The 276,967-nt window shown below is 40.9% G+C and overlaps 2 protein-coding genes across 4 annotated transcripts; one reads left to right on the top strand and one right to left on the bottom strand.

The window, feature by feature from the left end:
• Positions 1-36,851: 36,851 nt before the first annotated feature.
• On the bottom strand, positions 36,852-204,426 carry LOC124615502 (leucine-rich PPR motif-containing protein, mitochondrial-like). 3 transcript variants are annotated; one of them, XM_047143453.1, is made up of 16 exons: positions 204,110-204,426; positions 193,972-194,123; positions 172,071-172,196; positions 160,400-160,661; positions 158,825-159,056; positions 136,469-136,651; positions 133,834-134,047; positions 127,738-127,950; positions 114,537-114,757; positions 99,006-99,182; positions 85,774-85,914; positions 84,617-84,812; positions 84,302-84,512; positions 75,252-75,486; positions 56,717-56,870; positions 36,852-37,081 (listed from the first exon to the last, which is right to left on the bottom strand). In XM_047143453.1, the coding sequence occupies exons 1-16, from the start codon at positions 204,274-204,276 to the stop codon at positions 36,912-36,914; spliced, it is 3,054 nt and encodes a 1,017-aa protein (XP_046999409.1). In that variant the 5' UTR covers positions 204,277-204,426; the 3' UTR covers positions 36,852-36,911. The 3 variants fall into 3 exon arrangements, with proteins under 3 accessions (XP_046999409.1, XP_046999410.1, XP_046999411.1); XM_047143454.1 differs by having other exon boundaries at positions 114,672-114,757; XM_047143455.1 differs by having other exon boundaries at positions 193,972-194,119; positions 204,110-204,243.
• A 189-nt stretch (positions 204,427-204,615) lies between these two features.
• Positions 204,616-266,178, top strand: LOC124615673. Its single transcript, XM_047143700.1, has 3 exons — positions 204,616-204,815; positions 233,773-233,976; positions 265,216-266,178. Exons 1-3 carry the CDS (start codon positions 204,703-204,705, stop codon positions 265,496-265,498), a joined length of 600 nt encoding a protein of 199 aa, XP_046999656.1. The 5' UTR covers positions 204,616-204,702; the 3' UTR covers positions 265,499-266,178.
• The last annotated feature ends 10,789 nt before the right edge of the window (positions 266,179-276,967 follow it).

Genomic DNA, 276,967 nt, shown 5'->3' with positions numbered 1-276,967 from the left:
AGCTTGAACTATTGTGGTCTACAGGCCAGTTTATTATACTTAATTTACTGTGGAATAAACCCATTTTACTTTTACTGAGATCCCTTTTTATATACACTTTTGGAGGCTTTAGGTTATTTACTTTTGGGAGCTCAATAAACAAAGCTGAGTGATCTGAAATACTCAAGTCTAAGCAGTATTTGTGCTTATTTCCATTGTCAAATTTGTAGTTGGTAATAATATTATCAATGCAGGTCACTGATCTGCTGTTTTCCCTAGTGCCTTCAGAAAAGTTTAGCTTGAAACAAGATTTCTGAATTAAGTCACAAAATTTTGTGGAATCACTGCTGTCAACTAAGACATTTAAGTTGAAGTCTGCTGCTATAACAACTTTTGTCTTACTTCCTTTCTGGTTTTTCTAGGAGGCATTCGAATTTGGCTAAGAAGACTTATTGTTACCGCACATCTGGGAATTCTGTAGATTGCTATAACCAGTGTGTTCAGGTCACTTAGTTCTACAGAGCAACTTTTAAACAGGCTCTCTTCATTTAAATAATTAAAACTGTCTCTTACTTTATAACTTACAGAAGAATTTATAAGAATGCAGGGGCCTCCACGAGATTTGCTTATTCTACAAAAGCTAGTAGCTACCTTAAAATTATTAATACTATTTAATACTTTTATACAATCTTCTGTCAGGCAGTGTTCATTTGGGCAGATTATTTTAATATTTACAGATTCTGAAAGCAGAATTTTTAGTTTGTCAATTTTTGAGTATTTACGATTTGATAGTTCTGCCCCTGAGCCATTTATATTCCAGTGCATCAATAGATCATTTTTGGTTTTGGTTATTTTACACGCATCCTTTGTTGGGTACCTAAACTTTTTATTTTCAGTTTGAGTCTTTTCTTTGTTACCCCTATCAGAATGAATTAGTTTTCCTGTCTTCTTAGGAACATTTTACTAAGTTTCACAGAACCTACTCTATTCAAGTGCAGGCTGTCTTTTCCCAGACACTTATTGTTTAAGAATTTGTTTGTGTCAATGAATACTGCACCAAATCTGTTGTACTGTTCCCTAATGCCGGTATTTATCCTGTTGATGTAAGTATCACTTACCGATCTTCGGTGAATATTCTACTAATTACCAGCCTGGATGTTGGGTATACAGTTTTTGCCAATCTAATCAGATTCCATGTTTCATTCTTGCAGTATCACATCTCCTATCCCATTTTCATCTGTTGTATCCTGTTCTCTTTCTATAAATATGCCTTCAAGTACATTTCCCTTGTACAGCCCCCTTATGTATTTCTTCCACCTTTTGGCCTTTCCTTTTTTGCTTAGTACTGGTTTCCCATCTGAGCTCTTGAGATTCATACAGCTGCTGTTCATTTCTCCAGATGTATCTTTAATTTTCATATAGGCAATATCTGTATCTCCTATAGTTATATATTTCATTTTCATTTCTTCATATGTACCGGGTGATCAAAAAGTCAGTATAAATTTGAAAACTGAATAAATCACGGAATAATGTAGATAGAGAGGTACAAATTGACACACATACTTGGAATGTCATGGGGTTTTATTAGAACCAAAAAATACAAAAGTTCAAAAAATGTCTGACAGATGGCGCTTCATCTGATCAGAATAGCAATAATTAGCATAACAAAATAAGACAAAGCAAAGATGATGTTCTTTACAGGAAATGCTCAATATGTCCACCATCATTCCTCAACAATAGCTGTAGTCGAGGAATAATGTTGTGAACAGCACTGTAAGGCATGTCCGGAGTTATGATGAGACATTGGCGTTGGATGTTGTCTTTCAGCATCCCTAGAGATGTTGGTCGATCACGATACGCTTGCGACTTCAGGTAACCCCAAAGCCAATAATTGCACGGACTGAGGTCTGGGGACCTGGGAGGCCAAACATGATGAAAGTGGTGGCTGAGCACACGATCATCACCAAACGACGCACGCAAGAGATCTTTCACGTGTCTAGCAATATGGGGCGGAGCACCATCCTGCATAAACATCGTACGTTCCAGCAGGTGTTTATCAGCCGAGCTGGGGATGACGCGATTCTGTAACATATTGGCGTACCTCTCACCCGTCACGGTAGCAGTTACAAAACCAGAATCACGCATTTCCTCGAAGAAAAAAGGCCCGATAACGGTAGATGTGGTAAATCCAACCCATACCGTGACTTTCTCATTGTGCAATGGAGTTTCCACGACAGTTCTAGGATTTTTGGTAGCCCAAATTCTGCAGTTGTGGGCGTTGACAGACCCTCGGAGCATGAAATGAGCTTCGTCAGTCCACAACACGTTACTCAACCAATCGTCATCTTCCGCCATCTTTTGAAATGCCCACACCACAAATGCCATCCACTTCACTAAATCACCAGGTTACAGTTCATGATGCCGATGGGTTTTGTACAGTTAGCATTGGAGAGTACGCTTAAGTGCCAACCAAACAGTAGTGTATGGAATGCCGGTGTGACGTGCAACTGCACGAGGCTGACTTCCCTGTGCATAGGCGAACCTGCTACAGTCTCCATTTCTTCCTGAACTGTCTCAGCAGCATTACGCCTTGTGCTTGGTCAGCCACTACGGGGTCTATCGTCTAAACAACCTGTGGCTTCGAACTTCGAAATCATTGTCGCCACAGCTGCATTTGTCAATGGACTTTTACCCATTCAAATCCCCTTCCTATGGCGATAGTACCGTAACGCTGAACTAGCACATTCCCCTATTCTGATAATACAGCTTCACTAAAAGTGCCTTTTCAGGTAACGTCAACGTGCTGTGACTGCTGGCGCATCTGATTCTCTCTCTCATTACAGCTCCTTTTATACACTACTGTCATGCACAGTCACTGACGTTTTGCTGTCCAGCACCATCTGTCGAACATTTTGTGAACTTTTTTTTTTGTTCTAATAAAGCCCCATGTCATTCCAAGCATGTGTGTCAATTTTTACCTCCCTATCTACATTATTCCGTGGTTTATGAAGTTTTCAAATTTATACTGACTTTTTGATCACCCGGTATTTTTAATTTTCATATAGGCAGTATCTATATCTCCTCTAGCTATATATGCTTGCATATCATTACATTTGTACTCTAGCCATTCCTGCTTAGCCGTTTTGCATTTTCTGTCAGTTTCATTTTTCATACACTTGTATTCACTTTTGCCTGCTGCATTTTTATATTTTCTCATTTCATCAGTTCAGTATTTCTTGTGATATCCAAGTATTTCTTCTAGGTCTTGTCTTTTTACCTATTTGAGCCTCTGTTGCCTTCAGCATTTCATCTCTCAAAGATATCTGTTCCTCTCCTACTGTGTTCCTTTCCCCTATTTTCAGTCAGTCATTGCCTAATGCTCCTTCTGAAACTCTCAATAAGCTCTGATTCTTTCAATGTATCCAGGTTGAATCCTTTTAATTTCCTACCTTTTTGGAAATTCTACAGTTTGTATTGGTGACTCCTCACATTGCTGAGAGGTGAAGACTTGGTTAAGACAAAGACTGAAAAATCCGTAGTCCGACTGAGACTCATTACCATGATCTCTCAGTTTCGAGTCATGCACTTTACTGATAGACCATCAGGCTCATTATGTATATAGCCTACATAGTTCATCTATAGGTTTTGATGAGTGAGTTAGCAAGTACCAAAATTTATGTCCTATATGACCACATCTTTTGATTGCATTGACTTAGAAGCTTTAATGAATACAGCAGCTAAAACAGTTTCAGGTGTTATATTTAGAGTCAACTGTTTAGCTACAAGTTACATGAACAATGAGGTAAGAATGTTGGCTAGGGATAAGAAACCTGATGAGTATTTTAGGAGAATAATCGAAGTATTTCCAAAGATGCTTTTGCAGAGGACAATAAGGAGAAATGGTTCTTTAAGGGAGAGACAGCATGAGAAATCATATCACTGAAGTAATGTACACCTAACATAGCAGTCAAAGATCTCATTTGGCTCTTACACAAGCGATATGTACATTTTGATATATGAAAATCTATCAGACACATGACAAAGTTTTACTATTTTAAAAACGTGAGTAGAGAAATAAAAAAAATTATTAAGAAGTTGTGATATAAGTCAAAATGTTAAGGAGAATAACAGACAAACAACTTACTCATTGCATCCAGTAATCCCACATGCATTACATGACTTAACAGCAGCTGATTTTTTTTACCTATTACCACAAGGCAGTGGAGCTGTTTTCTTTATTTTGGTCTTAGCAGAATGGTGGTTGAAATATTGTATCACATACAGCTGACAAATACAGCTATTTAATCAACTGCTTAAGAGATTACTTTGCAAATGTGGACAAATCCAGTAGTTTGCACACTGATAATGGAATTCAGCTTGTAAGTAGTACCAAAGAGTTTTTAACATTGGAACGCGTAAGACATGTACTTATTTCTAAGTATCACCCACAATACAACACGTCTGGATTGGAAGACTAAGTGAGTTGCCTCATTTCTTGACTGGACTTTCACTAGTAGAAGTGTTATAAAAAAGTATATTAAAGAACCATTGTTAAAATTCTTCTAACTAAACAAACACTGTTTTTTTCCCTTTTTTCACAGATGTTATTATTGTTACTGTAATAAAATTTGTGAAGCAAGGCAAAAAACAGTGTTTGTTTATTTATTTTGCAATGTTACACCAAGAACATACAGTTGATTTAATTAAAATACAATTCTTTTCTTTGCCAGAGATAACCACCAGTGATTTACAAAAAAATATAGTGAAATGTCTAAAACAACAAGCACAGTGTTGAGTGCAACAACATAATTTTGAACCAAGTACCTGCAATATTATACTAAATGACATGGTGCCAGTAAAAGCTTTTCATCCCAGTTCACAACTGAAGAAAGAGATGAGTAGGTTTTTCTATCATTATGAAGGTCCATATGAAACTGTAGGGATTCCACATCCAAAACCTGTTTCCCTAAGAGACCCTTTGTGTGACAAAGAGAAAGGCCTATATAACATTGATATAATCAAAATATATATGTTCTAGAAAACTAGCCTCAGGTAAGTTCACATTCTGTGTGAGTTAGGCAGACTGACATCTGTTACGCATCGAGTTCTTTGCTATAATTTGTTTTCCAATTTAGATTTCCTTAAAGCAGTCTCTTACCCTTTTCGTATATTTTTAAAACTGCAATTTTCTTTAACTATCCCATGCTTTGGAGAAAAAGAGATTATGAGTGATAATATGCAGGCTTGTGATGAAAACACAATTGAGAAACATACATTATCACTAGAAGCCTATAAAATATCTAATTATTACACATTGTAGTGATTGAGGGGAAGTGGTATCATAATGTTGCATTCATACCTGGACTTATTATTATAACAATAAAGGAAAAGTAGTAGGAAGGTATATTCTCTCGCAGGTACTTCCTGAAAACAGTACCGTAAACTGGAGTTATTTTGTCACACGTTTGGACAGTTTTCAAGCAAAATCAAGTGATGCATAGTAATTTTGTAAAATGGCTTTTGAAAATGAGGTTATTCTATTCTAAAACAACATAAATCATCTAGTAGCATGCAAAGACATCACAGGTTTATTTTTGAAATATTATTTATAATGTTTTAAAAATTGTAGAAATGTAGACCCAGGAGCAGGTAATTTGCTCCACTTAATATAAACATTATTTTATGACAGGATAATAGCTTGGAGTAATGTTATCCTCTTTAAAATTTGTTGTGTTACCATAGTAAACTAACATTTGTGCACTTTCTAGTATTAAAGAGACAAAAATAATAAAAATTCAGGATAGTGCAACATTTTTTTTATTTAAGCTGTAAAACAAGTCAACGAACATGAACGAAACTTAGTGTTGTTTTGTTACAAAAAAAAGGGCTAATGTTTCATTAGGTATGTTGGTGTGTCAAAATACCCGTCAGCGACAATATCAGAAAAATGTTTTTTCACAAATTCATCACCATTGACTGACTCTAGCATTGAGAAAATGCCTCCTCCACTTAACCATTTTCAGAGGTTTGTACCTATAATATACCATCCCCTTGGTGAACACTGTGTATTTCACGAGTGCATGACATAATAGTGAAATATAAAGGTAAACTTTATAAAACAGAAGTATGGATGTGAAAATGGTAACAAGTCTGCAACTATATCGAAAAATATTTATGATGCTTCATCTTTAGTGATCTCCAGCAATACAAACATGAACATGAACATATAAACACCTGATGGTAGGCACAAGTGTGAAACTGGTCGTGTGACGAATAAATAATCTTTTATTGTGTCTGGTAGTGGAAATTTTTCTACACCCTATAAAAAGAAAAGTCACAGAGTTCAACAACATCCACTATGGATAAAATTCCGGTACAAAACCTAACAAACTGCTTATGAGAAATTAAAGAAGGGCCCTACGTACACACCTCTGTACAAATTTTCACTGAAATAGTGAGCATGGAAAAAAACTACCTGTAACTGTCAATTGCAGCATGTTAGACACCAACAGTGGGCTTGAGGACTAGGAAGCAGCGAAAAATTCTAGTGTCTGTGGACAATGTCAAGTTCTTAGCAATGCTTGAATTAGCAAAACAAATACAGTGGGGTGTGTATATTTCCATTACGAAAAATAAGTTCATTGTGCACATGATTGCAGACAAACTACAAACAAACTACCTACTGAGACTCAGATCTGAGTATTCAGCTTTCATCACAGACATAGAATACCGTCAAAAGCCAGAGGACATGACTTTTGATGAAATAGTGACACCAGTGAAAGACCATATGGTGTCTGCTCCTTCAGTGGTTTGGGAGCACTGTACGTTTCACATGCAAGACTAACGTTGGAAGACTGTATTCCACAATACATATCTTAGTTGAAATCTCCTGTATAGCACTGTAAGTTTAAAGATAATCTGAAAAAAAAACTGACATTCAACAAATGTCAAGAAATTGCAGTGACTATTGAGACTGTCACAATCTCCACTGCAGTGGTTGGTCATGGGTATAATCAGTGTTCTTCAAGCAGAGTTCATCAAGTGAGCTTGCATCCTGAAAACACACAATTTTATTGTTGTGACAAACAAGAGCACATGAAGGCACAGTGCTCACTCAAAGGTTCCACTTTTAAAGTCTGTGGCAACCAAGGGCACATTCCAAAAATATTTTGCAGAAAAGGCAAGAAGTCAATAGTCAACAAGTCAGGGCCCAAAAGAAATCACTGGGAGACACAGAAAAACAATAAGGCAGGGAACAAGAAGAAACCCGGGAAAGTTTACAAGCTGTTGTTGGAGGATTCCGGCACTGATTCAGAGGAATCAGAGTCAAACAGTGGGGCAGAAGAGGAGCAAGTAGTATAAAAAAAATTATCCTTAGGAAGTTATGCATCAAAACAAGTGTGTACCAAAAGTGTGATCTAAATGGAGAACAGCCAGAGAATGCGAGGAGTGTTACAGTGTTGTTGTGTTTTCCACTATGGCAGAGAAGGAATGACGACCTCGCCATTTGCTCCTATAATCCCTCTCAATTAATTAATTAATCAATCACTATGGCAGAGCAAATTCCAGTGTATGAAATTGGCTCCATTAAAGAAGTGAATAATGATGCCTAGATTGTAGAGATAGTTGTGGATGGAAAGAAAATTCGTTTTCGGTTGGATACAGGTCCACATGCTACTTGTATGACATATCAGGATGGTGCAAATATTAGGTTGGTGCAGAAGTTCATAGCATTTTTGTTTTGCATGTTGGTATTCCAGTCGCTATGAGTTTATTTATCAATTGTTATTTTTTATTTGTAGTTCGCTGTTGCTGTTTGAGTTTACATATTATCATTTTGTTATTTGGAGATACAGAGTGGAAATGTGGATACTGGAAAATGGAGTGCCTAGTGGAAAAATCAGAACATTTCAGATGTATTCTTCTGTTTAAATTTAACAGAGGGGTGACAGCAGTAGATGGAGCCAGAAACATTTGCGCCTTGTATGGGGATGATGCCACTGGACAGAGCATGGAAAGAAAATGGTTTTCTCATTTTAAGGAGGAACATTTTGACATTAGTACTCCACAATCAGAAAGACCTGTGGGATCTGATGAAGATTGTTTAATCGCATTACTCCACAATGATCATGTCCGTGTACTGGAGAACTGACAAAAGTGATCAACTCTGATCATTCCACCAAAGTGCAACATTTTCATGCAGTGGGTAAGGTTCAAAAATAAGATGTATGGGTAGTGCATGCTCTAAGCACAAATCGCAAAGATCAGCAGGTGGACAAACATGCACCTCTCCTGATTCATCATCTATTAGATCATAAACAACACTGACCATTCCTATCCTGAGAATGGCGTCTTTTTGCTAAAATATGAAAATAAAGGAATGGCTGAGCCCAAACAAAGCAGCAACTCCTTGTACAAAGATCTGCACACATTCACAAAAGGGAATGTTATGCATCTGGTGGAACGGCAACAGTGTGGTGTACTACGAATTGCTTTGCCGAGCTGTAACAAACACTGCTGACATTTATTGTCAACTAATGAGATGTTTTGCACACACAATCCAGAAACAATGACAGGAAGATTGCGTGAAGTGATACCGCTCCACGATAATGCCCGCCTGCATTCTGCAGAAGCGTGGGTTGGGAAGTCAAGGAACATTCTTTCTGGATCAAAATGCACTCCACACATGACTTGATGAGTTCTTCGCCACAAAAACACATGATTCCAACAGTCATGGAATCAAAAAGTGATCGCAGCATTGGGAGACTGTTGTAAATAGTGAAGGATAATATATTATTGATGACTAATGTGTTTGTTACGTGTATCTGCTGTGTTTATTAAACCAATGGAAAAATGCTACAAACTTATGCACCAACCCAATATTTCCCTAAGGATAAGTTGTGCAAAGTAAATACAGAAATTATTCAGTATGATAACACAAATGTGAAGGTCTGTATATATTTGGTTAATATTGCTGGTGAAATTGACAAAGTAAACTATTCATTGCCTCTATATGTGGTAAAGTCATCAGTCAGCTCCACTGTACTGGGGAGAAATTGGTGTAGGCCTATTCCACTTAACTGGGACAATATTGTCAAAATACATCACGCGAAACTATTAGAAGTTTTCCACCCAGAAATAGATTCAGTGGGAAAACATGTGAAGACATATCCTGAGGAAACACTAAAAAATCCTGGGACCTTAAAACATGTCAAAGGTAATGTAGTACTAAAAGAAGGCACTCAACCCATTGCCCTTCATGCCTTCTCAGTTCCCATACCTCACCTGTAGAAAATAAAATACGGAATGTGGTTGAGGAAAGAACCATTGTCAAATGAGGAGTTAGCCAAAGCCAAATGGGCTACACCTCTCATGCTTATCATTCAGCAGGCTAAAGGTCAAGTGCCTACAGTAAGAATTTGTGGGGATTTTAAGGTAACTGTGAACCCAAACCTTGTCATCATCCAGTATCCCTTATCAAAGATAGAAATCTCTTCTATCTTTTGCTAAGCTAGGAGGAGGAGAGAAATTCATTAAACTTGACTTTACAATTAGAAAGGGATGAGCCATCTCAAGATCTGTAAAACTTTGTTATTGCTTCAGACTTGAAAAGTTTCCTAGACTTGCTTTAGGAATTCCATCTGCCCCTGCTATATGGCAAGCAAAAATGGTTAATATTCATGTTGGTCTTCAGAGAGCATATTGCTGCCTATCATGGTGATACTATCATCACAGGCTTCACCTCAGCAGAGCATTGGTTCCATTTAGTTCTGTTAACTGAAAACTATGAGAATGCAGGACTAATTGTGGACATTGAGAAAAATAGGTTTTTTCTTTCAAAATGAGGTGGAATGTTGTGGTCACATTACTGATAAAAATGAATTGAACATTAGTAAACAAAAATGGTAGTTGTGCCAACAAGCCTAACTCAGGTTTTGTCATTTTGTGGTATGATTAATAATTGTGGGAAGTTTTATCCAAACTTGTCTAGAATTGTAAGGCTAATGTATTCATGTGTGAACAAACCAATATCTGAAAGGAATGTAGAATGTGTGAAAGCATTTGAAGCCTAAGGAAATCATTTCACATCCAGCCAATGATCAGACCCAAATTAATACTTGAGAATAGTCATATGTTGAATATGGGAGTTTTTGTATGTATGAGGAATGGTATCGACTCTGATTTATGGGAAAAGTGGGTCGATTTCAGAAGAGAAGGAAATGTTATATACATTGTAAAAGATCTTAATGGTAATATTCGTGGGAAACCTGTGGACTAAGTCTTGTGCCATTTCTAAAGCTAATGCAATGCCAACAATTGATGATGATGTAGCTGATTTCAGCCCAGACAGCATTCTTGAGGGTGAGTTCTTATCAACCTCTGTTGTAAATGAGCCACTTGTAGCCACGTGGAAAAATGAACTTGTTGTGAACCAGGTGCTCAGCAAGTAGTTCAGGACATTCCAATGTTGTGCTGTGGCTCCAGGCTTACTGAAAAACCAGAAAAAATCTTAAGTTGTCCCTGTCTTAGACAGGGGAGTTGTTTTATCCGCTAGTTAAGCTGGTAATGGTATTTCAGTTTAAGTTAACATTCTATGTTTTTTGCTGTGATATTATCATTTGTTTCATAGTCTATTGTGTGAGGCCAAGCATATAGTTAGTGAAATAAAGTGTGTGGTATTTATATCTGTGTATTACTGAGCGATCCAGTACAAAAACTAACAGTTGTATTTAAGGTTGCAACATCTTCGATAAATATTTATTTTCATATTGTGTAATCACCTACTCGTGGATTTGTTTCAATTTTTCCTGCAGTTCTGATAGTCTCTCTTCATTCCCTGTAGATGCTGCTAGCATTTCCATTTGACTTGTTCTGTATGATTCCCAGTCTTTATCCAAACTTTTGTCAAGAATTTGTTCTTCTCTTAGGGCTTCATTACTGGAATAATCAAGCATTGTTTGGATTTTTCTCTTCTTCAGCTGTTTACTAGTACCTGGCACTTGTTTAGAAGCATTTCGTGACACTCCAAGCAAGTGTTTCATTTCTTATGGATTCCAGGCACCCTTTCAGATTTTCAGTGCTGTAAACTGCATACTGGTGAGGTACTAGCTCCTGTTTACACTTGTGCCACACTATAACAACATTAATCTCTTAGCAGTATTCATTTTCCAATGCAATAAGATTCATTCCAAGCTGAATCAGATCTAAAATGAAGTAATGAAAATACTGTGGTGCAACTTTGATCCACTTTGTCATTGGGACACAGTTGCCCCAGTTTTCACAGAGAAAACCTTCATGGCTGCTTTCAACCGTAAAATGATAAATAATGTGTTGATTACTAGTTTGTGGGTATGAGTAATTACTTTCTATGTATAAAAGAATAGTGTTTACCTTCTGTTTGAGTAGCTTTTTGGTAGAAAAATACCACTTTTTCTTGGCAAAAATTACCTCAAAAATACAGTAGTACAGATTTGATTAGCAGAAAATATTCAAGATAGCAAGTGGCAGAATAACTTAAATATAGGAGCTAGTAGAAACTGCCAACTGTTGGACAGTTGGAAAAGATCAAAACTGTTATGAAATGTTTATTAAAATAGGTGCTAGGCAGGACTGAATCTTTTTTCCAGAGTTTTAAGAAAGTCATCCCTCCTAGGGGCAAAGTATAGCCCTATGTACAAATAAGCACTAATAAGTAACAACTAAGTGCAGGGGTCCACAATACCCTATGTTAGTGCCATATGCATTGATAGTAGTGCAGTTTGTGAAAAAGTTAAATAATAAAGAAAAAGTTACTTAAAAATATCATAAATATGTATGACGCAATACCTGATTGTGCTTGTCAGGGCTATGCCTGTGATTTAACTATCATAATTAGAATAACACTCTAAACATCATAACTATAACCATCTAGTGCAGTATCAGATTAGCCACATAGCTAGAGTTAGCAAATGCTACAGGATGTGTAGCATCTCTGTCTGTTAGCATTGCCACATTTAATGGGGGAAAGAAGGGGACTGGACAAGTGCAAGTAGTACTCATGCTGTGAGGATTCCATATAAACTAAATTATGTGCACAGACGATAATAATAATAATTTCATGTGACTCAATGGCCTGATGCAATTCTTTCTATAAAACGATGACAGAAAAATCCGTGGTCCAACGAAGATTCTGTTTCGAAATCTTTGGTTTTCAGGCATGCGCCATATTGCTATATCACCAGGTCTGATATGAATGTACAATGTTCATATATGACACCCGTGGCCATATTTTTGATCGCACTGACTTAGAAGCTTAAATTATTTACAGTGGCAAGGAACCATAGACTTTAGTATTTGACATAAATTTCAACTTGAAATTGCATTCCTGAGAAGCAAGGAGTCTTTACCGGCAGACACACAACAAATGGCAAAAAAATTATACCATACAATAACAAATTAATGACTTTTGGATCTTTTCCTTTACTTGTACTGTGAACCCTTGCTTCTTATGAAGTTTTGGTTCTAGGTCAATGGGAAGTACCATATAGGTTTTGATGAGTGAATTTGCGAATATCAAAATATGACATAAATCGTCATATCTTCTAGTTGCCTTGCCTTAGAAGCTGAAATTTTTTATACCATCAACTGACTGTTGACCTCCTTAGCACCCGACATAAACTTCAAATTGATATTTGTAGCTATCCTGAAAAAAAAAGGGGGGCATTAAACAGTCAGACAACAAAGTGATCCCATCAAACATACGGCCTGAGTAGTGTGGCAGGGAATGGGCTGAATGCTCAACAGTGTCCTAACACAAGATGCCCCTGTAGTGTCGTACTTAGGGTCAGCAGTGTGTAGCATTCTGTAAGAGATCAGACAAGCAGTATAGTTGGATGCATTACAGTCCTATTTGATACTGGAAGCAAATGATGTTGTTGTTAATGTTGTGATCTTCAGTCCACTGACTGGTTTGATGCAGCTTTCTATGCTACCCTATCACCCTATCCTGTGCAAGCTTCTTCATCTCCCAGTACCTACTGCAACCTACATCATTATGAATTTGCTTAGTGTATTCATCTCTTGGTCTCCCTCTACGATTTTTACCCTGCAAGCTGCCTTCCATTACTAAATTGCTGATCCCTTGATGCCTCAGAAAATGTCCTACCAACCGATCCCCTCTTCTAGTCAAGTTGTGCCACAAACTTCTCTTTTCCCTAATTCTAATCAATACCTCCTCATTAGTTATGATCTACCCATCTAAACTTCAACATTGTTCTGTAGCACCACATTTTGAAAGCTTCTATTCCATTCTTGTCCAAACTATTTATCGTCCATGTTTCACTTCCATACATGGGCACACTCCACACAAATACTTTCAGAAATGATTTCCTGACACTTAAATTCATACTCAATGTGGACAAATTTCTCTTCTTCAGAAACGCTAACTTTGCCATTACCAGTCTACATTTTATATCCTCTCTACTTCGACCATCGTCAGTTATTTTGCTCCCCAAATAGCAAAACTCATCTACTACTTTAAGTGTCTCATGTTCTTAATCTAATTCCCGCAGCATCATCCGTTTTAATTTGACTACATTCCATTATCCTCATTTTGCTTTTGTTGATGTTCATCTTATATCCTCCTTTCAAGACACTGTCCATTCCATTCAGCTGGTTTTCCAGGTCCTTTGCTGTCTCTGACAGAATTACAATGTCATCGGCAAACCTCAAAGTTTTTATTTCTTCTTCATGGATTTTAATTCCTACTCCAAATTTTTCTTTTGTTTCCTTTACCGCTTGCTCAATACACAGATTGAATAACATTGGGGATAGGCTACAACCCTGTCTCACTCCATTCCCAACCATTGCTTCCCTTTCATGCCCATTGACTCTTATAACTGCCATCTGGTTTCTGTACAAATTGTAAATACCCTGTCGCTCCCTGCTTTTTATCCCTGCCACCTCCAGATTTTGAAAGAGAGTATTCCAGTCAACATTGTCAAAAGCTTTCTCTAAGCATACAAATGCTAGAAATGTAGGTTTGCCTTTCCTTAATCTATCTTCTAAGATAAGTCATAGGCTCAGTATTGCCTCACGTGTTCCAACATTTCTGCGGAATCCAAACTGATGTTCCCCAAGGTTGGCTTTTACCAGTTTTTTATTTGTCTGTAAATAATTTGTGTTAGTATTTTGCAGCTGTGACTTATTAAACTGATATTTTGGTAATTTTCACACCTGTCAACACTTGCTTTCCTTGGGATTGGAATTATTATATTCGTCTTGGAGTCTGAGGATATATCGCTGTCTCATACATCTTGCTCACCAGCTGCATGAGTTTTGTCAGGGTTGGCTCTCCCAAGGCCGTCAGTAGTTCCAATGGAATGTTGTCTAATCCCAGGGCCTTGTTTCGACTTAGGTCTTTCAGTGCTCTGTGAAAACTCTTCACACAGTGTCATATCTCCCATTTCATCTTCATTTACATAATATTACCCTCAAGTACATCACCCTTGTATAGGCCCTCAATATAGTCCTTCCACCTTTCTGCCTTCCCTTCTTTTCTAAGAACTGGTTTTCCATCTGAGCTCTTGATACCATACAAGTTGTTCTCTTTTCTCCAAAGGTCTCTTTAATTTTCCTGTAGGCAGTATCTATCTTACCCCTAGTGAGATAAACCTCTACATCCTTACATTTGTCCTCTAGCCATCCCTGCTTAGCCATTTTGCACTTCCTCTCAATCTCATTTTTGAGACGTTTGCATTCCTTTTTGCCTGCTTCATTTACTGCATTTTTATATTTTCTCCTTTCATCAATAAATTCAATACATCTTCTGTTACCAAAGTATTTCTACAAGCCCTCGTCTTTTTACCTACTTGATCCTCTGCTGCCTTCACTATTTCATCTTTCAAAGCTACCCATTCATCTTCTACTGTATTTCTTTCCCCCATACCTGTCAATCATTCCCTAATGTTCTCCCTGAAACACTCTACAACCTCTGGTTCTGGCAGTTTATCCAGATCCCATCTCCTTAAATTCCCACCTTTTTGCAGTTTCTTCAGTTTTAATCTACAGTTCATAACCAATAAATTGTGGTCAGAGTCCACATCTGCCCCTAGAAATGTCTTACAATTTAAAACCTGGTTCCTAAATCTCTGTCTTACCATTACATAATCTATCTGAAACCTTGAGTATTTCCAGGCCTCTTCCATGTATACAACCTTCTTTTATGATTCTTGAACCAAGTGTTAGCTATGATTAAGTTATGCTCTTTGCAAAATTCTACCAGGCGGCTTCCTCTTTCATTTCTTACCGCCATCACATATTCACCTACTACGTTTCATTCTCTTCCTTTTCCTACTATCGAATTCCAGTCACCCATGACTATTAAATTTTCGTCTCCCTACACTATCTGAATAATTTCTTTTATTTCATCATACATTTCATCAATCTCTTCGTCATCTGCGGAGCTAGTTGGCATATAAACTTGTACTACTGTGATATGCGTGGGCTATGTGTCTATCTTGGCCACAATAATGCATTCAGTATGCTGTTTGTAGTAGCTTACCCGCATTCCTATTTTCCTATTATTAAGCCTACTCCTGCATTACCCCTATTTGGTTTTGTATTTATAACCCTGTATTCACCTGACCAGAAGTCTTGTTCCTCCTGCCACCGCACTAACTTTAACCTATCCATTTCCCTTATCAAATTTGCTAACCTAGCTGCCCGATTAAGGGATCTGACATTCCACGCTCCAATCCGTAGAATGCCAGTTTTCTTTCTCCTGTTAACAACGTCCTCTTGAGTAGTCCCCACCCGGAGATCCGAATGGGGGACTATTTTACCTCTGGAATATTTTACCCAAGAAGACGACATCATCATTTAATCATACAGTAAAGCTGCATGACCTCGGGAAAAATTACGGCTGTAGTTTCCCCTTGCTTTCAGCCGTTCGCAGTACCACAACAACAAGACTGTTTTGGTTAGTGTTACAAGGCCAGATCAGTCAATCATCCAGACTGTTGCCCCTGCAACTACTGAAAAGGCTGCTGCCCCTCTTCAGGAACCACACGTTGGTCTGGCCTCTCAATAGATACCCCTCCATTGTGGTTGCACCTACAGTACGGCTATCTGTATCGCTTAGGCACGCAAGCCTCCCCACCAACGGTAAGGCCCATGGTTAATGGAAGTCGGGGGGTGGGGGGACGGGAGGGGGGGTTGGAAGAAAATACATTTCTGAAAGCCAACTTATTCGTGTAAGGAAAGGTCCAAGTATTCTAGTAAAAGGGAGAGAATTATTTGGAGAGTTTAAATCATTGTAAGAGAGTATACAATCAGATCTTGGTGAATTCCATGAGTGCCTGAGAATGGCTGTCTCTACATTTGATTACATTTTGAAAAATATTGATGCACACTCGAGAGTACCCTGCACCAACTGCCAATCAACTATATTGCCAGTACCTTGAAAGTAAAGGCGAATTTAACATTCTTTTCCTTCAGATTTTATTTTATAGGGTAATAGTATTACACAACTGCGTCTACAATCATTAGTGGCAAGAAAAGTTGTTCTACTTTTGTCAGAACAGAATGACATAATAAAAAAAAATTTTTGCCGTCAATATTAGCTTCATTGCTATTGCAGTCCATACCGTTCTTACAGTCGACTTATTTTTATACTGAGAATAACTAGATTGCCAAACTTACGGCGTTTCTTGTACCACTGTGATAATTTCTTCAAAGTACATAGCGCGAGGTTCACTCGAGAAACACCAAATGGTTTGTGTTGCACTTGCCATCTGTACGTGCGTCCCGAAATAGTTGTCGCCATGGCAATTCCGAATTGTCAATAATTTCTTCAAAGTACATAGCGCGAGGTTCACTCGAGAAACACCAAATGGTTTGTGTTGCACTTGCCATCTGTACGTGCGTCCCGAAATGGTTGTCGCCATGGCAATTCCGAATTGTCAATAACGACTATGTTGCACGTTAACCATCGTTTAACACTCCACGGGCCATGGAAACTATTTTATCGTGCATGTACCGCATTGTTTGACTTCACATTATTGGGCGATTATGCCCTCCAAAAAATGAGTCACATATGGCGACCGTGACAGGACTTATTGTTAGGTGTCGCCTAACAACGTACATATAAGTAGATCCAAAGGGTTTATAATGAAGCAGAATTATGTCATTCAGACGAGTAGATATATGTCTTGTGACCTCCAGACAAAAGTTGGAGGCTGCTGTAATAACTACTGACACAAGCAATTAGTCTGCAAATCACATTCTGCAGTGCAATAGCTGCATTGAACTGTTTATTCATCAAAATTCAACTATTTACTGTCGATGTACGGTGTATGTACTGGTGGCGCCGCTCAGCGTCGCGAAGGAGAGTTCCACATTCCCCACTCTTGTTTGGCGGGCGGAATTTAGCGTAGTTGCCTCAGAGAACTGAGAATTTGAACCTAGAGCTGCAAACCGGCACGTTTAGTATGCGGTTTACCGACTCTGAGGGTTAAAAATTATTCCGTGTGGACTTTGCGCGGGACGCCAAAATCCTGTATTTAGCATTTTCCCGCTAAAGGCCAATTAATTATAATTCACAGTCTCAATCTTTACTGCGTAAGGCAATGGAATTCGTCCCTGTTTGCAAGGGGTTCTTTACTGATTAATTAATTAGCTGAGGGGGTAAACAATGATAACACACAAAGAAAAAGGTTATCATTAAAGTATTTCCGTATTACACCCATGAACTTCCACATTAGCGAGAATAGCGTTCATAAAAATAGGTCGCAGCCAAGAATTCACTGAAGACAACCATTAACAAAACTTTGACACACAAAGAGAAACAAACATTGTTAGCGAATTAATAACGGAAATCTGCCGTTATTTGTAGCTCAGTTTTAACTTGGTACGCTGGCAGCAGTGGCGGCTCACGTACAATGTGGAACTGCAGCACCTTCTTTTTACCGTTTTTGTTGTTCTTAACATTTAATGTAACGAATCTTTTTACTTTATTTCTTTCTGTATACTTGTACGATATACAATTCTTAAGCATACTGACAGCAGTGAGCCTTTCAGTTTATGAAAAAAATCTTTCTATGGAACTGTGACCTTCACAGTTCCAAAAACGTGTTGGAAAGTAGCTGTTTGTTTACTCCGCCTGTTATGCTTAACCGTGTACCATTTTCTTGAATGATATAAAGTGGTAGTATAGTATAGTAGTCTACTATACTGTTTCCAACAATTCTATTTGATTCGGGTGTTTTTTTTTCAGAAAACTTAAACTATCGCCATGCATCCTCAAGAAAGAAGTTCTGTGACTGTACCCGAACTTCAACAGCTTCAATTTCACAACTGCCTCTGTATGAGAAAGTTACAGTTACGAAAGAGGTTGTTCAACACCTAAATCCTAGTATCTTCGCCAGGCATAGACAACAACAAGCGCAATATATTCGTAGCTTTAATTCTGAATGGCTCGAACGGAAAGGTTGGCTTTGCGCCTGTGAAGTGAAAAAAGTCTTGCCCGTGTTTGCTGTATAGAGATGATGTAACGTAGAAAAAACTGGTTTTATAAATATAAACAAAATGAAAGAAAAAACCGTAAGGCACGTTGTAGTTTCACCGTCACTTGTATGACCCGTAGGTCTTACGGAGAAACTTAGTACGCCATACAGACCTTCAATCAGCGTGCATAATATAGATATCAGAAATAACCGTGAAATACTGTTCGAAAAAATAGATTACATTTTCGTGGGAACTCTGAATCTCCCTTATGTGAGCACGACGAAAACGATGATTCAGAAAATTCAGGGATATTTAGAGGATTAGTAATTTTTACATCTAAATTAGATTCAGATTTGAAGAATCACTTAGAAACTAGTGCAATCTTCGAGGGCGTTTCTATGACGATTGGGAATAAGATACTTGATTACCTGGTACAAAGGAGTTAAGGACGGAAATTAATGATGGCATGCTGAAATGTAATGCCTCCAAATTTTTGTGTGAAAACTTTTAAGGAGTTTTAAATACAACAAACATTATTAACAGTACACATTTTCCTGATTCATTTTGTTAATAGCGTTACTCATAGGTGTTCGCAGAAATTTTTATATGAGGGGTCAATAATACAAACTTGCCGATCTTGGTAATAAGTGATTCTATGAGTTTGAAAACGTTTCGTGTCCCAAGAACTAAAATGACTAGAAGTACGCAATACTTACCGCATCTCAAAATAATGATGGTTATCTACTTAGTATTTTTAGGATATATTAATTTGGTTACAAAACAGTAAATTATTTCAGAAGTAAATGTAAAATACGTCTTTTTATATTGTCAGTATGAATCTGGATGCCACCTCATGATTCAACGGTCTGAAATTACATCCTTATACGATTAAATCCAATGTATCCAACGGGTTAAGAAATAATACTAGAAAATGTCGCAAAAATAATTTACTCATACTCGCATGAAACTGAAAATAAAAAAATTGAAATAAAAAAAAATGTCAGGAAGAATTGCGAAAATCCTGTTTGATATCAACAAAAATATCTTATTAATGCCTCTCGAAATAAACAAAACAAGGAATAAACTTTGAAACAGGCTTATTCAACTTTGATGTTGTCTATAATACTTCCTATGCTTTTAAAACTTCCCATTTGTTCATGTTGATGGATTTACTGCATTCCTTTCATGACTTCTTTTTTTTGGCGTCGAGAAGTATAAATGAAGTTGAACAAAATGTGTTTCGAAAGATACATATTTTTGGGTTGGTAAGATGAACTGTAGTTCACTAAGTTCAGTATTAATGTGCGGTTAGTGGGAAAGCTCCCAAAATCGTAGTCGTAAGAGTCGAAACACTCAACTGTTAACAGTCTGGAACATCTCGTCTCTCCAGTTTATTTTGCGGCACGGCAACTGGAATGCAGAATTGGTAGCTCTCTGACTGCAGGTGGCACTGTTGTTGCATCCATAGACTTTGAGAAGGTCCCAATCTTAGACAGCACATTTTTTCCATTCTCTTCTAGCGCAGAAAGTGGCATTACAATTTTTTTTGACGTATGTGGGACTAAGTCTAGACGTATACACACCTACAACATAACATGGCTGTGTTGTTCCGAGTGTGCTGCAGTAGACCTGCCGTGAAATAAAAATGCGGAATTACGAGTTATCTTTCTCGACAAACGGTAAGCTACTGTTGTGATTCCGACATGCATCAAGGGGAGTGGCGCTTTTATGGGAAATGAGTACGGATGAGTGGCACATATACAGGGGATAGACAAAATAATGTGAACAGTGATAGTAATGGGATGGTTGTGTTTCACGGTCAACATCGCAGGTAAGACACGTGTCGCGCTGGACTGTGCATGTTCAGTATGTAGGTATCAGTGCAGGTTGTTTACGATTAGTGCACACTCCCTATTTGGATTCAGAGGCCGAGGTCTGCGTGCAATGAAAGACCTAACAGAGTTCCAAAGATGGCAGATTGTTGGGAGCATCAGTAACCAAGACAGCCAACTAATTGAATGTTTCAAGAGCAACTGTTTCAACAGTCGTGACAGCTTACACAAAACATGTAAAGGCATCACTGTGTAAACGTAATAGTGGGCGCAAATCAAAACCAAATTGCAGAGACAGTCGTACACTAACACGAATTGTGTCAAAACAACACAAAACTACGGCAACTGAAGTGACTGCAGAGCTCAATAGCCATCTTGGAGACCCGTAACTATCGACACTGTGTGCCGAGAACTCCATATTAGAGATGGGCAAACTGAAACACGTAACTGTTTCGAAACAAATGAAACAGTACAATGTAATGTTTCGATACGCTGTTTCGAAACAGTTTGTGTTTTGTAATCTAATAAACCTAGACATTTTATCATCTTGAATGTCTACTGTATAGGTATGTCCATATAAACACAAATGAGGTGCGAGAGCGCTAATCATATCGCAGAAAGTATGAAACTATCACTTAGGCGTCTTGGCAGTTTCGTATTTCATGCAGCAAATGCGCTGCTTTCGTGTCGTGTGACTTTCATACTTTTCAATCGGCTGAGGACAGCCATAGCTGAAGACAGAAGAACCACCACGAACGGAACTGGAGGTGGGAGCGAACTGCAGAAACAACGGATATGGTACTGGGATTCCCACATTCCGCAAGTATGGGAATATACCCATCCTGCTAATTCCCATGCACACAAAGGGAATCATTGTGGATAATAGGCACAGTGACTATAGACTCACAAATAATGCCAAATAATTCGATTAAATAACAAAATATAACAGAAAAATTTTTGTCTTTCAAGGTGTTTCGAAGCGAAACTATAAATTCACCATGCTTCCCAGCCCTTCCCGTTCACCATTACACTATCAGTGATATGTCAAACAGATTGCTTGCAATTATACCTACATTAAATTTAAGTATATGTATAATAACTGTCACTCTACGCCTTTTTTTAATTCAAAATGTTCTAGGCTTACTTGCGTTTCTTAATATGATTACTGTACTTGAACAGAGAAACGTATGCTATAAAAAAGAATGTAATTTAACTGAATGATTTTCACATATTTATTATTTTGAATGTGAATAGTATGCGTTGTTTTATTGTTTGGTTAATGTTTATAAAGCAAATGTTACGCCATTTCGGAATAGGACAGTCATCTAGAAACGAACTTTATTTTCGGATATCTTACGCTTCATGCTATTGCTTGTCAAAACGATTTCGAGACTCTTGAAAGTGTTTCTGGAAGTGGTATGTTGTGTTTCTCTCGGCCGACACAGAGCGGAATAAAACATCACTGTTTCGATACAATCGGTCCGTTCCAAGCACAGGTGGACTGAAACAGCCTTATTTTGAAACAACGATACAGTTTCTGTGTCTGGCTCGAGATCGAATCTGGTCCGGATATCCGAGACAGGGGCGGAATGAAACACCACTGTTTCGAAACAGTGAACCACAGCCGTTCCGAAACAATGAAACAGTTCCACATATCGATACACTGTATCGAAACATAGAAACAGTGGCCAAGTCTACTCCATATAGTAAATGCTCATGTACGAGCTGCTATACTGAAACCATTAGTGTCGATAACCAACGCAAAGAAGCTTAAAACATGGTGTTACGAGCATAAATCCTGGATGGCTGATCAGTGAAGACACATCATATGGTCTGAGGAGTCAACATTTTATTTATTTCCAATATCGGGGCAGGTTTACATCTGGAGAATGCCAAAAGAAGCTGATTGCTTGATTCCAACGGTTAAGCATGGAGGTGGAAGTGTGATGATGTGGGCAGCCATATCATGGTACTCTGCTGGTCCCATCATTACTCTCAAAGCCCGTGTTACAGCCAACGATTATATGAACCTTTTAGGTGATCAGGTGCACCCCATGATTCAAATGTTGTTCTCCAACAATTATGCTATATTTCAGGACGATAATGGACACATCCACACAGCCAGGTCAGTACAATCTTGGTATGAGGAGCATGCAACTTCCTGCCACGTCTTCCCTGACGAGCACAGACCCTGGACTTTAACATTATCACTCTTGTGGGCGGCATTGGAGCACAGAATCCAGAGCAGATTTCCACTTCCCTCGTCATTATAGGAGTTTGAAGACATTCTGATCAAAGAGTGGCATAACATTCCACTGGAGACTATGTAATCATTACCGGTATATGCCAGTATTCCAAAAAGACTTGCAGCTGTATTATGGGCAAATGGGGGTCCAACCCCTTATAAACCATTCCCAAGTATGTATGGGTGTTCACAATATTCTGCCTATCCCTTGTACTACTACAATGTTCGTGTGTTGGGTATTGGCAATGGAATCGGTGTGTCAGTATGGTAGATCAGATCCTTTCTAAAGCTCGGTAAGAACTGAATGAGGAAGCGACAGATTGAAGGAATTATTTTGGCATGGTTCTCTAAAGGTTTGTATGTATTTTGACTGTAGATCAGCACAAAGCCGTACTGTGCCTAGGAATCAGTTTTTTTGTGAATAGAGTAACACCTAAGAAAACTAAATATATGTAATGATTACTAAAGCTGCAGTATTTCTCATCATGGTCGGCAATGTTAATCAGCAGTTCAGTGGAGTCACAGACAATGACTGTTAGAAATCCGAGAGAATTCCCTAGTGTATAAAAAGACTGCACCCAGATTCCAGGAGGGTGCAAGTGCCCCCTTTTGCCCCTCCCCCCAACTCTCAGACACAGGAAGTGTAATCAGGTGTTTTTCTTTCAAGAATATAATTTAAAAGTCGATATTACACAGGTTTATAACAAGGTTGGAATCGGAACTTTTTTGTAGCTACTTCTCCATGTGTGGGTGAACTCAACCTCAAACTAAGTTACAGCACTCTGTTTCTCATGCACTGACATAGTTAACATTACACACCTCTATGTTACATGCTACAATTTGGAGCCCTCTAGTGCCAGAGGGCTGCAAATATGTAGATATAAAGGATAAAGATGTAGAATTGATTGATATATTTATTCATCTGCAGAGCAATACAAACTGTATGGATGTTGTCAGTTGTTGGTACAATGTTCCTTATTAAATAAACATACATGGATTCTTACAACTGTTATGGTTTTTATAGTTAATTATGTGATATAGTGTTGCTTAATGTATGGGGGGGCTCACAAATATTAAGTGACTGTCATTATTCTAAAAATTCATTTATAGTGTAACAACTTTTAATTAATAAATATGTTTTTAGCTTTTGGCTAAAGGTATGAAGTTCATCTACACCTTTAATTTCCTATGGCAGCCTGTTGTGCAGTTTTACACCATTATACAGCATACTGTTCTGTGCTTTTGACTCGCCTCTCCAGTTTTAGATATATGTCATGACTGGATCTAGTCTCATGGTCATGTATTGAGCTATTCATAGTATAAACATTAATATTTTTTTTCCTTATGTACATTATAATCTGGACAGTGTATTCATATGAGCCTGTTGGAATTTACAGCTTTTTGAACGAACCAATACAATGAGCTCCACTGCTACTGTTTGTTGTTATCTGTACAGCCCTTTTCTGTACCTGGAAGACAGTCTGAATGTTCCCAGCAGTTGTTTCCCAAAATATGATTTTGTAACTGAGGATTGAATATATATATTCAAAATGGGTCACTTTAAGGAAAGGAATATTGCAGATTGGTGCAGGTATTTGCAAAGCATAACATGCTGTGGATAGTTTCTTTGCCAAAGCTTTTACATGTTCTGCCTAATTCAGTTGACAGCCTACATTCAGCCCCAAGAATTTGCTGTCTTTACACATTCCAATACATCACATTAATTTTTAATCTAGCGTCGCTGTGTTTTTTATTGAGCTGGAAGTACACAGAATTAGTTTTCTTTACATTTAGAATTACTTTATCTTTCAGTGTGACTAGTTGGGGGACACCTTTGAGAGCGCCATTAGCCTTTTCTGTCAACTGTGTTGGAGATTTAGCTGCGATTGCTTATGCTGTCATCAGCAAACTGTATTTTTTCTCCGCATCCAACACGCTGTGGGAAATCAAGACTGGGCCTAATACACTCACCTGTGCGATGCATATATTAATGTATTTTGGATCTCATAGGTGTTTTACTAGAAATGTTAATGACATTTGCTTTGTTTAAAGTTTAAAAGTTTTCACATAAAAAAGTCAGAGGCATTACTTTTCAGCAATCAGTTATAGAAAAACTTCCTTTCTAGCTCTGATGGCTGATAACACAACAGAAATGTTGGAACATGCTTAAATGGCTCTTGTTCTATGGTATGTACTGTATCAAATGGAGAAATATTTGTGTGTGTTTGGGGAATCATTATTATACCTCAAACTGCAGATGGAATATCAAAACATATTTTAGAACAACTGGACATTATCCTTCAAGGAACCGGTCAAAAACTGAAAGCTCAGAGTCTTAGACACTCTATGATACAAATGTCACGAAAGGCAAAAAAGCAGTAGTTCAAGCAAAAATCGAAACAGTTTATAGTAATGCACATTTCATTCATTCACTGTTATGCACATCAGTGTAATAGTTAGATATGCAGCAAGTATTACATGAAATACAAGAATATTTTTCTCTAACATTCTGGCTATTGCAGCATTCTCCTCAAGATCAATGCAGTTTGTGTGCGCTTTCTCAAGAAGTACGTGGATTTCAGCATGATACGTCCATTTCCTGCGAGATGGAACTTAAACATACACACCACAAACAAAGTTCATGAAAATTTGTAACCTCTGAGAAATAGTCTTACCGAAATTCAGTGAATATCAAATGCAGATCAAACCACTGCATACACAATAGGAATTTTAAAATAACTGAATGAAGATTACTACAGGATTTGTTTAGCACTTTTTCATAAGACTACGCTTCATTTTGAAATTATTTACAACTAAATGCAATCATGAAAAATTAGCGTTCAAAGTTAATGAATATATAACAATATTCAAAACTGCTAATTTAGAATTGAGAAACAAAGTACTGTGACAGTCCTTCAAAAATACATGAAACAGAAGCTAAGGAAGTGTGCAACTGTGTATACTGTTCATGTAATGAACAGATATTATTTTACTGAACATTTAGTAGCTGCTAAAACATTCAACAATAAATGCTTTTTTAGTTTTAAGAATAAACATCCTACATGAGATATAGTACTGACCACTTCTACAACAATTCCACAAGCCTTTTCACCCTTGGAAATTTCTTGTTACAGTCATTTGTCACCATTCCATGCCAATTTGCATCAGTGCGTGATAACCTGAAGTATATGAGAAGCCCCGGAACACACTTTGAACTACTGTCACTGGAATGTAACATCAGTAGACTTGTATGCCAAAGATGCACCATGTTTCAAGCCAGACACACTTCACACTATGGTCACTGTTGATTTGGGAAAGTTGTTTTTGTGTGACTGAAAATATTCACAGCTACATGACAAATTCTCACACTACTTTCACACTCTGTCACACCTCAACCATGCAGTAGTATGACTACCTGGACTTCAGGAACCTATGGACAACAAAAGAAGATCCTGGGGTTGGTGAGCACACCAAAGATATCTGTGACTGAGTAGCAAGTGTTACAACTACTTAATGCCTTTCTTTACCTTTCCTTATACTGTTCAAGAATTGATTGTTCCCAAAGCAGAATCTCAGAATGATATGTAACAAAAATGATTCAGAACATTTCTTTTGTCAATGAAGAGTTTCACTCACCTTGATACTTCCTCAACTTTTCCAGTAAATTCAATTTCCATGACAATTCCCAACTTCCCAGACAAGTTGCCACACCATTACACTGCACACAGGACACAATAGTTCTCTACCACTGTGTCATACCACATGGTGTCCTGACAAACCTTGACAAAAAATCATAACTGCAGAGTTTGAGATGTGGTACGACAGAATTTTTGCTGTGGTTGAAGCGATATAAAACAAACATTCTATTCACACTTTTAAAATGCTCAGAATATCATGAAAATATCGTTTTAAGAAGTCTAAATTTCAAAAACAACAATCTGACATTTTATATATGAGATTTCATTAATAATTATACAAATCATAGAATTAATACAATGTATGGCACTGAATTTGGGAAATTGTTGTGTCAATATCAGGTTTGATGGAAGTGGCTGCAATTCTCAGGATATTGTGAAGGTGTTCGTCTGTGATTTTGGTTCTATTTTTACACTCTGTGTGCTTTACTCTTGAAAATAGCTGTTCACAAATGTATGTGCTTCCAAAGATAACATATGTAACACATGACTGAGCAGCAAGGGATATTTGTCTCTGGGCAGGTATGATTAGTAAAAGCCAAACAAAGATGCACAATCAAATTTTTCTTTTAGTTGGACATCAGACTGCAACTCTAAGCATTCCATCTGAAAAACTTCTGAAAACATGTCTACACTGTTTTTAAAAGGTGTCACTTAAATACAAAAATTTAGATTTTTCTTTCAAAAAATCCTGACATTTATTTCAAATTCGTGCATCAAATAGAAAATCAATCGTGTGTATTTCATCCTGTATTTAGGATTATTTTTCAATTTATTATAAATGGTATTTATTGTAAACGAAATTTTATGGATTTTCTTTTTTATCAATTGTGTGAGAGATGCTCACCTATTGGACCACACTAATAATTGCTTGTAACCCGGTGCTACGGGTGGGACACCACCGCTCTTGAAAGATGTGGTTGCACATGGCATCACCCATGTCATAACACAGCAGCCAACCTTGTTGCTATCAATCTTAACCTCATCAACAGTCTCATTGCCTGATAGTAGATCTCTTACTCTTCAAACTGGCACATAATGTAGGTAACATCCAACTTGTGGCGATGCCAACAAGGGTGAGGCTGATGGCAATTAAAGGCAGCTCTTCAGGAAAGGGTGCCATCTCTATGACGGATGTGGCCAGAGGAGGTAAAGACTGATGACATGGAGCAATGGCAGTAAAAAGGTGGCCGTGGGTCTAGAGGCCTTGTTGTTAAGGTCTGGGGTAGAGATTGAAAGGGTGTGACACACCTGATGTTGTAAGGGGTGAAACTTGTTCTGTGGAGATGAGAAATATCAGCCATGGCCAAGTACAAGCAATACATGTGAGGACTTGATATCTGTGGCAGCCACTCAACGCAGATGTCTGCCAAAGGACAGTGCTCAATGGTGTCAGAAGTGTGGCTTTGAGTGCAGCCACGGAATCAGCAGATGAAGTAGAGTGTATGGCTGGCGACTATAATACCTCTCGAATGAGCTCTTCCTAGTGCCTGGCATTTATCTAAAGCTACTACAAAAGAGTGCGAGAATTTCTCGTGTTGAAATGGTTTGCATTGTCTTCTTCATTCAGATCTTAACATCAGTTCCATTTGTTCTGGAACAGAATGGTGGAAAGATGCTCGAAGCCCTGGCATGCACAAAACTCTACGAACAGGGTTGATGGGAACTGTGTGCCACTGTCCGTCATGACAGACCTTGGAAGCCCCTCAGTGCAAAACTGATGAACAACATCCAGTTGGTAGACTCAGCTGGCATGAACTCTAACTGACATATGGAAACTTTTAAAGTTAGTGATCACAACCAACTACATATAATTCAGAAAAGACCTCATTTGATCTATGTGCCATTGGTCCCAGGGCCCTGTGGAGCCAATTGTTGTGAAGCATTTTGTGGACAATGTTTCATGAGCAGTTCAATGTGAACTCAATTCGGGTGGTGCCCCAGTGACCAGAAGAGCGGATCTGGTGAAAGTCATGTTCTGCTCCTAAGCTACCACTATAAAACTACTACTGGCCACTTAACTCATTACCCAGTTACTAGTACTATTGCTTCTATGGCTACTAACACTACACTTCTTCCATTGTTCAATCAGTAAGGTCATTTTAGCTTGCAGAACTATTATGTTTAAACTGCTGAAGGATGTTTCTGCTGAAAGATGTATCCTAAAACTAGCCCAAGCAACAGCCGTTGACTGCTGGAGGCCTTGTGCACAGGACAGCACATCTGCAACGTTTCTGTTATGGCAATAAATTCCATGACTCACTGTACCAATCCAGAATCCACTTTCACTAATGTGATAGACATTCTTGAAGGCCATAGGTGTGCTTGTAGAACACTATTCATTCATTCATTCATTCATTCATTCATTCATTATGTTCTGATGATCCCATTTAGGAGGACAGTCTTCAGAAATGTGAAATGTGTCGAGGTATTTGTCAGCAAAAGGCAAACAAATCAAAGAAACATCCCGTGTTATCAATGAACTGCTTGATAATATTTGTACTTACACCCGGCTGATGTTATCTAGTAAATTAGAAGGAAAGCCATTACCTTGAAAAAAAGGGAATGATCATATAGGCTCAGTTGTAGGAAAAGCAGGTGGCAGACTATGGTTCATTGGTAGAATATTAGCGAAATACAATCACTTTACAAAGGAGATTGCTTACTAAACACTCACGTGAGCCATCCTAGAATACTGCTCAAGTGTTTGGGATCAGTACAAATACGACTAACAATGAAACTGAAAATATACAAAGAAAGGTAGCATGAATGGTCACAGGTTTGTTTGTAATAACATGCTGCTTCCTTAGATATTTAACATAACTGCCGTTTATTTCCTATTGCTAGCTTTGATAGCAACAACACTGTCTGTAGTGTTATACCACAGGTGACTAGTCACAGACTGACTGCTCTTGGCATGCTTGCTATGTGTCTGTGTAAAACTGAAAGACATAAAATGATATTTGCATCTGAGATGATGTGTGCACCCTGTAGCATATGTTGCAGGACCAAGCACCCTACATAATACAGGTCGCAGATGGGAGGCATCAAGGGTAACTAAGTGCACAATAATTAGTCTGGAAAAGGTGGAGGAGGAAGAAAAACATAACAGCTGGAAAGAATCCACCAGATTTGTCACTGACTGTGGGGAGAATAACTGCTTCAACTGAGTCTGTGTGAAGTGTGCAGAAGAGGGTCCTTCACAAAAACCATCTGCATTTAATCCTATGTATGAGCCCAAATTTCTCCAGTTTTACTGTCTCGTTCACTGTTATCAGACATACATGGGAGGAAGCAATATAATACTTGACTCTTTTTGGAGCATACACCCCGTGAAATTCAGTGATAAGCCTCTCTATGATCCACACCAGTTCTATTGTAGCATTTGTTATTAAGATTGGATAAACATTTCTGTGACACTCAAATCCTTACTAAAAGACCCTGTGACAAAATATGCTGCTCTTATTTGGTTCTGTTCTATTAATCCTGCATGCTAATGGCCTCAGGCCAATGAGAAACACTAAAGAATAAATTTAATGAGGTTATCATGAGCTATCCTCTTATGTGTGAGTAACATTTTCTTCGGATTCTTTCAAGGAACTGAGTTAGCCTCTGCATTTCATACTAGTTTTATGTACTTTTTTATCACTAGGGATAGGTGCTCTTAGACATTTATAAGTTGATTTTTTCCATTGATCTCAGTGACATATTATTCAACAGTAATGGATTATTACACCTATTTATGTATAACAAATTACATTTATGTTGAGTGTCAGCTGATACTACTTCCTGCACCATGTGTCATACCTCTACATTTCAATATAATTTTGTGGTGGAGTCACAGGCCTATATAGATTAGATTATAAATACCACTGTTCCATTTACATACAGTTTTCAAAAGACAAAAGCATCAAGCAGAACATATTCAGTAATTTCTCCAGTTAGTATTAGTTCTGATAGTGTCAGATGAAATCCAGCAGCTTATGATGACGACAAATGGCAGAAATAAGGAGCAAGTTGCAAGTATGGGTGAAATGAACATACTGTGACTGCTTTATGTTGTAGAAATAATGGAGGTGTGAGGATTATATTTGCTGTACTCCAAATTAGAGTGATTAGGCAGATATTTTATAAATCATCTTATATATTGAATAGAGGTCACAAAATGGTCAAGAAAAGTTACCTTAACAAAGAAGGTAACCGGAGAAACATATATTATAAAAAGCTAATATTTTCTTTTAGGGTCATCTCATACTTGTCTGTTAGTGTGTAAACAGTGCCAGTACACAGCTGTCAGAAGGTACATTTTATGAGATGTTTCATACTTGTCTGGAGCTGGCTAAGTAACACAAGGCTGCTGTGCTGCTGCTATGGGAAACGGCAGACCCTATGGTCACAACCGCCTGCTGCCAATAGCAAACTGAGGTGATCAATGGAATACAGGCTACTAATCTGGTAGTATTTGACGTTTGTTGCTGGAGTCTCCAATGCTTTTGCGTTATTCCGTGTGGCATTATACTTGCTGTTATCTGTTTTCATCATGAAGAATGCTGAAACATTTTAGAATCTAAAATCACTTAAAATGGAGGTAAGCAGACCAGAACCAGCTGAATTTGAACTAATTGGTGCTTTGAAGCAAAAGCCAGATCAGCATATGTCATTTTTCAATGGGATAATTCTGTCCTTTGATGGTTTTGACAATGGGAGAGTAGTGAAATTCCAGTTGAGAAAGTTACAAATTGTTTCTGAAATTAAAAGAAAAAAAAAAAAAACGTAAAATAGGCAGTAAATGCAAGTGTGGCTGCTTATCCTAGCATGTATCATGGACACCATTCAGCACAGGATAGCCACCATGATCCCTAAAATACCATTACCAAGACTGCACAGGGGCATTTTGCACATCCTCCCACTGTCTCAGACCACTCTGAAACCCCATCACTTTATACATCCAGTTTGCATTTACTATTTTTTCTGTTACAGTGTTTTATTTTATACATATGTCTTTGGTTCTAAATATCTTCAAATACATAATACTATACAATATATTAAAGTCATTTGAATAAGAAATAGAAATACATACAATAAAATTTGAAATGTTTCATTTTCCCTGAAAGTGACTGCCAAAATCCACATAGGCTGGATACCTTCTCTGAAGGATGTGTTGTGGCTTTGGACTGAAATCTTTATTCTTACATGAGGGTTGTCAAACGTATTCATACTCATTCTAAAGCAGTTGAAAAATTTATCACAATCATTTCTCCAGTCCTCAAAAGATATAGAGAATGCCGTAACATCGCATCTTCTCATGTTAATTGGATGAAGCCATTGGATCCTATTTCTTCTTATCTTCAGGCGACCATAAAAGTACACCTACAGAACTAATTTATTGTGATCCATTTGTTTAGTTCTACGTCATACTTTAGAAACATCTGACTCAGTGCTGCAGCTACTGCCTGTCAGTTATTGTCAGTGCAGGCTACCACATATTTACACAGCAACTGACGTGAAAAGTGCCTATGCAACAGCCGTGCACCCAGAGCCGTTTACATGGCAGCCGGACAAGTGTGAAATGACCCTTACTTTGAACAAATGTAGTGGTGAAACCGCTACAACTGAACAAAACTGCAGGGCCTGATGGAATCCCCACCAGATTCTATACCACATTTGCAGTTGAGTTAGCCCATCTTTTATCAGTAATATACTGTAGACCCCTGAAACAAAAAACCATGACCGGTGGTAGGAAGAAAACCGAAGTGACATCCACCTACAAAAATGGTAGCAGAACATAATGATTAATGAAAACCATGTTAGCTGTATGTCTATTGCCAATATGACATGCTGCGTGCAGTAAACTGCCTACACAGAGGCAGTCCTTGACATAGGTAAACTTGTAAACGTAGTATTTGGCCTCTGTTGAATGAGATAGTCTACCATGTGATCGTAATTGTTATAAGCAATGATGAACCTTAAGTGTATAACTAATATTTGTCATCACAAGGAATGATGAAACCTCAAGTAGAGAACTAATATTAAACTAATATCAGTTCTGTACTTAATGTTTAGTCATTGCTTGTAATGATTACCCTTGCACAGTCGCCTACCACCCTCAACAGAGGCCAAATACTATGTCTACATGTTTACCTCTATCAAGGACTGCCCCTACGTAGGCAGTTTACTTTGTACAGTATGATGTATCAGCTCATTACACTTTTGCCAAGTGGTTGGCAGAATGTTTAGATCAGTGTTCTTGGATGTTGTCTTCAATATTACATACAACAATCAGACTGTCTATGTTTTGACTTCAGCATTTGGTACAAGGTTGTTATCAGTGCTAGTCACCTATTTAACAAAACAGGACATTAGGCTGAAGCTAAAATGCTGTAGCTTTAGCCTAATGTCCTGTTTTGTTTAACTGCAGGCAACCTGCACATTTTCAAAGAAGCAAAAGTGGTTGTAACACAGTAAATGTGTAAGAACACAACATAGATGGTTTTCATTAATCAATAGCATTAATGTCAGCTGTGGGCTCAATATGATCAAGATAATTGTAGCAAAAGTGATCCACAAAACTAATGTCCAATATCCTTGACATTTATTTGCTGTATTTAGAACATATTCTGATCTCAAATGTAACAAGATATCTCGAACAGAATGACCTTCTCCATGTCAACCACCATGAATTCTAAAAATATTGGTTGAGGGAAATACAACTCGCATTTCTCTCATGTGATGTCTTTAAAGCCTTAAATAAAGACAGTTGGTAGATGAAATATTTCTTGACTCTCAAAAACTGTATGACTTATTGTCTCATCAGTATTTACTGATGGCTGTAAGAGCCTATGGATAATCAAGTGAAATTTTTGACTGATTGAGAATTTCTTGATACAAAGGACACACACTGTTATCTTGGATAGAGGGTAGAAGTAAAATCAGATGTTCTCCATGGAAGTGTGTTGAGGTCCTTGCTGCTCATGTGTATGTAAATGACCTTGCAGACTATATTAGCAGGAACCTCAGACGTTTTGCAGATGATATCGTTACCTATAATGAAGTACTGTCTGAAAAAAGCTGCACAAATATTCAGTCTGATCTCAATAAGATTTCAAAGTGCTGAAAAGGTTCACAGCTGGCTTCAAATGTTCAAAATTGCAAAATTGTGTACATCACATACATAGTATTCTTTGATTGCAATATCAATGAGTCACAATTGGAATTTGTCAACTCACATAACTACAAGTCTGTAATAATTTTGAGGATATGAAATCGAATGATCATATAGGCTCAGTCATAGGTAAAGCGGGTGGCAGACTTTGGTTCATTGGTAGAATATTAGGAAAATGCAATCAGTTTACAAAGGAGATTGCTTACAAAACACTCATGCGAGCCATCCTAGAATACTGCTCAAGTGTTTGGGATTAGTACTGATAGGACTAACAGGGATATAGAAAATATACAAAGAAAGGTAGAACAAATGGTCAAAGGTTTGTCTGACCTCTGAAAGAGCATCTTGGAAGGTGCTGCAGAAACTGAACTGGCACTTTAAGATAGATGCAAATACCACATGAAGCCAACTCATCAAGTTTCAGGAACCAACTTTAAGAGATGAATCTTAGAATAGATTACAACCATGTAAGTATCACTCCCATATGGATTCCTAAAACAAGATTAGACTAATTGCATGCACTCATTTAAAGCAGTTATTCTCTCCACAGTCTGTGACAAAGCAGGCTGATTCTTTCAGCTATTATGACCCCCACCCCCCCTTTTTTGCAATTATCTTCAATAGTCTTATATTTATGGCATGTGCCACGGTACCCAAAATTTTCGCTATTCAATCAAGGTTTTGCCAACTTAACTTTATTATCCCTTACATCCATTTAACTGGAACTCAAAAGTGTAATTACATTATCTAGAAATTGTGCTGATTACAAAATACCTGTAATATAAAACTTAGTTATCACTGTACCTATAAAAACATATACCCAACTGCTAAGTTTCATATAAGGGAGATGAAAGATATATAAATAGGTGAAGTATCTACAGTATATAGCTAGTGCACTCATTTAGTTTCAGTGCAATTACCATTCTTATACGCATTGTCACTGAAGTGGAATCACATATTTTAGCAAACTAGACAGCATGAACCAACAGAAATTATTGTTTTATCTAAAAGTCCTCAGTCAAACACATTTTATTTTACTATTCAGTTATTCAGAAACAGAAACTTTCAATTGTAGCTCATAAAAAAGACAGTGGACAGCAATAACTGAAAGCAGTTTTAATTATTGCAGTCTTATAAAAGAGAGGTTGCTGGAAGCCACTCTAGTCAGCCTGCAGAAGGTTAGGATATGAGCAAGATCTGTGCCCAAAATTACTGTAAAACAGGGGCGGTGGCATGAGGAGGGGGATGGGCTATAGCCCCCCCCCCCTCCTTCCCGCCCAATGGAGTACTGTGTTACACTGGATAAAATGATTTCACAAAGCAGTGAATATATTACTTCCACATATTCAATCATTTTTTATAATTATGTAGCAATATAGGTTGCAATGTATTTCACACATTTTAACAAAAGAATAAAAGCGGCAAATAGCTTACTATCTAAACAAATAAATATCATTTAACTTAAAGCAGGTGTCTTATTATTCATTAATATACATTGAATGTATATCAGTGTAACACTTACAACAATCAAGGAAGCTAAATATGCTGGGTATGCCTACAAACACTTAAATTGCTGACCCCAGACAAAAACTTCGAAATCACCGAACACCTGGGTCGAATCGTATTATTTTCCCGGGCGCACACAAGTTCTGTAGACGCGTTGCAGTGCTGTCAACGCCCAAGATTTTCACACCATAGTACCACTTGAAGGTCTTATTCCTGCATACTGTTTTAAATACAGTGAGGATGAAGTGATCCAGGCATCCGAGAAATATGAACAGTTTTTCGGGAGTTCTTCGCTTTTAATGAAAGGAGAGCTGAAACTATGGAAGAAAAAGTGGACTGATGAAAGTAGACGACCTGAAACAGCAACTGAAGCTTTGAAGAACTGTGACAAGCAGTTTCTCCCAAATCTGTTTTACTTCAAATATTTGGGACTATTCCGGTCACCACAAGCTTTTCTGAATGAAGCTTCTCTACTTTGATACGAGTAAAGACTTATTTGCGTAACACAATGGGGCAGGTGAGACTAAACAGATTGACTCTTGCAAATATCCATAAAGAAAGAGATATGGACATTGAATATATCATTGGCATATTCAGTAAAAAGAAACAGAGACGAATGAGCATGACAAATAGGGCAGAGGACTGAAATATCCAGTGAATTTTGTTGCAGAATTATTTTTATATTCATGTCAAGTTCAAGGTTTTACATTTATATCATCTTATGTATAGAGAAAAATAATGAAAACTTATTTGTTTTAATTTGACCTTTTTTATGGTTTATGTAATTTATAAAATCTCCCATGTTAAAATAAGTTTCTTTTTTTATCCTGAACTCCAAAACAATTACCAAAAACTACTTTAAGCAACATCAAATTTTACCAGTTTGTCGGTCGAGGACCCCAACTCTCCTTCCCCTAACCCCTCCGTCCATTAGCCCCCCCCCCCTCCCTCCCTCGACAGACTTCTAGAGTCACCTCTAGTGTAAAATGTACTGAAGACAAGTTAGCACAAATTACAACTTCCACAACGTGCAGAGTTTTATCTAAATTTTTGATCTGGGAGATCGTTCTGTAATTCAGTGACTGTTTTTAAACAGTGACTGTGAAAGTGCAATTAATCTCATGAACTGTGTTAATGCTCAATATTGTTTGCATTCTGCAAACTGTAACAATAGTGCTCGTCAGTGAACGGTGTCGTTTCCAAATGATATTTACTATGCACTATGCATTTTGATATGACTATCTATGTGGAAGGACAGTGTTAATAGTGAATGTGTTAATGATTTACTTGCCACACATTAATTATCGTGAATCAGTACATCTATGTTAGGTAACTGCACTGGAACAATCATGATATAGGACATCAACAGAGTGTAGTATGTGACTAACCATTTATCTGTGCATAAATTATGTTAAATGAGAGTCAATCTGGCCATAAACTGCAAGTGGTTCAATATCAAAGAGCCATTAACGTATTTGAACTATAAGCCTTGTGTGGACTTTATCAATAGAAAAAGCTTACTTGAGACAATCACATTTCAGCCAGATTCGACAAAGGTGCAGCTACAGAGGGCAAATTAGCACAGATAAATAAGGGTTACGTTGCAAGCACATATGTGAAAGGAGTGGGAAGAAGCGGCAGATGTAAATGTTGATGCAGACAAGAGTTTTAATTCCGTGTGGCACCATGGGTATCTGATAACAGCCTCTAAAACAATGAAGAAGAAGAAAGAAAGAACGAAGAGAGACACTTTTAGGCCTATGTTTCACTGAGTATAAAAAAATAAAGTACACAAATCAAAATGCTTATGAGAGACAGACAGATTGTATGGGGGGAGGGGGGGAACCAAAAACAGACACACAAACACACACACTTTACAGTTAACAATACTTCGAAACATGCAATAGAAAACAAGAAAAATTACATTTACAGGAAAAAATCTTTGTTTATTAAAATTTTCACTGCACATTATATACAAAATGCTGATAACTATTAACATACACACATGTCTATCTTTCATGAATATTCTCTTCGGCTGTTGGAACTGTAAATGGCACTTCACATTTGTGGCTTTTAAGTAATGATGCCAATTTAATTAGAAATTTTGGTTCTGGAATGATGTTTGCTTCCTGAGCCGATGTCCAGAGAGAGAGTGCTCCTACAGTATCACCCTGACGGCCTGTAATATCAAAACAGGTTATGAAGCAATTTGTGATAACTGAAATGAAGGTTGCTTCTTCTCCCAATTTTTAAGCTATGAGAAAGTAAGCTAAGAACATCAGTTTTAATACACAAAGTGCAGTGTACAGCAGAACTAACATCCACAAACAGAGCAATAGCCCCAATATTTTAAAGTCAATAAAACCACAAAAGCTACATAAACAGAACAGTCCTCCTGTATTTCATTACTACAACTGGCTGTGTTGTTCTCACAGTAGCATCAAACTAAGGTTACTGCAATGAAGCCAATGCATGTATATAATGCCAACGTAGCACCTTCTGCTTTGCTCGCATAGACTTTATGGCCTGCAGAGATTATTTTTGTTTTCATTTAATTGAATTTTTATGTTGTTCACAAATTGCAACACCTTCAATACTTTTCACGCTAATTATGGCCATATAAGGATGGTCTGTTCCGAATGTACTTCTTGCCTAAAAGCTATTCTGGTGGCTGGAGTCCAAAGTTTTTGTTAATGATGCCTTTTATGTTCTTGTGGAGATATTTCCATAGCAACTTTCATCCCCTAACAGATATTTCTTTATATCTAACCAGGACATGAACACCAAATTTTGTAAATTTAGCTTTAAATTATTATTATTTTTTTTTGTAATAAAATATTTTCTGCAAAATTTTCATTCTCTGTTGCATTCCCTTAGGAGTTGAATCTCCAGAAATACTGACACATGTTTTTTTTTTCTTCTAAAATTTCTAACCAAGAAGTCAAATATCAATTGACAAAGAAACTTTCACTCCCTATTTTAGTCCCTTAGTGGCTGAATTTCCAAAAATGCTGAAATTTTGTTTCCAAATGATTCTTACTGTGCACTTCATTTTTGTTTTGACATGACTTTCTACTTGGAAGGATAGTGTAATTACAAATAAAAAAATGTGTGTTTCAATGTTTTTAGAAATTGAACCCCTAATGGATTGAAATAGGGTATGAGACTTTTTTAAAGATAAATCTGTGAAAATTTAAATTTGACTTCAGAGTTAGAAATAATCATTTTTCACTGTTTTCATTTTCACCCACTATTTTACACCCTTGCTGAAACATTTTCTTATTTCCTGACTGAGAAACCAAACACCAGTTTTTTGTACTTCTAGCTTCAAACTTCCCTTAGTAGCAATATAATTTCAAAAAGCCTTTCACCCCCTTAGGAGTCAAATTTCAGACAACCCCTTCTTAAACTTGGAAGTTTCTATAATTCAAGGTTGAGGCTGGGCGATGATGAGTCAGTGAATCAGTCGGATCCTGTTTTACCCTCTTAGGTGTTGAATTTCCAAAGACAGTGAAACACTTTTTTTTTTAACTTGCAACCAAATACCACTATTCATAGATATGACTTTAAAAATTCTTTAGTAGTTCCTTAATAATGATATTTTTTTCACCACTATTTCACCCCCATACAGTAAAATTTTCAAAAAATTGTGAAACACGAATTTCTTTATTTATGACTGAGAAAACAAATACCAGTTTTCACAGGTATAGCTTCAAAAATGACATGACAATGACAAAAAACTCATCCCTTATTTCACCCCCTTTCCATCACCCTAGATCCACACACTCACAGAAGGTAGCTAGCGATAGGGGCCAATTCCAGCAGGATTTAGCCCAATGCTAACAATCAAAAGAAAGAATTTTATACGTAATTCTGTACACAGGTGGAACATCCTAGTTAATTCTAAAGGTACTTTCTAGTTTTAAACAAACTTTACCTGATGTATCAACATTATTAAAAGGAAAGTTGCTACTCACCATACAGCACAGATGCTGAGTCACAGACAGCATAACAAAAAGACTACCACATAATACGCTTTTGGGCAATGAGGCCTTTGTCAGAAATAGATCACACACACGCGCGCACACACACACACACACACATGCACACACACGCACACACACACACGACTGATGTCTGGTTGACTGGTTGGTTTAAAAGAAGGGAAGGGGGAGGGGGGGGGGGGGAGGGACCAAACTGCTTGGTCATCAGTCCCTTGTCCATGTTAAAAGAATCCCACAAGGGAAACAATAAAACAAACAAGATGTAGAACACAACACCGAAAGGAAGGAAAAATCACAAGAACGGGAGAAAGGCAACAAACACTACAAGGGGGGAGAGGGGGGGGGGGGACGACCGGGGAGCAAGAAACAAGTAGAAGAGTTTAAACCAAGAAAGCAGATTACGATGTCTGGCTGACCATGAGAATAAAAAGGAGAAGCCAGCCACTCTGCAACACATTAAAAACTTCCAGCCTAAAAGCAGTAGAGTGGAGGACACAGAAGGACAGAGGACATGTGATAAAACTTAAAACCCACCCTCACGTATAAAATGTAAAACTTAATCAACCGATGAGACGTTGTCAGCTAAGATTACCAGCAACGAGTCTGGTAAGCGAAGATTTCATCGCAGGGCAACCATAGAAGGACAGCTCAACAGAATATGGGCCACTGTCAACTGGGCACTGCACCGACACTGAGGTGGGTCGTCACAGAGCAAGAGATAGCCATAGGTGATCCAAGCATGGCTAATGGGAGCTGGCAGAGGACCAGAGACCTTGCGAGAGGCCTGCATGGAAGACTTTCACACATTTGTAGTCTCCTTAATGACAAACAGTTTGCTGTGTGTACTGTTATGCCATTCCAACTCCCAAAGCTGAAAAACCTTGTGGTGTAATAAAGAACACAGGACAATTACAGGAATGCTGATTTCCATAAGCAGTTTCCATGTTCATTGCCTGGGATGCCGATGTGTCCTGTGGTCCAGACAAACACCACTGAACGACTGGACCATTCCAAGGCATAGATGGACTCCTGGACGGTTGGTACTAACGGATGGCAAGGGTACCACTGGTTGATAGCTTTGAGACTGCTCAAGGAATCAGTACAGAGAAGAGACGACTTGCCAGGGCATGAGCGGTTGTGCTTAAGAGCACGAGACATGGTCATCAGCTCTGCAGTGAAAACACTGCACTCATCTGGCAAGGATTGCTGCTAAATATGCCCTCTGTGAACATATGCAAGCCAACATGAGCATCAGCCATTGAGCTGTATGTGTAAACCACTTCAGAGGCCCAGGACATGTGAAGAATCTAAAGGAAGTGACAGCGGACAGCAGAAGGGTTAATTAAGTCCTTAGGGCCATGCGAAAGGTCCAGACGAAGCTTTGGCCTAGGTTTACACCATGGAGGTGTACGTGAATGGACCCCGAGTAGAGGTGGTAAGGGGAAGGACTCCAGTTCAGACAGAAGGGATTGGACGTGAATCGCAATCATAAGCCCTGACCTGGGCCGCCGTTGCGGGAGATGAACGCTGTGGTCGGGAAAAGGAGACAGTAATTCAGATGGTCAGGAGAGCTACGAATGTGTGCAGCATAACTGGTGAGCAGTTGTGCAAGTCTCATCTGCAATGGAGGGACTCCAGCCTCCACCAATACGCTGCTCACTGGACTCGTCCTAAAAGCTCCTGTCGCTAGTCGAACTCAACAGTGGTGCACTGGGCCGAGTAAACACAACACTGAGGGCGCCACCAAACCATAAACCACACTCCCATTGTCAAGGCGGGATTGAACAAGGGCTCTGTAGAGCTGCAGCAGCATAGGGGAGTGATCTGCACCCCAGTTGGTGTTGCTCAGGCAGCGGAGGGCATTGAGGTGCTGCCAGCACTTCTGCTTAAGCTGACGAAGATGAGGATGCCAAGTCAATCGAGTGTTGAAAACCAGTCCTAAGAATTGATATGTCCCCACTACCATGAGTGGATCGTCATTAAGGTAAAGTTCTGGTTCCAGATGAATGGTATGATGCTGACAGAAGTGCATGACACACAACTTTGCAGCTGAAAACTGGAAGCTGTGGGCTAGCCCATGACTGCGCCTTGTGGATGGCTCCCTGTAGGCACTGCTCAGCAACACCAGTACTGGAGCAGCAGTATGAAATGCAGAAGTCGTCTGCGTACAGAGAAGGTGAGACCGATGGCCCTACAGCTGCTGCTACACCATTAATGGCCACTAAAAATATAGAGACACTCAATACAGAGCCCTGCAGGACTCCATTCTCCTGGATATGGGGGGTGAGGGGTGGTGGTGGTGGTGGTGGTGGTGGTGGGAGGGGGGGGGGGGGGGGAACTATGGGAGGCACACACTCGGACACGGAAAGTACAGGGTGACAGGAAGTTTTAGGAGTGGGCCCCGAAGACCCTACTCATATAAAGTGGCACGGATATGATGTCACTAGGTTTTGTCATACGCTTTCCGTAAATAAAAAAAGCAGCCAGGTGTTGGTGCCTGGAAAAGGTTGTTCAGATGGCAGACTTGAGGGATACAAGATTATCAGTGGTAGAGCGACCCTGGTGGAAAACGCCCTGGCATGGAGCCAGCAGGCCCAGCGACTCTAGGAGGCAACACAACCGCCGGCTCACCATATGTTCTAATAGCTCACAAAGAATGTTGGTGAGACTGAAGGGCTGATAGCTACACATATCAACCGAGTTTTTACTGGGATTGAGCACTGAAATGATGGTGCTCTCCTGCTGTTGCGATGGAAATATGCCATCACACCAGACCCAGTTGAAGATGATGAGGAGATGTTGCTTGTAGTTGGATGAGAGATGTTTAATCATCTGACTGTCAATCCGATCTGGCCCAGGAGCTGTGTCAGGGCAATGTGCAAGGGCACTGTGGAGCTCTCACTCTGTAAATGGGGCATTATAGGGTTCACTGTGGAGTGTAATCAACGAGAGGACCTTCCCTTCCACTCGCCGTTTGAGGGTGTGAAAGGCTGGGGGGTATCTCTCTGACTCAGAGGCTCAAACATAGAGCTCAGCAAAGTGCTTGACAAACACGTTTGCATCAGCAGATCAGCAGATAACATGCCATCTATGTTAATGCCAGGGACACCTGTGGGGTCTGGTACCAAAAAACACACCTCCTCTTCGTCCAGACTTGGGAAGGTCGAGAAGTACCTCTCCCAACACTCCTATTTCCATCTTTTTATAAGCTGGCGAATGCAAGCATGGAGCCGTTTAAAAGCTATTAGGTGCTTCAGGGAAGGGTGCCGCTTATAGAACACGCCTACGCTCTTTAATGGCCTCAACAATTTCCGACGACCACCGAGGTACTGTATCTCACCGGGGGTGCCCTAAATAACAAGGAATCGCATTTTCCACGGCAGAAATGATCATTCTAGTGAACCGCTCCAACCACAACATCGATGGTACCATGTGGGGGAGATTCAACGGTGAAAGCAGAGGTGAAAGCTTTCCAGTCCGCCTTGTTTAGAGCCCATCTGGGTAGATGTCCGGGGGAGTGACAGGAAGATGAGAAAGTGGTCCCTACCACACAAATCATCATGGGCTTACCAGCGGACAGATGGGAGAAGCCCTGAGCTGCAGAGGGATAAATCAATGGCATAGTAAGTCCGGTGAGCCACACTGAAATGTGTGGTGCCCCAGTATTTAAGAAGCAAAGGTCGAGTTGAGATAATAAATTTTTGACATCTCTATCTTTGCCAGTAAGCACAGTGCCACCGCACAAGAGGTGCATTAAAATGTCCCAAAAATACGAAAGGTTTAGGGAGTTGATGAATCAGTGCAGCCAATACGTTCAGGGGTACTGCACCACCTGGAGGAAGATATATGTTGCAGACAGTTATTTCCTTTGTCATCCTTATCCTGACAGCCACAGCTTCAAGAGGGGGTTTGAATGGGCACAGTTTCACTACATACTGAGTTCAGGACAGATGCAAACTCTACCTGACTCACTATTATAGTCAATATGGTTCTTGTAATATTTCCTATAGCTCTGGAGGGCAGGGGTCTGCATTGCCGGGAACCAGGTTTCCTGGAGGGCAATGCAGAAAGCAGGTGTAAACTTAACAGTTGCCATAGCTCAGCCAGGCAGTGGAAAAAACTGCCACAATTCCACTGGAGGATGACGTGATCATGAGGCTGAGAAGGCATGAACCCCCAAGGAGGCAGTTTACACTTCAGGGTCACCTGCTGCCACTGACTTAGTACCTGAGCAGTCTATAACCCTTATGTCTGAGGGTCTGGCAAGATCTAGATCCTCAGTGGACGCTAGAATCTCCACCTCATCCTCAGACACAGAGCTTGTAGGTAGCTGTGGTGTGGGTGCCACCACAATTTCCTTGTTCTTGGGGGTCTTCTTTTTGGATGTCTCTCACTGCTCCTTGGGTTTCTCTGGCTGGGAGGGCTTCACTGATTCAGTCTCCGGGACTGAGGAGGATCATGAAGCACTACTACCAGCTGCTTTTGGGCACTTCAGCCACTGGTTTTATCTTTCCCACTGGTAAAAACCAGTGAAGGGAGAGACCCAAGGGACCCCTTCTTAGCATGAGGAACCAAAGAAGATTTAAGCTTCTCCAGCTGACTAGTGGGGACTGATGTCTCCGATGGTTGGGGGGCAGTGCTCCCGAGGTAGGTGGTGCAGGAGCAACAGGGAGGGAAGTGTCCCTCACCATCAAGAGGGCAGAAGTAGTCTTGTGGCTCTGAGAGCCGATTGGAATTGGCGGAACTGACGGAGCTAGAACTTTTCTCGTAGTGGCGGCGTAAGATGATGTCATAGCCACAGGATGCAGGTGTTCAGTTGGTCCAAGGTCTTGTATTCCATGATTTTTCCATTCTTTCTGGAGAATCCTGCACTCCAGTGAGCAAGGGGAATGGTGCTCTCTGCAGCTGACACAGTTGGGAGGCAGGGCACATGACGTATTGGGATGTGATGGACGTCCGCAGTCCCAACATATGATTCTGGAAATACATTGGGAAGACATATGCCCGAACCTCCAGCACTTAAAACACCGCATTGGGGGAGGGATATATGGCTTGACGTCACACCGGTATACCATCACCTGACCTTCTAGGGTAATGTATCACCCTCAAAGGCCAAGATGAAGGCACCTGACTATCCTTTGGACCCTTATGTATGCACCAGATGAAATGAACACCTCGTTGCTCTAGGTTGGCGTGCAGCTCATCATCAGACTGCAAAAGAAGATCCCTTTGAAATATAATACCCTGGACCATATTTAAGCTCTTATGGGGGTTGATGGAAACACAAACATCCCCCAGCTTGTCACAGGCTAGTAGTGCTCGTGACTGGGCAGAGGATGCTGCTTTTATAAAGACTGACCCAGATCACATTTTGGACAATCCCTCCACCTCCCCAAACTTGTCCCCTAAATGCTCCACAAAAAACTGATGCTTCATCAACATGAAGGATGCCCCATCAGCTTTTGTAAATACGAGGTACTGAGGCGAATAAGCATCACTGCCATCATTAGCCTGGCATTCCTCCCATGGTGCGGCCAGGGAAGGGAACAATTTGGGGTCATACTTCTTTGCATTGTAGTTAGACCTCGGCCGCTTAGAGACTGCTGGTGTTGGGCCACCAGCAAGAGATGACTTAGTACGACACTTCATGGCGTGTTATCCGCCCTGATGCCACCCACTCCAACCAGGGGCCCTACCCACAGGCGCCACCAAGCCACAGCAAAGGCCACCTGGCAGGATGGCCATTGCCGGGAGTCCTGATGCCCCGACATGATGGACATCTACTCCTTGGCATATGTGGAGAGTTAATGTTGCAGGCATCAGCAGAGCGATCCCTGTGTAATCAGGGGGCAACAACCAACAGGGTATATGGCAGCCCAACCACAATGGACTGGCTCCTGTGCTGGATATGAGGCGCAAAGAAGTCCATAGTCATCGTCAGCACAAAAAACGACACTGAATAATGGATGGAGGAAAACACACCCAGGAAGGTCTCCTCGCCAAGAGATGGAGAATGAGCGGAACTGCAAAGCAAGATTAGATAGAACTGCAGTCGTGTGTGTGTGAGTTGTGTCTGCATCTGTCATCTATTTTTGACAAAGGCCTTGATGATTGAAAGCTTATTGTGTGAGTCTTTTTTGTTGTGCCTATCTGTGACTCAGTATCTCCGCTATATGGTGAGTAGAAACTTTCCTTTTCATAATATTGTTACATTCCATCCTGGATTTTCCATTGTTTGATTTTTACCTGAAGTACTGATCAGCAAATTCTGTTCGAGCGTATGAAACAGTCAGTAAAGATAATATGTGTAAAAGAACATTGGCTTAAAACTGAAATTATTTTTATCCACAATAAACTAGCAAGCTACAAACTGAATGCCAGCTTTTGCAGAGGTTAGGGGTACGGCCACACCACATGAACCACACTAAGTTGGGGTGCCTTGGGTGCCTCGACACAGATACCTGTGCTGTAGGTGCAACGACAATGGAGGGGTCTCTGTGGAAAGGTCAGATTAACCCACAGTTCCTGTGAAGAAAGTCAGAAGCCTTTTCAGTAGCTGAAGGGGCAACAGTTTGGGTGACTGACTCATATGACCTTGTAACATTAGCCAACACAGCCTTGCTGCTCTGGTACTGTGAATGATTGAAAGTGAGAAGAAGCTACGTTTTTTTCTCCTTAAGGCATCTAGCTCTATAAAATGATAATGGCATCCTCTAGGGGAACTATTATGGAAGTAAAATATTCTCCCATTTGGATCTCTGAGCATGGGCTGCTCAGGAAGATATTGCCATCAGGACAAATAAAACTACCAATCTGTGAGTCAGAGTGTGGACAGTTAGATCTCTCTATCAGGTCTGTAGGTTTGAGGATTTAGATATGGAAATAGACAGATTTAAGTTATATAGAGTGGGAATTACAAGTGCAGTGACAGAATGAACAGTACTTTTGGTTGTGTCAACAGAGGATTATCAATACAAAATCAAATAGTGGCAATGCAGGAGTTGAATAAGAAAATAGGAATGTTTGTAAGCTACTTTGAACTCCATAGTGAAAGCTTTATCACAGCCAACACACACACAAAGCCAACACCAACCACGGTAGTACAAGTTTATTTGTGACCTAGCTCCACAGCTGATGAAGAGATTGAAAGAATGTATGATAAGATAAAGGAAATTATTCAGATAATCAGAGGAGGCGAAAATTTAATTTGATGGGTGACTGGAATTCAACAGTAAGAAATGTAAGAGAATGAAAGACAGTATGAGAACACAGACTGGGAGAAGGTATGAATGACGATGCCGCATGATAAAATTTTGCACAGAGCATAAGTTAATCACCACAAAAACTTGGTTTGAGAATCAAGAAGGTAGTATATGTGGAAGAGACTGGGAGATTCTGGTATGTTTCAGACTGTTTATAGAGTGTATTCAGAAATCTCCATTACAAACTTCTAGGACTTGTAAAGGGGAGTGAGTACATAATATTTTGAATGAGAACCTAGGTCCGGAAATGTACCATTTCCATTCTATTATGGCTTCAATTGAGATTTTCAACTCTCACATTTCTGCTTGAGGAATTGAATTAGGTGTGATGCAGTACAATTATTAAGTAACAATTCAAAAGGAAACATAACGAAATATCCATTTATCACTTTAGCACATTTATTTGTATTAACACTTAAACATCACATTCTGAATGTGCAGTATGCTGGGTTCCTCTTTGTTTTGAAATAATAATAACATGTAATATTTAAGTGTTAATACAAACAAATGTACTTAAGTGTAAGTGGATGTTTCATTATGTTTCCTTTTTAATTGTTACTTATGAACTATACTGCATCACACCTAATACAGCTCCTCAAGCAGAAGTGGACAAGCTAAACATTTGAATTGAAATCATCTTAGAATGGAAATGATACACTTCCAGACATGGGTTCCTATTTAAAGCATTACATACTCACTCCCCTCTACAAGTCCTAGAAGTTTGTAACAGGAATTTATGAACACCCCGTATAATGGTAAGAGATTTCAAAATGAGATTTTATGCTGCACAACTTTTCTAGGGGTAGATGTGGGCTCTGAATGTAATTTCTTGAGTATGAACTGCAGATTAAAAATGAAGACATAACAAAAAGGTAGAAATTTAAGAACATAGATGGATGGATATACTGAAAGAAGCAGAGATTGCTGAGTAACTGATGTTGGACTGAAATAGGGGAAAGGGATAGAATGCAAGATGAACAGGAAGCTCTGAATGATGAAAAAAGAAAGCCAGCAGAAAATCACACAGTAATTCCTGGAAAAGACTGGAGATATTGCATTTAATTGATGAAAGGAGAAAATATAAAAATGCAGCAAATGATGCAAGTGAAATGGAATACAGACATCTCAAGAATGAGGTTGACAGTAAGTGCAAAATGGCTAGAGGATAAATGCAAGGGCTATAGAAGAATGCATAACTAGGGGAAAGACAAGTGTCACCTGCAGGAAAATTACAGAGACTTTTGTGGAGAAAAGTGAAGCAGGTGTGTGAATGTCAAGAGCTTAGATGGTAAACCTGTACTAAGCCAGAGGTGAAAGGAATATACAGAAGAGCTATACTAGGAAATGAAATGGAGGAAATTATTATAGATAGAGAAGAGGAAGTAAGTAAAGATGACGTAGAAATATGGCACTGCAAGATGAACTGGAGTGAGCACTAAAAGACCTAAGTGGAAACACATCCCCTGGAGTAGACGACATTCCCTCAGAATTATTCAGACCCCTCGTAGAGCCAGGCATGATAAAATTATTGCCCCATTGTGCAAGATATATTGTTAATTTCACAGAATTTCTTAGCCTTGTACCTTGTGTCACCATCATTCCCCAAATCCCTCAACACATGAGCCAACCTTATGTCTGCATAAAAAACTGCAATCCACCACCAAAAAACTGATCCCGACCATGTAATTGTTCCTGCTGGCAAAGGCTACACACTGTTCTTTTGAACTGCATAAATTACCTGGTAGAAGGGCTCCACCAGCTGTGAGATTCATCCACCTACAAACGCTGCCACAGCCTTGCCGCTACTGAACACTACCTTTCCCAATGCCCGATGATTCCAAACCTACAACCTCCTTCCTAGACACCATGACCAACTATATCCTCACCCACAATTACTTCTCCTTTGAAGCGATCACCTACAAACAAACATGGGTACACCAATGGACACCCACATGGCACCATACTATTCCAAGCCATTTATGGGTCGTCTAGAGGAATCCAACCTAACAATCCAAAATCCCAATCCCTCACTTGGTTCAGATTCAATGATGACATCTTCATGATCTGGATCAAAAGTCTGGACACCATATCCAAATTCCTCCAGGACCTCAACACCTTCTCCCCCATTCACTTCACCTGGTCCTCCTCACCCCAGCAAGCCACCTTCCTAGATGTTGACCTTCGCCTCGAAGATGGCTACAGCAGTACCTCCATCCATGTAAATACTACCAACCACCAGCAATATCTCCACTTCAACAGCTTCCAGCCATTCTAAACCAAGGAGTCTCTTTCACACAGCCTAGCTGCCTGTGTGCATCACATCTGTAGTGACGAGCAGTCTCTCTCAAAATACACCAAGGGTCTCACTGAGGCCTTCACAGACGGTAATTAGCCTCCAAACCTTGTACAGAACAGATCTCCCACGCCTTATCTCTACAGTCATCCCCACACCTCTCAAAGTCCCTACACAACGCCTTTTTCCAACCTCTTGCTTCATGGCTCATATACCTGTAACAGACCTAGATGCAAGACCTGTTCCACACATCCTCCCACCACCACCACCACCTACTCCAGCCAGGGTACAAGCACTATGTAACCCATCAAATGCAGGGCTACATGTAAAACCATTCATGTGACCAACAAGCTAAACTGCAACCACTGTGCTGCATTCTACATGCGCATGACAACCAACAGCCTGTCTGTCCATATCAATGGCCACCAATTAACTGCAGCCAAGAGACAACTGGACCACCCAGATGCTGAGCACTCTGCCCAACAGAATGTCCTTCATTTTAATGACTGCTTCACAGCCTGTGCCATTTGGATCCTTCCTACCAACACCAGCTTTTCTGAATTGTGCAGGTAGGAACTCTCCCCAAGCACATCCCTTAAACCTCCTGGCCTCGACCTTCATTAGTCATTGACCTTCAACTACCTATCCCCTTCCCTATTCTTACTTCAGCACTGCACAGAGCCCTCTATTCCATCAATGCATCCACAATCTTTACCCCCCCCCCCCCCACCACACACACACACACACACACACACACACACACCTCCCAACTGCCCCTTGCTGTCCTATTCTCTCTCTCTCCACCTTGTCCTAAGCTCCCAGAAGCAGCGCTGCTGTCCTATCCTCCCCTCCCTTCCCCCCTCCTTTCCCCCTCCACAGAGACTGCTTCTCCCATCACGCAAAGCTGCTCCTAGTCTGGCCACGGAAGCAACCTGTGGGTGTATTGCATTTGTGTGTGTGTGTTTTGTTCAATTCAGAAGATGGGATTTTGGTCAAAAGCTTACTTGTTTGACAGTCTTTGTGTGCCTATACGCGACTCACCATCTCTGCTTTGTGGTGAATAGCGATTTATCCTTTTCTAATATTGTCAATATATTTAGTAATCTGCACAAGGATTATGTGTTTGCAGACTAGATGAACATGACATATGGTTAAGTAAGTGTTGCTGTGCTGAATGTATTATGTACAAGCTAAAATATTTGAACAGACTGACAAATCAGATGTAATCCTGTGACTCTTGGTTGATTTTGGTGGGATGTGGTACATTCTGATGTTGAAATTAGTGACTATAGGGCACATTACTTTGTCTGTTCTACACGGAGGATAGCAGCTGTAACACATCCCACCATGACAACCAAGGTGCAAATTCTTCCAAAATCAAGATGCAGATCACTTTATCAACTAAATAATTTCCTGTTTCTGCATGGAAGGATGATGTTAAACACACTTAAAAAAGTTTGCAGGGAATTCTGATAAATTCAAATACGTGATCAACTACATGACTGACTTCAACATTTAGGATATGATTCCAGCACTATTGCTTGAAGAGAGTACACTGATACTTCAAGCAGGCTATTCACAGGGCTAAGGATCTCTTAGCACGCAGATCCAGGAGATGCAAATGCTACTGTTCTACACTTTTTATGCCAGTACCAAATCAACTTAAACACAAACCAATAATCAAGCTGCTGATAGTAAAATTATTGCCATTTTCTAAGAAAATTAGTCAAGATTTTGGGAACAGTTTACTGCTTCTAGGGATAACAATCCAGCAGTGTCATCTATCAATAAACACGTTTCTCCGTGATTATTTAGACAGGGAGCGTATGAATTACTGTTCACACTGTGGCCACTGCACATACATATTAGCAGAACACACACATTCTCATTTCTAGCAGTTGAGGCAGTTGTAGCCACAAGGACTACCACAGTAGACAGGGCAACTAAAACAAGTAGGACTTATTTGTTCATCAAACTAGATAAAGGGGCAATAAGGAGCTCAAAACATTTAAATCTGAAGAGTAGCATGCAGAATATCTGTGGCCGAGGTTAAGGGGTGGGGACCTACATGGTATGCAGGCACTGTAAAGAAATTTAATAAAACAGAATATTTCATATCAGGTGTCAAATACAGCACAGAGCCATACATAGAGAGATACTCTATGGATCAGGTTTGTCTGTCAAAAGAGCAATGTGTTGCCATCAATGCTGCCAAGCTAAATATTATTGAAAGATCTCTCATAAAAACCGAACAAATACTGATCATATGTTAAAGCTGCTAGTGATACCAAATTTAGCATTCAGACATTCATGGACAGTGCAGGAACTGAAACGGAGGGTAAAAAAGCAAAGCAAATCCAGAAGCAGAAATTCTCAACTCAATTTTCAACTGTTCCTTTACAAAGGAAAAATCCAGGATTATTGCATCAATTTAATTCTGGCACCACAGCAAGGATGAGTGATATAAATATTAGTGTCAATGGCGAGGAGAAACATTTGAAACTGAACAAAGTTCCAGGGCCTGATGGAGCCCTATCAATTTTTATATCTAATCTGCGGGTGAATTATTCCCTCTTTTTGCCATAATCTACAGCAAATCCCTTGAACAAAAAAACCATGTCCAACAGTTGGAAGAAAGTGCATGTCACATCCACCTACACGAAAAGCTGCAGAAGTGATCCACAAAACTACCATTCGACATCCATGACATCCACTTTTTGTTCTGAGCTAAAACATAATGAGATTTCATGAACAGAATGACCAGCTTCATGACAACCAGCATGGATGCCAAAAAAGTCAAGTAACATAGACACAGTATTTCTTGAGTTCCAAAAAGCATTTGACTAAGTACCATACCTATGCTTACTACTGAAAGGATGATCATATGGCGTATCAAGTGAAATTTGTGATTGGACTGAGGAGTTCTTGGTATGGATGAATCTGTGTGTTACCTCAGATGGAGAGTCACTGACAGGTAACTTCAGGTGTTCTAACGAGTAGGGTGGAAAGTGAAAATGTCATGGAATCATTGCTGTTCATATTGTATATTAATAACCTTGCAAACAATATTAACTGCCTAAGGCCGAGAGTTATAAATTCAGATTGTACCAAAGCCATGTTAATAAATGGAAGATTAAATTTTTTGAGCACCAGTGACAGTAGGCATATATTCTACACGAAGCTACCAATGTACCGCATTTACCTGAATCTAAGCCGCACTCGAATCTAAGCCACACCTGAAAAATGAGACTCGAAATCAAGGAGAAAAAATTTCCTGAATCTAAGCCACACCTGAAATTTGAGACTCGAAATTCAAGGGGAGAGAAAAATTTTAGACCGTACATCCAAATCGAAACAAAGTTGGTCCATTGTAACATGAGCCACAATTTAGGTCAAATGGATGAAGATACAGCTACAGTAGTTTGGCTCGAGTTGTAAGTTTAACAGTTAAGCTTTATCATGTAGCCACTGCTATGTGTCAGGCGCTTCATCCGTATTTATACAGGTACCCTTTCTTTTTCATGTGCTTCGTCTGATTTGAATTGACTGCTTATTTTGCTTTGATCTGATAAATGCTATTCTCTTTGTTATAGGTGTTTACGTCACTCTAAGCTGAAAATGCATGATTGTACTGTGTCATGCATTGTTTGTCGCATTCTGATAATGAGTTTTATGACCTGTCACCACTCGCAGCATGGCTTGCTTTTGTGCGGGTTACCACGGCTTACAAATAGAGAGAGAGAGAGAGAGAGAGAGAGAGAGAGAGAGAGAGAGAGAGAGAGAGAGAGAGAATTGTCTCATAAGCGAAACAATGGCAAGAGACTGCTATTTGTTGTTACTTACACTGCTGCTTTCTTTGATAATGATCAGCAAGAACCAAATAATACACTGCATATGATAGAATATGTTCTGAACGACAGTTTAGCGAAAATTTTTCTCCGTCTGAAAATCTTTGCAGATGCCTCTTTAGTACATTACATTCTGCACAGAAATTAGAATCATCTCAGATATAAAAATCTAGTCAGTTGCCATGCTTCATATCTGGCTGTATCACTATTCAGCATAAGAATAATACAAATATAAACATGACATGATACGTATATTCTTCCGCATTTGCTGTTGTCTCACTCTAGTTGCGTAGTTTATTAGGCAGACAGGATTTAAATGAGATAGCAGCAAACACAAAAGAATACCTGGCAATATGTTTACAATCTTCTACCTTTTCTTTTAATTTATTTACTGACGTAGAGGTTTTAGTGCTAGTATTTATCTTTTGTGCTTGCAAAGCATGCCGGTGTAGCGCTACATACATTCAACACCAGAAGTTAGTTGTGGCGGCACCTACCAACATTTTTCAGAACTTCCCCTTACTTTGCACTCGATTCTAAGCCACATGCAGTTTTTTGGATTATAGAAAAAAAGTGTGGCTTAGATTCGAGTAAATACGGTATCTGATATGCTTCCGTCTCCCGAATTTACTGGAACAGCAACTTTTTGTTCATGCATTTGTTCACGACAGACATAGTAAGTTATCTTTATTGTTCGGAACATTACTGCTAGATAGAGACGTAAGACCTATTCTGAAAATGATCTATTTGTTCTAAAGTATCTGTGATGTGACACAAATCACATTTTGATATAATAAACTAACTGCATGTCCATGTGAATTTAAAAATACTGTTTGTGTAAAATACACATCATTAGGCATTTGTGGATGGATGTAAGAGATGAAATCAAGTGAAGTGAAGTGAAGGGAAGTACTTCAGTTAATTTGGAATAGCAGAAGTCATCAGTGACTAACTGTGGTCATTATTTATGTATATATACTTGAATTTACTACAAATTTCCAATAATTCTGAAAAACTCAACCTCACTACTGTTTTAACTGATTATATTTTATTTTCATTGCAATGTGGAAATTCTAATGAACTGCTAATACTCTGAAGCTTTTATTTGATAAGCAATGGATCCCCAAAGTTTTGAACTCCAAGAAATGCAATTAGAGATTTCAAAGCTTGTGTACCACCTGTGGAAAGGAATCTTGACATTTCAAAACTCCTGTAATAAACAAAATGACCTACTCAAGTTAAAATCCAGAATAGCAGAAATCCTCTGCAAGCAAGGAAAAGACATGATAAATAAAATGTGAGATACAGAGGTTAGACAAAATCTGGAAAAACCAAAAACACAATACATTACCATGTTAACATTCAAAATAGCCTCCAGTAATCAAGGAATGGATAAATTATAGGTCCTACACTGTTTTCAAGGGAATCTTGTACCATTCCTCTGGTATAATAGTGGCAAGTTCAAGTAACAATGATGTGAATGGATAGCAATCAAGCGCTCTTCTCTCCAAAGTGGACCACAAAGGCTCAATAATATTGAGATATGATGACTGAGGTGGCCAAGGGAGATGTGACAATTCCATCTCGTGCTCACAAACAAATCCTGGAGAGTGTGAGCTTCGTGTGAAGGAGCACTGTCATCTTGAAATAGTAGATCATCAGTGGGCAACAGCCATTGTGGCATGGGATGGACCAAATCAGCTAATACGGTCACATAATGCTTGACCTTGCAGAGTAACTATGGTGCCCATGGAATACAATGATATGGCTGCCCAAATCCTCGCCAACCCCCGTAATGTTTAACTCTTGGGGTGTAAACTCGATCAGAGGTTGGAAAATGACTGTCTTCCCTCACTCTGTAGCATAGGTTTTATGGCTTCAGCATCATGTTTTCCCATTATGGGCATTTTCATTGCTGACAGGGTTTACGAATGAAACATTCAGTTCTGCAGCGACTTTTGCTAGTCTTGTCCCTAATTTTCTGTTACAATCCTCCAAAGTGACAAGTCTGTCATCATCACACAACACACACTTGTCTCTGTGTTGTCACTTAGCAGATGATATTTTTCCGCTTTTCCTGTATGCAGTATAAATCTTCGATACGGTTTCTCTTGAAACACCAAAGACTTCGGCTCTCTTGGTTTATTATATACAGCATAATTATTTAAAATTTATGCCACCAAATATTTTTCATTTTTAAATCCTGTCACTGTATCTTCAAAATGTTAAACATAAATCTTTTGCTAAATGAAGTCTTGTAAGTGTTCAGTTTCTCAAATGCCCACGCAACATACCTAATTATACCCAGGAGGTATGGCATATCTTATATTTGACCTTATGTACTCTATGACACTTCATTACTGGTTCCAAAATATTAGTTTTTATTCTTTATTTTTCAAGTAGAAATTCATTCTAGTATGAAAGGGTTAATAGTAACCTCAGACTTTTTGCAGATGATTCACTTATCTACAATGAAGTACTGTCTGCAAAAAGATGTACAAATATTATGTTTGATCTTGATAAGACTCAAAATGGTGCAAAAATTGGCAACATTTCTAAATAAAGTGTTCAAGACATTCTCCAGAATGTTTTGAAGAAAAGAAAAGTGTGTGCAAAGTTTGTCCTGCACACCTGGACTTCTGAACAAAAATGACGTGTGGACACATGCCACGACTTTGACTAAAATGCAGAAAAGGATAATTCTTTTCTGGAAAAAATCATCATGGGTGATGCTACTTGGTATTATCAATACAAGCCTAAAACAGAACAACAAAGTGCAGAAGTTTGAAAGAAGGGTCAACATTATGACAACATAACTGACATTCAAGCCACTGTGAAGCACGAGTTGAACAACTTTCCTAAGAAGGACTTCAATGGTGGTTTTTCATGGTTCTATGAATGATTTGTGTGTTGTACTCAAGTGGGTGGAAACTACGTAGAGTACCTGAAGTATTAAAACCATTGTCTTAACTTTTCTCTCTGTTTCATGAATCCAGTCTCTAATCTTTTTGGACTAAGAGGGTATTCACGATTGATTATGTGACAGGTGTGACAAATGATGCCTAAATAGCAACGGACTGCCATGAACTAATAAGATTTCCACTTTCCAAATAGGAAAAGTTGAAAAGTAATGTCTCCAAATTTTTCATCTGAAAACTTTTATAGCTTTTTAAATGAAATAAATGATATTAACATTCTACATCTTTATTCTTCATGTCTATGTATTTATTTCCCAACGTAGTCTCCCTGGCAACTAACACATTTCTCCCAGAGAGGGACCAGTTTGTTTAACTGTCGTAGAATGTTTGACATTGTTGACAAAGCCACACCTCACCTCTGCTTGCACCGCTTTGTCACTACTGAAGGGAAGTCACTAGAGGTATTATTTAAGTTTTGGAAACAGATGAAAATCGGATGGGGTCAAGTTGGAACTGTATGGAGGATGATCGATGATAGTGAACCTAAGGCTTCGAACTGTTGCTGATGTTACAGCATTCGAGTATGGTCTGGCATTGTCATGCTGATAAAGAAGATGGTGCTCCTTGTGTGGACAACCTCTTTGAAGTTGAAATTCGATTAAAGCTTGCTGTTTCTCACACACCAACATCGTTACTGTGCACACTGCCGTATTGCACACTACAGCTCAGAGTTCTCTAGCGGCAGAGGATTGCAAATATGTAGACATGAAGAATAAAGATATACAACGTTAATCTGAAAAGCTTTAAGAGTGTTAGCATAAAAAAAAAATTTTTGAGGCATTACTTTTCTGCACCCTCTTGTAATTTGATAACACTGAAGGGAATGTGCTACACAGATGGTCTGTGACTAAATCTGCAATCCAAGTGTTGATAGTAGATTGGAATACAGATCAAACTTTTTTCTTCATGGGTTATTGTAAGACAATGACCGCTGCTGACAAACCAATCACTAAAAGGAGCACTGTCCAGCAGCTCGACGGGGAAAGATCCGATAGTACATTAATCTGATCATACATAGATGGTCATCACGAGGAACAATGACAATACTATCGCTGAAGAGAAGTCACCTCAAGAAATTGTGCCTCTGTAATTGTTGTGTATTCCTTGCTCTAACTGAAATAAAGCTTTCATTCAAGCAGTCCATCAGAAGTTAAAAATTATGTGTTATATTACAAATCTCTTCTTTGATGATTTTTCATATATACGACATGCAGCAAAGTGGGTGGATGGTAGATAGATAGATGAAGTACTGCAATGGATTCCAGAGAAAATTGATGACTGAAAAGGTGACCCAAAGGAAGGAAGGAAGGAAGAAGGAGGAGGAGGAGGAGGAGGTGGCAGTGGTGGTGAATTAACATCTGCTATACATCTGTAACACATTATATATAGAAAACTCTCAAAGTTAAATATTTAAAAATAAGTGACTTACAGTATATTTCCAACATGTATGTATAAATTGAAGGGATGTGTGGATGTGGTAGTCCTTGGCCTGCTGCTACTATCTTCTCAAGAGGAGATAATTTTTTTTCATCCACAAATCTCTTGCATCGTTGAATGAAGAGTGACCAGTTGAAATGTTTATTCTGAAATCAGATCAATTTTATTGTTTTCCATTCCTAAATCAGTTCTGTAACTAACACAATATATAGCAATACATCTGTATGTCAAAATGCTTTCATAACATATAAAAGAAAAATCTCTGTCAAAGTAGGTGTGTACCCCAAAGGGATAGGTGTTCAGTCTTGAACACAAAGCTTCTATTCTCAGTTTTACCACGCAGTGGTAAAACTAAAAAGAATCATGCATTCATCATATCCCACAAATCACATCAGAAAGGCCAATCTATGGGAACATGACATCAGTCAAGGTCTACATAAAAAAGCCAATCAAATAATAGAAACTTAATCTGCACACAGTACTAACAATAAACTATCACTATACTGCTCAGCAGTAATTACGATTATCATAGCTGAATGTGATCTAGTGAATTAAAAGGGAAGCTTCTTGATATGCGCTATATAGTTGCTGTTTATCTGGTAAAGGTAAAAAAAGTAAAGTCTGTAGCAAAAACCTGTGACCGGGCTATTGGCCTGACTGCCAGCAGAGTGTAGCATTTCTTCGCCGTGGCAGTAAGAGAGGGAGGGTGGTGGGACCATTGCCCAGTCTGCCTTCTAGCCTCAGTAAAGAACCCTGGTAATCATCTGATAGCAAACTGAATGGACCTGAGGCTATCCTGGAGGGACTGGAATGAAGAAGAATCCCCAAAACTATATTGGACTGAACACAAGATATTCGTGGGTGGAGTTTAATGATCTAACCACTGGACTACCACAGTCACTGTTTATCCGCTACTGGTATATAAATATTTACTTGATTAGATTGGTAGTTTTTAAAGAAAATGCTTACCCACATTCACGAATTACTGAGTCCTATTTACAGTAAGTTACTGCTTGCCACATAGCTTCACAATGAACATTTCTACTTTCTATGCACTTGACACTTCACATTCTTTGAATCTAGAATTCACATAAATTGTAGAAAGAGTGGCTAAATGAACTGTGTTTTTTAATTTTTTCAACAGGTTGAGATTCCAAAATGTCCTGATTCATGTTACATGACAGCTTTTTACACAAAGTATATGCAAAAATTATTTTTGTGTCTTTTATTGTGATCGTATCACAATTCAGTTGAAACTGATTTTTATTTTTAGCAACAAGAGCTGTTAAGGAGTAAGTGTGTTGGGAAATGAACGCAAGAATTTCAAGATTCTTAAAAAGGCTGATGTGTAACATGTCGAATGTGTGGAATAATGTGTTCCACTTCTAACTGATCGAGCCAACGAAAGATGTTCCCAGAAACCACAAATGTCATTTAGGTAGTTATTAAGTGTGGAATATAGCACTACACACACACTGGTTTGCCGTACATGCAGACTGGGTACGAAAGACGTCAGCTCGGAACATCAACAGAGCATGATTCTGAGTGTGGTGAGTGTCCACATATTATGGAGGCCCCCTAATGCTTTGGCTTCATGGCATGGCAGTCCCTTGGAAGTCCTGGAGCAAAATGTGTGGACAATAATGTCAATGCCAGAGCAGTTGAAGCAGATAAAAGAAAAACTGTCATTCCGAAATGTCAAATCAGTACATGTTGCGATATATTTTAAGCTATAAGCTAAGAGAGATCTGTTTCATCCACAATCATAAATGAAGTCGCGCTGTGGAAACATTTTGCTTATAAAACAGAAGCGTTACTGTACAAGTGACTACATCATTTTAGTAACTTTAATAGATCAGAGCTCTCTTTCAGCACCCACCACTACGAAAAGTGAAGAAATCCACTGATGATAGGAAATGTCACTACCTAGTGGCACTGCATATCAGATCTGCTACAGCGAATTACATCAAGAATGATGACTGCAAGATATCTGTAATGCAACATATTAGCTGGTGACAGGCCACATATGACGTGGAATACAAATGCCAAAATCCCACTTCTTTCACTCGAAGTCCTCTACAACTTGTTTGCTCATCTATTTTACAATATTTTAGTCCTTGTTTCTACTGAATAATTAATTTGTTTACTTGAGCTGCACTGTCCCACAAGACAATTCTGTAAGTTAACAGGAAGTGAAAATATGCAAAGAAAGCAGACACATCTTTCGATCAACACAATGGGAGTTGCTTCTAAGCACTAATATGCTGGGCTAAGCATCTCGATTAGTTATCCACGTCTTGTCACCATCCAGTTGAACCCCAAATAATTCTACAAACAGTGTTTCATTTAGCACACGATCATTAAAGTCCACTCCTGGTGCTGGCATGTTCTTTTGCTGGTTTGAAATTGCATGGTATAAGTCTTTCGAAGATTAAGACAAACTGTTAGCTCAACAGGCCTACAGTTAATTCACAGCAATAATCAGAACTGTGTTTGATATGATTGAGTTTGGACCCTCAGTTGGTATGCTTGTGTCAGTGGCAAACATTACAGTTTTTGAAGATCATTTACGTAAGTTAATAATAAGAGCAGGCTCCGAACAAAATTTATGTGGGACCCCATATGCTCTGTTTCCACAGTCTGAAATTAATTTTCTTCCTCTTCCACAGCCAGCATGACACTCTGCTTTCTGTTATGGAAGGTAAGACACCATTCATGCAAAAGGGAACACATTTCAACATTATTACATTTCATGTCTGCTTGTGTCTGTATATGTGTGGATGGATATTTAAATATGTCTGCTTGTGTCTGTATATGTGTGGATGGATATGTGTGTGTGTGCGCGCGCGCGAGTGTATACCCGTCCTTTTTTCCCCCTAAGGTAAGTCTTTCCACTCCCGGGATTGGAATGACTCCTTACCCTCTACCTTAAAACCCACTTCCTTTCGTCTTTCCCTCTCCTTTCCTCTTTCCTGATGAGGCAACACTTTGTTGCGAAAGCTTGAATTTTGTGTGTATGTATGTGTCTGTTTGTGTTTCTATCGACCTGCCAGCGCTCTCGTATGGTAAGTCACATCATCTTTGTTTTTAAACATATTTTTCCTTCGTAGTTTATTAGGCGTACAGGATTTTAGTGAGATAGCAGCAAACAAGAAAGAATACATGGCAAAATGTTTATATTCATATTATTCTTATGATGAAGAGAATACTGCATGTGATTCACAATTCATAAAAGTTCCTAGCAACCATTTCTTCTCACAGTTAGGAAAAAATTCAGAACGCAGAGTTGGCCATATTGACAAACAGTGTTGCCAGTCGGATTTTCGTAGTACACTGAAATGCTGCTACATTCAAAGATGAACAATACGGAATTTGTATTTACTTCGTTGGATAACGTATGAAAATGCAGCGGTCGAAACTCGGGGCGGAGAAAAAAAGCTCATCTTCCACCTTTTCTTTTATTTGTTTACTGACGCAGAGCTTTGGTGCCATTATTTATCTTTGTGCCTGCGAAGCGCTACATATACTCTACGACAGAAGTCAGTTGTGGCGGTACCAACCAACATTTTTCAGAACTTCCGCTTACTTTGCACTCGATTCTAAGCCACAGGCGGTTTCTGGATTACAAAAACCGGAAAAAAAGTGCGGCTTAGATTCGAGTAAATACGGTAGGTAGGTGGCCATGATGTTCTAGCTGATCTGTGCAATTGTGACTTATTTAGCTTCATAGTCAAAAAAAGCCTTTTACACACATACTGGGCATCCCATTTATCTTGACTACCCTAAATAACTGTTTGTCCAGATGAAAATTACAAAATGTTTCAAGCAAATGTTCTTCAGCTGTCAGCATGGTTGCTTTGTTTTTTTACAAAGATATGAACAGCGGTATAACTTTTTTTAAATGGCACCCTATATTTTTTGTTCGATAATTCATTTCCTCTCCTAAAGACCTATTCAAAAATATATCACAGTGTACCCATTCACTGAAACACAACATTATTAATTACATAGCACAACACTGACTTTGAGCCTGGGATCACAAACTCATCCACTTGCTGGAGTTGTCAGAAAAGAAACGAAAACCAAGTAAAAACATAACACACAATTGACTTTGACTCTCCGGTACTACTGCCCAGGAGTAGAACATTCAAAGATGCTCAAAGTGGTGACCCTAGACACCGATACCCTGGTGCACTCGTTGAATGAAAGAATTATTTACTGCTTCCAGTGCTGCCTGCTGAAGAGAATTACAAGCAAGCACGATACATTCCTGCATGACCTCTGGAATTGTTGGAATATCACGATAGACAACGTCTTTAATGCATCCCCAAAGAAAAAAGTCCATAGGATTTAAATCAGGAGACCTAGCAGGCCAAGTAACTGTTCCTCCTTGACCAATCCATCTGGCAAGATACCTTTGGTTCAGAACACGACACGCATGCAAGGCATTATGTGCTGAACATCCATCGTGTTGATACCACATAAGCGTTCTGGTTCTTCGTGGCATTTAATCCAGAAGAGGTGGAACAATTTATCTGTGCCGTTTATACTACCATTGATGAAATAAGGGCCAATAATTGTAGTACCAAACACCCCACACCAGACGCCAACTCTCCACTGACGCTGATGTTCCACCTGTCTAAGCCATCGTGGGTTGTCACTGGACCAATAATGCATGTTACTTATAGTTACCTGTCCTTTGTTTGAGAAGGAACATTCATCGGTGAATAGAACATTGGAAAAGAAGTTCGGGTTGGTGAGGATTTGCTGCTGTGCCCACTGACAGAACTGTACATGATTCTGGAAATCATTCCCATGCAATTCTTGATGTAGGTGTACATGGTAAGGATGGAACTGATGACATGTAACAATACAATGTACACTGGTTTTAGGAATGCCAATCTCGCGTTCACGCTGTCGTGAGCTCACATGTGGATTCGTAACAACAGAAGCGAGAACAGTAACTTCGGCAGCTTCGTCTGTGCGAGTGTTATAACGATTGCATTGTCGTGGGTTGAAACTTCCCGTTTCCTGAAGCGTCGCGACAAAATGAGAAAACATCTGTCGGGAAGGTGGGTTCTTGTCAGGATATCGCTCTCTGCACAGATACGCTGCCTGCGTAGCATTTCGCCTACCTTCAACAACAACAATAAAAGAAACATTATGTCGATCCAGTTTGTAAAAAGGACAGCCTTTACTATATGCCTACTCTACACAACAGTATTTAAAAGTACTAAACTACTGGACTAAATGTACCTGTACATAAGAAAACAGTATTGCAATTACTGTTCTGCTAACTTACAATCCCCATAGATGAGTAGCATTTCTGTCTTCTCTTCGTTGGTGTATATTCTACTCACACAACTCTTCAACTGACGATGGTCGATGGAATGACGGGTGTGCATTCTACTTACTTTTCCATTTGTCCTCTGACAACATCAGCACGTGGATGCGATCCATTACCACGAGTACCTGCACTAAGTGCTGGGAGTGTCAATGTCAATGTTGTGTTATCTAATTAATAACGTTGTGTTTCAGTGAATGGTACACTGTGATACATTTTTGAATAGGTATTTAGGAAAGGAAATGAATTACCGAATAAAAAACACAGGGTGCCATTTAAAAATGTCATGCCACTGTTCATATCTTCATAAAAAACCAAGCTACAAGGAATGCAATCATGCTTATTGATGTCCCCCTGACGGCTAAAGAACATTTGCTTTGAAACATTCTGTGATTTGCATCTGGACAACAAACAGTTATTTAGGGTAGTCAAGATAAATGGGACACCCTGCATATTGGTCAAAATGTTTTAACACATTTGCAACAGGATACAGACAGTAAGGAAATAACAGACATACTCAATGATAATTGTATAAATGTGACAGAAAAATAAAGAAAGAAGCAGTTCGAAAAAGAAGAGTCGTGAGCTATAACAAAATGATACAGTGCAATGATCCTGAAACCAGTCACAAAAGAGGAACCGAGAAAAACTATACAGACTTTAAAGGCCAAGAAATCATTGGGTAATGATGAAATACTGAATCACATCATTTTTGGACATACAAAATGGTCCTTTCAGAGCTGGAATGCATCCACTAAAAACAATTTCAGATAATTTTGGTGAAAGCAGGCTTCTAAAACATCCTGGAAATGCTATTGTAAAAAATATCAGATATTTTCCTGGACAAGTACAACATCCTCATACCATCACACTATGATTTTAAAAAGAATAAATATGAAGAATTAACAATAGCCACTCAGATATAATATATAAAACAGCCATTAGATAAAAAATGTTCTATCTGCTATATTTCTGAATCCCTCCAAATGACTGAAGATTACTGCTCATGCAATACCTATACCAAAGCTGGAAATCTATGTCAACTGTGGGCAAGCACGGAAAGACTACAATCACATCCAAATAACAGGAAATGGTGCTCATTAGTTACTACATGTACTGGTCAGAAACTAAAGCATTCAATTACCATATTGAAGGATTCCATAAAGGCCACAGCTGTGTAACACAACAGTAAATGATAAAAGTGTTGAAGAGAAAAAGAAGAAAAACTTCACAGATAACATGATGATACTGGAAAAAAGAACATACATGAAGCAACTTGCGAGAAATATATTTATTTCTGAAAACATGTATCATAATGGCTCATGGGATGTGACATGGCTGTAAGCCTGACAAATATAATATATGCAGTGTTCAAAAGCAAGTCTTGTGCATATAAAAATATAAGACAAGATGAAGTATAAGTTACTAGACTCCTAGATATTAGTATGAGTAATGGGCTCAAATGAAAACAGCACATTAACACTGTCTGGCAAAAACATTTTCATTATGAAGCAGCTGTGACAGTATGCATCAGTGTACTCTTTGAATGATAATGTACAAACGGCATTCAAAAAGTTTTGCACAGTCATCTCTAATTTTTTTATTTTTTGCAGGAGGAGAATGAATTTCTTTGTGAACATACTTGTAACATTTAGCTATAAGTTGGCATATAAAAGTATTTTCTTTTATTTAGAGGTGAGCCATAATGGTGGACCGTGAAGTATATGTCAGGTTGTGACAATTGTCGCTGATGGAGTTCCTCTTCAAGACCGGAGATGACTCTGCCGCATCAATTCACAGGATGTTGCTCCCTGTTTGTGGGGAGGGCGCAGTGGATCACAGCAGTATCCAGTGGTGGTTGCAGAGGTTTAAAGAAGGTGATTTCTCTCTACTGGACAATCCATGATGCGGTGGACCATCGACGGCAGTGAGTGATGTGAATAAGGAGACGTTGATCAAATCATCCAAAATGACAGATATGTACCAGCGATACCACACTACCCAACGACAAACGAGTCATTTCAACAAGCTGTCATTCATCACACATCTGTCATTTTGGATGATTTGATCAATGGTCTCCTTATTGACATCACTCACTGCTGTCGATAGTCTACCGCATCGTGGATTGTCCAGTAGAGAGAAATCACCTTCTTTAAACCTCTTCAACCACTGCTGGATACTGCTGTGATCCACTGCGTCCTCCCCATAAACAGGGAGCAACTTCCTGTGAATTGTTGTGGCAGAGTCATCGCCGGTTTTGAAGAGGAACTCCATCACCAACTGCTGTCGCAACCTGACATGTACTTCACAGTCCATTATGGCTCTCCTGTAAATAAAAGAAAATACTTTTTTATACCAACTTATAGCTACATGTTTCAAGTATATTCACATAAAATTTCATTCCCCTCTTGCAAAAGGTAAAAAAATTAGAGACGACTGTGCAAAACTTTTTGAACACTCTTTGTAGTACGGAGTAAGAGTACATAGGAACTGAAACATTCATAAAACTAAAAGCGTGTCTATGTTGTGGAATGGAAAAGAACCTATTAGGACCATATTAAGAAAAATACTCACTGAATCATGCAAGAACAGCATCTTCGCAATTATATTTCCAAAGATACATAAAACAATAAAATAATATAATTCCCACGGAAGACAAACCTCTTAAGAGCATTTCCCACAAATAGCAACGCTCCACAAGGGATCTCAGTAGTCAAGTATCCACTTAGTTTGGCCAAAAATCTGTCCAACATCTAGCCCGGCAGCAATTTTCAAAGAAGTTCGTGGTCATGTAAGGCTACACTCCAGGCAAATAGTTTCAGAAAGACTTTCTGACAATTGGAGTTATATTCACTGTTAACAAATTTGCCTTTTTCAGAAAAATTCTTTCTTCCTATTGACAATTTGCACTTAATATCTTCCAGTACTGTATTTTAGCTTTTATCATATTTACCTATAGCACAGGGTGATTATAATAACACTTTTGTTACCTGAGAGAGTCCCCATGAAAAAGGAATGATCTTAGGACAATGAAACTTTGAGGAAAAATTTGTAAGGGTGGGCATGGAGGGGGAGGGGGGGGGGGGGGGAGGGGGGAATACACACACTGAAATGAACACATTTTAATTTCCACATGAGAGGGTAACATTTGTTAATTGCAGCCCATATTTATGTTCCACGTTACAAACATTGCTCAATGTGACAGCCATCTGCATTCACAACAGTCTGGAACCACACTAGAGGTTCCATTTTACTATTATTCACAGCACTTTTTGAATGGTGGACCATCAAATGTTCAGTTGTCATGACACAGCTCAAGCACTGCTTCAAGATTGTGCTTTGCATTTAGCATTCCCAGCCATGGCAACAGTAACTTCAACAATTTGTGGTGCAATCGGCCACAGGCCTTTCCCAGGAGCAATTTCCAAATCACCAGTTAATTTGAACTTTCGAATCATGGCCTTCTCTATATTCCTTTAATGTGCTGACACTTATGAACAGTAGCAGCACTACTGTCCCCCCCCCCCCCTTTTTTTAAATAGCTTTCTAAGCAAAGCTCTACTCATCTAGTCCAGACCCATGTTGATTGTCTGCAACTGTCATGCACACTGACACTTGTGTTTCAGCCCTACATCACCATACCAATACTGGCATCATGACACTACTAACAGTGGAAATCCTGAAGCACAAAGTCTGAAGATCATTCCTGTAAAGAGTGAAGTTTAATCGTAAACACCATCTACATACTGTCTGGCTACACTGTCCCAGTTGTCTACATTGTGTTGGCTCTAAGACTTGACTGTGGCAAGAAATTGTCAGTGAAGTGGATGAGGGGAGAAATTGGGATAGGGGCAGTTGATGGCTGGAAGGTTGAGATAGCAAGTGCACAGGAGAGGAATATGGCACTGGTGAACTTACTCTGGCTGCAGGCAGAGGGAGCTGTGTGTAGCATATGGCAACATGGAGTGGTGTTTGGGAAGGGAAGTAGATCAATGCAAGATAAATCCTATGAAGAAGAGCGTATGAATGCAGGATGAGTAAAATTAGTCATGGGGCAATGATGGAAGAGATGTGGCATAGCTGTTAATGGAGATTGAGGCCAGGAGGGTTGTGGGATCAAGGATGTGTTGGAAGGACAACTCCCATACATGTAGCTCAAAGAATCTGGCAGTGAAGGGAAGGATTCAGATCAGATAGCCTGTGAAACAGTCACTGAAACACATTTTGTTTAGCAGTATGTTTTGCAATTGGGTGGTCAAATCTGCTCTTGACCACAGTTTGGCTGTGGGCTTCCAACGAGTGAACAACTGACTAGAAGTCATGACCACTTAAATTCTGTGTAAAAATTACAGCAGAAATGGTATACGCCATGACTGCTTTCAAAGGTGACCCTGCCTCCAGGATATGATAAGCCTACGATGTGACGGCAGTAGGACATACTGGATGAGTGTATTGGATAAGTATTGTACCTGGGTCTTCCACAAATGTAAGAATCATGTGGCAAGGGAGTGAGTATAGATGTGGCATAAGGTTGGCCGTCTTCCAACATCCTGCAGGATGGAAAAGTGTGCGAGTTCAATGGTGGCAAGATAATAAGAAACAGACTGAATTTATAGTAAGGCCACTGCTTGGTCTGACAGCTGTACTGCTTTTTATACTCTTAAAATATTCACCTTCTTAAAAAAGCCTCTTGCATACTTCATCTGAAGGTGAGAGCCTACTCTCAAAACACAGCACACAACTTGGGATCTTGTCAAAAATTTAATGAGGTTGAGCCAGATTTTATTTTACTAGCTTAGCACCTGCTGCATCGCTCACGTAGATTCTATGGTGTGCACAGTTTCTTTTTTAATCAAATTTTTAAGTTGCTCACAAATTGCAACACTTTCTAGACTTTTTAAAATGATTTAAGGCCATAGAAACATGGTCTTTTCTGAATGTACTTCTGACCAAAAAAAGCATTTCTAGTAGCTGGCATTCAAGGTTTTTGTTAATCATCCCCTTGTAGTGATATTTCCTAAAAACTTTCAATCCCTAACACATATTTCTTTGTCTCCAACTGAAAAGTGTAATACCAATTTTCATAAATTTAGCTTAATTTTTTTTAAGTAATGAGATTTTTCTTAAACGTTTTCAACCCCTATTTCATCCCCTTATGGGTTGAATTTCCAAAAACAGTGAAACGCATATTTTGTTTCTAACTGAGAAGCCAAACTTAAATTTTCGTAGACTTGGCTTTAAAAATGCTTTCATAATGAAATATTTTCATAAAACATTTCCTCCCCTACTTCATCCCCTTAGGGGTTGAATTTTCAAAAACACTGAAACACACAGTTTTTTCTTCTTTGTAACTGAGAAGTCAAATATCAATTTTCAGAGATGTAGCTTTAAAAATACTTCAGTAGTTCTTTAATAATGATTTATTTAAAAAAACTCATACCTAAATTTCCAAAAATGCTGAAACATGTATTTTTTTATTTATAACTGAGAAACCAAATACCAATTTTCGTAATTCTAGCTTCTAAGTTGCCTTAATAGCAAAATATTTTCACAAAACCTTTCATCCTCAATTTTGCCTCCTTTAGGGATGGAGTATTAAAAAAAATCTTTTCCCAAATGATTCCTACAGTATAAGAGCAACAACATTTCAAGTTTCTATCCTCAGTGGTTTGGGCTGGGTAGTGATGAGTCAGTGAGGGAGTGAGTCTGTCAGGACATTGCCTTTTACATACAGAGATTAAGATTTCACAGCTACTCTAAACCACCTCAGATTATTTCAGGTTATAGAGGAACTATCTCCTTAATTTTACACCTTTCTGTAAATTCTTCAGTTTTAATCTGCAGTTCATCTTATATATCTGAAGTCATTTAAATGTCTAGAAAACTACACACTGGATCAAGAAAGTTATATTCCAATTTGTGTGTCTTTGAGGGTGCATCCAACAATACCACAATCCATCTCCACCCATTACTTCATCCTGTGCATGGGTGACAACTCTGAAATCTTTATTGGGAACCCCAATTTTTTATTGCAGATTACAATTCTACAGCAGAATCTATATATTTTGTCTGAAGCATTTTCTTCATTTTGCGACGTATGGCGGCACTGTAATAGGAGAATAGCAGTGGGTACACATTCATAATTTTGACCTGCTACTCAATGGCTCTAGAATATTCAATGGCATGTGGGACCCCCCACCTTCATGTTGCAAAGGCAGGCCAGGCCAGGCCAGTATTTCATGACTTCTAATTGGAAACACCATTCGCAACATTGTATTTCTCCAACATATTAAAGAGGAAACTACTCAACACACCACTGTGGTCATGGTTCAAGGTGAATGCTACTCTACTTTTCCCATTAGAATAAGTGTTCAAACATAGTACTGTTAACTTCAATACACCTAGAGATTTGCTTTTCAAATGACATGGCAGAAGCACATCTGTGGGAATGTCAGCACAAGCGTTTCTGATGTGGTTGACCATGTTTTCATGGCTTTTTGGCACTTGCTGGCATATCTTATCTTTCAAATATTCCAAGAGAGAAAAAAAATCAGGTGACATCAAATCCAGCATCCTAGTGGGCCAATTAGTAGTGCCACCTCTGCCAATCCCCGACCAGTGTAAACACAGTCTAGTACCTCCTGCACTTGAATTGCGTAATGCGCTGGGGAACTCTCATGCTGAAACCACATATGTTGTTGAATGTCCAGGGCATGATCCTGCAGCAGTACTGGTAGTTCCTGTTCCAAAATCATTTGATATTTGCGTACATTAAATGTGCCATTGATAAAATATGGACCAAAGAGTTTGTTTCCCATGATGACACACCATATGTTGAACGAACAAGAACGTTGATGGTGAACTTGACATAACCAGTGGGACTGTCTACGTTTCAGTAGTGCACATTATGCTGGTTAACACTACCATGGTTTGTGAACCCAGACCCTTCAGAAAACAGTACCTTAGTAAATAATGAGGGAGTTGTTTGTATTTGTTGACATGCCCATTCACAAAACACTACAGTTATGGAAATCGGCAATATGAAGTTCATGATGTAGGGATACGTGGTATAGATGATACCTGTGATGATTCAGTAAATGATAATACTATCTACAGACATACTGGAATTGCAGTTTAATTGCCGGTGCTTATACATGGGTCATGGTGCACTGCCGCTAGTACAGTTATTTCATTAGCTTGTCCTGTAACACGCTGGTTTTCTTTCCTTTTGCTGGTATGAATGCTGCCATCAGGCATAAAGACATTCACAATCTTGTAAAAGAATGAACAAGAATTTTTCTTCAGTGGTTGCAACATCCATTGTCCACTTGCACGTCTGTTCTCCAAATGATAGATAGGGTTGCAGGCAATAATCACTGCACAAGTATTGTAATGTCTATAGCTGCTATCTGTTCTACACCTGCATGATTACAGTGTACTGCTACGGTTACAGTGTACTGCTTGTTCTGATAAGTCATAGTTCACTACACAGCCACAATGGCACATAGAGTAGTCCCCTGTTCAACCTGTCGGAGAAATACAAAGTTGCAAATGCAGTTTCCAATTAGAAGTTACAAAATACACCCTGTCCTACCCTTGCAACATGGGGCTGGAGTCCCACATGCCATTGGATATTCAAGAGCCACTGAGTAGCATTTCGTAAATTATGATTGTGTACCCATTTTCTATTCCTCCAATTACAGCACCATCTTTGTTGAAATGAAGAAAATGCTTCAGACAATATGTACATATATATTAGTGTAGAATCATTATTTGCAATAAAAAAACGGGGTTCCCACTGAAGATTTCGAAGCTGCCCCTGCCACCCACGCTTTGGCTGGGGTGGCAGATGGAGTGTGGTGTTGCTGGATATCCCTCTACGAGGCAAACAAATTGGAATTATAACTTTTTTTGATCCAATGTGCAATTTTTGAGATATTTCAATGTCTCCAGTTGAAATTAACACCCTGTGTGTGTGTGTGTGTGTGTGTGTGTGTGTGTGTGTGTGTTCTCCTCCAAAACCCACGGATCAATTTCAGCCAAATTTGGTACAACAGGCTTCACAATTATCAGCACTGTGGAGGTTATAACCTCCTCTAGCTCCAACAGGAGCGGAAATGTGCTCAAAAAAGTGTTTTCTCTAACCCCTGGTGTATGGGCTGGGCTGACCTGCCCTACTTCACAGGGCAGCCTACACGCCATGGCAAGAAATGGCTTTCAGCCCCAGATGTGTAAGCTGCCCTGCATGATGGGCATTTTGAGTTGCAGCTGTACTGGCCTGCCTTATTAACCTGCCTTATTATCATAAAAAAGTTTTCAAGTCCCTTACGTGCAGGCTGCCCTGCACAACAGGTATGCTGTGGGAGCAGTATCTGCCTACTTTATCAATCTGCTTAGCAGAAGCTACATGAGCTGATGGGCCCAGCTGGGGGAAGACTGAGATAGACAGAGGAGAGGTGGTATAGGCTGAGAGGGAGGGATGAAGGGTTGGACAGAGAGGGGGAGGAGATTGATAGGGAGAGAGGTAAGGAAGAAATGGAAATAGGGCAGGGGGGCACGAATAGGGAGATGTGAACAGGAGGAGAGGGACAGAAGGTGGCAGGAGAGGATGAAGAGAGAGATACAGAGATAGGGAGAGGGGAGAGGGGAGGGGAGGGGAGGGGAGGGGGGGAGGGGGAGGGAGAGATAGGGAGAGAGAGAGAGAGAGAGAGAGAGAGAGAGAGAGAGATATATGGAGGGAGGGAGGGAGGATGATCAAGAGACGGACAAGGGGGGGAGAACATGGGAACAGAGAGGGGGAAGAGGAGATGGACAATAGGCAAAAAAGAAGGAAGGAGTAGATGGGCAGAGAAGGAAGGGAAGAGGATGGAGATCAATGGAGGCTGGCAGGAGGAGATGTGCAGAGGGGAGGGGGGGAGGAAGAGATTAGCAGAGAGGTGGGGAGAGGAAATGGGCAGAGAGAGGGTTGCTGAGGGTGTGTTAAATAAACGTAGAAGTCTGAAAGACATGGTTTGGCTGCTATGAGAGGTTGTGAGGGAGGTTTGACGGAGGCCCTTGTACTGGTGGTGTACATTGGTCCATCTCAAAACCCAGTACTGTTAACATTTGTTACTATTCTCAATTCTCATTATTTCTGGACCTTCAATTTGATAACACTACCTCTAATCACCTTTGCATATTTTCCTGTACCTTCATGTGCCACATGTGCGTTGTTGAATCCCGTACTTAACAACCCCTCCTTTCTTAATTTTTTAGCACATACTTTGCTGACCTCACATATATCCAGCCACTGATCTGCACCCCACTCATATTGTCCTTTTATTTATTTTTCCACTTTGAACTCATCTGGTTTTTACATCAATTTTTTTTTCATTTTTATTTTTCACTGTAAGCCACACTTACTCAGATTTCATCTTTTTTCACTACGTCTCATCTGTTTTGTTCTATAGAGATTTTCACCATATTTTTACGAATTTTTTATCCTTCACTATGGATTCTTGCTCCTTCCATCCATGCCAATACAGAAATGTTTCCCTGACCCTAGCCAGAACCCAGTTCCACGTACTGTTCCTGCATTGTTGCCTAGCTCATGGAATTCCCTCAAACGGCCAGACCATCAAATTACCCATTTGTGGCTGTAACCCCTCCTTCCTAGTGATCTCTGTGTGTTCAAATTCCATCAGTCCATAAGCCCTCACCAACCTTGTCCTGTAATACGATACTGATCAGGCGCAAATCTGTCTTGTACTACCCTCCCTCCCTTCATAAATTTCTAATGCTTCACAATCCAAAATTCCCACATCCCATCTGCCCCTAGGGCAACTAGAGAAGCATGTGCAATGCCACTTCAAAAAACTGTTTAATCTGTTCACCTGACACCCGGTTCATGAGTCTCTATCAAACTCCCCTTGCATCCTGTTGTAGCTGCCAAACACGGCCTTGCACAGCTGCTAAATTTACCACATCCTCAGACCCTTCCAAGGGCCATACCTTTTGCTCCACTCCCAAATTCAGTCATGCTGGGCTTGTTAAAGATCTTCTCCTTCGCCTGGTCCCTTCCGTGGAAACACTGTTTTGCCACTAATTCTATCAATCAGATTCAACCCAAAACCACTACTGAATCCTGCCTGACTCAGTTTACTCTTCCACTTAACCGTAATCCCCCCCCCTCCCTCCCCCCCCCCCCACCTCACAAATTAGCCCTTGTTAACTTTTCAGAATTTCCTAAATTCAAACCTTGCCTCACCATCATTCCCCAAATCCCTTAACATGGACAGCAACCTCACATCCACAGAAAAATCTGCAGTCTAATCCTATCTGCTCACAAAGGCTCCACCAGTGCGGATTGAATTGGATTGATGAGGGGGAAGAGACCAAACAGCAAGGTCATCAACCGTCGTCCTCCTGAATGCGAGTCTAGTGTGCTAACCACTGCACCATCTTGCTCGGTACCAGTATGGTTATGAACTGCAAGGTTTATCCGGCAGAATGACTCTGCCAGCTGTCAGATACCTCCATCTACAGGCCTTGCCACAGTGACTCCATTCCAGAAATCAAGCAGGATCTCCAATCCCTCCTCAAGTAATTTAGGTGCATCCCAGAACCTCTCCCCTGAGTCTCTCCCCCCCCCCCCCCCCCCTCTCTCTCTCCCCCCCCTCCCCCCCTCCCCCCTCACTCCCACCACTACGTGCACTCCTAACTTCAACATGCTTTCTAAGGTTCATAAATCCTACCACCCAGGATGCCCCATTGTGCATTGTTGTTGGTTACTGTGCACCCACAGAAATAATTTCTGCCCTTGTGGGTTGCCTACCCTATTATATAAGTGACACCAACCATTTTCCGCACTGGTTCTCCACAGTTCCTATTCTGTCACCCTGAGAGCTATTCATTGCTGTCAATGCCTCCTTTCTCTAAACGAACATCCCCAATGCCCATGGCCTTAAAGATACTGAACACTACATTTACCAACCCCCAGCTGACTCCAAACCTACAACCTTCTTCCTGGTCACTGCAGCCAACTATACCCACAACACAATTATTTCCTCTTTGAAGGCATTACCTACAAACAAATCTGGGGTAAAGCAATGAGCAGTTGCATGGCACCATCATTTGCTAACCTATTAGTGAGCCACCTAGAGGAATCATACTGAACTGGTCATAATCCCATACCCCAAAACTGTTTCAGGTTCATTAATGGCATTGTCTACATCTGGACTGAGATTGAGCATGTCCTCCTCACAATACTCCAGAATTTCAACACCACCTCCCTCATTTGCTTCAGCTGGTTCTCCTCAGCCCAAATTGCCACCTACCTCGATGTCGATCTCTGCCCACCTACCAACAACCAACAATACCTCCACTCTGACAACTGCCACCCATTCCACACCAAAAAATCCCTTCCATACAGCCTAGCCACTATGGTCATCACATCTGTAGTGACAAGAAGCCCTCTTCAAATGCACCAAGGATCTTACAGAGGCCTTCACAGACCAAAATTACCATTCCAACCTAGTCCAAATGCAGATCACCCATGCCTTGTCTCACCAGTAACATACCATCCCTTACATACCCAATGCATGGCCACAAAGGAGCACTCCTCTCATGACTCTGTACCACCCAGGACTGGAGCAAATGAATCAAATTCTCTGTCAGGGTTTCAACTATCCATTATATGAAATTATAGGAATGTGTGGTGTCTGCTCTTGAACATGTCCAAAAGAGCAGACACCAGCATAATCCCTAGCTGTGAAACATGATATGTAAACTGAAAGAGGATCACTGCTGTCAACTGCAGCAGGACTGCAAATAGGTGGCACTCGGTGGGAATGTGAGACGGCCATGAAGTGTGCCAAGACAGTCCACACAGTTGCGATGATGCTGTGTCCCGCATGGTGCAGTGGTTAATGCATCTGCCCAGTAAGTGGGAGATCCCGGCTTTTAATCCCAGTCCAGTACACATTTTCACTCATCACAGCTGATTCCACGTAATGTCCCGCTGCAGCTGAGAGCAGTGATCCCCTTTCAATTTAGATTTTGACTATTTTTCGTCATTAACTGAAATGAGAAATAACCTCCCCACTATCTATCACACACTGGTATTCCACGGTCCACCCAACACATGTAATATCCTTGTCTGTCCTTACTCCACCCCTTCTTCCAACCTCCTTCCTCAAGAGTCATGTCCCAGCAATAGACTCAGATGCATCACCTGACCCATACATTCCTCCACCAACTCCAAGCCTGTCACTGGCATATCTTACCCTATCACAGTGCCAGCTGTGAAAGCATGTGATCTACAAACTCAACCACTGTGCCGCATTCTACATGGGTATAACTACTAAAAAGCTGTCTGTCTGCACAAATGGCCACTGCCAAACTGTGGCCAAGAGACAGCTGGACTACCAAGTTGCTGAACAGGTCACCCAGCATGAAGTGCTTCACTTTAATGACTGCTTCACAGCCTATGCCATCTGGATTCTTCCCAACAGCTGTTCTTCTGAACAGTGAAAGTAGGAACTCTCCTTACAACATATCCTTCATTCCTGTGACCTCTGTGGCCTCAGCCATTGGCAATCCAATCCTTCGCCTGCCTTTCTTCTTCCTACTCCCACTACAGCACCCACACACCTTCTGTTCTGCCGACACAGTTACAAATTCTTTCCTCTTCTCTATCTACTTCTCTCTGCTGCCTCCCCCCTTCCCCCACACAGCCCTCTCTCCACCACATCTTTTCACACACCCAGGCAACACTAGCTCCCTGCCCTGCTAACCCTCCCCTTCCAGCTAATTTACAGTCCTCTACGGTTAACATATGGATTTATGTATTTACATGGCGGTCAGACAGACAACCCAGTAAGACATCAACTTCCTGTAGTTACAGGAATTCTAACATTGGCGAAGGTGCACACTGCCCCCCCCCCCCCCCCCCCCACTGTTTTAAGTTACGATTTCAACAAATCTATTCCACAACCAACTCATTCCACCTGACCCTCACTCCCCCCTGTGTGTGTGTGTGTGTGTGTGTGTGTGTGTGTGTGTTTGTTTTATTTAGCTGAAAGCTCAGATACACAAACAAGATTGTTACTGTTGCTATCAACTGCTAAACGCCTCAGCCAGGTAGTGAGGGGTTACCGTTATTCTTTACATTATTGCTATCTTTACATTCTGATTTTTGACTCACCAAAAGAATACTGCGTAAACGGGTGGTGGAGCCAGTCTCGGCAACAGCTGCTGCATAGGACACCCATGCAGCATCAGATCCATGCACTTCTTTTGTTCCATCAAGAACCAGTTCTAGAAGGGGCTCGTGTTGTTCACTTTTAGCTAATTGGCACATCAATTCATGTTGTAGGGGAGTTTTACGGAACTCTTTAACACAGTTGACATACTCTGTTACTGCACCCTCCAAATTGTTGCTGAAAGATAAATGTATATTGAATCACAGAATTTCTGGTACTATGATTAATTAATTACAAACAGAGAGAAAGTATGGATAACACTTCCCTTCAGGGGCCATAATACATCATACAATATAGAAAAAAATCTTAAAAGTAGAAAATAATATTCCTAAATTTTGGGACTATACATTCATCTAGAGTGAGGGAAAAGATTTCTTTGGAAAGGTTGCAACTGAAAAGGGGGGGTAGACTCAGACCTTATGTACAATGTAGAAAACGTCTTATCTATTGTGAGGCAGAAGGAAGGCACAAATGACAAAAAGGCATGAGAGCTGGTGGGGGGAGGGAGGGGGTGGGGAGAGACAGACACACAAGTGGTGACAAAAACAAAAGTGAGTGCAGAAATAAGTAAATAATTGAGCAAACAATGAGGAATCTATGGTGTGATGTCACATGTGCGAGACTGATGTTCAAATTGCTCTCCAATATTTTATTAAGTCTTAGGCCTCAGATACTTATTTCAAAGATTATTGATGTTAATATTTGCAGTAAGAGTAATTTATTAGTGGCTTTTTGTTCATCTAAATTTTTCTTTTTGTATTATTGATTCAAGTGGTCTGCTATTCATGAGTGTACTTACATCATTCATTGAAGTCTCAGCAATGTGTTTACATTTCGCAGCATGCAGTTGTGGCTGCAATGCTTCTAAAGCTAAATACTGACAAAGTAGGTTGTGCACTGTATTCAAATATTAAACTCAGCAGTTTTCAATCATACATCTAAATATTAGCAGTGTGTTTACATTTGCAGCTGTAATGATTCTTATGCACTGACAAAGTTGTTTATGCACTGTTACTCGGTCATTAAATTTAACAGTTTTTAACGGTCTCTTTTGTTGTTTCTGGTGAAATAGTGGTTTAATAAATTTTTAGAAACTTTCGACCACTGTTTTACATAAAGTTCTTTGTGCATTGTAGTCATTTATTAAATTTTGTACAATAGTTTTCAGCTGATGTTTGTAGTGAAATATTTCAGTAAAACATTCATCCACTGTATTTAATTTCATCAAGTGTTCCAGCGGTCACTTGAATTATTGGTTTTAGAAAAGAAATTGTGTGAGGTTTTTGTGGTATTATTTATGGTTTAGTAGTATTAATAAAAGCAGTTCCTTTCTTAGCAGAGTGCGAAATTCAAGGCCACTACTGTTAGTTCTTTAAATAGTTCTTGTGTAGTAACTGAACTTCGGTAACAGACATTTAGTTTTTTCACTAAATGTTAACATTTTGCCACGAGTGAGAAGTGTGCGCTCTGTCGTAGGTTTTTGAGTAATGGTTTACTGTGTGAGATTTGTTCCAAGTATTTTCATTGGAAGGAATGCAGTGGGGAAGGCAATGGGCATTCTAGAGTGATCCTTTCCAGAGCAGGAATGTAAAATCTGCGCCCTCCAGGTGCAGTTACAAAACACATAGGAGGACTAGATAGGATGAGGAGGGTGAGGGGCACTGGAAAATGGGAACTGGCAGCTGGTAAGAAGACAGCAGCGAAGAGGAGGAGGAGGAGGAGGAGGAGGAGATATTCAGACCCCCCCCCCCCCCCCTTGTACTTTGCATATTATCAATAGACTTGACCAACTGTCGGAGGTTAGTGGAGAGGAGCCTCTTGTAGCTGTAGATGTAGGTGTAGGAAACATACAGTAGTCCTCAGCAGTTAGGAAGCCTAAGTCAGTTGCAAATTCTAACAAAAAGATTAAGGTTTTGTTGCTTAGTAGTTCACATGCCAGAGGTGTGGGCCAAGAGTTGCAGAAAGTGTTGGGGAGTGAGTACCACATCACCAGCTTTGTGAAGCATTGGTTCAGGTGACTGCTAACATTGGGGAGTCATGTAGGAATGTTACGGAAGAGAATCGGGCAGTGATTGTGGGTGGAGCAGGGAACTGTCTTGATAGGGACAGGGAGTATGATGTAGCTGGTGACCTGGTAAAGATACCTACTCAAACAGGTGGCTCAAATGTACACTTCATGCAACTGTTTCAGCATCATGATCAACCTCATCTTAATGCTGCTATTAGGTATGTTAATGTGGTGCTGGAGAAGGTGCTAATAGTGGAGGGCATGGCTCACATTGCATTGCTGCCAGTTGAGTCCATCAATAGACCAGTTTCACTAGGCATGGCTTGCACCTCAGTAGGTATGGGAAGTGGAGGCTGGCAAAGCTTATAGGTGACAGTGTAGTGGGCGGTGGCGGGATCACTCATGGGAAAATTCCTGTAGTAGTTGGTGTTAGAACTGCATCTTTTTTAGACTGAAGTCAGCTGATAGGTACCCCTGCTTATAGGAAGTCTTTCTAACACGGTAATCACATTCAAAGAAAGTCAGGTATCTAAGCAGTGAAGGAATTTGCATATTTTATCAAAATATAAGAGGTATTACAGATTAGCTGGCTGTTTTACAAGGAGTTCTTTGAGGAGTGGGGGAGTGGCCATGTACGTAAAAACCAGTATTCCATTTGAATCTGTAGACATGTCGTAACAGTGCCCTGATCAGATATTTGAATGTTGTGCAGGGACAGTTGAATTTAGTGATACTAGACAGCTAATTGTTGTTTTTATAGGTTCCATAACTCTGACTTCAGAGCATTTCTGCTCAAGCTAGGGAGGGTTCTTGGTTCACTTTATAGGAAGTACCAAAAATTACTTGTATGTGGTGACTTCAACATTAATTTTGTATGTGACTATGTAAGAAAAAGGAAGTTGGTAGATATAAATTCATATGGCCCAAAGTTTCCAACCAGGGTGCAGGGGAACAATAGCATAGCCATAGACAATATTCTTCATTACTAGATCACCATTCTGTTAGTAAAAGGGTGAATCGCCTTTCAGACCATGATGCACAAATTTTAACGCTAAAGGTTGTTGTACCCAAACAAATGTTATATATAATTATGAACTGTGCAGAAAAGATAATCCAATGGCAATAGAGTTTTTAAACCTCATTAAGGAAGAAGAGAGGAAGGATGTTTATAGTGCCAATTACGTAGATGACAAATTTAATGCTTTCCATAACACATTTCTCATCCTCTTTGAAAGTTGCTTTCCATTAGAACATTTGAAACAGGATACCAGCAGTAAAAAACAGCCTGAATGGCTGACTAGTGGGATAAGGATATGATGTAGAACAAAGTGGGAATTGTATCAAAATGTTAGAAATAGTCACAATCGAGCTACAGTAGCACATTACAAACAGTATTGTAAGGTGCTTAAAAATGTTATTAGGAAGGCAAATAGTATGTAGTACACCAACAAAATAGCTAATTCAGAGGATAAAATTAAAATCATATGGTCAGTCATGAAGGAAGTGACTGATCAGCAGCAAAGGGTCAACGACAGGAAGTCAGTTCATAACAAAAGTGTTTCTGTTACTGATAAGTCAGATGTATGTACAGTATTTAGCAATCTTTTCCTGGGCATTGCTGGTAAATTAAACAAAAGCTTAGTTTCTATAGGGAATCATATAACTCTCTTGGAAAATGTCTTTCTGAGACTGACGTCTGAAATACTCCTCTGTGATACTGACAAGAGAGAGATTAAGTCAATAATTACATCACTGAAGATTAAGGGCTTTCATGGACATGATGGAGTACCTAGTAATTGTAATATTTCCTTTAACAATGGTCAGTTTCCTGAAAGATTGAAGTACTCAGTAGTACAGCCACTGCACAAAAAGGGAGAAAGAGATAATGTAGAAAGCTTTTGACCTATTTCTATGCCATCCGTGTTTGCTAAAGCGATTGAAAAGGTTGTGCATGTAAGGATAATTGATCATTTCACTTCACATAATTTGCTACCAAATGTACAGTTTGGTTTTAGAAGTGGTTTAAGTATTGAAAATGCTATATTCTCTTTTCTCTGTGAGCTACTGGACGGATTAAGCCAAAGATATCGAACACTAGGCATCTTTTCTGATTTAACTAAGGCTTTTGATTGTGTTGATCACAAAATGTTGCACCAGAAGTTGGACCATTACGGAATATGGGGAGTAGCTCACAATTGGTTCACCTCTTACTTTAACAACATACAGCAAAAGGTCATTGTCTACCGTGTTGAGATTGGTTATGATGTGGGGCCTGAGTGGAGCATGGTTAAATGGGGGGTGTCCCAGGGACCAGTGTTGGGGCCACTCCTGTTCCTTATTTACATATATACATGAAAAAAAGTTTTGCATCACCCCGGTTCCTAGAACTCCTGAAGAATAATGCTGACTGTTGTTACTGTATCACAGACACAGTCCCTTTGACTGTTCAGAGATGTCACCAAACCCACCCAACAATGTATACAACCATGCATGAGCAGCGCCTATTAGGCAGAGGGGGTCTGACAGCCGATCAGTTCCAGTCATTCCACCAGGAAGGAGGTACATGGCTCATGTTGTCTGTAGTTCAACTATGCCTAGATGGTCAGTACCGCAGTTTGATCGCGTCCGCATTGTTACTTTGTGCCAGGAAGGGCTCTCAACAAGGGAAGCGTCCAGGCGTCTGGCAGTGAACCAAAGCGTTGTTCGGACATGGAGGAGTTAGAGAGAAACAGGAACTGTCAATGACATGCCTCGCTCAGGCCACCCAGGGGATGACTGCTACTTACAGATTATGGCTCGGAGGAACCCTGACAGCAATGCCACCATGTTGAATAATGCTTTTCGTGCAGCCACAGGACGTCGTATTATGACTGAAACTGTACGTAATAGGCTGCACATGATGCACAACTTCACTCCTGACGTCCATGGCGAGATCCATTTTTGCAACCATGACACCGTGCAGCGCAGTACAGATAGGCCCAACAACATGCCGAATGGACTGCTCAGGATTGGCATCATTCTCTTAACCGATGAATTTTTCATGTGTCTTGAACCAGACAATCATAGGAAACGTGTTTGGAGGCAACCTGGTCAGGCTGAACACCTTAGACACACTGTCCAGTGAGTGCAGCAAGGTGGAAGTCCCCTGCTGTTTTGGAGTGGTATTATGTGGGGCCGACGTACACCACTGGTGTTCATGGAAGGCGCCGTAACGGCTGTACGATATGTGAATGCCATCCTCCAACCAATAGTGCAACCATATAGGCAGAATATTGGCGAGGTATTAATCTCCATGGACGACAGTTCGCATCCCCATCATGCAAATCTTGTGAATGAATTCCTTCAGGATAACAACATCGCTCGACTATAGTGGATAACATGTTCTCCAGACATGAACCCTACCAAACATGCCTGGGATAGATTGAACAGGGCTGTTTATGGACGATGTGACCCAACCACTGTAAGGGATCTACGCCGAATGCTGTTGAGGAGTGAGAAAATCTGGACAACAGTGCCTTGATGAGCTTATGGACAATATGCCACTAAGAATCCAGGCATGCATCAATGCAAGAGGAGGTGCTACTGGGCATTAGAGGTACTGGTGAGTACAGCATTCTGGACCACCACTTGTGAAGATCTCGCTGTATGGTGGTACAACATGCAATGTGTGGTTTTTATGAGCAATAAAAAGGGCGGAAATGATGTTTATATTGATCTCTATTCCAATTTTCTGTACAGGTTCTGGAACTCTCGGAACCGAGGTGACGGAAAAATTTTTTTGATGTGTGTAAATGATATGCTCTCCAGTATTACAAGGTGGTTATAAAATATTTCTGTTTGCTGATGACACTAGCTTGGTAGTAAAGGATGCTGTGTGCAATAGCACAGCTCAAGACATACATTAAAGGCTTGTAGAAAACAAACTAACGCTAAATCACAGTAAGACTCTGTTTTTACAGTTTATAACACACAATTCAACAAAACCCGACTTTTTGATTTCACAGAATGGACAAATGATTAGCGAAACTGAACAGTTCAAATTTCTAGGTGGTCAGATAGATAGTAAACTGTTATGGAAAGACCACATTCAGGATCTTGTTCAAAGACTTAATGCTGCCACGTACTATTTGAATAGTATATGAAGTAAGTGATAGTCCAACACGAAAAACAGTCTACTTTGCTAATTTTCATTTGCTTATGATGTATGATATTATATTTCAGGGCAATTCTTCCCATTCTCAAAGGATAATATTGGCTCAGAAATGGGCAGTTCAGGCAGTACGTGATCTAAGTTCACGAAGCTCTTGTCAACCCCTGTTCATTAGTTTGGGTATTCTGACATTGGCCTCTCATACATATACTCTCATTTCTTGTTACCAATATAAGGTTATTTCCAAGAATTAGCAGCTTTCACTCAGGTAATACTAGGCAGAAATGTAATTGCATTTGGATCACGCTTCTTTGACTCATGTGCAGAAAGGCGTGCAGTATACTTCTGCATATTTTTTAAGGATACACAAATCTTCAGTTATCCACGCGATTTCAAATTGAAACTGAAGAGTTTCCTCAAAGGTCACTCCTTCGATTCTGTTAAGGAGTTCCTTGAAAAATTAACCTGATTCTTGTGTTATATGATTGATTGCATTCATATAAACTTATGGCTTATCTTTTTTGTTCATAAACATTTTATTTTATCTGTTATTACTTTTATGTTGTAATTTCAAGTTCCAAGACCTTGGAGATTTGCTCCTCATGTTGGTTCTATGGTACAAGACAAATAAAATAAAAAGCTGTATTACCTGGTAGGGGTTATGCTAATGGATGTTGGCAAGATGAAAGGACATGTTAAACAGAAAGTTCCCATCTTCAGGGTTTGGTGAAACACTTGACATGTAGTATGATACAAATGAGTCATTTAGTATAGACACCACTACAGTCTGCTGAAGGGTGTGTCCAGAAATTAGGTTCTGTACATTACCAAGGCAGACTATCCTGTGTTCATTCAAGCATTAAGCTAGTTTGGTGGTGGTGATCCTTATATAGACAGCTGTGCAGCAAACTCAACTCAGTATGAGATTTACTTTTATTCAACTACACATCTGATACTTTACAAAAAGCACACCCACATCGTCCAGTAACCCTTAGGCCTTGAAGAGTGTGTTTGTGATAACAACAATGAAAGTCAACAATGGAAAGACCAGGAGGGAATAACAACAATATGAAAAAACAATATTATGAAAAGGATAGACTGCTATTCCTCACAGAGAGGAGATGTTGAGTCAACAATCCACTTACTATTCTCCAGCACATTACTTTACTGCCTTTTACTTCCTCTTCTTTTCTGTGATTTACCTGTCGCCATCCAAATCACATACGCTCTGTCATATGAGCCACACATTCACACAAGCACAACTCACACACACATGGCCACTGTCTCCAACAACTGAGATCCAGTGGGAAGCTTGACTGTTCAGCAGTCTTTTCATTGTGTCTGTCTGTGACTCAACACTTCCTCTATGTGGGCAGTAGCAACCTATCCTTTTCACACTGTAATTATGAAAGTATTCCGACATTTTATTACCATTCCCTATTTATTAGGCAATCATCTAAATAATGCTGATGATTAAATCTGTTTGACTGGTTAGCAAATAGGTTTACAGGATACACAAAGAGACTAACTGTGTACACAAGAGAATTCATAATAATTTAAGTAAATCAGTGATGCAGACTGTGCAACCTTGAAAGAGTTGTTTGCAGACCTGGTGTCATGTTGTAATCGACCTATGAAGGCTAATAATTTAATTGTTATGTTTTCTAATAATTTAAACATTTTGGGTGATTTTGCACTGACATCGTTTGCCTTATGAGAGAGCTGTGTCATGAGGACAGCCCCTCAGTGTGCTACTCACAAGGGCTTCTAGCACTTATCGGTGATCAAAGCAAAACTGATGTCTCTATTAGAATAAAATTTAATAAAAGCGCTTGGTGCATGTATATTTATGTTTTATGTGTTAATTTTGTGATATTCCATCATATTTATGTGCATTTTAGATGGTTTATACCATGTAAATAAACTGTGTGTAATTCTGTAATGCCCACAACAACAAGTGGTAGGCGCAATTACTGGAAGCAGAGTTACCTACCCAGCTTATGTTCACTCAGACAAACAGTGTCCTATGGGGACTATAAATAACTGGTTTCAAAAGCACTGCACGAAGTTCACATTATTCACTGTAAACTGTCAATTATATCGCAATGTGGGAACAGAAGGCAACAGGCAAAAGATTTTGTGGAATGATTACTTGTTTAAATATATTTAAATTGACAAAAGCTCGTTCAGTAACAGAAAATCTTAACATGATTTAATGCACGAAAGGGCAATGTATACTACACCACAGTAAAAGACACTGTGTAAAACTCATTATTTCAAGATATATACATTTTGGAAACTATGTTAGTGTTACCTATTTAAAATTACAGCACCAGAATGAATGTCCAATAATAAAAGATATGATCAGTTTTAACTGTGGTGAGGAGGAGGGAGGGTGGGACAGTAACACCTTAGACTGTTAGATGATAATCTTAGTTTTATCAGTATAGGATTCTGGTTTACACAGCATATATGCAGTCACAGACAAACATACAAGTCCTATTTGTATCTCCTATCTTGCCTGTTTATCCTTCCCCAACCCTCTCCCTTCTCAGAACACCAGATTTCTATAGGCACTGGGTATGTGTCACAAACTCGACTCTTTCTTATTACAATGGCTGGCTTCATTTATATGTGTTGCAGTGTCAAAGATGATAAACAGAATTATAACCTCTTTCACTTCCAAATTCTGTAGTATGGTCTAAAAATATCTTTAATTTGTAAGAGGTAAAGTAAGCATAAAGTTCTCTTAAAATATATTAACAGAGTAATTAGTTTTTAACAAAGTAATTAGTTTATGAGTATATGGCTCAATAAATTTTACTTTTGCTTACCAATTTAAGTAGGTTCTAATGACAGCACCTAAGAGAACATTTGTCACTGAACAGTAACCTAGACGGGCCAATTGTTCTAACATTCTCTTAGTAATGTCTGGATTGTTCTTTTCTGCCACTGCGTTCAACAATTTAAAACAGTTACGTGATATTTCAGTTGTATTCCTGATTTTATGTGAAGATGCATAATTCTTCAGTACATGTAATGCATCTGTGAAGAAAGTAAATATCAATCTGTTGATTCCGCCTTCCCTCTAAAACCACAATCATTTGAAGAAAATAACAGCTATGACATCGGAAATTATTCAAACTTACCTGTTTCTTTTCCACAAGAAATAAGAAGAGTTGCATAATCTACAACCTTATACTCATCAAGTTTCAAGCCAGGAAATTCTTGCATTAAATGTGTGAAATATTTTTGTGCAGCTTCCAAATTTTTACATTTTACATGCACATCCAACAATGCAGCATACATTCCTGGAGAAAATTCATGGCCCGCTCTTTCAAATTCCTACAATCACCCAACAATCCTTCTCATTAATATTAAAAGAATGTTGTATAAGGGGGTGATCAAAAAGTTTCCATCTGAAGGCCATACTATCCAGAGTTCGTATGCCAATCAATCAAAATCATTGTGATCACTGTGAGAAATGAGGCAATCATCCCACCAATGCACTAGGTTGAAGATACCCAGTTGGTAAAACATCGTCCTGCTGTGTCAAGAAGTCCATAACTACAACTGTCTGCTGTACATCCTCATCTGACAGGAACTGTCAAGTCTTCAAGGCCTTTTTCAAGGGACCAGTGGCGTGATAATCACATGGAGAGAGATCAGGACTATACAGTGGGTGTTCAAGTGTCTCCCACTTGAGTTCGCATAACATCTGCCTTACAACATTTGCGATATGGAGACATGTTATCATGAAGCAGCAGCACCCTTAGTCATGCACCATACACATTCTTCATTCTCTGATGGATGACTACTGGTGTTTGTCCTTCGGTAACCAAGAAAAGAACAACATTAAGTTGGTCCTGTTTGGACAAATTTGGTAATAGCATCACCATAGTTCACCTTTCCACAATGACCTAACACATATCAGGAAAACACAAATGTCAAGCTAATCCCTTGCCTACATGCTGGTGCTTAGATAACCACATTGGAGTCATGCTATGTCACATACAAGCTGCAGCAACACCCTCAAACCAGAACTTTTTGATCGCCCCTTATAATATTAAACCAGCTTTAAAATATCAAGAGGGATGGCAAACATTTTGAGATAAGTATTACAATTTTTAAAGCAAAGGCCTCATGCAATGCTTACAGACTGAATACCTGAAGAACATACAGCGAATAGACATATTTTAAGGTTATAGAACAAGTCATATGAAGTATTTACAAAAGGAATTAAATTTTTACTGTCATTGAAAGAATTCATAATAAACTAAATTAATTGAAATAACAGTCCCAGTACCTTTTCAATCCTTGCAGCATTCTGACAATCACCTAGTTTACAATACATCTGCAACAGCCTTCGAAGCACACCACGAGTGTTCATACTTTTAGATTTCAGTTCCAGTAAGTGGCATTCAAGTTCCTCCAGAGTCATCTCTCTCTGTTGTGAGCATTACATCCAAGATTATATGGAGCATGCAAAATAATATGTACATAACAGTATAATTAACACTTCAGATCCTTAAGAGATAAATAAATTAATTACATTACAATACGAGAGAAGGAAAGATGCTGAGCCGCGATAGGCACAATAAAAAGATTCACACAATCATAGCTTTCGGCCATTACGGCCTTTGTCAGCAGTACACACACACACACACACACACACACACACACATGCAAGCGCAACTTGCACACACATCTGCTGTCTCAGAGAGCTGAAACTACACTGCGAGCAGCAGCATCAGTGCATGATGGGAGTGGCGACTGGGTGGGGGTAAGGAGGAGGCTGGGGTGGAGAGGGGGAGGGATAGTATGGTGGGAGTGGTGAAGGGGAGAGGGGGTAAGTAGCGGAAAGGAGAGAAATAAAAATAAAAGAAATTAAAAGACTGGGTGTGGTGGTGAAATGATGGCTGTGTAGTGCTGGGGTGGGAACAGGGAGGGGCCTGGATGGGTGAGGACAGTGACTAACGAAGGTTGAGGTCAGGAGGGTTACGGGAATATAGGATGAATTGCAGGGAAAGTTCCCACCTGCGCAATTCAGAAAAGCTGGTGTTGGTGGGAAGGATCCATACGGCACAGGCTGTGAAGCAGTCATTAAGATGAGGGGTATCATGTTTGGCAGCATGTTCAGCTAAAGGTGGTCCACTTGTTTTTTGGCCACAGTTTGTTGGTGGCTGTTCATGCGGACAGAGAGCTTGTTGATTGTCATGCCTACATAGAATGCAGCACAGTGGTTGCAGCTTAGCTTGTAGATCACATGACTGGTTTCACAGGTAGCCCTGCCTTTGATGTAATAGGTAATGTTAGTGACTGGACTGGAGTAGGTGGTGTTAGAAGGATGTATGGGACAGGTCTTGCATCTAGGTCTATTACAGGGGTATGAGCCATGAGTTAAGGGATTGGGAGCAGGGGTTGTGTAAGCATGGAATTATTATATTCTTCTTGGAGTCTGAGGATATTTTGCTGTCTCATACATCTTGCTCACCAGCTGGATGAGTTTTGTCAGGGTTGGCTCTCCCAAGGCTATCAGTAGTTTTAATGGAATGTTGTCTACTCCCAGGGCCTTGTTTCAACTTAGGTCTTTCAGTGCTCTGTGAAACTCTTCACACAGTGTCATATCTCCCATTTCATCTTCATTTACGTCCTCTTCCATTTCCATAATATTACCCTCAAGTACATCGCCCTTGTATAGGCCCTCAATATAGTCCTTCCACCTTTCTGCCTTCCCTTCTTTTCTTAGAACTGGTTTTCCATCTGAGCTCTTGATACCATACAAGTTGTTCTCTTTTCTCCAAAGGTCTCTTTAATTTTCCTGTAGGCAGTATCTATCTTATCCCAAGTGATATATTGCATCTACATCCTTATATTTGTCCTGTAGCCATCACTGCTTAGCCATTGTGCACTTCCTGTCGACCACATTTTTGAGACATTTGTTTTCCTTTTTGCCTGCTTCATTTACTACACTTTAATATTTTCTCCTTTCACATTTAAATTCAGTATCTCTTCTGTTACCCAAGGATTTCTACTAGCCCTCATCTTTTTACCAACTTGATCCTCTGCTGCCTTCACTATTTCATCTCTCAAAGCTACCCATTCTTCTTCCATGTATTTCTTTCCCCCATTCTTGTCAATCATTCCCTAATGCTCTCTCTGAAACTCTCTACAACCTCTGGTTCTTTCAGTTTATCCGTGTCCCATCTCCTAAAATTCCCACTATTTTGCATTTTCTTCAGTTTTAATCTGCAGTTCACAACCAATAGATTGTGGTCAGAGTCCACATCTGTCCCTGGAAACGTCTTACAATTCAAAACCTGGTTCTTAAATGTCTGTCTTACCATTATATAATATATCTCACACCTTCCAGTGTATCCAGATCTTTTCCACGTATACAACCTTCTTTCATGATTCTTAAACCTAGTGTTAGCTATGATTAAGTTACACTCTGTGCAAAATTCTACCAGGCAGCTTCCTCTTTCATTCCTTACCCCCATTCCACATTCACCTACTACTTTTTCTTCTCTTCCTTTTCCTACTATCAAATCCCAGTCCCCAATGACTATTTCGTCTCCCTTCACTACCTGAATAATTTCTTTTATCTCGTCATACATTTCTTCAACCTCTTCGCCATCTGCAGACCTAATTGTCATATGAACTTGTCCTACTGTGGTAGGTGTGGGCTTCGACCCTATCTTTGCTACAATAATGCGTTCACTATGCTGTTCGTAGTAGCTTACCCGCACTCCTATATTTTTTATTCATTATTAAACCTACTCCTGTATTATCCCTATTTGATTTTGTATTTATAACCCTGTATTCACCTGACCAGAAGTCTTGTTCCTCTTTCCGCTAATTCCCACTATATCTAGTTTTAATGTATCCATTTCCCTTTTTAAATTTTCTAACCTACCAGCCCAATTAACGGATCTGACATTCCAAGCTCTGATCCGCACTTGGTAATACTAGTTTATAATTTACTTATTCTGGAAATACAACTTATTTTGTTGAATTTTGAAATGTTTTAAAAAGTAAAGCTACCTTCCAGTACTCACACATGGTTAAACACTGTGATAGTGTATGTACAGTGAGTGGCTTGTGCAATCTCATTTGCGACTTATTTTATTTTGAGGCTAAACTTCTTAGCCTATTTTGGAATTTTTCTGTGGCATACTTTTTGGCTGAGACACTAATGAAAATAAAAGAGGAGAAGAGAGAACAAGAAACCTCCAGAGCAATTTAACCATGAACTACCAAAACTGTCTGTGAGATGTTTCCAACATGGAATAGGACAGTAAACAGAATTTACAAGCAACTGTACTAGCTTAAGTCATTCTTATTTCTTTCATGAGTTTATTTCTCAGTTATCAATGTGACACCATTTATAACCATAATAATTATACTTATTGCGATAAGTATCAGTTCTTATATGCAAGGATATGGATCTATCTTTATTTTATTTCAATGAGACACTGGAAAGAGATGGGTTGAAAACAAGTAATAGAAGGAACAAAGGTATCTGTTCACCCCATCAGTTGAGGAGTTGACAGGCATGTAAACTACACTGAAAATGTTGCAAAGCTTTCACACAATGTCCTCCTTAGGAGTTACACACATTTTAACACATGTATGTTTAAGTCATCCCAACTGACTGTACAGTCCTGGCACTAGTGCAGTGGGAGTGAGGAAACACAAGACAAGAAGGCGTAGAAGGAAGATTTGTTGACAGCTCCGAGGGGGAGGTAGTGCAGGAATAGGATAAGAATGTGCCACTGGTGAGCCGACCTCGGTACCAGGTGGGGAGTTGCAAGTGGAGACACTTACGTAGAGGGAATGTTGGAAATGAGGGAAATATTTGGGGGGGGGGGGGGGCAGAAAGGAGGAGGGGGGAGGGGAGGGGAGGGGAGGAGGAGGTTAAATAGAAAGCAAAGGAAGATGGAGAAGTGTAGAAGCCACTGTAAAATTAGTAGGGTGAAGCGGGAGACATGGGGACAGGGATTTATATAAGTGTGGGTCACACTGTCAGAGATTAAGAGCCAGATGACTGCAGAAGCAAAGTACGTGCTGCAAGAAGAAATATTACCTATGTAATTCAGAGAAGCTGATATTAAAGGAGGGGGAGGGGTGGGATCCAGCTGGCACACGCTGTGAAGCAACTACTGAAATGGAGGAAGGTGTGTTCAACAGCATGACCTGCCACTGTGTAGTCAACTTTCATGTAGTTTGGTGCTGGTCATTCATTCATGGGAATGGCTGATTAGTGATAAAGCCCATGTCACAGTCTGTGAAGTAATTGCAGCATGGTTGACTTATGATACAAATGATTCACAAGAGGCCCTGCCTCTTGTCAAAGTAGGCTATGTCAGTGACAGGACTGGAATAGGATAGGATAGGATAGGATAGGATATGCTGTGTTGGTGGATGCATGGAATAGGTCTTGGACCTAGGTATTCCACAAGTATATGACCTGCACAGCAAGGGTTTGGGAATACGATTGGTTGGTTGATTTGGAAGAGGGAATCAAACACTGAAGTCATCAGTCCCATGATCTATGATGGCAGAGATCAAGGGAATAACTACACAAACATTACAGTCCAGTGAAGGGGAAAGGATAACATGCAAACAGAAAGGGAAAAGGGATGTCAGGGGAGCAGGAAGAGGAAAGAACAGCAGGGGGGCAGGGGGGTGGGTGGAAATGGGGAGAGCAGGGGTGCCCCAGAAATGCTAGGTGGAGTGGGGCACCAGCACTGCCACTGTCCATATCATTATCACAATTCAATGGGGGCAACACCAAGGGAAGAAGACACAAGAAAAGAGGAAACAAAGCAGCACAACAGACCAGGCAAAATGTATGCAAGAGGTGGGGAGAAACTTGCCGGCATGGAGGCAAGGTCAAGGCCTCCGTAACCCAGGACTACACTAACTAAGGGACACAAAATTCCAGAGGAAAATTCAAGGACTTATACCTGAGAGTACAAACCAGTTTTGCAAAGAAGATGAAGGACAGATGTAACAATGTGAGGTTTTTTTTGCTAACATCCAAGACAAGGAAGGGGGGGAGGGCATATTTAGAGTGGAGGGCCATAAGGTGGGGGCAGTTCAGCAAAATGTGATGACCATGAGTGAGCCCCACAACTGCAAAGGGAAAGGGGGGGGGGGGGGGGGGGGACAATAGGTGGGGTGGGGGTGGGGGGGCCGATTGAAGAGTAAAAACCCATGGGTCAACCTAGTATAGCCAAATACAAAGACGCCAGAGGATGGTAAAGTCCTGTCGGGAGAGACAGGAACACCACATGGTGGGATTCTTCTCAATGGCACGAAGTTTATTAGATACAGTGCACCCTCCCAAGAGTCAGCCCATGATTGTGCAAAATGGGACTTCATGTAATGCCACAAATCCACCGATCGAACAATCTGCGCCCCAAGAGGTGTGGGCAAGGACGCGAAGAACATCGAGTTTACGAAAACAGACAACCTTCAGATCACGGATATGACACTACCAACTATGCTTGCTGTCAAAAAGAAGCTGTGGCGCGATAGTCAGCAATTGGGCATTGAGGTAGAGCTCCAGATCAGGATGGACCGTAGTTTGACAATAGAAATGCACCACCACTGACTGAAAGAGAGAGAATTGAAAACGGTGCAAGTGTGTCCAAGTGAAAGCACACCGGATGGCACTCTGATGACGTCTCCCAAGTGAGAGCTATCCCCAATACAGAAATCATCCTCATACAGGGTAGGTGTGACCAAAGGTCCAGCAGAGGCCATAAGTTCATTAATCATTATTAGAAAAAGAAGGACATATAATATGGAGCCCTGTGGAATACTATTCTCCTGGGTCCACAGAGAGCTGAGAACAGTGCCAACACAGACTCTGAACAACCGGTGGAACAGGAACTGGCGAATAAAAATTGGGAGGGGGCCCTGAAGAGCATGAGGAGGATGTGATGCTGTCAAGCTGTGTCATGGGCCTTAAGAAGATCTAAGAAAACTGCAACAAGCTGATGATGCTGAGGAAAGGCCTGACAAATTTTGGTTGCCAATCTAAGCAGATGATTGCTGAAAGCTGCACTGGTAAGGGGATAAAAGGTCAAGAGATTCAAGGACCCAATTGAGCCAATGAGCCATCATCTTTTCTAGTAACTCACAGGGGACACTGGTCCAGCTGATTGGCTGGTAAATATCAAGGAATGATGGATCCTTGCCAGGCTTCTCAGGAACCACAATGCCGTCTCTTCATTGAGAGAGGAAAATGCCTTGGAGCCAAACAGGGTTAAACACCTGGAGGAGATACTGCTACTGGGGAGGACTGAGTGGTTGAAGTAATTGGTTATGGTGGGATCAGGGCCAGAGAAGAAAGTGGGGCCAGAAGAAGCACCCATTCAGTAAAAGGTTCATTATAGGATTCTGCCTGACAAGGGGCAAAACATAAGCAAGAAGCTTCAGCCCAGTGTTTCTGGAGGAGGAAGGTGGCTAGATAGGAGGCTGACACCGATGCTGTCACAAAATGGGTCACAATGTGTTCTGCAAGAACTGATGGGTCTGCAGAGAGACCACCTGGAAGGGCAAGGCACAAAATGGATGAGTGCCATTGAGAACCTTGGAGGGTGCGGAGTGTAGACCACATACATGACAAAGGGACAGAAGACCCTGGAGAGGAGACAAAGCATTCCCAACACAGTCGCTTCCTCTGTTTAATTAAGTAATGGGCTTTGGTGCGAAGACATGACGGGTGGAGGACTTGCCGCCTGAGATGTTGCATGGAACGACGATGATCGAGGATGGCAATGGCAATGACTGTGCTCCACCATGGAACTGGCAGACAGCAAACAGGGCCTGTTGAGCAGGGAACGGCAATGCCAGCAGTTCGGATTTCTTATCGGACAGATCAAGGACAACTTCATCAATACAACTTGACAAAGAAGGGGAAACATGCCCTGGGAGGTAGATAGAGGTCAATTAGCACCATGGAAAGCCCAGTAGGGTAACGTGGTCATTGGGAGGCAGGAAGGAAACTAGATAATCGGCAGGAAGTAGTCACTGTCACAGAAGCCATAGTGTGGTGACCAGTGTAGGGAAGGAAGAAGGGAAGCGGAAGAGAGTGGAAGATGAATGGTAGAGACGGTGCCACATGCGGCACTAAAATGAGTATCGGAACTGTCATCAAGAAGGAACAGGTTGTGGTCTGCAAGAAACTGGTCAATGAGGAGCCCCTCACTAGACGAGAACGCGCAGCCCCACAAAGGGTGATGGGAATTAAAATCCCCAAGGAAGAGGAAGAGACGGGGGAGTTGCTGAAGGAGAGCAGTTAGGGCAGCAGATGCAGGTGGCCTGTCAAGAGGAAGGTAGGAATTGCAAACTGTGACGGCTGAGTCCAAGTGGACTGCTTCCAATGGGGTACGATTTGTGATCGATAAACTAACAATATCCATACAGACCAATGTGGAGATGCCACAAGAAGGACCAACTCAGGTCCAAAATAAAGCACGGAACCCACAAAAAGTCGGTGAGGGAGCATCAGAAAATGAGATTCCTGGAGGGTGACACAAGCTGCCGAGTAAAAGGCAATAAGGGATTGCAATTCTGGGAGGTGACAGTGGTGTCCATTACAGCTCCATTGAATAATCACAGAGCAGGTACCCAAATGGGATGTGAAAGGGCTGTAGCCAATTGCTCCAAGGATCACAATTTGTCACCAATGATGATGGGGTGATACCCAAAAATAAGATGACAGACTAAGGTTGTGATGGGGGAGATGGCATCTCTGAGCGCAATGGGAGGGCCTTGTCCTGAGACTTATGTTTCTTCTTCTTCTTCTTCTTCTTGTTCTTCTTCTTCTTCTTCTCCTCCTCTTTCACAGGTTGAAGAGAGCAGGGCACAAAAGGAGAGTGGGCTTCTGCAAGTTCTGAAACTGAAACAGGGCAAGCAACCTTGAGGGGCACAGACTGTATGTCCTGTGCCCGAGTTGTGGTAGCAGGCCTCAGGCCTGAGAGATGCCGGGGGTAGGGGCCCCAGGAGGGAGCCCCACCACTAGAGGGTGCCAAAGAAAGGGGGCACTTCTTCAGGCAGAGAGGGAGAGTGCATCCATATCTACATCTACATCTACATCCATACTCTGCAAGCCACCTGACAGTGTGTGGCGGAGGGTACCTTGAGTACCTCTATCGGTTCTCCCTTCTATTCCAGTCTCGTATTGTTCGTGGGAAGAAGGATTGTCGGTATGCCTCTGTATGGGCTCTAATCTCTCTGATTTTATCCTCATGTTCTCTTTGTGAGATATACGTAGGAGTGAGCAATATACTGCTTGACTCCTCGGTGAAGGTATGTTCTCAAAACATCAACAAAAGCCCGTACCGAGCTACTGAGCATCTGTCCTGCAGAGTCTTCCACTGGAGTTTATCTATCATCTCCGTAACACTTTCGCGATTACTAAATGATCCTGTAACGAAGCGCGCTGCTCTCCATTGGATCTTCTCTATCTCTTCTATCAATCCTATCTGGTACGGATCCCACACTGCTGAGCAGTATTCAACCAGTGGGCGAACAAGCGTACTGTAACCTACTTCCTTTTTTTTCGGATTGCATTTCCTTAGGATTTTTACAATGAATCTCAGTCTGGCATCTGCTTTACCGACGATCAACTTTATATGATCATTCCATTTTAAATCACTCCTAATACCTACTCCCAGATAATTTATGGAATTAACTTCTTCCAGTTGCTGACCTGCTATATTGTAGCTAAATTATAAGGGATCTTTCTTTCTATGTATTCGCAGCACATTACACTTGTCCTCATTGAGATTCAATTGCCATTCCCTGCACCATGCGTCAATTTGCTGCAGATCCTCCTGCATTTCAGTACAATTTTCCATTGTTACAACCTCTCGATATACCACAGCATCACCCGCAAAAAGCCTCAGTGAACTTCCGATGTCATCCACAAGGTCATTTATGTATATTGTGAATAGCAACGGTCCTACGACACTCCCCTGCGGCACACCTGAAATCACTCTTACTTCGGAAGACTTCTCTCCACTGAGAATGACATGCTGCGTTCTACTATCTAGGAACTCTTAAATCCAATCACACAACTGGTCTGATAGTCCATATGCTCTTACTTTATTCATTAAACGACTGTTGGGAACTGTATCGAATGCCTTGCGGAAGTCAAGAAACACGGCATCTACCTGGGAACCCGTGTCTATGGCCCTCAGAGTCTCCTGGACGAATAGTGCGAGCTGGGTTTCACACGATCGTCTTTCTCGAAACCCTTGCTGATTCCTACAGAGTAGATTTCTAGTCTCCAGGAAAGTCATTATACTCGAACATAATACGGGTTCCAAAATTCTACAACTGATCGACGTTAGTGATATAGGTCTATAGTTCTGCACATCTGTTAGACGTCCCTTCTTGAAAACGGGGATGACCTATGCTCTGAGCACTATGGGACTCAACATCTTAGGTCATAAGTCAGATGACCTATGCCCTTTTCCAATCCTTTGGAATGCTACGCTCTTCTAGAGACCTACGGCACACCGCTGCAAGAAGGGGGGCAAGTTCCTTAGCGTGCTCTGTGTAAAATCAAACTGGTATCCCATCAGGTCCAGTGGCCTTTCCTCTTTTGAGCGATTTTAATTGTTTCTCTATCCCTGTCGTCTATTTCGATATCTACCATTTTACCATCTGTGCGACAATCTAGAGAAGGAACTACAGTGCAGTCTTCCTCTATGAAACAGCTTTGGAAAAAGACATTTAGTATTTCGGCCTTTAGTGTGTCATCCATTGTTTCAGCACCATTTTGGTCACAGAGTGTCTGGACATTTTGTTTTGATCCACCTACCGCTTTGACATAAGGCCAAAATTTCTTAGGATTTTCTGCCAAGTCAGTACATCGAACTTTACTTTCAAATTCATTGAACGCCTCTCGCATAGCCCTCCTCACATTACATTTCGCTTCGCGTAATTTTTGTTTGTCTGCAAGGCTTTGGCTATGTTTATGTTTGCTGTGAAGTTCCCTTTGCTTCCGCAGCAGTTTTCTAACACAGTTGTTGTACCACGGTGGCTCTTTTCCATCTCTTACAATCTTGCTTGGCACATACTCATCTAACGCATATTGTACTATGCTTTTGAACTTTGTCCACTGATCCTCAACACTATCTGCACTTGAGACAAAACTTTTGTGTTGGGACATCAGCTACTCTGAAATCTGCTTTTTGTCACTTTTGGTGAACAGAAAAATCTTCCTACCTTTTTTTTATATTTCTATTTACGGCTGAAATCATCGATGCAGTAACTGCTTTATTATCGCTGATTCCCTGTTCTGTGTCAACTGTTTCAAATAGTTCGGATCTGTTTGTCACCAGAAGGTCTAATATGTTACCACCACGAGCCAGTTCTCTGTTTAACTGCTCAAAGTAGATTTCAGATAAAGCACTTAAAAAAAATTCACTGGATTCTTTGTCCCTGCCACCCGCTATGAAAGTTTAAGTCTCCCAGTCTATATCCGGCAAATTAAAATCTCCACCCAGAACTATAACATGGTGGGAAAATCTACTCGAAATATTTTCCAAATTATCCTTCAGGTGCTCAGCCATAACAGCTGCTGAGCCAGGGGGCCTATAGAGACATCCAATTACCATGTCTGAGCCTGCTTTAACCGTGACCTTCACCCAAATTATTTCACATTTTGGATCTCCGTCAATTCCCTTCGATACTATTGCACTTCTTATCGCTATAAACACGCCTCCCCCTTCACTGTCTAGCGTGACTCTGCGGTATACATTCCAATCTGAGTTTAGAATTTCATTACTGTTTACATCTGGTTTCAGCCAACTTTCTGTCCCTAGTACTATGTAGGCATTGTGACCGTTTATAAATGAGAGCAGTTCTGGGACCTTTCTATAGACACTCCTGCAGTTTACTATTAGCACATTAATATTGTTATTCAATGTTGCATTTTGCCTACTCCTACCTTGCCGCATCTCAGGAGGCGTCTTGTCGGGCCTAGGGAGGGAATTCTCTAGCCTAAAACACCCACATGTGCACTCCACACTTACTCTGCTACCCTTGTAGCCGCTTCCTGCATGTAGTGCATGCCTGACCTATTCAGGGGGACCCTACATTTCTCTACCCGATAGCGGAGGTCAAGAAATTTGCACCCCAGATCTCTGCAGAATTGTCTGAGCCTCTGGTTTAGCCTTCCGCTCGGCTCCAAGCCAGAGGACAGCGACCGGTTCTGGGAACGATACTACAAATAGTTAGCTCAGATTCCACCCCGCGAGCGAGGCTTTCCGCCTTCACCAACTCCGCCAACCGCCTATATGAACTGAGGATGTCCTCTGAACCCAGATGGCAGGAGTCATTTGTGGAGGGTGGAGTGTGGGAACTGCAGGGGAGGGGGAGAAGAGAAGGGGAAGGGGCTGGGGTAAGGAAGAAGGAGAAGGGGGGAAGGACATACAGAGGCAAAAGTAGAAGTCATCGACACAGAATGCAGTCGGTCAAATTTCTGATAAGCCTCAGTGTAAGATAAACGATCCATGGACTTATACTCTTGTATCTTCTTTTCTTTCTTACAAGCTGGGCAATCTGGTGAGCACGGAGAGTGATGGTCATGATAAATTACACGCACTGGTAGTGGACACACAAGGGCTGTCCTCAATTGTGTCAGTGTCCACAATCACCACATACAGGGTCTGCCATACAACGGAAAGAAATGCCCAAAACCCAAGCACAAGAAGAACCTCATGGGTGGTGGGACATACAGCTTCAAGTCATACTGGTAACACATAATCTTGACCTGCTCTGCGAGGGTATCTCCTTCAAAAACCCAGAATTAAGGTGCCAGTATTGGTGTGATTGTCCTTACGGCCTTTCTGCACACACCAAACAAAGTGAAAGTCCCATTGTTCCAGACTGGCCCAGTGTTCCTCATCGGTTCGAAGGATAAGGCCCCTATGGAAAATGACACCCTGGACCACAGTCAGATACTGGTGAGGTGTAATGGACACAAGGACGTCATCAAGATGATCACAAGCATGAAGAGCTGCAGATTGGGTGGCAAAATAAGTTCTGATCAACAGCGAACCTAACCGCATCTTACGGAGACACTCCACTTCGGCAAACTTGTCTTCAATATTTTCTACAAAAAATAATGGCTTTGTGGTGGTGAATGTGTTCCTGCCATCCTACTACAGGCCAGGTAGTAAGGAAAGCCCCAAGCTAGCAAGCCTGGCCCTCCTCCCAGGGTGTAGCCATGGAAGTGGAGGACACAGGATCATAAGAAGCAGCAGTCAATGATCTGTTATCAATCAAACAGATGGCCATATGAGAATGATCAGACTTTTTGGAGCTTGATATGCTTCATGCAAAACGCATCTGCCTTGATACCACCTACACTGATCAGAGGCTATCCCCATGGGCGCCACTCAGTCACAGCAAGGGCCATCTGGCATGGTGGCCACTGCTGTGAGTTCTGATACTCTGAAATGACAAGCAACCAGTCCTAGGCATCCATGGGAGGCAACAGCCCAGGTATCAGAAGTGTGATCCCTGTGCTGTCACGGGGCTCATCAGATGAGTACGTAACCGTCCCGCTACACATGCTGGTGACCTTGCAGGGCAGAGACAGCAGAGAAGGAAGAGGGAAAGAAAGGGGGGGGGGGGGAGAGGAACCTACAACATAGATGCTAGGATGGAGTTCTTCCCCAAATGGCTCATTGAAGAAAGAGAAAAATTTAGAAGTGGGGGAGGGGGTGTCAAACCCCAAACAGGGACCGAATGCAAGGGGTTCAAAACTGCAAGGAATACAGAAAACCAGGTGGGTAGCCAGGCTGACATAAGTAAGAACACAGAGAGGGGAGGAGGGGGCACAGGGCAGGATTGAGGGCAGGGAGGCAGAGACACAGAGAAGGAAATGCATCCAGGGAAGGACGAATGGGCTGCAGTATCTCGGGGTCCATGTGTGCCACGCACGAACTCCTGAAAAACTGTGAGCCTCCTGGTGTGGAGGGGGGGGGGGGGGGTTGGAATATGAGAAACTGGCAAGGGAGATCTGTTTCTAGACTGGTTTGGAGTGCGGTACCTGTCCATAATTGGAAAGGATTTGCTGGTCACAACAGATGTGCTGCCCACATGAGATCAGTCTGTATGGGAAAGACTTTTTAGTGTGGAATGGATGAAAACTATTAAAACTAAATCCATCACAGACAAAAATTCTGTCTAATAATTTTTTATGTTGTCAGGTGGATTTTCTTTTTGATACAGTGTTAAAATTTATCTTATTTCAGCTACAGAAAAGAACAAGTAAGTTACATACAAATGGAATACAAACATAGAAAAGTACAAATAAATTAAGAGCAAACACACATTTCTTTGATTCATCGGGAAAATGAAATAATGGCTATATCATTATTCAAAGCATACGCTAACAAATACAATGCTTCACATATGATTAACCTTGAGGAATTAAAAAAAAATATGTTCAAGTTCAAATTATTTTGATATTCAACATCAATATAATACAATAAATGAACATACCGGATGCAACATATGATTGTTTGATTCTTTTGAGGGATCTGTATCACTTTTCACCAACTGATAAATAATGTTTCTGTTTATTTTCAAGTCATGTAAATCTCTTGTGTGGCGTTGCAGCTGATAATATATTGCGTCTGCTGCTGCACTGGAAATAAATATACTTTCTTCCTTGAAAGCCTGAAAGGTGAGAGAAAAAGGAATGACAACATAACAAGGTCCTAACAGGTTGCAAGATCAATATAACATATACTTGCACGGGATATCTTCCTGCTTTATATGTCCTGCAGAGACATACAGTCTTAAGAGCTTTCCTCCTTATATGCCAACATAGACTCTTTATGCTCTTATAACAAATCACTGAGATAATCATTCTCTTAAGAACCTGTCTCCCTCAGAAACACCAACAATATTCTTGATTCTCTCCACCAAATTTCGCACGGATCCTATAAATAATTGCTGCTGCTACAGTTCATCTCCATAAAGACAATAATAAAATGTGGTGGAAGGTGGGAGGGGGGATGGAAAATCAAAGATGTGAATGATTGTGCATGCCTCTCAATTCATACCTTTGCCCTGGAATACATACCCCCCAAGGTAAAACACTGATCTAAATAACTGTCTGTCACATAGCTAGGTGTCTGCTCTTTTCAACTGGTATCCCTTCATTGGTTTATTACAATAATTCTTGTCTATAATGTAGCAAATATATTGACCTGCTTCTATAGCACAATGTGAGAGGACATATGTAGACTGGACCATCAACCTACAAGGATTACGTAGGAATTGCATATTCAAATGTCTGTGAAGGTAGAACTATATGGAGTCTCTAATCAGGGATGTTACAGTGCATCTTACCTCTGGCTTGAAAATGAGAAACCACATACTGCAGGAATCAAATCCTTCTCTGAGAAAAATAAAGTGAATAGCTCAAGTCTATGAAACTGCCAATGCAGCCTAGATTTGGTTTATGATGGAAAATAGTGCCGCGCTACCTCTGGCAGGGAACCCATCTGATGCATGGAGCAGCAGAGCCATGGCCTAGGTCCAAACATTGCTTCCTGATCACTAACTTACAACCAAGTTTTGTGTTTGGTGTGTGTGTGTGTGTGTGTGTGTGTGTGTGTGTGTGTGTGTGTGTGCGCGCTTTTTTTTTTTTTTTTTTTTTTTTTTTTTTTTTTTTTTTTTTTAATTCACTAGCGCAGAACGGCGAGATTAAATGAAACTAATATGAATAAAATGGCTAAGTGGCTAAGAATTTATCAAGCAATAAGGAGTAAATCTACAAAATGACACTCACTCATTCACTCCCAAATCACTCATGTCGACCCATACAATCATGCTATCACACAGGCCTTAAGACAATGGAGAAAGGGTGAATGGCGCTATATTGAGGATTAAAACATAAGTAAAATGACAGAGAATCTAAAATAATGACACAGGGCAATGTAACTGGCTGACCACTTACAAAAAATATGGCTCAGCCAGACACCCTGTTACCACATTGAGAACAGCAGCCTATAATTTTAGGAAACAAGTTGGACGTATCACAAAATCTTAAAATTGAGAACAGATATGTTGACAAATCTGCTGCTGCCCTCTTGCCTGAAAATAAAATGCAGTCTAATAATATGTGATGCACAGTGATCTGTACACCAGAAGCACCACACATTGAAGGATCCTCTTGCCGGAGTGAGCAGAAGCCATGCATCATAGGGCTGTGGCCTATACAAAGACAAATAATGAGTACCTCATCCGCCAAAGTGGTTGGATTGAGGTACCCCGTGGCCACGTTAATGGACTTTACTAGACACAGTTTATTGTCCGTTACTTCCAGCCACTCATCCTCCCATCAATGCATGGCTCTGTAACAGCGAGACAATAGCATGCAGGGGGATGGCACACCGAACTAATTGAGGACTGCGAGATGCCTCCTTGGCTGCTACATCCATTCTTTTATTTCCCCCGATACCGATGTGCCCCAGCACTCAGCAAAAACACACTTCCTTCCCCAGACTTTGTAGTTTGAGGAGGGCAACCAGGATGTTCTGAACTATTTTATCTGCTGCACAAAAGGGTTGTAGAGAGCAAAGAGCACTTAGTGAATCGAAACAAACAAGGAATTTAGCACCTGAAACATATCTCATTTGCTCGAGTGCCTGCAAGATCACATTTAATTTGGCATCAAATACAGTAAACGCATGAGACAATCAGAAATTGAGAACACAACCAGGGAAAACAGCAGAGCAACCAACATAGTCCCCCTCCCCAGTCAGACCCATCTGTAAATACTGCTACCGAGTTCTGGTACACAGCTGAGATGGCATAAAAGAATGAATTAAAAAATAAGCAGGAGTGCAATCTCTTCTGTACTGCACTAAATCTAAAATCACTCTGGTTCTCTGCAGTAACCAAGGTGGCAGCCAGCTAAAATCCTAGATTTGAGCCTCTACACGCCCCACATCTAGGGACTCTAGCACACATATCATGCAGATCCCAAATAGCCCACTGCCTGGGGGTGTGTGATAAAGAGGCGTTCCATAGCTGGGCAAGCGATGGTATGGTATGCTGGGGAAGAGGGAGTAGTGAGGAACTGACACACCGGATGCACCATGAGAAGTTGCCACTGTTTGGTAAGTGGGAGTTCACCAGCCTCTGAACATGTACTGGGTATGGGGCTGTCCTGTAAGTGCCAGTGGCTAGTCTGAACCCCTCATGGTGTACAATATCAATGATCTTCAGGTAAGAAGGCCTCGCTGATCCATACACCGAGTACCCATAGTCCGGCTGCAATTACATGAAGGGCCTATGAAACTGGTGCAGACACATCCTATCTGTTCCCCATGACCCGTTGCTGAGACACTTCAAGATGTTCAAAGCCTTCTGGGTCCCTGTCTTCAGTTCCTTTAGTATTTTAGTATTTAGGTTGCATTCCTATAAATCCTGAAGTGGAACCACATCATGATTTCTTCTATGTTGCGGCAATCGATCCAAAGCCTCGATTCAAGACGATATCCCTGCAGTTTATTGTATGGTTGTATGTGGTCATCATGCCTTCCTGATTTGTTATGCTCACTCAACCGACTCAGTGCTCTGCTGTTCTGTTCACTACGATGCTCATTTCACAGGGTTTTATTTTGTCATTTCTTACATCAGAGTAACTATTCTTACACCACCTTTTTTCGGAGTAGAGAGATGCAATTCGATCTCTGAAAAATGTACATCATCAATGTCTTTGTACTTGCAAAGATTAATTTCTCACAGCATGCAGTGGTAATTGCTGTATAAGAATCTATATGAGTTCTGTGTCTTTGACAGGCTCTGCCAAACATATGTACCTCTGTAAAAATTTGCGAATGGTGGAGTCACTGTGGTGTCAATAATTTTGACTTGACTGTCCACTTTCATTCAAACCACCAAAATTTATTTAAAAGGGCTGCCTGACATTCACTGAAATTATTGTAGCTATTAGTGATTCTCATGACTCACATATATGCACTCTCTTTCAAATTGCTCACATACATATCAGTACACTGTTTCTCAGAATGCAATGTTGAAGAAGTGTTTCCGAACTGGTGCATGAAAGCAATTGGGCATAATCCTTGATTTGGTTTGAACTCATGAAACTTCCATGCCTCAATAGTGCTATCAACATTCTTGTTTAGCATTGCACTCGGGAAAACAAAATGTTACTCTTGTACTGTTTCACTTATTTTTTTTCTTCTAGTGCACTTTCATCTACAGTGGATTGCTGTACAGATTCAACTTTTGTGGCCAGATCCATGCATTGTTGCAATATACCAAATAACATTTTAATGATTGGCTGTTTGTGCTGTGAACAATCCGTCTTTACTATCATGATACCTGCACTGATTTTGTTTTCCACCTGATCGAATGCCATTTTATTCGACACACAATCTTCATTATGTAAATCATCATGTTTTTATAGGAACACACTGATGAGTTCCTTTTGTGGCTTTTATAATGCTTCTTGAAATTCTTCTTTATTTCTTTGACCCGATCCACCATGAGATTAGCAACTTTGGCAGTTTGCTGCTTAGTATCATTGTCACTTTCCTATTTAAGATCATCCTTTTGTTGCCTAAGAACATTATTCATTCCACTTATGTATTCAAACCAACTGACTTAGTTCCACTGTTACTGGTCCACCATGACCAACTGTCTGTCTTGTAGCCTCCATTGTTGAGCTAACTCTCAGCTCTGCAAGTTCTTTGTTCTCACAATTTAAGTTAATGTTATTTAACAAAATTCCTGATTTATTTTCAGAACTGACATTTATGACTGGATTGTCCTGCACTGCAACAATCCCAGCAGTATTATTGCTGCATTCATTTTTAGGGTAGCATGTGGCCTATTATTTTCAGAGTCACACCTATTCGCAGTTTATAGTTCAAAGATTATTACTGCTTTCCAATGTGTGTGTGTGTGTGTGTGTGTGTGTGTGTGTGTGTGCTTTTTTTCTCAAGAAAAATGAAGTGCTGCTGTGCTGGAATGCCATACACACACAATTTTGCAATGAAATCATAGTCATAGCACAGTTGCCAGTATTAAGGTGTCTCCTGCCTTACTTTGTCAAGGATTATACCTCTGTTTGTTGCCATTAAATTGTTTCTTAATTAATAGCATATAGTGATCAGTGGATGAAGTGCAGTATGTACAACAGGATAAGAAGCAACTATAAACTCCTTTATCAATAGCGATAATGGGATCAAATAATGAAATCATGCCATGAGATTCTAATAATGCCTTGGGTTCAGAAATTATTCCCTCTTGAATGACATTCCCTACACTTGATCTAATGCTAAATATTCTATGCACAAGTGACCGAACACACACTACGGCACCACTTTAATGACAGCTCTTAATGATTTCCTTCTCAGTAATCTGCTGAACAGCTGTGGCTGATATGGAATGACAACCACTACTGCTGCGCAGTGCACCGAAAACTGAGCAACTGACTCTCTCATTGTCATGACCAGAAAGGTTTAACCAAGAATTGCTGCAGCTCATAGAAGCTATACATTACCTGTTCATTTATCAATGAAGAGGCAACATCAGTGACCTCACGGCAGATAAAAGGTTCCTCCTGAAGAAGAGCTGGGGAAGACTATGTATTCTGCTATTCCATTTACTTGCTGACCCCCTCCATTCCGCAATATGTAGAGCACTGTGGGTACTCTGTGCAGGCATCGAAATCAAGTTGACAGACGGACCACACTATCTGGCAGCAGCATCTTCACTGGTAGAACTGCAAAACTCAGCTGTCCTCTGCACTACCACTCACTGTAGCTGTCAGTGCACTCTGTAGTTCTCGAACAGAGCAAATATTAGAGATGGTGGCTGCTATCACACTTCATCAGATTTTCTTCCATACATATTTCCATGGTTTCTTTAATAATCAAGTCCAAAAACATGTTGCTGTGGGCAGAATCATTGTTTTATCATAGTCCGTTGAATGTCCAATGGAAATACAATGTTCACCAACAGCAGGCTTGCTTGGTTGCAAAAGGCGAGTGCAGCAATGATGTTCAGTGCAACATTCTTTCAAGGTGCATGTCATCTGACCCACGTAAATGATACCACACTGGCAAGGTATTTTGTAAATTCTGGCCTTTTGCAGTAACATATCTTCCTTCACTGTCCCCAGAAGGTCAGCAATCTTAGATGGTGGGCAGAAAACCCCTTTCATCAAGAGGTTAAGACCACATGGTTTTGTACCACCAAGACAGTATGGCCTTCCAAAAAATTCATAAGGAAAATCTCCAATAGTGTGCAACATTGGAGCTCCCACATATGATTCAGCAAAACATCTAACTTCTTTGCCGAGATCAGGAGAACATGCTCATATCACAAGTGCAACTCAGCTGACCTTATCAATAGGCTGGGGGGTCTCTGGCTAAGCAATTCATACCGTTTAGTTAGTTTTGGTTTGGTATCACTTTTTATACAAAGGTTCCTCTTGCAGATCCTTTGGCACTGATTGGTAGTAAGTTTTAGGTGGGCATTACTGCTTTGTTTCAGCCTGCTCTTTCCTCAACCAATATTATTTTGAACAGACTGACTGGGTTGCTGTGGGTAGCCCTGTGTCTGCCTGGGTGGCTAATCTTTTTATGGAGTATTTCACTGAAAGGCTGCTTCAATCAGCTATCTAATGAAACCAACAGTATTTTGGAGGTACATGGATGATACTGTCATAGTGTGGCCTCATAGAGGAGACAAATTAATGAAGTTTCTACATCACATCAATCCATAACAATATTCATTTCACTATGGAAAGAAAGAAAGAGTCTTGTCCACCTTTCTTGGATGTCTTGGTCATATGGAAGAATTATGGCTGTCTGGGGCATTCAGTTTATCATAATCACACTTATACTGATTTATATTTACAAGCTTTGAGTGTGCTTAAAACATATTCAAACAAAGTTCACACAGTTAAGATCTAGATAGTTTGCCTATAGAGTTCACCCACCTAAAGACAGTGTTCAGGGATAATGGATGCTCGACCTGGCAGATTAACAGGGTACTAAAGTTAAAAACAAAGAACTGGGGAGCAGTTTAAGTGGAGAATACACCAGCAAAATCTTTAGCTTTTCTTCCCTTTATGGGCAACATTTTGTTTAAGACAGCAAATATCCTCTGTAAATTTTGGTGATGGTAGTTTTCTGCCCACCATCTAAGACTGCAGATCTTCCGGAGTCGGTGAAGAATGATTTATTAGAATTTACAAAATATCTTGTCAATGTGGTACGGCTTACATATGTCAGACCACTGCACTGAACATCAATGCTGCACTTGCCTTTGGCAACCAAGCAAGTCTGCTATTTCTGAACATCATATTTCCACCAGACATTCAATGGAGTATGATGATATAATGATTCTCACTGCAGCAACATCTTTTTGGGACTCCATAATTAAAGAATCCATGGATCACATGGTGGAAAATCTGATTAAGTGTAATAACTACCAGATGATAGTGCACGGAACCATATCATCTCCACAATTTGCTCTAATCAAAGACAACAGAGTGTGTCAATGGCTGGAATGAGCAGTAATAGAGGACAGCTGAGTTCCACGGTTCCATCAGAGAAGGCACTTCCACCGGGTAGTGTGGTCTGTCTGCCAACTTGATTCTGAAGTATGTGTGGTATACTCAGAGCATGCTATATGTTGTGGCATGGAAGATGTCTTCATCAGTCTTTGATGGCTTACCTGAGGATGACTGGCAGGTGACTAGATGAAATATTGTGGTATGTATTCAATGATAACAAGCTGCAAGGCCAAAATCTGTTTGAACAATAAATGCATATCCGGCTTTCTTTCCAACCTTGGAGCCATTGTCAATATCGGACTACAAGTTGCATAAATGTGAATGATACAATAGAACCTACAGTAATGAATATTAGGGTCTGTGTGAACCTTGACTCCACACCACAAATCCATTCACATTACAGGGTGAGGAATACACTATAGGGGGACTGCCATCTGTGGGTTACTGTATTTACTCGAATCTAAGCCACACTTTTTTTCCGGTTTTCGTAATTCAAAAAACTGCCTGCGGCTTAGAAACAAGTGCAAAGTAAGCGGAAGTTCTGAAAAATGTTGGTAGGTGCCGCCACAACTAACTTCTGCTGTCGAATATGTGTAGCGCTACACTGGCACGCTTTGCAGGCACAAAGATAAATACTGGCACCAAAACCTCTGCGTCAGTAAATAAATTTTAAAAAAAGAAGTGGAAGACGAGATTTTTCCTCCGCCCCGAGATTCGACCACTGCATTTTCATTTTCATACATTAACCAATGAAGTAAATACAAATTCCGTATTGTTCATCTTTGAAAGTAGCAGCATTTCAATGTACTATGAAAATCCGACTGGCAAGACTGTTTGAAATGTTTGTCAATATGGCCAACTCTACGCTCTGAATTTTTTCCTACCTGTGAGAAGAGATGGTTGCTAATAGGAACTTTTATGAATTGTGAATCACATGCAGTATTCTCTTCACCATAAGAATAATACAAATATAAACATTTTGCCATGTATTCTTTTGTGTTTGCTGCTATCTCATTTGAATCCTGTCTGCCTAATAAACTACGAAACTAGAGTGAGACAACAGCAAACGTGGAAGAATATACATATCATGTCATGTTTATATTGGTATTATTCTGATGCCTAATAGTGATACAGTCAGAAATGAAGCACGGTAATTGACTAGATTTTTAAATCTATGATGACTAATTTCTGTGCAGAATGTAATGTACTAAAGAGGTGTCTGCAAGGATTTTCAAACAAAGAAAAGTTCTCATTTCCTTGTAATGTTCCAGACCTCACGCCAATCTGCATGAGCTGAAAGCGTGCATTTTGGCCTCCTCTAGCTACACGGTGTTGGCTCTTATGCAAACACTTCACATGGCACCGAGGATTTTGTGTTTGTTGATAGACTGATTTCATTGTGTCATGGCTTCGCCACAATCTCCAGATGTACTGTCCGAATTTTATCGCTTGCAGAATCAGCAGACGCAGGCCTTATTGGATGCCCTTGGACAGCTTGTCCAGGGTCAACATGCAATGCAAACCGATGCGGCCGCCGCCGCTTCACCGCTACCGCAGCCACAACAAGCAGTTGCACCACCTTTTCGTCCTTTTGATGCGGCACTGGAAAGCTGGACGGAGTGGTCACACCAATTTGGATTCCATCTCGCCACCTACAGAATTCAAGGTAACGAGCGGCAGCCTTTTTTGTTAGCATCCGTCGGGGTGCACACGTACCGAGTGATAGTGAAATTATTTCCCCGACGCGACGTAGCAACTCTGTCCTACGACGAAATTTTGTCTGCATTAGATGCATATTTCAAAGAATCAGTCAATGCAGTTGCAAAAAGGTATACTTTCTTTCATACAAAACGTACGGCCGGTCAAACTAATCGGGAGTGGGTTGCAACTTTGCAAGGCCTTACTAGGGATTGTGCTTTTGAGTGTCAATGTGGACTCCCTTATTGAGATACTATGGTGCGTGATGCAATTGCACAGAACGTATCTGATGTTCGTATAAGGGAACAGATTTTGAAACTAGTCAATCCATCCCTTCCACAAGTGATGGACATATTGGATAGGCAGGACACACTTGACTTTGCTCAGGAATCGTTTGAAACTTCGCCAGCCGTGTGTCACATTAACCGGCCCGCCGGGCGAGCTGCACGGAACAGTAAACAGCCCTCGTGCCCGTCCGCGCAGCTGCCGCCAAGCTCTCCGCTAAGTGTGCCGCGCAAGCAGGCAAATGCAGTGCTACAATCATGCCCGCGGTGTGCTACTAGACATTCGCGTGAGAATTGCCCGTCACGCCAGGCTATTTGCTTTTTCTGTAATAAAAAGGGACATGTTCAGAGTGTTTGCCAGAAAAAGCTCCGATCGGACACTCACACCCATTTCAGGCCCTTTGCTTCGCGCCGGAATCGGAATCGAACCAAGAATACTCAGGCTCGTGAACCTTCGCCCATGGAAATTCATGTAGTTCAATCCACTCCGCCCAGTGCCACTCTCTCTAACAGTGACTCTGTTCGTCCCACAAATAGTGTGCGTCGATATCGCCAGAAATCGCGTCAAGTCGCAAGTGCTTCTGTACCAGTGTCTGTTCACGTTGCACGAGCCAGTCGCTCTTGTCGTCAGCAGGACAATAAACTTTTTGTAGACTTGGACATTCATGGCACCGTGATACCATTCCAGCTCGATACCGGAGCTGCAGTTTCATTGATCAATAACGACACGTACAAACAACTGGGCAGACCTCCGTTGCGTGCCGCAAATGTTAAGTTAAATAGTTATTCCGGTCAGAATATCCCCGTGTTAGGACAGTGCAGCCTTCTTGCAACATACAAGGGACAAACAAAACTTGTGTCTTTTTACGTCCATCGTTCTTCTTCTGCTGTGAACTTGTTTGGTTTAGATTTATTTCAATTGTTTAACTTGTCTATAGTAAATCAGGTCCTATCAGTGAATCAGACTGTGCCTTCAGCCAGTGTTTCTCGTCTATGTGAAGAGTTTGCAGACATTTTTGCTCCTGGCCTTGGTTGCGCTAAGAACTATTAAGCACATTTGGAACTGAAAGTAAACGCGCAACCGAAATTTTTTCAGAGCACGCAATGTTCCTCACGCATTGCGTGATGAGGTCGCAAGAACCTTACATGATTTGGAGTCACAAGGTGTGATTGAACGTGTGCAGGCTTCTCTCTGGGCATCACCCTTAGTAATTTTGCCAAAACCTTCCGGAAAATTGAGACTTTGTGTGGACTTCAAAGCTACAGTGAATCCACAACTAGTGATTGCAACTTTTCCTTTACCCCGCCCGGAAGATCTTTTTGACAAACTTTGCCCGGGTAAATATTTTTCGAAGTTGGACCTAGATCTTTGTTTGTATCGATTCAAAAGACTGCCATTCGGGTGTGCGTCCGCCCCTGCATTGTTTCAGCAATATCTGCAAACTGTTTGTGCCTCGGTCCCTACTGCAGCAAACTATCTGGACGATACTGTGATCTCCGGAAAGACGGAAAATGAACATTTAGCCAATCTCAGAACATTATTTCAGGTCTTGCGACAAAATGGTCTTCGCTTGCGGAAGACAAATGTGTGTTTTTTGCTCGTGACTTACCATATTTGGGACATGTAATCCATGCCCAAGGCATACATCCCAGTCCAGAGCACCTCCGTGCCATACAAGACTTGCCTTCGCTGCAGAATTTGAAGCAGCTACAGTGTGTGCTGGGAAAAATCAATTATCATCATTAATATACCCCACACGCCTCTTCCAATTCAGCTCCGCTTCATCGCTTACGCCGTAAAGGTGTTCCGTTCGTCTAGACGACGGAATGCGAACGCGCCTTTCGCCAGTTGAAATCGGCGTTGCTTTCCCATACTTGCCTTACGCCATTCGATCCCCAGAAACCCCTTTTGTTGATGGTGGATGCATCGGAATTCGGGATCGGTGCTGTGCTTGCGCACAAAGATGGATCGCATGATCGCCCTATTGCCTTTGCGTCCAAATTGCTTTCGTCTGCGCAACGACATTATTCACAGATCGAGAAAGAAGCTTTGGCTCTCGTCTTTGGTGTTACTAAGTTTCATGATTTCTTGTATGGTCGTCACTTTACCATCAATCACAGACCACAAACCATTGACGTCGCTTTTTCATCCGAACAAGCCTGTACCTCCACGTACAGCACAGAAATTCATTCGCTGGTCTATTTTCCTCTCGCAGTACCGCTACGATATCTTGTATCGGTCCACTGCTAAGCACGGAAACGCCAATGCGTTGTCCCGTTTGCCTGTTGCTGAGGATAGAGCATTCGATTCTTCCGAACTTGCTTGCATGTTCATTGATTCGGAAACCGATGACGTGGTCGAATCGTTTCCGATTGATTTTCGTCGTGTAGCTACAGCCACAGCTGCTGACCCTGTCCTTGCTACCATTTTGCATTTTGTTGCTACGCAATGGCCCTTGTCAAAGTCACGGATTGAGGATCCGTTGGTTCGCCGATTTTTTGCTCACAAGGAGAGACTTTTTGTGCGACGTGGTGTTTTGCTGTTACGTTCTGATAATGATCAGTCCAGGGTCGTGGTCCCATGTTCGTTGCAGTCCTCTGTCTTACGGCTTCCCCACCAAGGACATTGGGGTATAGTGCGAACGAAACAACTTGCTCGTCAGCACTGTACTTGGTTCGGAATCGATGCTGTGATTACGAATATGTGCTCTACTTGCATGGCGTGTGCCGAACAACAATCCGCACCACCGCGGAAATTCTTTGCATGTCCGAAAGCCACTTCCCCTTGGCAACGCTTACACATCGATTTTGCTGGTCCATTCCGGAATGCTCGATGGTTGGCTGTGGTAGATTCATTCAGTAATTTTCCTCTTGTTGTCTGGATGTCTTCCACGGCGTCATCTGCCACCATCCAAGCGTTATCCGCTATCTTTTGTATTGAAGGTCTTCCACAGACTATTGTTTCCGACAATGGCCCACAATTCATATCCACAGAATTTGTCATTCTGCAAGGCTAATGGTATTCAACATCTGACATCCGCGCCGTTTTCGCCTCAGTCAAACGGTGCCGCTGAACGATTGGTCCGGGCTTTCAAGTCACAGATGTTGAAGTTGAAAGCGTCGCATTCTCGGGAGGGCGCGTTCTTGCTCTTTTTGTCCTCGTATTGCTCTCAGCCTCCAGATGGTCGCTCGCCGGCTGAGTTGCTCCACGGTCATCCTCATCGAACCTTGATGTCTTTGCTGCATCCGCCGCATCAGGTTCCTGTGCAGTGGCAGCCACCTGCTTTTGCTCCTGGCGACGTTGTATACTATCGCAACTGTCGAGGTTCACAGCGTTGGCTCGCAGGGCGCATTCTTCGCTGCCTCGGCCGCACCATGTATTTGGTTTTGGGGGCCTCTGGTGAGGTGCGTCGGCATCTCAATCAGCTGTGCCTCTGTCGTCGCACGGGTTCTGCCGCTCCCCGTCTGTTTTCAGCGACGGTGCCGTCCAGTCAGCGCCCTGGGGACCCATCTACTGGCTCGCCTCATCCCCAGGTGTTACCGACGATGCTTTCCATTTTGCCCCATGGCGACGCGCAGCCGCCGCCGCCTGTTCTCCCGCAGGCACCGCCCGCAGTGGACGCTTCGCTGCAGCCGCCAAGCACCTCCCTGGGTCACGCGCTGCCGATCACTTCCCGTGACCAGCTGTCCTCCAACATGGAACTCTTGCCCGCTCCGGACCAGATGTCGTCTTCGCCCGTCGGCTGCCTCGCCCCGATGGAGGTCGAATCTTCGGCCCCTCCTGTCTCTTTACAGGCGCATACACCGCATGTTGGCGTGCACCCTGGACTAGGTTTTCAGGCGTTTCCTAGCTCCCCTCGGACCGAATGGCCGGGTGCGGGTGGCACAGCCTCGCCTGTTGTTAGGCTCTCCACCTCGTCGCATATGTCAACATGGGGTCCTCCCCACGGCGGGCGGAAGCCTTATAACAAGACCGTACGCCGATTTGCGGGGGAGGAATGTGGTGTCACCGCCAGACACCACACTTGCTAGGTGGTAGCCTTTAAATCGGCCGCGATCCGTTTGTATACGTCGGACCCGCGTGTCGCCACTGTCAGTGATTGCAGACTGAGCGCCACCACACGGCAGGTCTAGAGAGACTTCCTGGCACTCACCCCAGTTGTACAGCCGACGTTACTAGCAATGGTTCACTGACACATACGCTCTCATTTGCCGAGACGATAGTTAGCATAGCCTTCAGCTACGTCATTTGCTACGACCTAGCAAGGCGCCATTATCAATAGAGATTTAACTTGTGATGCCTGTACCTTCAGACCGATGTACACCACTTCTGGATTAAAGTTAAGTATTCTACCAGTTACGTCCGTTTTTCCAAGTTCTCATTTCCTTGTAATGTTCCAGACCTTACGCCAATCTGCGTGAGCTGAAAGCGTGCATTTCGGCCTCCTCTAGCTACACGGTGTTGGCTCTTGTGCCAACACTTCACAAACAGCAGTCCTAAAAACAGAAAGTCCAAAAAAACAGACACCACATATACATATAATTCAGGCAAGATGGCCAACGATCTCTTCAGTGCAGATGCACACCAGGCTCGAACTTTTACTGGAGTTGGTGACATACTGTAAGTAATGGGCAAGTGGCACTACATTAATAGTGTATGGATAAGCTGAGAATTTGGATCTGACAGGAGGTGTGCTAGGGTAGTCCATGCAGTTGCAATGACCACTATGTCCAGATGGCTTGGTGGTCAGGGCAACTGCCTAGTGAGTAGGAATTAAGAAAACAGTAAAGTTCACCTACTCAATAGCTGCCTCTTTTTATGCTGCATTCAGCTGTGGTAACAAATATTATATGCAAATTACCAGTTTCAAATGATGTGTGTCTTTCATATAGGCTGAATTAACATTTAATTAAACAGAATCTAGTAATAATCTAGAAATATATTAGATGGTTAAGTAGGGAGAGGTATTGGCATGCTGGATCCAGCTGCTCTGTAACTGCGGATAATATGATGGTCCAATACATTTATATAATTAAAAATATATAAAATACATAATAACTCAATAAATAAAATGTGTGGCTTTCAGTGCTGGTAACTAGAGCCCTAAGCTACCATTCAACACACTGTTTATCAAGACCGAATGAAACAGTCGGTGGTTATTAATTTTTAATACTTTTCCATAACATTATTAATTTATGTGACTACGTAACTTCTGTAGTTTTTGTGACATTCATAATATTAATGTCTCAATACAGTCACCTCATTGCTGTGAATATGCTGATGTGATTAGTTTTATGCGATGATGAAACTGTGAATAACTATCAAATTTGGAAATAGTCACATTCTGTCATATTGTGGATGTGCTGCCATATATGAAACCATTTACATTCAGGCCATGATGTTCAGTTTACTAACTGTTGTCCCTCAACTTCTGTGGCCTGAGGAAAACCACCGATTAGCTGGGCGCTCGCTTCCCTGAAACTGAATGCCTTACTGTGACAGCCCAGCTGCCTTCCATCAACTTGGCCTCGCTAGCAGAGCCAACCTTACAATACTATGGCTCGATAACTTTTAGTTGGCTGACAGCTCAGCAGCATACATGTTATGTTACAACTTCCATGCCCCAGATGGACATAAGCAAGCTGTGAAATTCTCTTGTAAAGGAACAAGCTAAAACAGATAAGACGTGACACTGATAAGAGCTATTTTTCACGAGTTCTTATTGCATCAATCAGCTGGAATGACAACTACTAATGATATATTATACAGAAAAAAAGAAGCAAGCTACACTCTCATTATCATCGTCATTGTCCTCCTCCTCCTCCTCCTCCTCCTCCTCCCCCTCCCATCCTCCCCTCCCCCTCCCTCTGCTACCCTCCCACAAAACAAAATATTTTATTTAAGGAGTTACCTCTAACTTGCATCATATTTATGCCAAACATTTACTGAATAAAACAATATTTTGTAAAAACAATATCTTCTTCTTTTTTAATGATTCATTATAGCAGAATACCCGTTGCTGATTTTAGACGTGCCACAGAAGCAGAAACCTCTTGAGATCATGCTAAACTGCATTTTAGTTTCAAGTATATGAAAGCTTGGAACTAATGTATACTTACATGACCTGAAAAGTTTGAATTCACATTCTGGTCACTCCCTCAGTACAAGGGTTTTAAATCCCTATTTAAGAAAAATACCCTTTGAAGGAAAAATATATGGGCCCCGAGAGAAGTTTTAAGAAGGAGTTTAACTGCATTTGTGTGCCATAGGTGTTTTACAGCTTGTACTACATATGATGCAATTTTTTTCCTATTTCCTACATTTCATGTTGCTTTCCATTCCCATTTAATTGTATCACATTATTTCATGTTAAATTATTTTTCATTTTGCCTTGCCTTCCCAGTTATTTAAATTTACATTTTAATCTTCCATAAGGACAGTTTTGCCCATACACATATGTATAATTTTTATGTTTGACTTACTTGCATAATGTTGACAATTTCTTTCGCTTCTATTTTTATACGTTTAGAAGTCATAGCACCCAACAAGAAATAGCCTCCAACATCTGTATTGCTGTTATTGCTGATACTTGAGAAAGTCTTTATTAGGCTTATTACCGTTGGCAGGTCCTTAGTGACCAAATATGCAACAGCCAATGGAGTAGTGAGTGAACTGGCATCAATCTGAAATTTGTACGTTCCACCTGCAGTGGGACACAATATCAAGATATGAATATCTTGGTATGGGCTGCGGTTAGAAGAATAAACACTACCAAAATATTAATGCAAATGTTATTTTAGAGTAAAATGTATCAACGTTTTTAATGACATACGTGAGATGGACATAGGAAAGGGCAGGCAGAAAGGGAGAGAGGGGGTGGGGGGTTGGGGTGTAATGTTTGCTGACAGAATGAGTGAGGAAGAAAGATAAAATACATATACGTCTTAAAATTATCAAGAAAATAATTTGGTACCTAACACATATGAATTCACTATATTACTGCAATGTCATCTTTTCTGCATATGGTACAGTACAGCAAAAATTATGCTACGTACAACTATCTCCTGTTTGCTGTTTGTACCTTATATGTGTAATTAATATTATGAGAAGGAAAGTTGCTACTCACCATATAGCGGAGACACTGAGTCGCAGAGAGGAACAACAAAAAGACACTCACAATTAAAGCTTTTGGCCACTGGCCTTCATCAACAATACACACACATTTGCAAACACAAACACATTCACACAACTGCAACTCACACACGACTGCAGTCTCAGGCAACTGGTTTGTGTGTGTGTGTGTGTGTGTGTGTGTGTGTGTGTGTGTGTGTGTGTAAGAGAGAGAGAAAGAGAGAGAGAGATATTCTATTGTTGACAAAGGCCAATGGCCGAAAGCTTTAATTGTGAGAGTCTTTTGTTGCGCCAATCTGCAACTCAGCTTCTCCACTATATGGTGAGTAGCAACTTTCCTTCTCACAATATTGTTTCATTCCATCCTGGATTTTCCATTATATGTGTATTCAATTTATGAAGCATGTGTCACATGAATTTCACAGTAAAACCATCAAGAAGAAGGAAGAAATTTGTGACAAAGCAGGTGGATTGTTTCAATCTGTTATGTTTTTCTATTCTCAATTTTTTAAATTTTTATTTTATTTCCAATACATTTACTGGGTGACATGTAGCACTTATCTGGGAATGTCAAGTTACTATTTAGAGTGAATTCCACTTAAATTTATTATTCAGCTTCCCATTTCAAGTGTTTTGATTTCACTGGTACAATTAATTTTCATGAGGGCACTGTTAATGTTAGCACTACAGTTTGCCACATGCAAAATCCTATGAGCTAATACCTATATTTGAGAATGGTGACCTACACCATATGAAATTTACGCATTCCAACTTTTCTGGAAAGTATTTTAAATTACTAGAATTATCTTCTATAATAAGCTGAGGTGACAAAAGTCATGTGATACCTTCCAATAATGTGTTAGACCTCCTTTAGCCTAGCATAGTGCAGCAACTCAATGTGGTGTGGACTCAACAAGTCACTGGAAGTCCCCTATAGAAGTACTGAGCCCTGCTGCCCCTACAGCCATCCATACCATATTTACTCAAATCTAAGCCGCACTTTTTTCCCGGTTTATGTAATCCAAAAAACCGCCTGAAGCTTACTATCGAATGCAAAGCAAGAGGAAGTTCTGAAAAATGTTGGTAGGTGCCGCCACAATTAACCTCTGCCGTCGAATATATGTAGCACCACACACGCATGCTTTGCAGGCACAAAGATAAATACTGACGTCAAAAGCTCTGCGTCAGTAAATAAATTAAAAAAAAAAAAAAAAAAAAAAAAAGGCGGAAGATGAGCTTATTTCTCCGCCCCGAGTTTTGACCGCTGCATTTTCATACATTATCCAACGAAGTAAATACAAATTCCGTATAGTTCATCTTCGAATGTAGCAGCATTTCAATGTACTACAAATATCCGACTGGCAAGACTGTTTGGGATGTTTGTCAATATGGCCAACTCTACGTTCTGAATTTTTTCCTACCTGTGAGAAGAGATGGTTGCTAATAGGAACTTTTATGAATTGTGAATCACATGCAGTATTCTCTTCACCATAAGAATAATACGAATATAAACATTTTGCCATGTGTTCTTTCGTGTTTGCTGCTATCTCATTTAAATCCTGTCTGCCTAATAAACTACGAAACTACAGTGAGACAAAAGCAAATGCGGAGAAATATACATATCATGTCATGTTTATATTCGTATTATTCTTATGCCTAATAGTGATACAGTCAGAAATGAAGCACAGCAATTGACTAGATTTTTAAATTTAAGATAATTCTAATTTCTGTGCAGAATGTAATGTACTAAAGAGGCACCTGCAAAGATATTCAAAGGGAGAAAAATTTTCGCTAAACTGTCGTTCAGAACATCTTCTCTATCATACGAAGTCTATTATTTGGTTCTTGTTGATCATTATCAAAGAAAGCAGCAGTGTAAGTAACAACAAATAGCACTCTCTTGCCATTGTTTCGCTAATGAGACGATTCCTCTCTGTCTTTTTTTAATTGTAAGCGGTGGTAGCGCGCATGAAAGAAAGCCATGCCGCAAGCGGCAACAGGCTGTAAACACTCATTATCAGAATGCGACAAACAATGCAAGACACAGTACAGTAACGCATTTTCAGCTTAGAGTGACGTAAACACCTATAACAAAGAGAACGGCACTTATCAGATCAAAGAAAAATAAGCAATCAATTCAAACCAGACGAAGCACGTGAAAAAGGAAGGGTACCCGTATAAATATGGACGGAGCACCTGACGCATAGCAATAGCTACCTGGTATAGCTTAACTGCTAAGCTTACAACTCGAACCAAACTACTGTATCGTCATTCATTCGACCTAAATTGTGTCTCACATTGCAATGTACCAACTTTGTTTCGATTTGGAGGTGCGGCCTAAAACTTTTCTCTCCCCTTGAATTTTGAGTCTCAAATTTCAGGTGCGGCTTAGATTCGGGAAAATTTTTTTCCTTAATTTCGTGTCTCATTTTTCAGGTGCGGCTTAGATTCGAGTGCGGCTTAGATTCGAGTAAATACGGTAATTGTGAAAGTGTGCAGGATTTTGTGCAAGAACTGCCCTCTCGATAATGTCTATAAATGTTTGACGGGATTCATGTCGGGCGATCTGAGTGGCCAAATCATTTGCTTGAATTCTCCAGAAGGTTCATCAAACCAATTGGGAACAATTGTGGCCTGCTGACAAGGCATGTTGATGGCCATAAAATTTAAACAGTTGTTTGGGAACGGGAAGTCCATGAATGGCTGGGTGCAAATGGTCTCCAAGTGGCCGAACGAAACCATCTTCAGACAATGATAAGTTCAGCTGGATCAAACGGCCCGTTCCATGTAAACACAGCCCACACCTTTATGGAGCCACCATCAGCCTGCATAGTGCCTTATTGACAACTTGGATCCATGGCTTTTTGTGGTCTGCACCACACTCAAACCCTACCATCAGCTCTTACCAACTGAAATTGGGACTCAACTGACAAGGTCAGTTTTCCAGTTGTCTAGGATCCAACCGATATGGTCACAAGCCCAGAGGAGGCGCTGCACGTGATGTCATGCTGTTAGCAAAGGCACTCGCATTGGTCACCTCTTCCCATAGCCCATTAATGCTACATTTTGCCACTCTGTCCCAATGGATATATTTGTCATAGATATCACATTGATTTTGGAGGTTATTTCACGCAGTGTTGCTTGTCTGTTAGCACCGACAACTTTCTGCAAACACTCCTGCTCTCGATTATTAAGTGGAGGGTGTTGGCCACTGCATTGTCCATGGTGAGAGTTAATGCCTGAAATTTGCTATTCTCGGCACACTCTTCACACTGTGGATCTCGGAATATTGAATTCCCCAACTATTTCCAATATCAAATGTCTCAGGCATCTATGAATCACCTGAGTACGAATGATGGCTCCACCAATGCATTGCCCTTTTATATCTTGTGTATGCAATAGTACCGCAATCAGTATAAGTGTGTATTGCTATCCCATGACTTCTGTCACCTCAGTGTAAGTTCATAAACAGTTCCATTTTCTGTTGTGGATTTCGTCAAAATACTCTTAAAATCTACACTTCAACTACTTACTTTTGTTACCTTAATTTTTCTGTACCATTTGACATACAGTGTTAATTAATTAACTAATTAATTAATACTTTCATAAAAACTATCAATATTTGCAATATGGTGCTCACTCAGGAAAGAAATAAGAATCACATGGCAGAGGGAAATTAGTGTCCATCTACTTTTATAAATTTGTAACATTTTCTGTAATATTCCATTAGTTCTTGTAATAAATCAAAAATAGTAATTTACAACCTAGCCATTTTTCAAAGTATAATGTAGTTTCCAAAATAACAATTTGTTCCTATGCCAGTCTTTATAGGTTGGGACTGCCCATGAAATATCAGTCCGTGGTTAGGGAGCTAACAAGTAACACCTATGCTGGACGTGCTCCCGTTATTTGACTCAGATTTATTTTATGTACATTCTGCATGTGAGAATACATGCTTTGGAAACTGCGAAGCTCATTAACTTTAAATACTTCTGAGTGAATTCAGTATGTAAAATTAATGAATATTCTTCTGAACTATGTTGTGATTGTCAAGAGTGTATAAGCTGTTGTTGGACTCAGTTATTTGTATGATGGACTCACCTAAATCAGCTACCGAAGTATAATGCATTTAACAATTTGCTAAAGGACTGTACTAAACATGAACTGTTTTATTTTTTTGATAAATATGAACTATCTATTTTGTGTCTCTATTCAATCACTAACTTCATCACTGTAATTATGCGTGCTATCCTGGATAATTGTACCAATAATTTGTATGAATTGGCCACCATAATTAACACTTTGCCATCCGCATGTCTCGTACAAATCTATTCACTTGGCGCCGGCAGCGCTAAGTCAGATTACTTACCTTGTTGCCGGCCATTCTTGACATTATCGGGACATTATAAATTGTTAAGTTTTACTAATCTCATCATTAGTTCTCATCAGTTCTCAACCCTGTTCCACTACTTTCATGAAATTTCGAAGATATACATAGGTAAATAAATACAAAATTTGTTTGTTTCATATATTTGTTAATTCGCATTGTCTTTGGTACTCCTTTCATATGATACACAGCAAAACAGTCTCCAAGATGTAACACAACTCCACAAGACTTGCACATTAAGTTTGGTGTTCTTTTTTTTGTTTTTGGAACATACATAGCAGTTTCTTCGTTTTCGTTTATTTGTTTCGGAAATAATATTAGTTGGTCTTTTATCCACAAGTCAGACACTTTCAATAAAAAAGTCATGAAATTGGAGACTCTTATGTTCTGTATTGAAATACTGACTTGTACAGAATGCATTAAATAATGTGCAATTCAAGAGGTACATGCAAACCTTTTTTGACCATTTTATAGTTTTTCTATATAGAGGGTAATAACTCAAATATTGGTCTGCCCGATCCACTCCTTTCATTTATTTGTTGTAGTCTACTACACTTTCAGGTTTTTTTATTGTGTAATTGTTTTTTCTACATTTTCTTTGAGTGTCAGTCAAAGTGGCATTACGTATTGTAGAGATCATGCATATCGTTTTAGTTTTCGAAGCTCTCCATACCCGTATGAGTACTTCACCTTCCCGCTGATGACACGTTTCAAACCCATTGACTTTTGCGTGCTTTAATTTTTCTGGAAACCCTCTATTTTGCTGTATCGTTCCACAAACTCGAATTTTCATTTTGAGTAACTTCTCTGAAAGTTCTACACTATTATAACAATTATCCATGTAGAGGTGATGCCACTTTCCATAAGAAGGTGTCAACAGTTCCATCACTGTAGTTGCTAAAGGCTGTCCAGGACCAGAATATATCTTGAATAAGGAAATGTTCCCATACTCGAATCTCGCAGCATCTGAATGAGTATGCCATATTTCCTAATTTCCGACCGATTGTAAACCTTAAAATTTAACCGACCATGCCACGGTATCATTCCTTCATCTACTGAGACATTTTGACTTAGATTAAAAGTTTCTTTAAACTTTTTGGAAAAACAATCAACTACGAATTGCACTTTGAAAAGCTGGCTGGCATTATACAGAAAAATGTAAAACTGAAAATATTTGTCTGAATCAATTGCGGGACACTGTTCTGCGAAATATCAAATTTGTTGACCAATAATCATCGATCCTTGCTTTGCTTACAATTCCCATAAGGATAGCAAGCCCAAACCACTTTCTAAGTTCGGGTCCCGTAACGTCGACAAATTTGGAATTCTTTCTTTCTTTCTTTTTTTAAAATTCAGTTTCGTTCTATTCCAATTTTGACTATAGTACTTATTGGTTTTGTTGCTAATATATTCAAATAGATCATTCCCAATATATAATTCTACCATATCCTCGACACACTGTGTATCTTTGAGAAATATGTTTGGACCCTTATCCCATCGCTGGGTGGGCCACCTGTGGAATACTCCAGGCCCTTCACAGATTTATTCTATCCCATCGTTGCGTGGGCCACCTGTAGATGCATTCATGTCACATTCCTGTATCGTGCATCTGTTGCCCACCCTTTGCGAACTCCCTCCCCAACCCCCGCCAGCCTCCTTTCACACTCACAATGGAAACACCAGGTTGGAATGTCAACAATATTAGAAAAAGGACAGATTGCCACTCACCGTAACCCGCTGTGTTGCAGAGAGGTAAAATGGAAAGGCTGTTACATATTATAGCTTTCAGCCAAAGCCTTCTTCAGCAAAGAAAACATACGTACATTCACCCACGCAAGCACATCTCGTACACACATGACCACTACCACCAGCAGCACTTTTCTTAATTTAGATTAAAAATTATTGGAGATAATGCATCTCCTTGTCTATGATCAGTTACGACTTCAAAATGCTCTGTAGTGATCTTTAATCTACAATACATTTCCTCTAAACACATCTGTGCTAGTCTTATTAACTTTTGTGGGAACAGAAACATTCTCAAGATATAGGTGATTCCACCCTACATAGGATGTCGTAAATTGGGCCAGAGGTGCATCAAAAGCCATGGGGAACACAATGCCTCTATGATGGGCATCCATGTGTAATGCCACTGGTCCTCCAGGTGGAGGGAGGGGGGGGGGGGGGGTTGTGCAGAGGATTACCTCCCTGCTCACACAAAAAAAAATAGGTATATTGGTCACACAAAAAAATACATTGGTCAGGAGCCTTGGAATCAGGACCATCTCAACTGAAATTGGACACTGTGACAGACAATGGACTTCTCCTCTGGAACCTGGAATTTAAGTGGCCTATATAGGCCTGGGAGTGCACAGAGAATGACCAAGAATTGCGACTCTCCACCAGATTAGATGGAAGGGTACAGGATTAATCAAGACAAGCAATGTACCTGAATATCCTGTGTGGGGGGCACACACATCATAAGCTATGCTTACCTGTTAAACAGGCAGATGCGTGAAAGCAGACAATGTTATTGAACATACTATATCTTTCTTACTCGTTATCACTCATCGTAATGAAAAGTACTAATATGTGTGCACAGCTGTGGGTAACAACCAGTAATATTATAAGTGCGAAAGTAGCTCTGTCTGTCACATTCTCATGACTAAACTGTTGAACTGATTTCAATGAAATTTGGTACAGCTGTGTGCGCTGTGTCATCATTCACTGGGGCGGTTGGGAGAGAAGAAAGCTGGAGGTGGGGTGGACACCACGAGCTACGCTTACCCATAAAGGCAGACATGTGAGGGCAGCTCGTGTTATTGCACATACGATAGCTTATTTACTCACCTTCACTCATCATAACAAAACTACTGAAATATGAGTGCAGCTGCAGGTAACACTAGTTTCTAATGAAAAATAAAGCACCAAAGAAAAATTTAACCCATTTGAATTCATTTGTCATTTATGAAGGAAGTTCAAAGATTTTTATAGGAGTAATAATGGAAGAAACATCTGCCTTTCCCTCTCACACAGTCAAATGCCCTTGAAATAAATAAATAAAACATGCACTACAAAGGAATTATCCAAATGGGACAGAAATCTACAGATGTGATGTACATATGCAGACAAACATATGATTGCAATTATTTCACAAAAACTGGGTGATTTATTTAAGACAAAGGGCGCTAGTCCACCTCTGGCCTTTATGCAAGCAGTTATTTGGCTTGACACTAAGAGTTGTTGGCTGTCCTACTGAGAGATTTTGGGACAAATTCTGTCCTATTGGCGCATCAGATCATCAAAATCCTGAGCTGGTAGAATGGCTCAACTGGGGAGAGATCCAATGACCTTGATGGCCAATGTAGGGTTTGGCAAGCATGAAGACAAGCTGTAGAAACTCTCGCCATGTCCAGACGGGCATTATCTCGCTGAAATGTAAGCCCAGTACTGCTTTCCATGAAGGGCAAAAAACGAGGAGTAGAATATTGATTTGCCACTGTGCTGCAAGTGTGCCGTGTACGACAAACAAAGGGGTCCTGCTATAAAATGAAATGGCAAGCCACGCCATCACTCCTGGGTGTCAGGCTATATGGTGGACAACAGTCAGGCTGATATCCCACTTTTGTCTGGGGCATCTCCAGACATGTCTTTGTTCGTCATCAGGGCTCAATTTGAAGCAGGACTTGTCACTGAAGACCATTCTACTTCAGTCAATGACACTGCAAGCTGAAGTCGTGTTTGGATACCATCCTGACTATCACACACCATATAGCATGACAACTAAAAGTGATGGTCTGGGGTGCCATTTCTTTTCATAGCAAGACTCCTTCGGTTGCCATCCGTGGTACCCTTACAGCACAGCAGAATGTCGCCAATATTCTATGCCCAATCTTGTCCTTCACTGCAAGCCATTCTGGACTTACATTTCAGCACAATAAAGCCTGCCTGAACACAGCGAGAGTTTCTACAGTTTGTCTTCATGCTTCCCAAACCTTACCTTGGCCAGCAAGGTCACTGGATCTCTCCACAAGTGAGAATGTTTGGAGCATTAAGGGCAGTGTCCTCCAACCAGCTCAGGTCTTTGATGATCTAATCCACCAATTGGACAAATGTGGCATGATATCCCTCAGCAGCACAGTCAACAACTCTCTCAATCAGTGCCAAGCCAAATAACTGCTTGCATATGGGCCAGATGTTGATTAACACATTAGTGACTTTCTCAATTTGTGAAGCTCCTTCTCTTGAATAAATCTTCCAATTTTTTTTGAAACTGTAATCATTTGTTTGTCTGCTAATTTACATCACATCTATCAATTTCCATCCCATTTGGATAATTCCTTCATGGTGCGTCATTTTTTATATACCATCACTATGGTTCAAGAGCCAGTGTATCTATATTAATCAGACACAAAACTGTGACTATTAATGGTATTTCAGTACCTAAAAAAGTTATCCACATTCAACATTCTTATACCACATTCAATCATGGATATAATGTTAAAAAGCATTCCTTAACATAAAAAAACCTTGGTGTACTGTATAACATAGTCAGTTTTTTGTGAAACTAGTGTACATGCTACACTTCCTCTGCAGCAGCATTCTAAGATGTGCCGCATAACTGTTTTGTATGCTATAATATTAGAACTGACAGCATTTTCTCCACTACCTAACCAGTGAAGCGACATCTGCTACCTCCTTATCTATGACTGAGCCTATGCTGCTTCAATATTTGTTGATGATGCTCCATCTCCAATAACATGCTGTGCACTACCTACTACAAAATCCTCCATCCAGTCACTGATCATGTTTGGTACACAATATGATTGGACTTATTTTAATAGCACTGGTGTGGTACTGAGCCATATGTTTTCCAGAAGTAAAGAAATTGATCCACAGCTTTCAGCGTTTCACATGAGAAATGGGTACCATATTTACTCGAATGTAAGCTGCCTTTTTTTCTGGTTTTTGTAATCCAAAAAACCGCCTGCGGCTTAGAATTGAGTGCAAAGTAAGCAGAAGTTCTGAAAAATGTTGGTAGGTGCTGCTACAACTAACTTCTGCCGTCGAATATATGTAGCACTACACAGGCATGCTTTGCAGGCACAAAGATAAATACTGGCGCCAAAACCTCTGCATCAGTAAATAAATTAAAAGAAAAGTAGACGAAAGTAAACATTATGCCATGTATTCTTTCGTGTCTGCTGCTATCTCATTTAAATCCTGTCTGCCTAATAAACTACAAAACTAGAGTGAGACAACAGCAAACACGGAAGAATATACATATCATGTCATGTTTATATCCGTATTATTCTTTTGCTGAACAGTGATACAGTCAGAAATGAAGCGAGGCAATTGACTAGATTTTTAAATCTAAGATGACTCTAATTTCTGTGCAGAATGTAATGTACTAAAGAGGTGCCTGCAAAGATTTTCAAACTGAGAAAAATTTTCGCTAAACTCTCGTTCAGAACATCTTCTATCATACGCAGTCTATTATTTGGTTCTTGTTGATCATTATCAAAGAAAGCAGCAATGTAAGTAACAACAAGTAGCAGTCTCTTGCCATTGTTTAGCTTATGAGACAATTCCTCTCTTTTTTTTTTATTGTAAGCCACGGTAGCGCACACAAAAGCAACCCATGCCACGAGCGGCGACAGGTCGTAAACAGTCATTATCAGAATGCGACAAACAATGCATGACACAGTACAATAATGCATTTTTAGCTTAGAGTGCTGTAAACACCTATAACAAAGAACGGCGCTTATCAGATCAAAGAAAAATAAGCAATCAATTCAAACCAGACAAAGCATGTGAAAAAGGAAGGGTACCCGTATAAATACGGACGGAGCACCTGACACACAGCAATGGTTACTTGGTAAAGCTTAACTGTTAAGCTTAGGACTCGAACCAAACTACTGTAGCTGTATCCTCATCCATTCAACCTCAATTTTGTCTCATGTTAAAATGGACCAAATTTGTTTTGATTTGGAGGTGCGGTCTAAAACTTTTCTCTCCCCTTGAATTTCGAGTCTCAAATTTCAGGTGCGGTTTAGATTCGGGAAAATTTTTTTTTCTTGATTTCCAGTCTCATTTTTCAGGTGTGGCTTAGATTCAAGTGTGGCTTAGATTCGAGTAAACACGGTAAGTTGAGTTTGCACAAACGATGTTTTTGAAATCCATGTTGGATGTTGTAGAAGGGGTCATTCTGTTCAAGATACATTATTGTGCTTGAACTTAGAATATGTTCTAATATTCTAAAATACACGGTAGTCAATGATTATCTGTGCTATATTCCAACTACTGCAAGTTTTTTTAATTCTGCACAAAATCTGATAGAAATTCAACTGAGCCCTGGAGCTTTGTTCAGTTTCAGCAGTTTATTAACCCCAACGATCTACTTCTACACAAATACTTTGCAAACCACTATATGGTGCATGGCAGAGGGTATCTTGTACTACTGCTACTCATTCCCTTTTCTGCTCCACTCACAAAAGGAGAGAGAGAAAAATGATCCGCTATATGCACCAGTGAGAGCTTTGATTTCACTTATCTTGTCTTCTTGGTCATTGCGCGAGGTGTATGTTGGAAGCAGGAGGACTGTTCTGCAATCTGTCATAAATGTCGTATCTCTAAACTTTCTCAATAGAGTTTTGAGAAATGAATATCTTCTTCCCTCCAGCGATTCCCTTAAAAGTTTACAAAGCACTTCTGTAATACTAAAGTGCTGATGAAACCAATCAGTAACGAATCTAGCAGCATGCCTCTGAACTGCTACAATTTCTTCCTTTAATACTACCCAGTGGAGATTCCAAACACAAGCAGTACTCAAGAACGGGTAGCACAAATGTTCTGTATGTGGTGTATCATTTATACACGAGCTACATTTTCCTAGAATTCTTCCAGTACATCACAGTCAGCCATTCGCCTTCTCTACAACCAACCTTACTCTGACCTTTAATTATGGATATCTTTTAAGTTGATTAGTTTTCAGAAAACAAACAGGTTACCAGACAGAGGACTTTCTAATGAATGGTGTCATTACCTCTGCAAATACTGATTAGCTCATTCGGATTTCACCATTACGCATTCTATTAACAATTTTGGTTAACAGGTTCTTATCCTTCCATGTTTGCTTCTTCCTGACATGGGCCACACCATCAGTATTTCTAACAAGCGAATCAAGTCTTACAGGTTCAGTTTCGATTTCTGTAGAAGACAGCACTTCAAACTTGTTGGTTAGGAGGCTAGGTGTACTATCTTGAGTTATTTCTGGTCCCTGCTTCCACTGTAGTGGGAAGTGACAAGCCACTCAACAGTCAAACTGACTGCATGTAGAGGAGACAATATCCACAGCAGACGATTTTACTTCAAGTACCTTTAGAAGCTATGTCGCATGTCAATCTGTAGCCCACTCAGCACATCCATCCCCAGCAGCTTCTAGCCTCTTGCAAAAAGTCAGGTTTATTTCCAGCTACTGACGAACAGCAACTACCTCATTCTATGCTCAGAAAAAGCATTCACTATCTACCTGCATTGTGACTGGTGTAATGTTTTTCAGAAAATTACACAAATAATTTTAACTAAAATTGCTGTTCCTCTTTCAACATACGGATCTGTTATGGTGGAAGGATTACAAGTTCCTTGTAAGAACTGGGGTGATCCCCACCAAAGAAAGTGATTTTTCTTTTATAACAGGAGAAAAATATGGGATTAAGTTTACTGATTGAAGTTTTTGAACTTTTATTTGTCAAGGTTATGATATTTAACAAACCCACATAACAAACATGAAAATAGCATAAATTTACAAACGTGCAAATAATTTACACGAAGGAACTAAATGGAAAATGATATGGAATACACAAAATACATGGAGCACACTATTATGACAAAACGATTGACTTCGTTAGAGATATGTTTACTTTGCAACAATGGTCAGGTCTGATAGTCTAGCGGCAAGGAACATGCTTGGAAACCAAAAGGTTGTAGAACTGAAGCCCATTCAGTTTACGGAATATTACGGTCTGCCTTTAACCTAGCTTTCACCTCTCAATGATTGACCAGGAATGACTTATTTCTTTGCAAAACAATATAAATACTGATTCCTGGAAGTTTTTAGATGATGGAAATTAACAATTCCTTAAATTGAAACAAAAAGTTTTACTCACATAACTCCTGAATATGTTGTAGACAACCAAGTCTCAGAAGTACAGCTAGCAGTGGGACCATAATTGCAGAAAGTTTAAGTTCAAGATCTTGTAGTTTACGCACAAGTTGAACTGGATCTGACAGTGAGCAATATGGGAGAACATAGTCTTGCAATGTGTCTGAATCTGGGCTCACCTCCAACTCTTTCATCTGAGACAGAATATTAAAAACTCCTGGAAAAAGACCACACGTTTGACAATTATAATATGTTTAAAAATTGTTGAAAAAGAGGCTGATCACATTGAAATCAGCACATAACTAATTACAAAAATGAAATATTAAAGTTTACATTACAATGGCATGGAGGAGGTGGAAGGGGGAAGGGGAAGGAGGGGCACGAGGAAGGAAAACGAGTGGAGAAAGCAAGAAGCCTCCACATTCCTTTGATGATTCAGATAGGATACACTTTTAAATACCGTGAAATACACTGAAGTGTGTTCTGGGTAATTTTCATCTGTTTGTCTCGATACATCTTCATAATTTTTGCAACAGTAGAATAATTCAGAAATATCCACAGTAACTACAGTTACAGTCATTCAATACAGTGTGTAACCATGCACTAGACTGGTAGAGTCATTATGATTCTTAATGAGTTTCTCATAATGTTTGTTTATTCATTTATTTTTTAACAACTGTAAAGCATTTTCAATACGGTCCCAGTATAGAAAATGTGCTGGGATTTAACTGATACACTCACGTTGTCGTATGTCATTCAACAACAGAAATAATGGTTATTGTTGCCAATAGTAAGGTTATTTGCCAATAGCAGTACCAGGAATAAAAGGTCCGGGTGCCTCATACCTATAACAGTTGGTTCTCAAATTCTTACTCAGTTGCTTTATTTATTTACAAAATACAGGGATTTGCAGATGGGGAATGTGGGTTAAATCATGCAGTATCTACAACATGTATCAGGGTGTAATGTACTACTAAATTAGTACATTATTATTTTACACACATTGGTATAAAAATAACCATCACAATAGGCACAAGAGCATGTAAAATTAAACTATTTATGGGAATGTAAATTTAATGACACTTGGAGAATGTCTAAATAGTTAATTTTGCATGTTCTTGTGCCTATTGTGATGGTTATTTTTATACCTGTGTGTGTGTGTGTGTGTGTGTGTGTGTGTGTGTGTAAAAACAGGAATTGAAATGCAGCAACAAGGCATTATACAACACAGCCAACACCGCGTGGAATTACCAGAGAGCTTTGAAGCAGAACATTTCTATCAGCCACAGTTAGGTAAGTGATAACTGGAGACAGTCGAAAGCTTATGCAAAATAATGATATTTGAGGATACACAGATGCACATAAATTAAGGTAGAATGGTGAGAGTAAGGAAAGAAAGGGAGAATAACAAAGTAATATAGTTCTAAAAACCAAGATGATGTGACTTACCAAACAAAAGCGCTGGCACGTCGATAGACACACAAACAAACACAAACATACACACAAAATTCAAGCTTTCGCAACAAACTGTTGCCTCATCAGGAATGAGGGAAGGAGAGGGAAAGACGAAAGGATGTGGGTTTTAAGGGAGAGGGTAAGGAGTCATTCCAATCCCGGGAGCGGAAAGACTTACCTTAGGGGGAAAAAAGGACGGGTATACACTCGCGCACACACACACACACATATCCATTCACACATATACAGACACAAGCAGACATATACAGAGGCAAAGAGTTTGGGCAGAGATGTCAGTCGAGGCGGAAGTGCAGAGGCAAATATGTGGAATGATAGGTGAGGTATGAGTGGCGGCAACTTGAAATTAGTGGAGATTGAGGCCTTGTGGATAACGGGAAGAGAGGATATATTGTAGAGCAAGTTCCCATCTCCGGAGTTCGGATAGGTTGGTGTAAGTGGGAAGTATCCAGATGACCCGGACGGTGTAACACTGTGCCAAGATGTGCTGGCCGTGCACCAAGGAATGTTTAGCCACAGGGTAATCCTCATTACCAACAAACACTGTCTGCCTGTGTCCATTCATGCGAATGGACAGTTTGTTGCTGGTCATTCCCACATAGAATGCATCACAGTGTAGGCAGGTCAGTTGGTAAATCACGTGGGTGCTTTCACACGTGGCTCTGCCTTTGATCGTGTACACCTTCCGGGTTACAGGACTGGAGCAGGTGGTGGTGGGAGGATGCATGGGACAGGTTTTACACCGGGGGCGGTTACAAGGGTAGGAGCCAGAGGGTAGGGAAGGTGGTTTGGGGATTTCATAGGGATGAACTAAGAGGTTACGAAGGTTAGGTGGACGGCGGAAAGACACTCTTGGTAGAGTGGGGAGGATTTAATGAAGGATGGATCTCATTTCAGGGCAGGATTTGAGGAAGTCGTATTCCTGCTGGAGGGCCACATTCAGAGTCTGATCCAGTCCCGGAAAGTATCCTGTCACAAGTGGGGCACTTTTGTGTTTCTTCTGTGGGAGGTTCTGGGTTTGAGAGGATGAGGAAGTGGCTCTGGTTATTTGCTTCTGTACCAGATCGGGAGGGTAGTTGCGGGATGCGAAAGCTGTTGTCAGGTTGTTGGTGTAATGGTTCAGGGATTCCGGACTGGAGCAGATTCGTTTGCCACGAGGACCTAGGCTGTAGGGAAGGGACCGTTTGATGTGGAATGGGTGGCAGCTGTCATAATGGAGGTACTGTTGCTTGTTGGTGGGTTTGATGTGGACGGACGTGTGAAGCTGGCCATTGGAAAGGTGGAGGTCAACATCAAGGAAAGTGGCATGGGATTTGGAGTAGGACCAGGTGAATCTGATGGAACCAAAGGAGTTGAGGTTGGAGAGGAAATTCTGGAGTTCTTCTTCACTGTGAGTCCAGATCATGAAGATGTCATCAATAAATCTGTACCAAACTTTGGGTTGGCGGGCTTGGGTAACCAAGAAGGCTTCCTCTAAGCGACCAATTAATAGGTTGGCGTACGAGGGGGCCATCCTGGTACCCATGGCTGTTCCCTTTAATTGTTGGTATGTCTGGCCTTCAAAAGTGAAGAAGTTGTGGGTCAGGATGAAGCTGGCTAAGGTAATGAGGAAAGAGGTTTTAGGTAGGGTGGCAGGTGATCGGCATGAAAGGAAGTGCTCCATCACAGCGAGGCCCTGGACGTGCGGGATATTTGTGTATAAGGAAGTGGCATCAATGGTTACAAGGATGGTTTCCGGGGGTAACGGATTGGGTAAGGATTCCAGGCGTTTGAGAAAGTGGTTGGTGTCTTTGATGAAGGATGGGAGACTGCATGTAATGGGTTGAAGGTGTTGATCTACGTAGGCAGAGATACGTTCTGTGGGGGCTTGGTAACCAGCTACAATGGGGCGGCCGGGATGATTGGGTTTGTGAATTTTAGGAAGAAGGTAGAAGGTAGGGGTGCGGGGTGTCAGTGGAGTCAGGAGGTTGATGGAGTCAGGTGAAAGGTTTTGTAGGGGGCCTAAGGTTCTGAGGATTCCTTGAAGCTCCGCCTGGACATCAGGAACGGGATTACCTTGGCAAACTTTGTATGTGGTGTTGTCTGAAGGCTGACGCAGTCCCTCAGCCACATACTCCCGACGGTCAAGTACCATGGTCGTGGAACCCTTGTCCGCCGGAAGGATGACGATGGACCGGTCAGCCTTCAGATCACGGATAGCCTGGGCTTCAGCAGTGGTGATGTTGGGAGTAGGATTAAAGTTTTTTAAGAAGGATTGAGAGGCAAGGCTGGAAGTCAGAAATTCCTGGAAGGTTTGGAGAGGGTGATTTTGAGGAAGAGGAGGTGGGTCCCGCTGTGACGGAGGACGGAACTGTTCCAGGCAGGGTTCAATTTGGATAGTGTCTTGGGGAGTTGGATCATTAGGAGTAGGATTAGGATCATTTTTCTTCGTGGCAAAGTGATACTTCCAGCAGAGAGTACAAGTGTAGGACAGTAAATCTTTGACGAGGGCTGTTTGGTTGAATCTGGGAGTGGGGCTGAAGGTGAGGCCTTTGGATAGGACAGAGGTTTCGGATTGGGAGAGAGGTTTGGAGGAAAGGTTAACTACTGAATTAGGGTGTTGTGGTTCCAGATTGTGTTGATTGGAATTTTGAGGTTTTGGAGGGAGTGGAGCTGGAAGTGGGAGGTTGAGTAGATGGGAGAGACTGGATTTGTGTGCAATGAGAGGAGGTTGAGGTTTGCTAGAAAGGTTGTGAAGGGTGTGTGAGTTGCCTTTCCGGAGGTGGGAAACCAGGAGATTGGATAGTTTTTTGAGGTGAAGGGTGGCATGCTGTTCTAATCTGCAGTTGGCCTGTAGGAGGATGCGCTGAACAGCCGGTGTGGATGTGGGAGAGGAAAGATTGAGGACTTTTATTAAGGATAGGAGTTGACGGGAGTGTTCATTGGCTGAGTTGATGTGTAGGTGAAGGATTAGGTGGGTGAGGGCAATGGATTGTTCAGTTTGGAACTGGTATAGGGACTGATGGAAAGAAGGGTTGCAGCCAGAGATGGGAACTTTAAGTGTGAGGCCTTTGGGGGTAATGCCAAATGTCAGACAAGCCTGAGAAAATAAAATATGTGAGCGTAATCTGGCTAGGGTGAAGGCATGTTTGCGGAGGGAATGTAAATAAAACTTAATGGGGTCGTTGTGGGGGTGTTGTGAGGGTGACATGGTATTAGAAGGTGGAGAGTGTAACATGAGGTTGAAATGAAAATGAAAATAACTGGAGAAAGTAACTGGAGATCTGCTGTGAAAAAAGGCGAAAAAGTTTTGGATAAAGCTGGGCTATGTTGATCCTGTGGTGAACTTTTTATCAGGGAAGGGTAATGTTGTTGGGATAGTTCACTGAATACCTGCCAGAGATTTAGCCGAGGAGAGGAAGGATGGAAAGAGGATAGAGGGTGGTGTGAGGAAGGTGAGTGAGAGGGGAAGGACTGGAGTGGAAATGTGTATTGTTTTCACGTAAGAGATTGGTAATTTTAATATCTAGAGATAAATTTCACTATATGGGTTGCCCACAAGTTACACATCTGATTGTTTTCTGTACTTGAAAACATAACACTATGTTAATAAAACAGATACTGAGGAGCTCAACAACAGCAGTCTCTACATAGTAGGGATTGGTCCTAACAAACTAGTGTCTGGACAAGCAAATGCCACTTACACTCAGCTGCCAACATACATTATGGACACAGATCCACTGAAGGAGTGGTATCTGGTAAATCATAGACACTGTCTTGGAAAATAGAGATGGTTGTGGTTCCGTACTCTGCTGGAACTCTGTCCCAAAAAGGACACTCTTAGCACAATGCTTGTCAGTGTACAGATTATCATTGTCAACAATTAACACACATGTGGAGGGGGGGGGGGGGGGTTGGCAGGGGGAGGGACATTAACTTTGCCAAGTGGCACGTGTAAACCATAACAATAGATAACAAGTCAGCAGAATGTTGTGACTTTGAACCACATTACATGATAATCTAATAGAACACACAGTGCCGAGTAATCTGTGAAGGATGTAAAGTTGACACAGTGTTGAATGCTGATGTCTCTTCCCACATGTGTGTTAATACACTAGGATGTTGAAGCCACTGACTGCATACTGACAACTTGCTAGAATCAAAGTTAGACCCTTGAATGTAATGTACAGTCTGTGATCAAGCATAATGAGACACTTGATAGATTTTTTTGGAAAGCTTATTTCTAACAGGCTTTATACTGTATTTTAAAATTTAGCAAATACTATTGCAAAATTTTATTTCTTGTTGTACACTGCTCACTACTATGTTTTGGCTTTCCAGTTACATTACCATTAAAGCACAGTTCACACTGGTGATAAAAGCTATAGGCTGCACAAAAGACAAAGGTAAGATTAGTGAAAGATTCAATACAGATATTGAAATCCAAACAACAAAAAGGAGACAGATAACTGTTAGTCTAATTGAGACTACACACAGACACACACCTGTTGACATTTTATATACGAGATGGGGGGGGGGGGGGGGGGGGGGCTTCGGCAAGATCAGTTATTACCATAACTGCACTACTAATGTCCAGAACCTTCTATTTCATAAGATATTTGGTTTGTAATGTATGCGAAGTAATTACCCTTCTCTCCCTTTTCTCTAGCTTCAATGACAAGCAATGGCCAGAAGTAGTGTGGGCGAAGAGGCAGAGTGTGTAACTTCATGGCTTTAAAAATACCAAGTGCTATTTCCACCTTCTTCGCAGACAGAGCGACCTCAGCTGCAGTAAGCAGAGCGCAACTATTGCGTCCAGTGTTTTCCAAGTCCTCGCAGATGCTTACAATGATGGATGTTTCCTGTAATAAAAACATCACATTCATACATGAAATAATTAGGAAGGTGGCACACTTCAAATATTAAACATGCAACTAGAGAATGGATAACAGCAATTCTTCATTTGGTTGTACTTATTTTATTTTTAAGCAGAAAAATACTGTTTCATATGACTGACATCAATACAGCAAAGAGAGAAACTGCAATATGCAAGAAAATTACATCCAGCTTGTTAGACAAAGTCCTAGTGTTACATGAATCAAGAACTCCTAATCAAGATTTGAAAAATGCTGAGACTGCTGTATCAGTAGCTCATCTGCTCTGTGTTGCGGTAACATTATCTGTTTCGTAATCACAATCAATTTGTAAAATTGACAGAGAATCATGCTGTATTTCAACAATATGCACAGACTGCCAAACACATGAAGCACCCACAAGGGGAGGAGGAAACAAAATGAAAACTTCACAGGTTGAGAGGGTATCTGATGTTATTTCAATGATTACAAAAATCAAGTCAAATTTACAAAGAACTAAGCAGTACAAGTATCAATACAATGTTCACCTCTCTAGCCCAGATGTGTGGACTGATTCAGTTGACAGGCTGTCATAAGCTACTGCATCCTCTCCCAAGGCAAGTCGGCCCACAACTGTCATAACTGGTCCTCGATATTGCGGATACTGGCACTGGGACGGAGTTGACGTCTGAGCTAGTCCCAAATGTATGCTACTGGGGGTAGATTTGTGCATCTTTTAAGCTACAGGAGTATCTCAGCACTGCACAGTGTGTTCAGACAGACAAGTAGAATGTGTGGACGAGCAGTGTCTGTCGCACGAGAGGCATCTCTTGCCAGGTCGCTGCCACACTCGCCGATGATGGTCACCCAGGGTAGTACTGAACCTCGACTAACTACTGAACACAATCCAACACCATTCATCCAAAGTCAAGAGATCATTTCAAACGCAGAGACATGGTGTCGACACCAGTGTAAGCGTGGGACCATAATTATCTAGTCTGGCTCCTGCTGGTCTCCAACCGACGGCGCGGGATGACACACATGTTGCAGAGGGTCCATTACTTTTCCTCTGGTGACAGCTACAGAGGTAACGGGGGTTACAATGTGCTTGGTGCACAGTTCAGCAATCCTCCTTTGTGGTAGTCAGATGCGGTTAACTGAACCCCGATGACAAGTATGCCTGCCCTCACATTCTCATGCAGTCCAACAATGGACCACTGTCACATCCCAATGGCCCACAAATCACAATTTGACCAGCTGGAAAAATGGAGACCCATTATAAAGCCCCTTTCAAACTCTCAAGTGCAAACAGAGAAATCAAGCTCACGGGAAACTCTCAGAAGTTCCTCTTCTCCTACAGAGTGCTGTAAATTGAACAACATGGTCATAGACAAGAGGTCAATACTATCAAACATTTAAATTTTAATTTTAAAAACAGCTATCATGCTACCATTACACAAAGTAAGAGCAGATTCTCTGGATGCAAAGTGTAGAACATAAAAACAAAATACCAGTGGTTCCTACAACCAATTATCTTTCTTCGGGCAAGGCATTATGTGCAAACAACACACAGAACAGAATTGAAGCACTTGCCTTTTTCACACAAAGTTCTTACAAAATGAGGCATCCAGCCACAACTCACAACCTATCTTGTAGCTTTGCTTTGGTCAGTACCTCTGTCCTACATTCCCAACGCTATAGATGCTCTCATGCATATCATGTGAACTAATACTACTGAGAGAGAAAGCACTGGCAGAGCAGCAGGCATTTCATGGATCATGTGATATAACTCATTCAGCAACATTGCTGCCCACGAAAGGCAAGGGTAGAGGCCTGAGTCCCAGTCTGATAGACAGTTGAAAGTTTCACCAAAGCAAAAATGCCACTGCAGACAAAAGATCAGTTCCAATAACAAAACCTGTCCTGCGGCTAATCCCAGCAGTACTACTCCAGTATGGTACACCAGAGTGTTTCTGTGAAGTCTGGAAAATAGAAGAGTGGAAGCACATATGAAGCCAAGAAGATCATTCAGAAAATGTGCCCAAATAGTTCATTCAGTTACCTAAATAATTCATTTGACAAGAACAGTGCTCTCAAAAAGCCAGAGTCCAGGTTCTTAGTGGTGGACCTGCACACAGCTTAAAGTTCAAGAAATGTCATAACAGTGCACATTCACAACAGTGCATATTCTGTATAGGATGAAAGGTACATTATGAATACACTGGTGCTTGCTAAACAGATAACTTAATAGGTGATAACTTCTAGTTGCTGCTCAGTTGGATATTACCCAGAAGTGAAATGGTACAAAAATCATGGCACTCCTTAGTGGAAATGAAAATGGTACGAAACTGCTCAACAACTATAATTAATTAATAGGCACAAATTCATTATAAGATGACTTCCCATTCTGTAGACATCTCATATACTTACTTGATTAGTCTTCACAATGTCTTCAATAAAGAAATTACTGTAGTTCTGATAATCTGCATCATTAGGCAAATACTTAAACAGAGTATAAGCTTCTTGCACTTTCCCCAAATGTACAAGATGTGTGGCCAAATTAGCAACATTTGGGGTCATGTTAAGGAGCCCAGATGGAAATATCTGCAACACCTACAAAATAAACAATATAGTTTAATTTTCTTGTAACTGACAGACCAGTAATATTGGCAAATATAAACTGTAAATTACCACCAAAGAACTGAACCTATCTCTTTTGGACTTGGACTGGTATGTGTAAAAAGTAAAACAAAAATGTTACAGGAACTAATGTGGCTGGAAGAACACATTATTTTAATGTGGTGCCAAGTAATGTTATAGGTAAAAAAGATTGCAATAAAATTAAAATTACAAATGTTAATACAGATTCATCTATTCATTAAATTGTCATATTTTGTAGATCACATACAAAAGGAAACCTCAAGAATGTGGAACAAGTCAAGTAATACATTAACAAATTACAAGACACCAAAAAAACTTATTATGTTGATTGCATTAACAATAAACTTTCCCTACAGCGCTTAACACTATTCACACTTAATGCTACATAAATTTAATCTAGTACGTTGAAAATAAAGCTGCTACTTTGGAAAAAACTGCTGCCTTCTTATTTATACAACAGTATTTTTCAAAAAACTGTGTGTACCTGTGTCTGTAAATACTGTGTCCTATTTATGACACATTACTGCTTGTGTCTTCCTGTGTGCTGGATGGAGACTCAAACCTTGGACTTACTGTCTTTCTTGTGTAAGTGTTTAACCAACAAAACTATCCAAGTTTGACTCATGACCCATAATCAGACCTTTAATTCTGCCAGTACCTCTTCTCCTACTTTCCGAAGCCCAAGTTCTGTTCCAGCACACAGTTTTAAGCTGCCAGGAAGTTTGAAATCAGCATACACTCTGCTGCAGGATGAAAATTCATTCTGGACCTTACTATTGGAAAAGCAGATTACAACAAATACTGCTACTTGCCACGTACCTAAAAGAATCTCACAATCCCCGATTCTAGATATTAATGTAACCTGTAAAAATAATGGCTAATGAGATATGTTTTTAATTTGAGTTTGAACTTGCTGAGATTCTGTGGTAAGCCACCAAGCTACCACTTGGACATTGGGCACCAGACAACCTCTCTGACTGCGGAGCATGGCAGCTAGGGGAAGGCACTATAGCCAAGCTGCAGCGTGCAATGACTGCAGAGGGGCAGCCCAGCAGCACTTACAGCTTGCCAGCTAAGTATGCAATCGTTGCCCAGTGATCATTCTCATTCTATTCTGACCTCATGTGTTGTTCCTTATATTTACTGAACTGTCTTCCATATGTCGGCCAAGTGGCATTCCTAACATTGTATCTGTGGTTCACATAGTGCTGTATGACTGTTAAATACACTTATTCTGTAAGTGGTGTTTTGTATTTTTATGTTGTGAAATAAAACATAACTGATGATGATCCTGGGCATCACGGGCTGCCTTACCGGGTGCATCGATGGATTTCATGTTTCAGCAATTCCTAAAGCAGCAGTTAGAGGGGCAGAAATGTCAGGAATGTTTGTTGTCTGCATTGCTCTCCTGGCAGTCATCTGCACATCCACTGCTGTTTCCACCTTATGATTAGTCAGCAGAGGAGTAGGGGGCATGCAAGAAACTGCTCCAGCAGCATTTCGCCATGTTCCAAGTAACAGATTCAGATGTGGTCAAATCAGTTTTTCTGTCATGAATGTTGCCTAGTTCATACCAGCTTTTGGACAAACTGGCCACTCTCATGGAACAAGTGCACCGGACCTTTGATAAAAACGTGTGCTTTGTTAACTATCTACTTTCACCGCCACAGCCATGTAATTGCATCCCATGTGAAATTCTACCAGTATCATAAACAGCCTAACCAGTCAAATAACGCATGGGCAACTGAACTGCAGGGAATCAATAGGAAATGTCATTTCGTGACTCATGTCAATATTTAATGTGGAAATGATGAGTACAGACATGATTATTCAGGTGGCATCAGCTAAGGACATGTGTCAGAAAGCTCTACAAGCAGGGGACCCTTCTGGAAATTGTAAAGTGGTCCCAATCTTTTGATGTTTCCAAGAGCATGAACCTGGGTTCATGTGTTGGCAGTCGCATCAGACCTGAAAGAGTGGTCCACTCTGGCCAACATGGCCAATGCAGTAACAGTAGTGCACAAACATCGTCCTCTCACTCTAGATCATAAACAAGGAAAGAAGTCTCTGCCCCCCTCCCCCCCACATCATTTTCATCATGCTCAGAATGTTTTCAAACACATGTCAGAGAAGACTGTCCCAAAATTTGGGCATGGTGGAAGGCATGCCAGGTCAGTCATCTCCCATGTCTGCTGCACTCTAAACAAGAAACACTTGCCTCAACAAGACCTAATGGATATTAACCCTCCACTTGGTGCACCTGTGTATAAAGTGCACCAACCATTGAAAACATTGTCTTGTAGCATGCCTCTGTTGTTATACATCTGTGAACTCCTACCTGTTCCTTCATTACTGCTTCAGTAACACAGTAATAAGCTGTGTTGTCATATGTCCAACTGAGCAGCCATAATGTAAAATAAACAGCAAGCTATGTGAGAAAAAAATTACAAACCGTGCAAGAACATGAACAAGATAATGAGCTAGCAGCACACTCACATAATGAGGCAGCTGTCTATGAGATACTTAGTGATCGAATAGGCAGTTGGCTGAGATCTGATGCAGCTGCTTTGTTTAATCCTTTGAGAGGGTCATTACTGTACAGTAACACTTGTACGCGGCAAGAGAGTGATATAATGAAATTTTATTTTATTATTATTATTATTTAATTAAACTGTGCTTTAGCCCATACAATGTAAGTTATTATATCATTGTTGAATAAAACTAAGATTAAAGTGTGATTTTGCTCATACATGTTTTCCTTGTAACATAAATACAGCTATTCTTTTACATGCGTATAAAATAAAATGTATGCCCAGTTTTGTTACAAAAACAATGTGCCCATGCGGCTTTTCACAGATGATGCTGTCGTGTACAGAGAAGTTGCAACATTAGAAAATTGCAGCGAAATGCAGGAAGATCTGCAGTGGATAGGCACTTGGTGCAGGGAGTGGCAACTGACCCTTAACATAGACAAATGTAATGTATTGTGAATACATAGAAAGAAGGATTCTTTATTGTATGATTATATGATAGCGGAACAAACACTGGTAGCAGTTACTTCTGTAAAATATCTGGGAGTATGCATACGGAACGATTTGAAGTGGAATGATCATATAAAATTAATTGTTGGTAAAGTGGGTGTCAGGTTGAGATTCATTGGGAGAGTCCTTAGGAAATGTAGTCCATCAACAAAGGAGGTGGCTTACAAAACACTCGTTCGCCCTATACTCGAGTATTGCTCATCAGTGTGGGATCCGTACCAGGTCGGGTTGACAGAGGAGATAGAGGAAATCCAAAGAAGAGCGGCATGTTTCATCACAGGGTTATTTGGTAAGCGTGATAGCGTTATGGAGATGTTTAGCAAACTCACGTGGCAGACTCTGTAAGAGAGGCATTCTGCATCGCAGTGTAGCTTGCTGTTCAGGCTTGGAGAGGGTGCGTTTCTGGATGAGGTATCAAATATGTTGCTTCACGTTACTTATACCTCCAGAGAAGATCATGAATGTAAAATCAGAGAGATTCGAGTGTGCATCGAGGCTTTCCGGCAGTTGTTCTCCTCGCGAACCATACGCGACTGGAACAGGAAAGGGAGGTAATGACAGTGGCACGTAAAGTGCCCTCCGCCACACACCGTTGGGTGGCTTGCGGAGTATAAATGTAGATGTAGATGCTATTGTGCTTTCATTCGAATCTTGCACCCCAGTTGGGTTCTCTCAGAAACTGTTCATCACGCGCTGACTTTGTGCAATACACAAGTGCAGCTACAGATTGACATTAGTGCCTCTGCATCCCTGTTGGATTTTTAAACTTTTTGTCCAACTGCACTGCCCCTTTGCTCTACAGCTTGCTGCTTAGTGGCATGTAACAAACAAAACATTCCACTTGTTGGACAAACCATGATAACGGCAAAGTACAAAACTGTTGTACAGTACCTTTCTTGTCACAGCACAGACACACAGCTCTCAAGGTATGCATTTTAGAGCCAATATTTATTAGCCTGTTTTTTTTTTTCTTGTTTTGGTCCATACCAATACCTCTGAAAATTTGTAGATATTGTTCCAGTGCACCCTATTTGTCCAGAGGAACATGACCTTTGAATCACACTGTACAGTTTGTTTCTGGATATTAAATAATATAAGGGGCGTTCAAAAAGAAATGAGCCAGAGGCATAATTACAGAAATCAGTACCTGTATGTTAGAAGTATTGACCCTGGCTGTTGAGACACTTGTCCCACTGTGACACAAGGTGGTGAACGTCTGTCTCATAAAATTCCAAGGGCTGCAATGTTAACCAGTTCTGCACATATAGCTGGACATCGTCATCCAAGGTGAATCGTTTGCCCCTATGCTGACATTCTTCTTTGATCAAGATGGCCCCCTTCTGATTCACTTCCTGCAGCACAGGACAAGAGTGAATACTCAGCGTTACTCGCAAACCTTGACCACCCTTCGCCAAGTGATCAAATCAAAATGACCAGGCAATCTCACCTGTGGGGTCATTCTGCTCCACAACAACTCAAAGCCTCAGACGGCCAACACAGTCGTGACACTCCCACAGAAATTCAAGGGGTTATTCTTAGGAAATACGGTGCGAAGTTGTGGTTTAGTGTGTTTCAGTGCACAATACGCCAGCCTCATGGCAAACGGCGGACGAAGGCCGGCCGGCACGTTATGAAGGTGACACAGTTTTGCAACGAGCATTGGTATGTGTGTATATGCGCGGCAGCCATCAGAACGCAGCATTAGCAGAATTATGCAGGCGCGGGCCGCATGTGGCGTGTTTGCGTTAGCCAACTCATCGAGAACCTTCTAATAAACACGCCGCCACGTAACCGTTGGATTCAGCAGCGGTCTGCACTATTTAAGGGCATCAGAGGTGGGCTTTGGCATTCAGTTCGATCGACTGAGTGTTCGGTCGCAGTCACATTGTCATCATCAGTGACGCTGTCTCCGAGGACCGGTCGGCGGGGGGCATTGCCGCTGCTGCATTGGCATCTCCCAGCATCATCACGAGCTGCCGCGTTTGTGAGCTGCGCCGCACCTCGTGCTGCTAACCTCCTACCACCTGTGCAACCACTGACCGAGCACGGCGTCGCGTTCCCCGGACTGCGTGCATCAGCTCGTCTCCACCACGACACGAGCGGTGTGGCTGAGCTACCGGAAAATATATTGGAAGAACCAACAATAAAGAGGGGGGGGGGGGGGGAAAAAAAAAAAAAAAAAAAAAAAAAAAAAAAAAAAAAAAAAAAAAAGCCACCTTCTTCTACCCAGCCTCGCCCTACAACCCCGAGCACGTCACCCGCTCCGGTCATCCCATTACAAGTGGTGTCAGTCGGGCAACCTGCGCATCACACACTTCTGTTACAATTGGTGACAGTAGTGGTCTTTTCCCTGGATTTGGAAGAAATTGTGGCTGGTAATCGACGAAGATATGTGGCACCTGAGAAGGGCAACAATGGATCAGCAACTCCTGCAACATGACAAGTAAGTGCCAATTTTTTGTTTGGTGGTTTGTCTGAACTGGCAGCATAGTCCGTCTTCCCTTCCTGTTCTTCTTTCTGGGCTTACTGTAGTCTTGATTCGATAGGTGGTAGCGATGGAGATGTCTGTGTCAGCCGACGTGGCTATTCAGCAGCTACTTGAGCGAGTGTCGGAATTAGAGATAGAGCTTACTTGGTCTAAAAAAGCGAGCAAAGAACAGTTTCCTGTTAATGCAGTAATTCTTGACACTAACACTGCGTCTTTGGTCACCCCTTTCTCGGGAAAAGCTGGGGAGGATGTTATGATTTTTTTTTTTTTGAGAACCTTAACACGGCCACTAAATTGGTAAATTGGGATGCAGAAATAGAATGTATCAAAGGAATGGGGAATCAATAGAAGCTTTTGTAGATCGAATTCGAAAAATTAATGTTAACACCTATGAGCTAACGGATTCCGATAGGGTTAATGAAGCCATTCTCCATTCTGCAGGAAGCTGAGCAGAGGGCACTAGACGCATTTTTGCGGGGAATGCAACCCGAAACCTCCCGCAAGATTAGGATGGAATTCCCTAAGACTCTCAATGAGGCAGTCGGAATCGCTGTGGTGTTAGAGGAAGTTGAAGCAGTAACAAAGACGCGGGACAGGAAAGCAGTGTTTAATGCAGAAATAAAATGTTTCTGATGTGGTCGGATGGGACACATTAGATGTGATTGCAAGGAAGTGCAGTGCAGGAAATGCAGACGTCATATGGAGTGTAATTGCAATGGGTCCTGGCAGAAACATGATAGGAAACTGCAAGGTGGGCCTCACCCCCCTCAGTTAAATGGGGCAGGGGGTGGTGGTCCACTGTGCAACACCCCTGGTAAGGATTAATGCTAGTGCAGAATCAGTGGCAGACTTTTTTCTGACCAGCTTGGTGAGGGGCAGACCGTGCAAATTTTTATTGGATACCGGGTCTTAGGTATCCGTGGTGAGTAGAAGTGTACTCAGTAAAGTAGAATTAAAACCACCACTCTGGGTGCTAAGTGGCGTGGGTGGGGGACAGGTGAAGTCACTCGGATCAGTGGTGTTAAACTTCCAAGTAGGAATGAGGAACTTCCAGGTGAAGGTAGAAGTTCTTCCAGTTGTTGGCAGCAGCTATGATGTCATACTCGGATTGGATTTCCTGGTTGCGCACCACGCAAAAAAATGGCTCTGAGCACTATGGGACTTAACATCTATGGTCATCAGTCCCCTAGAACTTAGAACTACTTAAACCTAACTAACCTAAGGACATCACACAACACCCAGCCATCACGAGGCAGAGAAAATCCCTGACCCCGCCGGGAATCGAACCCGAGGACCCGGGCGTGGGAAGCGAGAACGCTACCGCACGACCACGAGATGCGGGCTACGCACCACGCAAAAGTTAACCTGGAACAGCATACAGTAGAACTGGATGGAATAGAATTTCGCCTAGGTTCTGCGGCCGAAAAACCATTACTGTTGCAAGGAACTGCCCAGACGTCAGGTGGGCCACCTAAACTGCATACAAGGTCCCTTAGGGTTAATTCGCGGGATACTATACCGAAGGGTACAGGGAAAATAATCTGGGCAGATGTTGGAGCTAGCGTGCCGGTAAATTTGTTGTGTGCCATTGAACCTTTGTCTGAGAATGAGCCGCTGTATAAAATAAGGTGTTTTACGTGCCGTAGCGCGTCCTACGTGTGGGACATAGAAGGAAAAAAGGTTGTGCCTGTCAGTATTGATAATTTTGGCCTTGAAGAGGTGCAGTTAGCACGGGGTACCGTAATAGCAAATCTGGAGATAATAGGAGAAGATGAACTGGATAAGGACTTCGCAGCAGATTACACAATGCCGGGAGAGCCTGTCAGCTGGTCCGCACTGAGGGGTAAAGTAGCACATTTAGAAGGGCAAGACAGAGAAGCCATGGAGAACCTTTTGATGGAATATAAAGAGTTATTTAATTCTCATGGTCCACTACCCGGCACACCGCTAGTTCAGTATTACATCCCCAATAGGAATGAAGCACTGGTGTATAAACGCCCATATCGTGTTCCAAAAAGTTTACAGCCTGTCATGGAAGAATTTATTAATCAAAAGCTTAGGGATGGGATAATAGAAACCAGTAATAGTCCCTGGTCCGCTCCCGTTGTAATAGTGGGTAAAAAAAAAGTCACCTGATGGGGCAAGGCATATCGTTTTTGTTGTGATTATCGTTTCCTGAATCAAAAAACTGTATCGGATGCTTACCCAATGCCTAATATCACTGAAACTCTGGATAATTTGGGCCAGTGTCGGTACTTCAAGACCTTGGATCTTCGAAGCGGGTATTACCAGTTGGAGGTCGCCCCAGAAGACCGACCGAAGATAGCTTTTTCAACACCTACAGATCATTTTCAGTATCAGCGAATGCCTTTCAGACTCAAAAATGCTCCGTCAACCTTCCAACGGTTACTAGATAGCGTGTTTCGAGGGCTGAAACCTAATCAGTGTATGGTAATTTGGACGACATAATTGTTTTCTCAAAGGACGTGCAAGAACGTGGAAAAATTTCATTTTTTGTTGCAAGAAGTCTGATATTTAGGTCATATTATAGGACAGGAGGGTGTCCGCATGGATCCAAAACTTGTAGAGGAGGTAATGAATTTTCCGACACCTACAAAAGTAAAAGAGTTGCAGTCTTATTTAGGTCTTGCCAATTTTTACAGGAGGTATACTCCAAAATTTGCGGATATTGCAAGGCCCCTCATGCAGTTGTTGAAGAAGGGAGCAAAATTTCACTGGTCAGCAGAATGTGAAGAGGCTTTTCAAAAGTTAAAAAATTTGTTAACATCTAGTCCGGTTTTGGCTTTTCCAGATTTTAGTAGACAGTTTATATTATCTTGCGACTCTATCAATTTTGCTTTGGGTATTGTATCACCTCAGGAAATAGATGGGCAAGAACACCCGATAGCATATGCTTCCAGACAGCTAAACAATGCAGAAAAAAATTTCTCAACAACCAAGAAGGAGTTATTGGCATTAATTTTTGCAGTAACCTATTTCCAGTGTTATTTGTATGGACGACATTTCAAGGTGATTACTCACCATGCAGCACTTAAGTGGGTGTTAGGGCTTAAAGACCCAACGAGTAGATTAACTAAGTGGGCCTTGTGTCTTAGTGAGCACAATTTTGAAGTGATTCATCGACCGGGTAAATTGCACGGAAACGCAAATGGTCTGAGTCGTAAAGTATGCGCCATGGAATGCACAGGAATAAATGAGAACAAATGGGTAGAGGCACAAACCGCCGACACAGATTGTCAACGATATACCTCGCAGCGACAGTTCGTTGTGGAAGACGGGATATTGTACCGTGAAACTAGGAATGGTCCATGCTTACACGTACCAAAAAAACTGCGAAGCGAAATTTTAAGGCAAGCACATGATTCAATTTTTTCTGGTCATTCGGGTCAAAGAGCAATGGAAAGGAGGGTAGCACAGAGTTATTGGTGGTCAATGCGTAGGCAAGATGTCGATCAGTACGTAAAGAATTGCATTCCGTGTGCTCAATGGGCGGAATTGAATCACCAGAAAATCGTGTTGCAACGACTACCAGAGGTGGATAGACCTCTCCAATTACTTGGCGTAGATGTCTTAGGACCATTTGCGCAAACACCAACGGGTAATTGCTATGTTTTAACAATAATAGATCATTTTTTGCGCTGTGTGTCTATGACAGCTATTCCGGACCAGTGAGCCGAAACAGTGGCGTACACCATGGTACATCAATGGATATTGAAATGTGGAACACCTGAAACTATAATTGCAGATCAAGGGTCAAACTTTACGTCCGATTTGATGAAACAGCTATGCAAGTTGTTGCATGTAAAGAAATTGAGAATGAGCGCATTACACCCGCAGGCTAATGGTCGGACCAAGAGAGTTCATACAATAGCTAAGATGTTAAGTTGTTATGTAAATTCTCAACACAACAATTGGGATACCCTATTGGTGTTTGTAGCCGCGGCGTATAACTCAAAAGTGCATGAAAGTACAGAATTGTCTCCGTATGAAGTACTATTCGGTCGGAAGATTCAATCACTGTTTGAATTGCTCAAGACCCCACCAGGAACCGATATTTCGACTGTTAAGGATTTATCCACAAAGTTGAAAACAATCTGGCGGCAGGTGAAAAAAATGAACACTAAAGCATTAGAGAGACAGAACAAAGTTCACAATAGAAAGGCGGCTTTGCCCAAATATCATGTAGGACAATGGGTGGTGACGACTAATCCGTATGTGCCAAAAGGCAAAACGAAAAAATTTGTATCCCGTTATCAAGGTCCTTTCCAGGTGATCGAGATGCCATCGCCAGTGAATGTAAAATTACAGCTTCCAACTCGCCCTACTATTGTGCATGTGAGCCGAATTAGGCCTTTCAAGGGGAATTTTGAGGAACTTCCTTTCTCGTTTGCAGTAACTTCTAGTGGAGAGAAAGATGAATCTAAGAAAAAGAATAAGAAAGGAGTAGATAAACAAGAGAACCAAGTTAATTTTGGAAGCAATCAGACATGCTATTATGCTCTTAGGCCACGAAGAGCTAGTGTGAGTTGTTTTTCTTTTGTTTCTCAGAAGGTGTGACGTTTGGGTAAGACCAGCAGTTCAAATGACATGAGTTGCGTGAAGAAGGAAGAGGGAAGATGGAAGTTGTACACTATCTCTCAGCATAGTTATTCTGTTTTGCTTTTTGCAACTTAGGTGAAGCCTTGAAGGTACATCCTATATCAAGTGGTGTTTTGTTCTCGCGACAAGTGGACGTAATTATGTCCGGGCATCAATGGACCTTAAGGGTGGACTGTAATATTTGGGCGATTGAAGACGAAATCTGTAAATTAGAGGATACATTTAATGAACTTCATTCCATGGTGGCTAATCAGTCAAGTTTTAATGACACACAGGGGGAATATCAGCTACTACGATCAGCTTTTGCACGCAATGCGTGGGCACCTAACCCCCGTACTGCTACCTTCGGAACGACTTTTGGGGAGGATTACAGAAAGTTCAATCCGAATTGCCCGCTTCCCTGGAGCTACTGGCGACATTAACAGATGAACACTTATCCCTGTACTACAAAATGGCCACTGTTACCAGTACGTGGACGGGTACCCTGCTGAGAATTCATATCATAATACCATTAACATGTAAGGATTGTAAATTTGAATGTTACACCTTGCATACGTATCCAGTGAAGTGGGAAATTTTGCAGAAATTCGTACAATTAACCGTACGGGAAATACTGTTAGTCGCACGTAATAGACAAGCTCATGCGTTCCTCACTGCACAAGACTTGCTGGGTTGTCGAACATGTCCAGTTACCATCTGCCCCGCGAAATTGTTACACACTGTTCCCAAATCTTGTGAGTATTCTCTATTCCGCTCTCAAGAACCAGTTGCGGAGTGCCCTAAGGAAATTATAGAAGGCACGGTGCAGTTCTTTCAGCAAGTGGGTCCACATTGAGTATTTTCAGTAATGGAAAACACAGTCGTTATTTGCGTTTGTTACGGGCAGGGTAAGCAAGGGAGTACGCAAAGAATAGAACTGCAGGGGCAAGGACTGTTAATTAACGGCACACACTGTGACATTTCAGGGCCAACTTTCCGTTTACCAGTCGTGATTACTGGAGCTACAATCATGAACATAACACGCACATTGATCTATGTACCCGACCAACCGGTGCAATTTGTCATGAAAGAAAATCTCACTCTTTTGAATAGCACATTAGACCTGACTTTGCTTGCCTCTTTGGACTGGATGCTAGCAGCTCAGGGTGGACGTATAACTATGGAACATCTTTTTCAACGAGTGCATGAGTACCGTAATGAACATAAGCAACGCTTACTAGTTATTGGATCATCAGCCACCACCACCTGTATTTTTATCTTTGTCATAGGATTAGTGTACTATCAGCTCAAGAGAAAGGTAGCCCAAATCCCGCCCCTTCCAACCTTTAACCTAAGGGACCAGACAAAAATCACTGAACAGTTGTGATACACTCCAGCAGAACACCAAGTAATGTTTATGGACAAAGATTAGACTGAGGATAGAAATGAATGAACACAGTGTAAATAGTAAATCAAATGAATTTTGTGGTGTTTGTGAAGTGAACTGTACTTGTTTTGACTTTTTGGTTGAATTCAGGGACGAATTCTTTTTGTACGAGGGAGGAATTGTAGAGGACAAGGGGTTATTTTTAGGAAATACAGTACGAAATTGTGATTTAGTGTGTTTCAGTGCGCGATGCGCCAGACTCACGGCAGACAAAGGCCGGCCAGCGCATTATGCAGGTGACACAGTTTTGCAACGAGCATCGGTATGTGTGTACGTGTGCGGCAGCCATCAGATCGCAGCATTAGCAGAATTACGCAGGCGCGGGCCGCACGTGGTGCGGTTGCATTAGCCAATTCATCGAGAACCCTCTAATAAACACGCCGCCGTGTAACCGGTGGATTCAGCAGCGGTCTGCACTATTTTAGGGCATCAGAGATGGGCGTCGGCATTCGGTTTGACTGACTGGGCGTTCAGTCGCTGTCACATCATTGTCATCAGTGACCCTGTCTCCGAGGACCGATCCGTGGGGGGCGTTGCCTGATGCTGCATCGGCGACTCCCGACGTCGTTATGAGCCGCCGCGTCTGCGAGCTGGACCGCACCTCGTGCTGCTAACCTCCTACCTCCTGCGCAGCTGCTGTCCGAGCGCGGCATCGCATTCCCCGGACTGCGTGCATCAGCTCGTCTTCACCACGACACAAGCGGTGGGGCTGAGCTACCAGAAAATGTATTGGAAGAACCAACAATAAAGAGGAAGAGCGCCAAAAACAGCCACCTTCTTCTACCCAGCCTCGCCCCACAACCCCGACCATGTCACCTGCTCCGGTCATCCCATTACAATACAGTCCGGACATCTCTCCCTGTGATTATGCCACTTTTGGTCCCCTTAAAAAGGCTCTGAGGGGCAAACGATTCACTTTCGATGATGAAGTCTACTGTCCGTGCAAAACTGGTTAACATCACAGCCCTGGGACTTTTATGAGACAGCCATTCACCACCTCGCGTCACAGTGGGACAAGTGTGCCAACAGCTAGGGTCAACACTTGTAACATACAGGTATTGGTATTTGTAATTATGCCTCCAGCTTGTTTCTTTTGGAACGTCCCTTATATATGCAATACTGAGTAAAACTGGAATGTTATTAAATGTACTAAGGGGAGGAAAAATTGTGCAGAAAGGTTGTTATTTGTGGTGATTTTAATATTAATGCTGACTTTAAACTTAATGAAAAGTTTGCTATGCATATGAAGGATCTTGTACCTGTATATGGCTTAAGTCTCAACTTTGAGGACTATACAACATTAACACAAGCTACTGTAACATGTCTTGACAACACTTAGTGGTAACTATCACATTATGACAAAAAAATTCATTTTAATTATAAGCACATATTTTTGTACTGCTACTAAATTTTAACAAAATCTGCATCATAAACAGAATCAGAAAATTGTCTAAGATAATGGCATCAGTTTTTAAAATATTAGGAAAAATGTACTCGTCACTACAACACCTACATAAGGCAATTCATTAATTTATTCACTGAATGTTTTTACATTACATTTGTTGTATTCCATGTATTCTGCCAAGAGGGGTCTGTGGGATGAGAAAAGAAGTCAGAGATGTATATTTTATTTACATGAAATATAATGAAATGATTTAACATTATGGACAATTATAGTAGCCTTGTGTGAATCCTAATTATATAATTAACTTAAAACATTAATATTAAGTATTTCAGTGAAAATGCTCCACAGTGGAGAGGGAGCTGCCCAGCAAAACATTCTTTACTTTAGTCTTAAACTCCAACATAATATTTACAAGGTAGTAATATACTTAAGCAGACTTTGAATAAATATGTGTTCATGTACTTTTCTCCTTTCTGTACCAATCTTAATCTCCTGATGTCTTTGTAGTAGCGTGTTTTGTCCTATTGTTATAGTCATGCTTTTCAGTATTTTTTGAGAAAAGAGAAATACTAGAAATGACAAAGGCCATTAATGAATATACAGGGCAATTCGGAGAAATAGTAAATATTTTAGGTTATGGTAGTATAGATTAATCTGAATAAAACATTCCATATGGTATGTGTCCAATTTCTAATGGTTCCAGAGAAAAGTTTTCATTTTGCATTTTGATACTCTAGTTGCTATAGGTTTATTTATCAACTGTCGTTTTTGTTTCGATGTTCAACTTGTGAAGTTGTGGTCGAGTTTACATAAATCAATTTTTCATTCGTGACTGTGATTTGTAGGCCACTTCCACAATATTTACAAATGCTAGGTATGACAATATGGCATTTGTGTAAGGGATTTGCAACGGAAATGATGATGCTGCTTGGAGAGAATGTAGTAGACGAGTTCCTAACTGGAGAGTCGCAGACGTTATAGCGTTTTCTTGTGTTTTCACTAAACCAAGTCTCAGCAGTCAAATTTCCTCGTAGTTTGTAAATGAACAAATTATGCCTTAATTAGGCGCTCAGTCCGGAACCGCGCGACTGCTACAGTCGCAGGTTCAAATCTTGCTTCGGGCATGGATGTGTGTGATGTCCTCAGGTTAGTTAGGTTTAAGTAGTTCTAAGTTCTAGGGGACTGATGGCCACAGATGTTAAGTCCCATAGTGCTCACAGCCATTTTTTATGCCTTAATTATAAAATGTTATTCATTTGGTGGAACACAGTCTTTCAACAAGCAAATGAAGAATTTCTATACATACAAGAATATGGCAGATATTATATATGCAAGACCTCAGTCCTTATCATTTGGAGCAGATCCAACAACTTAGAGGAGGAGTTGACGGCAGTAGATTGGAATTTTGACACTGGATAATTCTAATTCAATGAGTAAGGCCCCCCCCCCCCCCCTTTAAGTCATGATGGTAGCCCTAATACCTGTAACTCTCATCAGTGATATGATAATCACCCACAAGCCTTTGTGGACACATGAGTTTCAAGAACACTTCACTGTGAATGTACTATTCTGAATCTACATCTACATTTATATTCTGCAAACCACTGTGAAGTGCATGAAAGAGGGTACATCCAATGGTACCATTTTTTAGGGTTGTTTCCTTGTTCCGTTCATGTATGGAGCACAGGAAGAATGATTGTTTAAATGCCTCTATTTGTGCTGTAATTAATCTAAGCTAGTCCTCATGATCCTAGATTGTTTAAATGCCTCTATTTGTGCTGTAATTAATCTAAGCTAGTTCTCATGATCCTACAGGAGCAAAATGTAGGGGATTTTAGTATATTCTTAGAGCCATCATTTATAGCCAGTTTTGAAGACTTTGTAAGTGGGCTTTCTTGGGATAGTTTGTGTCTATATTCAAGAGTGTGCCACTTCAGTTTCTTCAATATCCATGTAACACTGTCCCATGGATCACACAACCTACGACTATTTGTGCTGCTCTTCTCTGCATACATTTTATATCTCTTTTTAGTCCCATTTTAGTACAGTCCCACACACATGAGCGATATTCCAGGATGGGTCACAAGAGTGATTTGTAAGCTGTCTCCTTTGTAGACCAATTACACTTCCCCAGTTTTCTACCAATATAACAAAGTCTGCCACTAGCTTTACCAAAATCGGTGTCTATGAGATAGCTCCATTTCACATCCCTGCAAGGTGTTACACTCAGGTACTTGAATGAGTTATTTATTCCAACTGTGACTCACTGATATTACAGCCACAGAATACTGCCCCACCCCCCCTCCCCCTTAAGTGCACAATTTTACATTTCTGAACATTTAAAGCATGTTGCCAATCTTTGCAGCACTTTCAAATATTATCAAGAGCTGACTGAACATTTATGAAGCTTCATTTACGCAGTATTTTGTTATAGACAAGTGCATCATCTGCAAGAGGTTTGAGGTTACTATTAATATTGTATGCAAAGTCATTAATATACAACATGAATAGCAAGAGTCGCAACACACTGCCCTGGGGCACACCCGAAGTTACTTCTATATGTGTTGATGACTCCGCATCCAGGATCGTTTGTTGCATCCTCCCTACCAAAAAGTCCTCAATACAGTCACAAATTGTGATTGATATCATTATATTGTACTTTTGATAATAAGCGTAGATGTGGTACAAATTCAAATGCTTTTTGCAAACAAAGATGTACTGAATATTTCATTATTTCATGTGAAAAAAGTGTGAGTTAGTTTTCACATGATCAACATTTTCAGAATCCATGGTGGTTGGCATGGAGGAGATCATTCTGTTCAAGAGATCTCATTATGTTTGAGCTCAGAAAATGTTACCCAATGTATCCGGACTGGAAAGCTTCGTTGATCGTGACATCATAGCCTATCGAACATATCATGTCACCGAAAATGCAAATAAAGACTTTGGCAAATCAACTTATATGTCACCCTCACCCTTTTCCTTGTATACCCGTAGTAGACGTAAGATATCAGTTAATGAAACTGTTTTTATATGGATTAAAGGTAAAGGTACCTGTGAATATGTTAAATTTGTTGGAGATTGTACATTGTATTTTCATAAATAAAGTGATCTGTAGCGTAGCTTAAAAACGGACAACAGCGACTGTTAACCATCCGTTACCGTGGGTAAACGAATCATTGATGTCAATGCTGAAGTTCAGTCTGCAACCACAAAACACTGCAGGTCCGTCCAGTAGAGAGTGTGCAGCGACAGATTTGATCGTATTCTTTTTCTTGTCGGCGGCAGATGTGGTCATTTCGACGTCTACATCTAGAATCTGTCGACATAGAGTATGCAACAGCATGTTACGTAAGCTCTCTGAGCGTGTGACCTTTGATCCCGCCGATAAGGCGTCTCAAGGCCATCTTGGCAGCGCGCCAGCCGCGGACAGACTGACGCACCAGAGATGACTTACAGAAGATACGTTCGCCGTCGCCGTGCAAGACAGACTATATATAAAACAATTGAAGACGTCGAAATGACCACATCTGCCGCCGACAAGAAAAAGAATACGATCAAATCTGTCGCTGCACACTCTCTACTGGACGGACCTGCAGTGTTTTGTGGTTGCAGACTGAACTTCAGCATTGACATCAATGATTCGTTTACCCACGGTAACGGATGGTTAACAGTCGCTGTTGTACGTGGTGGTACAGGCGTACCCAATGTATCCGGACTGGAAAGCTTCGTTGATCGTGACATCATAGCCTATCAAACATATCATGTCACCGAAAATGCAAATAAAGACTTTGGCAAATCAACTTATACGTCACCCTCACCCTTTTCCTTGTATACCCGTAGCAGACGTAAGATATCAGTTAATGAAACTGTTTTTATATGGATTAAAGGTAAAGGTACCTGTGAATATATTAAATTTGTTGGAGATTGTACATTGATTTTTAATAATTAAAGTGATCTGTAGCGTAGCTTAAAAACGGACAAGGGTGACATGATATGTTCGATAGGCTATGATGTCACGATCAACGAAGCTTTCCAGTCCGGATACATTGGGTACGCCTGTACCACCACGTACAACAGCGACTGTTAACGTCTGCAACCACAAAACACTGCAGGTCCGTCCAGTAGAGAGTGTGCAGCGACAGATTTGATCGTATTCTTTTTCTTGTCAGGGGCAGATGGGGTCATTTCGACATCTTCAATTGTTTTATATATAGTCTGTCTTGCACGGCGACGGCGACGGCGACAGCGACTGTGCCAAGATGCCTTACAGAAGATACAGTCGCCGTCGCCGTGCAAGACAGACTATATATAAAACAATTGAAGACGTCGAAATGACCACATCTGCCGCCGACAAGAAAAAGAATACGATCAAATCTGTCGCTGCACACTCTCTACTGGACGGACCTGCAGTGTTTTGTGGTTGCAGACTGAACTTCAGCATTGACATCAATGATTCGTTTACCCACGGTAACGGATGGTTAACAGTCGCTGTTGTACGTGGTGGTACAGGCGTACCCAATGTATCCGGACTGGAAAGCTTCGTTGATCGTGACATCATAGCCTATCGAACATATCATGTCACCGAAAATGCGGTCTGTAAAAGAAGCATGGGACTTCATTTCCATTTTTTCCATGGTACACAATAAGTTGAGTAGCCTGATGTGTTTCCACATCATCTTAAAGGGCCTCATTATCTAGACTTTCTTGAAAACAATGTTCCAGAATTGTTGGAACAGATTCCTTTGGTTACAAGGATAGGTATTTCCTTCCAGCATGACATGACCCACGAGATTTCCCAGAAGATTGATTGGCAGAAGTGGTCACATTCCTTGGCCACAGAGGTTCCTGGGTCCTACCCCTTCACACTTTTTCCTTTGGGGATGATTGAAAGACAAAGTCTACAAAGAAAAAGCAAACACAATAGACAAACTGATTGTTCAGATTATGAATAGTGCTGCTCTATTAAAAGAGTGCCCACATGACTTCAGAAAAACTGCATGTGGTGTTGTCAAGAGAATTGAGAAGTGCACTAAAGTCACAGCACAACTGACAGACCTCCATTCTCTTGAGTAATTTATGCAGCATACAAATAAAGCTGGTCAATAGCTCTCAAGGGAAGATCATCCTTTCTGGGATGGAAGTCATCTCTGAGTCAGACGGGAGTATGCATTGCCTGGGAGTGTGCAGTGAGAGGGAGAAGAAGTATCATTTCCAGCAGTCTTTCTAGTGATTTTAATTTAAAAAATGGTTCCTTGTACATAGCCACTTGAAAATTATGAGAATTACCATCAAGGAGTATTGTCTGAATCACTGAAGAGAACACCAGTAGACTCTAATTTCCATCGCAGTTTCCTAAGTCCACCATGGAAGTGGTTGTTTGTGACAAAGGTCACTGAAGAATGGGATTCTTACATCTGTGGCATCTCCAATATCAGCATTAAATCTCAAAAAGATCATCAATTGGTCCAGATGGGAAGTGTAATGATACCTTATTCTGCACAACAGTGACTGTGCGGTTTTTGTCATACTTTCTAAAAGACTGGGTAAAGTATCATCATGGCTGTAAGATAAAAAGAGCAATTTTACACCATCTGTTAGGAGTCGGTCCAGAGAGCTGACCCAAGCTATAGAATAGAGACAAGGAGTTCTGCCAAGCTGAGAAAAGCCACAATTGCTACAAGTGGATTGTGATTTACCTATTGCCGCTGAGATCAATGTTTTTTTGTTGTTTAGTAGATGAATAGAGAGACTGTCCTATACTTACAGGTGAAGTTTTGGCAATTGAGATCATATGCAGATTTATTTTGAAGAATCAATATAGATGTGAATCCCCTAGGCGAAACTATCATCCGACTGGCTACCCACAACTGATGCCTTGCCAACCTGTACCCATTAGACACACACTCTGAAGACTAGGAGTGCCCCAATCTAAGACTTTCGCCCTGTAGACAAACTAATACTAACAAAAATATGATTACTCAGAACATTTGAAACATGGCACAAAAAATGAAACATGAGTTTCAGAAATGGTGCAAAAGCTGCCACTACTCTACAGCACTGTTGACTTTCAAGGCTGGTTACAGTTTTCTGGATTCAGCAATAGACAGCCAAGACGATAACATATTGTTGTCATTCACTTTGCTTATATCGTCACTGCTGTAACAGAGCAATTGATAGTGGATGCAAATCGTAGCTGTGACTGGTTCATACAGACAATATGATCCTAATTTTAAGTTAATGGTGATTCATGAGGTAGAGAACACAAACAACTGTGCAGCAGGAAGAAAAATGGGTGTCACAGAAGTGAATGTTTGTACATGGTGTCAGATGAAGAATGAATTACAGAATGCGAGCTCTAAAATCTTTTAGGGGATCAAAGCAAGGAAGGTTTCACAAATTCAAACAGTAGTTTGTTCTTTACAAGCAATACAAACACAATCAAGGCTTCTTGACTACTCAAGAAATTATCCAAATGAAGGTGCATAATGTAACTCAAAGCAAGTACTAGTTAGTGCATGAGGATGATGATGAGTGTGGAGCCTACATTACAATGCAGATCACTGCTAGCTCAGACTGTTTATTTTGATACACCATCAAACATTACATTTGATGTGAAGAGCACTGAAAGTGTTCCCATAAAAAGTTCTGGCTATGAAAAGACCAGAATAGTTTGTAATATTTATTAGTCATAATACGTTAAAAATAAAATTTTATCATGGAGTGTCTTAAAAAAGGGAGAGTTTGTCTTATGTTCACAGTTGTTTTATTCAAGTATACATGGTGTGACCGAAATGGGGAATTTGAAGCACTGCATAGGTGATTGCACGTAGGGCTATACACCACAGTGGTAAATCACGATCATCACCTTTTCTGGGAGTGTGGTCATTATGAACATAAGAACAAATGCTCCTGTATCAACTGTATTACTCCTTAGTCGTTTCTGTGTACAGATGATGAACTACACCCCTCAGTGTCCCAAGTTGGCATTTAGTTCTTCAACAAATAGTAATGTCAAGTCTTGGCAAAAGGTAATTCCTATGTCTTGTTGAATTTTAATGGGGATAGAAGAAGTAAAGGTAAGTTAGGCTTGAAACTAATCGGAGTCCATTGCCATGATCAGCAGGGAGCTATTTTGTGTCTTTCGCAATGAAACCAGCTCTCCAAACTTGTCCTCAATGTGTTCTATGAAAAATTAAGCTTTGGTCATTAGAAAGGCCTTGGCATCTGTTCTAGTATAGACTAGGACTGTGGTGAGAGGGTTCTTGAGACTGGGGTCGTCATCCTTCCTATCACGGTACGGCCAAGTGTGGGAACGCTTTCAAGTTGTACTGGTGAGCGTCATAGTAAGATTTCTGTTCTGAAGAGACTGCCAGGGTCTTATGATAAGTCTGAGTTGCTTCATTGCAGATTGTTCACCTTGGTGTCACCTACTCCGGCTGTGAGCTCTCTCCATGGTTGTCACCCCACCATGGCAACAGTGATGAGTGCTCCCCTGAGTCCCTCTGGAGATGGTTACCTACTCTTTGGCCTGTGTAAAAAGTTTACAGTGCAGATGCCAGCACTATGATCCCTATATTGCCAGGTGGCTATGCTGTACAGCTACAAGGTGATGCTAATACAATGGGCTGGCCACCATTTTAGGTTTTGAATATGGTATGTAGTTTCCCAGAACTGTGGTACAGAATGGTCACACCTGGGCACCTATCCGTATACAGCATTAGGTGCTCTACCCAGTACAATTTGTGCTTTGGAGAGATTTGGAAAAGAATAGAAATAAATCTTCTGTAAGGACTGAAAGTAGTTAAAAGAATAGAAATAAATCTTCTGTAAGGACTGAAAGTAGTTAAAAAAGGTACGAAGTAACTAAGGAGTCTGGAGAAAAAGACAACATAAGACATGAGTGAAAGCTAGGCTGTCATCAGGAAACCAGGAAAAGATAGGGTGAGTGTGGGAATACAATAAAAGGACATGGGAACCACATTACAGCAAAGGAGTACTGCAATTGCTCAGGGACCCATGCTCACCACACATGTGCCCGCAACCGGCGTAGGCTCTCAGGAGGACGAGGAGAAGGATAAGGAGAAGGAGGAGGACGGGGAGGGGAGGGGGAAGGCAAGGAGGAGAGGAGAGAGGGAAGGGGGTGGCAGTGTAATGGCACTTAGGCACAGGGAATTCGGTGTGTACCAGGGCTGCAGACACATATGTGCTTAGAATTTAAAAAAAAAAAAAAAAAAAAAAAAAAAAAAAAAAAAAAAAAAAAAAAAAAAAAAAAATACTAATAATAATAATATAACTTCATTTTCTGAGGTGATAATTAAAACCCTTCATATAGTCAACAATTGATAATAATAATAATAGTAACAAATATTTTAGACAGAGTGAGTGTGCACACGCTCAGGCGCACTCGAACACACACACACACACACACACACACACACACACACACACAGGTCTACAATGGTATTTGTCTTTCTTAGTCTGTTAGCTCCAACAACAGTCCCCTGAAAGCATTGTACACTCACTTTCTCAACTGTAAGGTGAGTGGTTACTTTTACTTCATACTTTACTTATGATTTCCTATTGGCAAGTTTCTAACTTTCAAATGAATTATTTTGTGTGTGTGTGTGTGTGTGTGTGCGGCACACATATGTCTGCATACCAGCTCGCTCACACACACACACACACACACACACACACACACAACCCACTCACCTGTGCTCTGCAACTATTTTGTGTATGTTGAAATATTTTGCGTCAATTACCTTAAGAGTGTTGTGCTGTTAAGAGGGTACATTTGAAGTATTATAAATATAGTTTCTTCCTCGATAATTATTATTTTGTGTAAAGTACTCTACTCTTGCACTGTGACCAAAACCACTGTGCATCTTCAGATTATTTCAGATCATCATACTAATACAAGTGAACATACATTTTGTATCCTCACAAATAACTTTGAATTTTGTTGCTGATTGTTTTTGAGAAGATATGTTGGTAACACTTGGCTAGTCTTAAAGAGGAAAAAAGAAGTATTCAAATTTTTCCACAAGGAAAATAAAATCTTAAGAAAAGTTACATCAGTATTTAGAATAAACAATTAAATGAACACACATGTGCAGCTTATGTGGACAACTTGGTCACTAACCTTGCTGAAAATTTGGTAATTTGTTGAAAGGGCAGTTTTCCTTAGAATATTTAAAATGTGCTTTTCACTAAAAGATACTGATGAAGCCGTGGCATCTGTGTAAGTTGTTTTGAAACCATTTATATCCCCTGCTTCACCAAAACCTTCAAGTAATGATGCAAAGCTATCCACACTGGGCAATATATGAGCAGCTCGCATAGTTTCAAGGATTTTTTGACAACCTTCATGGTCTCTGCAAATATTTAAAAAATAGTAATATCAATGGTAACTAATCAAGAGCCATTTAATAGGGGAAATAGTTCTGAAACAGGGTACAATAGCAAAGGTTGATAGTAGCACACACAAATCCTATTTTCTATAAAACAGAAACCCATTTTACTGGAACAGAAGAAATACCTAGCTACATAATGCAAGTTACAGAATGAAGATCTAACAATGGAGTATTTCTTTCCTGTGTTTTTTTCTTTCTTAACATCTGAGAAAGACACCACTTTTCTGAAAATTAGGTAATCTACTTAAGAAGGCAAAAGCTGTTTTCTTTCAATGTATAAATGGTTGAAATGGCAGCAGTTTGCACTTTTAAATATAGGGTGCCCCATGAAACCTGAGCAATTTATATATTTATTAAATGGTTTAAGATACAAAGCAAGGTTTTTAATGAGGGATAATATGCAAAGATGTGATATTTTCCTATATGGTTAATATTATCAAACTGAAATCAACTGAGGTATTGAAACAGGTATAATGTTTCTTAAACAACCCTATATGCTTTTTACATGGGATTTATTTTTTGTTACAAGAGTATAATCATGTAACATGTGAACAAAAAAGTCTCCAAAAAAAAAAAGCTGTTTTATTGGCTATAAAAGTTGCATGTATTAATCATACAGTACAACACACTCCCCTTTCTCTCTTACGAGTCTCACAAAAAAGAAGTATTTTTTTTATGTGATGTCGTTTTGGTGACTTGCAAATCAATGATGATGAGGGTAGTACAATACCCAGTCACTAAAGTGGAAAAAATCTCTGACCTGTCCAGGAATGGAACCTTGGACTTCTGCGTGGCCATCAGCCACACTGACCACTAAGCTAAGGAGGCAGATAAAACCAAACAGAAACCTTTTTCTGGAGTTCTGAAAGTGTAAGGAAAATGAATATACTTGAAAATGAGAAATTTACAGACCAGATGAAAATGATACTGTAGAAAGTAAATGGACAAGTGATACAAGCACTTTTAATTTTTGTTTAAAAAGTAATCACCAGTCTTCAGTTCTGTACTTTTACTTTGCTGTAAAGCAGCTCATCTTTATGATCTCTATATGACAGATATGTAACCAGTTACAAAGGTTATGCAAAGGCTAACTCAAAACTGACAACATGAAACCTTGTCAGTATCTTTAAACAATATGATACATCTTTTTCTTCTGTAGTTTCAGAAGACTGAGTTTTAATATCTATTTCTGACTTCTTTTCCATGTATCTACCCTTTTGGCAGCCTGGTGACAAAAGTTGTCATTCTGTATTGTTAAATATGGGTGAAACTTACACATTTCATTCTATATTCTATATTCATACCTTAGTTTGGCATTGCATTTCAAAAGTGCATTGAACATACGTTCATTTGCAGGCAAATTTTCCCTTTTCATATGCTGTATTACTTCCGCAGCAGCATCTATATTACCACCTTCACACATGAGTTCCAATAATAAGAGATACGTAGTCTCAGTTGGCACCACATTTCCCATTAACTCAAGAAAGTTTGGCAAGGATATTAGATTTCTGTTTTCCAGGTGGCTATACAGAAGTGCATTGTAGTGATCCACAGTAAGTGGGCAACCTGCAGTAGAATTGATTTATTGTAATACTCGTAATACAGTCTTAAATGATCAGCACCTGGGATACCAAAAATATGTACACATTATAAATAGAAAAAATATATATATAAAATACACTTACACTAATTTAACAGGTAGCAGTTTCAACAGCAGCTCAAAACAATGTTAACCCAATGATCAGATGCTTTTAGGCCTAATGATTACCACTTCAGTACGCCAGATTGAACAAATGGTGAGGGGAAAATGGAACAATTGGAAGAAAAAAAAAAAATCACACAAGATATTATTTGTTATCCCTACCAACCATTCTTAACACTCACTCTCGTCTCTTTTGCCTTTGTTTCACAAAGGATCAACTTCCAACTCCAGGCAGGCAAGGCTGATTGTTAGTTATTAAATTTACTGTTTACTGTGTCTGCTGGTGGGGGTTAATGTTCAGATTCTGATTGTGTGCTTTATACCTTTCTAAGGTTAAGTTCCAACTTCATAACAATAGTGTTTATGTAGTTCATTTCTATATGCATTTTGTAGAGGCTCTGGGGGCATTACCAGAAGGTAGTCAAGTTTTTTAACATATTAACAAAGAAATGCATCAAACAGAAAGACAATGGACTACTGTAAGACAAGTTAATGAGATAAATTTTAATGATACAGAAATGATTTGAACAGTAAGAAGCCTACAGAAATGTACATCAAGGGCTCAGTTACGCACAGAATGGGAAAGTTGCCAGCCATTGTTTTCCATAATACAGTACAGAAAATAAGGGTTTAACATACCATCAACGATTAGGTCATTAGGGACAAAAACTGGATGCAGAAGCAATCAGCGAACTTTTCAGTAAAAACACCGCAGTATAATCCTTTATCAACTTACGGAAATGATGGAAAACCTAAATCTTGTTAGCTGAAGGGAATTTGAATTCCACACCTCTTGAATAAAAGCCCAGTGTATTATGCAGCAACAGCTTGCTCAGTCACCACTTTCTGAAACAGATTTCATTCATAGTGATTCTGGATGATTACAAAAAACTTAAATACTGATGGGTGGCACAGGAAGTTAACTGTTCGTGCTTCCCCAACCGATACAGTATGACAACTGCTCTACTGTACGCAATATCTCACTTGGTTGCTGTCTATAGACAGCACCTAATAAAATCATATATTTTAGAGCCTTTTATTCTTCAGGACTCTCTAGTGATATTGATAGCATGTGCTTGAAGGGATTCGGACTTTGAAGTATTCAGACTTAACCCCACAAATGGTAGGTTTGCACCACCAGCCACTCAGCCAAGTGTGTGAATCAAATATTCAAACTTGCAGTCCCTAACATCACAGTCAACAGTAGGATAAAACTAGCCTGTATCACATTCCCTATTAGTGGGTGGGCAGCCTAATGCTTGGCAAATTCTGCTTCAGAATTATAAGAGAGGTGACACTGAAGGATCAGAGAGCAATGTCACTGTGAATTCTTGAGCACCACAAGCCAGTTATAGCTGTGGTAACTTCTCTAATATGTCTTGCTGGAAACTCTCAGAGCCAAAAGGATTGTCATGCTTTTGCAGTCCCTGTGCTTACTGAATATTGAGAGCACGCCCACTTTTGCCCATCTGCTCAACACAAGGTTTCTGTCCTCACTGAGCTGGCCTTGGACCAGTTGTGTTATTCTTTGACAAGCGTACCACCCCAGGTAAATTCCCTGCCTGGCAGCAACCTCAAGTCAGACAACATAAGAGACTTTGTGCACCAGCACATAAGGCGCATGTCATTCTGTGGTACACATACACGGAGCTGTGGTATTAACACTGCACTAACACCATGATGCTGGGTATTTATTCCACTACACATGCACTTTGCCTAACAGAGTAAGTGGTATTTTATGTTCCCTTGCCTGTGATTTTTGGTAGATAGCAGGTAGAGACATTCCAACAGTACAATAGGCACGTGGAACTGTTCCAATTACTATGCAGCCCCTTACTATCAGCAATCATTAAGTTTTTCACAAGCGGTTATTTGTGCTCTTACAAACAATATAAACTCCAGGTAAGAATATCAACAATGTAGGAAAAGACAGATTGCTACTCACTGTACAGAAGACAATTAAGTTGCTGACAGGCACAATTAAAAAGACACTTACATGAAGCGCCACAGTCTTCATCAGTAAAAGAGAGACACATACTATTCATACACACAAGTAAGCACCTTTATGCAAATATGACCGCCAACTCCAGCATCTCGGGCCAGAATGCAACTATCACTTGGAATGCAAATAGCAATCTGGAGGGAGTGGGGGAGGGGAAGGGATAGTAGTGTATGGGTGGAGAGTGAGAGACGAACACTGTCTGGTGAAGTGTGCAGGGACTAGAACGACATCAGGCGCAACGTCAGTATGCTGTGGGGCAGCTGGGAGGGGGGGGGGGGGGGGGGGGTAAAGGAGAGGAACAGGGAAAGACAGGTGGATGCGTTTGTAGAGGGCTGCCAGTCTGCCAATAAATAGGGTGGGAGATGAGAATGGGGAGGAGATGATAGGACAGAGGAGGTGTGGGTACAGTATGTTACCATGGTTGAGGTCCAGATAATTATGGGGGCAGAGAATGTGTTGTATGGATAACTCCCATCAGTGTAGTTCAGAAAAGCTGGTGGTGGAGGGAAGGATTCAGGTGGCTCAGATAGTGAGGCAGCCATTAAAATCAAGTGTGTTACATTCAGCTGCATTTGTGCCACAGGGTAGTCAAGTTTGCTCTTGGCCACAGTTTGGTGGTGGCCATTCATCCTGATGGACAGCTGGTTGGTAGTCATTCCAATATAAAAATCTGTGCAATGATTGCAGCTGAGCTGGTAAATGACATGGCTGCTTTCACAGGTGGCCTGGTCCCTGATGGGGTAGGATAAACCTGTGACAGGACTGGAATAAAAGATGCTGGGTGGGTGGACTGGGCAAGTTTTGCACCTGGGTATTCTATAGGGATAAGATTCTTGTGGCAAGGGGTTGGGATTGGGAGTGGCATAGGGGTGAACTAGGATGCTGTGGAGGTTGGGTGGATGACGCAACACCACTTTAGAAGGGGTAGGATGTCCCTCATTTCAGGGCATGATGATAGGTAATCAAAGCCCTGGCAAAGGATTTGGTTCAATAGTTCCAGTTCAGGGTGGGACTGGGTGATGAAGGGTACACTCCCTTGCAGTTGGTTCTTGGGGGAGATGGGAGGATTGGGGTGTGAGGGGAAATGGCATGGGAGATCTGTTTCCGGACCATGTCTGGGGAATAGTGTCTGTATGTGAAGGCCTTGGTGAGACTCTCAGCATACTGAGCAAGGGAGTTGGTTGGTTGGTTTTGGGGGAAGAGACCAAACAGCGAGGGTCTCATCATATTAGGGAAGGGCAGGGAAGGAAGTCGGCCATGCCCTTTCAGAGGAACCATCCCGGCATTTGCCTGGAGCGATTTATGGAAATCACGGAAAACCTAAATCAGGATGGCCGGATGCAGGATTGAACCGTCGTCCTCCCGAATGTGAGTCCAGTGTGCTAAGCAAGGGAGTTGTTCTCACTGCAGATACACCGTCCTTGGGTAGCCAGGCTGGTGTGAAAGGGATGACAGCTGTCAAAACGCTTGTACTGTTGGTGGTTGGTGGATTTAATGTGGACAGATGTGAAGACAGAGTCATCAGTATGGAGGTGGTCAACATCTAGGAATGGGGCACACTGGACTGGGGCCCAGCATGTGAAGTGCGCAGTAGAGAAGGTGTTCAGGTTGTGAAGGAACAAAGATAGGGCGTCTTGGCCCTGAGTCCAGATCATGAAGATCTCATTAATGAACCTGTACCACACTAGGGGTTTGGTGTTTTGGGAGGCTAGAAAAGTCTCCTCTAGATGGCCCATAAAAAGGTTGGCATAGCAGGGTGCCATGCGGGTGCCCATGGCTGTGTCGTGAATTTGTTTATATACCTTCCCTTCAAATAAGACGCAGTTGTGGATTAGGATAAAGTTAGTAAAGTGTATGAGGAATGAGGTAGTGGTTCTGGAGTCTGAAGGACATTGGGAAAAATAGTGTTCAATAGAGGTAAGGCCATGGGCATGAGAGATGTTAGTATATAGGGAGGTGACATCAACAGTGATGAGTTGGAATCAAGGAGATAATGGGGTGGGGATGGTGGAGAGTTGGTGAAGGAAGTGGTTGGTGTCTTTGACATGGGAGGCTGGCTTAGGCATGATTAGTTGGAGGTGTTGGTCAATGAGGGCTGAAATTCTTTCAGTGGGAGCACAACAACCAGCCACAATGGGGCGTCCACGATTGTTGGGTTTGTGGATTTTGGGAAGCACGTAGAAGGTGGGTGTGGGGGATGTCATAGGGACGATGAGAGAAATAGATTCAAGGGGAAATGTTCCGGAATGGACTTAAAGCTTTAAGCAGGGACTGGAGGTTGTGTTGGACTTTTGGGATGGGATCACTCCGGCAGAATTTATAGGTGGAGTCAGGTAACTGGCAGAGGCCTTCTGCCAGGTAGGCACTGTGATTTATAACAACAGTGGTGGAACCTTTGCCTGCAAGTAGGATGATTAGGTCAGGATTTGTTTTGAGGTTGTATATGGCTTTTCCTTCTTCTAATGAAAGGTTGATGCTCCGAGGAAGGGACCTGAAGAAAGATGGTGAGATTAAGTTAGAGGTAAGGAATTCCTGGAAGGTGACCATTGAATGGTTAGGTTGGGGGGGGGGGGGGGGGGGGGGGGGAAAGATCATGGTTACATGACAGTATGAACTGGAAGAGGCAGGGTTGAATGTTGGAATAAGGGCAGTTTTGGTTGGAGGGATAGGCAGCAAAGAAGTGTTTCCATTGTAGGGACCACAAGAAGGAGAGTACGCCTCTGACAAGTCCAGAATAGTTAAATTTGGGTGTAAGACTGAAGGTGAGGTCTTTGGATAGAACAAACTTCTGTGGAGCTGAGGATTTTGATGGAAAGGTTAACAACAGTGTCACGGGAATTGTTTTGGTTCTCGATTTGGTGGAGAGTTGGTAGGAAGTTTTGAAGATGTGGCAAGCTGAAAAGGCCAGCTGGGCAGGATTTAGCTGCTATGAAGGGCGGATGAGGAGGAACACTGTGGGTACGATAAGGGTTGGATAGTGGTGCCCAAAGGCGGCAGTAGGATGTCAGCAGATTGGATAACTTACTGAGATGGTTTCTGGAATGCTCCTCCAGATGCTGAAGAGCAAGGAATCCAATTTCAGAGATGTGATGTATGGAGAAGGTACTGAAGAGTAGTAGTCTCTTGCGGAGAGAGTGGAGGTGGTTCTGGGATGCCTGTGCATGGAGAAGTGTTCATGAAGTACCAGGTTTGTGAGGGCCAGGGATTGGCAGAATCTGAAAAGGTGTAGGTCACTCTGAAAGGAGGGGTGGGATGCAGAAAAAGGAATCTTTACAATTACGGCCTTTGGGGAGTTACAAGCTTTAGGCAGCATTTGGGAAACAGGATGTGGGACTGGGTTTTAGCCAGGGACAGGGATACTTTCTGAACTGGTGCAGAAGGATGGAGAAAGAGGTCCATTGTGGCAGGAAAGGTGTAAAGGAAATAGGATGCAGAAATGGGCAAAACTGGTGTTGATGGTTGTGAGAGGAGCTGGATACACAAAAAGACACACAAAAATGTGTAAAAAATACACAAATACATGCAGAAACACGTACAGATATGCAAATATAAGCATGTAAAAGGAATGATGAGGTATAGGAGTGTGTGCATGTTGTGATAAGCCAAGAGAGAGGGAGAAGAGATGGGCTAGGTCAAGGATCAAACGTGTGTGTGACATAGGCAGGTGTGGAAAGAAAAGCTAAAGTATGTCAGGTTGAGGGATGAAGTGGGATCAACAGAAGTAAATATAATTGTAACTATCGGAGGAATGAATCTGGGGCATCAGATGCTGCATCAACAATCCACAGAACCACGAAGTCTGTGTTGTGCACGGACAATCATTCATACGCCATGGGTCGGAAGTATTTGCAGTTTGGTAGGTGGTGAATCAAACACAAAAAAGGAGAGGAAGCATGAGCACTGAGAGGAGAAGCAAAGGAAAACATCAGATGGTTGTAGGATGGAAGAAAGTCACTCGGTAAAATCAATCAATGGAAACTACAGATAGAACAGCTCTTTCACTCATAAACAGGTCATTGTTAATATCCACCAGAAATTTTGTTGTTGTTTTGAGATGATAAGCTGTCTAAGTATACGTTTCGGTGTCGGTCCCCCCCCCCCCCCCCCCCCCCCCCTCCCTCTCTTGTAAGTGCCACAGGGCTTTGTCTGTCTGGCTCCCAGCATGGCTTCAATGATTAAAGAAAAAAATGGTGGTTTTAATGTATCTAAGAGATTGTATGCCTGTACGATTTTTGTCCGCAATCTGTTATGGTTTAAATTGTCTATTGCATGTAGATATGCCTCAGCGATACAGATAGCCATACCATAGGTGTAACCACAATGGAGGGGTATCTATTGAGAGGCTGGACAAAGGTGTGGTTCCTGAAGAGGGGCTGCAGCCTTTCCAGTAGTTGCAGGGTTGACAGTTTGGATGACTCACTGATCTGACCTTGTACCATCAACCGAAACGGCCTTGATGTGCTGGTACTGTGAACAGCTGAATGCAAGAGGAAACTACAGCTGTAATTTTTCCTGAGGGCATGCAGCTTCACTGGTTAAATGATGATGGTGTCCTCTTGGGTAAAATATTCCAGAGGTAAAATAGTCCCCCATTCGGATCTCTGGGTGGGACTACTCAAGAGGACATCGTTATCAAGAAAAAGAAAACTGGCATTCTATGGATCAGAGTGTGGAATGTCAGATTGGGCAGGAAGGTCAGAAAATTTAAAAAGGGAAACGGGTAGGTTGAAGTTAGATATAGTGAGAATTAGTGAAGTTCGGTGGCAGGAGGAATAAGACTTCTGGTCATGTGAATACAGAGTTATAAATACAAAATCAAATGCAGGAGCAAGTTTAATAATGAACAAAAAAAATAGGAGCTCGGGTAAGCTACTACAAACAGCATAGTGAATGCATTATTGTAGCAAAGATAGACACGAAGCCCACTCCTATCACAGTAGTCACAGTAGTACAAGTTTATATGACAGCTACCTCTGCAGATGATGAAGAGATTGAAGAAATGTAAGATGCGATAAAAGAAATTATTCAGATAGTAAAGGAAGACAAAAATTTATAGTTGTGGGGGAATGGAATTCGATAGTAGGAAGAGGAAGAGAAGGAGAAGTAGTATGAGAATATGGAATGGGGGTAAGAAATGAAAGAGGAAGCTACCTGGTTGAATTTTGCATAGAGCACAACTTAATCATAGCCAACACTTTGTTTAAGAATCATGAAAGAAGGCTGTATACATGGAAGAGGCTTGGTTTTAAACTGTAAGACACTGACAAGAATGGGGGAAAGAAATACAGTAGAAGAAGAATGGGTAGCTTTGAGAGATGAAATAGCGAAGGCAGCAGAGGATCAAGTCGGTAAAAAGATGAGGGCTAGTAGAAATCCTTGGGTAACAGAAGAGATACTGAATTTAAATATGGAAGGAGAAAATATAAAACTGCAGTAAATGAAGCAGGCGAAAAAGAAAATAATCACTAAAATGAAGGAGCAGATGTGGACTGTGACCACAATTTATTGGTTATGAGTTGTAGATTTAAACTGAAGAAACTGCAAAAAGGTGGAAATTTAAGGAAATGGGACCTAGATAAACTGAAAGAACCAAAGGTTGTAGAGAGTTTCGGAGAGCATTAGGGAAACACTGACAAGAATGGGGGAAAGAAATACAGTAGAAGAAGAATGGGTAGCTTTGAGAGATGAAATAGCGAAGGCAGCAGAGGATCAAGTCGGTAAAAAGATGAGGGCTAGTAGAAATCCTTGGGTAACAGAAGAGATACTGAATTTAAATATGGAAGGAGTAAATATAAAACTGCAGTAAATGAAGCAGGCGAAAAAGAAAATAATCACTAAAATGAAATCGACAGGAAGTGCAAAATGGCTAAGCAGTGATGGATAGAGGACAAATGTAAGAATGTAGAGGCATAAATCACTAGGGGTAAGATAGGTAATGCCTACAGGAAAATTAAAGTGACCTTTGGTGACAAGAGAACCACATGTATTAATATCAAGAGCTCAGACAGAAAACCAGTTCTAAGCAAAAAAAGGGAAAGCAGAAAGATAGAAGGAGTATATGAGGGTCTATACAAGGGCGATGTACTTGAGGGAAATATTATGGAAATGGAAGAGAACGTAGTTGAAGATGAAATGGCAGATATGTTACTGAGTGAAGAATTTGATAGAGCACTGAAAGACTTAAGTTGAAAGGAGATGGTTTGTGGGATTAAAGGGATCAGACTGCGACGGTTACCGGTCTCAGTTGAAAGAAGACCCTGGGAGTAGATAACACTCCATTAAAACTACTGAGAGCCTTGGGAGAACGAGCCATGGCAAAACTCTTCCGTCTGTATGAGACAGGCGAAATACCCTCAGGCTTCAAGAAGAATGTAATAATTCCAATCCCAAAGAAAGCAGGTGTTGACAGGTGTGAAAGTTACCCAACTACCAGCTTAATAAGCCGTGGCTGTAAAATACTAATACGAATTCTTTACAGACAATTGGAAAAACTAGTAGAAGCCAACATTGGAAAAAATGAGTTTGGATTCCATAGAAATGTTGGAACATGTGAGGCAATACTGACCCTATGACTTATCTTAGAAGACAGATTAAGGAAAGGCAAACCTATGTTTCTAGCATTTGTAGGCTTAGAGAAAGCTTTTGACAATGTTGACTGGAATACTATCTTTCAAATTTTGAAGGTGGCAGGAATCAAAAACAGGGAGAAAAAGGGTCTTGACAATTTGTGAAGATACCAGACAGCAGCTTTAAGAGACCAGAGGCATAAAAGGAAAGCAGCAGTTGGGAAGGGAGTGAGCCTATCCCCAATGTTATTTAATCTGTATACTGAGCAAGCAGTAAAGGATACAAAAGAAAAATTTGGAAAAGCATTTAAAATCCATGGAGAAGAAATAAAAACTTTTAGGTTTGCCGATGACATTGTAATTCTGTCAAAGACAGCAAAGGACCTGGAAGAGCAGTTGAACCGAATGGACAGTGTCTTGAAAGGAGGATATAAGACAAACATCAACAAAAGCAAAATGAGGATAATGGAATGTAGTCGAATTAAATCAGGTGATGCTGAGGGAATTAAATTAGGAAATGAGACACTTAAAGTAGTAGATGAGTTTTGATACTTGGGGAGCAAAATAACCGAACATGGTCGAAGTAGAAAAGATATAAAATGTAGACTGGCAATGGCAAGGAAAGTGTTTCTGAAGAAGAGAAATTTGTAAACATCGAATATAGATTTCAGTGTAAGGCAGTCCTTTCTGGAAGCATTTGCCTGGAGTGTACCCATATATGGAAGTGAAACTTGGACAATAAATAGTTTAGACAAGAAGACAATAGAAGTTTTCAAAATGTGGGGCTACAGAAGAATGCTGAAGATTAATCGGTAGATCACGTAACTAATGAGGAGGTACTGATTAGAACTTGGGAGAAGAGGAATTTGTGGCACAACTTGACTAGAAGAAGGGATCCGTTGGTAGGACACATTGTAAGTCATCAGGGGATCACCAACTTAGTACTGGTGGGAAGTGTGGAAATTAAAAGTCGTAGAGGGAGACCAAGAGATGAATACACTAAGCAGATTCAGAAGGATGTAGGTCACAGTAGTTATTTGGAGATGAAGAGGCTTGCATAGGATAGAGTAGTAAGGAGAGCTGCATCAAACGAAAGTCCAATTTACAAACAAGTTTTATTAAAAATTTATTTTTATTGAAATAATTATTTTCTGCTTTTTAGTCACATGAGTGTGAAATTTCTCAATCTATTTTCAACATTTTCATGAGATTACATTTTTGTCATACAAACAACTACATATACATTAGCTTTTTACCCATGGCTTCATCCGCACATGCGTGTGTCACATATATTGCACAAATCTCCTACCCCCCACCCCCATCCCTACCCCACCCCACTTCTCTCAGCTCTGCTGCACCCATCCGCTCGCGTACCACCCAGAATGCATTCCGATACCACCCACACAACACATCAGTCCTGCAGGGCGTTACCAATCCTTCTCACCCCCACCCAATCCCTACTGAACAGAATGACAAGAAAGTGAGTTAATATTGCACTGTCATCGAATTCAGGGCCGTGTCTAATATTTCAAGTCTCTATTTCATCGGGAAATTTGTAGCTAACAGACAGACAAGAAAGCAATCTAATAAAAATGTGTTAATAAGGTGGAACTGTACACCTGATGGGATGCATGTCACATCGGGTGAACTACCCCATACAATCTGCACTACTGAGAAAATTTTGAAGAGTGGAAGGTCAAAGTTATTAATGGGGTAATACTCTGTTAGCCAAGAAAGGACATAAGGGGGGGGGGGGGGGGGGGGGACCAAAATTGGAATCTTCAAGGAAGCTCAGTCCACATCAAAGAAGCCACCAAGGTTTATGAGCTAAGAGGTGAAGTATAGTCAGAGAGGAGATGAGGGATCGTAACTGCACCAGGTCATACGAAGAAATCTGCTACAGCTCTAGGTAGTGCCAGTTTAAGGCGCAAGTGACAAGCCAGCACTTGGGGCACCAAGCTGAGAGGGTTGCCAGAGGTGCCCAATATATAGGATTTCTATACAGAACACATCACAATTAGTAGCAGCCATTCGAGTGCCCAGCTGAGAGGCTTGCAAGGATGCCGAAGAGCAATATTTATATACAGTGTGTGCCATAGCACAATTAGAAGTGGAAACTAACACTGGTGAAAGTGTACAAGGAAAAAGAGCAGAATGCAAAACAATAAGTCACTTGTGTGGAATAATGTTCTCAAACTGAGCATGGCTCAGGATGCTGCACTCACCACACATGTGCTCACTAAAGCATTGTAAGCACCCTAAGGACAATATTGGAAATTTTATTTGGTAGCCTCCTCAGCTAAGTACTTTGCAATTGGGTTTATTTATCACTTGTGACTAAAAAGTGTCTTTTTTTAGTTTACTGGAAAAAAAAAATAACGAGAGAAGATAATTGCTCCCTATACAGCAGAAATGTTGAGCAATATATACCCACATAAACAAGAACTGGGTCAGAAAAGTTACACTTCAAGATAGTTTTTCTTCTGAGCACATGCATGCAGCTACATTTTCTCAACACTATGGATGACTAGAGCGTGAGTACTTTTTTAAATCTTATATCTTGAATTCAATAACAATGTGATATGATTATATATCTCTGCAGTGGTCCCTTTTACCCGATAAATTCATTTCTTCATCTCATCTAACCCTTCTATTTGTGTAAACTCCTCAGTTCAGTTACACAAAGCACTCTGCACACACATTACCTGAGTGTTTCAGTAATTTCCACACCCTGTCAGCAAGTTTCACTCGTGCTGAAGGAACTTCATCCGGCAGCAAGCTCCCACAACACCTCAATAAAAGGAGCCAAGTTTGATCATCAAGGGGATGTCCTACAAAAGAAGAACATAGAATCACAATGACCACTGACAACTGCGAACATCATTTACGCAACATTTGATTTTGTTAATGAAATTCATGCAATATATAAATGAAATTCACTTTAGCTGCAATGGGCTTACAGCTGAAGCCTTGTATGGAGTGTATATGTAAGCAAGCAGATTACAACCAAAACATATGATGTAGCTTCTAGGAAATCAGTATACAGTGCTAGTTACATAAAACTCAAAATAATTAGCAAAAACATTTGCATTCAAAGCCATATTTTAACCTATTTTGTATAATATATATAGCGAAGCAAGAATGTGTGTGTGTGTGCGTGTGTGTGTGTGTGTGTGTGTGTGTGTGTTTTCAGTTAATTCATACATGTTTTGTAGATCATACCAAGAACAACTGCTAGTGGTGTGAAACAAGTGACAGGTACACATTACCAAAAATAAGAAAATCAAGAAATCTTGGTATGTTAGCTGTATTAACAACAACTTACCACCATATTACTTATCATTAATGGCACTTATGCTAGCTTAATATAAACTACTAAGTTAGAAGGAGAGGTTCTCCTCTAGGGAGAGTGGAGGGTGGAAGGGGCTGGGGGCAGGTGATTGCTGCTTCCCCAGTTATATGAAACAGTTGCTGTCTAACTTGTATTGGTAGCTTAATACAAGGGCTACTTGGTAAGTAAGTTAGGATCGGTCGCGAAATGGAAACCAGTGCAGAAATACGATGAAATTTTGCATGAATGTACTGGGTAGTTTCTCTAGTATGCCCGTTGATTGCGGCACATCACTCTTTTCAATTCTGAGCGCACAGTGAGCGACGAAAGATGCCCAGAAAAAACTGTCTCCCACCACGTATGAGGGCCTGGTGAGAGATTTCGCCTCACGCTGTGCAGTCCACTCATAACTGTCATGCATTTTGTTCTTCGTGACAATTTGCGGCCACAATCTGCATGGGCGATGCTCCTGCAGCATTTCCGAGAGAAGTGTTTGATCACCCACAACACAGCCCATAATTGTCTTGTCCTGAGTTTCCCCTCTGTTCACATGAACCACTGGCTATGAAGACTACATTTTAACAAGCTACAGACCAGCACAGAGAAGTGGTGGAAAGCACTAGTGGCTCTCTTCTATGATAAGGGTTATGGAAAGTTGGTATAACACTATGACAAATGTCTAAGTTGGAGTGGTGATTATGTAGAGAAGTAGCTGAAACGTGAAGCTACCTATTGCACATAAAACAGTTCTGATTTTCACAGTGATTTCCATTTCGTGACTGATCAGAACTTACTTTCTGAATAGCTCTGCATTTACTTGATTAGAATGGTAGTTTCCAACGAATATAATTACCTACATCTTTTGCAATTCAATTCAGTTTAGGTTTATTTGAAATACCCTCCTATGTGTTGTGTAGCTTTATAATGAACAGTGTTACTTGCCATATAGTGAACAGAAATGTTCAGTTCTTGAGTACGGATAAATGGTAAATTTTGTAGAAACAAGTTACTAATGAGTAAATGTTTCAATTTTTTTTAATTGGTGGGTATTCCCAGTTTCTTGCTATATAGAAGATGACAGCTTGTTGAATAACTTTGCATCAGAGTTCATGTCTCCATATCAAAGCATAAATAAAGAAGCAAAGTCTACATGAAAATTATTTTTGTGTCTTGTATAGTGATTGTGCAAATCATCGTTTACTTGAAATTGAATTTTACTACAACAACACAATGAAATGAGGAGTAAATGTGCACAGAGAAGTGAGTGTGGGTATGAGAATTCCAAGATCCTTATGGAGGACTCAACAAAGCGTGCAGTCACCTAGTTTATATAATATAGGACTTTCTACTGCTCACTTGTGCTGAATAAATACTTCATTTACTTTAGGTGCACAGCTCCGTGGTTTACGGTAGAAATTACTAATGCACAAGAAGAATGAAAGAAAGAGAGATACAATGAAAATGAACTCCCACAAAAAAGCTCTGGCAGAAATGCTGACGCTTTCAAACTGTGTTTAATTCCTCACAGTTGCAGTGTGCATTGCAGCCACTAATCTACAACCAAATAGAGATGCATAGATTTACTTTTGCAGAAACTAATTTAAAAAAATACAACCTCTAAGGAGATTACAAAATTCATCAGCTTGCTAAAAAGGAGCAATTCAGGTGACTATGATAGTTAAAAACACCAATAATAAAATCTTATGCTGACTCCATAGGCTTAAACTTAAGCTAATGAATGAATGAATTAATTAATTAATTAATTCGGAAATATTTCCTGACAGACTTAAATATGCTCTAGAAGCACCCGCCTACAAAATCTGATATAAGAAAACTACGTCTAATTAGAAACCTAAACATCATCTTTGAAGCTTTTTAAACATGTTTGATAATCTGGCCCAAATCGTTTAACTGAGCAGAACTTGTTAACAGCACCTCAGTTTGGCTTTTGTAACTGATTCTCAATAAAGTCATATATTTTTTGAAGGAAAGAAAGTGTTTCAAATATTTTGTGAGATTATATTTACAGCATCACTGCTTTTACTCCATTGAAGAATATTTAAATTTATGAAATGTGTTATATAAATGCTTACATGTAAAGTGTATTATTGTAACCTTAAATATGTATGCCTTGAAATGACTTTCAGCCTGTTTATTTATAACTTGACTTGCCTAATGTCTTATGCATAAGCTGCTATGTAGACAACAGGACCAATAAAAAATACAATACAATACAATACAATACAATACAATACAATGCTTTGTCTAAAAGTAAGAACTAAAATAGATCAGGAGAAACACTTGATGTGCTTTTGAACGATGTTCAAAATCGTGTACAGCAAGTGAAACATATCAGAGCTTCCCTAATCCATTCTATTTCTTATTTTTAGACAAATCATTTCACTTGACTCTTTTTTCCAAATTTAATTTTTATTTTCAGGTTTTGCTCAAAAAACATTAAATATTGATTGGATTCTATTATCATTAACAGTATACAGACCAATAGAAAGCATAGAAGTTACAGTTTATACAGTAATTTGATTTTTGTTTAATTTTCTCAACATGAAAGAAAGAATTCCACAATTGCTACACCAATTTAACTTTTCGTGAACAAAATAGCTAGGCCTTGAAGAGACAAACTTTTTGACATTTCATTTACATAGTTAGCAGCAGCTGATCAATATAACACTTATGAAAATTCAGATGAAAATCCATCATATGATTTCTGCTCAAACATCTGACCAAAAATTATTCTCTTGGTATATTCTGTGACCTCGCCGACACTGATCATGTGGATCACTTGGCAAATTAAACTGTTATGGTGTTAATGGCATACCTCCTGCTTGGACAGTCTTACTTTCATATCAGAAATCAGTAAGTTCCATTAAAAGACTATCACAGGCATGAAATCGGGAAATATTACATATGGGGAGTGACAATGATCGATACCGGACTGACTCCTATTTCTTACAACAACTTTAAAGCATGGTTCAGAAACTGCAATGCTTGCTGATGGCAAGTATATAAATGAACGTCTCCAACTCAACCTCAGCCAACACAGCTCATACAATAACTGAGCAGGCGGACAAGCAATTAACAACAAGCAGTCTAATTTTTAATCTCACAAAGACTCATAATTATGCCATCCAATAATCAATAATGACCTACTCATACCAGCTGTAGACTTTAATAGTCATATAATACATGAAACATCATGTTTAAAATTCTTTGGAGTCCAGTTAAGAGAAAAAATGAAAATGAAGCCACACATAGTTAAACTAATCAAGCAGCTCAGTTCTGAATGTTTTGCTCTTATAATAGCCTCTCATTATTTTGAACTAAAGGCAGGAGTGCTAGCTTTTTTTGTACATTTCCACTCCATTTTACCCTATGGAATTATCTTCAGGGGCAATACACCTAGAGTAGATAAACTTTTTATTCATCATAAATCAGCAGTCAGAATATTGTATAAAGCAGATAACTGAACATCTTGCAGGATCTTTTTTTCATTATCTTGCAATCTCACAATCACTTTCGAGTACATTAACATTTGTTTTCTTCTGCTTTTTCATCCTCATAACAAAAATCGACTTTGATGAACTATGCTTTATGCAGTCACAATACAAGACGTAAAAATAATTTTCATGCCGATTTTGCCTTCTTGTCTACGGTTTAGAACAGCAATAGGTACACTGCTGTGAAGATATTCAATAAACTACTGCCAAACATACATTATGAAATAAGACAAAAAAAACGATAAACATTACCTGTTCTTTCTAAAATTACGTAAATATCTAGATTCATGGGTTGAAAAGTTCTATTAACTACATGGCATGAAGGAGCATTAGTTGTAAAGCTGAATAACACACAGAATAGTTGTTACTGTTTTGGTCTCGAGTCTGGAGCTGGTCGACGCAATTGTTTCACACTAGTTTATCCTGTGTAAGTCCCTTCATTTCTGCATAACTGCTGCAACCTACATTCATTTGAACCTGCATACTGTAATAATCCCTTGCCTCCTGCTATAATATGTAATCACCGCCTGTCTCCTGCTACAATAATTTATCCCCCACCCCCTTTTCCTCTCATTACCAAACTGACAATTCCTTGAGGTCTTAAGGTGTGCCCTACCAACCAATCCCTTCTTTTAGTCAAGTTGCGACAAAAAATTTTCCCCAATTCAATACAGTACCTTTTCATTCTTTACAGAAGAAGAATGGAAAAACTGCTAGAATGATGACCTTGGGGAACATCACTTTGGATTCTGGAGAAATGCAGGTACACACAACTGATCTTAGAAGATAGGTTAAGGAAAGGCAAACTTAGGTTTATAGCACTTGTAAACTTATAGAAAGCTTTTGACTATGTTGACTGGAATACTCTCTTTGAAATTCTGAAGGTCACAGGGGTAACATACAGGGAGTGAAAGGCTATTTATAACTCATACAGAAACCAGTTGGGGGACATAAAAGGAAAGCATGCTTGAGAAGGGAGTGAGACATGGCTGTCTTACTCAATCTGTACCCTGAGTAAGCAGTAAAGGAACCAAAGAAAAAATTGGGAGTTGGAATTACAGTTTACAAAGAAGAAATAAAATCTTTGTGTAATTTTGTCAGACACAGCAAAGTACTTGGAAGTGCAACTGAACGGAATGGACAGTGTCTTAAAAGTAAGATATAAGATGAACATGAACGAAAGCAAAATAATGGATAATGGAATGTAGTTGAATTAAATCAGGCGATGCTTTGGGAGTTAGATTAGGAAATGAGACACAGAAAGTAGTAGATGAGGTATGCTACTGGGCTGCAAAATAACCGATCATGATCCTAGTAGAGACGATGTAAAATGTAGACTGGCAATGGCAAGAAGAGGATTTCTGAAGAAGAGAAATTTGTTAACATCAAATATAGGTTTAAGTGTTAGGAAGTCTTTTTCTGAAAATATTTGTATGGGGTGCAGTTATGTATGGAAGTGAAACGACGATAAACAGATTAGACAAGAGAGCAGAAGCTTCTGAAATGTGGAGCTACAGAAGAATGATGAAAGTAAATGGATAGCCCACATAACTAGTTAGGAGTTACTGAACGGAACTGGGGAGAAAAGAAATCTGTGGCACAACCTGACTGGAAGACGGGACTAATGGATAGACGCATTTTGGGACATCGAGTTATTACCGATTTAGTACTGGTGGGATGTGCAGGAGGTAAAAATCATGGAGGGGGACCCAGAGACAAATACAGTAAGCAGATTCGAAAGGTTGTAAGTTGCAGCAGTTATTCGGATATGAAGAGGCCTGCAATGGACAGAGGAGCATGGAGAGCTGTGCAAACCAGTCTTCAGACTGAAGACCAAAACAACAGCAACCTCTTTATTAGTCACTCAATCTCCTCATATAATTTTCAGCAGTATTCTGTAGCATTACATTTCAAAAGCTTCTATTCTCTTCTTGTCTGAAATGCATACCATCCACTTTTCAATTCCGCGTAACGTTATACTCCGGAAAAATACTTTCAGAAAAAGAGTCAGTAACACTTAAGTTTCATTTAGGTGTAGATTCATTCTCTTTCTCAGAATTTCTTTTCTTGTTATTGGTAGTCTGCACTTTATATTGTCCCTACCTTGCTCATCATCAGTTAATTTGTTGCCCAAATAGCAAAACTCATCTACTACTGAAACTTCCTGGCAGATTAAAACTGTGTGCCCGACCGAGACTCGAACTCGGGACCTTTGCCTTTCGCGGGCAAGTGCTCTACCAACTGAGCTACCGAAGCACGACTCACGTCCGGTACTCACAGCCTTACTTCTGCCAGTATCTCGTCTCCTACCTTCCAAACTATTTACTGTCATTTTCTAACCAAATTCTCTGGACAGAGCCTGATTTAAACTATGTTCAATTGCCTTTATTTTACTTTTCTTGATGTTCACCTTTTAATCTCATTACAAAAAACTATTCATCCAGTTCTCTTCTAAGTCCATTCATTCAGTTGTCTTCTAAGTCCTTTGCCCCCTCTAACCAAATTTCAGCAATCCAAAAAGTTTTTATTTCTTCTCCTTAAACTTTAAGCCCAAATAAAATTTTCCTTGGCTTCTTTCTTTATTTTTTCAGTTCACAGAATGAATAACATCAGGCATAATCTACAGCACTGTCTCACTTCCTTCTCAATTACTGCTTCAATTACAAATCCTTTGATTGTTCTGACTGCAGTCTGGTTTCTGTACAAATTGCAGATAACATTTTATTGCCTGTATTTTATCTCTGCTACCCTCATATCTTGAAAGAGTGCATTCCAGTCAACATTGTCATAATCATTCTCTAAGACTACAAATGGTATAAATGTTAGTTTGCCTTCCTTTAACCTATCTTCTACGACAGGAGTCTCCAAACTACAGCCTGCGGGCCAACACTGGTCTGCAAACACCATCAATCCGATACACGGTAACAGGTCAGAGATGCACGATATCAAGCCCCCCATAATCTTTTTTATTACTATTGAACCTTCTTATCGAGCACCTCCCATAACAACTGATTCACAATGAGTAGAAGAAATTGTAAGAAAATGACTCACTTTATGAATAATGTTTCCCATAAAGAGTCTGTTTATCAATATTTTTGTCAACCTTTAACAACGGTTACAAAAAGCATCTTCTGGGCTAGATCGGTCTCTTTGGCCACTATAAATGAATACTAAATCACACGTTTTCCTATAAACCACCACTCTGAGAAATAGAAGCTCCGACAATGCTGTATTCAGTCAGATGTACTGATCATAATGTGCCTCGCATCGCACTTATCACCTGTACCACTGCTCAGGCTTCCATGATGATCTTGCAAATTCACTGCAAGTGTTCATGAACTAAAGTTCCAATTTGTCATTGCTAACAACACAGGTTCATTAAAAATACCAATAAGGCAGTAACAATGCATGCTACGAATTTAATTAATGATAATGCTATGTCTCCTTTTTTGACAAATTTTGAAGCATAGGCATAAACATAAATCTTTTGACAACTTTCTTCTGAAATAGGACATACTGTACAAAAAATAAAAAAAAATACAATACTGTACACTGACCTGTTCCATGTGGTTTCCTATGGAAAAAAAGTGTTTCACTTAATGGGTGTTAATTACAGTGTACCTAAGTGACATACATATACAATCCACATAATGATATTTAAGCATTGTAATGACGATTAATGAGATTTATGTAGTTGTAACTTCCCACTTACAATTGTTTGCAGTTGTGGATCACGTTTGCTAATGGACATTAACAGCAGCAACTTCAAATGCTCATCAAATATTTTAGTTCTGTAAATATTTTTTGTATATTTCATTTAGGAGAACATTTTTCACAGAGATAAGTAGTGCTGAAAGTGGAAAAAAAGTCACAGGACAACTTACACGACTGATCAAACTTTGTGAGTGAAAGACTCCTATAAAACTCCAGCAATGATGAATTTAAATATTTATCTTTACAAAAATCACTACATTCCAAATCAATCTCTTCCATTTTAATTTTGGGGCAAGAGTTTCTGCAATAGTGTTAAAATGATTTTGAAAAATATTTATACTCCCAGAATGAGATATTCACTCTGCAGCGGAGTGTGCGCTGATATGAAACTTCCTGGCAGATTAAAACTGTGTGCCCGACCGAGACTCGAACTAGGTCCCGAGTTCGAGTCTCGGTCGGGCACACAGTTTTAATCTGCCAGGAAGTTTCAATATTTATACTGTCTGCAATTGCATCAAAATCTGGAAAACAAGACTCAAAATTTATTTTTGGTACTCAAAGTTTCAATTGTGAAATCTACTAGAAGTAGAGCCCGGCAGCTGACTGAATGTTTGGCACGTATTAAAATGCATGTAACTTTTTTTGTTGAAAGGATGTAATATGAATATAAAAATTAGTTATAGCTGGTTATCTCCAGTCATTCACATGTTTAGTTAAATTTGTATAAAACGATAACTTCCATAACCACTCATTGTTTCGTAACTTAGCCAGACGATGATTCCTTTATTCAAGAAAATTTTGATTGTTATTTGGAGCCCAAAAAATTGCATCAGCACTTTTTCACAGCTAAGGCAGCATACTGCTGTATAATATGGTAAATCATTTTCTTCAGTCTCTTAAATAAAGTTGAGGAACTGTTGATGAATGAGAGCATGTGATCTCCTAAATTAACAGCTGTCATGACTGGCTTTGAAACTTCTGACATATCCAAGCATTTTCCGCACAAATACTCTTTGATGAAAGATGCAATATATGATTAAGGTCTATGATACACCATCATTTCGTATGCCTTTGACACGAGAGCAACAACACCCCTATTTTTTTCCACACGTTTTGCCACCATCAGTTTGATACGCCTTGAGTTTTTCCACTGAAGACTGTTTTTCTGACAGCGTTTTCTACTCCTTTAAGAATTTCTTCTCCTGTGGCTATTGCATGAATGCTGTGAATGTCAAGCAGCTTATACCTTGAATAAAAATTAACCCCTTAGGCAGTATCTAAAACACCTGTTGACACATCCAGAGCCAAAGAGAACCACTTTAAATGTCAGACAACTGAGTTACTATAGTTCCAGCAACATCATTTACAGTTCAAGCCACAGTGTCAGCTGACAAACTGATGTTTTTAAATAAATTAGCTTTTTCTGGGTACATTTCTTGAATTGCTGCAACCATGCCATACTCAGTTATTCACTTTCAGTGATTGGTTGGTTGGCTCATTGGCTGGATGATTAAAAGGGCAAAACTACTAGATCATCAGTTCCTTTTTCCTCAGACAGACAGATCTATATGACTGTAGATCAGAGACAGCCAACTATGCAAAACCCAGGAGAAGAAAACCCTAAGGTCTACCAAAGATCAACAAAGCTGAAATAAGGGATACAAAGAAGACAGGGAGACAGAGAAAGAAAGATAGGCAAGGTGCCCCATCTAGGAGGTAGCCAGAAGCCCTCAAAAGCAGAGCAGAAATGAGGGGACATACACTGGCATTCCCTGTCACTTATCAGATGTACTCAACTCAGAAATTTCCTAGGAAAGACTAGCAACACAGACAGAGCAAGAGAAGCACACAGACACAAAAGGTAAACAAGTCTAACAGGCCATGAAAGACGGGGCAAGAAGAGTAAAAGAGCAGGTAGAGTGAGGGCTGGTCTTAATCACCAGCCCTTGGATATGATGTGTACTGTGGGAGGCATAAATTCAAACCTGGAATGTACGGTGCGACAGGAACTCACGGGTAAAAACTGGGAGCATACCCCAGAGGCCCTACTTGTGCTAAGTAGCATGGATATAGTGTCGCCATGTGATGTCACAGGCCTTTTGCAGGTCACAGAAGACAGACAGAAGGTGTGGAAATTGGACAAAAGCAATTTGGATGGCAGACTCCAGGCAAATAAGATTCTCAGTAGTGAAACAGTGTTTGTGAAAACTGTCCTGGGACGGAGCCATAAGAACCCCGAACTCAAGGAGCCAACACAGCTGCTGGCTCACCATATGTTCAAGCAACTTACAGTGACCACTGGTGAGACTTATTATGTGTTAACTGTCATCTCTAGAAAGTGCTTGCCCGGTTTTAGCACTGGGACAATGATGCTTTCTCACCATTGTAATGGGAGCTTGCCCTTGCTCCAGATGGAGTTGAAGGTGGCAAGGATATGATGCTGACAAACCACTGGTATAGCAAGTGCAGGATACGGTGGTGCAGTGACCAATTTTCACCAAAAAGCTGGGCGAGTTCATTTGTTTGTTTGGAAGGGGAGGCCAACAAGTGTCTGAAACCTTTCAGCCAGTTGGTGATGACAGAATCAAGGCACACACCCTGCACCCTATACCAAACGATTTTACAGAAACTATCTGATAAAAAACAATGTTTTTGCTTTACTTATAGATATATATGTCAGCTTCATGATGGCGTGCCCATCATTTCATTAATGGTCACAGTAATTGTGATATTTACATGGAAGTAAGATACTACATGAAATCTGGAAAAGTTTGTAATGAAAAATAGAGGTTGCTATGATTTTGTGCCTGCAGTGTGTGAAGTTTAGCTAACATATTGAATTTTTCTTCAGACTAGGCTGGAGATATCTGTCTGCCACCAATCTTGAGAAAACTGAGCTGACATAACACACTTAGATGTGATCAAGCCACACCAGTGATATCTACAACATTCCTCATATTTCATAAATGGTTTGAGATACAGAAATGAAATTTTTGGCAAATAGCAGCATGCTAAGAGGAGAGTAATTTGTGACATGGTTATTATGCAGAATTTCATTATTTACCATGTTATTCCACTTTCGATGAAAGAATGCAACTTTTATGGACCATCAATAGCTGATGAAGCAAGAAATGCTATGGGTTTTGGAACAATATAATTGAAGACACTACACATTTATTTTGTGCCAAGAATGTGCTTTTTCATAAGCTACTGATCTTACTTTTCCTTAGTTCCTCACATATTAAACATAATAAACCACTTTTTCAGAATTCTTTTGCAACTGTGTCTACACAACATATTAGTGAGGTGAGCCTGTGTAAACTCCACTGCATTTTGGCAAAAGAAGCAAATTTTTGTATGGCAACCAGAGAAAATATAGGTTTTACTGAAAATTTGCCACTCATGATGCTTCTTTGAAACTTACAAATGGTTAACAAGCCAGGCGAAAATAAATCACTTCACTTTTGGTGAAATTATTTGTTGACACTAACTAAACCAGAGATGACAGTAGAGCTTTTTGAATGACCACCATTCAAGTACGGATGTGGAGGGCCCCACTTTATACTTACAGAATATGTGAGCATAGGCTTCAGTTTAGAATGGCACTCAAGTGCTTGGGATTTCCCCTACAGCACCTACCCGTAACTCCCACCACCGCTGCTCTCCCCACGCACACCCTGCTGGCTGTGCGTCTAGTGGCCACAGAATTCTGCATGCACTATAAGTGCTTGATCATTTGGTTGTGGATGCAGTCCAGCCCTGGGTCTGTATCAGGGCAGTGGGCTAGGGCACTGGCATATACCCACTCTGTGAATGGAGTATTGTATGGTTACAGGTGGCACATAATAAAAGATAACTGCTTTTGCTCCACCCGCTGTTTTAGAACCCAAGAGGCAGGTTGATAATTCTCAACAGTGATGGCATCTGGGTCAGTATAGACAGCACCATTCAAGGGATTACCATGGACAACTGCAGGTGTCTGGTATTTGTAGCAATACCCGATCTTAGCTCAAACCTGAGAAGGAGAGAAATGTGGTCCTATGGTTGAAACATACTGTTCCCAGCATTCTCATTTCCGTCTTTTTATTAGATGGTGGACCTGGGCACGGAGCTGCTTGAAGGCAAAGAGGTGCTCCCCCGCGATGGGTGCCACTTACAGCATTGGAAAGCCCACCTGTGATCTCTAATAGCCTCTGTGGTTTCTGATGACCACCTATGTCTGCTGTCAGATGGGCCTGAGAAACAGGGGTACACTAAATCAGCTGTGGAAAGAATGGCCGTAGTTACATTCTGGACTGTCTCATCATCTCTATGCGGCAGGGAGCTGAGAACAACTGCAGAGGTGAAAGCACTCCAGTCAGCACTGTTGAGAGCTTAACTGGGCAGGTGTGCTGGGGAGTGATGCTGAAGAAGGGACAGGAAGATTGGGAAGTGGTTACTACCACACAGATCATTGTGGACTCTCCAGTGGATAGATGGGAGGAGACGCTTGCTGCAAATGGAAAGGTCAATGGCCGGGAAAGTTTGGTGCACTACAATGAAGTGTGTGGGGGTACCAGTGTTCAAGAGGCAAAGGTCAAGTTGTGCCACTAAGTTTTAGAGGTCTTGGCTGTGACTGGTGATCAAGGTTCCACCTCACAAAGGCTTATGGGCATTGAAATCCCCCAAGATTACAAAAGGTGAGGGGAGCTGAGAAACCAATGCAAACAGTATGTTCTGAGCCACGTCACCATCAGGAGGAAGGTAAGCATTGCAGATGGTAATATCCTGAAATTCCCCTACCCAAACAGCCACAGCCTCCCAAGGTGTAGTATGAGGCACAGTTTTCTATATAGTGTGTCCGGAACATAAGTGCAAATACCACCTGACACCCTGTGATAGGTAGCACGATTCTTATATCCCTGGTATACACAAAGGGCTGTGTCCAGAACATAAGTGCAAATACCACCTGACACCCTGTCACAGGTAGCACGATTCTTATATCCCTGGTATACACAAAGAGCCGGGGCCCATGTTGCTGAAAATCAAGTCTCCTGAAGGGCAATGCAGAAGGCAGCAGAAGTGCTTAAAAAAAATATCGTAGCTCACCCAGATGGTGAGAAAAACCACTACAATTCCACTGGGGAGTAATGTTGTCGATATACTGTGAGGCCAAGGAGGACCTATGGTCACCTGCTGCCACCGGTTGAGGGGTTATAGTATCAATATACACAGGTTCTGGGGTCCATTGTGTGGTGTGAACCAGGGACTCAGGGGCTGCCAGAATCTCCACCTTGGCCACATGAGTGGAATAGGAGGGATCTGAAAGCGTGGAGGTCGCCAGCATGACCTTTTCCTTTGAGGACTTTTTCTTTTCTCTCCTGTCCTTAGAGGATTTCAATGATTGTGAGGACGTCTCTGAATCAGTTACTGATAGAGATGATGAACGCAAAGCCCTGCTACCAGCAGCCTGTGTCTACTTCAGCCACTGGCTGGTGTCTGGTTGTAGATTGGCAGAAACTTTGGAAGGAAGTGTCCCCAGGACACCTTCCGGGCAAGAGAAGCTAAAAACTAATAAATTGTTTGAAAATGGGAAACACGCAATCATAGAAAACATGATTCTTCTTTGATAACTGATCACAGAGTCACAAATCCTTACTAGCGCATAAATGTTTAACAATTTCAAACTCTTCAAGCAGATTGAGTCTTTTACCTTCAGGAGCGTAGTGCCAAACCCTCAAGTTTCTGAAGTCAGTGGCTGATGGCCACTGGATTTAAGGTGCTTGGCAAAGGTGGAATTATGTTTAACCTTTGTAGTGAGTAAATGCTCCTGAAACCTAATTTTAAAAGTCCTTTCCCTTTGGCCAATATAAACTGCTTGAGATTCACAGCACTCGAATATATATATATATATACTCTGTGTGATCAGAAGTATCCGGACACCCCGAAAAAGATATGTTTTTCATATTAGGTATATTGTGCTGCCATCTACTGCAAGGTACTCCATTTCACCAACCTCAGTAGTCATTAGACATCGTGAGAGAGCAGAATGAGGCGCTGCACAGAACTCACGGACTTTGAACGTGGTCAGCTGATTGGGTGTCACTTGTGTCATATGTCTACGCACAAGATTTCCACACTCCTCAATATCCCTAGATCCACTGTTTCTGATGTGATAGTGAAATGGAAACGTGAAGGGACACATACGGCACAAGAGCATACAGGCCAACCTTGTCTGTTGACTGACAGAGGCTGCTGACAGTTAAAGAGGGTCGTAATGTGTAATAGCAGACATCTATCTAGACTGTCATACAGGAACTCCAAACTGCATCAGGATACACTGCAAGTACTATGACAGTTAGGCGGGAAGTGAGAAAATTTGCATTTCATGGTTGAGCGGCTGCTCATAAGCCACACATCATTCCGGTAAATGCCAAACAATGCCTCGCTTGGTGTAAGGAGTGTAAACATTGAGTGATTTAACAGTGGGAAAACATTGTGTGGAGCGATGAATCGCGGTACACACTGTGGAAATCCGATGACAGGGGGTGGGTATGGCGAATGCCCGTTGAACGTCATCTGCCAGCGTGTGTAGTGCCAACAGTAAAATTCGGAGGCGGTAGTGTTATGGTGCGGTCGTGTTTTTCATGGATGGGGCTTGCACCCCTCGTTGTTTTGCATGGCACTATCACAGCATGGGCCTACATTGATGTTTTAAGCACCTCTTTGCTTCCCACTGCTGAAAAGCAACTCGAGGATGGTGACTGCATCTTTCAACACGATCGAGCACCTGTTCATAATGCACGGCCTGTGGCGGAGTGGTTACACGACAACAACATTCCTGTAATAGACTGGCCTTCACAGGGTCCTGACCTGAATCCTGTAGAACACCTTTGGGATGTTTTGGAACACCGACTTTGTGCCAAGCCTCATCGGCAGACATCAATACCTCTCCTCAGTGCAGCATTTCATGAAGAATGGGCTGAAATTTCCCAAGAAAACTTCCAGCACCTGATTGAATTTATGCCTGCGAGGGTGGAAACTGCCATCAAGGCTAAGGGTGGCCAATATCATACTGAATTCCAGCATTATCGATGGATGGTGCCACGAACTTGTAATCATTTTCAGCCAGGTGTCCAGATACTTTTCCACATAGTGTACATCCAAGGCAGCATATTTATCTTTCTGGGAATGCTCATTGTGAATGTACTGATACTGGATTCTATTGGAGGTGGTATACACCATTCTTATATTTTTGCAGGAAAGAGTTTAGCTGTGGCTTAGGACACATTACTTAAAAACAGAAGCTTAGAAACCTTGTAATTCTGAGATGCAGGATTGAGAGTGGTTTCTTGGTCAAGTGGCAAAGTTTTTTTTTGCATGTACAGTTTGTAATGGCTACAGCCTCTCCATCACTAACAAACTGAAGATAATCTAATCTGACTCATTCCACATCCATGAAGTTTCTCATTCTTGATGGGATCTACAGAACATGATGAATGAGAGAATGGATGAAATGAAGAGATAAAGATTCCAAAGCAGCACAAAAATGGCAAAGTGCTATAAATGTTGAGGAATACAAAATCTTGTACTTCACGAAATAGAAAAATGTATGTAGTGCTCTATGGCTACAATATCAATGTGTCGCAACTGGAATTGATCTGCTTATACGAATACTGGGTGTAACAATTTATATAGGTTGAACTGTAGGTATGCAGGTGGCAGGCTTCAGTTCAGTGATAGATACTTGGAAAACTCAATTCAAATACAAAAGAGATAACTTACAAACACTAATGCAACCTACCCTAGAATAGCTTTCAAGTGGGTAGTACTCATATCAAATGACTAACAGGAGATAATGAACACTTACAAAGATGAGTAACATGAATAGCCACAAGTTGTGTGATCCACGGGAGAGCATCACGGAGATGCTGGAAAAAAACAGAACTGCCAGACACGGGAAATTAGATGCAAACTACCACATGAACATCTGCTTACAAAGTTTCAAGAACCAGCTGGAAATGAGCAATCTAAGAAGACACTATGGTACCCTATGTATCAGTCCTACAGAGATTGCAAAGGCAAGATTAGACTAATTACAATTCACAGAAAGGCATTTAAACCATTTATTCTCCCCATGTCTTACCACACATTTCACTGTGGTTTGCATAGTACTGATGTAGATGAAAATAAAAGATAAGCTGAATGAAATATGAAACTTCCTGGCAGATTAAAACTGTGTGCCAGACCGAGACTCGAACTCGGGACCTTTGCCTTTTGCGGGCAAGTGCTCTACCAAGAGAGTTTCTGTGAAGTTTGGAAGGTAGGAGACGAGGTACTGCCAGAATTGAAGCTGTGACGAAGGGGCGTGAGTCATCCTTGCGTAGCTCAGATGGTAGAGCACTTGCCTGCGAAAGGCAAAGGCCCAAGTTTGAATCTTGGTCTGCCACACAGCTTTAATCTGCCAGGAAGTTTCATATCAGCGCACACTCCACTGCAGAGTGAAAATCTCATTCTGTATGAAATATGTTTAGCTGTCAAAAGGGCAATGTGAGATTGTGAGATACCTTCCATTACTAAAATAGTCGAATCTTAATCAACAAATACATATCACATAATATGAACAAAATTTGGTAATATTTTATGACTATTACTTCTGAGGATTAATGCAAAAAATTTTGTGCACAGCAGCTATGTCATCTATAATCAATAACCAGAAACTGTATTACATTTTAGCTACTGTCCGTTTATAATCAGTCCATTTAAAATATAAAAGTAATGAATATTTTGCACTCTTTGTACATGGCAAAAAGTGCTAGTATAACAGCAAATTGAGAAAAGATGCAACTATACACAACACGACCATAACCAACTGTCCGTGTCAGATGAGAAACGTATCACAGAGCAGGACTGAAAATGAAGTACATTCATGCAGACAGCCTGTCATACTGGAGTGGGACTAGAATTGCTTTAATTTGTGTCTAACAAACTGGGACATGTCTTTTAAACTGACTATAAAAATGGATGTAATATGGGAAGCAGAAACCGGGACACATCTCTTAGGCTTCAAAAAAAGTTAAAAAGGCGCACAAATTGCCCCTTTTAGTCAGGAGATTAAAAAATGTTGCAGCAAGTCTCTGATGTTAGAAGAGAAATGGCTCACACAAGCAGGTTCTCTGCTTAGGAAGTAGCCACTGTTGTGGCTGTTGCCACATTAAAAGAAAGGAGGAGGAGAAGAAGATAGTTGCAGAGTCACTATATCACTGTCACAAGACTCTGCAGGATGTACCTGAATAAAAAATTTAACGCAAAGGTACATTTACACAGTAACTATTTTGCTGCTCAACTGCACTCAAGTCTTCAAATCCACAACACACAAGTTAAAATTTTTTTGGTGAACTAGTAGGCCTGAGTTTATTTTTCCAATTCTTTTCCAAATGACAAGACACCTAACTAATCAGACAGACAAAACTTTACAGATTCCAATGTGGCTGTCTAGAAGCAGTGTAGACAGTTATCTGTTACCCCAGTAGTATGGAATTTAGAACTGGCACTATTCTTTTACTGTTATAATTATTGTGCTTCCATACTATACAGTGCATTCATATTAGTGGGACTGCACACACGGTAAATGATCAACTCTGCAACTTGTGATCAGTTGATTATAAGTTTGTTCGCTGTTTGCAATACTGGTAGCTCGCAATTCGCTTTACAGCTGGTAAGTCAGCTGCATAGCCAAAGCACTGCCTGATGTGCGCTCGTCTGAACACTCTCATTTGACTTGCTAATTGCAGCTTGTCCAAATTGTCTCGTGCGAAAAACTCAACGCTGCAATCAACTGATTTAATAAAATATATAAATCGTAATTACTACTATGTATAAGTAACTTAATAAAACCAAAGAAAGAATATTATAATAACTATACTTGTGACAATGTAATAAATCACCCAGATACTTTTTCTAACATCTTTGCATTATGAGACAAAAAATTAAATATTAAAATAGGTCCAAATGCAGAGTTTTAGTTGCATGAAGTTTAAAAAATCCTATTTCAAATTTTCTTCACTGTTCTACATTTGGTATTTATCGTATTTTGGAGCTTTAGAGGGAAGATCCTGATGCTGAAAGACATAATCATAAAAGTGAGTGCAGCTCATTTCATAATTAAAAACATGTTATACTATTGCCTTAACTGTTGATACTTTTAATCTATTTCATTCCACAGTTCACTGGACATTTGTGGTAGAGAAACTTCTTTCCACATTAGCACTGCGGCCTGGAATACTAAAGGTGAAGCTGCACGGATTTAGTAACTGTGAATGCTGCTCTAAGTGTCCACACTGTTCAAAGAAATTCCACCATTTCTCCTGACATGATTTACTAGACCAATTATCACTATTTCTGAAGAGTTGTGATACAGTGACATTGTTGGCAAAACAAAACTGGCCAGACAATGCGCTATCCTCTACTGGTAATCCTTTAGCTTGCAGAAATATTAATCCCTGTCACTTAATTCCAAATAGGCTCCGAGTCCAAAAACATCCATTTGAAAAGGTGAAATTGTTTCAAGTTCATTGGCTTTTTTTTTTCTTTAAGTAATCCGCATGTTTCATAAAACTGTTTAATACCAGAGTGAAATGTTGGAATATTCCCAGCTGATGCAACATCCATTTTCTCCGAGATAAATGTCACCTTGTGTGGTGCAATTTTTCCTCTTTACACCATCCTATCACTCCAACATCTTGTAAAATCGGAGCTGCTTGTATAAGACTGCTATCTGCTTTCTTGAGTTTAAGTATTTGTCTCTGAAATAAATACATCTGACAGTGTAAAACTGATAAATAAGGCTCAGTCAGCACATTCTGAAACTGAGTTGTCAGAAATTTATGTACTTTTTTCCTTCTGAAAGGAAGAATGACTTAAGAACATAATATAATTTCAGTACTTTCTCTACTGTAACAAACAAAGATATCCACCCTGTTTTTGTATGTGAAGACAATGCATGATACACTCTGTCAACTAACTCTCTTAATTCTTTAAGATGCTCCACCTGTACTGTGTATAAGAAGAAGACATTTAAAAGTTCAGTCACAAATGTTTCCAATCAACACTCATCAAGTTGGTAGCTGCCTTTGCAGCATTATGTAATTTTTGTGTGGAGCATCTAACCCCTACAAGACTTTCATTTACTTCACCTATCAATTTTGCTAACAAATTGTTTGTACCGCTCACTGTACTCCACAATTAGTGTTGGTACTATCACCACAAAATGATATGCTCTTACTTTTATCAATTTTGTTTTCCTCTAAGGTAATGATGGAAAATGTATGTATTACAGAGACAGTTTTATTTGGCATAGAAGTTAATTTACATAATTTCACTTTTTGATGTAAAATACTAAACAATTAGTGAAAATATTTTCTTGGCTTCTTGATTACTAGAGTCCGTAGCTATACCAAAATAATGGACCTTGGAAAGATCATCGCGTATTTGTTTGACAGTGTCACATTAACATGATCTCACAATTGCTGTTTACTTTTGTTCTCGCCAATGTCACAATGTTTGCTGCTTCAGAATCATTAAAGAAGTACAATCCTCTGATCTCAAAGACATGTGATGTTCCATGGTACAGTAGCACATTGCTAATTCTGCTGCTGTCGCTAATTTGCCCTGATTAAATGAATACGAAACAAAATATACAACATTTCTTTAAAGTGTTTGCAGAGTACACATTTGATTCACACTTTATGTTAGCTAGAGGATCCTTACTTTTTGCTCTTCCCACATGTGTAACAGAAACATAACATTTCCGAATTACACTTCCTACTTCGTAGTCACTTCCCTCATTTTATGAAGTACCAGTCTTCTGAATATTTCCTCCCTCATGTTTTATGTTCACTTGGAACAATCGAGGATTTTGATAACAAATTAACTGCGCAAAGCTTAAACTCAACTGAGGGTCAACAATGGAAACTGAGCAGCATTACAATGCAACAATACTCCTTGAATGATTCAGTCAGCTACGATAATAAAAAAAATTCCATTTCTAGGGGTTAACATAGTTGAAATATAATGACAATGTTATGAAAAGGATACATTGCTCTCACCACACAGCAGAGTTGTTAAGTTGCAGATAGGAACAACAGAAAGACTGTTAACAATAAGTAAGTTTTCAGCCAAAAGGCTTTCTTCCAAATTAGGCGCGCGCGCGCCCCCACACACACACGCACATGAACACACACAAACACACACAAACACACACACACACACACACACACACACGACTACTGTCTCTGGCTGTTGAGGCCAAACTGTTGAAATAGAAATATAGATGTATGCAAGAATTTGGAGAAAAAATATACAGTATGAAAATATTTCTCTGAAGTCTGGGACAAATTGCTGCCCCAAAAGTATTTTTCAGGACATCGATTTCTTGAATCTGAAACTGGAAAACTGGGACATCTAGCAACCGTACACGGGAAGAACAACTCAAGCTGCTCACATCTGTCCATCACACTGTGAACAAATGTTCAGACAAACAAATATTGACATATACCAAAAGATATTATGTATTCTTGGTAGTTTTTGTTTTATGGGCATTAGGTCATGGTACTAGCCATATTTCCGTATCATCAGAGGCTATACAGATTCAGAGAGCAGTTTCAAACTGGAATAAGCTCAACAATCTGAACTGGGCTTGCTCAGAAATTTCTGAATTGTGCAGATGGAATCTCTCCCTGAAAATATCCTTTGTTCCTGTAACCCTCCCACCCACCTCTCCTCAACCTCCACTAGCCTCAATCTTCCATCTGCCTATATGTCCTTCCCTGTCCCCACTCCATCCTCACACATACCTTTCAGTTCCCCAGCACTGTTTTATAGTCATGAAGTTAAGAATATATTACAATGTTTCGAAACTGTGTGGATAATAGGTATATGTTTCCCACCTGTGATGAGCAGGACAGTTACAGCCACTGTAGAACCTAACAAGCTGCACGCACATTGTGTATTCTCAGGGTGACTATCACGCCTTCAATGGCCTTGAGACACTGGGCAGACAGATCTCGTGTGCCCCTCCGGTTTAGGCAACAATTCTTGGGTCAACCGTCCAGCCTGACACTAATGCTGCCAACACTGATAAGCATTTCACAAACCCATCACCTGTTATGAGCAGCCACTGGTCACCTTCAGGCTACAGAATTGTTTCACTGTCAACAATATTATTATTGTTGACAATGCAACAGAAACCCCTTACTGCTAGTGTCTTTCGTCTAAAAATGACTATTTCTGAGTCAAAACAAGTTTTGGAATATTATTGTTTGATACTCATGTGTCTGTATAGTGAAAAATATATAAGAAGTCACATGGTCTTCAGGCAGTCTGTCATTATTTCTAAACACTGATAAGCGAAGTTAGGTATACTGCTGGTTTTCACACTGCATGGTCTCCCTTCTTTAAGAGTTTGTATTTCAATTGGTATACAGTGGTTGGCAAGATATAAATGGTGATGCAAACTATTATTTCCAAAACAGTGGAAATCAGGCTTAAAATAACCCCAGAAAAGTGGAGCAACTTGACACATAGTTGTGAATCCAGCATACAGGTAGTACAGTATTAAAAACAAGGAGGAATGGTAAATAATACTCCATGAACATTTTTGAGTTATTCCTCAGCAAATTAACTTGATGTAACTTGGAGGAAACACAACATTTTTTACTCTCTGCTATACAGGATACGGCTTTAACAACAACTATGCTGCGCAAGATATAGCCTACAAAGAAAATGAATTTTTGAAAATTTGACAGTCTTGACTGATAATATGTTTTCTTTAAATTAGTTATTTGTGGCAGACAGCTGCTGCAGCTCCTCCGAGGAATTTTTAAACAGTTAACTGTAAATAATAGAAGACCACTCATAATGATGAAGGTGCAAAGGATACCTACATGTGGGCTCCTTGGAACACTTATTTATCTTGTAAAAAATAAGCACTGAGACTTTAGTTAGTATAATTTCATGTTCCAAATACAGATATATATGAGGTTTCTTCCTGCAACAATAATGCCTTACCTTTCACTTCAATCATATCCAAAAAACCACATAAAGTTGATTTTTTAACTCTGTTACTGTTTTTCACACTGGTTTCAATTGCTTGAACTGTATTTGAAATTTCAGTACTGGGATCCAATGGCATTGACTTATTCTTCTCCACTGACTCCTGTCTTAAAAAAGAAAGAGAAATACCAATATTGTAAAATAGCAAATAAAAAGAAACAAAATACTGTTACATTATCCAATAACAGAGCAACCATCCCACACAAAACATGTTACATTATAAAAGGAAATACATAATACAAACTTTAAATTAAACTGTTGAGATTTCCATAGCTATTTATTGTACTGCCTTATGAAGATCACAAAATGTAACAAACGATGATTGAAATTTATACCAATAGGTAGCATAGCATTAATGAATGTGCGTTAAATAGTTCACAAAATGGCAAAGTAAAAGAAATTCCCCTGTATGCCAGAAGTATACACCACCTCATTAAAAGTATTAGTTGTTTGTCCCATCTGCATTACTACATTTGATAAGATGGCTGTCACAAAACTCAGTCCCACAACTGGACATGGACTAGTGTTTGAAAACACACTTTTTTCCATATAACTCAAATTATTGGAACTTACAAATTATGAGGCAGTGGATTCAACTCTCAAAATTGCAACAATACCACTGGCAGCACCTTCAATGTGACACAGAAAAGGAAGCTGGTAGTGCTGTGACATTAGGATGAGAAAATTACACTTCCTGATTACTGGCCCCAACTGTGTGAGGTGTAACCAGCCACTGGTGAATGGCTATTACACAAGGGAACAGAAACCTGAAGACTGATGTATGACTATGGTTTCATCCGACAGTGTGTAAGCAGTTGAAGCAGATGCCTAGTTGATTTTCTGTGCGAATGAGATGATGAACACCTAGGAGCATGAAAACAGCTTGTTGAAAAACCAACTGAAACTATAAATTTACTGTTAGTAGCTGCAATTTATTTTATTTCCACACTGTGTATCAGAAGTTTAAACCTTCACAATAATGAGGATTTATGTGAATTAATAAGGCATCTATGTGTTGTGCATATGACTTTGAGGTAACCTGTAGCAATGCATCTAGTGGCCACAGGCTCATTCTTCTGGTCAGCAGGGTGCCATCTTTGTTTACTTCAGAATATATTATGTAAACATGACAGAAAAAGTTGGTTGTGAGCATTGGATACTGTCCCACAGATTACCCCATTTACTTATAACACATATGTGGTTATTAATTCAAATAAACTGATCTGATAATGTAAGTTTAAACATCTGAAAGGTGCAGTACAAATAAAATTGTGAACAGTAGCAGTACACTTGAAGTATCAAATCATTTCAATCACAGAAACAGTAAGGTCTAACCTAAGATGTTCATATTTATGAAGTTGAATGATGGTTTTATTGATTTTCTGCTGATTGTGTCCACTTTGTTGGTTTAGGTTCCTGTACGTAAATGATTCACAGAAGCAAGAATGCTAGATCTACTGAATCACTGAAATAAGATCACATCAAAATATCACTTCAGGTGGAAGTTGGCCCTTAAGGCTTGGGGAATAGAAAGTAATAATTCAGAGATAATTTAAATTAATCTGTGTCAATGTTAACAAAAATTACAATATGAGAGAGAGAGAGATTTTACATATTACAGAGAGTTTTCAGTGCACTAACTATATTAATAAAAAGCCAAGCTATAGTTCCGTGTAATCACAAGGGATCTGTTTCAAACTCCCTGAACACTTAATACTTAATAGTTGTGTGAGTAAGCATGCGAAGTAGTTTCCAAAACAAGTGAAGCTGTTTTGAAGTTAGTGGTACAGAAATCTTAAACTCAGTCACACTATAGGAGGAGGAGGTAAAAAACAGCAGCAACTTTTGTTGAGCTATATGCACAATCCTGCATGGGTACGATGTCTCATGGTCAAACACTAATGGTGAATTACAATGAAAATGATGATCATTCTCATGAACAACATGCTCACAAGTTGCTCTTTCAGTGTCAGCATTAAGTGGAATACAATCAATCTTTCACAGTAAAGAATGGGTTATCTCAAGGTGCTGTAGTGCTTCCGGCACTATCCAATTAATACAGCAGTGGCTTGACTCAAGTGACTAGTGTCAAATTCAACTCTGTGGGTGACCTAGCAATAACTGATCATACTACCATTCCAGAGTGTCTTCAGATCCATTTATGTGAATACCACAAAAACAATACAACAACAAGATAATACCTCAGCATCAGTTCTTGACAGCAGAAGGTAAAACATAACTAACTTTAAATATCTTAAGTATAAATCAGTATCATTCACTGATCTACAAATAATATATGGGCAGCATCGGCCAGAAACTAAAGAATACAAGATAATGAAATCAGTCACCAAAAGCAGTTAAACATAAGAGCACGAAAACAGCAGAGGAAGAACTGTCTAAAGATTTAAGCACTTCGGCTCAACATTTTCTGAGCAGAGGAATGAGTGTCCACAAAAGAATAACTTCCAAGGCCTAACAGAAAAAATCCTAACTTTTTTTTTCTAGAATTGAGCAAATAAAAAATTTAAAACATATATTTAAAAAAAACAATACTTCTATGAATTGTGTAGTTAAAACATTAGCAATATCCAGTATGAATTTTCACTCTGCAGCAGAGCGTGTACTATGTGAAAATCCTGGCAGATGATAACTGTTCGGTACGGACCTTAACCTGGGCCCTTGTCTATCACCTGTGAAAAGCAAAGTTCTTGGATCTGAGTCCTGGTCCAGCACACACTGTTAATCTTACAGTAAGTTTCATGAGCAGTATCCTTTTCAATAAAAATAAGTGTGTTACAAAAGTGTGACTGAGGTATGGCTGTAAGATAAAACACAAGAGTATTTATTTGGGCATAAAAACGTTGATAGTTTATCCTGCAATATTCAATTCTCAGAAGCAACAAACTTGTATTTATCAAACAATGGAAAATACAGGATGGAATGTAACAATATTCTGAGAACAAAAGTTGCTACTCACCATATAGCAGAGGTGCTGAGTCGCAGATAGGCACAACAAAAAGATTTTCACACTTAAAGCTTTCGGCCAATGCCAATACACACACACACACACACACACACACACACACACACACACACTCACTCACTCCCTCCCTCTCTCTCTCTCTCTCAAACACAATCCACACACACAACTGCAGTTTCAGGCAGGCAACTGAAACCACACTCAGTTGCCTGAGACTGCAGGTGTGTGTGTGTGTGTGTGTGTGTGTGTGTGTGTGTGTGTGTGTGTTTTGACAAAGGCCATTGGCCGAAAGCTTTAAGTGTGAAAATCTTTTTGTTGTGCTTATCTGTGACTCAGCATCTATGCTATATGGTGAGTAGCAACTATCCTTCTCAGAATATTGTTACAAACTTATATTTATGTCGCTGAAAGCTTACTGTTCCTCCTCTACGATGGGTCAGCTATGGGAAATCGTACAACACATGATGAAGACAAATAACGGTGACAATATTAACACTGTCAGATAGGTAAGATATACAGTCTTAAATGTGTTGGATATTTCAATTCAGCGGGAGCTACAGGAATATTGATGAAAAGAGGGATTAACTTTAATTACCTTCAAAAAACAATACAGGAATTTTTTACTCTTCTGAAATGTTTCCAAACAAAGGGTGCTTTTATTTCACCTGGATTACAACATCAATTCTGCTACAGAAGATATCGATGGCAACTCTGGATAGGCAGTTCTTCCTGAAAGTATCACCTTGTCCTGCCACCAACACCTTCATAGGTAGTGGTCGGATATCCACAGTCTTATCATACATCAAGTGGAGACCTGACTCATCATCTTTGATATGTACAATTTGAACCTGGCTGCCTGAACTGGAATAGACTACAGATTGCTATAAGGACTATTTATTGCTGTGTTGGTGACAACTTTGTGTGGACTTCGAAATTTCTGGTTTCATTCTTCCACCATCAAGTTTGCTCATTCATGTCGACCCATCTCGTTCAGCTTTTTGTGAACTGTAATTTATTCTGGGAGATGAAGAAGCTTGCACAGGATAGAGTAGCATGGAGAGCTGCATCAAACCAGTCTCAGGACTGAAGACCACAACAACAACAACAACAACAATTTATTCTGTAGGTGTTTAATTGTACATTAATAAAAGCTGTACACGCTGTTACACAGGAACAAAACAAGCATGTACAAAAACGTATCAAAGTCTTATATATATGATACCATACGTGATAAGTCACCATTCAACATTTCAAACATTCTGTGGAACCTGTGTTGTCCAACATCTGTCAAAGCTTCAAGAGCCACTATAAATATATGATGAATCAAATGTCACAGGTGGGAGTCCTTATTTTTTAACTCTTGATAGTGAGGACAGTGGCTATGATTAAGATTTAAGTTTGTTATGACTTGCATATCAAGAACTTTTGTTATTAATTGCTGTTAATGCAAAGAAACTATTACTTTTACATTACATGTGGCAAGGGCCTTATTGACCATCTCCTTCTGTCAAATGCACTGTTTGTCCATTTGGTGTTGATGTTCATCCTAGCTGTGTCCTCCCAGACATTATCTCACCACCTCGTCTTCCCCTTCCTCTTGTTCCATCTATTGTTCTGCAGAATGCTATTTCGGGGTACTCTATTCCCCATCATTCTCATTATATGGCCTGTCCACTTCAACCTTCTCTTCTTTGGCACTTTTATGATATTACGGTGTTTGTATAGCTCTCTTAATTTTTCATTTTTTCTTATCCTCAACTCCATAGTATTTTCATCATATAGGCCTACAGGTCAACAAATTTTCCGTGGAATGTTTCTTTCAAATATTAACAGTTTTTCCTCATCTTTCTTTGTAAATATTAATGCTTCAGATCCATATGATGTTTCCAGTATAATAGCCAACTGATACAAGCAGATTTTGGAGTTAGTACCAAGTGCTCTTTTATTTAAGATTTTGGTAAAACTACAAACTGCTTTGTTTGCTGTTACTAGATGGGCAACTATTTCTATACTTTTTCTATTGTTGTTACTACATCGACTTTGTAAATGCTTCAAGCAGTCAACTGTCTTTGAAGTGAATCCATCTATGATGCAAATAAACTGCCAAATCAAAAATTCCAATTTTTGGCAAAACAGAATTTCCTCATACTGCACTTATTAGTGTGGGAGCTAGCAAGTGAACAAAAAAGGTGATAAATATTACTTAGGCACACTAAAAAGGCACTGTTGTGTGAAAAACTGCTGTTTTTATTCCGATTATGCCACAAGCTGAAGTAATGAACTAAATTGGTGCCAAGGTCAGGACTTGAATCCATGTCTCTTGCTTGCTAGGCAGATGTGCTATCATTACACTACCCTGGCATTGTGGCTGACATAGCTGCACTGACTATCCTTGTCCAGTGCCCTCCAGAACACAAACTTCAATTCACGCCTCAGCCCATCTAGATTTTCCCCTTCTTGCATCATCAGTGTTGCTGAAACTCTGATATTGGAATGGCAACCTAGCTTTGTACGTAATGGGGGAATCCTGTGTATATTTTGGGCATAGGTGATATACTGATCTGATGGAATATACTTTCTTGGAAACATACTGAGTCTCAATTTCATCTTTGACAGGATAGAACCTAAAGTAACAAATTAACATTTGTACCAAAGTTGAGACTTGGACATGGTCTTCCACTTACTAGACAGATGTGTTATCCACCACATCACCACTTTTTCTCTTCCCTTCAGTGTATTTTGTCACAAATAGGAATGAGTTACACATGGACGTTTTGGAACATCATGAATAAGATGCTATAGTGGAAATAGGAATGAGCCATCAACTAAAATTATTCTTTTCTGTTTATCTACATGTAACTATGATGGTGTGAAATGCCAAGAGAAGCTTTTGCACCAGCCAGTCAGTGGAAACGTGTTCTAAGAATAATATCAAGAAACAAATGCAGGAAAAATGACTGCAATTAGCACAAACAGGGAGTAACACATGAGAGAGGGAAAGTTACTGTTCAGGGTTTCATGCCAACTTGTCGATGTATTGCCTGTTGCCTTTTGTCTCAAGATCTTTGGCCAATGTTTGTTTAACATATTTTCTGCCATCTCAACAGCATAAATGGCTAGTATTGTCAAATGTTCACCCTCCATTGCATGAACAATGAACACAAGTGGCTGGCAAAACACCAGAAAAATTGTTAAACAAACCCCAGCTAAAGATCCTGTGACAAAAGCTAACATGCAATATTGAAGTGACATTGACTGTGAAAAAAGGAAGGGATGTATGGTGATATTAAATATCTCTTGACCCTTTGTATTTGGTTCCAAGTTAGAAATCTGAATTGCTGGAGAAGAACTGTGCCTTGAAACAATATGCATATGAATGTTTTACTGTGAATGATGTGCTTAGAGTGCAACTTTCTACACCAAGGGGAATTTTATGTTACAATTTTGGCCTCCACTACATCAAGTCACTTATGCCTATTGCAGTTACAACACTGTGTTCTATGAGGAAGAGAAAACCTGGTCCAGCCTCTGGTGCTGCCCAGTAGCCAATCCCTCGATCTGAGCAAAGGGATGCTCACTGATAATACACAGCCTGGAGGAGAAAAATTACTAAAAAAAAATAAATAAATAAATACTGAAGCCCCTAGAAGGGGAAGAGGAAACAAAATGAAGCTTCACGTATTTGGAGGGTATGTGATATTATAGCATTTATTAGAAAATCGGAGTCAATGGAAGTGTCCGACTCCACCCATCAGCTTTGACCCATGACATACGCCCCAATTTTCAATTTTCCACAGTTATCCAGTTAGTTTCATTTTATTTTTGGCATGAGATATTATTCTGTCATGTTTATTTTTGTCTGTGTCTGTTGGTGTGTGTATGCAGTGATATCATTGTCATTTTGTATACACCGGTGTCCTGGGTCGAAGCAGACGGGTGGAACTGGATACTTCTGTAATGCTGAAAATCAAGTCAAATTTACAAATATGAGCATTGTCCAGTTGAACAATGATGTATAATATTGTCACGACAGAGGTAACATATGAGGATGTAGAACTTCCATGACGTACTATTATACTATCAGAGTTCACTCAATCACTACCAGCCATGGGCTGAAGTAATATCCGATGCCTCCCAACACAATACTGGCCCACTGGAATAATGGAGCCTCACCCCAAGTCACCATCACAATCACCGATGATGGCCATCCAGAGTAGTGTAGAACAGCGATTCATCGATGAAGACAAAGTGACACAAATCATCAGCAGTTCATGATGTGGAATGATACAGAATGTTGCAGGGAGTTCATCACTTGTTCTTGGATGGCAGGTCCAGACATGAGGGGGGTTATGATGTGCTTACATGCACAATACAGCTATCCTCCTTTTTAGTGGTAAGACATGGTTGACCAGGACCATGAAAACGAGGCCCATGTAGTCAAGTTACTGGGACACTCTCTCTCCAAATGTAAATCTGGACAATGCACCATTCAACCAACCAGCCAAATGGAGACACACAATGAGGCTCCTTTCAAACTGTTGCCACATGCTGATAATGCTGCCTCAATCGCGTATGTGGCATATCTCTGTTGTTGACTGTGATCACTAAACATACAATGTTGTTCACGCCATCTACATACCCTACCAAGCCTGGTAACAACTCAACATTTATATCTATAATCTGCAAACCACCATGAGGTCCATGGCAGATGGTACATCTCAGTGCACCAGTTATTAGGCTTTCTTCCTGTTCCACTCACATATGGAGTGTGGGAAGAATGATTGTTTGAATGCCTGTGTGTATCCAGTAATTATTCTAATCTTAAATGGCTCTGAGCACTATGGGACTTAACATCTTAGGTCGTCAGTCCCCTAGAACTTAGAACTACTTAAACCTAACTAACCTAAGCACATCACACACATCCATGCCCGAGGCAGGATTCGAACCTGCGACCGTAGCAGTCACGCGGTTCCGGACTGAAGCGCCTAGAACAGCACGGCCACCGCAGCCGGCTATTCTAATCTTATCCCCATGATCCCTGTGTGACTGACACATAGGGAGTTGTAGTATATCCTTAGAGCAATCACTTAAAGCTGGTTCTTGAAACTTTGTAAACAGACTTTCTGGGGATAGTTTATGTCTGTCTTCAAGAGTCTGCCATTTCCTTCAGTACCTCTGCAACTCTCTCCCATGGATTAAACAAATCTGTGACCATTTGTGCTGTCCTTTTGTGCTTGCATTCAATATCCCCCGTTAGCCTTGTGTGGTATGGGTCCCACACTCTTGAGCAGTATTCTAGGATGTGTCACATGAGTTATTTGTAAGCAATGTCTTTTGTAGACTGATTGCACTTCCTCAGTATTCTACCAATAAACAGATGTCTACCACCTACTTTAGCCATGACTGAACCTGTGTGATAATTCCATTTCAAATCCCTAAAGAGCATTACACCCAGGTATTTGTATGACTTAGCCAATTCCAAAATTGACACATTGATATTACAGTCTCATGATACTAAGTACATTTTTTTTCATTTTGTGAAGTGAGCAATTTTATATTTATGAACATTTGGAGCAAGTTGCCAATCTCTGCACCATGTTGAAATCTTATCAAGATCCGACTGGCTATTTATGCAGCTTCTCTCAGATACTATTTCATTATAGATAACTGCATCATCCACAAAAAGCCTGGTTTTAGAATTAATATTGTCTATAAGGTCATTAATATACAACATGAACAGTGAAGATCCCAACACACTCCTCTGGGGCACACCCGAAGTTACCCGTGCATCTGACAGTGACTCTCCATCCTCCCTACCAAAAAGTCTTCAATCCAGTCACAAATTTCACTTGATACCTCCTATGCACTCTGGTGGAAAATCTACTCATTTACATACCCACCAAAGATACATGTGTGTTCAAAGTTACATTGACATCCTACTATGTCTTCTGGTGCTTCAATTTCATTTTCAGACAGTGTACATATAAAAATAACTGTCCAACAGATACGGTTAATTTCTTTGGTCATAAGTAGTTTCATGGTTGTTGACATATTATCAGGCACTCATGATCACTGAAGCTTGACAAGCTGTTGTTGTTACTACCCAAAATAAACTGTTTCAATAACAACCTGACATACTCAACTCACAAGGTCAAATGACTCACTAACAACTTCCAAACATAAACATTACAAGTAAGAGAGCACCACCAAATACAACAATGCCTTATACTGACTCAACTGGACTCAAAAACACACACACTATGACGTAATGCCACAACATTTCAGGTAAAGCAGACGGATGGGATTGCCTACTTTGGTTGAATCGACCTATGAATTCTGGAAATATGAACAATGTTTGTGTCCATGGACCATGAGACTGGTTGAGGAGTATCTTCTCATGACTGTGCCGTAGACTTTGTTTGTGTGTGTGTGTGTGTTTGTGTGTGTGTGTGTGTGTGTGTGTGTGTTTGTGTGTGTGTGTGTGTGTGTGTAGACGCTTGAAGACATGTGTCAACATTTCCGCAAAACCCTTCTTACAAAGTTTCAAGAACCAGGATTAAGTGGCGAATTTGCGAACGAATCTAATTAGCGCGAAGACGAAATTAGACTAACTGCAACAGATACAGAGGAACCGATCTCGAGCGAATGCATCGGGATGAAACCTTACTATATATCTGTTGATCCACTGCGGACATGGGACAGCGGGTGGTCAAATATTTAACAATGAAATTCGTCAAATAGCTTTGCAGTTGAAACGTTATTTTATTTTCGCTAACAGTTTCGGCTATTCATTACGCAATCTTCAGGCCCCATATGCATCTGTCAAAAACAATCGATTTTGGCATAGGCCTACTGGGACAATATGTTTCTGGATGCTGGGAAAAAGTATCTCAAGTGCTTCCTTCGAAGACTTCTGGACATCCAGAAATATATGACCCTAGCATTACTACCGCAATGAGCTGCCCAAACTGGTGGCGAAAATAAAAAAAAAGTCTCAATTGCAATGCTGTTTGCAGCGATTTGCATCTCATTTTATATATTTTGATTTGCACAGTATGCATTGTGGAAAATAAATTATATAACAATTATATTACAACAGACTTTCGAACTTACATTAACGTAGAAGTCACGTAACTGCGAGATGCTAAGTTTTTAATGTAACTATTTATCGGCGGAGTTTGTAGGATTCTGGGATATTCTTGCAATGCTCGCGCTCGTAAGCAACGATCAGTTGCGCGACTTGCTATTAATCGTCGCCAAAGCGTCACTCGAAACATCATAACCGAACTGAAAGATGAATTCAAAGGAAAGCAGCTGACTTGTGCTTCTTTTTTTATCACTAATTAACAACTACGCATGACTGTATGTCTGCATCACGTCAGTGTTTACTGTTTACTTCGATGCCGGCGACATCAACGAAGCACGCCTTGCAAGCAACGCCACCCGTTTGAGGCCTAGTATCTCTGAAGCAATTCTACATTTCAATTGTTATCACCAAAATAATGTGTTTTTAAAGTTTATTATAAATTATCATTGTTTTTTCTTAATTTTTAATCCACTTCAGTAGAATTTGCTTAGTTCTACGTTCTTTTTGCTCCTAACTGTGTAATCAAAGATGCTATGAGTAGTAGTAGATTGTATGTTTTTATAAAGTGCGCGCGTTTTATGATTGTTCACTATTTCCGCAGAATTTAAATTGTATTGCGATGGATGAAAGTAAAATGGTAAATACTGGTGACAAGAGACCTGAGTGTGTGAAAACACAGTTATTTCGAAGAACCATGGAAAGCATTTTTAAAGGAATTTGCAAGGACATCGAGTAAGCCAACTCAATGCATATTTCAAACAGAGCTCATGCTTCAACACCTGTTTCATGTTAACTTAGCCCAAAATGTTGTACGAATAATATTCGCACCTGTTGCTGCCAGTTTCTGTCATTGCCTCAAACTAGAACTCATTCCTGCCTCCATATGGCTTGTCTGTTTTGTTATTTACCATTGCTAGCTATGTCCACCAGTCTTGTTTTCCCAACGGATATGTTATTTTCGATATTAAGTACCTATCGTGAATGCTTTGCATTCAGTCAGTTTCGCGTAGTTAGTAATCCACTGACTAGTTTCTTAGATGAACCAGTTGATGTATATCTTAATAGTTATCAAATAACGAGAGTCGTAAGTAAAGTCCGGTTACAAGGCAAATGTTTTGTCATTCAGTGCCAATATTGTCATAGATCTCCTTAGAGACTTTCTGCCTAAAGGCCACGTATTCAGCGCACTTTTGTGATCAAAATATGTAACTTTTTTCTGTTCGATGGCACTTAGCTCTAGTAGCCCAAGATTATTACGTTCACGGCAGTGTATTTTAAGGCCTACATTTACATGTTTGGGACATCGTTAATGGAAAATATGTTTTATACATTTGTACTTATGCCACATTTGTGAGAACCATTTCGCATAGAATGTGTGTTCATTTCCTTACACACCGATAGCGTAGTAATTCATTCGGCTTCACTACCTGTGATTATTTCCGTTGTTGGTATCGAAATGCAGTGTAGACATTTTAGCTCAAGCCGCCCCCCCCCCCTCCATTGCCCATGCGTCCCCCCCCCCCCCCCCCCCCCAGTTCGTGATTTGATTGATTCATTCATTCATCCCGTGTATCACTTACGGTTATACGATGGGTATGGGATAAGACAATTGTAATATACAATAAAAGTTATCATAACCCCAATTTACAGGTTAAACAAAAATTACAATTAATAAAGAATAACAGAATGTGTAAACACACTGAGTTATCTGAAATTTCAACACAAATGTCTTTAATAGTTACAATTGAAATTGGACGTGGACTAACAGAAATTGATTTAAAGACTTAGAATTTTGTTTCTAGAGATTCGTTAACAAAACATAAGCAATGGTATAATAATAGTTATTTTAATTAAACTGTCATTTGTATTGTTGATCGATTTATCTGAGGCCCACTGGATGATAATTACATATGTACATTTTATACTATTTTACACAACTTTTATTGCAGTTATACCAGTATTGAAACTTGGTAGAAAGGAAACCGCACTAGATACAGGTAGGCCTACAGAACAAGCATTTTAACAGGGACTCGATGCAAACTCCTGGAATACGTGGCCAATTCATCTACATATACATAGATACTCTGCAAGCCGCCCTAAGATACATGGTGGAGGATACTCTGTACCACTACTTGTCTCTTCCTCTCCTGTTCTGCTCACAAATTGAGCGAGGGAAAAATTACTGTCTGTACGCCTCCATATGAGCCCTAATTTCTCGTATCTTACCTTCGTGGCGTGATCTATGTTGGTAGCAGCAGAATCGTTTGGCAGTTGGCTTCAAATGCTGGTTCTCTAGGAGTTCCTGGAGCATCTCCATAACACATACATGTTGTTCAAACCGACCAGTACCAAATCTAGCAGTCCACCTCTGAATTGCTTCAATGTCTTTCTTCAATCCGACCTGGCGTGGATCCCAAACACTCGAGCAGTAGGCCTACTCAAGAATAGGTCACACTAGTGTCCTTTATGCTCTCTCCTTTGCAGGTGAACCACTCTTTCCTAAAATTCTCCCAATAAACTGAAGTTGATCAGTTCCCATCCCTACCACAGTTTTCACATTCTTGGTCCACCTCCTATCACTTTGCAACGTTACACCCATATATTTAAACGACTTGACTGTGTCAAAGTAAATGCTGGTTATACTGTATGTGAACATTACAGGTTTTTCCTTCCTATTCATCTGCATTAGCTTACCGTTTTCCACATTTCGGGCTATCTGCCATTCATCACACCACCTGGAAATTTTGTCTAAGTCATCTTGTAGCATCCTACAATCACTCAATTTCAACACCTTATCATATGCCACAGCATCATCAGCAAACAACCACAGACTGCTGCCCAACCTATCCGCCAAATCATTTATGTATATAGAGAACAACAGCAGTCCTATCTCACTTCCCTAGGGCACTGCTGATAATTCCCTTGTCTCTGATGAACACTCACCGCCGAGGACAGCACACTGAGTTCTGTTATTTAAGAAGTCTTTGAGACGTTCACATAGCTGTGAGCTTATTCTATATGCTCGTACTTTCATTAACTGCCTGCAGTGGGGGACTGTGTCAAATGCTTTCCAGAAATCTAGAAATGTGGAATCTGCCTGTTGCCCTTCATCCACAGTTCTCATTATATCAGGTGGAGAAATGTAGGGTCCTCCTGAATAGGTCAGGCGTGCACTACACGCAGGAAGTGGCTACAAGGGTAGCGGAGTACGTGTGATGTGCACATGTGGGTTTTTTAGGTTAGAGAATTCCCTCACTAGGCCTGACAAGACGCCTCCTGAGACGCGGCAATGTAGGAGTAGGCAAAATGCGACAGGGAATAACATTGATGTGCTAATAGTAAACTGCAGGAGCGTCTATAGAAAGGTCCGAGAACTGCTCTCATTAATAAACGGCCACAATGCCCACACAGTACTAGGGACAGAAAGTTGGCTGAAACCAGATGTAAACAGTAATGAAATTCTAAACTCGGATTGGAATGTATACCGCAGAGACAGGCTGGACAGTGAAGGAGGAGGCGTGTTTATAGCGATAAGAAGTGCAATAGTATCGAAGGAAATTGACGGATATCAGAACTGTGAAATAATTTGGGTGAAGGTCACGGTTAAAGCAGGCTCAGACATGGTAATTGGATGTCTCTATAGGCCCCCTGGCTCAGCAGCTGTTGTGGCTGGAAATAATAATTTGGAAAATATTTCGAGTAGATTTCCCCACCATGTTATAGTTCTGGGTGGAGATTTTAATTTGCCAGATATAGACTGGGAGACTCAAATGTTCATAACGGGTGGCAGGGACAAAGAATCCACTGACATTTTTTTAAGTGCTTTATCTGAAAACTACCTTGAGCAGTTAAACAGAGAACCAACTCATGGTGATAACATATTAGGCCTTCTGGTGACAAACAGACCCGAACTATTTGAAACAGTTAACGCAGAATGAGGAATCGGCGATCATAAAGCGGTTACTGCATCGATGATTTCAGCCATAAGTAGAAATATTAAAAACGGTAGGAAGATTTTTCTGTTTAGCAAAAGTGACAAGAAGCAGATTTCAGAATACCTGACGGCTCAACACAAAAGTTTTGTCTCAAGTACAGATAGTTTTGAGGATCAGTGGCCAAAGTTCAAAACCATCGTACAATATGCGTTAGATGAGTATGCGCCAAGCAAGATCGTAAGAGATGGAAAAGACCCACTGTGGTACAACAGCCGAGTTAAAAAACTGCTGCGGAAACAAAGGGAACTGGGCCATTCCGTGCCAAGTGGTCTAATATCGAGAAATGTTCCCACATGACCATCATGGATTTTGATGAAATTTTGTATGAACATTCACACATGTTCTCAATGAACAACACTGGTAAAGTTTCAGTTTCAGAAATTCAGTACTTTCCGAGATAGTCACTTGTTTAAGACCATAGCACAGCTTTCTATAGTGTGTCCTTGAATTTTCAGCAACTTGAGATGAGATATCTCTGTAAGTATTTGCATGAAAGAAACAAATCTTGGCCATCTTATACAACTTTTAGAACTCTGTAAGTAAAATATTAAAAAAACGATTTCTGAGCAATTTTCATATAGATAATTTGAAGCAAAGTTGGGCGAAAAAATAGCTATTTAAAAAAAATGCGAACTTTAGTTTTTTATATCTCCAAAAGTAATTGTGGGATGTACATGAAACTTTGCACACCGTAACTCACCAACACAAGGTCTTAGAATATAAAATTTCATTCTCCTATCGCTTTCCATTATTTCACAAATCTAGGGTGAAGTTGACGATTTTTCAAAAAGTGCTAAAAATGGATATTTTTAGTCAAATTTTTCAAAAAAGTGTGAGCCTTGTTTGAACAATCAGTATTTCAGTGGTGTGTTTGGAGCATAGTTAGTGGGTTCTCTTGACTGAGTGTGGCTTGTTAAGTGATTCGTAAGACCATCAAAGTTTGTAATCAAATTTACAAAAAATTGTTTTGATTGTGTCTTTTATAGCATATATCTCGTATTAGATTTTTTCATTGGTGTTATACATTCGTATAATTTCATTCAGTAGCAGTTTGTCTGAAATTTAAGCAGATTATAATTTGCACTTAGAGGCCAAATACATTATTTAGTTACTGATTAGAGATGGATGCAGAAGGGAACAGCATACCTTCCTGCTCAATTGGTTAAGGAGATGGTGGAACAAAGTGTCATGTCACTTTCTTTGCCAAAAAAGCTGCTTTAAAATGGTTTGCGGATTTTAGTTATGAGGAAAAAGAGTTGTTGGTCCGACGTTCTGAAGCAAAGCTGGACAATATCTCTCAAGTTTGCCTACACCATGAATCCTTGTTATTGACACAATATGAGAGGTTACAAAAAAAATGCTTCAATCCCTTTGGGAAAGTGAATCATAATGTTAAGGCAGGAATTCGCACTCTTGATACTGAAACAGCTAATAAGGCTTCTGATAAGTTGAAGAAGCAGTTTGTTAATAACATAAAGCCAGGTCAGAAAATTTGTCCGGCTTGCATGACTACCTTAAATAAACACTTGGACGAAGCTTTATCAGCCTCACCGTCACATTCTGATGAGGACTTTAAACCAAAAGAAGAATTAAATAGTAGCTTATTGTCTATCGGTATTTCACCACTGAAGAGAACAGTAAGCTACAGAGATAAGCCCCAATATGTGAAGAAGAAAATTCAAAAGGCTCAAAATGTGATTAAAAGCAGAATTGTAAATGCAATGGGAGTAAATCGACAAATTGAAGATGCTAGTGAAATTAAGGAATGTGGAAACTGTGCCGACTATGCACATTTGCTGACTGAACTGAAAGCCAAGATGCAGAATGCAATTCATAAAGAACAGATGCAAATTTTAACCTTGGCATCTGTACATTGGACAGTCAGACAAACAGCAGCTCAGTTCGTCGTGTCCAAAAGAATGGTGAAGAAGCTTAAGGCAGAGAAGGGCATTCTGGCACTTCCCGAAAATAGGCAAAGCAGGAAATTACCAGCAGAAGTTGCTAGTAGAGTGCGAAATTTTTTTGAAGATGATGAGTATAGTAGGGTGTGCCCTGGAAAAAAAGATAGTATTTCAGTTAGACAGAAAGACATACCTGGAGAAAAGATTGTTACTTTGCAGTTTACGGGAAATGTATGTTATCTATAAGAATATAAATGGTCCAGAAATAGGGTTCTCAAAGTTTTGTTAACTTAGACCCAAATGGTGTGTAACAGTAGGATCAGCTGGAATCCATGCAGTTCACGTCTGTGCAATTCACCAAAATGTTAAGCTTATGCTTAGCGGAGCTGGTATACGTGAAAGTTATAAGGAGATTCTCAGCAAGGCAGTTTGCAGTTTGAACTCTAAACAGTGCATGTTACATCGCTGTGAAAGGTGTCCTGGGCCCGAAGCCATAGCATCTGAAATTGTCAGCTATTTCCTAGATCATGAGCCACAGGAAGTTATTGTGTTTAAGCAATGGATACATACGGATCGGGCCCCACTGGACACGAAGCAAATGGTAGTGGATGAATTTATTGGAGATGTAAAAAATAAAATATGGAGTCTGTCATGCCATCATTACATTGCCAAGCATCAAAGCTTGCATCTTAAAGGCCTTAAATGTCATCTGAAATACGAAGAGCTTGTTGTCCTAATGGATTTTGCAGAAAATTATTCTTTTATCATTCAGGATGCTGTGCAAGGCTTCCACTGGGACAATAGTCAAGCAACAATTCATCCATTTGTTATCTACTTTTGTCAAAATGAGAAAGTAGAATCTTTAAATTTTTGCATTATCAGTGATTGTTTGCGGCATGACACTATTACAGTTCACGTTTTTGTCAAGGAGCTCATCAAATATATAAAAGCACGGTTCGCGCAGATATCCCACATTTATTATTTCAGTGATGGCTCCAGTGCTCAATATAAAAATTTCAAGAATTTCCTACATTTGTGCTATCATAAGAGTGATTTTGGAATGACAGCCGAATGGAATTTTTTAGCTACTGGTCACGGGAAATCACCTTGTGATGGGATTGGAGGTACAACAAAGCGGTCAGCAGCAAGAGCAAGCTTGCAACAGCCACTTAAAGGACAAATTCTTACTCCCCTAGATCTGTTTCACTTCTGCTCTGAAAACATTAATGGAATTAAATTTGTTTTCGTCAGTAAAGATGAAATTGAAAAAAAATATTGTGTCACAGGAAGAGAGGTTTAAACTTGGACAAACTGTAGCAGGCACTAGAGAAAATCATCACTTTTTACCTATTGATGAAACAGCAATTCAGGTCAGCAGAGTTTCAAATGATGAACATCTTTTCTAGCTAAAATGGGTCACATTAATGAAGGAGGCATATTAATGTCTGCTCTCCAACCAGGACAATATGTTGCATGCATCTATGAAAACGGGTGGTGGATTGGGAATATCTGTGAGACCTCCACAGAGCAAATGGATGCATTAATAAACTTTATGCACCCACATGGCAGCAAATTCATTTTATTGGCCACCAAGAAGTGACAAGTGCTGGGTTCCAGAACACCACATTATTGCAGTTATTCCAGCTCCATCAGTAAATTCGTCTGGCTGGCAATACACCATTCCTCTTGATATTCATCAGAAAATTAATGTAGCATATCAAAAATTGAAATAGGTTAGAGGAATTAATCTAAGGAACCCAAGAGTGCCTTCTAATTTTACACAGGGCACTTAAATAATTTTACTATCAGGCTTGGGAACCTGTGTAAAGAAACCCTTATCAGGCTTGGAATCCTGTGGTAAAGAAACCCACCTGTGGCTGTTGTTGCTAAGCTATCGGGCATGGCCCCTATGGCAATGGGAATGCTGGTTTTCTCAGGTGAAATGAAACTAGAAGTGGTTAAGCCACCATGGACCATAGCAACTCATTTATACACTTCTTTTCCACCAGTAAGCTGGTGTTGTTCATTAAACAGGCAACTAATAATTAGATGATTATTGCAAATAAATTTTACCATTTACATTCATTCTTAATAATAATTGTGTGTGTGTGTGTGTGTGTGTGTGTGTGTGTGTGTGTGTGTGTGTGTGAGAGAGAGAGAGAGAGAGAGAGAGAGAGAGAGAGAGAGAGGAGGGGAGGGGGTGACAATTAAGAAATAACTTTGTTTCTATTTTTATTCTTTTGCTATTCGGACTTAAGCTAGGTCCTATTCATCAGGACTTCTAATTTCACTTATCCCAGACATTAATAAACATGTATAAGGCAAAATAAAAGATTTCAGGTATAATTTGAGTGCCAGAAAAATGTGTTCAAACTTCCAGTGTGCCTCTTTGATGATGCTCCTTTTTAGGGCCTTATATGCTTGCATTGCAAAGCCAAATCCACTTTTCTAGATAGTTTAGAATATGCTCTTTCTAATGACCATAGTTTAGAAGAGTTTGGAGAAAACTTTTTTGAAAAATTTGACTAAAAATACCCATTTTTAGCACTATTTGAAAAATCATCAACTTCACCCTAGATTTGTGAAATAATGGAAAGCAATAGGAGAATGAAATTTTATATTCTAAGACCTTGTGTTGGTGAGTTATGGTGTGCAAAGTTTCATGTACATCCCACAATTACTTTTGGAGATATAAAAGACTAAATTCGCATTTTTTTTTTTTTTTTTTAAACAGCTATTTTTTTGCCCAACTTTGCTTCAAATTATCTATATGAAAATTGCTCAGAAATCCTTTCTTAATATTTTACTTTAAAGAGCTCTAAAAGTTGTATAAGATGGCCAAGATTTGTTTCTTTCATGCAAATACTTACAGAGATATCTCATCTCAAAGTTGCTGAAAATTCAAGGACGCACTATAGAAAGCTGCGCTATGGTCTTAAACAAGTGACTGTATCTCCAAAAGTATTGAATTTCTGAAACTGAAACTTGACCAGTGTTCATTGAGAACATGTGTGAATGTTCATACAAAATTTCATCAAAATCCATGAGGGTCATGTGGGACCCTCTAGACCACTTGGCGTGGAATGACCCAACTTCACAGTAAACGTAAACATAGCCAAAGCCTTGCAGACAAACAAAAATTATGCGAAGTGAAATATAGTGTGAGGAGGGCTATGCGAGAGGCGTTCAATGAATTCGAAAGTAAAGTTCTATGTACTGACTTGGCAGAAAATCCTAAGAATTTTTGGTGTTATGTGAAAGCTGTAGGTGGATCAAAACAAAATGTCCAGACACTCTGTGACCAAAATGGTACCGAAACAGAGGATGACAGACTAAAGACCGATATACTAAATGTCTTTTTCCAAAGCTGTTTCACAGAGGAAGACTGCACTGTAGTTCCTTCTCTAGATTGTCGCACAGATGACAAAATGGTAGATATCGAAATAGACGACAGAGGGATAGAGAAACAATTAAAATCGCTCAAAAAAGGAAAGGCCGCTGGACCTGATGGGATACCAGTTCGAGAGTACACGAAGGAACTTGCCCCTCTTCTTGCAGCGGTGTACCGTAGGTCTCTAGAAGAGCATAGCGTTACAAAGGATTGGAAAAGGGCACAGGTCATCCCCGCTTTCAAGAAGGGACGTCGAACAGATGTGCAGAACTGTAGACCTGTATCTCTTTAACATCAATCAGTTGTAGAATTTTGGAACACGTATTATGTTAGAGTATAATGACTTTTCTGGAGACTAGAAATCTACTCTGTAGGAATCAGCATGTGTTTCAAAAAAGACGATCGTGTGAAACCGAGCTCGCACTATTCGTCCACGAGACTCAGAGGGCCATAGACACGGGTTCCCAGGTAGATGCCGTGTTTCTGACTTCCGCAAGGCGTTAGATACAGTTCCCCACAGTCGTTTAATGAACAAAGTAAGAGCATATGGACTATCAGACCAATTGTGTGATTGGATTGAAGAGTTCCTAGATAACAGAATGCAGCATGTCATTCTTAATGGAGAGAAGTCTTCCGAAGTAAGAGTGATTTCAGGTGTGCCACAGGGGAGTGTCGTAGGACCGTTGCTATTTACAATATACATAAATGACCTTGTGGATGACATCGGAAGTTCACTGAGGTTTTTTGCGGATGATGCTGTGGTATATCGAGAGGTTGTAACAATGGAAAATTGTACTGAAATGCAGGAGGATCTGCAGTGAATTGACGCATGGTGCAGGGAATGGCAATTGAATCTCAATTGGGACAAGTGTAATGTGCTGCAAATACATAGGAAGAAAACTCCCTTATCATTTAGCTACAATATAGCAGGTCAGCAACTGGAAGCAGTTAATTCCATAAATTATCTGGGAGGACGCATTAAGAGTGATTTAAAATGGAATGATCATATAAAGTTGATTGTCGGTAAAGCAGATACCTGACTGAGATTCATTGGAAGAATCCTATGGAAATGCAATCCCAAAACAAAGGAAGTAGATTACAGTATGTTGATAGAAGCGATAGAGAAGATCCAATGGAGAGCAGCGTGCTTCATTACAGGATCATTTAGTAATCGCGAAAGCATTACGGAGATGATAGATAAACTCCAGTGGAAGACTCTGCAGGAGAGATGCTCAGTAGCTTGGTACGGGCTTTTGTTAAAGTTTCGAGAACATACCTTCACCAAGGAGTCAAGCAGTATCTTGCTCTCTCCTACATATATCTCGTGAAGAGGCCATGAGGATAAAATCAGAGCGATTAGAGCCCACACAGAGGCATGCCAACAATCCTTCTTTCCACGAACAATACGAGACTGGAATAGAAGGGAGATCCAATAGAGGTAGCTTGCGGAGTATGGATGTAGATGTAGATGTAGAAATGGCAAGCTGAGTTTTACATGAGCAATGATTTCTAAAACCATGCTGATTTGTGGACATAAACTTCCTTGCCTCAAGAAAATTTATTATATTCAAACTGAGAACGTGTTCAAGGATTCTGCAGAAAATAGAAGTTAGGGATATTGGTCTGTAATTTTGTGTGTCCATTCTTTTACCTCCCTTATATACTAGAGTCACCCGTGCTTTTTCCAGTCGCTTGGGACTTTGTGGTGGGTGAGAGATTCACGATAAATGCAAGATAGACAAGCAGCTAATGACGTAGTGTAGTGTTTGTAAAATTGAACTGTGATTCCATCCAGACCTGGTGATTTATTTGTTTTCAAATCTCTATGTTGTTTCTCTATGCAAGGTATGCTTATTTCTATATTGTCCATATGGGAGTTTGTCCAACAGTCAAATGATGGTATGTTTGTTTCTCCTGCTTGAACGATTTTTTGAACATGAAATTTAAAACTTTGGCCTTCATTTTGCTATCTTCAGCTGCGTACCAGACTGGTCAACAAAGGACTGAATGGAAGCCTTAGACTCGCTGAGCAATTTTACATACGACAAGAATTTTCTCAGGTTCTTTGCCAGATCTTTTCCTAAGGTGTGACTGTGGTAGTTGTTGTATGCTTTGCACATATATCTTTTCACAGACACACAAATCTCTACAAACCTTCTCTTGTCGTCAATAGTGCATCCCCTTTTGAACCTAAAGTGCAACAGACTCTGCTTCCTCAGCATCTTATGAATTTCATTATTAAACCCCATCTTTTATCCACTTACCAGGCACGTAACTCTCCAGGCCACGATTTACAGTCTGCTTAAACTGTGTCCATAATTCCTTTACATCCATCTTACTGGTACTAAGTGATGCCAGTTCACTGTCTGAGTAAGATGTTAATAACTGCTTCTCTGCTATTTTGTAGGAGGAACACTCTCCCAGCTTTCTTGACTTATTTATTAAGTTTCATATCGTTATAGCAACTTTCGTAGTTGCTATTAAGACATCATGATCGCTAATCCCTGTGTCTATACTGACATTGTCGATGAGGTCTGGCCTGCTTGTAGCTACAAGGTCTAAGATATTTCCATTGTGTGTGTGCTGCCAAACTAACTGCTCAAAACAATTTTCAGAAACTGCAATGAATCCATAGAGATCCCAGTCTATACTCCGCAGGTTAGTCACTTGCAACTAGTATTGCATGATCTGAGTATTTACGCACTATTGACCATAGACTTTCATTGAATGACTCGAGAACTGCCAGAACGGAATCAGGTAGCCGGTAAAAACATCCAACAATTAACTTAGTTTAAGCCAACACCTCTTATATGCGACCAGACTACTTCACTGTCACACTCAACAACAACATCAATAGAGAAAATATTTTTGTCAACAGAAATGAAAACTTCCCCTGCTATGGCCCCTAATCTTTCTTTCCGATATACGTTCCACGAATCATTAAATATGTCAGAGCTTTCCACTTCAGATGTTAGCCAGCTCTCAGTCCCAAGAATAATTGGAGCACGAGAACTTTCCTGGAGGGCCAGTAAATTCTGGGACTTTACTACGAATACTTCGACAGTTTACTGATAAAATTGTAACAGTCAAAGTGACTTTATTTTGAAAGCTGTTTGACATCCTTTGGTGTGAATCGACTGGTGAGTGTTCATTAGAGCATTTCAAACTACCGCCTAGCCTAAAAATTCCTCATGTGCACTCCACAAGTACTCTGCTACCAGAGTTGCTTCTTCCTTTGTGTATTGCGCCTCTGACGTACCAAGGGGAGTCCTACAAATACCCACACGAATACGCAGGTCCAGAAATCTGCAGCCAAGACCATCACAGAGTTGATTTGGTTGAGACCCTCCTTTTGGCTCCAAACCAAAGGACCCAGATCAACTCTGGGGACAATGCTGCAAATTACAAGCTCTGCTTGCACCCTGCAGGTAAAGTCAGGAGTCTTCACCACCTCTGCTAGCTGCCTGTACAGACTGAGGATCACCTTGGATCACATGGGACTGGTGTCATTGGTGCCGACGTGAGCCACAATTTGTAGGTGACTGCAACCTGCGTGCTTGATAGCAGACATCAAGGCCGCATGCACATTTCTGATGAGGCTTCCTGGCAGACATACTGAGTGCACATTGGCTTTCTTTCCAGCCCTGAACACTATCTGCCGAAGGGGCTCCATAATCCACCTAACATTGGAGCTCCCAATAACCAGTAAACCCTTCTGCCCGTGTGCCTGCCCAGACCATGTGAAGGAGTGGCCACCTGTCCACTCACAGGGTGAATGGGTGAGATCAGGCGGCCAGTCTCCACATTGGCCCTCCGCATCGAGTGATGCGAGCGCATTACCACCCGCCACTCGCCCTGCCGTGAGGACGGATCCACCATGTTGTGTGAACTAGGAGATACCTTGGAAGCAGAGCCCATGGACAAAAAAAGTGGCACCTGAGGTGTCGCATGTGATGCACCAGATTCTCCACCACCTTACACCCCAAGGCAGCAGCCTAATGGTGACTGACCGTAGCCAACAGCATGTTCAGTAGTTCGCGAACTGTGACCAGATCATCCAGCATCCACACTCAGCATGCACACATCCTACCCATCCTAGCAAGACTTTGTTCCTGTCTGGAAACAACAATTTGATCCCACTATGTCAGTGCAGATTTCGAAGGTCCAGATCCATATCTGGGGTCTGCTGTCAGGTAGGCCTTTGCACTTTGAAGACACCTGGTAGTGTTCTTTCCCAGTATTCAAAAGTCATTAGCCACAATGTGGTGACACCTTGTCGCAGTGTAGCAATCAACATAGATGTGTACATGAAACACCCATTCGGAAGACATGGATATGGACCCAGAATCATGCATGGAGTTTTTCGTCTACAAAACCCCAAGTTATGTACTTCTACAGAACTCGTCTGTCCATCCACACCATGAATCGTGTCTGATTAACCGATGGCCGGAAATTGAAGATTACTTTGCTTTTATGACTGCAGTATGACTATAAACTGAGATGGTTACTGTACATACAGCAGCTCAATACAACTGATATGCAGAAATTAAGTTCCCTGCGCTTTCTTGAAAACTTTTCTTTGCTAGAAAATCAGCAGGCTCTAGTAAAACTTTACTAATCATTCACGTAACTCAATTAGACTATGGCTGTATTGCTTACAGGTCAGCAGCCCTATGCATCACAGTTGAGTCCGCCTTGCTACTGGGGTGTTCTGCATGAACACTGTCTATTGTCTCCTTGTAGAAGCAGTTATTGTACTCTAAAGACACGCCAGCAAGAACTCACAATTAATTGTATGGTTAAGGTTTACTGCATGCCAAAACAATTCTGTTACACAGTGCTCCACCTCAGTCCAAACATAAACTCCAAATCTTACATGACTATTCTGTCTGTGTCCTTATCACATTCAATACATTCTATTGACTTTTTTCTTTTATGGTATCCTCTCCTATAGTTGAGGTGACATAAACAGATCTCTGGGCTGTTGCAGTGGGCTGGGTGTGGCCACTTTGTGTGCCTGCCTCAACCAACTGTGTAACACAACTTTGGAAACATCTCTTTGGTAGCATCTCTTTGGTAGCATCTCTGTATTGTTGCAGTTCTACAGAAGATTCTTTCATCGCAGCCATTTGTGTTTTGCAGTTGAAGGCTAGCAACAGCACTGCTAGCTGTCGGATGTAATCATATACCGAGTCGACTACAGTTTCAGTGAAGAGGGTTGGGAATGACAGAGCACATCTTCTGCCCCAGCTCTTATTTTGGAAGAACTGTTAGTCACACTCTTCCTCACATCACTCTAACTTCACCTCTGCGCATTCCTTATCTTCTTTTAAGACTATTCTCAGTTCGCTGTTTTCTGTAAGCCATTCCTTGTGACAACGTCGCTGCTCTTGACCAGACTCTATCTATATTACTCGCAAAACTCTTTGACTTGCCAATGGATTATGAGGATAAAGGGCCTAATAATTATGATCTTCAGACCCTTGGAACCCTGTCATCATCATCATCATCATCATCATCATCACTTTATCAGATTATGTGTGAGCACAAACTATTTGGGCTCCTCACATACTAAATGGTCAAGAGGCTTTAGGAAGTAGCTTTTGTGAAGTATGAAAGATCCAGTACTCTGGATAATAATTCTGAATTTAAATTTATCAAAAATTCGAATGAAAGCATTGTAAACCGCTATTTTAACGCAAGGGAATGACATTGCTGTGACACTGAGATGCCTCGACTGTGTGTTCGAGATACTCCTACAAAATGCCTTAATTATCTACGAGGCAGAGTAGATGTGATTTTCAGAAACCTGAATCAAACGAGATGTATTTCACCAATGAAATTCATCTTTTTCAACTTCCTAAATTACATTGCCCTACATGCAGTCTGCCCTCTGTTGATGTTTTAAGTCTGCTTTTTCAACAACTGAGGTTGTATTGAACAGCTATTATGTACAAATAAATCACAGAAAATAATAGACCCTGACTTTTCTTGAACAAAATGGAAACGAAGACTTCCATAGGTATATCGTGCCAATTAAGTACTGTTGAGATTCACTGAATAAATCAGACATTGACTTGGTAGGCTATTGTAAGTTTGTCTGACTGGGAAGCAGATGAATTCAAACCATTCTCTCAGAGCATGCTCATGCCATTGGTTTGCTCACAGGAGGCAAACAGAAATTTATGGCAGGATTACAAGATCCCTTCTCCATTGAATCTGCCCTGGCTGGTGTGGGAGAGGACAAGGTGTGTGCACCACAGCCTACTGTGAAGGCTAGGTTCATCTCCTGATGCTGCTAGTGGTAGAGAAGTTATTGTCCTTCTTCTACTACTTCTTTTTCTTCTTCTTTTCCTCCTCCTTGTGCTGATGGGGGTTGCAACAAATGTACGAGGGCTATCCACAAAGTACATTATGTTTTGGAATTAAAAATAAATAAAGGATTGGAAATTTTTTTATTATATACAGATGAAAGCCACACTTAAATACTACTTTTCTACATAGTTGCCATTTAAATTAAGGCACTTATCATAGCGATGGACGAGCTTGGAAATTCCTTCGTCGTCAGCAGTGGCATGTGTTGTGGTCTGAAGCGCAGGCTCGAAGCAGCTGATGGTCAGTCTGGAGACAGGAGTGGAAATGGTTGCCAAGAGGCTGAGTAATGGCTTAAGTACCCGTCAGCATTGGAATATAGATGTGGCGTCACATAGACACATGACTGTGAGGATGCAAATAGGTGCAGCTGCAGCACTGATTACAGCAAACTGCATGCCACAGCAGGATCAGCACGGCTTGCAGCTCCAGGCGCTGTGGTGACTACAGAGGCTTTGCGATAAACAGCCTTGCAAATCTTTTGTTGACAACGTTCCAAAGTAAAGCAGGAGCCTTGCCTGGCCCTCAGTGCACATTTGTAAGTGTGGTGGGTGAATATGCAGTTGTCTGCCACTGCATATAGTTCAGTTTTATTCAGTTTGGTGTCACTGGAAAAGTAAAAGTATTAACTCTGATATCAAAGTATTAAAATGCTGGAATCATGGATACAAGTATTTACAAATCTGTAAAGAAAGTTGTTTCTAAAGATTTTGCAAATTGTCATGCCTTTCAACAACAACAAAATTAGAAGGATGTTTGTTCTACTTAATGATTTAAAACTCATCATCATCAGTGTTCTGCCAAAAGGCAGTTTTCACATGATAGTTCTCCAGCTGTCCGATCTTCTGCCATCCTCTTCAGGTCTTCATAATTTCCTCTTCCTTTTATGTCATCTATCATCTTGTATCTCCTTCTTCCTCTCAGTCTTCTCCCACAACCAATCCTTCCAAAGCATCTGCTAGCAAGCACTTCCTTCTCAATGAATGTCCCAACCAGTTCTTTTTCCTTCCTCTTACAACCTTCAGCACACATAGTCTCTGACCAACCCTTTCCAATACTCTTTCATTACTCGCTCTTTCCATCCAGCTTATTCTCTCAGTTCTCCTCCAAATCCATGTCTCAAATGCTTCTAACCTTTTTCCATCCTCATGTCTCAGCGTCCACATTTCTGCCCCATATGGTGCCACACTCCAGACAAAACATTTGCCAAGCCTATTCCTAATTTGCCACATAAGTGTCTCCTCTTTCTGTTGAATGCCTCCTTCGCTATGGCAATTCGAGTTTTTTACCTCCTGGTGACATCTCAAGTCTTCAGTTATTGTGCTTCCAAGATATTTCAAAGCACTTACTTGGTTAATGGTAGATTGTCCTATTTTAATATTGGACAGTCTGTGTCTTGTACTGATGACCATACTCTGTTTTTGCTGTGTTTATTTGCATCCCATATTTTACACAAGCTTCATTCAGATCTTTCAGCATGTTATTCACTATCTGCTCACTTTTTGCCACTTATACCATGTCATCGGCAAATCTTATACCCCCTCAGGAGCTCAGCATTCGTTTGCTGAGTACGGGCTTGGCGACCCCGAGGTTCTTGAGGTGGAGACTGGTAAGTGCCACCAGTCCTCTGTCACCGTAAGCTCTGGTCATACTTCAGCGACCACCGTGCAGCGCAGCGGTGGAATGTTGTCTGTTTCGGAGAACAGGGGTCTTGGCTTCACCGCCTGGACTGCGAGGAAGGTACCCACCTCTATAAAAAAAAACTTCGACCTCAAGGTGTGCTACGAGCTGAGGAGGTGAATGGCTGTTGGGGTGAAACAGTCTTTAGCGAGCAACCTCTGGGGCAGCTGCCGCACCCCAGTTGAATCAGGCTTGCTCAGGCATGCAGGCCTCTGCCTGGGTCGACGGTTGTTTCCCTAGTGTCTCGTGGGATCCTTATAGAACAGTCTCATGAAACTACTACTCCTGACGGGATGGGTGTACCGTCAGGCAACACCTACACCCACTGCTCAAAGAGAGCTCAGTTGGTGAGTCCTCCCAAAAAGAAGTTTCCTAGTAATAGTAACAGGGCATTAGTGTGCCATAACACTTTCATTGTAATTGAGCAAAACGGGGGAAGCTTTGAAAAGATATCTCCTTTCTATATTAACAAGGCATTGGAAGGTATTGCTGGGTCTCTGAAAAGTGTCAAACGACTACGTAATGGAACGCTTTTGGTTGAAACTGCTAATTCCACCCAAATATCTAAGCTTCTGGGATGTAAGGACTTAGGTGACTACCCAATTGAGGCTGAATTGCATAACAGCCTTAATTATAGTAAGGGCATGGTTACCTGCTCCGATATAATGGAGATGGACCCCATGGAGTTGTGTGAAGAGTGGAAGAATGTGGGCGTCATGGAGGTGCGGAATTATGTGAGGAGAGTCAATGGCAAATTGGAAAAATCGGCAACATTTATTCTAATGTTTAGTACTCCCGAATTACCTGGACATATCATTGCCAGCTATATCTGCCTTAAGGTTCGCCCGTTTGTCACTAACCCCATGTGATGCTATAAATGTTAAAGATTTGGCCATACCACTATGGGATATAACGGGAAGGCTACGTGTGGCAATTGTGGAGGCTCCGCTCACAAGTCAGGGTCTTCTTGTGCACTTCCTCTGAAACGTGTTATCTGCTCTGGGGATCGCCCAGTGTGGAGCAGAAAGTGTGGGGGTTTACAATGAGGAAAAGAAAGTTCGAGAGTTGAAAGTACAGAGACCATACCATATGGTGAAGCTAAAACGGCTTACAAAGCTATGCAACCATCGGTTTTTGCAACTTCTTTTGCATCAGCCCATAAAACACCAATTGCTAAGTGTGATGTCTTCACACAAACTCAGACCACAGATTCAAGTACGAGCACATGCACTTGTCGCTATACCTGTGGGGGAAATGCTCCACTTGCAACTGATGTCACTCGGAAGCCATCAGCAGTAGACTTACCACCTAAGCCACATTCCACTCCCCAACTTCAGTAGCTACCTAAGCCATCCCAGCAACCCAGGCAGCCTCCTCCCCCTGTTAGTAAAGAAAAACGTCCCGGTAGGTAAGCCTTCAGATCGATGAGCACTCTCCCTTTCTGATGGCGACTATGCTGTTGAAGATGTGGACTTCCAGTCGGAGGAACTAGAGAACACGGAACCAGCTAACGTTCCCCCTGACCTTCCCGGTAAATCACCGCCTCCAAGGGAGAAAGGAAAGAACCACCATCGCTAACCAATGGTTTCCATAGGGACTTCTGTGTTGCAGTGGAATTTGAATGGATATCGCTCACATTTGGAAGAATTGCAGCTGCTGGTCCAGGATAAACCTTTCTGCATCTACTTACAAGAAACACATCTTAAAGTCACAGAGACACCTACATTGTGGGGCTACCACATATACAGGAAAGACGATACTACTGTTGGCAGGGCTAAAGATGGAGTAGCTATTTTTCTTGATGACATATACCACTCCTCTGCTGTCCTTCTTGCCACAATCATCCAAGCAATTGCTATGAAAGTTTTCTCACCGTTTACTATCACAGTGTGTTCTTTGTACCTGGCCCTCCATGACACTTTGGATGGGAACGCACTGGCAGACCTATTCCGGGCACTCCCGCGCCCATTCCTTTTTGTGGGGGACTTCAATGCCCACAATGTGCTGTGGGGCTTGGCTACTACTTGCTCCAGTGGTAGGCTGATCGAGCGACTCGTTCATTCTGAGGATATCTTCCTTCTGAACGTGGGTCAGATGACTCACTTTTCCACAGCTACAGGGTCTTTTTCAGCTATTGATGTTTGCTCTTGTTCCCCAGCTATTGCAGATTCAGTTCAGTGGGAATTGGCTCCAGATTTACATTCTAGTGGCCACTTCCCAGTGTGGATTCGTCTGCCACCTAGGACAGTGACCAGCAGAAGGCCCCGCAGGTGGATGATACAAAGGGCAAATTGGTTACAGCACAGTTGACAGGCTATTTTTGAACGAAAGGATTGTGCACAAGAGGCAGTGGCCCGTATCACTCACGAGATCCAAAGGGCTGCCGCAGAATCCATCCCCAGGTCTAGTAACCACCTCGGACGACGGCCTGTACCTTGGTGGAATGACGACTGTCGATTGGCAATCAGGGCCAGGCGGACAGCTCTTTGGAACTTCAGGTGGTGTCCAACTACAGACAATCTTCATGTCTCCAGGTCTGCAAGAGCACATGCAAGGCGAGTGATCAGAAAACGGAAGAGGGCTTCCTGGAGGGAATTCACGACTTCCATTAATCGGTCCACTTCTGCTGCGCACGTTTGGGAATCAACAAGACGGATTTCAGGCAAGGGTAGTCCACATCCCCTTACGGCCTTGTCAAATAATGGGATCTTGGTGAACACGCCAAAAAAGATGGCACACATTTTAGCTGAACACTTCTTTACTTTTACTAGGTCATCCAGACATGCTCCTGCTGTTCAGGTATTCCGTCAAACTGCAGAGATGAGGAAGCTCAATTTTTTCTCACATAATGAAGAAGTCTACAACCTTCCATTCCCCATGTGGGAACTGGACTCAGCTTTATCTGCAACCAGAGGCACTGCTCCAGGACCAAATGAGATCCATTATACCATGCTTCGTCATCTGTGCCCTGAAGCGAAAGGTCAGCTCCTCTCTTGTTTCAATCAGATTTGGTTTGATGGACAGTACCCCACGACTTGGAAGGAGGCAATCTTAATTCCATTCTGGATACCAGGTAAGGACCGTAGTGCCCCTATTGGAGTGTCTCCCTTACTAGTTGTATGGGTAAGACTTGAACGCATGGTCAACCATCACCTCGTCTGGCTGCTAGAGTCCCGAGGTTACCTAAACCGCTCCCAGTGTGGTGTCAGTTGCTACTATTCCACACTTGACAACTTAATTCTACTGCAGACGGCGATACAGGAGTCCTTATTATGCCGAAACCATTTAGTTTGTGTGTTTTTAACCTCAAAAAAGCATACGACACTACTTAGAGGTACAACATCCTTTGCCAACTTCATGAATGGGAACTACGTGGACGCCTGCTGCTTCTTATCCTGTCCTTTCTTGAGGACAGGCGTTTTCGTTATCGCATTGGTGATGCCATGTCTTATTGCTGTGTTCAGGAGAAAGGTATGCCGCAGGGCAGTGTCACATTGTCTGCCATCGCTATCAATGGCATTTCCTCTGCAGTCAGGCAGGAGACCTGTCAAATGCTCTTTGTTTGTGGATGCCTTTGCAATCTTCTGCCCTTCCTCTGATCTTACAACGAGGCAGCTACAACTGACCATTAGGAGGCTGGAAACCGAGGCCCAGACAACTGTTTTTCGGTCCTCACCCAAAAAGACTGTGTGTGTCAATTTTAATCGTGCTCGTCGGTGTTTTAACCTACCAGAGTTTACAATGGGGGACCGTATTTTACTTTTTCAAGACACAGTGCGCTTTTTGGGTTGATTATTTGACTCGAAATTAATGTGGCTTCCACACCTGAAAGACCTACAAACAAAGGGCTTCTGGTTGTTGAATATTTTGAAATGCCTTGGTGAAAAAACATGGGAACTGACAGGTCCCACCTCATACAGTTTTATAGAGCATTTGTTCGATCACGCTTAGACTATAGCAGCGTGGTCTGTGGATCGGCCCATCCTTCCTACCTCCAGATGTTAGATGCTGTCCACCGTGCAGGCATTCGGATATCGACTGGAGCCTTTCGGACCAGCCCAGTTCAGAGTCTGTGTGCAGAGGCTGGTGAACCACCACTCTGGATTCGGCGACGTATTCTTTTGGCTCTACAGGCACTGAAAATCTCAGCGTCACCCCAGTCGTTGGCATTTAGTTCAGTGATCCAACCCACCTTCGAACGACTGTTCAGGAATCGGCCCAAGCGACCCAGCCATTTGGTATACATGCTACGGACTGCCTCAAGGATCTGGATCTCTCAGGCATGAATATACACGCCCAGGGATGGAACGCACTGCCGCCTTGGTGTCTTTGGAGGCCAAAAGTGATTTTAAGCTTGACGCAGTACCCGAAAAATTGTACTCCAGATATGATTTTTACAACTTTGTTTTCGTCTATTTTAAGTATGTACCATAGTTTTACCGTTATTTATACAGGTGGATCCCAGCAGGGGAATGCTCTTGGTTGTTCTGTGGTTTTCCCTGATAGGGGTTTTAAAATGTGTGTTCCAGAACAATTTACAAATTATGATGCGGAGTTAAATGGCATCCTAATGGCACTGGTGAGGGTTCACAGGCACCACCGTACGAGTTTTCTTTAGTGTTCCGACTCTCTTAGTGCGCTGCAAGTGCTTCACCAAATGTATCTGGTAGACCCGCTGATTCAGCTCATCCATGACTGCTTACAGTGGCTCCAACGCTGTGCCAAGGTGGTGATCTTTTTCTGGGTACCTGGCCAAGTTAGGATACAGGATAACGACATGGCTGATAAAGCTGCGAAGGAAGCATGTTGGGATGGTGCTGTCCATCAATATCCCATCCCGTTGCACGCCATTATCTCATTTTCTGGCAGATGCATCATGTGTCAGTGGGAGACTAAATGGCTGCAGGCGTCTGACAACAAATTGTGGTTGCTCAAACTGACCACAAAAGCTTGGCGGACTTCGTGTCAGCCTTGCCGCTGGAAGGAGGTTTGGCTTACCAGACTGCACATCGGGCATAGCCCTTTCACACATGGCTTCCTCCTCCTCCACCTTTCTGTGAAGTTTGTGGCATGCCGCTTTCAGTTCAGCATATTGTGGCCATGTGTGTCCTGTAGACCGATATTAGGGCAGTCCTTGGTCTCGCTGGATATCTGCCCACCCTCCTCGCAGATACTGATACCAGTGTTAACAGAGTGGTGAAATTTTGTGAACTATCAGGCCTCATCCCTAAACTGGTGGGGACGGGCGGCAGAATTTAGTACATTATAAACTGCTCTGCATGTGAGGAGAGCCTTCGTCCCCACCCATTAGATTTCATGTTGACTTTTGGTCAGGGTGCTGACGACCGTGATGTTGAGCACCCGCTCAACCCAACTCATCATCAGATGTTATAATTCTATTCTCTTTCCACCAATACATATCTGGTGTAAATATAGATTCTGTATCAGTCGTCTCTCTTTCCAATCTACTCCTTTCCTCTTCAAAATATCCATCAGCTTGTTCCAATGAACTCTGTCAAAAGCCTTTTCTAAATCTATAAAAACAGCAAATATTTCTCTACCTTTTTCCATATATTTTTCTTCTATAGTTCTTAACAGGCCAATAGCATCTCTTGTTCCTTTTCCTCTTCTAAATCCTAACTGCTCCTCTGCAGTCCCTCTATCCAGCTTGCCATATAGCCTTCTGTTCAACAGTCTCAGCAAGACTTTAGCTGCATGAGAAATTAGACTAATGGTCTTAAGCTCTTCACACTTTTTAGTGTTTCTCTTTTTCTCTATTGGTATCATAATTGTTGCAAGGAAATCCTCAGACCATTTTCCTTTGTCATATATCTCGTTCAGAGGTAGACTATTTCTTTTCTTGCCTTGTTTCCCAGACTCTTCAACAGTTCTGCTGGCAAATCATCAATTCCACATTCCATCCTATTCTTAATCTCCTTCAGCACCTTTTCTACTTCTGCTTCCAAGATGGTGAATCCCTCTCCATCTTCCAGCACATATTGCTCCTCTTCAACTTTAATTTCGCAATGTATTTCACTCCCTCTATACAGACATATATTCTTGCCATTTGTTCAAAACCGCCTGTGGTTCTTCTGCTAGAGTACCATCTGCTCTTTCTATTTCCATGGTATTCCTCTTTCTTTTACGTCCAAAAACTATCTCACTAGCCAGACTATACATCATTTTGTACTTTCCCTCTTTGTCCATTTTCTCTATTTCATCGCATTTCTGTTTCATCCATTTTTCCCTTGCTTCTTCAGTTTCTCTTCTTAATTCATTATTCAGTTTCCTGTACCTCTTTTTGCCTTCTTCAGTTTCTACATTTTTCCACTTTCTCTGCTCTGCCATCTTTTCAACATGTTTTTTGTTATCCATTCTTTCCTGGTACTTTGGTATACTCTAATTCCTAGTATTTCTTTGGCAGAGTCCATGAGTCCTTCCCTCATTTTTATCCATTTGTCATTAAAACTTTCATCAACACTACGTCTTTCCCATTTTTCCATAAGTCTGTTCTCCAAATCTGATGCCTTTTCTACGTATTTGAGGCTTTCTATGTTTAGTCTTTCCTTTGCTTTACCTCTCCAGACTTTTTTCAATTTCACTTGTATTTCTCCCACTACTGGGTTGTGGTCTTAATTTAGCACATAGTTTTAATCTGCCAGGAAGTTTTAAGGACTGGGTGGTTTAAACTTTTTTTCTGACATTCTAATCAGACAAAAGATGAATTATGAACAAATGTAAGAGGAAGCAAGAAAGAGTTAATGACTACAAAATGTGATCTCTAATACATATGTTAAGGAAGAAAAAAAGATTTAAACCTGACACAGCAGAAATCTCTGCTTAGCATGCTCTGAGTAAGAACACTTATGAAACTGTTCCAGAATTCACCACACACACACACACACACACACACACACACACACACACACACACAGAGAGAGAGAGAGAGAGAGAGAGAGAGAGAGAGAGAGAGAGCCTGTATCACCTGTGAGTACAGCTGCTAGACTGAATTTTTTGTTGTTATTTCATGTACTGTCATGTAGCCATTTGAAATGTAAAATAGGCATTATGTGAAACAAATATTAACACGACAGAACTTGAGGTTTTGCTGACATTTGAAAAAAAGTCTTTAAAAAAGGCTTTTGTTACAAATTTGTAAATTTTTGTATGTATAATTCCAGCATTTTATTCATTTTATATTGTGGTTGATTCTTTTAACATTCCAATGCTACCAGATTGAGTGAAACTTAATCATAAATAAAAAAGTTGTAGTTGTTAAAAACTTTTAATTCGCCTTTCCAACCAACCCAAGTTGTGAAAATGACTTACATTTTCAAAATGGCCTCCTGAATGCAGTTTTGGTTGAAAGATTTAGGAAAAGTTGTTTGAGCCCTCTTTCAGTATGTATTTTCTTACACCAGATTTTTATAAACATCTGTGATATGAGAGTAACAGCCGCTGGATTATTTCACATGATACAGGCCATACACCCAATCCAGCAGCTTGGTAGATGGAGGCCACTGCAGGTATTTTTAGGTGGTGCCAGGTGCTGAGACTGACAAACCTGACATTTATGAACCACTTGCACAATATCCACAACTAGTCAGTATAGTGTACAGATAAACATAGATCATAAGCAGAAAATGGGCTGAATATGTGAGCGCCATCTGGAGTCTGCAACTAATAACTGAGAGGATCCAGGTGAGTGGTGTGGTACCTGTGTGGTGGCGGCATCTCATGGTAATTGTTGTGTACCCTTAAGGTGGGCGTACAGCAATGACCCTGGCGAAAACACTGTTGACAGCCATTATAATGTGGCCAATTATGTCTACCATGCGCAGAAAAACAATAAGTACAAGTGTGAAGTCTACGAAAATTTTGCCGAAGCCAAACAGAAAAACTGTGATAGCATGAAGTTTGATGCCCACCTTGTCAAACGGTGGTTGTTCCATTTCCACCTGAACTGAGTGACATCTTTGCGCTTTCACCATCAGGTGGCCTACTTGTTCACATTTGCCATTCGAAATGACAGTTCTGATATATCATATTCTACACAGAACAAGGCCTGAGCTGTTTGTGAAGTCTTGAAACCCCTAGGAATATGCAAAACTTATACTAAATAAGGATCTTTCTGTGATAATGCTTGCACATGCACTTCACTCTCTGGTGCTAATCTGATGACAATGGCACATATTAATGGTTCTACGTATGATTTTCTACAAGAACACATAAAACTGCATTTTCTACTCAGACCCTGCAAGACTGTGATCCATGACGCACAACTCTCTGATGTTGGTTTATGATGTTGGAGGACCTCTAAACTAGTGGCCACCATATGCATTGTTGTTGCAAAATATTCACATAAAAATGAATAAATAGTGGGTAGGGGCTGCCCTGATTGTACAAAAGAGCCTATTTTTGCCCAAGATAATAGAGCTCTTGGTATGTTGAAGAAATGCCCACTGTCTCACTTAATGTCACTTGCCTGGAAATGAAGCATTAAACACTTTTAGTACACTATTCAGTCTTCTTGAGCTTAATTAAATGACTAAAAAAGCAGGGGATTGCTGGGTGCAGTTGTAGATGTATCAGATACATCAGCTTCTATACGAGCTCTTTCTGCTGATTGAGCTGTTGGTTTCAGGGCTCAAAAAAACTACTTGTCCATCATGGTTGTAACACTCTAGCAAAGTACCTGGTAGTCCTATTCTGACATGGATGGTTCAGAGTTGCAAACAGCTTTCATTGCCACTTCTATAAGTCTGCTTCTTTAACAACACAGCTTTCAATCCCTCAGGTTTTCTTGTCACAGTTGATTTATAGTGAACTTCTGCATGTTCAGCTGAGTTGTTGTTTCTGTTTTATGCTCAGTATTTTGACAATTGACCCAGCCTTCTTCTTTGGGTGCTGCAAGGTTTGCTATTACGTATACACCAGACTGTACACTATTGTTGATCTCGCACCGCTGTTTGTAGCCAAGTTTGATTCCCATTTCCCACTACACCCTTTAAGATCTTTTGTGTGTGAGACCTTGCATTGGTATTTCACGAAATGCAAATTCTCTGAGTTTTCCAAATCTGATGGATGTGATTGCCAGGTTGATTTCAGTACTTGTACATTGAGTGCCAGACCCCAAGCATTATGTAAATTGAAACCTCCGTCCCTATTTAATAGGTTTTTGATATCTTTATTTCGATAGACTTCTTTATTATACTGTCCCAGAAACTTGGCATATGCAGCATGATAATTGTCTCGTCATATTTCATTTTATGATTATTTGAGGCAGTGCTCAGCACAACTGACTTGCTAGGCTGTTTATTTATTTATTTATTTATTTATTGTTCCATGGGACCACATTAAGGAGAAGTCTCCATGGTCATGGAACGAGTCAATACATGAATTTATAACACGATAGTGGAAACAGATAAAATGAAATACAAGAAACATATTCAGGCAACAATTTGTAAATTTAAATAAAGAAAATCAACAATGTAACACTGGAATTTGCATAATTTTTCAGCTCTTCCAGGAGCTCCTCGGCAGAATAGAAGGAGTGAGCCATGAGGAAACTCTTCAGTTTAGACTTAAAAGTGTTTGGGCTACTGCTAAGATTTTTGAGTTCTTGTGGTAGCTTATTGAAAATGGATGCAGCAGAATACTGCACTCCTTTCTGCACAAGAGTCAAGGAAGTGCATTCCACAGGCAGATTTGATTTCTGCCTAGTATTAACTGAGTGAAAGCTGCTAACTCTTGGGAATAAGCTAATATTGCTAACAACAAGCAACATTAAAGAAAATATATACTGTGAGGGCAATGTCAGAATTCCCAGACTATTGAATAGGGGTCGACAAGAGGTTCTCGAACTTACACCACACATAGCTTGAACAGACCGTTTTTGAACCAAAGTACCCTTTTTGAATCAGAAGAATTACCCCAAAAAATAATTGGGTATGTCACTGTTGTTCCTTGCATCTTTCTGTGACTATTCTGATGGTCTGCCCAATGTAGGACATGCCACATTCCATTGGATTTGATATATACAGCCAGCTTCTGTAGACCTGGATTGTCTTAAATATTACAAAGAATACTTTTTATCTTATTTGAAGGAAGTAAAATACACTGGATGCCATACTTGACTAAAACAACTGAGCAAATCAGCTGACACCAAGCATATAGTCATGAAATAAAATAGGACGAGGCCAGTACTGTGGTGCAAATGCCAAGTTGCTGGGACAGTGTAATGAAGGAGTCTATCAAACTAAGGATGCCAGGAAACTTAATAAACAGGGATGGTGGGTTCAGTTTACATAACAGTCAATTTATTAAAATCTCACTGGCCATTACATCCACCAAAGTTGGAAAACACTGAGAGAATTTGTGTTTCATGGAATGTTTGTGCAAACCATGAAAAACAAAAGAGCACCGAAGGGTGTAGTGGGTGTCGGTTGTCAAACTCTGCTATAAATTGTGGTGTGAGACGAACTATAGTTCACACTCTGGTTGGAGTCCAGGCAGCAAGTACACGTAACAGCAGAACTTGCAGCACCTGAAGGCCTAGGCTGGGGTGGTCATCGAAATGTGTGTAAAATAGAAGCAGCAACTGGACCAATGCCCAGAAGCACTCTACTAAACACAGCTTCCACTGAACACCAGTTAAGTACAATTACATCACAAAAAATAATAGAACCTTAGTCTTCTTGAACTAAACAGAGACAAAGACTTCTAGAATTTTTGCCAATTAAGTCCTTTAAAGAATTGCTGAACAACTCAAACATTATTGGTGGATGGCACTGTAAGTTTTTCTGACACACACACACACACACACACACACACACACACCCACACCAATTCATTTACAGAAGGCACAACATGTGATCAAGTGGAGAATGGAGGCAGTGCCACAATGGGGAAACAGAAATGTCTTTGTGCAAGCCAGATGTCGACAACAGGGAATAACAGTGGCCAAATCATTGTCCAGAAAATAGCAGAGTATCGCAAGATCATTGTAAATAAGTTCACCGGATGGCATGTAGTACGCACCAATGAGTTGGGACAAATGAGATCAGCCCTTAAATCTGCCGCTGTTGTTCTTTCACATTGCCTGGTGTCAGTGGATGTACCATTCCACAGCACACCTTAATAGCCTTGCTGATCATATGCGTAATTATATTGGTTGATCCTTTGGTACATCCAGTGGGACTACGAGAGTTGTCATAGGATCATGTGTGAGGTGGGTAGAACAGTGGGTAAAGGGAGAAATAAGTTGTGGTCATTGGGGTTACCAGGTGAAGGCCTACCTTCTTCCAGCCACTGGGGCAAGACAAGGTGTGCGTCTACCATGCTACTAGTTTGTAGTCCACTTGCTCTCTGTTCTTATGTGTAAATATGGAAGTATTGAGCACCTTCTAAATTTTAAACTTACTTACTTCTAGCTACTGTGAATAAGTTACATTTTCTTTGTAAGTGATAAAAGTTCTCATGAAGTAGCCACATAATGTTTCCTGTTTGGAAGAATCTTTATATTCTCTTGCCTTTATTTATTAACATTTAATGGTTTTGTTTTGTTCATTTCGATTGATGACATAATTTATGTTCTGTGTATTTCAATTTATTTATGTTTGTGCACTGTTCTGCGTATCAATCAAAATAAGCTTTTAATTTGGAATTTATGTGCTGTTGCTTTTTATTGTCAGTCTCTATTACACTTTCTCTCCATAGAGTGCAAAATACTTTCAGCAACAAAGGAGAAAGAGCCAACACAAAACATAAATCATGAATAATTGTATTATGTGTCCCATATTTGGCTATATTTGAATTACTCTAAGAAGAAGGAAGATAAGAATTCCACATCAAGCTTGATAGATCACACACTGACAGCCAATTCTAATGTTTTGTGCCAGCAGAATTAGTATGGTGGGGAATATGGGTTGAATGTCACAATCTTTACCGATAATGTCAGCTTTCTCAAAATAAATCTATTGCTACTTAAAGTAGCTCTTCACTTATTTTCACAAGGCTGAGTGCACCCCATTCTAATTGTCCTTTTTGGCAGTATTAGAAATTATTCCCAGAATCTCTGAGTGCTAGTTGGGCAATCACAGTTCAGCAATAGGTGCAGACAGAATATCTTTTGGAATTTCAGAACCAGTTACAAAAGATATTGTGTGTGAACTTTCAGCTTCTTGAAAGACAGTAAGATATTGCTTTGCAACTGCTTTCATGAAAACACTTGCCCTTAGTGACAGCTCTAAGATTACTGAGATCTTTGTCCTTCCTGTCAGCGTAGTATCACATACAATGTTACAGTATGATATGCATGGCAGAATCTTGACGTGTGATTCATGTTTTAGTGAAGGAGTGATGCAAGAGTGTTATGGAAAACTTCTTGGGAAATATCCAGCAACAATCTCCAAAATACATAGCCGTTTTATAGATTATGTAGAAACAGAATTTAAGGAGAAAATTGATGAACTTGTGATTGAAGAAAATGTAAATGAAAAATTTCTACAACTTCAAAAGCTGGAAGAAGACATCTCACCAGGAAATGTGAAATGGTGAGTGATAAATATTTGTAGTGAGTAAATATGTTGAATCGAAGCTTCAAATTGGTATACACCAGTTATTACTATGAATAGATTAAATACGGAAAGGTAGATTGCTGGTTATCTGATTTAAAATGTTTGCTTTTGTGTGTAAGTTTAAAATTAGTCATTGGGAGACAGAAAGACTGGTCAGTACTTAATTTCAGCAGAGGTCATTCCATAAAAAATGACCCAGGGATCCCAGATTGGCCATCTTCCATGTTGTTGAAATTTGTACAGAACATACATAAGGAATCAGCATGAACTTCTGCAAAGTTTCAGCTCCATCTGAACGTTGGTGTTGGTGCTAGAGATGCTTACACAATAGCCAATTTTTTCAAAGCTACAAACACAGAAAAGTTTTGTTTGGCAAGCCATTATTCCTTGCATAATAGAGCTAATAACATGCAACTTTCCACCCTGGCACAACTACAAAAAGGAAACACAAATAACATAAATGGAAATGAGAAAGCAATATACATGGCATAATCTCTCTAAGTTTGCAGAATAACTTTGTTGTGACAGATTTTCCCCATATCCTAACAGGGATCCTGTACTGAGCAAAAGGCACTGGAAACAATTATTTGTCAGTGCGTTGTCTGTATGCGTGTCATAAAATTAAAAAATATTGAAATAAGGAAGTGCAAGATGATCAATAAAACACTTGCAGCTTTGAAAATGTTTAAAATTATGTATGTCATCTAACAGTGTCTTTTGTGACGGCTCCCAAACCCAAGGTCCCTGGCGGTACTTTTGGGGCAGCCACCACAAATTGTATAAAGTGTGGGTAGTGTTGGCCGAAAAATAATTAATGACAAGAATTGCACCAGCTAGAATGGAGAGATAACTTATCCTTATTTCTGACGAAACGTGCACCAGCAATACAAGTCAAAGTAATATCCAAGAGTAATCCGTGTACTGAGCCTAGTCGAATACAATAGCTAATATCACACTACAATGGCTCCGCTATAAACTCCACGAAAGGCTAGCAATAGACAATCGACAATAGACTGTCTGTCTCGGGGCCAGCGCTCCTCCTTATATGCAAAAGGCAGAGGGCGCTGCGGACCCGAGCTCAGCCATGGTGCGACGTCTTCCGTCGGCGGTAACGCCCTGAAACGCCAATGGCCGCGACAGGAACTGTGGCCAGCAATGTCACTGTCAGGGCGCGCATGCGCGGGTTGGTTGGTTGGTTGGTTGGTTGGTTGGGTTGTATTCTCGTGAAATTGCGCAGATTTGCTCTCATCATGAACTATGGGTACAATGTTTTTAAAAAATCCACATTGTAACCATTTTGCCATAAAGAATCATAAAATATAAAAAAGTTTGTGCTCATTTGGTTTGGGAATATCTGATCAACTATAGTATATGACAAGGCCAGATATACACCAGGCCAAAAACAGTGTTCATCATGCAGAATAGATTTTTCTACAAGAAAAAAAGGAAAAAAAATCCAAATACATTATTCCTTACCAAATGCGAAGTTAATAAGACAAATATTTCTGAAGATCTGACTACAACCTTATCAGCTGTTGCAATATTGAAATTATATTTAACTAATTGTTTCAAGAGATAATTGTTATGCATGAGGTTGAAGATAGATTTTGTAAGAAAATTGTAACAATTGGCACACTTGACCATAACAAATTGTAGCTTAATAGTGCAAGCAAACAATGTCTCAATTGTTTAGATTACAACAAACTGGTCAGATAATTGTAGAAAAAGATGAATAAATCCTGTTATCAAGAAAAAAATGACATTATGACCATAATTCCTCTGAGCTTGTCCATCAGAAAGTCAACAAAGAATTATTCTTTTCAGAAGGAATGATGAAATCAGCAAGGAAGTTTTAAGATGGAAAAAGGGACTTTAAACACATCCAAAAAGCTAGTGTGGTAACAAGCTTTCAGAAAACAGAAGGTAAAAGATTATATAATTTTCTGAAGAGTGAGAATTTAGTGGAATTTAGACTGTTTCCATTTGAGTATCTTGTTTAAGTTTAAAACAAGACTCTTAGTTTGACAATATTTGATACAAACCAGCCAAATACAGTGCCCATCATGCAAAAAAAAAAAGAAAAAAAATCACAAAGAAAAAAAAAACCTTGTTTAAGTCTGAAACTGTGTCTTAGTCTTTTTAGACTCTGATGACGCTCCAACAATAGCAGACAAAATGTTTCGCACAGAACTACGCCTTGGACTGTGGCGTAACACCCATAAAATGGTGTTCACCAAGAATGCAAATATTGGCCATGGAAACCTATATTGGAGAACAAGTTCATAAGCGAAATTACTTGCAACTGAGTAGTTTGAAAGAAATATGTGTTGATTTTTTTTTTCTTTTTTAAGTTTTGTTATTTGTGGTTTTTTAAAGTTCTTTGGCTTGTGTCCCAAGTGGTGAATGAGTGGAGATAAAGTAGGTTCACACTCAGTTTTTTGTGTGGTCGACACATCACAATGGAAAACTAATGTCGACACACAGCCCATTAAAAAGCTATAAAGTGTTACACAGCAAAATTATGTGTGGTTTGGAATTCAAAGACTGCATGCTTCAACACCGTGAAGAAAGTCCAGGAAAAAATCTCGAAAATGCATTGGAGCTTGAAAATAAGTATCCTGAAAAGTAACTCAATTCAAATTATGTGTTCACACTGACTGAGACACACTTGAAGCCATATGACTGGCAATATTAGAATTTATTGGAGAACTGTTGATAAAAATGTTGGCTCTCCCTAACCATCATTACATTACTAAGCACCAAAACAAGCATTTGTAACTGACTAAACACAGCATCAAACTGGGTGAGTTGATTATATAGATGGAACTGTGCAGAAAACTAATCCTTTATTTTTAAATATAGAGTTCAAAGACTTCATTGGGCGAATAGCCAAGTATAATAAAAAGTATCAAATACTGTAAAATCAGTGCAGCATTATAAAAATAGCCATGCATGTCTTTTATGGTTGAACTAATCGAGCTGCTTAAATTCACTATCACACAAATGGAGGATATTCATTATTTTACTGATTGTTGCCCTGCACAACACAAACATTTTAAGGATTGAAGGACTGTTTCAATCTGTTTTATTTTCAGACTAGAATAGAGTGTTTTTTTTAAGCATTCCGTTGCAAATCACTGAGTGATGAAGTTTATGGTATAGTTATATAGTGGCACAAGCTAGCCTTTAATATCCAGTAGAAATTTTTGTCTCAGAAATTTATTTAAATGGCATGAAGAAAATGTATAGTTGTCCAAGGATCATGACCTTTTTGGGCCAATAGATAAAACAAGACTGTATTTTTTGTGAAATTTCAAAAAAACACAAAAGATGCTCAAATCAGTTAATCCTCAGGAAGCCGCTAGAAGAATTTTCTAGATTCCAGATTCCTGAACAGCAAATAATTTCAAAATTCAGCTCAAAATCTAACAATGCTGAGAAGACAATATAATTTGCAAGTACCAACCATTAAATATGACCTGTTGAGTTGCAGACAGGCTCAACGGAAAGACTTTTTTCCCAGTGTGTCTATTGCGAAGCAAACTTAGTTTGCATTCATAAACTGTTCTCAGTCATCATGCAATTTCGTGGCATACCAAGCATATGAAAGCATATCACCAAATATTGATGCAGACAACACATGGTATATGAATGATTGAATTTTTATGCAGCCTTCTGGACTCTGACACACATGCAATGTTGTAGTCATTTTACAAGGGTTTTCACCAACCTGTAAAAATAAACGTCGTGAAGCTGAACCGGTGGAGTACAGTTGGAGGAATTATTGCACGTTGGCAGACCCTCTCCATCCTAAAAAGTTTAATTGTGCAAATCACGGTTTGTTTGCACTTCTCATGAACTGAGGAGCAAAAACAAATTGTTCTTCTCCCACATGTGGCTTCAAGATGTTGGTTATAAAATTCTTGTATTATGATGGTCTGAGTTTGCAGGACTTTGGAGGTGCTATTGTAATGTTTTTGTATTTTCACCCATACTCATCAACTGATTTTTTTTCAGTCTTGCTCCAAATGTGCCAGTGGTCTCTTGAAAGTAAACAAAGACCATTGGTAGTAATTTTCCAGATAAGATGACAGCATATTGTGCAGTGTACGAATGTGTCACCTGTTTCATGTCCTTTTGCTGCACAGTAACTACCATTCTTCATAGAGTTTGCACAGCCATAATAAATCAGTTCTCAGAATTACATGGGAATCGGGGAAAAAATGAGATATCAGCAGTGTGACTTGATCTAGAAACCTCATCCTTACAAAATGAAGCTCTTACTTGCTCAGCTATGGTCTCCTCGAATACTCATGAGCACACAAAGTATATAAGCATACCTAAAATTTTCAACCAGTTTTCTCTAAAATGGTTGAGAGTTGCGTCTTCCTGTTTACATATGTTGAAGTCTAATTCATGCCCTGCACATTGTGTCAGTATGAATCAGATTGGTGAGGAGGATGTTCATACAGTTGCGTTGTCAGTGGTGTTAACAATTCCTTAATTTTCTAGCGAGCAGAAAGACAATAGAGAATGATCGTGTTTCCAGAACCTTTTACTTCCTTGTTTAAATATGGAGAAAATTTGTAACAACAAAATTTTTTAAGAAGTTTAATGAGAGATTTTGCCATAGGCTTGGCTTCCTGGCCTTCATTTTTATTTCTGTGTTCTGTTCAGAGAGTTGTGCCATGGTAGAAAGTTGCAAGATCTTAGTTCTGTAGGTCAGGAACAAAGGCAAGTCACCAAATGCGAGGATTTTTTTTGCGTGTGTCCAGTTACAAGGAAATTGACACTTATGAAAATGCTCAAACAGCAGCACTGAGTTACAGATGGAGTTGAATGTTGGCAGAAGTTCATGCAGGACCTTCAGGTAGAGTAATACAAATTTCAACAATATCAAAGATGGGTGAGCTGAGGGGATCTTCCAGATTAGATCAGTTGATAGAGAATGGCCCAGAGGCTTAACTCCCAATTCTGACCATGTAAATGCTCACAATAGAAAGAACTATATGTACCTTCTAGATTGCATATCTTTGCCTTCCTAGATTGCATATCTTTGCCTTCCTCAGACCTTTGAAGTGGCATATGCAACCAGTTATAGACGGATCTACAGATTAATGTAGACTCCGGACAATGCTGCAGCTCAGCACTTTTTACATTAACAAAGATTTTCAGAGGTGAAAGAAATGGTAAATTACAGATAAAAATCCTGGGACTGACGGGATTGAAACCATACTTTTGATCCATATTCTGCCACTTAAACACTGAGCCACAGTATGAAGGAAAGATGGATTAACAGAGGAAGAAAAATATAAAGTTGAAAGGTTAATGCTGTTAAGGATAGAAAGAAATGTAAAAAGTGAAAGTAATTTCACATGTTGCCTAGTTGTTAGTTTCTTACAGTTTGCAAGTTGTGGTATTGGTGAATATTTTACTGGATGGGTGCATGAAACAGATAACACTGTCAGCACAAAGTAGAGTATGGGCTGATGGTGGCTTGACAACAAACTTGGGAACAGAACCCTACAACAGGAAATGAAAACCTGCCGTGCCAGTCAGTACCGAAGGGGACACTAAAGGCAGTAAATTGAAAACTCCCAAATATTGAAAAAGAAAAAAAGTAGTACATCATCGGTTGGTTGGTTGTTTGGGGAAGGAGACCAGACAGCGTGGTCATCGGTCTCATTGGATTAGGGAAGGATGGGGAAGGAAGTCGGCTGTGCCCTTTCAGAGGAACCATCCCAGCATTTGCCTGGAGTGATTTAGGGAAATCACGGAAAACCTAAATCAGGATGGCCGGATGCGGGATTGAACCGTCATCCTCCCGAATGCGAGTCCAGTGTCTAACCACTGCGCCACCTCGCTCGGTGGTACATCATCAGTCACTCGTACAATTTGCAAGAACATTTGTACTGCGAGATATAAAAAATTCCACATAAGTCTAATATTTGTATTCAACACATCTTTATTTAGCAGTTGTGCAGAGAGTTCACAATAGCCCATGTAAATTTCAATAAGTGCTTTGTTTGAAGTATTGGATAAAAACAATGTCTGAGTAATATAAGAGGATGAGAAATTGGAACTGTTTTTCTCCTGATAAACCTAATTGGAATAACCTGAAAGTTATTCTCATAAATATCAGTGTAAACACATTAGCACTTGCCAGAATTTGTTGTTAGTGTACTTTACAGAAGTAGCTGATAGTGTTTGCTTCTGTCTGTTGTATACTAACTTCAGTCCTTCAAAATCTCTGTAGGCCATCCTTTAGGATAGAGTTTATGGAACATGATGTGTGAATGAATGGAGTTAATGTACAGAATTATCTACTAGGGTAGTGCACCTAAGTTAAATGAAGTATTTATTCAGCAGTCACCATCAGGAAGTATAATGTATAACGTTGATAAAAATATATTTTCAGAAATCTTTTTAAAGATCGTGGAATTGTTACATTGATTTTCTCGTTAATCATTTTCATTTCTGTGAATACAAACCATTTTATCTTAACTGTGCTTACACAGTCATAATAGAAAACCCAAAAACAGTTCTCATGAACATTTTGCCTCCTTGTCTTGAGTTTGAATAGAGTTATGTCCTGGGGGCAAAGCTATTTAACAAGCTCCCACCTAACTTAAAGCAAGAACTCTACCAACTGAGCTACCCAAGCACGACTCACGCCCCGTCCTCACAGCTTTACATCTGCCAGTACCTTGTCTCCTACCTTCCAAACTTTACAGAAGCTCTCGTGCGAACCTCGCAGAACTAGCACTCCTGAAAGAAAGGGTATTGCGGAGACACGGCTTAGCCACAGCCTAGGGAATGTTTCCAGAATGAGATTTTCACTCTGCAGCAGAGTGTGCGCTGATATGAAAGTTCCTGGCAGATTAAAACTGTGTGCCGGACCGAGACTCGAACTCGGGACCTTTGACTTTCAGGAGTGCTAGTTCTGGAAGGTTCGCAGGAGAGCTTCTGTAAAGTTTGGAAGGTAGGAGACGAGGTACTGGCAGATGTAAAGCTATGAGTACTGGGCGTGAGTTGTGCTTGGGTAGCTCAGTTGGTAGAGCACTTGCCCGCGAAAGGCAAAGGTCCCGAGTTCGAGTCTCAGTCCGGCACACTGTTTTAATCTGCCAGGAAGTTTCATATCAGCGCACACTCCGCTGCTGAGTGAAAATCTCATTCTGTTAAAGCAAGAAGTTAGAAATTCTAACTATTTCAAAAGAAAACTTGCAACTTGTGCACCTACACTCTCCTGGATGGACACACAATGCTGATATTGCAGGTCAGATGTGGTCTGTGGTGGAGGTTGTCAGGTGGGGTAGGTAGAGGAAGAAAGAGACAGGAAGGAGGGGGACAGGCAGCTAGCATCTTGGAGGGAGGCAAAAGGTGTGCAGGCTGTTAATGTGGGAGCGGCAGGTGCACTGGCTAGGCACGTGACACGTGCATACTGGATCTGGTAAGATGTGGTACACAGTGATGATGTGGAACTGCAGATTGGTAGGAGTTCATAGGGCAAAGGAAGGAGAAACCATTGGTTAGAGGGTAGTGTACTACGGTTTATTGGCTATTGACACCAGGAGGGTTATGGAAGCGAAGTATGTGTTGTAAGGATAACTCCCATCTACACACTACAGGAAAGCTGGTTCTGGAAGGAAGGATCTAGGTGGCAGAATTTGTGGCACAGCCATCGAACTTGAGCAGCATGTTTTGCCACAGGAGGCCAACTTTGTTCTTGCCCACAGTTTGACGGTGGCCATTCATTCTGATGCGTTGCTGGTTGGTGGTCCAATACCAACATAAAAAGCTGTTAGCGATTCCAGCAGAGTTTGTATATATCATGGTTCCTTTCGCAGATGGCCTTGCCTCGATGGGACAGTGTAAGCCTGTGACAGGACTGGATCAGAAAGTGCTTGGTGGCTGGATTGGACAAACCTTGCACCTGGGTTTTCACAGGGATATGATCCCTGTGGCAAGGGGATGGGAGTGGGATTGGCATAGGTATGGACCAGGATCTTGTGTAGGTTGGGTGAGTGACGGAATATCTCTTTAGGATGGGTGGAAAGGATCTTGGACAGGATGTCACCCATTTCTGATGGATAATAAAAAGCCCTGGTACCACAAGGCCCCAGCCCTTGCAGCGCTACTTACCTTTCCTTGCTTCAGGTCCATCTTTCTGCTATTCTATTTTCCTCTCTTCTTTTCGACTAAAAGGTATTCTTGGTGGTGATTGTGCTGGAATGTGGTTTGTGATTTTGCGCACTCATTTTCTTCTTTCCCAGCATGTTACAGCATCTCATCGTTAATTATATGTTCCACTTGTTGGGTTTGATGTGGTACACCTTATTAATTTTTACAGATGTGTGGATTGTGCGTGTGGATTGTGCAGGGAAGTCACCCTCTGTGGCATATATTCCACCTTTTGTGCTTCTCTCTCTTTGTGCCCATCCTTTATTGCAAAGATGCTATGTGTAAAACCCAACATGGCAGCCATTTCTTTGGGTGGGTGGGGCAAGGGGCATCAAGCACGGTGGTAGCCTCCTGACCATGCAGGGATCACACTGTTGGTGCCCGAGCTAGAAACTTCCCATGCAAGCCAAGGAGTATGTGTTCAAAATGGCTGGAGCATGGGGACTCTGGGCAATGGTTTACTGACCAGCTAACCATTGCTGTGGCTGTGGCATTTCCCCATTTGGAGTGGGTGGTACCATGGTGGAAGATTCACACATGAAATGAAATACACTTTCTTCTGTTGGTGGCTGCAAGGCACCAGCAGTCTCTTCAGACGAGAAAAATTATTATAATGCAGAGAGACATGACCTTACGAAATTTCCTTCCCTGACTACACAATGGGAAGTGGAACAAGCCAGATATGGGGGAGTGCGAAACTCTTCATCCAATACTTGGGATGTACTGACTCAGTGAGCAGTTTCCAGTCTATTGACCAGCACTATTCTTGCCATCTTTCGGTGTTCAGTATTGATGACCTTGCTGGCCTTCGTCATGCTGCCTGCTTACTTGTCTTTCTTTGGGTTCCAAGTCATATGGGGATCCCAGGGAATGAATTGGCCAACTGTTTGGCTAGAGGAGCACTTACTCACTCCCTATTCGCTTTGTCGATTCCAAGTGCAGAATTGGATGTGCCCCTGAGATCTCTGCTCCCTCAGAAATGAAATTAAATCTAGTGGGCTACTGCCGCATCTAGTAAACTCCACACAATGGAGGAGTCTACTGCAGCATGGTGCTCTTCTGCTTTTCCCAGAAGGAATCCACAGTCCTATGTCATCTCTGCATTAATCATACCAGGTGAACCCATAGCTTTATTTTGTGTAATGAGTCAGTTCCACATTTTGGTTGTGGACCCTTATAGACGGTAGCTCATATTTTGATGGAATGCTCCCTCCTTTCGGGTTCTCCATGCTGACTACGGACTTCTGGTCTCATTGCCTCTAATACTGGCGGACAACTCAGGATGATAGACTTGGTTCTCAGTTTTCTCTATGAAAGTGGTTTTTATTAACAATTATAAGGTATTAATCTACCTCTGGAGCAGGGGCAGGGTGGTTGGGGATGGAGCGTCTCAAGCTGTATGCTTGGCCTGAGGGTTCCTTGCCCTACCTCCTTGACCAGGCTATTCTTTGATCCCTGTTTTATTCTGGACCTCAATCTGAGATCGACCTAGGATGCCGAATTGTACTACAGTGAGAACTTTCTCTTTCCTCCATCAGGGGCTCTGATTTTCTATTTCACCTAAGAACTGTGAATCGTTCACTTGTGTGTTAGGATTGAAAGTGTTCTTTCATTGTAACCTATGGACAAACTTTTTATGTGCTGTCATAGCCACCTCGTAATGACCATGACATAAAAGTGGCGATGAAGAACGATCATCCATGTGCATCTTTTCTTTCATGGATACTTCTCTCAATGTCATGATCATGGCTACTCCTGCACTGGAACTCTTGTTCCTGCAACTTTGCCAGTTATGGGGTCTGCAGCTGCTGCGTCTCACCCAGGGCATCACTCACTTGACTCCACACTGTTTAGTGGCAATGCCCCCATGTGCTATGGACAGGTCAGCACAACTTCTGTGTCATGCACGGCACTTTCTGCACACCACTGAGGTTTTCTCATGGTACCTCACCTGTATGGATGCCCCTCCTGCTCAGGACTCAGTGCAGCTGCTACCGCTTCCTCCGGAGTTCAACATTGCTTTTGATTAGTGGCCTGCCTTTCTAGCAGGGCTGAACCACATTCTCCACATCTCTGAAATTCTCTCTTTTTCCTTCCTTTTGCATCCAGCTCCTCTGCCTCTGTCAGCACCACCTCTAGCACTGTTTACCTTTATTCCAATGCTCTCTCTTGCTCTACTGCATCCTCAGACTGTGATCCCCTCATTTGCTCTTATGTTTCCTCACACTTCAATATCCTCTCTTTTTCTCACCCACCCTCAAACTCCACCGCTGGCCCATGTACAGTACGCCACAAGCCTATATGCTATCAGCTCATTCCAAGCTTCCCTATCTATTGGACTCTGTCCTTCACCACCTGTGCCCTCGGCATCCAACGACTCCATGACCTTCCCTTCTTTGTCTGGTGGTGACATAGTTCTGGTCTTTTCCAACTCTGTTGATCCAAGTGTGTCACCTTCTGGCATGTCACGCTTCATTCTGCCTTCCTTTCTGCCTTCGTCCCCTCCCGGGCCTCCTCCCTTCTGCACGAGGGTCACACCTATCTCATACATTTGTCCTCTTCTCTGACAGGTGGCTCTGTGGCATGCCTTGCATCTGCACCTGCCTGGTGCCACCCCAGCGTATTTGTTGATACCAATTATCTCCTGCAGCCTTGTGGGCCTCCTGCTTTGAACTGGGTGGTGGTTGCATTCACGGGCCATCCCCTAGACTTCTCTGCACATCCTGGTCAATGGTAGTTGAAGTTTCACCACAAGGCCTGGATGTGCTTGATTTTGTTGCTTTTGATTTTGTCTGCCTCTTGCTCATTCGTCCTGCTGTTCTGCATGGTGGCTACCCTCCACCAGTCTTACCCCATGGTGCCATGCCACTTCCTCTGGATGATGCAGCCTTGGTCAGCTTTCCTTTGGAGGATGCCTCCATGCTCAGATCTTTACAACATGCTGGCAATGAGGTGTCTGTCAACTTTCCTCGGACACTTATCGTTGCACCAGATCTCACCTGCTGCTCACTTCATGGTCCCACCACAGCCCGACACTGCTTTCATCCTCATATTCCTTTGTCACAAGGACACAGCCGTGGTCGGCCTCCCCTATGAGCATGGTGTATCACGTCAACTGACACCGAGATCCCACCTATGTTCACTTCCTATGCACACCACTGTGCTGCTACACTCCCCACTGCACTCCTCTGTGCTGCTATGTAGACCACCGGACTCCTGCGTCCTCCCTCACACAAGACTGTGCATGTTCACACATTCATTATAACCTTCCTCACATGTGGCTGTTTTCGCAATTGGTGCTGGGCCCGCATCTCTGTGTGGCATTGCTCCACCTTTCGCCTGGTTTGACACCTATTTCAGATTGGGTCTTCTGATTTCCTTATGTGCCTCATTGATGCATGTGTCTTCTTCTGTGCCTCCTTCATGCACCAGTTTTCCTTTTCCTTTTCTTCGCATATTCCAATACATTCCTCATGCATCATGAACATCACAGCCCCGAGGCTTCTTGTCTCTGGCGCCCCTGGGCCATGGATCTCTTCTATGCCCTTTGGGCCCCTTGCATGTTCACGACCATTCTTAGCTTTTTGGTGCCTGTGTCGTGACTACCAACCGAGGTCCCTTCTTCGCCCTCCTGCGCATCTTCCTCTTCATTCTGGCCATTGTGCCTAACGACTTCACATCTCTTTTTACAGGGTGATGGATGTAATATGTGGCCATTCGCCAAATATGACCATAAAATACCTCTGCAGCTGGCAGGTTGCCATAATCCTAGGCATTCTGTGTCGAAGCCAGACACATATGCAATCCCAGTTCTGGTAGCGTGCACCTCTCTGTGTATCTGTGATATGACATCAGTAACACATCTCTCTGTGTACATGCCAAAGGACAACAGTGACATAAAATCTTTCTGCGTACAGCGCAGATTCTAGCAGCGTCCCCACGAGAGGCACTAGCATCTCCCGCCAGCAGCACATACAGCCGATCACGGCGGTGCAAGCATTTCATCTGTGCACCGCTTGACATGCGTCTGCATCTCACATGGCCCTTAAACAATTCTTTTGCTGTAGTACTCAAGATGCTGCATAACCACTAGCAAGCAGCATTCGCTCTTGCTCTGGGCTCAGTGGCAAATGCTCCTTACAGGTCATCCATTGATGGTGAGCCAATGTGACTGAGAACTCCGACTAAAACTCCAACCTGCCTGCACCTGGCCGGCTGGGGTGGCCAAGCGGTTCTAGGCGCTACAGCCTGGAACCGCGAGACCGCTACGGTCGCAGGTTCGAATCCTGCCTCGTGCATGGATGTGTGTGATGTTCTTAGGTTAGTTAGGTTTAAGCAGTTCTAAGTTCTAGGGGACTGATGACCTCAGATGTTAAGTCCCATAGTGCTCACAGCCATTTGAACCAAAGCCATTGCCTGCACCTGACCGAGCTGGACACTAACTAGGACACCGGCCAAATCACAATCTTCGACCTCACCAGACACTAATCAGACATTGACCCCAGACACCGAACTGGACTATAATGAGAACTTCCTCTTTCCACCAGAAGAGGTTCTTATTTCATGCCAGAACAATCAACTGTTTGAAAGTTTGTGAAAGAAATGGTTAGTATGTCTGATATGAGAGTCTAGGCTTTGGGCAATTGGTTGGAGGTGTTCTTCAACAAGAGCAGAAATTCTTTCAGTAGGAGCACAATAACCAGCTACAACTGGGTGTCCAGCCTTTTTGGGTTTGTGAATTTTGAGGAGAATGTTTTTTTTTTGGGGGGGGGGGGGGGGGGGAATGGACCAGAGGATGGATGGTGAAGGGGAGTTAGAGGTAAGAAAAGCCTGAAAGGTTTCCAGGGGATGGTCAGGTGCGAGGGAGTGGTGGTTGTGATTGGATAGTAATATGAACTAGGAGGAACGAGGTTCAATGTTGACATTAGGCTGGCTTCACTTGGAGGGATTGGTAACAAAGAAGTGTTTCTACTGCAGGGATCAAGATGAGGAGAGTAGTTCAGACATATTTTGTACCATCAATAATAAAAGTAAAACGAAGGAAATAGGGAAGTCAGCAAGTGGGCAGCCACAGGGCTCTGCATGTGACACAAAATGTCTTAACTACATCTGTTCCATCCCTGATCCACTACAGTCGAGAGGGCCTGCTATTCAACAGAGTGCGACACCTGGAATAGAAAACTGGGTGCAGCTGGGTGTCAAATTTGTCTGGCTCATTCAGGTGCAAGCAGGTTAGAGTGTTTGTCAGAGTCCTCGGCCACACTGGGTTGACATCCGGTTGGTGATTGGGATGGCGCTGAAGACTGCTGTTTTAGATTGCTACCAATAGATGAACTGCAAGGAGCAGCCAGCGTAGAGTGTGGAGTGAGAGCGAGATCTGCTTGTTATTGATTGTGCAGCATCTTAAGTACTGCAACAGACTGATTTCCATGAGGGTCACATGGGATTGGGACATGCATCACATGGCACATGGACAAAATGTAGTGCAGCAATCAGCTGTGCGTGCTGCTGGCAGGCGACACTGGTGCCTGTCGTGGAGCTCGCTGGAGTCTGGTGTGTACACATAGTGGTATTTATGTTGCTGTTGTCATCTGGTATGCAAACAGTGATTGATGTTGACTTTGTTGTCTGGTGTGCACACAGAATGGTGTGTAGAACCAGAATTGGGATTGCCATGTGTCAGACTTCAGCAGAGGATTTCTGGGGTTAGGCCAACCTGCCAGCTGTGAATGTGTTCCATGGTGGTATTCAGTCAGGCAAGTGACCAGGTACTACCATTAGCATGAGTTTAATGTCCCTCCTGTTCAAACCCAGGATAGCAGAATTTCTCTTTAAGCATGTTTTTTGTATTATTAGCTAGTCATTTTTATGTTTTTGTGTTTTCATCAGAAGTTCTACATGCTGCCTTCGAATCCAGCCATGTAGTTTAAAATTTATCGTCACTTTAGTGCTAATTGTGACTGATTCTGGTCTAAAAAATGGGGTTGTTACCCTGTCCTGGCTAGCCTGTCAGCTTGTTCATTATCAATAATACCTGAATGATAAGGATACACAACAGGTGTACCCTGTTGCCTTCTCTTAGCTCCAACATAGATTCTCCTTCGCACACACGCTGATGGTATATTGGAATACCATAGCCGACTTCCCTGTATGCCCAGCCCCAGCAGCTTGGTCTCTTTTTTGGCACATCAGTCTGCCAGACTATGTCATCTGAACAGTACAGTGGTTAATTCTTCCACAGCTCCCTACTTTCAATTGTTACACTGAAAGGTTTGTTTAAGCAGATTGAAGCTAATTGTATAGTTGTCGAGCAGTTCCCTGATCATTCCTGAGTTTGCCACATTATTTACACCATTCATTATATTTGTGGAGGATTCTGGATATATGTTGCTAGTGGCTCCACTGTAATCCAGTGATATAATGGGGGCATGTTCTGCATGGTCTTGATCCCAGAAGTGCTGCTAATTCCACCTGTTATGGCTAGACAGGCCAAACTGCACACTCTAGAGCTCCTTAGCAGCCATCTTCTACTCTACTTTATACCAACATACTGTAGTTGCATAAGTTATCATACACTGAGGTAACAAGTCATGGGATAGTGATTGCATGTATACAGATGGCAGTAGCATTGTGTACACAAGGTATCAATTTGCAGCCCAGGACTCCTCCCATCTATCCACTGGAGAGCACACATGACAACCTGTGTGGTACTGACCACTTCCTCATCTTCCTGTCACTGCCCTGGTGTCATGCCCATGGACGCCTACCCAGATGGGCTTTAAACAAGGCAGACTGGGTAGCCTTCACCTCTCCTGTCACCACTGAATCTCCCCCACATGGTACCATCAGTGTTGTGATTGAGCAGGTCACTACAACGATAATTTCTACGGCGGAAAACGCGATCCCTCGTTCTCTAGGGTACCTCCAGAGAAGGACAGTCCTTTGGTGGTTGCTGAAAGTCGCTGACACAATTAAAGAGCATTGGTGAACCCTACAGTGACATAAGCGGCACCCTTAGCTAGAGCACCAAATAGCCTTTAAGCGGCTCCGTGCCCGCGTTCGCCTGCTTATAAAACAATGGAAACAGGAGTGGTGGGAGAAGTATGGGCGGACCATTGGGTGCCATACGTCACCTTCCAAAGTCTGGACGAAGATCAGACACCTTTTTGGGTACCAGACCCCAAAAGGTGCCCTGGCATTAACATAAATGGCGTGCTCTCTATTGACGCAAACGTGATTGCTGAGCACTTTGCTGAGCACTACGCTCGAGCCTCTGCGTCGGAGAACTACCCCCCAGCCTTTTGCACCCTCAAACAGCGGACGGAAAGTCCTATCGTTCGCTTCCCACCACAGTGAACCGTATAACACCCCATTTACAGAGGGGGTGCTCCTCAGCGCCCTTGCACATTGCCCTGACACAGCTCCTGGGCCGGACCAGATCCTCAGTCAGATGATTAAACATCTGTTGTCTGACTGCAAGTGATACCTCCTCGTCATCTTCAACCAGATCTGGAGCGATGACGTCTTTCCATCACAATGACAGTAGAGCACCATCATTCCAGTGCTAAAAAGGGGTAAAAATCCGCCTGAAGTGCATAGCTATCAGCCCCACCAACGTTATCTGTAAGCTGCTGTGTCGGCAGTTGGGTTGGGTCGGGTCCTGGAGTCGCGTGGCCTACTGGCTCCATGTCAGAGCGGCTTCCACCAGGGTCACTCTACCACTGTTGATCTTGTGTCCCTCGAGTCTACCATATGAACAGCCTTTTCCAGACGCCAACATCTGGTTGCCATCTTTTTTGACTTGCGTAAAGGATACAACACAACCTGGCAACATCATATCCTTGCCGCATTGTGTAAGTGGGGTCTCCAGGGCCCGCTCCCGATTCTTATCCGAAACTTCCTGCCGCTCCATACTTCCCACGTCCCAAGTTGGTGCCTCCCATAGTTCCTCCCATATGCAGGAGAATGGCGTACCGCAAGGCTCTGTATTGAGTGTATCTCTATTTTTAGTGGCCATCAACGGCCTAGTAGCAGCTGTAGGGCCGTCAGTCTCCCCTTCTCTGTATGCGGATGACTTCTGCATTTCGTATTTCTCCTCCAGTACTGGTGTTGCTGAGTGACACCTACGGGGAGTCATTCGCAAGATGCAGTCATGGGCTCTAGCCCACAGCTTCCAGTTTTCAGCCACGAAGTCGTGTGTCATGCACTTCTGTTGGCGTCGTACCGTTCATCCGGAACCTGAACTTTATCTAAATGACGATCCACTCACTGTATTGGAGACGTATTGATTCTTAGGACTGGTGTTTGACGCCCAGTTGACTTGGCTACCTCACCTTCATCAGCTTTAAGTGGGAGTGCCTCAAGCACCTCAATGCTCTCCACTGCCTGAGCAACATCAACTGGGATGCAGATCGCTCTATGTGGCTGCAGCTCTACAGAGCCCTTGTACATTCCCGCCTTGACTATGGGAGTCTAGTTTATGGTTCGGCAGCACCCTCTGCGTTGCATTTATTCGGCCCAGTGCACCACTGTGGCGTTCGCCTGGCGACGGGAGCTTTTAGAACAAGTCTGGTGACCAGTGTCCTCGTGGAGGCCAGAATCTCTCTGTCGCAGATCCAGCGTGCACAACTGCTCTCCAGTTATGTTGCACACATTCGTACTACTCCTGAGCATCTAAATTACCGTCTCCTTTTCCCACCTGATACGGTTCATATCCCGCATCGTAGGCCCGGGTCAGGGCTCACGATTGCGGTTCGCGTGCAATCCCTTCTCTCCCGACTGGAGTCCTTCCCTTTGCCACCTCTACTTGAGGTCCATTCACGTACGTCTCCGTGGTGTACACATTGGTTGAAGCTTCATCTAGACCTTTTGCATGGTCCTAAGGACTCCATTCCCCCTCCCCCCTCCCACCCCCTCCCTCCCCCCTGCTCTCCACTGCAACTTCCTCTAGATTCTTGTTGTGTTCTAGGGTTCTGAAGTAGTTTATATTGATGATTTGATGGCTGATGGTAATGTTGGCTTCGCCTAAAGTCCACAAAGGCCATATTGAACAGCATTCCTTGCCCTCTGGCTGCAGTGTATTCACTGCAGAGCTTGTGGCCATATCTCGTGCACTTCATACATCTGCTCCCGTTCTGTTGGGTCGTTTCTTCTCTGTTCTGACTCCCTGAGCAGCTTACAAGCTATCAACCAGTGCTACCCTTGCCATCCTTTGGTTGTGAACATCCAGGTGTCCAACTCTGCCCTGGAACGGTCCAGTCATTCAGTGGTGTATGTGTGGATCCAAGGACACGTCAAAATCCCAGGCAATGAACTTTGCTGTCAGGCTGGCCAAACAGGCTATGCGGAAACCGCTCCTGGAGATGGGCATCTCTAAAACTGACCTGCGTTCTATCTTGCGCTGCAAGGTTTTGTGGCTTTGGGAGACAGAGTAGCATAGCAGTAAGCACAACAAACTTCATGTCATTAAAGAGACTGCGAAAGTGTGGAAGACTTCCCAGCGGGCTTCTCGCAGGGAATCAGTTGTCCTTTGTCAACTCCGCATTGGCCATACACGGCTCACACATCATTACCTTCTCTGTCGTGAGGACCCACTTCAGTGTCGCTTTGGCTCCCAAATGACAGTCGTCCACCTCTTCCTGGACTGCCCACTTTCAGCCACTCTGCGGCAGACTTTTAACTTTCCCAGCACTCTACCTTTGCTGCTGGGTGACAATGCCTCAACAGCAGCTTTAGATTTATGTTTTTTTTCGTGAGGGTGGGTTTTATCATTTGCTCTGAGTTTTAGTGCATTTCCTTTGTCCCTCTGTGTCCTCCAGCCTGAGGCTTTTAGGGTGGAGGTTGTAATGTGTTGCAGAGTGGCTGGCTTCTTTTTTATTCTCATGTTCAGCCAGCCATGGTAATCTGCTTTCTTGTTTGTTATCTCTGTTCTCCCTGTTTCTTGCATCTCTCTGTGGTTTTCTTGTCCTGTTTTGTCCATTGTAGTGTTTGTTGTCCTTCTGTCATTCTTCTGGTTCTTCCTTTCTCCTGTTATTATGCCATATGTCTTCTTTGTTTTCTTCTTTCCCTTGGGTACTTCTTTTACTGGGAACAAGGGACCGATGACCTCGCAGTTTGGTACCTTTTCTCCCCTTTTAAACCAACCAACCAAACCACAGTTTGAGGTGACTTTCCCAAAATCTGCCCATTTTCTTAGACCTCTCCAGTCCTTTTCCTTCACCTCTCTTCCTTTCCCTGCAACCCTTCTGCCTGAAGAAGGAGCCACTGGCTCTGACAGCTTGCCAATTACAACCGTCGTTTACATGTGTGTTCTGCTGCCGCTTGGTGAGTAGCTGTTTTATCTATCCAGTTACATTTTTAAATACATAATTTCAATAATTTACAATTAGAATTTCACATCTCAAATTAATTGAATAGCACATAAAAATTGGTTTTTGTCTGAATTTTGTGTTACAATAAGAGTTTAGACAGAAATAAGCTTTCTCGATGACGACACTGGAAAAATAGCTAAGTAAACAATACCATAAATGCCATACATACGCATGTTAATATCCAGAACTAATTAAGTGCTAATGTTCCTACCATGCTTTGGAAATCAGCTGCTTGAATATTGGGCCTGGTCTTAAACTCGGAATTATAGAATGACAGCTTTATCTGGCACATCTCTCAGTAACACTAATTATAAGTAAAAAAAGAAAAAAATCATTTAAGGAGGTGAATAAGAAAACAATATAGGAATGGGTCCCAACATGCTGCAGAGGGACTCCTGATATTTTACCCATCGGCCTTTCCTTCTTGCAGTTGAACAAACTTCTTACCTACTTCCTTTGCAATTCCAGTTTATTGTTCCACCAAAGTACATTCCTGTTTGTGGACAACTTGGTGATTGGACAATTTGCTAAGTATATGGTCATGATGGCAAATGTCACTTCATTTGCCATTTCATCTAAATCTACTGGATTTCTTCTCGGAGTTTTAACTTCAGAAAGCATGAGTTTAGGTCTTTTCTGTATGTAACCCCATCTGTTTTCGTAGGTTTCCTGTAGGCCATGGTATGTTTAACGCGCATTTCAACCCCAAACATAATATAAATCTTCATCCACATCTATACTCTGCGAATCACTGTGAAGCACAGGACAGAGGGTACATCCCGTTGTAACAGTTATTAGGGTTTCTTCCCATTCCATTCACCTTTAAATGCCTCTGTGCGTGCAGTAATTAATATAACCTTGTCCACAGAATCCCTCTGTGAGTAATGCACCAGCGGGCTGTAGTATCCACTGGGGGCCGAACTGCACATTAACCCTGGGTTCGGTGTGGGGTAGCGGTGGGGTAAATGGACTGCTGTAGCCGGTTGTGGGGTTGTGAACCACTGAGGGCTATGGTGGGGACTAAGCCTCTCTGTTGCTTCTAGGTCCTCAGTTCCATACAGTACAATACAATACCTTGTGATCAGTCCTGAATATCATACTCATTGTAATAACAGTCAGTGGCCTGGCATCCACTGTCGGGGCCCCATGGTCTTGCCAGCACTATACAAGGTGTTCATAAATTCCCATTACAAACTTCTAGGACTAGTAGAGGGGAATGAGTACACAATAGTTTGCATAGGAACCAATGTTAAGAAAAATACGATTTCCGTTCGATGACAGTTTCAGTTCAGCTATTTAATTCATCCAATTCTGCTGGAGCAAGTGTATTAGGCATGTTGCAGTACAATTATTATATAACAATTCAAAAGAAAACATAAAAAAACATCTGTTTATCGCTTAAGCACATTTGTTTGTATTAACACTTGGACATTGTGTGCTTACATAATTCAAAAACAAAATAAAATGGATTACAACAGTGGCTCAAAATGGTGATCACCAGCATTGTTACAGACATTCTACCTACCGAAGTATGTTCTGGTACACTCTCTCCATCCCACCTGGTGTCTCTTCAGTTTCTAGTGCAGTGGACAAAACTTGCACCAGCAGATCTTCCTCTGTCTCTAAAGGAGTGTCATAAATTAAACTTCGCATAGAACTGTAGAAGTAGTAGTCCATAGGAGATAAATTTGATGATCGCAGCGGCCGCACAATTGGACCGCCTCGGCCTTTCCCTTTTTCACCATGTTGTCTGTTGAGATGTTTCCGAACCACAAGTGAGAAGTGGCATCACGCTGAAACCACATTTCCTGATGTACTTTCATTGGCACAGCTTCCAAGGATGGGCCTGATATGTTTTGTAGGAAGATTGCATACCAGGACCAGCAACTGTGAGATCTTTCTCTGTCCTTAAGCAGACATGGACACATTGTTGTAGCAGGAATTTCTGAACACCTGACTGTTGGGATGTTGTAACTAAATTTTACTATTAATTCAGCCCAGACATCCGCAGTAGCATGAAAGTTAATTGCTACTATGGTTCAATAAAATGGGTAGCATTTTGTGTGCTAGTTATTAATAATTAAACATCTTCTTTACAGGATGGCTCTGTAACAGAATGTGGCAACACAATAAGTAACATTTATCGATAGTTAAGATACAAAACTTAACTTTATTAACAGTTTGATGCATGGCACTTCATGTCCTACATGTAATACAGTTAACTATAATAACTTTTCTGTTTCTTGGCAGTCTATAATTTAATCACTATAACTGAAAGTATTATGCAGACACACGTTTGATTGTCCTAGCTCTCTAAATTTTGGCTGCTATGTTCTGAACAGAAATCGCGAACTGTGCCCCATACTCTAACTGCAGGAAATGTTTGAATTGTTGGAACAAGGTGAACAAGAGAACTGTGGCATTTCAGGAACTGAACTGAGCATTCTGCCTGTCAACAGAAGGATCTCCATCCTTGCCAGTACTTGTTAGGAACAATGTAGTCAACTGTTGAGAGCACTCCCTCTGGCAGCCGGGAACACCATGATTTGCTGATGGATGTGACAGTGGAAGGAGGAAGTGGTCCCAAATAGTGGCCACCATCTGGAGACTGCTTCTCAGAACTCAAAATGAACCAGGGGACTGATGCACCTGTGTGGTAGCAGCCTCTCTTGGTATTGTTGTGTACCTCTGAAACGATGTACACAACAATTTCTCCCTACACTACAGTGCCACATCAATGTATGCTGTTGACTGCCAGCTCCAAGACACAAGGCTGGGTCCAGAAACATGGTTTGATATTCTCTCAATAATAATAATAATAATAAACCATTTATGCATTTCTGCACAGTGTCGCTGTGAGCTCTACCCAGGTAATCAGTTACCAGAACTTTTGAAATACACTGCTTTCAGAGTATTCTCCTTAATAGCAAATTGACATGGTTACCTCATGTATACCAACTAAACTGAATTGCATGACAAAACCCAGTGTTCTACGGTTTCTGGGTAGCAGATTGCTGGGAAGCAGATTGCACAGTTCTCTTATGATTTTACAAGTCACAAGTCCTGTCACACCTGGCCATTGGTGCATTGCATACAGGTCCATTGATTATTGCACCTGTTCAGTCCTGACCACATCAGTCTGAAGTTGGTGACTCGAGCTTTATGTACAACTCCCATGAACACTCTTCTAGTAGAGGCTGTCAGAATCCATTCCACATTCCTTCGGATAGCAAGCCAAGTGAGAATTAGAGAAAATGAACTGGCTCATCAAAAGGCCAAAAGAACTATAAACCTCAGAACCCCCATTGATGACGCACAGTCCCAACTAAGGTAACGAACGCTAAGAGGATTTGAAGAAGACGGCAAACCGCAACACCTCTAAACAATTATGACTGATTAAGGGAGCCACAGCGATATGAAGGACCTTGCAAATAGCCTCTTAGAGGGAATCAGTTTTACCATGCAGACATAGCATTGGTCACAGTAGGTGCACTCTTGATTTTACTCTCAAAGAAATTGGCTGGCCACTGTGTGAATGCGATGCAGCCAAGGACAGTGGCTCATATATATGTGTGGGATGCACAGCTGTAGCCAACATAAGGAACACTTAAACACTTAACTACATGTCCTACTCATAAACACTGAAACAGCCATCAAGTGAACCTTGCAGTTTATAAGACCATCCAGTTATTATAATAAACTAGAAGTCTCCCTGCTTCTGTGCTGATATTGGGGATAGGGATGGTTATAACACAAGTAGTAGAAATGCTACATGACAACAGTGCTGCCTGTCTTCACTCCAGGAAGTTAACATTATACGAGATATATTCAGAAAATTCCAGAATTTTGGCCACAAAATTTTTCTCTGCTTACTTTTTGCTTATTTTGCAAGCTTCTCCTCAGCCATTGATACACTGCTCCCAACGCCATCTCCATTTCCGGATCGCATGAAGTGCCATCTGAAAATTTTCTTTTATCTTGTCTATTGTTGCAAATCTTTGTCCTTTCAACCAGGTTTTCAACTTTGGAAATAAAAAAATGTGTGCAGGAGCCAGGTCTGGAAGGTACGGAGGAGGATGCAGCACAGTGATTTCGTTTTTTGTGCAATAGCCACGCGCCGACAGAAGCGAACGTGCGGTGCGTTACCATGTTGCAAGAGCTATGAATTGTCTCGCCACATTTCAGGCCGTTTCCTTCGCAAATTTTCTCGCAGGCATCGCAACACATCCCGATAGTACCATGAATTAACATTTTGTCCCTGCGGCACGAATTCACGATGAAATAATCCTTCTAAGTCAAAGAAAACTATCAGCGTGGCTTTGACATTTGACCTGACCTGATGAGCTTTTTTAGTCTAGGAGAAGCTTTCCTGACCCATTGTGAACAATGAATGTTTTCCTCAACATCATAACAATATTCCCATGTCTCATTGCCAGTTATGATTATCTTAAGGAACATCTTGTTCTCATTTGTGTGATCCAAAAGCTATTCACAGATTGCGAGGCAAATGTCATTCTGATTCGTGAGCTGTGGAACAAACTTGGTGGCAACATGATGCATTCTAAGATGCTGTGTCAGGATTTCATGACATGATCCAACTAAAATGTTACATTCTTATGCAATTTCTTAGCCAGTCTTCGATTGGCACACACAATTCTGTTGACTTTCCTGACATAAGTGTTGTTGGTAGACATAGAAGGGTGTCATGAACTATGGGCACCTTTAACTTCCATCTGGCCATTTTTAAATTGTGTGAACCATTTTTAACAACGAGTATGGCTTCCTGAATCATTTGATGTGTCTCTGTAAAGATTTTTTTTTCACAAAATTTAATGCAGACTCATTGCTCGCTCCTCTTACTTTGCTATCTTCAAATTCGCAAACAGTCTGACACAACAATCTACTCAATACAGCCCCTCAGGGGCTCAGCATATGTTTGCTGAGTACGGGCTTGGCGACCCAAGAGTTCCTAAGTGAGGGACTGCTAAGCGCCACTAGTCCTCTGTCACCATAAGCTCTGGTCACATTTCAACGACCACTGTGCGATGCAGCAGTGGAATGTTGTGTGTTTTGGAGAACGGTGGTCTTGACTTCACCGCCTGGAAAGTACACACCTCTATAAAAATAAATAAATAAATAAATAAAAATTTAAAAAAACCTCAACCTCAAGGTGTGCTACATACTGATGAAGTGAATGGCTGCTGAGGTAAAACAGTCTTTAGTGGGCAACCTCTGGGACAGGTTTGCTCAGGCATGCATGACTCTGCCTCTGCTGACTGTTGTTTCCCTAGTGTCTCGTGGGATCCCTATGGAATGGTCTCATCAAACTACTACTCCTGATGGGACAGGTGTACCATCAGGCAGTACCTACACCCACTTCTCAGAGAGCTCAGTTGGTCAGTCCTCCCGAAAAAGAGTCTCAGAATCGTAGGAGCAGGTCATTAGTGTGCCATAACACTTTCATTGTAATCAAGCGAACAGGGCGAACTTTTGAGAAGATGTCCCGTTTCTATATTCACAAGCCATTGGAAGGTATTGCTGGATCTCTGAAAAGTGTCAAATGACTTTGTAATGGTACACTTTTAGTTGAAACTGCTAATTCCAACCAAATATCTACAAGTATGCTTCTGGGATGTAAGGCCTTAGGTGACTACACAGTCAGGGCTGAGTTGCATAACACCCTTAACTTTAGTAAGTTCGTAGTTACCTGCTCTGATATAATGAAGGTGGGCCCCGTAGAGTTGTGTGAAATATGGGCATCGCGGAAGTGCAAAATTATGTGAGGAGAGTGAATGGCAAATTGGAAAAATGGGCAACATTTATTCTAATGTTTAGTATTCAAGAGTTACCTGAACATATCCTTGCAGGCTACATCCACCTTAAGGTTCGCCCATTTGTTCCTAACCCAATGCGATGCTACAAATGTCAAAGATTTAGCCATACCACTGTGGGATGTAATGAGAAGGCTACGTGTGGCAGTTGTTGAGGCTCAGCTCACAAGTAGGGCAATTCTTGTACACTTCCTCCAAAATTTGTAAAATACTCTGCGGATCACCTAGTGTGGAACAGAAAGTGTGGGACTTACAACGAGGACAGGAAAATTCAGGAGTTGAAAGTAAAGAGACGCATACCCTATGGTGAAGCTAAAAAGCTTTCAAAGCTATTCAACCACCAGTTTTTGCGACTTCTTTTGCATCAACCCTTAAGACACCAATTGGTGAGTGTGATGCCTCCACACAACCTCAGACCACAGTTTCAAGTATGAGCACATGCACTTATCGATGTACCTGTCAGGGACACACTCCACTCGCAACTGATGTCGTTCGGAAGCCGTCAGCAATAGGCTTACTACCTAAGCCACATACAACTACCCAACATCAAAAGCCAACTAAGCCATCCCCGCAGTCCAGGCACCACCTGTCAGTAAAGAAAAACATCCTTCGAAAAGTAGTTTTAAGTCCAAGAAAGCCGTAGTTAAACGTTCAGATCGGTGAGCTCTCTCCCTTTCTAATGGGGATATGGACTTCCAATATGAGGAACCGGAGGGCAAGGAACTGGCTAATGTTCCCCTTGACCTCCCAGGTAACTCACTACCTCCGAGGGAGAAAGCAAAGAACAACCATTACTAACCAGTGGCTTCCACAGGGACTTCTGTGTTGCAGTGGAATTTGAATGGTTATCGCTCACATTTGGAAGGGTTGCAGCTACTGATCCGGTAGAAACCTTTCTGCATCTACTCGCAAGAAATGCATCTTGAAGTCACCGACACACCTGCATTATGGGGCTATCACACATACGGGAAGGACATACTACTGGAGACAGGGCTAAAGGTGGAGTGGCTATTTTCCCTGATGACAGATGCCACCCCTCTCCTGTCCCTCTTACCATGACCATGTAAGCAGTTGCTGTGAAAGTTCTCACACCCTTAAATATCATGTTGTGTTCTTTGTGCCTGGCCTCCTAATGATGATTTGGATGCAGACGCACTGGCAGAACTCTTCCAGGCACTCCCACTCCCAGTCCTCCTTGTGGGGGACTTCAGTGCCCACAATGTGCTGTGGGGCTCTTCTCCAGGGATCGGATGATTCATTCTGAGAATATCTGCCGTCTGAACGCGGGTCAGATGACCTACTTTTCCATAACTACAGGGTCTTTTTATGCCGTTGACCTTTGTTTTTATTCCCCAACTATTGCAGACTCAGTTCAGTGGGAAGTGGCTCCAGAATTACATTCTAGTGACCACTTCCCTGTGCGGATCTGTCTGCCGACTAGGACGGTGGCTAATAGGAGACCACACAGATGGATGATACAAAGGGCAAATTGGTTACAGTACAGTCGACAGGCTTTTTTTGAACAAAAGGATTGTGCGCAGCAGACGGTGGCCCATATCACTTGTGAGGTCCAAAGGGTTGAGCAGAGTCCACCCCCAGGTCTAGTAACCACCTCAGACAATGACCTGTACCTTGATGAAATGACAATTGTCAATTGACAATCAGGGCCAGACTAACAGCTCTGCAGAACATCAAACACTGTCCAACTACAGACAATCTTCATGCCTTCAGGTCTGCAAGAGCACATGCAAGGTGAATGATCAAAGAATGGAAGAGGGCTTCCTGGAAGAAATTCATGACTTCCGTTAATTGGTGTACTTCCACTGCGCAAGTTCGGGAATCAATAAGATGGATTTCAGGCAAGGGTAGTACATGTCCTCTTGCGGCCTTGTCAAATATTGGGGTCTTGGTGGGCATGCTAGAAGACATGGCTTACGTTTTAGCTCAACACTTCTGTTACTACATCATCCATACAAGCTCTCTCTGTTCAGATATTCCGTAGGACTGCAGAGATGAGGAAGCTCAATTTCACAACCTTCCATTTTCCTTGTGGGAACTGGAATTAGCTTTGTCTGCAGCCAGAGACACAGCTCCAGGACCTGGTGAGATCCATTATGCCGTGCTTCGCCACCTGTGCCCTGAAGCAAAAGGACAGTCCCTCTCTTGTTTCAATCAGATTTGGTTTGATGGACAGAACCCCACGACTTGGAAGGAAGCAATACTAATTCCATTCTGGAAACCAGGCAAGGACTATAGTCCCCCTAACAGTTGTCGGATTGTCGCCCTTACCAGTTGTATGGGTAAGACTCTTGAACGCATGGTCAACCGCCGCCTCATCTGGCTTCTCGAGTCCCGAGGTCACTTGAGCCGCTCAGGCGCTACCATTCCACCCTTGACAACTTAATTCTGCTGGAGACAGCAATACAGGAGTCCTTCTTACGCTGAAACCATTTGTTTTGTGTTTTTGACCTCGAGAAAGCATATGACACTACTTGGAGATACAACGTTCTTCGCCAACTTCATGACTGGAGACTACTTGGACAGGCCGGCATTTTCGTTATCGCATTGGCGATGCCATGTCTGATTGCTATGTTCAGGAGAGTGGGTGCTTCAGGGCTGTGTCCTCAGTGTCACATTGTTTACAATTGCTATCAATGGCATTTCCTCTGCAGTCAGAAGCCGTGTCAAATGCTCTTTGTGTGTGGATGACTTTGCAATCTTCTACTCTTCCTCTGATCTTACGATGATGACGAGGCAGCTACAGCTGTCTATTAAGAGGCTTTCCCCTGGGCCTGGACAACTGGTTTTTGGTTCTCACCAGAGAAGAATACATGTGTCAGTTTTAACCATGTTCATTGGAGATTTACCAACCAGTGCTGACAATGGGGGACAATAGTTTGTTTTCAAGACACTGTGCACTTTTTGCACTTATTATTTGACTCAAAATTAACTTGGCTTCCACACCTGAAAGACCTATGAACGAAGGGCTTCCAGTCATTGAATATTTTGAGATGCCTTGGCAGAAAAACATGGGGAGCAGACAGGTCCTACCTCCTATAGTTTTATAGGACATTTGTTTGATCATGCTTAGATTATGGCAGCGTTGTCTATGGATCAGCCCATCCTTCCTACCTCAGGATGTTAGATGCTGTCCACCATGAGGGCATTCGGATATCTACTGGGGCCTTTCGGACCGGCCCATTTCAGAGTCTGTGTGCAGAGGCTGGTGAACCACCACTCTCAGTTTGGCGACATATCCTTTTGACTTGACAGGTGCTGAAAATCTCAGTATCACCTCAGTCATTGACATTTTGTTCAGTGGTCCAACCCACCTCTGAACGACAAGCCATTTGGTATACGTGCTACAAATTGTCTCAAGGATCCGGATCTTTCAGGCATCAAAATACACAACCAGGGATGGAATGCACTGCTGCCTTGGCGTCTTCAGAGGGTCAAAGTGATTTTAAGCTTGACACAGTACAAGAAAACTTGCACTCCAGATTTTGTTTTTACAGCTTTTTTTTCGTCTGTTTTAAGTACATACCACAGTTTTATCATTATTTATACAGATGGAACCCAGCAGGAGAATGCTCTTGGTTGTTCTGCTGTTTTCCCTGATATGTTTTTTAAATTGTGTCTTCCAGAACAATTTACAAATTATGTTGTGGGGTTAATGGCATTCTGATGGCACTGGAGAGGGTTCACAGAGATCACTGTTCAAGGTTTCTTGTCTATTCCGACTCTCTTAGTGCACTGTAAGTGCTTTACCACATGTATCCGGTAGACCTGCTGATTCGGCTCATGCATGACTCTTTACAGCAGCTCCAACACTGTGGCAAGGAGGTGAATTTTTGCTGGGAACCTGGCCACATTGAGGTACAGGGCAACGACAAAGCTGCAAAGGGAGCATGTTGGGATAGTGCTGTCTATCAATGTCCCATCCCTTTGCACACCATCATCTCATTTTGTGACAGATGCATCATGCGTCAGTGGGAGACTGAATGGTTGCAGGTGACAGACAACAAATTGCGGTCGCTCAAATCGACCACCAAGGCTAGGCGGACTTCTTGTCAGCCTTGCCGCTGGAAGGAGGTTTTGCTCACCAGACTGTGCATCGTGCAGAGCCCTTTCACACATGGCTTCCTGCTCTGGCGGTAGGATCCACCTCTGTGAAGTTTGTGGCGTGCCACTTTCAGTTCAGCATATTGTGGCTATGTGTGCTATATACTGATATTAGGGCAGCCCTCAGTCTCGCTGGAGATCTGCCCACCATCCTCGCTGATGTCGATACCAGTGTTAGAAGAGTGGTGAAATTTTGTGAACTGTCAGGTCTAATCCCTAAACTGCTGGGGAAGGGCAGCACATTTTAATACATTATAAACTGCTCTGCACGTGGGGACAACCGTCATCCCAACCCATGAGATTTGCATGCTGACTTTTCGTCAGGATGCTGATGACCATGATGTTGAGCGCCCCCTCAACCCAGATCATCATACTCGACGCAGCACTGAACAAGTAACAGACATGCAATAATGAAATTTATAGCAGTTACACATATACACAGGTGTGTGCAGGGATGCCAACCGCATGTCGCTCCAACACACCATTCGCATGAAATTACCAGTGTTCCAGAATTTTTGGACAGACCTCATACTTCTTTCATTTATTGATATTATGAGGGACCTGATAATGACAGATTCGATTAAAAACAGGTCACAAACTGTATATACACTTTTTTTTACCAATATTCTGCATGCCACCATATGACGTTGATTGTTTCGCATTGAAACCTTAAAGCAAACAGAATGCAACACAAATAATTATACTGAAATCAAATTGTGAAGTATATCTGAGCAATGTCAGCATGCACATCATCTGTACTCTATTGCCCTTTTAGCACTGACTCAACCATTAAGCGCTTGTGCCAAGCAATAATGGAAAGCATTGTCAACAGGTAGCGCTTACTCTGGAATGCTGGATGCAGGTAAAATAGCGGTAGTTGCATCAACATAAAATACACTCTGTGAGGAAGCAGATTGGCAAGTTTACGGCCAAATGACAAATGTACCCCCTTTTCTTCCCATGTGCCCTATCTCTATAAAAATTTTGTATTCTGACTGTACAGTTCTGTTGAAGGATAATTATATTAATTTGGTTTTTTATCTGCTTCAGCCATAATAAGGGAGAGTGTGTCACTGATATGATACGGGATTTGGGAAACAGACGTTTTTTGTTGTGGCAGAATCTCCTCACAGAATATCAGTCACCACCTTTCTCCTCTCAATGTGAAAATATTTTGTTGACACCAACCCACATAGGGAGAAATGATCATCATAATAAAATAAGGGAAATCAGAGCTCATACAGAAAGATATGAGTGTTCATTTTTTTTTCCCTGCACTTTTTGAGCTTGGAATACTAGAGGATTATTGTGAAGATGGTTCAATGAATCCTCTGTTAGGCACTTAAGTGTGATTTGCAGAATATCTTTGTAGATGTAGTTGTAGATGAATGGCAGATATATTGATGTGGGAGGATACAGGATCCTCACAGGGTGACCCTCTCCCCGTAGTTTGAGCGCAGAGAGGCCACCAGCTGGGCCACACTCCCTTAACTCAACCAAAGTGCTACTACCACAACATATCTGAAAGCCACCTATCCTACTTAAAACTCTAGAAATGGGACAGGCTTTAACATAACAATATCTGGCCATTTGTAATGAAAATGGTTCCCGTGTTTTTCCTTCACATCTTTAACATTTTGAGCATTCAGTCACTGAGTGGTCTGACGACCATGCAGAATACCCATGCACAATAACAATAAATATTATATTTTACTCCGCTGAGGCTAAAACTTGCTCATCATGCCCCAAGATGCATACTGCTCACCCTCCTAAACTCTGTAGTATCCTTGTCGAACTATTTGACAATCCCACACTGTTATCCTTGCCCCTAACCCTCAACTGTTCCCACTGTGAAACCTGTGAAAAGCACCCACTCACTTAGTCTTGGAGGTTCCCCAGTAGTAAGTTGCCGAGCATGCTCAGCAGCTTAAAGGACATGAGTGCCTGCTACACTACATGGTCTATGGGGACCCTCCGACTCAATACTAGTTTCTCAGAACTCTATAAATGGGAACTTGCTCTCAAAAATCCCCTCTCATCTCAATACCCTCCTGGACCTAGCTTATATATATTGCCCTTCTTTTCTGTTTTAGTTTTTATTTATTGAGTTACTTTCTTTATTCCTTTTTTACCTACATTATTCTTTCCCCTTCTCACATCTACCTCTCTCCCTCGCCCTGACTCCCTCCTCCTCTCTCTCTCTCTCTCTCTCTCTCTCTCTCTCTCTCTCTCTCTCTCTCTCTGTTTTTCCTCCACCTCCATTTTAGTTTTTAATTGCTCTCAGTGTTTGACTTTTGATCTCTCCCACTCTGTGCTTGTTTCTTCTGTGGACTGAAGCAGAAGCTTAGTACTGCCTGGACATTCTGTATTTCTGTAACTTAAACACAAGAAAAGCAGAATGAAAAGTATCTGAAAGACATCATTGCATTTAATAGCAAACTGAGTGATGAACCCAAAGAAATAGTTGTAAATGTATGATAACTTTATGTGTATAGCCTGATTGTCTTTGCCCTTGTGTGTTTTCTTTAGTTTTATTGCTTCTGTACTTTCTTCTCGTAAAATATGTAATTTCCCAACTCCTTGCTTCTTCACACTATAATTTTGCTCACGACAATAGTTTCAACTCTTCAATTTAATGAAACAGCAAACAGTCTGTCGAATTTAGCTATAAAATTCTGTTTTCTGGCTTAATTCTTTCTTTGCCATTACAGGCTGCCGTCAAGGAACTGCTTGAATGACATACGTTCTCATGACTGTCAGAAACAAATGCAACTGAAACAGGAGTTGGTGGCTCTAGTAGAAAAAGAAGAAGCAGAGGTAGAAAAAATGAGGATGAAAGTAGAAGATGCAAGAAAACAATATGCAAACCTTCAAAGCAAGGTTTCAAACTTGACTGAAATTTCTTCCAAGCTAAACACGTGCACAGAGAGAATAGAAATACTACTAGAAAACTTAGTTTCAGACTTAGAAATTGGTCACTATATTTATGAGTGACTTCCAGCTGTTTGTGTCCCAGAAAATACATACATTTTCTGAGTGGAGCAGTTATGTCTCATGATCTAAATAATCATCACACAGTTCAGTCTCTACCATATTTTGTAACAGTAGTTAAAAATGTGGATTCTATTTTTGTTATATTTCTTTGTGTGCTGTAAATTGATAATTTTGATTAAGGGCTAAGACTCTGAAAGCTTCAAACTGCAGTTGTTCGTTCACCAGATGTGGCTGCAGTTTGTATTGAAACCTATTGAAACCTGTAGTATTAATGTCTGAAAAATAGCATTTTCTTAGTGCTTTGTATGTGCAATTTCTTTACTTTTGATCTCATGTTGACAATAATTTTTATTTTGTGTATATGTATAGCAAAAGATTGGTTGGTATGCTCCTTTGAACACTATAGATTTTAAATACTAATATCTGAATTTTATTAAAATCTGCTGCTATGTTATTATTTTGTAGCCAATGCACCCTGTCTCTATAAAAATTTTGTATTCTGACAATGCAGTTCTTTTGAAGGATAATTATGTTAGTTCTGTTTTTTGTCTGCTTGGGCTGAAATGTCAAGCAGTCATAGAAAGCAGTAATTGTAATCAAAGAGAAACAAATGAAAACCCTCTGACAATTCACTATCATGTTTGCAGTATTTGTGTAAAAACTAGTGTACAATTATGTTCTTACAGGAAAGCAGGAAGTGTAGATCATTTTCTGCAAGCATGGGAAACCCCGACCCACCTCTTTGACCCCCCCCCCCCCCCCCCCCCCCCCGCCAGTAACACTAAATGATTGTGTTGAATATAGAAAAGTGATCTACAGGCAGTTGACTGGTTGTGGTTGTTGACAACACTGTAAGCTTTGTAACCGGCAGCAATGATGCTTCCAAGGTTTTTATACTTTTTGGTGGAATGCAAAGGTAGCTATGTGGAGTGTGGTCCATGAGCATTTGTAATCATCACAAGCTGTCAGATGTAGACCTCAGTAGACAATGCAGTGAACATTCACAGCTCATTGTTAGGAATAATTGCATACAAATAGCTGAGCCATTCTGAGAGCTTAACCTCCTTGCCGCTCCATCAGTTAAGATTTACTCTGCATTTGTTCCACAGTCTGTACTGTGGACAAAGTAACTGTCTCCAAATAGACCTTATATGCCTTAGGAACAACATTTGTGAGTGTTCCATATTCTGTGCAGAATTTTTGATGCCTACAAATCCAGTTTGGTGAGTGGTAAAGCGTACCAATGAAAATGAAACATTGTATCAACACTGGATCACTGTCACTCACACAGTGTTTTCCCACCTGAGAGACTGTTAATATGGGAGGAAATGGGAAGGTACTCCAAGATGACACCAAAACAGGTCAAAGAAGCCATGATCCTTGACAGTGATCTTTGTGTGGGATAAGGGTAGCATTTCTGTGTTGACCTCAGAACTGAGAGAGTTACCATAAATGATGTCTAGCTGCTGCAATGACTTAATTACATCTCGGAGTATTTCAGATGAGTAAAATATTCCTCCACTGTGGATATGGAAACTGCTTAATAGAGATTGAGGCCTATGTGACTGAAAGACATTTGAAGAGCATGTACATTGCTTAAGATATGAACTGGAACCTTGGAGCAGCATATGTGTATTGTTCTCTAGCCATGAAAAGGTGTTTCAGTCAAAACTAATGTCACATTGTTGTGTGGTTCACAGGATTCCAACTGCCTCCCACCTACGAACAATCATACAGAAGATTCTGATTAGTTATTGACACATATTCTTCCAAGCAACATGAACAGATTTTACATCTGCCAGAGGCACTACTAAAGTTGGAGGGGAGTAGGGGATCACCAACTTCTGTTGTCACATTCTTCTTATGGTAGTGCAAGTGTCTTAGTAATATTAAAGATGATGACAGCCCAGATCACGTAAGAAACAGATTGACCGTCCTTACGGCGGAACAGGCAACCGTAAAAATAGTTTTCCAGTTGGTCAACAGATGTCGCAGGCGACGCTACAATGCTAACTGACCTGTCCATGTCGCGGAATTGGCAACGCTGTATCTTCGGTGATGTGAATGACACTGATTTGCATTCGGCTAGAGCGCTGCGCGCGAAATGCATTCGTCACACAGCTGACTGTAGCTCATGATCGGCTGTGGTTTTTCCTGAGAATCGAAGAATGTAGATTATCTCCTGCAATTCTACAAACCAAGTTTATTCCTTCTGTAAGGATACTTCTCACAATCATATGCGAAATGAAATAAATGAAAAGTAACACACAAACATTTCTCACGAGTTACTGTTTAAATGCAGACTGTATTGCAGTCGCATAGGTTTTACACTCGCTTTCCATGCCGTCTATTTCCTCTTTGCTATAAAGCTCTTCTGATATGGATTATGGTGGAAAAAAAGATCTCCACGTGCAAATTAACACTAGAAAGTTTTCAAAATCCGCACTCGATTATGATGCGAATTAAGGCTGGACATATTTCAATGACACTCATTTCAAATTTAAATTCTTTTACTTTGCATGTAACTTATCGTAAAGGATATAAGAGTGGCACAAAATGATGAATTTTGGATTGTTGTTGAAAGGGGGCTGCAAAGGCGATAATATACAAGTGAAAGCGTGTTTTTCGAGCATGTTTTGGCGGTGTCAACTTGAAGAGCCACAGACGGCAAACAATAATTATGTTAAAAATTTTCTTTGTACAGTTTAAAGATAACCCGCAAATATTCGCAACAGATGTACGCTTTTATCTGCAACACAGTTATTACTGTGGATATCCGCACTCGCGCAGACCTGTTACTATAAGCAGTGTTGTTTAGTGAAAGCTGTGAGGATTATTAGCGCACAGATAAAAAAAATTAAAATAGGCAGCGTCTATAGTTTGCATGCTATGCTCGTTCTCTTCTATTCTTCTCCCTTCATTCCAGTATAAACGCTTGTTCACAGGTATAAACGAATGGCAGTGAACATTGGCGAATTATCTATGAATACTCGTTTGCAGCAGTGTAAACGAGATTTTACACTTGTTCACTTTGTTCGCTCTAGTATATACCCGGATTTAGAGGGACCGATGACCTAGCATTTAGATGACGGTTATTATTCATTTATTTCACTGTTGCGACTTCAGCTCTAGAGCCATTTTCAAGTACCAAGGGAAAGGTCTTGTAAGGTAATGCTTCTTAAATTGTTTACCAAATGTTACCACACTACGCTTTGCATTTTGTTATCCATATCTTATATTTGTTTCAGTTTTCACATTGCACACAAAAATGCCTCTACAGCCAAAATTACGATAGTGAAGTGAATAAACAGTTTAAAAAAGTCCAAATGGCAGCAAAGATTTCATTTAAAAATTATATGTTATGATTCTTGTACAGGAAGGGCTGCCACATTATATCAGAATACAAGATCGACAAAATTTAGATAGGATCGAATGCTTAGGGCTCTTTATTAATTCTTACTCATAACTAATCTATTGATTTACCTGAATTTAAAATCCACTCCCGTGACCTTTCTTTATCTTTGACGGGAAATCTGAACATTTTTAGCTCAAGATTTGTCCATCTACTCCTTCCACAGTTGATATACTCACAGGCCCTCGGCATGACGACTAGATCCACTACCACCGGTATGTCAGAAACAGCTGTACTTCACAGATGCCAAATGGTGGAAAGCTGCACGCGTTCGGACCATGTTGCCACATATTTCACAGAACGGAGTGCCATCTAGTGGTTGGTGCCACAACTAAGGGTGTGACGCTGTTGCCGCCTGGTGGTCGTTCCCTGACAAGGGTTGCCTGCTAGACCAAGCGATTGGGCAATCTGCTTCTTACGTGATCTGGGATGACGGGCTAGTGTCATTTGTTACCTGTCTATAAAACAAAGCTGTTTTTCATGAATACCAGAAATGTTTAAACTGTCATCAAGTGCTCTTTGTGCTGCCAGTGTTACTTCAGAAGACAGCTATCTTTATAACATCAACAAGGCTAGGGTCTGCTGTGTTCAAAACTTTAATGATTCCCATATATGACAACATAAGCCAGACACTGGAGATTGCATTTGTGATGCGGCCCTGCGGATCAGTGAGTCGTGCCACATGACTGATCTATTATTATTATTATTATTATTATTATTATTATTATTTGACATACTGGTTAAAGTTTAAAAAGCAAGCCACATTGTGAGTTTGGTAAAATTAAGTTTGAAAATAGATGATGATTTATTTGGAACAACAAGCCAATGAATATCACCAGGAGGCTCAATTTCATTGGATAGTACCTAGAAAGTAACTGATTACTTAACTTTTCTTGTATAATAAATAGATCCTAGGTTTTTGCACTTTTTATTGCTTCCAATAGCACTCATCACTCTCAAGTCCAAGACAGAAGGTACTACTGATCAACAAATATTGTGTACTGATGAGTACAAACATGATCTAGACCTTTCCCTGTCCATAACTGCGATTAACTTGAAATTGTGCTCAGTTGACAAGGGCAGTTGCTGAGGCATAAATAGAACTGTAACAAGGCAGACTCGTTACTTAACCTTTCACTGTAAATTTATTAATGTAAATGTTTACTAGTCATTCAAGTACAATATCACACTTTGAAGAAAGAATAAAAGTTTGACATAAATCAAATTTTGGCGAAAGTTAATTTTCTGTGTGAAATTTTGAAAAATGCAATTTGTAAACAAGTAGTTGCAAATAACTATAAATTGATTGATTATTATTTCAACTGCTAACATTTTCACAAGAACCCATTTAGAAGTTGTATGTTTTAGTTTACCTTGTTTCTTAATACATTATGGAGTATACCATTAAAAAGAACCTTCATTATGTTATTTTTCTAGAGTTTTTCAAACATTAATTTTACATTACCTGCAGTTTGGTATCTACAACTACATTTGATATAAGAATCGAGTTCTATGCTAGTCTCTTTATGTAATGCATACGTCTAGAATTTCATACAAAAAATTTAGGCATGAGATTCTGCCACAATATACATGTAGCAGATGAAGAAGAATTAGAAAGAGTTAAGGTTCCTAAACGTTACAAAAAATTACAAAGTGCAGTTAAGTACTACTGTCTACATAATACGAAAATACTTGGTGACTGATTAGATTAGATTCAGTTTTCGTTTCATAGGCCCAAAAGAATGAGATGAGTCTCAAGGGTGTGGAACATTTCAGAAAGTATAACATAAAAACATTTGAATATAATACTTACTACCTCAATCATTTGTCTGGAGTTTGTCGAAATGTGTGAATACAATGCGGTAAACTGGAACAGCTAATATTTACAGAATTAACGCAGAATGAAACATTGTTATGCACTATTAATAAATTTATCATACACAAAATACCTAACCTTATTGATACTATGTATTGAGCTGTTGGTTGGAGATAAAGATGTATTATTTGCAACAAATTTCATAAGGAATAAACATACTGAGAAGCAGTGGTTAGAATACAAAGTTCCTTGAACAGGTTTCTACATGATGTTCTTGAATTTACTTCACAAATGATTCTTATCACATGCTTTTGCACCCTAAAAACTTTTGTTTGGTTTGATGAGTTGCCCCGGAATATGATCCCATATGACATAAGAGAATAAAGGTAAGCAAATTATGCAAGTTTTTTTTATATGTATATTTAAAGCTCCTACATCTGACTTCATTCTCACTGCAAATGCAGGCTTGTTTAGGCACTTAAGAAATTCTGTGTTATGCCCTTCCCAACCGAATTTGTTATTGAGCTGTAATCCCAGAAATTTAACACTGTCAACCTCTTCGATCTGCATGGCTTCATATGTTATACACATGCTGGAAGGAAATCTCTTACAGGTTCTGAACTGCATATAGTGGGTCTTCTCAAAGTTTAATGACAATGAATTTGCTTTAAGTCATTTATTAATGTCAGTGAAAATATGATTAGCAGCTATTTCTAAATCTATACTTGACTTGCTACTTGCTACTTGTAATTTAAACTGTAAAAAAAATGCATTAATTGGCTATTACACATCCTTAATATTTCAATTCTTACAAGATTTTCACAAGATATATGGCCCGACTTTGTACTTAAGTTTTTCTTCCAAACAAACACTTCAAAGTATACACAGAATAATAAGTAAAAGCTGTTATGTACCAGCAATAACTCTTATGTTCTTCCATAAGATTGATCATTAGTCATAACATCATAACTAAAGCATGGCAGTAGAAACAGGAAGTCTGACCCTCCTGTCTTCGCATAACTTAATCTCATTAGAACATAATCATAATAATCATTAAATTACAACCCAAATGCATGACAAAATGTTCTGACACCACATAAAGTATAATTGCAGTTTAACGAAAGTTTGCTTGAACATAATAATTAGAAAAGCGTGTAAATGTGCAAGTAACTTCAAAAATGTCAGTTTGGTATCTGCTTACAGGTAGGGTTCTGTTGTGTTGGCAGAAGAGCCAACACCGTGTTACTAGAGGAGGCCGAAATGAATGTGTTTTAGCTCATGCAGGCTGGTGTGAGGTCTGGAACATGACAAGGAATTAGAATTCAGAAAGTGGACGTAATTAGTTTGGTACTTAACTTTAATCCATTAATGATGGACATCGCTCTTGACGGTACATGATTCACAATATTAACTGTTCAGATTATAGTAACTGAATATGGGCTTTGCTAGGTCGTAGCAAATGACAGAGCTGAAGGCTATGCTAAATTGTCGTCTCGGCAAATGAGAGCGTATGTAGACAGTGAACCATCGCTAGCAAAGTCGGCTGTACAACTGGGGCGAGTGCTAGGGAGTCTCTCTAGACTAGACCTGCCGTGTGGCAGCGCTCGGTCTGCAATCACTGATAGTGGTGACACGCGGGTCTGACGTATACTAATGGACCACGGCCGATTTAAAGGCTACCACCTAGCAAGTGTGGTGTCTGGCAGTGACACCACAGTTTCCATAAAATCGTGCCTCTAATCAGAACGTTTATTTCCTATGACTAGAATACCACAAAACAATAGACTAACCCAGACAGCATAATAATGACTGCCATACCTTGTGGCAGATTTCAGTTATCTATAAAATCTCACAAATTCCTGGTTGGCAACATGTATATCAGCCTGTGCTTTCCTCATTCTGTTGTATATGTGGTACTAATGTTCAATCAGTAGGATATTGTAATAAAAGTTTTACTACTTTTAGTTTGATTAATTAGCAGTCATCATAGTATAATTTGATAGCATGTAACAGTTACTGCATATTGTATATAGTAGATAAATTAGTATAACAGTTTGTTTCCTAGAACAAGGGTTGTCGTGGACAAAACTATTAAGTGAACAAATCACAACACAGAAATAGTTCATCAACATAGTCACAAGAATACTCATTAATTATCAGTACTCAGTGTAGTGTAAGTTTGATCATGAACCATATCACAGCAAGATATCAAATTATATTGACACATGGAAACATTTATAATACTTGATTTTTCACGTAAATTACTTCCCAAATTCAGGAAGGTTCTGTAACACAAATACTTCACTAATTAAAAATGTCGTGTGACGAGGGCCTCCCGTCGGGTAGACCGCTCGCCTGGTGCAAGTCTTTCGATTTGACGCCACTTCAGCGACTTGCGCGTCGATGGGGATGAAATGATGATGATTAGGACAACACAATACCCAGTCCCTGAGCGGAGAAAATCTCCGACCCAGCCGGGAATTGAACCCGGGCCCTTAGGATTGACAGTCTGTCGTGCTGACCACTCAGCTACCGGGCACGGACACACTTCACTAATTCACCCATTTTTGTAAACCCTCGCCGCCAGTTAGTAAAGGCCTTGTCGCAATTGCTGTGGAGGCCGAGCTGCCACTGTTGTTACAGTAGGCTGAGCTCGTGGGTTCGTGAAACAGCTTTTGGAGCAGTACACCGCTAAGACAATTTCTCCCTGCCACTACTACACAGCTATGCCCCTGGGTCAGGAAACAGGATAGAATGAAGGTTCTGCAACACTCCAACAAATTGGTAACAAAGTCACACAAATTAGTTAAAAGGTTTACTTGTTTTTGGAGTAGCTGAATGAGAAAATCTGCAACAAAAAAAAGGCCCTCAGTGGCTAAGTGCAAATAATTGTAGGCAAACTTCGCAGTACATAGCAAACGCAATTTACAACAACTGTCTGTTCACTTCTAAGAGTCCACTAAACAACATTCCCTGCCTAAGTCAGCCCAGGATGATGCTCCGTGACCAAGTGGGGAGAGCAGCTTTTCTATCTTCCAAGTAGGCTTCTGTCGGTTGTCGTCTGGTCATTGGCAGATATACTCAGCCGGCAATTGGCCAAGGCAAAGTCGATCTTCATCTTCAGCGCCACCCGTGGCACTGGTGAAACTCACACAGGTGGCAAGTCTATAGCACAGTCAGTAGCTAACTTCTTTGCACCTGTGGTGCTTTTGACCTGGTTGTGTCTTGTTTGGACAACACAGCACTCCTACCACAAGGTCATCAGCATTTTTAAATTTTTTAATTGTTGTGAAATTTTGCTGTATTACTGAGCAAAAGTAAAGTGCGACTTAAGTAACTGAAACTTCCTGGCAGATTAAAACTATGTGCTGGACCGAGACTCGAACTCCGAACCTTTGCCTTTCGTGGTCAAGTGCTCTACTATCTGAGCTACCAAAGCACGACTCATGCCCGTCCTCACAGCTTTACTTCTGCCAGTACCTCGTCTCCTACCTTCCAAACTCCAAACTTTACAGAAGCTCTCCTGCGAACCTAGCAGGACTAGCACTCGTGAAAGAAAGAATATTGCGGAGACATGGCTTAGCCACAGCCTGGGGGATGTTTCCAGAATGAGATTTTCACTCTGCATCGGAGTATGCGCTGATATGAAACTTCCTGGCAGATTAAAACTGTGTGCCGGACCGAGGCTCGAACTCGGGACCTTTGCCTTTCGCGGGCAAGTGCTCTACCACCTGAGCTACCCAAGCAAAGGTCCAGCACACAGTTTTAATCTGCCAAGAAGTTTCACACCAGTGCACCCTCCGCTGCAGAGTGAACATCTCATTCTGACTTAAGTAACTCCTGACTACTGTCTGAGTTTTCGTGTTGCATTAACATGCACAAACATTCCCATCATCAGATTTTTATGAAAATAGTAATTAGTTTCAGTGTATCTGAATTCTTTGATCATTGTAATGTCACACTGTATGCATCAGCAAAAAGTAGAACATAGCCCAAATCACTTCTGATTACAAAATAGCGTAGAATGTATACAGGGAAAGACAGTAACAGATTTACAAGCCACACAAAACATAATCATAGCACAGTAGTATTCATAACTTTAGTAATGATATTGTCACAGAAGAAGCTGAGTAGCACCATGGTGTAGTGGATATGATACTAAACTGCTGCATTGAAGGTCGTGAGTTCAAAACTCACCTGGACTGTACAATTTTAATTTCTATATTCAGTTCGAGTACATTGTAGAAGTATCCACAAATGGCAAGATTCATTGTACTGGAATGTTCTGTAGCTGTATATATACTGCACGTGTTCTGGCCTGAGGCAGTTCGCTCCATGCTCTTGTATGTGCATGTGCTAAATAAATCTTCGTTAAGTTAGTGTTCATCATTCACCTAATTACACCATCTTCTACGTGACATTATTATGGTGGAGGTACTGGATATTGGAACTTGTGAGAGCGCACATTATCGTTGACACAGTGGCTCCCATCAGGCCACAACAGAGCTGCCATTTATGTGGCGAGAAAACTGAGTTCAAGCCATATTCAACAGATTGCAGTCTACCGGAGACAGAAGAAGAAGAGGACGTTACGATGACAGAAATGGTGTGCCACTACATGAGGCATCCTTCCGGGTTCTCTGGTGACGATGGCCAAGATCCAAACAAGTGGCTGAAGATATATGAACATATAGCCAAATTTAACAAATGGGATGACACTGTGTGTTGGCTAATGTATTTTTCTACTTGGAGGGCACTGCCAATCAATGACATGAGAACAACGAGGAGAAGTTCACGAGCTGGCAAGTATTCCAGGTGGAACTGCGCAAGTATTTCAGCAACACAGAATGACAGAAGAGCAGGGCTGAAGGTAAATTAAAGTGCAGGGCACAGCGTCCAGGAGAAATTACATCATCCTACATTCAAGACGTCTTGGGCTGTGTAAAATAGTGGATCCTCAAATGAAGGAGGAAAATAAGGTTGCACACTCATGAAGGGTGTTACTGAGGACGTGTATCAAGCCCTACTCCTGAAGGTGGTTTCGACAACAGACGACTTCATAAAATGGTGCCAGTATATTGAGACAATGCATCAAAATAGAATTATACGCAAGAAGTTTGGACGGCTTCCAAACCTCGTTTCGATGTCTGTGATGGAGGAAGAAACTGATTCCACAAGTGTTCTTTGTCAGATAGTGATAGAGGAAGTTCAGAAGGCACTTAGATTGCATGGCCAGCAAAAACCCGAGACGCTTCAGGAGGTCATAAGGGAAGAAGTAGAACAGACATTGAACCCAATCTCTCGTCCTTCATTTCCTTTTAAAACTGTAAAAAAATCGAGACCCAGGCGAAGATACAATGCCGCATGAGGAACCTGTTTGGGCACCAAATAAGACTGAAGTCTGGAGGACCCAGGATAACCAACCATATGTTTCCACTGCGGACGACCGGGACATGTAGTGCGCTATTGTTGAGAGAGGCGGCGGATATTTGATGATGCCTGCGGCAGAAGACAGCAGACCGATCTTAGCCGACACCAACTCTGGGACGACGAAGATGTGGATGCAAGATGACGTAGGTCACCATCGCCGCAAGCAAGCCGATGGAGAGGACGTTCCCCAACACGCCGATCAAGGTCTCCATCGCCAATTAGAAGCTCCAGCCGATCACGTAGCAGCTGCAACCTGGAAAACTAAAGGGTGCAACCTTCCTTGGAGATGAAGCCTCCGAAGAGAAAAATCCTCTGCCGTCAATCACTACAAAAATGATAGGAAACTACATCGATAGCCTCATGGATGGCTGACCAGCCCAAAATGTCTGGAGTATCATATTCATTCATTTCAGAGAAGTACCGTCGCCAGTTGCAGAAAACTGTATTCGTCAACAACAAAACATCTCTGCTGAAGTTGGCTAATGGGAAATATGTAAAACCTACAGGAAGATGTGTCATTCGTGCGGGTATAAGTGGCCATACACAGCCCTTAGAATTCATCATCTTACAAGACTGTAGTCATGACATCATTCTTGGATGGGACTTTTTGAAAGCTTCTCAAGCAATTATAGATTGTAGTCGCTCGAAGATTATGCTAGACGAGATGAGATACTGTGGACAGGAAGATGCGCATTTGAGTGTGTGGAGACTATGTGTGCTGTACAAAGTGATCATTCCTGCAGTCAGTGCTAGAAAGGTAGCTGTCATGTATCATGCCATGCATCAACCCATGGATCTTGTAGTGGAATGT

Source organism: Schistocerca americana, chromosome 5, assembly GCF_021461395.2.
Source record: "Schistocerca americana isolate TAMUIC-IGC-003095 chromosome 5, iqSchAmer2.1, whole genome shotgun sequence".
Lineage (NCBI taxonomy): Eukaryota > Metazoa > Arthropoda > Insecta > Orthoptera > Acrididae > Schistocerca > Schistocerca americana.
This window is presented reverse-complemented; position numbering and strand designations above follow the sequence as displayed.

Excerpts from the sequence above, each read along its gene's own strand:
- LOC124615502 (XM_047143453.1), bottom strand. The coding sequence starts at position 204,276 with ATGATGTTTCGAGTGACGCTTTGGCGACGATTAATAGCAAGTCGCGCA. Across the intron at positions 159,057-160,399 it reads AAATGCAATGCCAAACTAAG|AGACCATGAAGGTTGTCAAA; the intron begins GTATGAATATAG and ends AAATATTTGCAG. Across the intron at positions 84,813-85,773 it reads ATGCTGCAAGGATTGAAAAG|GAATTTGAAAGAGCGGGCCA; the intron begins GTACTGGGACTG and ends GGGTGATTGTAG.
- LOC124615673 (XM_047143700.1), top strand. The coding sequence starts at position 204,703 with ATGGATGAAAGTAAAATGGTAAATACTGGTGACAAGAGACCTGAGTGT. Across the intron at positions 204,816-233,772 it reads GGAATTTGCAAGGACATCGA|TGAAGGAGTGATGCAAGAGT; the intron begins GTAAGCCAACTC and ends TTCATGTTTTAG. Across the intron at positions 233,977-265,215 it reads TCACCAGGAAATGTGAAATG|GCTGCCGTCAAGGAACTGCT; the intron begins GTGAGTGATAAA and ends TTGCCATTACAG.